Source organism: Acartia tonsa, chromosome 3, assembly GCF_053477335.1.
Source record: "Acartia tonsa isolate MP-2025a chromosome 3, ASM5347733v1, whole genome shotgun sequence".
NCBI classification, from domain to species: domain Eukaryota; kingdom Metazoa; phylum Arthropoda; class Copepoda; order Calanoida; family Acartiidae; genus Acartia; species Acartia tonsa.
Window position 1 is genome coordinate 13,094,044 of NC_137262.1, and position 218,624 is coordinate 13,312,667.

General features: G+C 32.1%; 10 protein-coding genes and 1 long non-coding RNA gene across 13 annotated transcripts; 3 read left to right on the forward strand and 8 right to left on the reverse strand.

The window, feature by feature from the left end:
- Positions 1-42,495: 42,495 nt before the first annotated feature.
- Positions 42,496-46,115, reverse strand: LOC145314055 (uncharacterized). The gene is made up of 4 exons (XM_080153797.1): positions 46,071-46,115; positions 43,971-44,090; positions 42,948-43,263; positions 42,496-42,560 (listed from the first exon to the last, which is right to left on the reverse strand). The coding sequence occupies exons 1-4, from the start codon at positions 46,113-46,115 to the stop codon at positions 42,496-42,498; spliced, it is 546 nt and encodes a 181-aa protein (XP_080009923.1).
- On the reverse strand, positions 44,620-48,330 carry LOC145315112 (uncharacterized). Its single transcript, XR_013877953.1, has 5 exons — positions 48,240-48,330; positions 47,582-47,717; positions 46,908-46,987; positions 46,071-46,218; positions 44,620-44,666 (listed from the first exon to the last, which is right to left on the reverse strand). It is a non-coding gene; the product is annotated as an uncharacterized LOC145315112 (long non-coding RNA).
- A 314-nt stretch (positions 48,331-48,644) lies between these two features.
- Positions 48,645-55,381, reverse strand: LOC145314072 (uncharacterized). The gene is made up of 9 exons (XM_080153818.1): positions 55,274-55,381; positions 52,204-52,270; positions 51,395-51,497; positions 50,736-50,780; positions 50,233-50,418; positions 49,960-50,064; positions 49,538-49,648; positions 49,210-49,269; positions 48,645-48,733 (listed from the first exon to the last, which is right to left on the reverse strand). The coding sequence occupies exons 3-9, from the start codon at positions 51,477-51,479 to the stop codon at positions 48,645-48,647; spliced, it is 681 nt and encodes a 226-aa protein (XP_080009944.1). The 5' UTR covers positions 51,480-51,497; positions 52,204-52,270; positions 55,274-55,381.
- Positions 55,382-58,836: 3,455 nt separating this feature from the next.
- Positions 58,837-64,579, reverse strand: LOC145315114 (uncharacterized). Its single transcript, XM_080155154.1, has 10 exons — positions 64,522-64,579; positions 64,092-64,142; positions 63,505-63,595; positions 63,041-63,110; positions 61,548-61,606; positions 60,937-60,980; positions 60,191-60,255; positions 59,938-60,022; positions 59,290-59,374; positions 58,837-58,953 (listed from the first exon to the last, which is right to left on the reverse strand). Exons 1-10 carry the CDS (start codon positions 64,571-64,573, stop codon positions 58,860-58,862), a joined length of 696 nt encoding a protein of 231 aa, XP_080011280.1. The 5' UTR covers positions 64,574-64,579; the 3' UTR covers positions 58,837-58,859.
- A 6,389-nt stretch (positions 64,580-70,968) lies between these two features.
- Positions 70,969-76,229, forward strand: LOC145313364 (uncharacterized). The gene is made up of 8 exons (XM_080152726.1): positions 70,969-71,101; positions 71,813-71,892; positions 72,864-72,976; positions 73,270-73,376; positions 73,755-73,810; positions 74,153-74,932; positions 75,447-75,642; positions 76,036-76,229. Exons 1-8 carry the CDS (start codon positions 71,031-71,033, stop codon positions 76,217-76,219), a joined length of 1,587 nt encoding a protein of 528 aa, XP_080008852.1. The 5' UTR covers positions 70,969-71,030; the 3' UTR covers positions 76,220-76,229.
- A 72-nt stretch (positions 76,230-76,301) lies between these two features.
- On the reverse strand, positions 76,302-88,585 carry LOC145313366 (tubulin alpha-2 chain-like). The gene is made up of 20 exons (XM_080152728.1): positions 88,480-88,585; positions 88,115-88,182; positions 87,098-87,166; positions 86,412-86,473; positions 86,040-86,089; positions 85,497-85,583; positions 84,935-84,985; positions 84,494-84,602; positions 83,377-83,489; positions 83,242-83,299; positions 82,770-82,861; positions 82,482-82,526; positions 81,924-82,010; positions 81,620-81,674; positions 80,983-81,064; positions 80,450-80,493; positions 79,860-79,924; positions 78,595-78,645; positions 78,189-78,270; positions 76,302-76,753 (listed from the first exon to the last, which is right to left on the reverse strand). The coding sequence occupies exons 1-20, from the start codon at positions 88,497-88,499 to the stop codon at positions 76,712-76,714; spliced, it is 1,332 nt and encodes a 443-aa protein (XP_080008854.1). The 5' UTR covers positions 88,500-88,585; the 3' UTR covers positions 76,302-76,711.
- LOC145313368 (pre-mRNA-splicing factor 38B-like) lies at positions 79,412-179,439 on the forward strand. Of its 2 annotated transcripts, XR_013877313.1 has the most exons (16): positions 79,412-79,447; positions 169,886-170,005; positions 170,316-170,411; positions 170,698-170,806; positions 171,305-171,414; positions 171,584-171,648; positions 172,105-172,165; positions 173,454-173,524; positions 176,119-176,167; positions 176,445-176,519; positions 176,818-176,912; positions 177,155-177,284; positions 177,609-177,687; positions 178,260-178,341; positions 178,725-178,915; positions 179,065-179,439. XR_013877313.1 is itself a non-coding variant. In XM_080152729.1 (15 exons), exons 2-15 carry the CDS (start codon positions 169,892-169,894, stop codon positions 178,744-178,746), a joined length of 1,158 nt encoding a protein of 385 aa, XP_080008855.1. In that variant the 5' UTR covers positions 79,412-79,447; positions 169,886-169,891; the 3' UTR covers positions 178,747-179,439. The 2 variants fall into 2 exon arrangements, 1 of the variants encoding a protein (XP_080008855.1); XM_080152729.1 differs by having other exon boundaries at positions 178,725-179,439.
- On the reverse strand, positions 89,722-98,404 carry Rho1 (ras-like GTP-binding protein Rho1). 2 transcript variants are annotated; one of them, XM_080152716.1, is made up of 5 exons: positions 97,990-98,404; positions 97,540-97,642; positions 96,506-96,603; positions 93,031-93,213; positions 89,722-91,631 (listed from the first exon to the last, which is right to left on the reverse strand). In XM_080152716.1, the coding sequence occupies exons 1-5, from the start codon at positions 98,143-98,145 to the stop codon at positions 91,593-91,595; spliced, it is 579 nt and encodes a 192-aa protein (XP_080008842.1). In that variant the 5' UTR covers positions 98,146-98,404; the 3' UTR covers positions 89,722-91,592. The 2 variants fall into 2 exon arrangements, with proteins under 2 accessions (XP_080008842.1, XP_080008841.1); XM_080152715.1 differs by lacking the exon at positions 89,722-91,631 and adding an exon at positions 92,516-92,581.
- pins (G-protein-signaling modulator pins) lies at positions 102,120-152,075 on the reverse strand. The gene is made up of 18 exons (XM_080152717.1): positions 151,970-152,075; positions 135,668-135,799; positions 132,921-133,090; positions 131,942-131,993; positions 131,253-131,320; positions 127,025-127,148; positions 126,515-126,602; positions 123,631-123,771; positions 120,640-120,708; positions 116,162-116,227; positions 110,765-110,905; positions 108,970-109,156; positions 107,401-107,470; positions 106,938-107,021; positions 105,878-105,948; positions 105,310-105,554; positions 104,960-105,097; positions 102,120-102,852 (listed from the first exon to the last, which is right to left on the reverse strand). Exons 2-18 carry the CDS (start codon positions 135,796-135,798, stop codon positions 102,748-102,750), a joined length of 1,950 nt encoding a protein of 649 aa, XP_080008843.1. The 5' UTR covers position 135,799; positions 151,970-152,075; the 3' UTR covers positions 102,120-102,747.
- PheRS-m (Phenylalanyl-tRNA synthetase, mitochondrial) lies at positions 165,876-169,892 on the forward strand. The gene is made up of 6 exons (XM_080152731.1): positions 165,876-166,000; positions 166,345-166,482; positions 166,736-166,880; positions 168,134-168,543; positions 168,806-168,988; positions 169,312-169,892. Exons 1-6 carry the CDS (start codon positions 165,935-165,937, stop codon positions 169,477-169,479), a joined length of 1,110 nt encoding a protein of 369 aa, XP_080008857.1. The 5' UTR covers positions 165,876-165,934; the 3' UTR covers positions 169,480-169,892.
- Positions 179,440-180,720: 1,281 nt separating the features above from the next.
- Pgm2a (phosphoglucomutase 2) lies at positions 180,721-197,282 on the reverse strand. Its single transcript, XM_080152718.1, has 21 exons — positions 197,183-197,282; positions 196,867-196,909; positions 195,889-195,944; positions 194,407-194,454; positions 194,045-194,120; positions 193,330-193,385; positions 192,860-192,962; positions 192,179-192,268; positions 191,719-191,793; positions 191,262-191,336; positions 190,856-190,972; positions 189,934-190,067; positions 188,444-188,586; positions 187,931-188,075; positions 187,622-187,707; positions 187,187-187,271; positions 186,887-186,992; positions 186,275-186,378; positions 185,749-185,810; positions 184,908-184,968; positions 180,721-181,015 (listed from the first exon to the last, which is right to left on the reverse strand). Exons 1-21 carry the CDS (start codon positions 197,221-197,223, stop codon positions 180,913-180,915), a joined length of 1,809 nt encoding a protein of 602 aa, XP_080008844.1. The 5' UTR covers positions 197,224-197,282; the 3' UTR covers positions 180,721-180,912.
- Positions 197,283-218,624: the final 21,342 nt, after the last annotated feature.

The following is a 218,624-nucleotide window of genomic DNA, read 5'->3' on the forward strand; positions in this document are numbered from 1 at the left end:
CTTCGAATATTAATCAGTTTCGAACCCATACTGGAAAAAAAGTATCATTTCTTTGGTGTTTTTTTAAGATTGAAAATGGGTAAGATTCCTACATTTTCAAGTTTTCATGATTTTCTCAACTCCTTTTCAAGATAGACGGCTGAAATTTTCAGGGATTGAATACTTTAATATTCTACAAACTATATTGCAAAGTTTTATTCAGATTTGCCTATTGGTTGGGTAAGTTTACAGTTTACATATCCCCACAAAGTTTCATGAAGATTTGCTCATTGGTTAGGTGCTAAATCGATTCCTAGATTTTCACGTTATAAATCTTACTAGGTTTTGTTATTTTTAATGTTTTTATTTAAATACTCTGTAATTCTTTCTTCCAGATATTCATCCATAATTTTTCAGCTTCGCTACTTTTGGATGTTATCATCCTTGTTATCTTCTTTATTTAGATTCCTTTTCTTTAGTACTGTTTGAGCTAAATTTTAGCTTACCCATGATTTTTTTCAAAATTCAGATTTTGCGTTGCACAAAATAATTATGATTTTTTTTTGTTATTTTAACTACTCAAAAATTAGGTTCAAAAATGCAAAACAATTAATTTTATTTAGAAAAAACAAGGATGTCCACATTTAAGTTCATACTTTTTATATACAACTTCTAACTAAGATAACAGCAAAGCAGACGAAAAAAGTGAGTTATAATTTTGTTAAGAGGATTCTTAGAGATAAGACGAGGCACGATTAATTATTGGTTAAAAAGTTTGGTCACTGGTGGTCTAACCAATCAGTATTTGAACTATGGAAACCAGAATAATTTACAGCCAAATGTCCCTACCTTCCTATATAAAATTCATTGCAATCTATGACAAAAATTTCTTATATAAATTATAAAATTAAGTTTCCGATACACACGGACATGAGGAATTACAGAGTTGCAACGCTTCAACAAAAAATGTGTAAAAAAAAACCTGAACAGGTTGAGGAATAATGAACAAATATTTGTGTTATCAGTTATTAGAATCTTTAAAAAGTTTGTATAACTAATTACTCTGCACTGCACTAAAGAATTGCTAAAAAAAAATACTGCATGCATAAAGATAAAAAAGAAGCTCAGTGGAAAAGGAATTGGGATTATTATCTGAAACTAGAAAAGCAATGTAACACAACCTTCAAAAAGAAAGGCGGTTACCTCCGAAGTGCCTTTTAAACCACTCTCCTATTTGAGAACAAAATTAAACAAATGGTTGGGGAGTTTGTTTCTTTACTAATTTAGGTCAGTTTAGTTTGTTTTATTTTGGATAATGGTTAGCCGCAAAGGGTTAGAGCACCGCAGGTATAATCCCCGCAGATGTTAAGCATAAAGCCAAAAAAACAACACTTTTCAAGTTTTGGTTTTCAGTGTTTTTTTTCAGACAATTTTAAGGAAATCAACAAAAGAAATTTCTCAATTAAGTCAATAAGTTCTAACCCATCAATCATGTAAACTAAATTGTATAATTTTTAAGTGTCCAATTGATCATATCAACAACTTTCTTTATTTTTTAAAAGATTTTTTTTTTAGAAATTAAGAATTTTTAAACAACCTTGGCTATAAATATTTTTACATGTATCATTAATCATGTAAACTAAATTGTATAATTTATAAGTGTCCAATTGATCATATCAACAACTTTCGTTATTTTTAAAAGATTTTTTTTTTAGAAATTAAGAATTTTTAAACAACCTTTGCTAAAAATATTTTTACATGTATACAAGAGTATACATTGTTCAATAAGTAGCAAACTAATAAAAAATGCATATTGCTTGCAAAAAAATATTGAGTTAAAGAGTTATAAATTTCTAGTTCAATGAATAGTGCCTTAAATTATTTCTCGATGTTACTTAAGATCTGTAAACAATTACATATGAAATTAGCAACTTGATTTTTTATTGTCATATATGAGTACTGTATTTTTTTACATTAATAGATAGGTAATGCAGGCCTCTCAGAGACCCACTGGGCAATTGCAACGTGGTTTAAAGACCTGCAATATTAGAAATCTCTAAATTATGATTTTTAGGGTTTTCGCTACATTTGAACGTAATCTTTTAGTTAAGCCGCCTTTTAAATCTTTTTTTAAATTAATTAAAAAATCGGTTAAGCGGTTCAGCAGTTAGCGAAATCCATCAGTACACATATGTAGACACAGTCATCTTGCTATTTTTATATTAAGGATGTGTAAGTTTTCCTCTTAAATATTAGTCTATGTAGCATAAGGCCCATAATTTGCATAGAAACTAAACCAAAAAATAACCACCAATACATAAAAGAGTTTAAAACTACAATAACGATTAGAGTGGTCATTGGATTTATATTATCAGATAACTCAATGATTGACCCATTTTGATTCATCTGTAATTCTTGTAAAGTATAGTAAAGTGCCGAACTAAATTTTTTATGGCTACTCTATAATTCCCTCTGTGAGAAACGGTATGGGAAACATGAATTTCTCTACTGCTATTCGTTTTAGTCAATTTTAAGTTTTGGTGAAGATTCTCTGTACCAATGATATTGGAGTAAACCACAGTTTGAGAAAGGGTTAAATAACTGTATTTCCCCATCGCAGTGTCCTTGTGCCGACTCTCAATTTGATCATTGGAAATCAACCAATAATGTCGGTTATAGTAACACAGCCAAGTAGCAGAAAACACTAGGGACAGGAAGGCTTAAATAACTGTATCTCACCATCGCAGTGTCCTTTTGCCAACTCTCAGTTGGGCTATTGAAAATCAACCAATGAAGTCAAGTAGCAGAAAACAATTTGGTAGTAGATGGAAAAGGTCATGGGAGGGAGGTAGTTATCTGTATATACATCTATACTATAGATATTTTCCAATGATCATCCAGTATATGATTCACCTGCTTATAGAATAGTCTCGTGATTTTCTACCTTCCATTAAACATTTTTCTTTTATTATTAGAACACTGATCTTATGGATGTTGTCTTCCTTGTTTTTGAAATATTAGAAAATGTTCTAAATTTGTAACTCTATGTACCTGACCATATTATACATATATACATTCTACCAGGGAGGGAGGGGACATCAGACTATTTATAACACTAGTCCCCAAAGTTTTACACTATAGTTTTCTTAATTTTTGACCTTACAACTTTGGGTACTTTCATTGACTTTTGATTGGTTGGTTCATTAATTTGAGTGTCTAAACGTTTCAAACACTGATTGTAAATTAAAGAAGGGGTAATTTGGTGTATCAGCATTGGGGATATCCATCAATTTATTTGCCATTATCATATCCCTTTAGATCCCTGACATTATACATACTTTTTAATTACAGCACAAATTATTACTTTCCAAAAAGCGCAACAATTAGCGTCAAAAATATAGCATAGAATCTGCATTCCACGATAAAGGCGAAATCTAGGGATCCCCATCCGCAGCTGTTTTCATCTATTGCTTGTTTATTTGAGATTCCGGTGGTTTCCCTCAAAGTGATTAGTCGACGCACAAGCCATACACTTTTATTTTGAAATAGATGTAGAATTTAGGGTTTTGGACATATTTTTTTAATGAATTTTCTTGCTTTGGTTTAATTGGGTACTGGGAAGCAACTAATACCTTGCCCCTCCTTCCTTATTTTTGATTTATGATTTAAAAGAATTGCAAGGGGGGGGGGGGAATGTTCTGAAACTTTATACTGTTACAGGTGTTTGATGCTAAAAGTCAGTCATCTAATGCATTTTATTATGCTACACACAAGCAGAAACTAACAATCAAAATTCAAATAAGCATTGGAGTAAATCATAATCCCCTTACAAAGAAACGACGTTTTAGAAGGATAGGTGGAAAAAAAAGATAAAGATTAGATACTCCTAAGAATTTTCTCTTCATGAAAAAAGAAAATAATAATTCTCTGACTAGCAGATTCTGAAAAAAAAGGCAGTTTAGCATCCATAGGTAAACTTATAAGTTTACATAGGTATAGCATATAGTTCTATAGTTCATAAATAATATAAACACTATCTGCGTCTAAAGTAATCATTGCACCATAAGTTACATTAGGGTGGAAAATAGTCTTTTGTATGTAATGCGCAGATAATTTACATTTTAAGTTTAAACTTTTTCAAGCAATTTCCTCAAATACTTGAATCGATATATTATTACTTGTTACACCAGATTTTCATGTACTCTAATAAAGTGATACTCGCAGCTGGTAAAAATGACGATAATCCCCATCAACCCAACCACCGCCCCCTCCTGCTGAATAAAGAACTGACCAATAAAGGAGGTCCATATTAGCCACCTAAATTGATGATAATTGTTCCCTTTCAATGTAACCACGTTTTCTATATCCACTAGTATTTTTTTATCATTTAAAAAAAGTTTACCTTACTTTTGCAATTAGACAATTGAATGGATCGGTTATGAACGACATTGTCCTCGTTTTGAGCAATTTTATGATTTTTAAGTGCGGTAATGGAAGAAAAATTCAAAATTTCTAAATATTCCATATGCTTTAAATCTATCCAATCATAACAATACAAAATAAATTATAGACAGTACAGACATCATTGTAATATTATCAAAAACAAGTATGAAAACATCCAAAAAAAGTAGACTTCAACAAATAAAACAGTCTGACAAACGAAAATTATCAGGGGGAAAACAGAATATCATTTCCGGGAGGGCATCGAAACCGAATGATATTCGCTGGATAAGAACCGGTTCTCGGCCATACTGACACATCGTATGATTTTAATCATATAATCTTTTTATTTAATATCCGCGGAAAGTTTAAATACGTTGCGATAAATAGCTATTATAAGTCTACACAGAAATGTAAATATTTCTCAGAATTGCTTCAATTCAGTATTCAATACATAGAGTGTCAGAGACATACTTAATACTTATACTTAAGACTTGACTGTTGAAATGCTTTGCTTATCATACTGCACCTAATCATCCAAAGAATCATCAATCCAGAAATTCTAAACTCTACCTTGTTTATTACATATAAATAAGTCCTGAAAAGAGTAAAATTAACTAATCGACTCTAAACGGACAAATTAAAAATCTGAACTGTCAGTTATGAGCGTACGGACCGACCCTAAATCTAGAAAAACTCTACTTTTTCAAAAATCTTTTCTTATGTTAAATTTTTCAATCTATCCTTTCAAACCCCAGTTGATGAATTGTTATATTTTACTCATTAGCATTTCAAATCATGCAATCTTTCTTAACATCAAACTTTTTGTGTACAATTCATTTATCTCAAAATTGAAAATATTTCTTTTTTATATTGAAAATTATCCTTTGGGCGATTTATTGTATGTGTGATATATCATCAAGCATCTAATTTATGTAGTAAATTTTTATATTTATAAAGATAAGTTTAATCCTTAAAATAAGGTAAAAGGATCTCTTTCTATCTATGTGTCTGTCTGCGTGTGTGTACCGAAGGATCTCGCTAACCACTGATATTGTTCTTCTTTATAGGTTAGCTTCTCATAGGTCCTGGTAGGTTTATAACTATTTTGTGGAAAGATACCACCACCCTTCCAAGAGAAATCATCATTAGAAATACAATTAAAAGTTGGGGGTCGACTTCCCCCTCCCAACCTAAGAGCCCCTAGAGGCCTCTAAGGGTGTATTAAGTATATATAAACAAAACGTTTGATAAAATAAAACAAAATGAGTTATTTACTCTTGAGTCTTTGACAATACCAGAAAAATTCTGGGACAAAGCCAGTATTGTCCTGTTGTGACGTCAAAAATTTCGGGATAGGATTAGAGAAGGGAAGGTGGAAGAAAATCTCTTCAAAGGAGACATGAGAAATAGGGTTCTCATTTTCCTTTTCCTTTCCTGAAATTTATGACGTCATAACAGGATATTATAGGCTTTGTCAATTCTGGAGGGATTTTGCTTGTCAAGGAAACCATCCTGGGATCTATGTGAAGCTTCCCAAAAATGAAGAACTCCATCGGTTCATTCATTATCAAAATCGTAAGCTACAGACAAAAAAATGTTTACTACTTTATAAGGTTAACGTTTTCCTACTCCTATCTAAAACCAATAAAATGTACAGAAAATTTCAACTTTTTATATAGGTCATTAATTGATTTGTTATCAAGGTGCATGATAGTTGATTGCCAAATTTAGATAAATATTATACATATATACACGGTAAAAAAATCCTTCTGTAAAAGTAACAGGATCTTTGTCTTTCTGTGCCAAAGGATCTCGCTAACCGCTAAACTGATATAGTTCTCCTTTACTGGGTAGCTTCTCATAGGTCCTTTTAAGGATTATGGGGGAGAGTAAAATCACACTCCCAAGAGAAATACCCCCCCCCCCCATTTTTTTTCTTTTTTAAATCAATACTAAAAAATTGGCTTGTCGAAATCAACCCCCCACCCTGAAGTGTCTCTAGGGGCGTAGCCGCTTGTATTCAAATAGAGTAAACAAACACTCTACTATTTATTATTTCTGTCAGCATGTCTGTCCGTCCGTCCGTCCGTCCGTCCGGAAAATGGTAAAGATTTATATAAACAATAACCAATTCTAAGACTCGCTTAGTCTGTTGGTCTGTCTGTAATGCTCAAAGGTAGAATTTTATTTGTTTTTGTAAGGTGTTTTTTCTCAGCTTGTTTTAAAGATCCTGCTTGTAGATTGTCACCTACTCTATAACTCACTTTGTCTGTCGGAATGTCTGTGATGACTGGGAGAATAATGAAACTTTTCTTTTAAAGTGGTAAAAACAAAAATTTTAATTTTTATCAGTGTATCAATTCTACAATAGGTACCAAAAGTACGAAGACACGAGTATTTTGAACCGATTTAATCAGCAAAGCTACTCATTAATTCTACTTGTATAAAGTTTATTTTTTTAGTGTGACAATTAAAACTTTTATTGATAATAAGATTTTAAACAATGTAGGCATTCAATGGACTCGAACTCTTTTGGGTGAGATTCTTTTACTTTTTCAATTAATCATCCATAGAACCCAAGAGTATCATCCGTTTGTAATACGATGGTAATCTTTAACGTCCACTATAGTATATCAACTTAAGTAACATCCAACAGACAACCAACCCTTTGATTGCACGACCTTTGTCTGGTGCATGGTAATGAGTTGCGCCTGTATATGAGCCAATGCACTCCTTCTACTCTTACTATTAGTGTCACGTGCCAGACATAATAACTAGGATGGGTCGATTTTGGACATTTTTTTTTCTGAGGCCAAAGCGGGGATCTGCACTCAATTTATATAGATATAATACACATCTGGATGATTTAAAATTTATCCTAAGTCTTAAAACCGCTGACGACCAGACATTCAATTGTATAGCTATTTGTAAATGGGAGTCAAAAATTTATTGAATCAGAACTATGGCTTCATGGTGCTCCCTGGAAATGCCTTGAGGAGCTGAGTCAGGAACTTTTGTCTGTTTCAAAAAATCTCGTTCCTAGCCTGAGAAAATCTAAAAAAAACTCTACAAATTGGACAATTCTCAATAAACCTTAAAATTTTTTGTTTTTTTTTAGTGATTTCTAAGGCTAGGAGCGAGATATTTTGAAACTGACAAAAGTTCCTGATTCAGCTCCTTAAGGCCTTTCCAGGGAGCACCATGAAGCCATAGTTCTGATTCAAAAAAATTTTGAATGTCGTCTTTGCATACTAATAAGTAATGAATTATATTTTTAAGTGTTCGTGTTCTAAAACTCAATTTTTTAAAATTCTTTTTCGGTCAGAAATGTTTTTAAGGTTAATTTTATCTGTTGCATATCCCCGCTTTGTCTAATTCCGATATGAACCCACCCTAAAATAACAGTATTTTAACGTCTCTAGTATGATGCGCAGTAGTCCACGTTGCGGGTTTTGAGACAAATATATATTTTCATTTAAATCATATGAATTATTTAGACTTATCAATCGAAATTAAAAATTAAATTCCGGCCTACAAATGCACCAAAGACTGGATGATTTTGTGAATTTTATAGAAAACATAGAAATCGTATGTCTGTAAAAATGATTTAATTAAAAATTGAAATATTGATTTGAATGGAAGGTTAATAATGGTCACAGGGTCAATAAGCACCACACTTCATGGTATGTGCTTTAAAAACAACAATAATTATTTAGACACATTTCTGTCAGTATATTTATATACTAGCGGCTACGCCCCTAGAGGCCTTCAGGGGTACTTGAGGAGGGGAGAGTCGAATTTGATAACCCAATCTATTATTTTAGATTTTAAAAGAAAAAGAAAAAAATTGGGGGGGGATGCTCCCCCCCCCCCCCATTTTTAATTATAGTTTAAAAAATTGGGGGGGTAGTAATTTTTTTCAAGGGGCGATTTCTCTTGGGAGGGTGGTGGTACCCTCCCCCAAAATAGTTATAAACCTTCCCGGGACCGATGAGAAGCTACCCTGTTAAAGAGAACCCGATCGGTTCAGCGGTTAGCAATATCATTCGGTACCAACAGACAGACAAAAACACATCCTGTTACTTTATTAAAATTTATCAACAAAAAAAGGAATTATTCTATGTTTTTTTATAGTTTAAACCATAAAATGTGTTTACTACTGTTTTTTCTAACAGGTTAGACTTTTGTTAAAACCTCAACCGGTTGAATGATGAATTAAAGAAATTATAAAAAAAAAATCATCTAAGGTTATATTTTCATTATGTTTTTTCAGCAGATATTTATTTTAGTTTAAAAAAAAGTTAATTGGTGCTGTGCAGGCTGTCATTCAGGCGCCAGTATTTATTTGTCACTAAACAAATATAATTCTAAAATGAAAGTGTAGTTTTCTAATCAAGGAGGATTTCGTCCAATAGTAACGAAGCTAAGAATAAAGGCATGCATTATCCTGTTATATAAAGTAGTAAGCGTTTTTTGTTTGTCCCGAAATATCTTGCTAACCGCTGAACCGATATTGTTCTTCTTTACAGTGAAACGTCTTATAGGTCCTGGGAAGGTTTTAAACTATTTTTGGGGAGGGTGTCTTCACCCTCCCCCCCAAACTCTTTTTAAACTCAAATATATAAAATGGTGTGAGGTCAACATTTCCCACTCCTACCTTAAGTGCCCCTAGAGCTCTAGGGGCGTAGCCGCTAGTATAAGAGATAGTATTTAGGTTTTTTTCATCTAGGTGTGTTATGACCGTTTACGTTCTTGTTTTCAATATAAATATGACAATGTTACTTAAAAGTAAATATTTAAAATTTCTTATATAGACATACAATATACATATAATTATATATAAGTGCATATGTACGGGCAAGCCTTACTAATTCTCCTTAAATACCTAGATTGGTAACTGTCGTTTTTGCCTATTGGTTCTATTTAATTTGTGATTTGTATCTATTATTCGATTTTGATTTAAATCATTTCCTTTTGGGGGATTTTTTACATTAACTAACTCATACTTTACCCTTCCCTCTTTGGAGCTACCATTAATACATCAGGTTGTAATAAAACAAACCACTTGACTTTCATAATTTTGAAATCCTTTGATAGGAGTACAGTGGACAAACTTGCTAGAACTGCTGGTAGTACCCACCTCCAGGTAGAAGCAGGTTGTAGAGGCTTCCTCTTGAAATGAAACTAAATTTATTTTCTCCTTTTCCTATATATTTCTGTAGCTGTCTGTAGTGCCCTTGCAAAATGGGGATAGATGTCACTGCTTTTGGCCTACCTATTCTATTGACATCATTAAATACCCTATACTCCATTTCTTTTCTTTCCCTCTTCTTTTTCTCTTTCTCTATACTATGACGTCAATAGAAAAAGTAGGCCTAAAGCTGTGACATCCATCCCCATTTTCCTCTCAAACATCTACTTCTATTTTTTTACAGTATTTTGTTATAATTCATTAAAGCCCCGCACATTATCAACCAAACAACACAAATCACAAACACTATGGACTTGTAAAGATATTATTATATTAAAATAAATTTAGGTATTCCAAATTCTAAAGTCTTAAATTAATATTTTCATATTTTTTTAAGTCCTGTACACATATGGATAATTAGGTAATTATGCTTAAGTAGATCCACCCTATTAAACATGTTATTTGCAAAAGCTGTGCCACTAATTACAGTTCTAGATGTGCATTTTACACTTGCCAAACTGCAAACAATTGGCAAAAATGGTTGGATTCTACATTAGTGTAAATAAACTAGTTCTTTTTGTTTGATCTTCCATAAATTTCATTCAAATTTATATACTTCTCCTTTTTAGATTTACCTATTATGAAGTTTGAGTTATTTGATGTAGTTATATCCAAAAGTAGAAAAATCTTTTTTAAATGGTTATTATTCATCTAATAAACTATTGCAGAAAAAGAACATTTCAACAATCTTAAAGGTTAAACGACATATGAATAATAGACCTCTTTCCTAAATCTATCACAATTCTAATCTATTATATCTTAATCTTTTATATGGACAAACCCTTACCTAGGTGCTCAATAAAAGAAGACAAATCATTGATTAGGGAAATCGTGAACATAAAAAGAAAACAAAGAAGTGTGATTCGTCGTATTTTCACACTAGCTTTTCTCCTATTTCTAGCTCCAATGGGGGGCTCTATCCCAGCGGAAAAATCATTTACATTTACCTAATCTAACCCCTATCAAAAGCTACTGTGAAAATACGACGAAACCCGCTACTTCGTTTTCTTTCCATGATCCAGAAATCGTTTTTAGTTTACCCACCGAGCATAATGCGACAAATGTGTAAAATATTGAGCCCGTCATAAGAATGCTTATATTGCTTAGTTTATGATTACTAATTCAATTCAAATCAACGCAATGAAACTCTCATAAAAGAATTTGCCTTCTCATCATTGCATGGTAAAAGATCTCCTAAAAGGGCTTAGACATAAAATGCTAACCCTTTATGTAAATAAAAAGCGTATAATCCTGCACATAAAATCATTGAAAGAATAAACATAGATTTTTTTTAAAAATTGTATGAATAATTTATTTGCAACGAAACGCAAAAAATGACTGCAGCCGCCAGTCAAATCAAACATTCTGCGGGAAGACGCTTTTCCAGTAAACAATCCATAGGAGTGTTTCGGAGCCGTAGCCAAGAGCCGTGGAGCCGCCATATTTTGCTGGAGCCGAAGCCGTAATTTTCGTTAAAAAACGGCTCCGGCTCCAGACTAGATAAATAAAGAGATTTTTTATAAATTATAATTTGGTAACTCTGTTTTGTCATGTGCAAATGCCCTTTTTAAGTTTTTCAAGTCCATTTTTATCAAAAATTAAACTTTTAAAACCTTCAAAAGTCAAAAATAAAAAAATATTTTTTTTATGGGGGAAAAAATATGTCGAGTTTTTCTTGATTTTAGGTTGGAGCCGGAGCCGGAGCTGGAGCTGGAGCCGGAACCGCTATTATCACAGACAGCTCTGCGGAGCCGGAGCCGCACCAAATTCAAACGGCTCCGAATCGCTGATCCATTGCATAAAAAAAAAGTTTTCTTAGAATTTTTACCAACAGTAATATTTTAGTAATTCTTATATAAATGTAACAGAATGTCTGTCTATCTGTCTGTGTCTGTCTGTCTGTCTGCCCTTTACTTTGCACCTTCTTATAGGTCCTGGGAAGGTTTATAACTATTTTGGGGGAGGGCACCACTCCCCGCCAAGGAGAAATATCCCCTAATAGAAATTATTACATTCTAGGGGCGTAGGCGCTAGTAGGATAGAGAGTAAATCAATTTCATAATAACTTTTTTATTATACATCAAAAAAAACTGAATTCTAGTTCAAGAATTGTTACGCTAAAAAAAACCTTATACGGTTAGACAAACATATCATATTTTGTAACATGTTCTCATAAGGTCTTATTTACTATAAATTTGAACTTATCTATGTTTAAAATCTATGCCTAGCTTCATGTACAGTACAGTACTTCCACTATATTAATTGCAAAAGAATTTTGGTGGTTAAATTACTCTATAATTAAGGTTTTCCGTACGTCCATTTTTCTATCCTTTATTTCATATTTATCGAAAACAAAAAAGGACTATAACATGATATTTAATAGTTAGAAATTTTTTTTAAATAATAGTTATTTTGTTTAGCTTTTTTATTACTTTTAAATGGACAAGTAGCTACTTATACATTTGTTTGAAGGAGAAAAAACGCCCAAAAATTCAATAAAAAGTTTGCAAAATATTCCTTAATAATAAATAAAACTTTTGCATTCTTTGGTAGTTGTTATGCCAGTAGCGCAGCTACTCTATGACTAAGGGTTGTCCGTACGTATCTACGTCCGATTAAGCATAGACGTCCAAGGGGGGAGATAAAGTGTTGTTTAACACCTACGGGTATAGTCCCCTTCGTGGCAACGCACCTTAAGGGGCGATTCTTCGTATTTTTCACAGTAGCTTTTTCCCTATTTCTAACCCCTGCGGAGGGCTCTAACCCTGCGGGGCCAATTGCCTAACCCTGTAGGGCAATCACCTAATCCAATATAACCTAACCTAACCTAAAACAACCTATAAAAAGCCATTTTAAAAATACGAAGAATCGCCCCTAAAGGGGCGTTGCCACGAAAGGGACTATCCCCCCCCCCCTCAAACTTGGAAACCCCTCATTTTATCAACAACAAAAAGTGTATTTTTTTTCTTTCTTTTTAAACTGATTTTTAAAGATACATTGCTCAAATTTAATTATTACAACATATCATACCTAGTGTTTTATTAACAACCCCCTCTCAAAACTTTAAGAACTTTGACTTTATTTCAATTTTAAAAAGAGAATGACTAAAAATATTCTTTATTCTTACATTATAAATGAACTTTTATATTATTTTGCATCTTAACTGTTTGTTATTTGCATATCTACTTATGGATCTAATTGTGCTTGTTGTGTATTGTATATCTGCAGCAGGCATCAACTTTATTAAAGGCTTATTGTTTTCGAGTCCAGATATTTAAAAGCCACGGGAAACCCCGTGTATTCTAAAGTGAAGCTCAGATAATCCCCCTTTTACCTAATTTTGATATGATATTGACATAGTTTCAGTTATTTAAATATTCTTAACAAGTTTACTCCACAATTTGCCTCCTGCAAAATTTTCCACAATTCTAACTTGATATATCTATGGACTGTAAATTACACTGGTATCCAAAGTCTCTTGGTCGTTGGCTTAAAGATTTTGGGTACTTTATTTTGATTATGTCGTATCCATTAAGATCATTATTAAGTCAATATTAAATGTTATTTCTTATTTCTTTGTACAATTTCTTAAAGGGAAAAGTGGATAAAAGAAAAGAATAAAAAAATTAGGGGTGGGTGGAGGAATCAAGATTTACCTTGTGATGGAAAAAAAGGATTGTATCAAAGACATTTATTAATGAAGAGGCTTATTGTGCTGCACTGTGCATTTAATAACAATGTAGTCAATTTCCTATTTATTTTATTTTGGGCAATGGAAATCCCCCCTTCTAAAATAAATAATTTACGTTGTTTGAAAGCTTAATTATTGGGGATTAAACGTAGGTTTGCTTCCCTAAATTCAATAAATATTTTCACACAACAAGTAGGCATTTTAATATTCAAAATTGTTCCTTTTCAACTATTTCCATGCTCTAAATGCACTCATAAAACAAACATTAGGATAATAATTATAGCCTAGGTGGTACAATTTTGTTTGTATTAAATTTATACATTTTTATATCTATATTTAAATAGATATTCAGATTAAGGGGACATTTTAAATGTCATTTCTATAAAATTTTCATATCATGAAATTCAAATAATATTAGAGTTTTTTTTTATTTCTTCGCCTCTAGACTCTTTGAGCTTAGAAATAGCCAATAAACCAACCCTAGATAAATATATTTAAAGCTTCTATGAAAAGAACAACCAAATCAGATCAGCAATTTCAAAGATATTTTACTTCAAACCTTTACACTAGACATTGAAGGCTAGAATCTAGAAGTTCTGTAATCAAAGGGGAAGGGATGGGACAGAAAAATAGCCTAAAACCAACCAAAAAACGGTGAAAGTTTTATATTTAGGTGATATAGTTTGAGAATCCTAGATATTTGGTAGGAATGCACAGCACATATAACCTGTGCAACAATGCATAGCTACACAGCTAACTTTACAGTTGTTCTTGTTAAACAGCAAGAAAAAATAAGGATATCAACATTAATATAAAATTATTGAAGAACAAATATATAAATCAGTGAATTTTGGATGTTAACGATTATAGAGTAGAAATGCATTGAATCCTAAAAATAATCTGTTGTAAAATTGCTAAAATACAAGATCCTTAGTATGGACTGACTCAACTTTTAGGGGGGTAGTTGTACAGATGTTTTGCTTATGAAAAGGTGCCTAAACGTTCAAGTAATTATATCATGTAATATTTTTTGCAATACAAATAAAGCAGTAATTTAGAAACACCATGTGAGCTTTAGTACCATCAAATATTTTTTTATGGACATAACTCATAAGCCATACACTATACTCACATAGTGTGCAATTTTTTAATCAAGGCTCGGCAGCCGCACCTTAGCCACTTGAAAGCCGAAGGGAAACTTTTATAATTGTTAAAAATATATGTTAAAATCTATTGGTATGGCTGCTAAAATCCTTAAAGCATCCAAAATGGGCTTACGCACGGCCGCCTTGTCCTGATTTCTTTTCTTCAAAGACAAATTATTTTATGGATATTTTTAAAAACTATTATGTAGATGATGAGTCTATAAAATATCTGCCCCTATGTACATCACCCAAAATGAAGCTTCACTATGAAGCGATGCCATTTACAATTACATCCAACAGTAAGTAAACTCTCTACGTTTAAACACACAGACAGACATCCTCTATCCAAATTTCTTGTCCCTTCTTGATGATATGATTTAACAATAAAGAAGCTTCGCTACTAGTGAACATAAACATCCATTCTTGTTTTTAAATTTCAATTTTGAATTAATAAAGCCTGCTATCAAATTTGAATCAAAATCTAATAAAAGAAATATTCGTGACATGCCCAATAGGACAAATGCATATAAATGATAAATAATTTCTGCACTAAAAATTGCCTAGAAACTAAACTGAGCTCTAATACAAGGTAATAGATACAGGTGGCATCTTTACAAATGGTGAACGCAAGAACAACTGAATCCATAGGCTTATAGGATTATACATTTTCTTTAAACATCAGAGAAGAAAGGAATTGGACTGTAAATTATATATGACCCCCAAAGTGTAACTAGTAATACGACCATTTAATTTTGAGGCTTTTGTGCTTAACCTTGATTGTGTGGTACAAAGACTCGTGGTGTTAGCATAAGTCAGTGTTTGGGAGACGTTTTTTATACTGATCATATGTCAACAAGGATGACAACATCCATAAAAGCAAAGCACTGAAATGGTAGGACAAACGGACATTAACACTTGTATAGTGTCTAAACTGAATAATCAGAATATAAAAGTATAAGAGTCGAAGCAAAATTGCAAGTAAGTTTTTTGAAAAACTGCTTGATACAGAATAATGTTTTTGGACATACTTACGTTTTCAGGACTTGATTATAGAGCTGCTTCGCTTATAATATTGTTCTTTGTTGTCCCAGGAATCAATATACCAAAAATCAGATTAAACGGATAATTAGATCACATAAAAATTTGTTGTTAAAAAGTAGAAAATGAACATGTTTAAAATGAACATACGGACATTCTGGTAATGATTATAGAGTTGCTACGCTTTCTAAATCGTACCTAACTACTACAAGAATCATCATGCAAAGTTTGAAATCGATAGAACAATTCTAACATGCCTAAATTAACGAATAAAAGCTATCTATCTCGGACGGACGGACGGACGGACGTACGGACCGACCCTAATTATAGAAAAGCTTCGCTTTTAAAAACTTACAAAAACAGTTCAATTACGTGGAAATGCAATTCGCCTAAAAACAGGCGCAAGTTATTGCCATGTACAGTCACGTTTTTAAAACATTGGCTGTGCAAACAAAAGGTTGATTGTCCGTTGGGTGTTACTTTACCTACACTGCGTATTTGGAAAAGAGAAGAAAAAATTACCCCCATGGTCACAGTGGCTGTCATAAAATTCTTAATAGGATTCGTCATAAAAATACGTCTCAAAAGAAGGGAAGATAGGAGAAGTTGGAAAGGAAACCCATGAAAAAAGAGATAGACTATGTCTATGACGTCACACATGACACTTTCCAGCGTATCCTTACAAGACTACCTGGATTGACATTCATGAGGCTGTGAATGAAATATTTGTTGATAAAGTGGTGATAATTGAAAACCATTTGTGCGCCATTTTTACTCCATCAATCTTTATCAGAGAGGCTATATGATGGGGGAGGTGTGTGCTTGCAAGTGAAAATTATTGCAATGTTCATTAAGAAATAATGTTTTTTTTTGTCGTCATTTTCCTTCTTTTTTTTCAGAATGATAGTTAAGTTTGTTTAGGTTTATAAATCTTTTCTTGAAAACATTCATTTATAAAAAAAAATACATTTTTATTCAAATTATGAAGCATTGGTCTTTATGACCAATGCTTCATAATGACGTAATTTTTTATTAGACATTTCAAATTATAACAAATTTTCAAAATAGCATAATTTGATACTTACTTAACATTAGCATAAATAACTATGTTTCTCGTATTCATTCGAATCCGGTGGATAGGAACCGGTTCTCATCCATACGAAAAAACTATGTCTAGCATCGTATTATATCCAGCTTTCTACGAATATAGAAATGTACAATCATAAGATTAAAACCAGTTTTTTTAGCCGGTGCCTGCGGCACCTGGGGGCTAAAAAAACTAGTTTTAATCTCATAATTGTACATTCTATATCCACGGAAAGCCGTTTATAATACGATGCGAGAAATAACTATTCCTGTGCACGTAATTTACGCCAACCCAACCTTATTTAATATTTTTTTGATTATCAATTTTAGCCTACTAAAATTTGAGCTAACTCAAAAGTTTCCTTTTAAATCCTAATAGGAAAATATTAAATTGCGCGAATCCATAAATTATGATTGCAATTCTTTAGGGACACTTTCTAATTATTAATGAAAGATAAAGATAATCAGCGGTTTCCCTTAAACGGTCAAGTGGAACAAATATCCCCCTCTTTCCTACTCTAAGGGTATCTGTATTTGAAGAAAGAGTCTAGAAAAATGGATCGAATCAATTACAGGGGCTAAAAAATAAAATGGTTCAATAGTTATTGAATCATAGGCTTATTAAAGTAATATATATAGAGTGATAAATAGTATTTGTAACCCTGTTCCTTTCTCAAAGGCCTTGTACCGTCTGTGGGTTGGGTCTTTCAAATCAGCTGAATCTTTCAAAAATGTAAATACAACCGGTTGCTGGCAAAAGAACAAAAAGCAAATTGGAAACTAATGTGAACACAAGAACGCCCAAGCTTTTTACTTTGAATGAGGGGTTCCATACGTTTAAGGGGAGTAATCGAACATATTTTTAAAAAACTTGTGGGGTGTATAATAAGAGATTTCAAAGTCTAAAGGGGTGAACACCCATTTACCCCTTTTCTTGGACGTCTATGTATGAGCTGCAATGATATTTGCATTCATCCTAGTTAAGTTCGTTTTGCATTGTCTAAATACTATTCAATTGTTGAAAAATATTTTGAAAATTATCTACTGATCTCAAAAAACTGACAATAACCCAATTACTTAAAATAAGGTCATAGTTAATTTGCCACCACCTGAAAGAGAGCTCAACCCTTTATGGAAAAATAATTGAAAACAACGTAAATTCAGGCAAAAAAATAAATTTGGGAACATCTGCAATATATTAGTTCTACATTTGTCGCTAGATGTCACTAAAAACTTGATAATTTTGATTTGCAACAAAGTATTCACATCATTAGGAAAAATGTCTTATTAATCACAAATAACTAGGTTTGAAAATGCAGTATTGTAAATCGGAAAAGATAATTATGAATATAATTGTATAGTCAGGAGCCTAGTTGTGAAAAATTGATAATGACAGTTTTAAATACTTCATATAAGTTTAGACAGAAATGGCAATTTTACACAAAAATAGTCCCTTTCTTTTTTTAAAAAGCAGAAGAAAGCATTAAACAGCTGAAATTAGAAAGCAAAGTTTAGTGAAATTAATTTTCGTCTGCAACGCTCTAGGTCTTTGCAATTGGAAATTAAATAGTAAGCTCTTTATACATCTATACTATAAATTTATTATAGGCTTCATACAAAAAATGCGTTCTAGAGGATCTTTAATTGAAGAGAGGGGCTAGAAAAATAGCTTGAATCCATTCCAGTAAGTATGTGAAGCTTACCTAAAAATAGAAAACTTAATCGGCTCATTAGTTATTGAGATATCGGAAATTCAAATTTTGTACCCTCGGTGTTGCTTCCTATCCCAAAGCACTTTACCTGTGGTTTTTATTGTTTAATTGCCATCTACCCTTGATTAATTTACCTGCTTCAAGCTCATTATTGCCATCTGCCCTCAGTTAATGTACCTCTTGAACCCTTGCAGTTGCCACCTACCGTGATTGAGGTCAAGCACATGGAGGCACTTTAATTAGGAGGGCCACACATATAAACACACACATTCACACACACACAAACACACTCAGTAAATATTCTTTTACCTATTTAAAAAGAGACAGTCTACCGTTTAGGTTGGTGTTTTTTATTGAAGTACATTGATCATCTAAAGTTGGATTTCTCCCAATCTAAATCATACTAGAGGCCTCTAGTAACCCTTGAGGTAAGTTTTTTTTATAAAGGCGATTTCTTCAAGATGGGTGGAGGTACCATCCACCAAAATAGTTATACAACTTCCCGTGTCCTACTAGATACTAGACTGTAATGGAGATCCTTATGGGTTCGGTGGTTAGTACTTCCCAAGATACAGACCTACAAAGAGACGTCCCCTTACTCTTGAATAGGATTTATGCTTGAGCTTATTTGTGTATTTACCTAAATGTTTAGTAATTCCAAACCGGTTTTTATTAGTTATTCAGTGGAGTTGTTGCAAAACCCCCCTAAGAAAATATTCACACAAAATTTCATTTAAACTAAATGGGTTAAACAAGTAGAAAAACTAGAATAGAAAAGTGTATACAGCATCTAAAGGTAAATAAGCCCAAACTAGGAAGTCTCCCTTTAAAAAAGTTTCATGTGTATGATATGAAATAGAGTTGTAATTCAAAGCTAACCAATGCATGATATTTAGATTATGGTGGTCTAGACTTTGCTACAATCAAAGATTATCAAGAAAAGTAACTCACTATCCAGTATGGCTTCGAAACCGACTTTTATCCGCTTCCGGATCAAAACCCGTTCTCAGTCATACTGAAAAATCATGCATTGCATCGTATCACAGTCAATTTTCCACGAATATTAAAATAAAAAGCACATATAATTAAAACAATTGGGTCTAACAAAACTGGTTATAACCTTATTATTTTTTCATCTTAATATCCGCGGAAATACGCGATAAAATCTATTAATCTTTATGAATTTAACCTAAATTGGAAATGGAATATTCTATAAAATGACAATCTACACTGGACCAAAACTAAACTCCCCTAAAAATTATCGGAGTAACGGAACAGCCGTTTACTGGGTTTTATGGTACAGACAGAAGGAAATCATGATAAGGGATAAGACAATCTCCAATGATATAAAAATACCCCTTTTATAGATTGAAATTATTGGTTGAAAAGTTTGACTACTACTAGTTTGGAACCAGCTAATGAAAATTCAACAAAACTGCACAAAATTTTTGAGAAAAGAATAGGATAAAGTTTTAGGTTTTGGTTACCAGTACAATTTTAATTCCAATGTTCCCTCCCCTCCCGAATTCAGCTATAATTTCTTCTATGAAAGCATCTAAAAAGAAATTCTACTTGTTGATAACCACTTTGACCCTAATATACATAATACAGGCAAGTACTTACATATATCTCTCAATGAATTCGTTTCTACTTTCTGGTGGGTGTGTGTTATTTTAATTTTTGTCTAGGCCACTCTTTACCTTGTTGTCAAATAAGATCAACAAAAACCGAAAAAAATATTAAAAACTATTTCAAACTTTGCATAATGATTCCTGTAACAGTTTGGTACGTTATTAAATGCGTAGCAACTCTATAATCTACAAAGTCTGTATGTCAACTTGAATTTTAAAATGCTAATTTTTTGCCAACATGTTTTCTACAATATTTTTCTCATATTTATCTGATTTTTGAAATACTGAGTCCTAGGAGAACAAGGTACAATATTATAAGCCAAGCATCTCCATAATAAATTTAAGCAAATTTCTATCTCATTTATACAATTTTATTTACTCTTGAAAATTAATATGCTGATTTTTAAGTTCTAACACTCCACAATTGTTTATGTTAATTTGTCAATTTTAGAGCTTCGCTTTTATGGATGTTGTCATCCTTGTTTTATAATAAATCCCGGTCCATCTTTTGTTATCCTATTTGTATTTCAGAAAATTGATTATCCTTGATTTGCAACCTCCTGCAAAATAACCATGACCTTCTTAAGACCAATAAAAAGCTTCCCGTATCCCTGTAAATTCAGTGTTTTACAGACACACTAACACCACACACACACATCCAGATACTTACAAAAATAGGTCTAGAAATACAGTACATTTTGTTTCAATGAGCATCCTTTCAAACTGGAAGATAAAATTGTTTGGGTAGCATTATGCTCTAATTATGATTACTAGCGGTTCGCCCCAAAAGGTATAATTACATCTTTTATTACCTACCAAGCGGAAAAAAGTGCAAATCAATCGCAAATTTTCGCAAATAAATGGTAAAAAAAAAATTCGTGAAAATTCTTTTTAAAAAATTGGGGGGGGATTTTTTTTGTTTTTAGGAGGGTTGGGGGTGTCTAACCCCCCAAGAAAATAGCCTAAAACCACCACTGGACCAGTAGGTATATTTACTGAAGAGTAGAATCCCATCGGTTCAGTGGTTACCGAGATTTTAAGGGACGGACGGACAAACAGACAGACGGACAGACACAAAATAACGAAGTAGAGACGTTTTTAAGCCAACAAATGAAAGAATATGGCTATTAAACCTTTTAATATTTACAATCCAATGTCCCCTACTTCCCTGGTAAAATGTTTATATGTTGAAAATGAATCTGTTATGATTGCCAAAATAACAAGTTCTATTAGTTAACTTTCTCTGACATACAAGCCCAAGTCTGCGCGGGGTAATTGATTAGTTTACATAGAAGAGGCTGGTCTATTTATCTTAATTTGAACAAATATTAATATACTTACATCTACGTTGCAGCATATTGAAATAATTAATAATTTAAGAAGACTTTTCGGTAGGGAAATGTGATTGTATGTTCCCAATGAAAATTTTTGGGAATAGTCCCTTTCGTATCATCGCCCCAAAAGGGGCGATTCGTCGTATTTTTAAAATGGCTTTTTATAGGTTGTTTTAGGTTAGGTTAGGTTATATTGGGTTAGGTAATTGCCCCCACAGGGTTAAGTAATTGGCCCCTCAGGGTTAGAGCCCCGCGGGGGCTAGAAAAAGGAGAAAAGCTACTGTGAAAAATACGAAGAATCGCCCCATGAGGTGCGATGTTACGAAAGGGACTATACCCCATGTAATTTGCTTGTTCTTGCGGTATTCCTTTTGTAAAGTTTTTCAGGAAAAACGTATTTTTATGCTTATTTAGGTCAAAATTGGTCAGGTAAAGGTTATAAGAACCCCGCAAAATGAGGGCCCTAAAGGGTAATAGCTCCCGGCATGGACTAGAAATGTGTTTTTAATAAAAAGGAAAGAAGGGAAGAATTATAGTAATCCCCAAATAGGTTTAAATTTATGATCAATTCATATTACATATATTTTTTTTAATTTTGAATGCATATTTGTGTATTAAAAGTACGAGTGATTTTTTCTATTATCTAATTGTGCATGCAGCCAGTCCCCTCATTATCAAAATTACAAAATCATTCTCATACAAATGCTTTTAGGCTTGAATAAAAATGAGGACCACGTCCTGTAGGATTAGGATCATAGATTGCAGAAAAGTTCACTGCTTATTTGCATTTCTAATTGTGCGCGACTGCAATCTAGTTGACGGACAAACAGACAGACAGATAGACGGACAGACAGACGGATAGACAGAAAATATATTGCAATATACGTGGATATTATGATAGGAAAAAATTTGTAGTTAATTTAGGTTGCTAACATGGACATCACTTATTGGTCAGTTCGTTAATGCAGGAGGAGGGGAGGGAATGGGGTAAAGAGGGTGGAGGGGGGAAATCGTTATTTTAGCCAGCTACAAGTTTCTCCATATTAAAGTACATGATAATCTGGTGTAAGATCCAAATAATTAATAAATCCATTTATATTACACAGACAAATGGACAGATTAACAAATGAACTAACATAGATAATACTCCATTGATTTTTGTACTTGAAGTACTTTTTGACAGGGAGCGAGGGGACATTGGGCTATTTATTATATTGGTCCTCAAAGTTTTATAATTCTGATTTCTTATTCGTTGGTATAACAACTTTGGGGACTCTAATTGAATTTTCAGTGGTTGGTTCATAAAATTGTGTGTCTAAACGTTTCGACCACTAACTATAATCTACAGAAGGAGTAATTTAGTGATTTATCATTGGGGCTGTACATCAATTTATCGACCATTGTCTTATCCCTTTAGATCCCTGACTTTTTGAAGTTCCATGGATGAATTGTAAGGTTATCAAGGTTTTTACCATCAGAAAAGAATTTTATGGTAATACTGAATATACTTTGCCATTTCAGAGATCTTTAGCTTTTACAAATATTGAAGAGAAAAACAACATAAAAACAAGAAAATTTTTGGAATTTCTTCAGATAATCAGCCTAAATTATTTAGAACAATTAGCAGACCAAAAGCTAGCTTCTCATGAAAGCAAATAGTTTTAGCAATTGCTTGAATTATCTTAGTTAAGATAGATAAGGAAAAAAATAAGGGTTTCAGTTGCTAAAAAGTTAACAAGTGGATGAGACCTCATCATATAAGAGCCCTGTACGTTAGGGAAGAAACAATGGCATAAAACTATCTCAAAAACTTAAATCTAAAAATTTAATAGCCTAAAACCATCACAATCTATGTAAAGCTTTCCTAACTTGAAGAACTCAATCGGTTCTATAGTTATCTAAATCTCAAGCTTCAGACAAAAACAAGGATGACAACATCCATAAAAGCGAAGCACTGAAACGGTAGGACAAACGGACATTAACACTTGTATAGTGTCAGAACTGAATAATCATAATATAAAATGTATAAGAGTCAAAGCAAAATTATAAGTAAATTTGTTGAAAAACTGCTTGATTCAGGATAATGTTTATGGACATACTTACATTTTTAGGACTTGATTATAGAGTTGCTTCGCTTATTACATTATACTTTGTTGTCCCAGGAATCAATGTACCAAAAATCAGATCAATCGGATGATTAGATCACATAAAAATTTGTTGTTAAAAAAGTAAAAAAATCAACATGTTTAAAATGGACGTACGGACAATATGGTGATGATTATAGGGTTGCTACGCTTTCTAAATCGTACCTAACTATTAAAGGAATCACCATGCAAAATTTGAAATCGATAGGACAATTCTAACATGCCTAAGTTAACGAAAAGAGCTATCCGTTACGGACGGACGGACGTACGGACGGACGGACGGACGTACGGACGGATGGACGTACGGACGGACCGACCCTAATTATAGAAAAGCTTCGCTTTTAAAAACAAGGATGATCACATCCATAAAAGCGAAGCACTGAAACGGTAGGACAAACGGACATTAACACTTGTATAGTGTCAGAACTGAATAATCATAATATAAATGTATAAGAGTCAAAGCAAAATTATAAGTAAATTTGTTGAAAAACTGCTTGATTCAGGATAATGTTTATGGACATACTTACATTTTTAGGACTTGATTATAGAGTTGCTTCGCTTATTACATTATACTTTGTTGTCCCAGGAATCAATGTACCAAAAATCAGATCAATCGGATGATTAGATCACATAAAAATTTGTAAAAATCAACATGTTTAAAATGGACGTACGGACAATATGGTAATGATTATAGGGTTGCTACGCTTTCTAAATCGTACCTAACTATTAAAGGAATCACCATGCAAAATTTGAAATCGATAGGACAATTCTAAGATGCCTAAGTTAACGAAAAGAGCTATCCGTTACGGACGGACGGACGTACGGACGGATGGACGTACGGACGGACCGACCCTAATTATAGAAAAGCTTCGCTTCTAAAAACAAGGATGACAACATCCATAAAAGCGAAGCACTGAAACGGTAGGACAAACGGACATTAACACTTGTATAGTGTCAGAACTGAATAATCATAATATAAATGTATAAGAGTCAAAGCAAAATTATAAGTAAATTTGTTGAAAAACTGCTTGATTCAGGATAATGTTTATGGACATACTTACATTTTTAGGACTTGATTATAGAGTTGCTTCGCTTTTTACATTATACTTTGTTGTCCCAGGAATCAATGTACCAAAAATCAGATCAATCGGATGATTAGATCACATAAAAATTTGTTGTTAAAAAAGTAAAAAAATCAACATGTTTAAAATGGACGTACGGACATTATGGTGATGATTATAGGGTTGCTACGCTTTCTAAATCGTACCTAACTATTAAAGGAATCACCATGCAAAATTTGAAATCGATAGGACAATTCTAACATGCCTAAATTAACGAAAAGAGCTATCCGTTACGGACGGACGGACGTACGGACGGACGGACGGACGTACGGACGGACCGACCCTAATTATAGAAAAGCTTCGCTTTTAAAAACTGTACTTCTTCTTTTAAAGGATGTCTTTGTCTAACAATTCTAGAAGGAAATGGCCAAAAAAAAACTTCCGTAAACCATGAATGGTGTCCTATAAATACTGATTAAAGAAAAGCTGTGCTCCAGAAGGTTTAAAAGCTCTTAGTTGTAACCTTGTAAAAAGTGCTTGTTCCCTCATGCAAATGGGTTTATCTTACATCACAAGAAATCACAAAGTTAAACCAGTTCAAAATTATTTTTAGATCTTTCAGAACTATTAGTTTTTAAAGTGGTGAAGCTAGTTTATAATTCCAATGTCTGTCCGTCCCTACTCATACACTTACTCTGTCTGTCCGTTCGTCCATAACGCATAAGTATATTTCCTTATGATTTTTCATGTAACTTAGAATTTTCTGAGATGACGTAAAATATTCGGTTGAAGCTACGTCTTATGTAGATTTTAAAGGATATATAAATAAGTAAACTTCTAAATTTTAGCCTAAATAATTTAATTTCTTTTTCAGTTGGAATTTATGAGATGAAAAGGAATGACAACATTCATAAGAGGAAAGCTTAACAAACGTCGCAAAAAACATATAAAGTGGAATACACGGGCATACTAACATTCTAAAAACTTGATTATGGAAATGACATGCTTATAATATTGCACCTAATTGACCTTGATATTATTATCATTTTAAAAATGGACGTGTTGACTTTCTGGTAACATTTATATTGTTACTTAGTTAAACTAAATATATAATTTATTGGACGATTCCATAATTAACAATCATATCTATCCGTATAAACTATACGGGCATAAACTGAACAATATTAAATGTAGAAAAGCTGCACCATCGGAGTTAAATTCTTTGGGTTCAATTGTGAAATGACAGAGACCAAGTATACCGAGAATATACAGAAGATTAAAATTACAAAGTAAAATATCTATTAGAATACTGCTTCTGAAAGTTGAACTAATATTTGGTTTTAAAAATATCTTTCTTAATTTTAAAAATATTTGTAAAACTAAAGAAAATTCGTATGTACAGAATCGGACCCCGAATTAGCCAATCATCCCAATTGTATGGCATTAAATCCCCTGAAATTGTCATAATTCATTTGAAGATAAATGCCATGCCTTATATATCTCCTAACTATACTAGTGATAATCCTATCTGGTGTGGGTCCAAACTCCCCCCCCCCCCCCTACAGCTATTTACCACAAGTAGTTCGGTGGCAACTTTTTATCTATTTTATTAAAAGGACAATCTAGGTTTTTATGTTTTATCATTTAAAGAAAAAAACAATTCTTTATACTTAAGTAACAGGCCTATTGTATGTATGTCTGCAAAGATCTCAAAGGCTATTTGGAAGGTTTTAGGCCATTGAGCGTGCGGTAAGAGGCTAATAGGAACCCCCCCCCTCAAGAAAGTTTTAGATGGTTGGGCATCCCACACCCTTATTCAAAGTGCCACTAAAGGCGTCTAGGGACGGAGTAGTTTCTTTAAAAATATGAGTAGCCACATACATTTTCTTTTATATAAAAAATAAAACTAGAAAGACCATAGTGTCTCTTTATGGGATAAATTTTTGTAATCTAATTGATCCTGTTTATGAAATATATATATCATGTGACTTATTAGCTTGGTTCCATCAACTTTGTTTTCGTGGTGTGATAATTCAACCTTCCATCCATCTCCCAGTACATCTATAATATAAAGTAGAACGATATCCGTCCGTTTGTCCGTCTGTCTGACTGAAGCATAAGATCTTTTTATTCGCTGACCCAATTGGGATCTACTCTTCATGGTATATATATATTATATACTGGTCCTGTGGTGGGTTTTGAGCTATTTTGTTGGGAAGGGACATCCCAGAACAAAATAGCAAAAAAGGAAAATTAACCTTCATTTTTTTATGCAAAGAAGACACCTATGACTTATCATGTAGTTCAACTTTCATTGCCTTCGGTTCAGCGGCTACCCAAATCGTACTACTTAGTATTATGTATAGTATGCTTAGCTTTGGCTAATATTTAGATCAAATTTTAATCTCTTTGTTATTACAAATGAATCCTTGTTATTTTATTTCAATATTATTTAAGCACTTTATTGTTGACTAGCGACTAAGCCCATAAAAGCCTCTGGGGGCACTGGTAGGAGGGTGAAAAGTCGACCACATCCCATTTTAAATTTAAGTTTCAAAGGAATTAAAAAACATATTTTTTGGGGGGAGGGGGGTTAAGACACCCTCTCCAAAAATAGTTTTAAACCTTCTATAAGAAGCTTCACTGTAAAGGAGAACAGTATCGATTCAGCTGTTAGCGAGATCCTTCGGGACAGACAAAAAACGCTTACTCCTTTATATAATAGGATTAATAATGAAACTACCTTTTTAAATATCTTTTTTTCGTGTCCCCCCATTTTCGTACTTTTATGTGACATTATTCATAAATAAAGGGCTTTTTCACTGAGAAAAGTAGTTTAATCCCCTATCCTAATAAAATATCTCAGACAAATTTAATGTACCATAGGGAACAGTAAAATTAAAATTTTGAAAAGTAGCAATTAAAAGAAAAACTTGTTTGTCCCAAAACAAATTTTAATCACAAAGGGATAAGAATTTGAATTAAGTCTTTGGAGAGTAAGTTGGCCAAAGAAATAGCTTAAAACCTGACCAGAGGCATTTTAGTGCCTCATTTAAAGGCAATAATCGCCCAAAACGTTTAATGAATTATTGAACAGAAAAGAAAGCATTTTCTTTAACAGCTTATCTAAAATAGTTGCTGTTTGGTCTGAGCACCGATAAATGTGGGGAAAAAGAAAAGGCCCCTTTTGAATTGAACTTGCCAGGCTAAAAAGTTGATTTATGTCATCCCTGCTAAAATATCTCGCGGATTAACTTCTTTTCAAATCAGATTTTGTAACCAAGTTCTTTTTAAGCTTCCTGTAACATGAAACTTGGATAAAAATAGAACACACACACGCGCACGCACAAGCGCGCAACCAAGCACAAATTCCAAACAAACAAGTACAAGCCTTGTACAAAGATTGTACACATATAAAAATGAATAAAATTAACAATGATTTTTTTTTTTAAAGCCTTTCAGAAATTCCTAAATCTGGATTTAAAGATCTCCTAAGTAAACCAACCATATCGGTCAAGCTGTTTTAGATAGATTAATTAACAACAGATTTAGACATTATTATCCGATTATGAAATCATATAAATTTTACAACTATTATTATCATTGCATCTATTCTATATTTATAGGGTTTATACGTACTTCAGAATAAGTGACAAAATTCTTATTCATTCTTCATTGTGAGGGGGGGGGGAGTTATAGGTACAATTCCCCTCCCCCCCCCCCCCCCTCCTACTGCAATAAAAATTGGTTTCTTGTAGAATTCTATAGACGAAGGGACATTGGCCACTTTTGTTCTTGTTATTATTTCAATTTCAAGTAGCTTCAATCAGTGGTTTTGTCAACGGGGTTGCGCGAAGCAGACACGAAAATTTTGAAATTTCCTTGAAACCAAAATGTTTCATTAACTTGACTCTCCCTTGGCTGTATTATAGTGTATGATGAAGGGGTCTAGAAGGGTTTAGGGGTTATCCACCCTCCCTAATTTTGCAAGGGCTGTTGATACACCCCCTCTACCCGCCACTGCAATCAATTTATCCTTGCATAACCAAATTAATATAATTACTAGTTGAAGTTGAAGGTCGAATTATCTTTGAAATCAAAATATATCGCTAAATCTTTTACCATAACGAAGATATGACAAATACTGATATGCCGCCCAGGGAGGGAGGGGTCATTGGGCTATTAATTACACTGGTATACAAGTTTTATAACCACGTTTGTTATACCTACTTTGGAAGATTTACTGCATTTTTATTATTTAGTTCAAAACTACAAAGTAGTGGTCATAGACGTCCATGGGGGGGGGGGGTAATGGGGCGATTACCCCCCCCCCCAAACGATTTTGGGGGTGCCGTAGGTAAATACCCCCCCCCCAAAAAAAAATAAAAAGCTTGGACGCCCCTGGGAGTGGTTAAACGTTTCAACCGATAATTTTAATCCAAAGAATTGGTAATCTTGTGCAAATATTAGATATGTAATAAGTATATTAATTTATCATCCATTGTCTTATCCCTTAAAATCCCTGGATATGGCTATGGTATGACAAATATGTTGTGGGCAGATAATTAGAGCAAGTTCATACCAAATACATAGAAATATATAAGATATATGTGAATATATTGACAGGAGAAAAACTGTCGTCAATTAATCTTGCTGATATGAACCTCATTTATTTGCCAATTCGTTTTTTTAGTATGAGGGGAGGGAATATGGTTCCTTTCTAATTTTATATTCTTATCTCTTTACTTTTTCTTTCTTTTTCTCTTTCATCTCTCAATCTTTGCCTATTTTTTTTTATTATTCAACCTCCTCTCATCCCATTGAAACATTAAACATGAAATGAACGAAGCATCTGTACAATCCAGTAGATTGTTTGTGAGTAAATTAATCATCAAGCTATTTTTCGATATATTTGCATTTAATATTAAAAATTTCTTTAATATTCTTTGCTAATGTTTTTTTTTTTTTCGTCCGATTTCTTGAACTTGTTGGATGTTGTCAAACTTTTTTTTATATATCTTAGCGATATCTTTCTTTCTATCGTTGATTTCTCTTTTCCATACATTTCTTTCACTTTTACATAGACAAACATAATGGATATAGAATACGTGGATATTGTTAGAGATTATCGCATACCGTAATACAACGTTTCTCCCCGCTTGCCAATATAACGTTACCCCATGCCCTCGAACGTATTGACCAATACCTGATGATTATATTAGCAACATAAATTGACGACATAATTTGACAATATCCATGTATTCTGTATCCATTAAAACATACACTTATGCAACTATTCATATTTATTAAATTAGTATTCAGAAATAGGATATTATAAATGTTATTTCAAGTATAGGGTTAAGATGAATATTTCAAACCTTTTTTATTGTATATTTTAAAAGCGGCTGCGCCTTAAGCATCTATGCCCTAGGAGTTCTTTATTCCAAAAGGAAAAAAATAGACAGAAAAATATCCCAAAGCTTAATTTAAAAACCTAGACTAAACCCATCCTGAGACCTGGGTGAAGCCTCCATAATTGGAGTGCTCAGTGGATTCAGTGGTTAGCGACAAACAATTAAATCTTTACTACTTCATACTACTAGTGGCTTTGCCCCTAGTATCTAGGACTAGTTTTTTTTTGGGGGGGGGGGCATAAAAATACCTATAGCCTCTTTTTTAAAAAAAACAGAAACAGATTAAAACCAACCCTGAAGCTATTAGAAGCTTTACAGAAAGAAAACTTTATCAGTGCAGTTAGACATATCTTAAGAGACAATAAAACAAAACAAAAAACATGCTACTTTATTTAATTGGATATTAGCAGCTACGCCCCTAGAGGTCTCTATTGGCACTTAAAATATTTGTTTCTTATTTCAAATATCTAATTTTAGAAATAATTTTCTATGTTGCGTTCAAGTATACACGCAAAAAAAATTCGATTGTTTTTGTGATTTCTCTTAGAAGGGTGGTGGTACCCTCCCTCAAATAGTCATAAACCCTCCCGGGAACTATGAGAAGCTACCCTGTTAAGGAGAACCCGATCGGTTCAACGGTTAGCAAGATCCTTTAGTACAAACATACAAACACTCAGACAAATATCCTGTTACTTTATATAATGATTTGCTGAATGTTTTTATTATTATCTAGCAAAATTAAAAGTGAAAAATGATAGAAACGCATTTTAATCGGATACCCGCATTATTCCTACTAGTATGTATAATAGCAAGTTTTAAAATCTTCAAATCTAAACTCAGGGATAGCTCGAACAAGAAATCTAAAGGTAGTTATTTATCACATCGTATTATGGACAGCTTTCCGCAGATTTTAAAATAAAAATTATATTATTATATATATTATATTATTTTTAGTTTAATAATCGTGGAATACATAATTTTTCAGATGGCTAAGAACTGGGTCTAATTCGGGTTTTAAGCCCTCCTTAAAAACACATTAATAGATCTACGGAGAAGTTAAAGGAAATATAGTTTTTTCTCTGGATGCAATATCCCTTCCTCCTGACCACCTATTATGTCCTTTATATACTTGCAATGACCATATTTGGAAAAATATATTTGAACCCACTTAAAATAGAATTATAATCAATACTAGTATATATTATTACTATTATTAATTTATAAATAGAATAAGCCATTTATAATTTGAATAGATATTTGTCCAAAAATAGGAATATTCTAGAAAATTTTTAATAGATAGTAATTATGAAACTTAAAGCTAAAAGATGAAAGAAATATTGTAATAATATTAAACATTAAAAGCATATCAAAACAATTTAGTAACATTATTCATTTTAATGATTATCCTATTATATAAAGTAGTAAGGTTTTTGGTTAGGCCGTTAATATTTTGCATACCAATGAACCCATTAAGTTTTCCATTTTAGAGAAGTTTCAATATGGTTTTAGGCTATTTTCTGCACTCTCTCCCAAAAAAGCTATAATAAAATGTAGTATAAAATTTTAATTTTACAAATCATATATTTTAACTTTTTAATAGCGAAGCAACTCTATAATTCACATTGTCTTTCCGTCAGTCCGTAACATTTTAGGGGAAGCGCAATTCAGTGAAGATTCCTATGATATATGCGCAAATAGTCTAAACCTTGTTTAGTCTGTCTGTTCTCTCGGTCATGCTTCAAAGAACAAAAACATTTTTTAGGTTTCGTGATTTTCTTTGATTTTTGACATAATCTCTCTTTTCTTTTATATAACAACTGAACATATTCTCTGTGACTCAAATTGCCTGTTAGTCCATTTCATGTGTTTTTGTTATTCTAGTTATGGATGTTTTCATTCTTGTTTTATTACTTTTTTAAGAACTAGCGGCTTTGCCCCAAGAGGTAATTAAAAAAAATAAAAAGTATTTCTGGTGCTGCCATTTTTTGTGAAGTAGTTTCCAAAGAATATTTTTTACAAAACCAATAGGTATATACCCTGAAGAGTAGAATCCGATCAATTTAGTGGTTACCGAGATCTTAAGGGACGGACGGACAGACAGACAGACAGGCGGACAGACATCAAGCTACTTTGTATTATAGATTGCTATGCTACTGAAATTTAAAATGTGCTTAATTTGATTATCAAAACAAAAGATTTTGGGTAATTTATCTATAATACAAAGTAGCTTAATGTCTGTCCGTCTGTCTTTCTGTCTGTCCCTTAAGATCTCAGTAACCACTGAACCGATTGGATTCTACTCTTCTGGGAATATATCTACTGGTCATGAGGTGGTATTAAGCTATTTTCTTGGGGCGTGGACACACCAACCCCCCCCCCCCACCCCCCCAAAAAAACAAAAAAAAATACCTTTATTTTTTTATGCAGTTAGTTTAAAATGTGGTGGTTGCAGCATCAGAGGTACTTAATTTTTTCTTAAATACCTATTAGTGCAAAGCCTCTAGTATCATAGATGTAATGGTTATTTAAACACAATTAAAAACCAGCCGTCTGACACTCAATCAAAATTTCAACTTATTTTTGAGTTTACTATAAATAAATCCTCCCTTTAGATTAACAGATATAGCTTAAATAGAGTATTCAAACGTTAAAAATACCAAAGCAATGTTTAACACTTGATTTAATAGTAATATTTACCTTAATTTTAATAAAAACCGGAATAGGGAATTCGCTTAAAAGAATTTATCAACCCTCCCCCCCCCCCAAAAAAAAAAAAAAGATGAATTGCCCCAACTTTCCCTTATAATTATGTGTAAATTCTGGTAAATGTAAATCTTTTTCTCGTATTTATTCGAAAATGGTATAAAAATATTCAAAATTGATAAAAAATATTTTTAAGAGGATATTACCCTATTATCCAAAGCTACTAAAGGCATTTATGAGGAGGTTATTTTCATTTCCATTGAACTATCCATAATTAATTTTAAAAATTTTAAAGAATTGTTGTTTGAATACATCTTTCTGATGAATAAAGGGAATGTTTTTCTTTATGCACAGTTAGCTTATATACATAGTTATCAATCCAGAATTTCTTTGTTTCATTTTAAAAGGAAATTCTATGTTTTGATTTTTTGGAGCTAACAGAAAAAAAAGGTTTAAACTTTTAAAAATAATAACTTAATACTTTTATAAATGACTAGAAGTTTAAATTCCAAAATTTTGCATTTCAGATGTAAAACTAGGATGAATACGCTCAATAGTAGCAAAGCTGTTTTTAAATTATAAGCATAATATATGGACAACAATCGACCAGGGATAAGGGATAGGAAACCTGGCCATAAATTAGGTCTCGGCCTGGTTTTGAAAGGGATCATGAAACTTTTACCATTTGCCTAATTTAATGACCTTACTGGCGGACGGCTCATATTGGCTACCGCTCTAAACCAATAGTGTTCTGTGATTTGGGCTTGTTTTGTATCAACCAATCACCAATTGGTGATTGGTTGATACAAAACAAGCCCAAATCACAGATGGCGGAAATTTTAGAAGCAGACAATTCTAGAAAAAATAATTATTTTGTCTGCTACGAAAAAATAGATATAAATGGTGTTAGATCACATTAGTTTAATTATTAAATCTGCTTAGAGTTAAACATTAAAAAAGGGCCATATAGAAAAAACAAAAATAACGGGATTATTTTTTTGGAAAGAAGGTAGCTACGACTTTTCATTTGGTAGTTTATAAATTAGATGTTGTATTTTGAATTTTAAAAATTTAGTACGGAATTGATACAACACCTTAACCCTAATTTTTGTACAATACAACACAGTACAGATATATAATATTACATTATAGTATCCAAAGAACTTGATAGAATGTTACCCAAGTGCATATTTATTTATTTATTTTGAATTTTAATTAGCAATGAAATTTTCAAATTAAATTTTTACTCATTAATAAAAATGCAAATAATACAAACTAAAATCTGTCTGAGGGAAACCCAACGATAGCTTTCTGACAGTTCAAATTACCAAAGTAAAAGATAAAAAAAATTTGGGAGAGAAAAAACTTCATTTTAACAAAAGCCATTAATATATAGGTTTATAAAAAGTTATGTTTTTTACTTTAAACTAGCTACCTGAATTTGATTCTATACTTTATCTACACACACACACACATCTTTTTCATTAGCGTTTAGGACGAACCACTGCGTCATCCCAAAACTGACTAGGCTTGAAATAGGCCTGAAATAATATTTTCCTACGTTTCCCATCCCTTATCCCTGCAATCGACAGTTTGAAAGAAGAAAGTTAAAAAAAAAAAAAAGAATCAATAATTTAAAAAAGGAGAGGCACATTTATGTTTTTTTAATTTTTAAAAATCCTAGAGCATCCTTTGAAATTGTTTATTTATCTACATAATGACATAATTTGCAGTGTAGTGTAGATCTTTATGCATGGCTACATTTTCTTATCATTATCTGTAATTTTAAACTTATCTAAATTAAATTTAGATTTTTTGCATTTATTTATAACTGTTCTAGTTTCTCTGTTTACAAAAATGTTTGACAACATTCTTATTTAAATTGGAAAATTAACTTTTTTTGTTTTTATCATCGTGTGTTTTCTTTATAAATATTTATGTTCGTACATTGGGTAATAGTTATTTATCAAATCGTATTATAGACAGCTTTCCGTGGATATTCAAATGATAAATTTAAGATTAAAACCAGTTGTGTTACCCTGAGGGCCGAAGGTATTCAAAACTAGTATTAATTATATGGTATTTATCTCAAAATTTGTTGAAAATTGTCTGTAATTCAATGCTAAACATGATTTTTTACTATTGCTTAGAACCGGTTCTAATCCACTGGAATTAATCGGTTTCGAAGCCATACTGGGAAACAACATATAAGCTAACAACATTTGGAAATTTTATATTGTAAAAGATCTGATGTTTAATGATGAAATCATTTAAAATACTAATTAATGTGATTTGATTAAACAATTGAAATATATCTTAAAATAAACGGACTATAGTAAAATACAGTAAAGAAAAATAAGAGAGCAGTTTAGAATTTTAATTTCAATTTGTCAATAGACAGACAGACAGGTTTAGCCTCCCTCTCTCTCTCTCTCTCTCTCTCTCTCTATCTCTCTCTATCTCTCTCTCTCTCTCTCTCTCTCTCTCTCTCTCTCTCTCTCTCTCTCTTTCTCTCCTTGATCCTGATTTAAATGAATGAATTGCCCTGTGTATATGTATATATATATCCTTATCTTGAGCTAGAAAAAAATGACACAACGTCATGTAAGTAACATAATATATATCCATATAAGGGTTGAAAATATTATCTTGCAGTTATAGTTGGTCAGTACAATATTGTGTATAGGCTGGCCTTTAAATGGAACATTAAATGGCTTGTGGACATTAGCCTGGTTCAAACAAGAAAAATATATCATTTCGAGATTTGTACTTATTATTTTAATATTGAGCCAGGCTACTCTGTATATGTAAATATTATTATTCTGGTCACATGGTATCCATGGAATCTATTCTATATCTGGATATTATTATAATATTGAGCCAGGCTACTCTGTATATGTAAATATTATTATTCTGGTCACATAGTATCCATGGAATCTATTCTATATCAAGGATATTATTATAATATTGAGCCAGGCTACTCTGTATATGTAAATATTGTTATCATGGTCACATGATATCCATAAAATCTATTCTATATCAAGGATATTATTATAATATTGAGCCAGGCTACTCTGTATATGTAAATATTATTATTCTGGTCACATGGTATCCATGGAATCTATTCTATATCAAGGATATTATTTACACTACACATAGAATATAAACTCTATTTAACAACCCCTGTTGAAATTTAGTTTTGATATCAACATAAGACTAAATTCTTAGTTTCATCATATTGTTTTATGTGAGACAAATTGGCGACTAAAATCTATTGTATTTAGAACTTTAATAGCACATCATAGTTAATGAAGTCAAAATCTCATTTGATAATTAATTACCTTTAAGTCTACATAAACCATAAACAAAAAAAGCTTCCAGATTTAAAGAGTGCTGGTCAACTTCAAAAATTTTTATAATCATTCAAAATTTTAGAATTGCTACTAGATATAATATTTAAAATGTTGTCTTTTTTAACAGGGAAGCAACAAAAAAGGGAGCTCCAGCCATTTCAACCTTTTTGGATGAATTTTATGTGACTGAGCCATGACGCATCATGTATGCACACACTTAGTAACCAACCTATGCTACAGGTCAACAACGTTGGTCTGTCTGTTAGTCAGTAAGGCTCTATACTTTTTTGTTTGATAGGTGGGTTAGTATTTATCAACCCAGAAAATTTTTGGAAAGTTAACTCTAAAATAGTTAAGTATGAATTAGACGTCCAAAGTGGGGGGTTGGGGTAAAGAGGTGTTTACCTCAATCAACCTTTGAAACCTCTAATTTTACCCCTCTCAAACCTTTGAAACCCCTTATTTTATAAGTAATAAACTGTAGGGCTTGAAAGAAATCTTTACACCCCCCAATCTTTGTACATTTTTGCCATACCAGAAAATATTTATATTTTGGGCAAAGTAGACAGATCCATATTGATCTATTCATGGTTACCCGGGCAGAACTGAATATGTTTAAATTTTAATGCCAAAATAAATATATTTATCCTGCTTTCTTCTTTTAGAAATTGTCATCCTTGTTTTCATTCTAAAAGGTTATCTAGAATTTAGATATGAATAACTCTTAAAAATACAAATATGTAATATATTGCTTAAAAGTGCAACGTTTTATATCATTTAAAGACAAGGAATTGGCACCCGAAGAAAGGATTTAGTTTTTAAAAATAACAGTAGATTTCTCGTATAGTACTATTTATTTTACCAGCGGTTACGCCCCTAGTGGCCTCTAGTGGCATTTTGTTTTTTTTTATATTTCAAATATGTCTAAATTGCGTTGATGTATACGTTGCGTTGAACTCTCTACGTAGAATAGTACACTCCCCCAAAATAGTTTTACACCTTCCCGAGACCTATGAGAAACTACCCTGTTAAGGAGATCCTGATCGGTTCAGCGGTTAGCGAGATCCTTCGGTACAGACACACAGACAGACAGACAAACAGACACACAGACAAACACACATCCTGTTACTTTATTATAAGGATTAGAAAAAAAGTGGATTCATCTGTAGCCATTTTATTAAAGTTAAATGGGATGTTCCCAAAGCTTTTTATGTTTGGGGAATGGGGGTAAAATAATGGATAATCTGATGTACAAATATTTTGTGGGTTCCTTCGACACACCAAATTTGTTTGGGGGGTTTAGAAATTATTACTCAACAGAATTCAAAAAGTAAGGTGTCAAATTACAGGTCTTACTATTTTTGTTCATAATGGCAATTTTCTTCTGTTTTTGTTGCGTTTTAGTACCTTAAAACCACCTTAATTTTATTTTTTTAAAACTTAAAATACTTCAAAAAAAAGAGGTCTACAAAAAAGCTGATTCCATATCTAAATTCCTTGGATCATTTTACATATACTACTTAGTAAAACACAGACTAGCTATTTTTTTAAATCAAAAAAGTTAGGACACCTTCTTTAAAAAAAAACAATGTTGGAGGCAAACTAGTTTTTCTGTAGTTGCCATATCCTTGCGCTTAAGTCTGGCCCTTTTTTCCAATCTCGTATGTTTGAAACAATACATATTGATGTCGGAATCTCAAAGTTTTTGCCAAATTTGGTAAAATTGTAACGTTTAAGGCCCACGACTGAGTTACCTATGGACACAGTGGGGAAAAGTACTTATAAAGTGGAAATATAACGAAGATTCTAGCGAAGCAAAAAAAAACTATAATTTTAAGGCATGATAATCTAGTTGTTTTACCACTAGATTAAAGAGGAGGGCAGGGGATGCCAGGAAAATAGTGTAAAACCAACCGTAAGACTTTAATAAAGCTTCCCTGAAAAATACTAACAATGAGGACAGGTATTTTCGGAGATCTTAACCTTCAGACAAACAATAGATTACTACTTTATAAGTTTACTAGCGGCTTCGCCCCTAGCCTCTAGGGGCTTTGTCCCAAGAGTGATAAAAAAAAATTAAGGTGAAATTCGTAAAAGGACCAAGGAAATCTCCTGCAAAAAAAAAGGACCAAGGAAATCTTCTGCAATAAAAAAAAATGGAGGGGGGATTTTTTTTGTTTTTGGGGGGGTTGGGGGTGTCCCACCCCCCAAGCAAATAGCTTAAAACCATCACAGGACCAGTAGGTATAATCCCTGAAAAGTAGAGCCCAATCGGTTCAGCGGTTACTGACATCTTAAGCTTCAGACGGACAGACAGACAGACAGACATCGTTCTATTTTGTATTATAGATGTTATTACTAGCGGCTTCGCCTCTAGCCTATAGGGGCGGTTGGGGCGGTTGGGGGCGTCCCACGCCCCTAGAAAAAAAACCTAAAACCACCAAAGGACCAGAAGGTATATTCCCTGAAGAGTAGAATCCGATCGGTTCAGTGGTTACCGAGATCCTAAGGGACGGAAAGACAGACAGACGGACGGAAAGGCATCATTCTACTTTGTATTATAGATGAAAGATTAGTAAGTTCTGTATATATCCAATTAGATCTTGTAAATGTTTTAGTAGATTTTCCACAATTTCCAGAGGGAAGCTTGGTATTGGTCCTGGACAGTTAAGATGGAGGTATATATATATAGGAACAAATAACAACTAAAAATTTTCTCCAATTGAAAAATTGTAAGGTATGGGAAGTATAAAACAGTATATCTATTTAGTTAAAAACTACAATATTTTCCCACTGTGATAGGTTACTATGTGTCTGGTCAAAGAACGAGAAAAAAGGAGGTTTGAAAAACTAAGGGAAATATTTTTGTTTGGGAAAAAGAGGAGCAGACATAAACGTGGGTTGCATGCTTTTTAGGCTAACAGCATTCTTTATATTCATATGCAGTCGAGGAGTTTTTTAGAAGCGTTTTTACCCTATATATCTCTTTGTCTGTACTTCTGTAGACAAGAAAAGATACAACCTTGAATGGTTGACCTATCATTACCATTAAGAAGTTAGTTTACTGTTTGGTCTTCTGCTAATTAAGATTTTTAAATAGACAAGTTTAAGTTGTTTTAATTTTAATACTTCTTGGATTTTGACCAATAAAAGAATCGTCCTTGTATATCCAAACTTTTGTTGTCGAGTGTACTATTCTTCATTTTTCTGTCCAAAGACAGAAGAAGTATATTTTGAGATTAAGCTAACCTAAAACTGGTCCTTACTTGAGTAGTCCGTAAAATTGGATGATGTCGTTTTAGTGGTGGGTTCGAATCTTACACGCTGGCATAACAGTTCCGCCATGTAGAAGTTGCGAGATTTATATAAAGGGAAAATGCCTTGGCCATTAACAAGACTTAAAAAATGCCAATAGTTGACTTTCAAACAAGAATAGTGCAATCAAAGTTTTAATTCATATCTCAGTTAATAGATTGAAGCAAATAGCAAAAACCTTTTTGAAAAAAAAAAATATTTTTTTTCTATATTATAAATTATTAAAAAACATATGAAAACTACTAGAAAATAGTTGGTGGTTTTCCTCATATTGCATGTGGACCACAAACGAGCTTTTTATATAAGGTTAGGTTAGGTTAAGTCAAGGTTAAATGAGCCCTGGTAATGAGCAATGATAGTAACCCGTATGATGAACAAGGTCTCTCAGAGGCTAGAAATTATTTTTTTTCTCAAAAATTAAAATTAAGAAGGGGGGCGGTTCGGTGGTCAAGAAATATGTTTAAGTAATAGCACCAAATAGTTAGGTTCATAAACTAGAGTCCACATTTTTGACATTATTCTGCTGTCAATTTTTATGCTTGCAAAAACTTGGTCTAAAACAATAAACGGGTTAATTGAAAAATAACAAAAATTCTTTGGAAAACTATAAAACTTTCCTTTGGTCAAAACAGGGATAAGCATTTAGCGATTTCAGTTTAGAACTTTACACTTTTTGTGTGTTGTGTATAATTTACATTCATTTCTACAAAACTTCGCCTCCCTGCATTAAATTAAATTAAATTTCACCAAATAAAACCTTTGACAAAGCAATTGAATTTCAGATTATCCCCACCTTTCTCTTTCTTTGACCATGTTTGCTAAATAATCTTAACATGTCAGGGTTTCTCTCCTACAACTTTAAAGTAATTATAACATAACAAAAAAAGTACTATACATGATTTACTCCCAGGAAAATCCAAGGGGGGGGGGGGTGCAATAATGGGGTGTTTACCCTCACCAAACAAAATTTGTGGAAGTTTATCCCACCTGCCAAAAAAAAAGCTTGGACGTCCCCTTGTTCTCACCATTTATATTCCTTTTTTGAACAAACCTGTTTCTAGCTCCTGTTGGGAGCTCTAACCCTCCAGGACTCTATCTCTCTCAAACCTTACATTATATCACCTGAAATAACCATTAAAAGTATCGTTTTTACAAAAGTTTGTTTGAGATCTAGTTAGAGAAAGTTAAATTCAGAATTGGCCTAATAAATTCTTTTTAGCATAGAACAAGAACTTATTTGCCCGGCCTACTTTAAAGAATTAATCATTTTTTGTTTATTTAATAATCTACTTTGCATACTATTATAATATTTTTGAGTACATACAAAATACATACATACATATATGTACTACATATAGTATATTATAATATGTATAACTTCACTTGTTGATTTAAATGGGCCTTTTTTTGGAGGCTAAGCTGCTCCAAATGTCACCTGTACCTGTAGGTTGTTTTCAATAATACCCTAGTATTTAGAATTGTAGCCCTTTCATTTTTTTTTAAAGTAACATTACATCTGTGTTGTAAAATCATTTTCCAGCGACGTCCAAGGTGTTGGGGATGTGGAAAAGGGGTGAAATCACCCCAAATCCTTTGAAACCACTAAATAATTTTTTTGCGCTTAGTGTGTCATGTTTCAAACCCCTTGGTCTTTACAAATCAAGTTAACTTCTGACATTTCAGCCCCCCGCCCCCCTTATGTAAATTTTACCACAAGAAGAGTAATTATTTTTGGGGGAGTTAAAATAAATCTCCCCTCTTTTCTTTCTCCTTCTGTTTTAATCTCCCTTCTTCTCTTTTCTTTTTAACTATTACCCCTTTTTTAGAATTAACACAGCACTCAATCATAATAATCTATAAAAAAAACTTCGCTGCTATTGGACCAATAACTCCTTGTTAAATTAAACTAAGCTAAGCGTATTAATATGGCCTGGCAGTTGATACGGTGTTCTGCATTCTGGAATCCAGTTATCTGACACCATACCAATCTAAAAAGTCAGGGGTATGTTAATGGCAGATAATTTGACATTCCCAAACAACATTTCTTGACTAACATTTACATGGAACTGTTAAGTTTATCCGTAAAAGTACTTTAGGAGGAAATAGATTTTATCATTGTATAAAAGTAACAGGATGTCAGTCTGTCTGGAGCATAAGATTTCATTAACCGCTGGACAGATATGGTTCTCCTTTATAGTATCGCTTCTTATAGGCACAGTTGCCCTTATCCTCCCACGGAAAATTACAGCCTAAAATAATAACCCCGACCCCCAAACTTCTACTTGTAAAAAGTTAAAATTGACAGTGGTAAGTGGAAGGCGACTTCCCTTCTTCCATCAAGTGACCCTGGAGGCCTGGCGTAGCCGCTAGTATACAAATAAATCTACAAAGTAATTTATAGTAAAAATATCGGAAACGGATGATTTTATTTTGTTCTTTTTTACAGTGAAGATTCATATTTGTATTGATGTGGTATACGTTTGAAATATTATGAACAGTGTGCAAGGTTGCGTGATTTTAAAAAAATTCAAATGTTGTCAAAATTCTAATGAAACAGTTTAGTCTACAGAAGGTATATATTTATTTGTCATCATTGTCTTATCCCATTATATTAGTATTTATAGTGTGAAAATATCTTTAAAATACCTAAATCTACAAAATACAATAAGTATTGGTGAATTTATTTATGAGAAAAAACTTACCAACGTTCTTTTTTTACGAATCTTCTCTTTCTTCATATCACAAATGTTAAATGTTCATCTTTGTTCAGTACCAGGTTTGCATTTCTCATTGCCATTTTTTATTAATTTTATGTGCATATCAGACTTCAAAAACTATTGTACACATATAGGTACAATTTAACAACTTTTATTTTCCAAATTTTAATAAGTTAATTTATTTTTAAAGTAAGAAAGTGTCTCTATTGATTCAGGTATAGGTAAGGTAAGGTATAGTTCAAAGAAATATATTAAAGTAATATTTTGATCATAATAGGAGGAAGATTGATATATCTTCAGTTGCCTTTTTACATGAGCTGGATCTTTAAATCATTTTAGTGGTGAGCCAGACCGGGTTGCGCCGAATTTCAGCCAATCACAGCGCTGCATTTCAGAAAATGCTGTGCTCTCATTGGTGGAAATTCGGCGCACCCCGATTTGGCACATCATTGAAATGATTTAAAGATCCAGCTCTGAATTACAAATTTGTTGTATACTTACGTCTAAACTTTGTTATTCTTCTTGCTGCCTCTCCTGTTGTTCCTGTAATAATAACATTGCACTATGCATATTTTTACAGATTAGAACTTACGCTTTGTTTGTGTCTGTCTGTCCTTATGTCAGTGTTTCTATAATGGACCAACTTATCATTAAGTGTGCAGATAATTCACTTTCTCGTAAAAACTTCACTTCTAGCCTTACCCTTTTCTATTCCTTTATTTATGCTACTCTTTCCCTTCACTAACCCTTTAACATTTTTGCACTTTGCCATTTGAAAGTAAACAAAAACCCAGGTATGTAGGTAGGCAGCATGTTATTAAGCGTCCAAAGAGACTATCATTATTTAATTCGTGGGCAGCGGAATGCTCAATTTTATGCACATGCAACAAGCGTAATGCCGATATCAATTTTATAAAATTCCTTAAAAACCTTGATTAGCTGTATTTGTAGTAGTTGTAGTTGATGTTGTAGTTGTAGTAGTGGTTGTTGTTGTAGTGGTTGTTGCTGTAGTTGTTGTTGTAGTTGTAGTGGTTGTTGTTGTTGTAGTGGTAGTAGTTGTAATTGTAGTAGTTATAGTAGTGGTTGTGGTTGATGTAGTTGTAGTAGTAGTAGTAGTGGTTGTGGTTGTTGTAGTTGTTGTAGTGGTAGTTGTTGTTGTAGTTGTTGTAGTGGTAATTGTAGTTAATACCATATTGGCTCTACATAAGACAGGTATTATATCATCCTGCTTGTCTGCTATAGCATCCTGTACAAAAATGGAGTATTAAAGATAATAATCAATATATGATACATGATAATAACACACATAAATATTTTAATCTAATGTGGAATATCGAAGAAGAGAGATATAGAAATAAAAAAAATAACAAGGACAATAACGCCCAATAATAGCGAATTTTTTTTGGAATGCATGCTAAGATAAGAAAATAAATAAAGAGTTAAGAAAAAGAAAGAAAAAAACGAAAAGGAAGAAAAAGAATGAAAATGTTATCTTGCCTTTTCTTTTTAATCTAAAATAAAAAAAATTGGTTGTCGAATTCAACCCACCTTCCTCAAGTGCCCCTAAGGGCACACCCGCTACTATAATATATAAACTAGTAGCGGCTTCGCCCCTAGCCTCTAGGGGCTTTGCTTCAAGAGGTATTTAAACAAATAAAAATAAAAAAATAGAATAAAAAACTAAAATTACTAAAAGTACTACTGGTGCTGCCAGTAGTTTTATGTGAACTAACTTCCCCATAAACAAAAAAATGGGGGGGGGGTATTTGTTTTTTGGGGGGTTAGGGGTGTCCCTCCCTCTAAGAAAATAGCTTAAAACCACCACAGGACCAGGTATATACCCTGAAGAGTAGAATTCGATAGGTTCAGTGGTTACCGAGCTCTTAAGGGACAAACGGACGGACAGACAGACATCATTCTATTTTGTATTATAGATAATAATAGAAAACAAACCCGAAATGTTTGACATGTTTTGTCCATAAAATTGTATTGAAAAGAGGCACAATTAAGCTGACATCTAGCGGCACATTCATCACTACTTTCTATATCTCTATGTTCCACTATCAGCTCATTCTAATTTAATAATCAAATATTTTTCATGTTTTTTTTGTTCAGCAGACTTATAAACATTGCCATTAGCTGAAAGTTTTGGCTATGTAAATTGATTGTATGATTTAGCTTTTTTCCTGCTTTATACTTACTTCCCCTTGGTTCTACATCTATTGGTAGAAAGTTTACAAGTTTGATTCAGAGGCTCAGGGTTAACCTATCTCCACTATAGATTTTATAGGAAAATATTTGTTTTAAGTCCACTAATGATCTAAAATATTTATTCTTTTATATAAGGTACTAAGGATTTTTTGTCTTAAGCTTAAGATTTCAATAACTAACAAACTGATTAAGATAGGGAAGCTTCACATAGGTCATGAGATGGTTTTAGGCTGTGTTCATTGTAGATTTAATCCTTGAAATGGATTCAGGCTATTTTTCTGTCCCCTATCTATCCCTTTGAATACAGAGCCCCTTAGAAACTAGAGGCGCAGCTTCTACTAAAAACTTCATTGATACATCCATCAACTTAGATTTTTTATATTTGACATTCCTGTGAAGATTTTGTTCCTTTGACCAGACTGTAATAATTGGGACATTCTAAACAAGAAATTTAAATCATTTTATTATATAACTTTTCACAAATAATGAAAACCATATTTAGTTGTAAGATTTACTTAAACTAGTAGCTTTTTAGAATAAAACAAAGCATTTGACATTGCACTGCATGTAAGAATGATTTTAAAGACTGTGATTAATATCTTAACCCCCCCCCCCCCATTACTATTTAATTCAAGAAGAATTAAATTAGCAGCATTTATACAAGGCTCTTTTAAGTCCTTTTGATACAAACGGCCTTGTCAAAAATATTAGATTAAATAAAAAGAACGACGAAGCCCATTTTGTTCCGAATTTGTATCACTTTTGAAAAGTGCGACTCCAGTTACGTCATATTTTTCTTTCCCGAAAAAGGGAAGGGGGGAAGAAAATCTCTTCAAAAGAGATGGGGAAAACCCCCTTTTCTCTCATCTCTTTTTTCTTTCCCCCTTCCCTTTTTTTTCTTTCCCCCTTCCCTTTTTCGGGAAAGAAAAATATGACGTAAATGGAGTCGCACTTTTCAAAAGTGATACAAATTCGAAACAAAATGGGCTTCGTCAAAAAGAACATGACTAGACATATTATCTATGTTCTGAAAACTACACGAAATTTCGACAGAGGTGGCAGAAACACACAAACACACATCCAACCCCTTGGTACACCGACAAACGTCCTACCGCGACAAACGTCCTACTACGACAAACGTCCTAAACGACAAACCTCCTAAACGACAAACGTCCTACCGCGACAAACGTCCTACTGCGACATCTCTTTAGTAAAACGTCCTAAAAATTTTCAAAAATTATGAAATAAAAAAAATCTTCCAAATTTAAGGACAAAATCCTCTAATTGTAAGAATACTTATCAATATAAAATTCAAAATGGCGATAATTAACACAGGAAAATAATCTTTAACTGAAATTTATTTTTTGAATAACTTTAACCATAGGCTAAATTTTAAAAATCTGTCCGACAGTTTTCCCAAAGTCTGTGTTAGCTATCAAATGGTATGGTTTCGAACCCGATACATCCTTGCATTACAAAATTCGACCTTTAAATTTTTAGGACGTTTTACTTAAGAGATGTCGCAGTAGGACGTTTGTCGCTTAGGACGTTTGTCGCGTAGGACGTTTGTCGTAGTAGGACGTTTGTCGCGGTAGGACGTTTGTCGGTGTACCAACTCCTTTTGTTCAAATGTAGTAATAAAGATAAGCAGGGCTCGGCAGCCGCGCGCAAGCCACCTGCAAGCCGTAGGAAAATCAACGTTCCATAACTTAAAAATCAGCTGGATGTCTAATAAACCCGTAGCTAATATGGCAATATGTCCGTTCATATTTTACTACCCAAAAATTTTTAATTGGTGGCTTATGGGCAACTTAAGCGCAACTGCCGAGCCCTGCAAACAACCTCTTTCAGAAACAAGGCATTTAACGCCGGCATTAAAGTCGTCATTTTTTCTGTCCTTGTATCCATCCGTTATTGTGTTAAAATTTCTGCACTTGGAGCTTCTGGTATTATGGAACCAAAAGAAACAGGTTGGGTCTCTGTAACACGTCTAAAAACCAAATTATTAGATCTAATGCTAAAGATTATAAGTCAATAAATACTCTACTCTATGATTAAGTTTGTTTTGCTGTTTGATTTTAACTTTATAATACTATTTCCTTTATGTTAATGGATAGTTCTAATCGTTAATGTAGGTAGGTTAGAATTGTCCTATCGATTTTAAACTTTGCATGAGGATTTTTTTTTCAAAATATCGAAATCGTAAAAACTAATAAATAATAATACGTCTTAGTGTGTGGACACTTCCTTACTAAGTATCATGCTTAAAATTTTTAGTCTATTTCTTCAGACATTTGGTGCTTTTGGGGATAGTCCCTTTCGTAACATCGCCCCAAAAGGGGCGATTCGTCATATTTTTAGAATGGCTTTTTATAGGTCATTTTAGGTTAGGTTAGGTTATATTAGGTTAGGTGATTGCCCCATTGGGTTAGGTAAATGGCCCCGCAGGGTTAGAGCCCCCCACAGGGGCTAGAAATAGGAGAAAGCTACTGTGAAAAATACGAAGAATCGCCCCATAAGGTGCGATGTTACTGAAAGGGACTATTCCCAAAAACACCAAATGTTTGAAGAAATAGACTAAAAATTTTAAGCATGATACTTAGTAAGGAAGTGTCCACACACTAAGACGTATTATTATTTATTAGTTTTACGATTTGTACCCGTGTTTTTTATCTTTACCTCTGTACAGTTCCTTGTAGATCTTGTATTCCATTCTTTGATCTCATCTCCACGAATAAATACTTTCTTTGTGGCACATTCTAAATTTAATTATTTTATAATTTATATTTCTTTGCTCAGTGCTAGGAGGCCTCAGTGGCATTCAACTGCTCGGCTTTAGGCAGCCACCAAGTAAGCCTCTGACAAAGCCACACTTAGCCTTAGCTATACTAAGCCACAGTCACTAAATTTAAATTTCAGCCATAAGCCAGAGCAACCTTAGGCTTCGTTTATCATAAGCGATATAGTCATCCTCAGCCTAAGCTACTGTCTTTCATAGCCAAACTTTGCTTAAGCCACCTTCAGCCAAAACAAAAACATTTTATTTTAGTCATATCCTGTCCTCCCTTTATTTGCCTAAGCCACTACTTGCATTCATCTTCCGCCATAGCCGCAAAATTTGAATTGAGCCTCAGCTGCAGCTGACATCCATAATTTTATATAAGTGGATAAATGTTAGTCTCTTTACATGGTGGCATTGAAGTAATCCAAAGACAAAATCCTGTCTTAACCATAGTGTTTTTAAAACAAGATCAATTATAAAAACAGTGGCAATGTTCATAGAAAACACCTATTTTAGAAAGACGCCAATAAACTTTTATTATTTAATTGGTATACTAAAAGTAAATCCTTACCATCAAAAGTGAAATCAAATGCAGCAACATCTCTGAGACCAAACCCATCTCCTTTGTATTTAGTACCAGTAATCCTGAGGTATCTGATGTGAACTGGTGGCTCCACGAGGAATATGGTGGACTCGGTGCGGCAAGTCTAGATGTTTTATATTAGGGTAGCTCCGTCCGTCCGAGACGGATAGCTTTTTTGTTAATTTAGGCATGTTAGAATTGTCCTATCGATTTCAAACTTTGCATGGTGATTCCTGTGGTAGTTAGGTACGATTTAGAAAGCGTATCAACTATATAATCATTATCAGAATAAACGTACGTCCATTTTAAACATGTTGATTTTTACTTTTTTAACAATAAATTTTTATTTGATCTAATTTTACGATTGATCTGATTTTTTGTATACTGATTCCTGAGACAACAAATATTAAAAGCGAAACAACTGTATAATCAAGTCTTAAAAATGTAAGTATGCCCATAAACATTATGCTGTATCAAGTAGTTTTTCAACAAATTTACTTACAATTTTCCTTTGACTCTTATACATTTATATTTTGATTATTCAGTTCTGACACTCTACAAGTGTTGAGGTCCGTTTGTCCTACCGTTTCAGAGCTTTGCTTTTATGGATGTCGTCATCCTTGTTTAAAATAGAATAAATGGGTACCCTGGAACCAGTTTGAACTTTTCCTTTGGCCAATTCTGTCCAGGTAGTGAGATCTGTAGATCCTTCTGCTATTATTTCTTCTGCAGACCCTGCACCCAAATAATTCAAGTATTTTGTAGTTGTACAAAGTAGCTAATTTTTAAGAAAAATATATCCACAAACTAAGTAAGTAACAATGCTCAGTTTTATGAATAGTGCCTTTTTGTCAAAGGAATTACCAATTTGAAAATTTTAATCAAAATGGACAAACTAAACTTTCTGGTAATGATTATAGTATTGCTACGCTCTCGAAAATGTACATAACTGTTTTAGGAATCATCATGTAAGGTGTGAAAATGTGAAAAATCTAACATCAAATCAAACAACCTAAATGTAGGAAAGTTTTGCTTTTAAAGATAAACGCATTTAATTTAAAATTTCAAAATATTTTCCTCTTAATATGTCTCCGACATTTTTAAGGATCAGTGTCTTCATGTTGAATTGACAGTGATACTCTGAAAAATATTTGAAAAAATAAAATTCAGGTATGCTCATATTTATGGATTATAATAAACACTTAACCATTTTACTTGTACACATTTATCTATTTACTTCCTAACTGTACAATTACATGGTTATAAGGTTTGCATGTTTAGGTGTTTTTGAATTTAAGAATACTCTAAACTCTGATGATTTATCTTATTTGAATGGGTGCTTCAGAAAGGATCATTTTTATAAAAAAAATATTTAGCATTACTTATTGTTAGACACATATGGAGTGTTTTTGTGTAACTCGCGAAACTACTCTTTATGTGTTCCTGTCTGTCAGTCCTTTCAATCTTCAACTTTCCCTTCCCTTACATACCCTTCTCTCCCCTTCCCCGTTCCTTTTTGCCTCACTCTCTCCCTCCACTAAATCTCACCTAAACATACAAACATTTCCACACAAAAAAGAGAATTATTCATAATTTTAAATTTTAAAAAGGTTTACCTATTATTACAAAAGGATGAACGTTGTCAACTTTTGGAGACAACCAGAAAGATTTATTTCCTAAAAATAGGATGAGTTTAAAACCTTCAAATTCTATTTATTTGGTAAAAATTATGCATGTGTTTAAAACAAAATATTGTAAAAAATCATCTTGAAGTTAGGTAAAATCCAATCAAATTTACTTGCCTGGCCTAGGAGTTAATATGTCCTTTGCCTTACAAATTAAAAAGAAATATAAAAGTTTTTATTTCAGCAATGAGACAAGGTATAACAAAAATTTGGGTACATTTATGGTCTTCAGTTCAATGTCACCTTCCTCCCACCATACCTGCAACTTGAGAACATGGTGTAGAACTGACCAGATTCTCTGGTCTATAGTCTGGAACTTCAGGTTCACTTGAACTGTATAACACGTATGGATCTCGTGTATAGCACAGCACTGGAATTAAAATATTTTGCCTGATAATAAATAATTCTTCATAATTATTTTACTACATACATAAGAAGTTAAATGTCCCCAAATGCTACTTAAGATCCCCAAACCCTCAACTGTGGCTCAACATGTAGCGCAATCTCTAGTCATAACGGAGGTGATAAGTTTGAATCTCGGCTTAACAATGCACCATAGCTAAAAAAGTTTTAAATGGTTCCTGATGCTGCTATATAACAGGCGCATCACATTACACTGCAGAATTAGGACTTCCAGAAAAAAGTCGTTCTATTAAAGAGTTGGTTGTCGATGAGTGTTACTTAACCCAATATCACAGATGTTTTGACGGAAAAGGAGAGACTTGCTTGGTGGACCTGAAGTTAGAGTGTCATGGACATCAGCCTCGTCCATGTGAGGTAGTTGAACTAGGTAAGATCCAAAAATAGAATTTTTTTGCTTTTTAATAATGATTCAGGTTTTAGGCCACATTCTAGGCAATAAGGTTATGCTCTGCCATTAAATCTAAATCTTTCAAGAAGCCTGATTCAGACATTAGATTTTATAACGGCACAACTTTTATTAAAAAATCTTACATGATTGTAAATTCTGGCTGGTGGATATGACTTGTTCATTAGTATTCTCATATTCAACAACATTTTTATAGAACTGGCACTCATTCTTTCCACTATAGAAAGATACATGGGTACACCCTGTTTCTTTTACACTTTTGTTGCACTCATAACTACACTTTTCCACAGTTTTAAATGTATCATTCTTCACTAAACAAGAAATAGATTATTAATATGAAAAACAAGGACATGTACAACAATAACTTGCAAATCAAAAACTGTTTTAAACTGAATATTGCAAGGTTTTGCCCCTTTAAGTTAACGCGGTACATGATTAGCCGACTTCGACAATTAAACTAGAGGCACAGAAAAATAGAGTGCCATAGGCTAAGCTTAATAAAAAATGTTTTGTGGTTTTCATGACAAAATGTTTTGAAAATATATTCAATAAACTAAGATATCAAAACTAAAATTGTAAAATTGTTTGAAAATTAACATTAAAGAACTTCAATGATATTATGTCTTACATATCAAGTCTCCTCTAAGGGTCTTCTGTTGGAATCCTTTTATTTCTAAAATGAAACGGATCATTAGTAGATTTTATTTATAAATAGGGTATACAAATTAAGAGTATGTCCAGTCCAAGAGAAGAAAAGCTTTATAAAGAACTAGCTCTATATTCGAAAGGATATCAAAGGGCAGAAAAAGAGCCTTAAACCTTACCCAGACTTATCTATTAAAATAGGTTAGCCTTAAACCATCTCAGGACCTATGAGAATCTTCACTTTAAAGAGGAACCATATAAGTTCAGCGGTTAGCAAGATCCTTCGCTACAGACAAAAAAAGCTTAATACTTTATATAATAGGATAATAATACAAGCGTTAATTAAAACGGCGATTTTAATTTGGAAATAAATATCATATCTTAAAATCTCCTCAACCAATGTAATGTAATGTTAATAATTACCCTTCCTCTCTTGATATGTTTTAAATTTGATCCTCCATAATATAGCCTAATACTATCCAAGTCTTAATACTTAATACAAATTTGGGGCAGTAATACCACCAAAGGTTAATTACCCACCACCTCCATATCCCGATTCTTATCCACCCCAAAAATAAAAAGCTTTGACGTCCTTGCACAAAACATCCAATTACTCATAATTTGCAACAAACAAAACCTTACTTTTCATGCAGAGAGGAATTATGTGATCATTTTGTAAGCTTCTACTTTGACAAGTGACACTCTGGATATTTTTCTCATCATCCATCACTACACAGTCGGATTCCTATAAAAATACAAGGATAATTTTATAATAATTAGCGCAGCAACAACTAGCTAATAATATTTCAGATTGTAAAGTGGTAAAACTGTAATAATATTGAAAAATTAAGAGAAAAATAGAGAGGAATTTGTAGACAGCGTATAGAAAACCTGTGTAAAACCTGTAAAGTTTAATTGTTTGCTTAAAGATGCCTAAATAGCAGAGGTACAATACTTTCTAGTTGTAGAGTAGCTACGCTTCAACAAACAAAGACTATTTTCTCCTACGTGAAGAAAGTCGCTCAAAAAATTCTGACGTCATAAAAATGAGGGATGTGGAGAGGAGGAGTGGGAAAGAAAACCCCTAAAAAAGAGATGGATAATCCCTCATTTTTAAGCTGATTTTTTGAGCGACTTTTTTCACGTACATTTTCTCGAATTTTAAAATATTTCTAGGATATATTTATTTCAAGAAATTATATCAAAAACTAGAAAATTATTAAAGTCTCTCCACAGATTATGACGTCATATTTTAGAATAGCCAATGAGAGGCCAGTATACTCTGTAATTGACCAATGGTAAAATTTATGCTGGCTTCTCATTGGTTATTTTATCATATGTCGTAATAATCTGTGGAGGAACTTTAATCATCTTGAAAAACTACCAAAGACAAATATTCCAAACATAACCTTATGGTCCATTAGCCTTTTCCTGTATTTGTATAAATTTACCGTTTGTCTATCTGGCCACAAAGCAGAACCTTTATCAAAATAAGCATTGTCTGTTCTCCATTTGTACCTGTCACAATAGAGGGCAGATTTAATATTTTATTGAACAGGTAAAACAACAGGAAATTATATAGAATGTCTGAATTTGAAATATTTCTTCCTTAAAGAATAAAGATGTTTTCAAGATCATTTAAAGAACATTTTTCGGGTATAGTCAGTCCCTTTTGTAACATCGCACCTTATGGGGTGATTCTTCGTATTTTTCACAGTAGCTTTTCTCCTATGTCTAGCCCCTGCGGGGGGCTCTAACCCTGTGGGGCAATCACCTAACCAGCTTAAAGAAAAACAATGCCAAAAACTGCAAATTCATCAACTTCTCCAAAGCCAACTGGCCAAAGTTCACCGAGATGACTGAAAAAATCTTTTCAACGGCTAGAAAGGTTGAAAATGTCTTTCAAGCTGAGAAATATTTCAGAAACACTCTCTCCAGAGCTGCCAAGCAATGTATATCTGCCGGTCGTATCCCCAAAGTTTACAATGCAATTCCAACAGCTGTTGTTAGACTCATTGAGGAACGAGACGCAATCAAACAAAATAATCCTGCTGACGACAGATTAACTGACATCAAAAAAAACATTAACAAAGCCATTGCAGAACATCGTAAAATCAAATGGCAAGAACATTTAGCCAGCTGCCAAGCCAACTCTAAGAAATTATGGAACACCATCAACAGCCTTAAGGACAAACCAGTCCAGCCCGACAACCTAGGCATTTCTTTCAATGGCAAAGTTACCAACAATGCCAGGACTATGGCAAATGAGCTAAATAAACAATATACACCTTGTTTGGAGAAAGCTCCCCCCTAGGTCCCGTAGGCGTACTCTGAGAAAACTTAAGAAGAAACCTACCGACACAAAAGTTATTTTCACGGCTGCCCAGACACTAGAAGCGATAAAGAAGTCTAAAAGTTCAAAGGCCCTTGGGCCTGATGGACTTTCACCAATCATGCTAAAGCATCTTGGGCCAAATGGCATAAGATACTTAACTGCCATCTTCAACATTAGCGTGAACAAGTCAAAGATCCCTTGTGCTTGGAAAACAGGAAAGATCATTCCCTTGCTGAAACCTGGAAAACCAGCGGACCAAGGGACAAGCTACCGTCCTGTTTCACTTCTTTGTCCTGCTAGTAAGATCCTGGAAGCACTCTTACTTCCATATGTTAATGATGCTGTAAAACTCGCCGACCACTGCCCTCCAGAGCATCAACACATTCATCACCGACGGCCTCAACAAGAAGAAACCTGTTGACAGAACAGTGTCTGTTGCTATTGACCTGTCCAAAGCATTCGACACGGTTGACCACGAACTTCTCCTCCAGGATATTCATTCCCTGCAGCTCAACAGTCACATAAAACGGTATCTATGTGCTTATCTTAGAGGCAGACAGCAATTTGTCATGTTCAGAGGATCCAGATCCAAATACAGAATTGTCCTACAGGGTGTCCCACAAGGTGGTGTACTTTCACCCGTACTTTTCAATCTGTATATGTCATCTATGCCAAAACCTCCATCAAACATCCACTTGGTATCATATGCCGACGATTCAAACGTGCTCAGCCGCGGCCCACACGTTGAACCAGTAGTCAGAGATCTGAACAAATATCTTGTTGTCCTGGATGAATGGTTTAAGACACGAAACCTACACATATCTCCTTCTAAATCATCAGCCACCATCTTTACAACATTCTCAAATGAGGCAAGTACAGTTTTAGATATAGAGATTAACGGCGAGAAAGTCCCATCTGTCCGCCATCCTAAGTTCCTAGGAGTCACCTATGATAACCTTTTCTTCTTTAACCACCATGCCAAAGAGCTACGAACTAAGCTCAACGCCAAGAACAACATGCTGAAGGCCCTCTCAGGTACAACCTGGGGGAAAGAAAAGGAAGTAATCAGTAGCACATACAAAGCTATTGGTCATTCTCTTTTTAACTACTGTTGCCCCATTTTTACACCAACTTTTAGTGATGCCAGCTGGGAAAAATTGCAATTTGCACAGAACTCTGCTCTCAGAACTGCCACTGGCTGTCATCTTATGACAGATATCCATCATCTACACCAGGAAACCAAGATCATGCCAGTTAAAGAGCATTGCCAGATGTTGAGCAAACAGTTCCTGTTATCGACGCAACATCCCAACCACCCAAACAGGACAAATCTCAACCCACCCCCACCCAAACGTCAAATGAAAGAGACTATTGTATCTCTCTTAAGCAAGGAAATAAACAAAATTTCCACCCCAGATCTCCCTGAGAAAGTCTATAAAACGAAGCTCAAGAAGATTCACACTACCTCTGTACGTGACACCATCAACAGCTACAGAGAAAACAAGGTCCTTAACACCCGACCACCGGCCATACATAAAGCCGAAACTAAGCTGCCCAGAACCACCAGATCTACCCTGGCGCAGTTGCGGTCAGGCTATAGCCTGTACCTAAACACCTTCAAGGCCAGAATAAACAAAGATCCGACGCAAATAGTACCAGAAACCTGCTTAAAATGCCAGGAACTGCATACTACTAATCATCTTTTTAACTGCCGTCAAAATCCTACAACTCTTACTGCTAGAGACCTTTGGAGCAAACCAGTCGAAACAGCCAGATTCCTTGGACTGCCTGTTTCTAATGATGAAGACCCAGGAAGAGCAGAAATGTGGGCTACAAACAACAACAACCTAACCAAACCTAAAATAACCTATAAAAAGCCATTTTAAAAATACGAATAATCGCCCCTTATGGGGCGATGTTACGAAAGGGACTATTCCCCATTTTTCTTTCTTTTATTTGTCCCTGCTTTTATATAAAACAACAATTTAAAAAAAACATTCTGCACGAACTTAGCAATGTTGAAAGAGTAAACGTAATAGGACATACAAACGTTTTAATTGCAAAGATGCTTCGCTTTGCCTTATCTTTCTAGGAATGTTACTTATTTTTACTTAATCTATTATGCTAGGTTTTTAATCGATAGGATGATTCTGACATGCCTAAATAAACACAATGATAGGTTTCACCTTTGATTTTCAACATCAGGAGCTAGATTTAACCAAAACAAAATTTTCTTTGGTGGATTTTCTTTTCTGTTATTAAAAAGTTGTTTTAGAGCGTCATAATCATTTGCTATCCTAGATATTCAAATAGTTTATACATTACAAATATCGTGCTTTCCCTCAGATTGCATATCGATCACAGAAACCCTTTTTATTCATGCTGGTCAAAATTAATTTAATTCATAATTCATATCACAATCAAATTAAGCATTTAATATGCAATGTATAATAAACTGTTCAAACAAAGAAAAATTGATTTTTCCTATCCAAATAATGATAAAATCATTTATTTTACTTTGTATTTGTAAAAATGAAAAATTACTTATTTATGTTATATTTAAGCTTATGTAAAAGGGAAAATCGAATTTTTATTCCAGTGTGGCTTCGAAACCGATTGAAAAATCAGGTATAAGCCCGTATTACAGACAAAAAAAATTCACGAATATTAAAATAAAATCCATAAAATCAATACCATTTCTGTAGTTTATAACTTCGGCCTTCGAAGTTAACAAATTTGGGGGGTGCTGCCACTTTTACCACTAGCAAAAATACAGCCACTGTGTTTTTGACAAAAAGTGGGTGTGTTTTTGTCAATTTCGATTATAGCTGTGTTTTTGGCAATATTTTTTTATCCACTGTCAAAATTACACCTTCACTGCTTTTGGTTATAGTCTTTCAATTTTTTATTTTAAAATCCGTAGAAATCTGTCCATAATACGAAGCGATATTTTAATCCTGTAATGTATTATTTCCTTATTTCAGGTAGCTCTGCACCAGCAGATTGGCAAATAGCCTCAGCCTCCTGTTTATAAACAATTTTTAAACGTGGCCACTCTAAAATTAGGGATTGTCCGTCCGTCCGTATGTCACTCTTTCACAACTTAAAATTGCACGATTTTCGCTTTTTTGCAGTTTATTTACTTTCCTATTTGGTTTTTCATAACAGTTTACTGTTCTTTTTTCATCCAAGCCACTGTTAACTCCCATTGATGTGCTTCTTATGAACATAATTGTCCTAAGAGAGTTTTAAATATTGCAGCATCACTCTGACTAGTTTATGTGACAGCCAACGCCAATTGGTGTATACCTAAAATATTTGATGGTTTTGATTCAATATCCACAAATAAAGTCAGATTCTAAAATAATTAAAGCAGGGGCGTCCAAGCTTTTTATTTTGGGGGGGGTAAAAATTTTTGAAGGGGGGGGTAATTCGTTTTTGGGGGGGATAAAATGGCGCGCAAAGCGCTCCGCAAATTTTTTTACCCCCCCCCCCCAAAAATTTTTACCCCCCCCAAAATAAAAAGCTTGGACGCCCCTGCTTTAATTATTTTAGAATCTGACTTTATTTGTGGATATTGAATCAAAACCATCAAAAATTTTTACCCTGGGGGTAAAATTTGCTTGGGGGGGGGGGGTAATTACCCCCCCCTTAAATCTGTTGGCAGGGGTAAATTTAGTTTTATTAATATATAGTATTGAAATTTTTTTTTTATTTTGGGGGGGTTATTTACCCCCCCAATATTGTTTGGGGGGGGTAAATACCCCCTCCTAACTGGTTGGGGGTGCCTACGGCACCCCCAGGGTAGGGGTAAATTTTAAATGGGGGGGGGTGCCATTGCCCCATTACCCCCCCCCTTGGACGTCTATGAATTAAAGGTTATAATGTACTTGAAGATGAAGAAAGTCGCTCAAAAAATCAACACGTGACGTCATTAAAATGAGGGATTATCCATCTTTTTTTTTAGGGGTTTTCTAATTTCTTTCCCACTTCTCCTCTCATTTTTATGACGTTACGTGTTGATTTTTTGAGCGACTTTCTTCACGTACAATATAATTTGTAGGTTTAAAAGATATTTAATTTTTTATTGAAATATCAAACGAAACAGTTTTTTTTTAATTAAACATTAACATTTTGGCATGTTAGTTATTCGCAGTATACAAAAATTTCCAATATTGTTTCCCTGAAAGGTACACCCAGATGGACAGGCATCCTTGTAGTAGTTGAAACAGAAAAATGTATCTGCTGTTCCAGGTACTCTCCAGCTGATGTGATGGTCACAGTGCTTGTCTGGCATAGCGGCCACTGCTGGCGGCTGGAACTTCGCAACTTGCCTGGCTAAAAAGTTATGGCAATTTCACTTAACAAACTTTATAATAAGAACTTATTTTTTTTAGGTTAGTTTGGGTTGTAAAAGGTTTGTATCATATCATATTTCTTCTTTTACTGAGACTTTGACTTTTATATTGAATTGATTTGTAGAATTATTTCCAATGTTTTATTTTTTTTAATGATTCATTTATCAATCTTCTTTGTTATATGATTGAGGGATATACACTAAGAAGATATATAAGTTTTCCGGAATTTTAATGTTAGGGGGAGATTTGAAATCTGCATCAAATTTTTAGGATTTTTGATAAAATTCGTTTTTTGTATAATTCTTTATCTAAAAGCGGAAATGCATTTTAAGTTAATTAATTTTGACCAATAGTATAGGTGGATTTTAAACTACCTGCGCTCTAATTGGTTGAATGATGTACGCCATCCAATCAGAGCGCAGATTTTTAAATCCACCAATCACAGATGCCAAAATTAATTAAATTAAATTGCATTTCCGCTTTTAGATAAAGAATTATAGAAAAAACGAATTTTATAAAAAATCCTCAAAATTTGATGCAGATTTCAAATCTCCCCCTAACTTTAAAATTCCGGAAAACTTATATATCTTAATATACACCCCAAATTAAGTTAAATAAACTTATCCCTTTTTTGATTAAGAATATTGGTGGAATAGTTTTTTTAAATTGTAGTTTGTACTAAATAATCAAGATTTTATAAAGGTACCCGTAGATTTTTAGCAAAATATAAAACTTATTATTACCAATGTACCAGTATAATTTACAGTCCAATGTCCCCTCCCTCCCTGTGATTATGTGACTAACCTAATCTACAATCCTTGGCTCCGCTTGTTAGCTGAGGATCCTTATCCAACTGAACCTCGGGGGAGTCATCCTACACACATCCAGAAGTCTTGCATTAGAATGGATATAGAATACTGGGACAGGGAATATTTGTCATCAATTTAGATTGCTAATATAGTCCTCAGATATTGGTTAATATTAACCTTCAAATGGTTTGATCAGGGTCGAGTGGATTGGGTAACGTCATATTGTTGAATTAGCTGGAATGGGAAACATTTTATCAGGGTGTGCGGGAAAATCTCAAATATCCACGTATTCTATTTCCATTTACATTTGTATTAGATTCAAAATCACAAAAATTTGCTTTTATGCAGCTCTATGTCACCAGCAACTGAATTTTATCTACAAAAATCAATAGACTTGCTTTATAAAGTTTTTATGAAATACATTTGCTTAAATGATACTTAAGTTTTTATCAAATGCTTTGATGTAATCGGAAAAAAGGATTTTAAGTTAAATTTTATCAAATGATCTAGTTCTAAAGATGTCAATTCTAAACGTCGTTATTTGATAAAGATTGGTTTTAAATGGAGTCCTTTATTTTCCTATCCTCATATTTTCACGGTCCAATTCAAGACTGCTTTTCCTGATATAATTGACAGGTAGAAGTTGTGGTCTGGTACTGCCAGTAGTTACATGGGGAGCTACAGGAAAACGCGCAGGTCCTAAAATACATATATACATAAATGTAAATATGAAAAAATCTTACAATTTGACAAGCGGACATCTACAATTATAGAGTTACCACTGTTGAAACAAAAAAAATCAAAATGATTCATCACGTTGAAAATTATTTTGTATTAAAGCTCTGCATTAAAAAAAGAAACAATTAAAATGGATGTACGCGGACTTATTAAAAAAAGATTATAGAGTTGGTTGAAACTTATTAGTACAGAAATATTTGTGGATAGTTTCAAATCGATAGAAGTTCAGAGCCACAGACACGACAGACGGATTGTCCCTAATAGTAGAATAAATTTGCTTTAATAATCTGTACTAACCTCCAATCATTAATAGATGGAATTTCTCTGATCATATTACTTGCTGATATCCTTACACCATATCCCTCTATGGCGCACAGCACCTCTATAAAGGATATTTACCAAAAAAATTTTGATCAGAAATAGCTAAGCTTTTAAAGATATATCTCAAACTATATTGAAAATAATAGACAGAGCATATTTAGAAAATTACACAAATTAAGTAAAACTTAAGCAAAAATATAATAATTGTCAATAAACAATAATAATTCAGATCTTATACGCTAATCACTACACTTGGAACTTTAAGCATTAAGGTAAAAATATTTTGCTGAAAATAAATCTTGTAGAAGCGTTACATACATACAGATATATATACGGAGTGAGGAAAACTTCATGTGCATATTAAAAATGTTTAATAAATAAATCGCATCGTTTTATAGACAGCTTTCCGCAGATATCAAGATAAAGATATTAAGATTAAAAACAGTTTTGTTAACCCCGAGGAGCTAACAAAAGTATTATTAATTTTATGATTTTATTTCAATGTTCATTGAAAATTATCTCTAATACGATCGCTATACTTGATTTTGAAGTACTGCTGACAACTGGTTCTAATCCAGTGGATATTAATCGGGTTAGAAGCCGTACAGGAAAAATGTTTACTACCTGCTTGACACAAGGATTGTTGTTGGCTTCCCAAAGAAAAAATCAGTAAAAATGAATCCCCATATTCGCAGTTAACACTCCAAATCTAAGTGAAAGAATTCAAATAATTTAATAGAATTTTAAAATCTTCCAAGAAAATGTTACAAATTCTCCAAATCCGAATCCCGGCAAGGGGGAGGGGAAGTAAAATTCACAGAAAAAAGAGGGATTCAGATAGCAAAGAAATTCTGATTTTACATTATTGAAATTTAACCTTATCATTATGATTAGAGGATACCATGAGACATCTTTCTCCACCAAGACCAAATTCAAAATTTTCTGAATAGAATAAATTAATAATATATATATATATCTATATACCATATGGTTTTATACACAGTTTTATATATAAAAACAAGGATGACAACATCCATAAAAGCGAAGCTCTGAAACGATAGGATAAAGGGACATTGACACTTGCATAGTGTCAGAACTGAATAATCAGAATATAAATAAATAAGAGTCAAAGCAAAATTATGAGTAAATTTGTTGAAAAACTTCTTGATACAGGATAATGTTTATGGACATACTTACATTTTTAGGACTTGATCATATATAATTGTTTAATATTTGGAATCACCATGCAAAGTTTGAAATCGGACAATTCTAACATGCCTAAATTAACGAAAAAAGCTATCCATCTCGGACGGACGTACAGATGGACAGACCGACCCTAATAATAGAAAATGTTGGCTTTTAAAAAGGATCATTCAAATTTTGTTGCTTTTAAAGAAGGAGGAGGAAGTATGAAGGTATTGTACACCCTCTTAAGATCTTACACCACCTCCAACCTCAGCATTTCTCATACCTCCCCCCCCCCGCAAGTAAATCTGTATCATCCTCTATTTTTAAAACAAACTAAGAACATTTAGTTTAAAAATGTTTAAGTGACTGTGCCTGTAGATGTCTGTCAAATAAAAAAAAATAATATTTTCATCTGTAGAAACTTTGTTGACTTACCAGGCGTTGTTTCAGATACAAATGCAGTGTTGCTTTCAACATGTCTATATACAAGATTAGTTTGGGTGAAAACATACGCATTTTAAATAAAAATGTAAAAAATATACAAAGTCAAGAACATGACCAAAAATAAACTTTTATAATCTTAGCTATATAACTTTAGAAATAAGATGATAAATGTCCGAGATACGTCAATTTTTTGTAGACAACTGTGTGTCTCAAAAATCAGCCAAATGACGTCATAAAATAGAGGGATTATCCATCTCATTTTTTTGGTTTTTTCCCCACTTCTCCTCTCACCTCCCTCATGTTTATGCCGTCACATGGCTTTTTAGAGACGCTTAGTAAAGTTACCTACTGTTTTACAGACCCATAGGACCATACAAATGTCGTAAAAAGTACCTTTGAGTCAATCAGTAATTTAATCATTAGTGACATTTTACCCATAACATTTTTTTCGTCTCTCAATTGAATGAGATGTTATATAATTAATCAATCTAGCAAGCACAACACTCTAACACATTCAGTAGTTATTTAGAAGTAAATCAAAATAGTATGAAAGGGGATTCTAATAAAGAAATATTCATGAACTAATCAAAACAAAAAATTACCTATAAATTCCTCCGCTATCCATCTTGATTCCCAAGTACCAGAATTTGTTTGAAGCAGCCTTAATTTAGAATATCAATGCTAAAATTAATATGTTAAATTATGTGTCATATCTTTTCGTGGGGGGGGGGGGGGTTAAAAGAGCAGAAAAAATCATCCCAGGACAATGATAAAGAAATAAATAGCCTAAACATGTCCTTGGAGCTAAGTGAAAATTCCCTATTATTGGGAACTCAATCATATCATAATTCTTACTGTTTTATGCAATAAGATAAAATAATATTAGGTTAGGTAGAGTAATGATTTCCTTGTAATATGATGTCATAATATTATAGCTCCCCATAGGGTTAGCAGGGGTTCCTAAAATCTTTTCATTATTATTGTAATTGACTAATATTTTTGGACCCCAAATTGTTAAATCTATTAACATTTTGCAGACAACCATTTAATTGCAAGTCATTTATCTGGAATTTCTCATTCAGTATATGGCTCGAACCTGACAACTTGTAGACAATTTTTAGTAGCGAAGCTACTCTATAATTCGAAATGTCCGTCCGTCCGTCCGTCCGTCCGTCTGTCCGTCCGTCCGTCCGTGTAAGACAGAATAGGGGAAACGTGATTTTCTCGGCTCCTATTAAAGATAGACAGCTGAAATTTTTTGACAACATTCCCATTATTAAGGAGCAAAATTAACTATAAAACATCAAGGGCGGTCGGACCGCTTTTTAGCAGGTTTTAGGCTATTTTTGTATTTTTCACATTTTTCTCCATATCTTCAGTGTTTATGGTCCGATTTTCAAAATTTTTTCAGTTATTGATATCAAAATTAAAGTTCCTGTCGTTTACAGAAAACAACCATGACGGCCACACTGCCATTTTGCAGGTTTTAGGCTATTTTTGTATTTTTCACATTTTCACCATATCTTTGCAGTGTTTATGGTCCAATTTTCAAAAAATTTTCAGTTATAGACATAAGAAATAAATTTCCCGTCGTTTAAAGAAAACAACCATGACGGCCAGACTGCCTTTTTTGCAGGTTTTAGGCTATTTTTGTATTTTTCACAATATTCTCCATATCTTCAGTGTTTATGGTCCGATTTTCAAAATTTTTTCAGTTATAGATATCAAAATTAAATTTCACGTTGTTTAAAGAAAACAACCATGGCGGTCGGACTGCCTTTTATCAGGTTTTTGACTATTTTTATATGTTTTACATATTTCCCCATATATTTGGCGTTTTTGGTCCCATTTTCAAACTTTTTTGGGATATTAGTATCAAAACAATTTTTCCCATTGTTATGAGAATCTTTTATGTAATCTACTTTGACTGTCGTCATCATTAAAAATAAAACAAGGTTTCGTGTTTATTTTCTCCAATAAATCTATTCTTGATTTTAATAAATACACTTTAAATCTACTTTTACGTATTTCCATCCACGATTTTTTGTGCTTCGCTACTTATGGATGTTGTCATCCTTGTTTCTTTATTGTTTACCTGTTTTTGAAGCCAGGTAAAAATATTTTGTCCAATAGGATCTCGGGAACCAGGTAAAAGTCCATTATTACTAAATAAGTTTTTATTATGAAATATTCTTAGCCTTCATAATAGAATTTGGTGTTTTCTTTTAAATTGCCTTTCGAACACTGAACCCTTCCCATTTTGTTATATGTATTCCTAAACAAAGTGTGGGACTCTAACCCTGCGGGACTATCCAGTACCTAATTTAACCTAACCTGACCTAAAGTAATAAACAATCAAAAGAAAATCTACTTCTCCCTTATTTTCATTGTTTAAAGGAGGGGGGGGGGGGGGGGGGAGTTTGTGTTCTTCAGAAAAACCGCCTTCAGTTTGATGAGATAGCTAGTAGACAATTTCTATTATTTTATATTGTTCAGAAAGATATTTATGAAAATAAGCATAATATGATTTTAAAAATAGCTACTCCTTCTGTATATTACCTTTTGCAAAACTGTTTAGCATTTTCAAAATTCTTTGAAGGTTTATCTACATAGGTTTGAAGACATACATTATTCGGGTCTGCATCTGTACCTGAGCAAAACAAGGATGACAACGTCAAAAAAGACAAAACTTAAAATTAGACGGATAAACGATTATTACCAAATATAGAGTGTCATCACTTTAAGAATTATTTCATCAATTACATATTCTTACGTTTTAAGGACATTTCCACATGTCTCACAATAGTTAGATGCTTCGCTCATAGCATTTTGCGACAAAGCCCAAATTGTGTTAAAATTATGTCAAAAATGATACTTGTGACGTAATAAAATGAGGGAGATGAGAGGAGAAGCGAGGAAAAAACCTAAAAAAGATATGGATAATCTCTCATTTTTATTACGTCACATGGATCATTTTTGACACTTTTGGCTTTGTTACATTTTGCCATATAAATCATTGAACTATTTTATCACAACCAAACAATTTCTAATTATAAAGAGAATAAGACTTTGTGCAAAATAGCCTAAAACCATGCCTGAAAACGAAACTTTACTCAAAATGATATACCAACCAATCATATTATTACCTTTTACAAGCGTGAATCCATTTGGACATTCAAGAATATCCACTTCAAATCCTACAGGTTAAAATATGTATTTGGTAGGTCGTTTGGTCGGCCGATAAATAATACAAATTAAAATTTAGTTTAGTAGTATTCTGATTTTTATTTTTGAGTTTGTGGCTTTATACGGTTTTGTTTATAGTGTAATTCTGCTTTTTAAATCCCCTGTAAAATTAGTGAGTTTATGGGTAACTAGCGGATGCCAAGAGACTTTTTTTTTAAATTAAAAAGAAGGGGTAAAAATAGCCTGAAACCATCCCTAGTTTTTAATTTACTTATGATATTTTCTAGAACTATCTTAAGATATATGTGAAGCTTCCCTAAAAGATCATATGAAAAACTTTACTACTTAATGAAAAAGAGTATAATTTATTTTCATTAACAATTAAATAACCTTTTATTCTGCTAAAACAAGCATACAAAAGCAAAATCCAAGCATTAAACATTTTGCACTAAAGTTTATGTTATACTGACCATCATAAAATCAAATTTAAATATTGTTTGCAGTTCTTGATAGGTTTTGTTAATAATTGATTATTAAGTTATATATAACAAGCGGCTTCGACCCTAGAGACCTCTAGGGGAATTAAAGGGAAAGGGGGGATGTAAAAATCGACAATTCACTTTCAACGATAGTTTTTAAAAGTAAAAAAAATTGGGTAGTGTTTTCAGGGGCGTGTAGGGTTGAGTTGCCCTCCCTAAATAGTTATAAAATTCCCTGGAAGCTTCACATGAATAAGACATCCTGCTACTATTTTATACAAACATGCAGCTACGCCATTTAGAGGCCTCTTGGGGAACTTGAGGGTGAGTGTAAATCGACCATCCACTTCCCATATTAGTTTTAATAAGTAAAAAAAAAATTTTGGGGGGTTATTTTTATCTAGGGGCGATTTTCATGTAAGGTTGGAGGTACATCCCACAAAATAGTTATAAACCTTTCGTAGACCTATTAGAAGCTTAACTATAATGGAAACCTTATAGGTTCAGTGGTTAACGAGATCGTTCTATACACACAAACCGATAGACATCCTTTTACTTACGAAATCCTTTGGTACACATAGACAGACAGACAGCCTGATACTTTTATATAAGTATTACAAATTATGTAAAATCATAAAAAATTAACAGCATGAAACAAATTCAATCTTTTATTATAAGCGGAGCTACTCTTTAATTATATAGGGTAGATTTGTCCAATAGTCCCTCAGTGACCTCAATAGTATTACAGTATTTACGCAATCTCTAAATGAATTGCCCTTATTTTTTCAGACTGTAAGTAGTCTTAATACATATCTGGATCTACGCAGTTTCTAAATATGATAATGATTTATGTAAACATGGTTTGCTATTAATTTATAATCTTTAATGCTTTTTATTATTGCTGAGCTTCCTATAGATAAAATTGTTCTTTTTTAAAATCATTTATTTACCTCTTTTTTCTATTTTCATGAAACTTCATTCATCAATTCATCTAATATATTGATCAAAATTAATATATTTACATTTCTTCCCACGAAATATTTCAATTAGAGCTGACAAAAAACTTTGTTATCGAATAAACAATCGATTAAGTAAAATGACCGTTTAACAATTTTGAATTAGTTACCTACAGGGTTAAGAGCAAAAAATCAGAGGAGTCAAATCAGTGTTTTCTAGATATAGAGACAGCGCAAAATGGCACCAAAAAATAACGTCATACGATAATATAACCAATGAGAGGCGAGTATATATTTTACGATTGGTTACAATGTATAATGGCCTTTCATTGGACAACTTTATTGTATGACGAAATTTTTTTTGGTGCCATTTTGCACTGTCTCAAATTTGATGTTCTAAAGATCACATACAGACAGACCGACGGACTAAATGAATTACAGAATAGATGCTAGGAGCTTTGTACATTTCCAACAAAAGGCAGTCATCTATCTCAACTAGAAGCAGATCATAAACATTTAGCCCCTTATGCACAGACAAAGTGACAGCTTCTTTACTGGCATAAATTGGCAAATTGAATGTATTAAAATTATTTTTTTTGGAAACACCCTGTATTGTGTATGGAGTTTTTTTTCTCTAAATATTTTGTGTGTGTTGGTCTTAATGATTTTGTGTGAGAGATAAGAACTACTGTAAGCGTACAGGGGGCCAAATTAATAAATTTCCATAGACCTGAATTCTTCATTCCGATCAAAATAATTTCATTAGCATGCAGACAAATCCATTATTTTGTAAATGAGGGATGTGAGACATTATGTGGTGTGTGTGTGTGTGAGTGTGTGTCCAGTCTAGACGTTATTCAAATATGAGAGTAGCCGTCTTATCCTAGAAAGTGCTTGATCTAAAACAAAATTTAAACCCGTGATTCTTATGCCTTTAGGGTTTCTCTGCAATTTCTAGACTAATTTGTTAAACTTAAACTTAAAACATATTGCAACAGACATTTTGGTAATTTAGAATAAAAAACGGAAAGTTTTTTCATATCTTTTTTAGCCAAGTGAACCTGACAAAATCTCCCTATGAAATTCTTAAAGATCAATAAATTTTAAGATTAAAACACACAATAAAAAGATTTAAAAACATTCAAAAACTAAATGTGTTAGCTTACTTAAAGGCAAAAGAGTTTGGAGTTGTTCTAAACTTTTATAATAAAAATCTCATCTGATTTTTTCTTAAAGTTTTTGTGTTTCGTAAACCATATTATTTAATTATTTTATGCCGCGAAGAGAACGCGACATCTTTTTATTTTTTGAGTCGACGGAAAGGCAGAGGGGACATAGGCTACCATATCCTTCTTTTAATATTATTATTATTATTTATATGCCCATACGACTGAATCAAGTATTAGCCCATTTTATTTAATAGAAAAAATATCCAAGTTGACATATTAATCCACCATTCAAAAGCGGATAATATATCAAGAACAAGGATGACAACATCCGTAAAAGCGAAGCTCAACAAATCATACTGTCATTGCAAATGAAACAGAAAATATATCACATTATTTTTATATTTTCATTTAAAATTTCTAAAAGGCCTAACATATACATACTTACTTTCTATTTAAAAAAAACTTGATATTAGAGATGCTTCCCTTGTAAAACTTTGCCTAATTATCCCAAGAATCGAGAGCCTAAAAATCAAGTTTTACGTCATATGTAAAATCAACAGGTTATAGAGTAACTATACATTTTAATTGTACCTAATTTCTACATAAATCATCATAAAAAAAAGAAAAAGATCGATAGAACGATTCTGAAATAAAAAGCTTTCCATTGCGGATTACAGGCATACTCTAACTGTAGAAAAGTTTTGCTTTTAAATATGTTAATCCTCTAGAAATTATGTTGGCTAAGCTGAAGATTTGTTTCATTTCAAAGTGGGCGCTCACTAACAGCTAATAAATTATATTTGGAGATAAGTTGGCTATCTAATTTTTGTTCTTTTTCTAGAATTTCAAAATATAAACCTTTATTAATCATGGATTAATTTGGTTACAATAGTTTTTGTCAGGGCTCGGCAGCAGTTATTATAAATTATTATGGAGGGAAAAGAAGAAACCAAAAATAAAAAAAATATGAAATAATTTTTTATGTACAAATCAAATATTATGTTGAGGTATAGATTGTTGCCTATTTGTAATGTACATCCTATTATATCAAGTAGTAAGATTTTGTTTGTCCTTTAAGATCGTGATAACCACTGAAGCTTCACATTGATCCCCGAATGGTTTTAGCTATTTTATTTATCTAAATTTAAGTCTTGGTATGGTTTAAGACTATTTTTCTGCCCCTTTCTCCCCCTTCGCATGCAAAGACCGTAGATATTATAGCCGTAGCCAATCGTTTTATAAAATTAAATCCCTCTTATTCAAACAATTTTCAGATGGGTATTCTGGTTTGTTTCTCTATTGTCCATAGCCTGTATTAGTTACCCATGGTCAGTTGAGTGTTAAACTCTACTCTACTCCTTCAGTTGGTTCTTTTATATTCTTTATTATGTGCTATAACAGTAAAGTTCCACGTGGTTTTGTACTAAATAATATTGTGATTATTTTATACTTAATCGTTCTAGGCCTGGCTAAAAGGCAGAGCCAGGGAATCTGACGCCCAAGTCAGGAATGCAATTAGGATTAACCCATTATTGAAGCAGTTTTTTTTCTTCCTCTAGTTGGTAGAGCACTTTGTACTGTCAAATACGGGAAAATGCCTAATAGGCCCATAACACATAAAATCAACTAATACGCCTGTAATGAATTTTACTATTGTTCATAATCACTTGTTAAAACCTTTTTTTGTGTTTGTTTTGTTTTTATAATGAAGTTGCATTTATTATTTTTTAAAGGGATAAAATAAAAATTGCTTTTTATCCGCTTAAAATAATTTTGTTCATAAAATTATCTTAGGCACTTAATAAACTAACTAAATGTTAATAATTATATCTTTTTAAATTGACCATAAGAATTTAAAATTTGTGGGAATGGGTTAACCATGGGCTTTGATCGATAAGGGATAACCCTTTTTTCTACGTAAAACCTTTCAAGATTACGAAAACGCCTCCACGCTGCTTATATTATTTGGCGGGGTCATTGGAACGTTGACTCATTGTTGTAGTTTTGATCTTCATATTTTAAAGAAACTCATAAAGAATGTATTTTATAGAAGGAACTTTACAATCTTTTAGAATTAATCATACGTTTACAATTTTTTATTTAAATAAAAAAGCATAAAAAGCATAAAAAAGCATATGGAAACTACTGAAAGTATATTATTTTATTTATAAAGATTTTTCCACTATGGCTTCGAAACCAATTTTTACTGCTGGATTTTAACCGGGTCTCCAACATTCTGAAAAATCATGAATTTTCCACTAATATTGATGTAAAAAATTTTTCTGCGTAAAGCTGTTTGTAATACTATATTTTTCTTCTTCTAAAACTAAATTTATATTTTAAGCTAATTCATTTACATAGGTAAACCCATTTTAACAATAGATACAACAAATTACACACCATTAAGAAGTATCTATCTCGTTTAATATGCATTATAAAAAGCCCCGAAAAGAGTTTTAAAAGTAGGAAATTTGAATCTCATACAATAGACTTACAGTTTAAAAAATTTTCTCAAGACCAATGAACCCAGCCACTAAAATGTAAGATGTGAAGATTAAGTTTTTATTCCTTAAAGATTATAAATCATATTTGTATGACAAACAAATTAAAAACTTCATTAACCCTTCACCCAGACTATTACCTATTTATTTATTTATATTCATACATTGTATTAATAGTTTCCCTAGTAAAAAAAAATACTTTAAGGTTTAAAGATTTCGTTTTTTTTTATTTTATCTTTAAGTATATTTTATACAAAATATATCAAATTTATCTGTCTTAAAGCTCGCCTAGTAGCAAAAGCCATTTAAGAAAGCTATTTTGATGTTATTAATCAATAAATATTTTTAAAGGTAGCAAATAATAATTGATTAATCGATTTTGATATATATATATCTATAATACAAAGTAGAACGATGTCTGTCTGTCTGTCTGTTTGTCTGTCTGTTTGTTTGTAGCGAAGGATCTCGCTTACCGCTGAACCGATCGGGTTCTCCTTAACAGGGTAGCTTCTCATAAGTCCCGGGAAGGTTTATAACTATTTTGGGGGAGGGTACCACCACCCTATCAGGAGAAATCGCCCCTGGAAAAAAAATTACCCCTCCCGAAAAAGAGACTCCAACGAAACATAAACCAATTATTTCTGTAATTAGATATTTTAAATAAAAAAAAACATTCAAAGTGCCACTAGAGGCCTCTAGGGGCGTAGCCGCTAGTATATATATATACTGGCGTCAACGAACCTAGCATCTAGGGGCTATGTATTCAACAGGGTAGGGAGGGGCTAGAAAAATAGCCTAAAACCAACCCAAGTCATAAAACTGAAAATAGAATAGCCTAAAACTATCACAGGATCTATGTTAAGCTTACCTAAAATGGAGAACCAATTCAGTTTAATGGTTATTGAGATATTAAGCTTCAGACAAAAAAACTTATCTAATTTGTATAATGATGTTTTTTATAGGATATTAATGCCTTTGGACTTTCTTTAACCTGCGTAGTTTTCAACCTTCCTCAAAGGGTATTAATGACGTATATGTCTCTATGAGCATTTTTGGGAACATCTTTTTTTAACAGGGTATAGTTTTTTTTATGCAAATATAGACTTTAACATTTTCATTAATATAGGTGAGGTGTAAATTTGTAGTTTTGAAGACCTCATGATTTATTAATTAAAATGAAAAAGGATGACAACATGCATAAAAGCGATGCTCGGTTAATTAGACTGTCAGACAAACGATATATAAACAAACATAGAGAAACAATGCATTTGATTTGATATTTAACATTATTTAGAAGTCTGAAGAAAAAAAAAGAATTTATACAACAAAATAAAGGATACTGAATAAGTAAGACTTTGTTATATAGATACCTCGCTTATACGCAGAGCCTTTTCCAGGGATTTGCCGAAAATTTTAAAGGAAACATCTAGCAAAGCTTAAAAACGATAGGACGGTTCTGACCTGAATAGAATGATAGCTTTATAAAATGTTGTACAGTTGGACGGACCCTAATTTGATAATGATCTATCCAGCCGTTTTTTGGACATACATAGTAATACACACACACACACACACACACATCTTACTACTTAATGATATATGTATGATGTAATACAATTAAATGATTAAAAATAATTTTCCTGTGCATTTTTCTCTGATATCTGTTTACTTAGAAGCATCATCTTTTAAATAATTCTTATCTTCTAAAGAAAATTATTGTCAATATGTTTAAATGAATTCTTCAGTAAAATTTGTTATGAAACAAAATCACATGTGAAAATAGATAGATAAAAAATGGATTGGAATAGAGTTAGTTGCATGTTATGTGTGATTTCATTAGTTAGTGGTGTTTTCATTGAGAAAAAGTATATCGAAATTAGTTTACTGATTTCATTTAGTTATTTTTAGATGCAAGGCGTGTTCTATAACTCTTCCCTCACCTCGTATGTCTGTCTGTCTGCATGTTTCTCTGTAAATAATTTATGATTTATTTGTACCTTGATGTTAATGGTTCTAAACCTAGCAAAAGGAACTAAACCAACTGTTATAGTAAATAGATATTTAAAAAAAAAATTTACCAAGGAACTAAAGGGATAACCAATGACCGATAAATTGATGTATATCCCCAATGATGATGCACGAAATTATTCCATCTGTACATTTCAATCTGCAGCGATAGAAACGACTTAACGAATAAACCAATCAATATTCAACAAACTCCCCAAAGTTGTTTATTCAAAGAATAAGAAAACGTTATTATTAAACTTTGGGAACAAGTGTATCAAACAGTCCAATGTCCCCTCCCTCTCAACTTTTACTATGTTTCAATAATCAGATCAAAGCTGTACGGACTATTTAAAAGACATAAATTGTAGAAATGTTTATTGTTATAAAATTCTGGACAAAGACCAAATTGTGTCAAAAAAGATCCATGTGACGTCATAAAAATGAGGGAGATAAGAGGAGAAGTAGGAAAGAAAACCCCTGAAAAAAGAGATGGATAATCACTCATTTCTATGACGCCAAATGGATTATTTTTGACACAATTCGGTCTTTGTCAAATTGCGCATGTTTAGAAAGGACTCTGAACTAAAGCTGCGCTGCAATGGACCTGAGGAATGGAGTACATGTACTTTCAGACTTCTGGAACAAGACAAGGAATTATTTTCTCGAATTCATTCGAAACCGGTGGATTAGAACTGGTTTTCATCAATACAAAAAAAACTATGACAAGCATCGTATTATATCCAGTTTTCTACGAATATAAAAATGCACAATTATAATATTAAAACCAGTTTTTTTAGCGTTTGCCTTTGGCATCTCGGTGCTAAAAAACTGTTTTTAATTGTACATTTTATATCCGCGGAAAGCTGTTTATAGTACTATGCTAAAAATAACTATTCACATAAATATTTTTCCTAATCATAGATATTCTTTTAAATGGTTTTAGCGCATTTTTCTTATGCTCAAATAATCAACCTTTTGCAAGAATGGCTGCTAAACACTTCAAAGTTGAGATATAGAGCTAAAAATGTATACAGATACTATTAGGGACATGTACTAGAACATATTAAAGTTTGAAGGTCATATCTCAACCAGGGAGGGAGTACTGGCCCCCCAAAGTCGACTACAGAAAATCCATTTTTTTAAGAAAAATGCGCTAAAACCATTTTTATATGTTGACACCTAAGTTTTTAATTTTCAACTTTACTGTACTTTTTCAACAAAAACTGTAATTTTTTTTGTTGTTTCATAATTTCCCTTAAAAAACGAAGAAAATAAGCCATTAATCATTAAATTCTGATAACTATAAGTGGGGTAAAATTGCTTTCAAAAAAGTGCTCATAAAAAAAACACACTGTATTTTAAGACACTAAGTTCATTTTTTCATCTCTTTTAATCAAGAATCCATCACAAAAAAAACCTAAGCTTTAAAAAACTAATCAATTCGTCAGTATAAATATTAAAGCTACTCTAAAAATGACTGTCAGGTTGTCCATTAGTAAGGAAAGGTATTTGGGATTCATCAAATGTGATTTTATTGGCTACTATAAGCTTCTGTATTTACAACTAAAGATTCCTTTAATTATTTTGATTTTGCATTAACAAGATAAAATATTATTTACCAGAGCTGTATGGCTGCAAGGAGAGGCAAATCAGAAAAATGTGAACAGTTTGGAAAATTTGGTTACAGAATAAATACTTACAACAAAGGTTGCACCATGCATATTACAGAAATAAGGAATAGTATATTATATAGTAAATAAATAACATAAAATAAAGGTTGCACCATGTAGAAATAAGGAAATCACGAAACCTTTTTGAAATAAACAAATGTTTTCTATTATGACTGACAGACCAAGATAAATTGTATGCTGTATGCTCTTTTGGAAGAGGTATTTCCACACAAAAAATCAGCAGTCTATCTTAAATAGCAGCCAAGAAGAACACATTTCCCACATAGCATTGCGGACGGACTGTAGGAGCCATAAAATGTCTTGGCCACTAAAAACTTGATATGCTATACTATATTAGTCTGGAGGACAAGGGAAACTGGACATGTATGTTTGTAGACACGAGGCCTAAACATATTGATGATAAACTTCAAGTCAACTTGATACCATCTGTAAAAACATTTGAAGGAAAATTCTTATCTATAAAATTTCAATACAAAGTTGTATTCTAATTCAACCAAAGAGATTTATAATTTTAGCATTAAAATATTAAGTTTAGTATTGTTTAGCATAGAGAAGATTTGAAAATATTTTTAATGTGTATTGTTGAGATTAAAAAAGTTAAACTGCACAAATTTAGTTTTTTTTAATTGCAAAAAAAAAAACATAATCTAACAGAATAACTAGTTAATAATTTCTTAAGATTAATTGTAAATTTTCTTTGATATTGTTAGCATATTGTTATATCGTTGAAAAAAAGTTAATGCCTTGATCAACAACTTAAAAAAATTCTTCACATCAGAATTAAGATAAATGAAGTAACGTTTAAGAATTTTCTAAAACTAGTGTCAGTGATCCAAGAGCCAAGTACAGTTACCTGGGATCCTAATCCTCCTATAGGCAAGTATTGTTTTAGATGGGAAGCTACTCTACAGCTCATTTTTTGTCTTTCTGTCCGTTTTTGTGCTGAAAAATGAAAATCTACTCCATGATAACTTGAATTGTTTCTCACAAAGAATTCTTGCCTTTGCTGTTTTGATTACATTTGAAAACTCTACCTCACTGTATTATACATAACTTGAATGCTATTGGTTTGCCCTGTTGTAATCTTTACCTTAAAGATAAATAATAAAAGTTGTGCAGTAAACCCCATCTATTGTAAAGTCATTTGAATACTTAAACAATCATCAAACAGAAAACACCCTTAAACATTAAATGCACTGAAATAATTTAAATTTTCAGAAAACGGCGTGAATGTGTTCAAGTTCAAGAACCACCAAACCCTCCTAGTGTCAATTGTGATGGAGAATGTGAGCCCAGCTCCCAATGTAACCTGGTCAATGGATAATGGACCAATTGATTTTTTTGTGGTCCATGCAAGAAAAATAGTTCCCTACACTGAGGGCATGCAAGTCACAGATACCTTGAGATTTGAGGGTGTGAAAGAATATCACAGAAGAAATATTACTTGCCACATCGAAATGTATGAAACTCTTGAAACTGGGGAAAGAAATTTGGTGTACAACAACTCCAAAACTGCAATGTTGAGTTGTAAAAATTGTCCTGAAGAATCTTCAACCACTCCTCTAATTGTACCAACAACTATCTCCACAATTAAATCTACAACTACTAGAGAATCAACTACACAATCCTCAACTGGAGAACCATCTACTTCTACAACCACAACAACTACTACCGTAACAACAACTACAATAGAAGAACAAACTACAGCTGAGCCAACTACCACAACAACTGAAGAAACTACTACTACTAAAGAAATTACTACAACAGAAGACACAACAACTACTGAAGACACAACAACTACTGAAAACATAACAACTACTGAAGACATAACAACTACTGAAGAGGACACAACTACTGAAGAAACAACAACAGAAGGTGCAAAGTCAACAAGCCCACTAGAACCAATAACGTCAGCAGTACCCAAATCAACAAGTTCATTGATTCCCACCACAACAACGCCTCAAGGACCCATCCCATGCATTTTTTCAAAAACTGCAGGTAAACTTTTATCATAACATGATTGAAAATACTTGGAATTAGTTAAAAAGTTATCATTTTCAATTTTCTTTTAAGATATGCTTAAGTTCAACAAAGCCCAAATTGTCCTGTTGTAACGTCATAAATTTCAGGATAGGAAATGGGAAGGGGGGAATAAAATCTCTTCAAAGGAGATGGAAGAAATAGGGTTCTCCTTTCTCTTTCTCAAAATTTATGACGTCACAACAGGACAATGTGGGCTTTGTCTTAAGTTCAGATGTCTTAGATTTTTATAGGTCATTATAGCGCCCCCCTTCCTTCCCTCCCTTCTAAGTATTTTTGATATACTCTTTCAGATTAGGGTTGGCCTAAAGATATAGTACTCAGTTTAAAGCCCCACTAGAAAAAACTCCCCATTAGTTTTAAATGTAAGATGTACATAGAAATAGTGCTTCATTTCAATGGAGTCAATTCTGTTTTTGGTCAATGAAAAAAAATTATTTTGCATAAGTACCAAAATTTATTAATTTTAAAGGCATTGGTAAAATCTTATTCAACGGGCTAGAAGATTGTCTGTACAAGAATGTGACATGGAATGTGAAGGTCGGGGACACTCACAGCTCTATCAAGATGAAACTACTCGAGTATATGACAAAGACAGATAACTCTGATTGTGAAGACTTTGTCCGAGTCAAGTCTGGTATCACTGGGGTCTTTCTCACTGAAAAGATGTAAGTAGTTTTATTTATGGTTTAGTTGCTTGGCTGCATCTGCGGCTGATTTTATATTTGGTAGCTGCAACTTTCTGAAAGCCCTGTCTACTAACAACGTGTTAGGCTGCGAGAGGCTGCATGTATATTTAGCGACACTTGATAGTCAAATAGAATTAGAGCTGCTGCCGAGCCCTAACTTATTTCTTTTTCAAGTTCGACACTTAAAAAATTAGAGCAAAATTATTCTTCTTAAGGCAACCTCTTTTTCGCTAATCTTATCTATTAATTTAAATAATTTATATTCGAACTCTTAAGTTGTTATTTAATATTAGTTATCTATTTGTAATAACGCTTACAATTTATTTTTTTTTAACAATAATTATTCTTAATCTTAATTATTTTTCATTTCAGATGTCTGACAAATACAGAAAGTCCTAAGATCAGTATTGATCCATTTTGTGGCAAATCTTTCATTCAACTTGTGTTGACAGCCAGAGATTTAACAAAGATAAAATTGAAAGCCAATTATTATGGTTTTACCCCCACTAATGATAATGATGTACCAAATTGCAATTCATACTCGCCTAATAAATAAGTTGTTCTTACATTTCAGTTTTTTTGTAAAAAAGCTACTCTATAAATTACTATGTTATTTGTCCATTTAAAAAAAAGTTTTTCAAGATAAGACAAACTTTATTTGGTTGGAAAATTATTCATCTTACATTATCAAAAAAGTTATAAGGGCAAATCCTATGAAAATTCTTAGGCTAGCCTAGAGGAGTTAGGGTTTCCAAAGACTTACATATCAAAGGATATTATGAAAGGGGAAAAATTGTCGTCAATTTAGTTTGCTAACATGGACATTACTTATTGGTCAGTTCTTTCATCCAGTAGAAGAGGAGGAGATGGTGCAAAGGGGGTGGAAGGGGGGAATCGTTATTTAACCCCGCTGAGAGTTTCACTTTATTAGAAAACATGAAAATTTGGTGTAAGATCCAAGTAATGATATATCCATTTTTATAACTATACAAGGAAACCTAACTAGGATAGCCTAGATAATTTTATAAGATTTTGCTAATTGGACGATTTAATATTCTTCTTCATCAGTATCATCATCAGCCATTCCAATCTAAAATATTAAAAAATAAAACCAAACAAAAAACTGCATATTCATTCAGAGAGAGAGGGGACAATGAGCTGTTTATTACACTAGTCCCCAAAGTCCTATGATAACATTTTCCTATTGTTTTCTTAACAACTTTGGGGACTTTTATTAAATTTTGATTGGTTGGTTCATTAAGATTAGTGTTGGAACAATTCAACACTAATTGAAATCTACAAACGGGATTATTTTGTGCATTATCATTGGACATTTACATCAATTTATCGGCCATTGTCAGATCCATGAGAAATTTAGAAGCTGTGATTTTTAAGAACATGTACATAAATAAATCCAATTAATCATTTACTTTGTGTTTTTTTTTTAATTTTTTGCATAGGTATTTTCTTGGATTTTGACTTTTTTACATCCTTAATTTTGTTCTCTTTTTTAAGAATATTCAAAGACAATGAATTTTCCTAGGTTTTTTTATCATGAAAAGTTTTTCTTTGACATTTATTAATAATATAAATTGAATGCAAAATTATATATGTAGTATAAATTTAGTAAATTTGCATGGCTAACCAGGAAAAGCCTAAATTCATCTGTTTCAAATTTGCCTGTCAGATCAGAGACAAGATGAGGAGGGGCAAAACATTCAGATTAACACACATTTTTTTATCAAGGCATGAATTCAATTATCCTCCAACACCAAAATCAATTTCAATGTGGTAATCTTTCAATTAAATTTTTTGAAATTATTTTGCAACTTCTTTGCATTACAACTTTTTTGGTACAATGCACTTAATCATGAGTATATGAAAATAAAAGATAGCTTCAAACAAGAACTAAAAAACTCCCATATTATACTCATTGAGCTGAGGAATGCCGCGTGAGTTTGCATAATTGTTGGCGGCTGGCCCCTGCCCCAACAAAAAACGTTGCAGTAATCAAGACTTTATTATGAGACAAGAATTTCTACCACTGCCCCCCCCCCTCACCCCCTGACAAATATGTGTCTGGTCAATTCATTTCTTGTAGATAAAAATAAATTTGTGTCAAAGGAAGATTGAAAGCATAGCAAAATAATAAGGAAATTAAACATTCTATCATTTTACAAAATGTCATGTTTTAACACAAATTAGCCAATTGCACTATTTGTCTCCCGATTGGCTTATATTTTAGTCACCTCTCCTTTGATCCCTAATTATGGTGCTTTCCCACAAAGTGTCAGTCGAGCACATCAACCCCATACATGCCCTAACTCTGCGGGCTATCCTTTGCCCACTATAACCTAACCTAACCTAACCTAGCTTAAGGTAAAAATATCTATCTATCCATCCTCCCCTTTTCAATATCAATTAATTTCAAAAAGCTCGAGTAAAAACTTTGTGGGAAATAGCCATAATTCTTAACTCATTCCTATAATACGAAAACTATATTCAATTCAAATATATTAACCAACCTCTTCATAGTCCTTTTCAAGGGCAGCAAGATCCTCTCTGGCCTCATGGAACTCGCCCTCCTCCATACCTTCCCCAACATACCTAGTAGGTATATATAGTCTCAAGAATCAATTTTTAATTAAATGGATTTATAATAGAACACTGGGCTGCTCGGTTGCTGTGCATTTAAGGGCAGATTGCAAAAAAATCGTGACTTAGTTGCGAATTTTTTACTTTTTTGCGGTTAAAGAAGAATCAAGATGGTCGCGAATAAATTTCCAGCTGCCATTCTTGTAATGAATAATGCTGATTATTCAAAATAGGGTGGCTTGACTTAGGCTGTTGACTTTGCGAATTTTTAAATATAGGCAGCTGCCAATCCCTGTTTAAACATACCAACTGAAGAAAAAGAAATAAAATATTTACCAATGAACAAAAGCTCTCTTGCTGTACATCAGATCAAACTTGAAATTCAATCTTAACAAAAAAAGTTAACATCTAAAATAAATTTACATGTACTTACTTACATAATCTTTCCAGATTTAAACATAGATAGATAACATTGTGCCTAATGGTTGTAGGAATCAATATTCCAAAACTTAAGTCAATTGGATAATTGGATAATAATCGTTCAAAAAATGCATACAAATTCATATATAGACATAGGGGCTTTCTAAAATGATTTTAGAGTTTCTACGCTATCTATTTTGTACCTAATTGTTAAAGAAATCATCTTTCAAAGTTTGAAGTCGATAGAAAGATTCTAACATGCCCAACTCAAAGATCAAAGCTATCCGTTACGGAAGAACGAAAGCTCAAAATAGAAAAGCTTCACTTTTGAAAAGAGCGTATTTTCTATATTTATGGTTGTAGTTGACAATTTATGTGGTTCACCAATATCTTATGACAGTGATCTGGTTAACAAACATGGTAATGAACCATTATGTGCGCCCATCTTTTATTAATTAGCTTCAAGCTTTAGACTTAATTCTAATATGAAGGAAGTTAAAGAAAAGGTTAATGACCCAAATTAAATCTATAAAGGAATATATAAATTTCTATATTCCTGTGGAAAATCTATACAGTATAAGTTCAGAAAGATTTGACACCTGAGGTGAATTCTTAAAAAACTTTTGCCACACTAAAATCAGTTTGCCTCACTAAAATCAGTGAGGCAAATTAAGAATTTAGAGGGGATAATTTTGCCTCACTAAAATTTTAGTGGGGCAAACTGATTTTAAAACGACCAAGCTAATATTGCTTGATTCACTTCTACAAGAGATGCGATTGATAATGAAGATTTTTTTCTTTGAAATATATTTCGTTATGAAGCAGCAGTAGTTACTAATTTATAAATGTTATGGTTGAGATAGATTTATAACTGTTAAAACTGATTTTAGTTGTGCAAAAGTTTTTTTTTAAGAATTTAAGAATCAGTGAGGCAAATTAATCATTATTATTTAGGTAATTTTGTCTCTTAATGTTTACTAGCATGTAATTATTGTTATGCAAAAAAAGACATTATTTTTCAAGTGCCATAAAACTTTCCGTATTAAATTCAAACACATAAAAAAGTATACATAGGTAAATGATATATTTATCAAATAAGTGACATGCACGGCGATTCTCTACAAGGTTATTTAAATAGAATGGCGTGCCTTCCTAATTTAATAATATTCAAATTTTAATACCTTGACCAAGCCTCTACGATGGCAGTAGAATTGGATAGCATGCAAACTGACCGCGGAACAGCAGCCTTTATGTTAAAATAAATATAAAGTCTAAGAATACTAAAATAATAATTTTTTTTTTGTATTTCCAACCTTCAATTCATGAATGTTTATCATATCTGTAAAACATATATCAAGAAAAATTATTAATAATCATAGTAAATATTTCAACCACATAAAGTATGCGCATGAACGTTTTATAAACAGACCCAATACCAAGGACGTCCAATCTTTTTTGTTGGGGAGGGGTAATCACCCCTTTCCCCCCCCCCCCTTGGACGCCCCTGTCTAATACTGTGCTTTTTATATTTAGGGCAGAAGAAAAGGTAAAAGAGGATATAACGGAGAATCAGCTAATAGTAAAAAATGACGTCATATAATACAAATGGAAAATGATTGGCCAGTATACATTTTACCATTGGTCATTTAAAATGAATACTGGTCTATCATTGGTCATTTGCATTGTATGGATTATTTTTTATAGGCACTCTAAGCTGCTTCATGAAAGAGCTTTATAGGAAGGAATTGATTATCTACCCAGATTTAATAACCTGTGATGATCCAGGAACAACGCTCATTGGTTCATTGTTTATACCTATAACATTATACATTTTTGATTGTATTTGATGGTTTCAAATTAGGGTTACTTTTTTTGCCAAATACTGGATACCGGATATACGGTTCCGGCCGGATATCTGGCCAACGTTCGATATCCGGCAATTTACCGGATATCCGGCCGGATAACCGGATATCCGGCGTCAAAAATCAGCCGGATATCATGTAACCGGATAGTTTTAATATTCGGTATCCGGCCGGAAATTGAAAAAAGCCGGATATCCGGCCCAACCCTATTTCAAATGTCATTTTTAAATGTGAGATATTTTTGTAATAATGCAAAAAGAAGTTTTAAAGGAATTGAAATTTTGGACGCCTTTTTTCCCTCTTTTTTTAGTCGACTAATAACAAAACCTTGTGCATGTCACTGATTAACCAACAATATGTTCTAAAAAATATTAGGACCATTATATAATTCAGTAACCAAATATAATTTATGAGTAATGAGATTAAACTTCAACTTACTTACCCCATTTGAATCCAGTAGGACTCCACTTGACCATTTGAATAGTTCTCTTGGTTTTCATATTTGCTATTGCATTATTTATGTCCTAAAAATATATTTGTTTGTCTTTATTTGTTGACATAAAATAACTTAATAAATTTCGCTGAATTAGAATCGGTTTTGATCCATACTGAAAAATCATGTATCGTATCGTAAAGAAGGATCGGGCTAACAAAACTGGTATCAATGTTGTGATTTTTATTTTGATATTCGTGTATGATTTTTCGGCATGGCTCAAAACCGGTTCTAATCAAACGGATATTAATCCGTTTTGAAGCCATTCTGGAAAAATTCCTACTTGATTTTTATAGGTTTAGTGATTTCAAAAGGAAAGAAAAAAAAGACATAATAAACTAAATCTTAAAATATGCCTAGAAATCATTACTAAAGCTGAGACAGACAAAAAAAACACCTAGTTACTTTTTTATATGTAATAGAAGATGATTAAAGTCCCTTAACTGATTATGACGTCATACGATAGAATAGACAATGAGAGGCCAGTATACCTGTAATTGACCAATGGTAAAAGTTATGCCTCTCATTGGTTATTTTATCGTATGACGTCATAATCTGTTGAGGGACTTTTGTAAAAATATTTGACCTTTGGTACAACATCTCCTCTATAAAGCAAACAAACTGCCATATATTGACCCAACCTGCAAAAAAAAAACAATTTAATATTATTTTATTTTAGAATGATTATAATGGCTCAATTATAAAAGTCATTTCTGCTGGATTAAACCAGTTCTAAGCAACGTATTTTAGACAAGTTAAAAAAATATATTCATATAAAAAACAATAAAATTAAAATCGGATTTATGCCACTTGGGCCCAACAAAATTACAATAACAATTTTTTATTATATTATCCGCGGATAGTTGTCTATAATGCGAAATTATTAAAACCTGGGATCACACATGACCATTTGATTGGATGGTTCAAAACATTCCGAGGTTATGTCCAGCACTGAATTTCTCTCATGACCAGATTTACTAAATGAGGATAAAAATCATGCCAAATAGCCAGGGCTCGGCAGCCGCCCATACGCCTGAAATTTAAACCCGCTTTTATGTATAAAAATTCTGAAGTGATAGATTGCCTGTTTGGGAACAGGTTTAGACATCCAGCTAAATTTAAATTTTCAATATGACGATTTCAATGAGACTTATGCGTGGATGCCGAGCCCTGCCAAAAGCTTTCCAATTTTTTGTTCATATTTTTTTATACCTATTAACTAACGCATTTTTAAACAAAGATTCTCCTATTTTATAAAATAGTAAGGTTTTTTTTGTCTGTCCATTCATATTTCAAAAGCAACAAATCTGCTTCAGTTCTACTTGTTTGGAAGCTTCATATACTACTTTCACTAAGAAAGTCCATTTAAAAAAAAACAAAAAAACTTAACTAACATTAAATCTCTAGTAAAAGATTAAGGGGTTGGGGGATAAAATTAAAATCCTTACCTGACAGCTTGTATTGGAGAATAAGTAACCAATGGGAAGTGAATTCTGATAATAATCAATATTTATGTAAATCTCAAATATTCAATTTTAAATTACAAAATGTTATTGTTTTGAATTTAGAAAAATAGAAATTAAATCACAAAACCTCTTCAATTTTAAATTTATAAATTCAAATGGATATTATATTTAAAAGGGAATTATTGCTGTCAATTTAGGTTGCTAATATAGTCGTCAGATATTGGTGAATACGTTCCTTCATTGTGAGGGGATTTTATTTCATAAATATTCCTTGGATAGGGAACCAGATTGGTTTGGAACTCATTGAGGTCAACATTTAAAGCTCCTTCAAATCTCAGCGAGGCTGTAACTGATGACACTACCTAAATGTTCAAAATATACAATCCTCAAAGATTTCTTTTAATAGAACCAAGGGTTAAGAAAAAGTGTTGGTACCAATAAAATATAAAGATAACCAGCAAGGGTTGGGAACAAAAATAGTTGTGGGCCTTTTCAACCTGGAAAGCATAAAACCACAGGTGGATTTTTTACGAAAAAAAATCAAATAAAATCCTATGTTAATAACCCTTTTTCACAAAACAATTTTGCCTCACCAGCAAGCAGCGACTCAAATTTTTAAAAAAGAATCCTCCTCTGTAATGTTTCCTTGGTCAAAAGATCCCAGAAAAGAACAGACTTATTATCCTAGCAATTTTTGAGGTAGACATTCAATTGCTACATTGTAAATGATTTATAAAATAACCTGTGAAACAATTTGATTGAGCTCCTTGTAGCTTGCCAAGGGAACATCCAATTGCCGCCTTAATATGATTAAATAAAAACAGTAAATATATTAAGATAGAAAGTAGAATTCTAATAAAAGGAGTAGTTTTCTTACTTGCAGATGTTGAATACAGCTTCATTATCCATTAGGAAAGTAACAGCATCACTCTCCATGGTAGCATGAGTAGCTAGCACAGCATTGTATGGCTCTACTACAGCTGTTGACATCTAAACAAGGAAAGTAACAGCATCACTCTCCATGTTAGCATGAGTAGCTAGCACAGCATTGTATGGCTCTACTACAGCTGTTGACATCTAAACAAGGAAAGTAACAGCATCACTCTCCATGGTAGCATGAGTAGCTAGCACAGCATTGTATGGTTCTACTACAGCTGTTGACATCTAAACAAGGAATGTAACAGCATCACTCTCTATTGTAGCATGAGTAGCTAGCACGGCGTTGTATAGCTCTACTACAGCTGTTGACATCTAAACAAGGAAAGTAATAGCATCACTCTCCATGGTAGCATGAGTAGCTAGCACGGCGTTGTATGGCTCTACTACAGCTGTTGGCATCTAAACAAGGAATGTAACAGCAACACTCTCCATGGTAGCATGAGTAGCTAGCACAGCATTGTATGGCTCTAGTACAGCTGTTGACATCTAAACAAGGAATGTGACAGCATCACTCTCTATGTTAGCATGAGTAGCTAGCACAGCATTGTATGGCTCTACTACAGCTGTTGCCATCTAAACAAGGAATGTAACAGCATCACTCTCCATGGTAGCATGAGTAGCTAGCACTGCATTGTATGGCTCTACTACAGCTGTTGACATCTAAACAAGGAAAGTAACAGCTTCACTCTCCATGGTAGCATGAGTAGCTAGCACTGCATTGTATGGCTCTACTACAGCTGTTGACATCTAAACAAGGAAAGTAACAGCATCACTCTCCATAATAGCATGAGTAGCTAGCACTACGTTGTGTGGCTCTACTACAGCTGTTGCCATCTAAACAAGCTATAGAATCAATGACTGGAAAATGACAACTTATTAAAAACTTTATTGCCCTCCAATTATCCGAAGGTAGAAATAATTTGTTATGTTGTAATTTTTACCTATTTGAACAATTTTGCAGTTAATAATAAACATAATATACAACCATAACTGTCATTTAGTTATTTTGAGTGAGAATTAATTTTGGATGTATTTGTCCTTGTTATTGTATATACCTGAGGAGCTGGGTAAACAGCAAAGTCTAGAATATTCTTCCTCTGATATTCTCTTGCCAAGGAATCTAGAAGCAGAGAGCTGAACCCAGAACCAGTTCCTCCACCATAGCTAAACGTATTCTTGGGCATTAGAAATATAAAATACTGGGAAAAAAGTATTCTAAAAGCGGTGAAAATTAATTATCCTTATATAAAAGTAATAGGATGTCTTTCTGTTGTATGTAAGCTAAACGCTGAACTGATATGGTTCTCATTTTAAGTGAATCTTCTCATAGGTAATATATAGGGCTCTTCCGTTCATAACTGCAAGAAGCTGCCACATTTTTAAGCCTTAAACCAACCCAAAACTTGAGTAAAATGCATTTTTAAACTGGTTTACCCTTTAAAGAGTACCTTTGCTTCAGATAGATAATCTATACATTGATATTTTTGGAAGTTTACCTATGATAAAGCAGAAATCCTTGAAATCCTTCTGTCATCTCTACCTGTCTCCTAAAATAAATACAATTTGAAATCTAGAGCAGTTTTGTGACGAAGCCCAATCTGTAACACTTTTGCACCACTTTTGATTCATGTGACGTAATAAAAATAAGGGATTCTCCATCTCTTTTTTAGGGGTTTTCTTTCCTACTTCTCCTCTCATCTCACTCATTTTATGACGTCACAGGAATCAAAAGTGGTACAGATTTGGCTTCGTCCAGTTTTGGCTTTATCAACTTTTGGTATTTTTCTAACTTTGATGCAAACTTTAATTTTGGCATATTTCTAACATCAAGTATTTTAGTTGATTTGCATTTCAACAGGTAGCAAAAATATAGAGACTGTGTTTTTGCCTTTGGTAAGTTTTTGCAGTTTCAATATTTATTTCAAAATGGCCAAGTAAATGGCTGTCAAATTCACAGTTTTTTTTATGAAAATTTGACTAAAAGCTGTAGATAACTTATTTATTTTATATACTTTTTTCATTTTTTATCATTTTCTTATTAGGGTGTATGAAAGATACCTGATTCTATCCATAACTCTATCCAGCATTTCTTTCCCAACAGTATAATGACCACGGGCAAAATTATTCGCGGCATCTTCCTTTCCACTAGGTATATATAAGGATGAATTTGATGCAATTAATAAGTTTTACCAACAATTACTGTTACTTTATAAAGACTAATCATAAATCAAACTTGGCCACCAAAGTTTTAAGCTAAAGAATGGCCGAATGTGTTTATTTATTCGCAAAACTATATTGGGGCCATTACTCATTATATTGTACAGTCCAATGTCCTTGGAATTTTAAGATAATAATATTTATAGCAGGGGCATGCTCTGGGTTAGGCCAAAATTTAGGGGTATGCGAGCTTTAGGGAAATTTAATCCAGGAACAAGATTTGTTTTATTCCAATTGGGGTGCATACACCCCCCCTAAACTAAACCCCTTACATAATCAACATACTCAAAAATTTCCCAAAGGCCTACAGGCGGCTGACGCGCAGCTGTCAAGCCCTGATGTATATTTAGTCATTTCTTTTGTCCAAATTTGAGTGGTTTTTACCTAATCATTGTTTCAGGATGAAACAGTTTTCCATAGGGGCTTGACTTTATCTGAACATAGCAAATATGGTTTTCAATGCTTTAGAAACAAATGAAAATAACGGGGTATTTTTTCCGTTAGTCAGGTTAGGTTATTTATATTGGACCCTTGTAGCTCCGTAGGGTTACGGAAACACAATCACAGGCTCCAGAGGGTTTGGTCACTTTTGCGTTTTCAATTTTTTTTAAGGTAGGAAGGAGTGTTTCAGAGCTCGATAGGCACTTTGATGGGAAAGCAGCATTAAAGCATTTCTTGTATTATAATTTATAATAAATTGAAAATAAAATTAATGTAATAAAAAGATACTCTTTCAGTTAAAGAACTTTTAAATACCTCATCAATGACTGATGGTTCAAGGTCCACAAAAATTGATCTTGGTACATATTTGCCTTTTCCTATAAAAATGTATAATAACGGTTTCATAAATTACATTTGTATCCTTCTTAAACTTTTAATTTAAAGAATAAAATATTATTAATTATTAATAAAACAAGGATGACAACATCCATAAGTAGCGAAGCACAAAATATCATGGATGGGAATGCGGACAAGGAGATTTAAAGAGTATTTGTTAAAATCAAGAATCACGAAACCTTTTATCACATCCCGAAACATTTTTTTTATTCATAACATTTATAATTTGTAGCACAACTGACAGACTAACAGACAAGTAAATTACAATCGAGATACTCATTGGTATAATGAATCTTTGCAACAAAAAAATCAGCCGTCCATCATGAATAAAAGCTGAGAGAATCACATTAAATAACTGGATGTTCCCAATGACCCTGTGCCGACTTTCAATTGGATCTTTTAAAATCAACGAATAGCGTCGTTAATATTAACACATCCAAGTCGCTACAAAAAAAAGCAGAAAGCAATTTGCTAGCAGACAGAAAAGGTCCAGGGGATCCAGTTAGTAGTCTGGTTACACATCTATACTATAAATTTATTTTACGGACAGACAAAGTGAATTACAGAGTAGCTTCGCTACTAACAAAAATAATTTAGTTCTATACCTGTTTCACTGTAGAAAGAAGACATATCCGCATAACACTTGTCTATGCAAGTTCCATCTGGTCCTAATCCTAGTAAATATCATATTCTATTAGAAGAAAAGTTAGTAGTTGTGTCTATATGTCTGTAATACTGCTCTCGATTCGGTTCTCTACTCAATACTCAATCTCATTCACTAAGTGAAGTAGCACGCTCTATCTGGTCCTATTTCTATTCACATGGTATTTGAGGCAAATCTACACTATAACTTAAGTGGTTATGTCTGTATGTCTTTTCTTTTGTCTCTTTCTGTAATGCTGCTCTCGATTCGGTTCTCTACTCAAATACACATACATTCACAATAAAGTGAAGACTTGAAACAAAAGTTTGGTTTATTATATCTCTCTGTATCTTTCTGTATATCTTTCTCTTTATTTTATGATTATACACAGTTTTGCTCCTATTAGTCGTAATCGTCCTTGTTTATTCAAATAATGCTAGATGCGTTGACTAAGCTAAGTTGTTGATATCTCTACAAAAATGTTTATCAGATATCTGAACCATTGCCCACCTTGTCTAAGTTTTATCTTTGCTGCTGTTTTTAACAATTTGACTTAAACAAAAAATAAAACAGTCCTAATATGTTCAGTCTTTTGTTGAAAGTTTTTTGCTTGAAAAGAAACCTTTGTAAAAAATGATTTTGATTATTCAAATTAGTCCTTTTACAAAATATTTAATTCTGTTTGGATATTCTCACATTTCACACATGCAGTGCTAGGTTCCATTTTACAATGAAGCTTCATGTAGGTCCTGGCAATGTTTTGGGGGAGGGGACCTTCACCCTCCATAGATAAACAACTACATAGAAAAAATACCAAATACCTCTTTCCTCCCGAAAATTGTTCTCAATTTTCCTTTTTAAAACGAAAATTTAAATTGAGGGTCGACTAACCCCCCACTCTGTTCTAAAATGCGCATTAAAGCATCTTTAGGCGTAGCCCCTAGTCTTGAGTGAATAAATACTAACAGTAACTACATACCATGTTCTAGACCAAATAGTTGCCATGCCTCGAATCCAATCTGGCAACCAGCTTGACCAATATGAATGCTGTAAAAAAAGAGGCGACCTAAAATCTAGTTGTTTTCAAAATTTTAAAGTAACTATTTAATAAAGTGCTTAGTTGTTTTTAAAACTGTTTATGTGGCATGTAAAAAGTCTTGCCTTTGGCAACATTATATCAAATTGTGCTCGTATAGTCAGCCTTATTTCGATCCAGTAAATAAGATTTGAAATTGAAAAGTTAATTCTAACAAGCCTAAATTAACGATAAGTTCTATATGTTAAGGACGGAGGTACTGCGGACAATCTTACCGAAAGTATAGAAAAGCTTTGCTCTAAAAAAACCTTAATGCTTCTCTAGGCATGGTGTTGAAAGTTTAGTTGACAATTTTTCGCCACGTATCTTTATCAACTCTAAATACTAACTAAATTTATCAAAAAATGTTCCAATTTTATTATCAATTTTTTTTGCTTCCTGCGATAATTTTTTTATTGAAATTGTTGTTTTGATAAGTATGAGGTCGGTCCGTCGTTAATGCACTTGTCGGAGAATATAGAAATATGTAGAAACGTGGCAAAAGAAAAAAATCATAATGGTGTTTTTCCAGGGTTTGGAACACATACACCACATTTTTTCGAAACATGAAAAGGGGATGACCGCTTAGGGTACAAGTCCATTCCACGCCAACTTGAACATACTCTGCGTGTTAATTGCAGTGTTTTGTGTTCAGTCGCCAGGTAACAACCAACTCTTTGACTGTACGACCTTTCTTTGCAAGTCTTTATTGTGCAATGTACATGGTAATGAATTGCGACTGTTTCGGGCCAAGATATTTTCTTTAACTAATAATGTCGCGCATCTAACATAGCAAAAAGAAACCATATTACCGTCCTAAGTTTTTAAGAGGTGCTGAGACGAGCCGCGATTCCATCACCTTACCAACGACGATCGGATGCACTACTGTCAGTACGGGTGAATAGGGGATGGGAGGAAATACCCCCACGGGATGCGACCCTGTCCCCAAGGTAGGTGCCTCAAGCGATAGAACGTTTTTGTTATAGATCGAACAGAGGATATTTTAGGTCGACCGTTTTTATTAGGTAGGTAACTATCTAGTCATAATTTTTAGGTTAAAATGAGGGGAAAAATAGGTCAATCGAACTCTAGTGACTAATGAAATGTTTAGGCTATTCTATACTTTACTGCGTGTATCAAGATCATAGGACGTAAAAAGTCAGTGTCAGCCACAATGAACCCAAGACAAAATTACACCTTTTGTATAATAGTTAGAGCTCTGGAGGCTAAACGCGAAGTCACTGGATAAAGTTATTCATCGCATTGTATTAGACAGCTTTCCGCAGATAGAGAATAAAAGATTCTCAGAATGAGACGAATTTCTCAATGAGGCTAAAAACCGGTTATAATCCGTGAATATAAACCGGTTTTAAAGCCGTACTGGAAAAGGGTTATTTTTCAGAATTATTTTTCATTTAGTCCAATAAGCAATTTTAGATAACCAGACGCAGAAAATTATAAAGTAGCTTTAAAAGAACAAAATCTATCTATCCAACAAATAAAATAAACAATTTTCGTATCAAAATTATGTTTAATTCTAAATATTTTCACAACTAATGCTTATTTTGGACAAACATACATATATATTAATTACATTACCTTTTAAAATTAGGGTAAACTTTCCAATAGAAAAAATAACTAAGGCCAAAGTAATCTCTTAAACCGGGGTTCAAATAAAAGATTTTTTGTGTTATAAAGTTATTTTGTGCTTAAGACGAGTTTTTATTTAAAATCCAGGGGTGTATTCCTATTTATACAGCATCAGCTAAAAGTACATATTTCCTTAAAAATGGCACCATAAAGAAATAATTTTAGAAATAATTTAATTTAAATAAACATTAATGTGTATAAATACTAATCATAAAGAATTATGAGCACATACACCCCACACATAACAGTAAGAACATTTTACTTGCAATCAGAATTATTTTTTTTTTGTAAAAATTAAAATAATTTGGAAGTAACTTAAAGACAGGCCCCTTACATTTAAAAAGAAACTATACGAGGTATTATCAATAATGTTATTAACATTCAACAAATAAAGCTTTTAAATTAATTAATAATAAAAAGGAAAATTGGGGAGAAATTGGAAAAAAAAGAATGTCCAAAAAAGCACGCCAGTCAGTTTTTTTGTTTGTTGTTGATGAACACAAGTGCATATTTTTTGGTAACCTCCAAAGTAAATAAAAACATTGGATGCTTTAAAAATCATCGTTAATGTTATGGCGTTGTTTTTGGTTGCATTTAGAAGTGAAATATTCCTTATGAAAATATTGGAAATAAAATTAATAATGCCAATCTTTTCTTATTGGTTAAAATTAAGTTTTTTTTCTATCAAAAAATCAATTTTCGGTCACAGATAAAAAAGAAAAAAATTACAGCTAAAATGATTAAAATGAATAAGTATTATTTCTGTATGTAGATCAAAGATTAATTGATGAAATATTCACTTCTATGTTGATAATATTTACAGGAGAGAGAGAGAGGTAACATTTATAAGCAAATTCTGGGCCAGGCTAATTTTAAAAACAGGGCTGTTTTCATGGCTTATTAAAACTCGTAAAAATTCCTATTTGTTTGTTGCTACTTGGTATAAAAGTTGAAAAAGGATGGAGTTTTAAAAAGCCAATTAAACACATCCCCAATGGAAAAAAAATAATTTGGAGTATTTTGAAACAATTTTAAGGCAACAATCAGGTTTAAAAATCTTGTTTTGGCCAGTTTTATATAGAAATAAAATGATACAATGTTTTTGTTTTGTAACATGGTAAAATTGCAGAATTAATTTACAGCCTTAGCATAGAAGATAGGTATTTGGAAGTAAAATCTTTAAAAAGTTATAAAAATAACAGCTGGGATAATAAGATCTTTTTTATTTTAATAACTAAAATGTAAAGGATTTTTTAGAGTTTACCAAAAAATTGTGTTTGCTTTTTGATTGTTGATTTCAAAACAAATAGGTATTTTGTGTTCAAAAAGTCTCATTTTACAAAATCTTATTATCCCTTTTAATAGACTGCTAAAACTCTAAATGTAGCCAAAGTTTAGATTTTTCTTTCATTTAATATAAAAATAATAGAATACACAGTAAAAAGAGTAGCAATAGTATATCATACATTTAACGGAAAGAAGCTAAAATCTGTTGAATTTGAATATATAATATAATTAAGATGTCTGGTGGTTGCTTGGTGGTTATCCAGGAGCCTGTGCATACCAGAGAGTGAGGGAACCATCACAATTTATAACACACAGTTTAGGGAATATTGTAGTTTAACATCGGAATTAATTGGGAAAGTTGGAACTGATGGAATCGTCCTATGGACCCTGGACACATGGAAGGCTCCTGTTTGCACCTTACTGATGAATTATGTTGGGTGCATAATTACAGAACCACACATCTTTTCCTCCGTCTCTGACGCACCTAAAAATAGTTTAGCATTAATTTTGGAAATTATAAAGTTGACAAATCATGTATTATTGTGCAAAATCATCTATTTATTGTACCAATGTCGTAATCCAAGTATCAAAAACATTCTAAAAGCTGAAAATTCATTTTTAGACAAATTTTGGGAAGCTTATTATGAAAACTTCTGCAGGCAACACATTTCATAATGAAAAAAGGAAAATCATAATACCGATATGGCGTTACAATGACGTTTTCAATTAATATAGATGCAAGTTCGATACAATAATACTGACACTTTGGAATGTAAATAGTCAGCCTTGCTTATCTATAATGTTATGAATAAACATCAAAGGATTAACGTACTCAGATATATGTTATCTCGAGAAAGACTATTTTACTGTACACTTTTCTTATAACCAGTAAAGCAATAATAAGCAGAAGCACATAAAAAATTTCATATTATCCAGAGATTCCTTTCTCTCTTTTCAAAGTTCTGCTATTATCGATATTAAACATCTTGTTTTCTGTATTTATAAAGTTTAGAAGCAAGTTTTAAGCCTGAAAAACTTTATCAAAGGATTCATATTAACAAGTTGAAATAAAGCAAACATTTTCCAGTATGGCTTTGAAACCGACTAATATCCGCTGGATTAGAATTCGTTCTAAGCCATACTTAAAAAATCATGTATAGCATCGAATTACAGACAATTTCAAATAAAAAAAAATTTTTCTTCCAGTTTTGTTAAACCGGGCCTTCGGCCCTTCCAGACAAAAAAACTGGTTTTAATATTATAATATTTCATTTAAAATAATATCCGCGAAAAGCTGTCTATAAAACAATGCGATAAATAACTTTTTAAAATTTCAAATTTGCTAAAGCAGAAAATACTCCAACCTTGGTGATTAGTATAAAATTACAAAAATTTGCATTTTCTACCAAACTTGCTAGGTCTTTTCGGAGGAACCTCCAACATTTTTTTAACATTAGATTTCATGAAAAGGAGGAAAATTATACGTTCTTACTTTAACCAACCAATATAAGGATAACATCTACATATTACGTTAAGAATATTTTACCCTTAAGCCTTTTAAATCCCTACCATTTTAAATCGAAGTCTTAACTAAAAAATAGTACCTATGTATTTCTTTTTCAAAATAAAGTCCCTCGTTCATTTTGGTACATTTAGATGGGGGACATTGAACCCATTATTTTTTTATTTTAGAAAAAAGGGGAAATACACATTAAATTGTATACAACGCAATCAGTGCTAATTCTTGTTGGAAAAGGATTAATGTGATAAATAAAGAATTCAGAATATGAAAATCTTTAGTTCCATTAATCCTGGATTGCGAGATCTTATGGAGCATTGAACCACCCCGCCCCTCCCTTCTTCCACAATTTTTCCAAACCAACCTGCAGGGCTGCTCGGGTGGCAGTCTCAAAAACTTCTCTAACACCCTCCTTGCTCTTGGCAGAGCATTCCAGGTAGGCGAAAGCATTGATCTTCTCAGCCATGGCCCGACCCTCCTCGGGTTTCACGGGCTCCTGCTTCATCTTACTCAGCTCCTTGATTGTGTTGGAATCTCCCCTCAGGTCCTGAAATAGAATAATTATGTTAAGTAGGTAGGTATAATATTGACAGAAAAAAAGCTATAACCACCACATTTTTAAATTATAGCCATAAGAAGAGTAGATACATTAAATGAGACCTTATAGGTAAAGACAAGCTATACTAATTTCCTACAACTCTTTAACAGTTTAAAAACCATAATATTAAGGTTATTGATTCAATTCAAAGCATAAAATCAAACATTAACATACAAGAAACAATATAGTTTGATCAAATAATGATTATTTTCAACTAACGGAATAGTTGATTGCAATTTTACTTAGCCCTACTAAATACCTCACTATCAAAGTAAAAAGCGTAAAGACTAGTTCGCAATTTAGTTTAAAAAGAATAAATCTAATATTATAAATCAATATTTAGAAGTACTTTGTTAATGATTCAGCATTTGACCAATCCTTAAGAATTGAATGTATACATGCATAAAAAATAACTGGATAAAGATTACACCAGATTATTTATGTTGTGACATGAAACAGAGCAAGAGTACGTATTTAAATGTAACAGAACTAGGCCATTTTTTAATTCAAATAAATACAGAAACCTTTTACCTAGTACATATACTACGAAATAACAAGGAAAATGAAAACGGCAATTTCACTCAAAATGCTTTGTCAAGTAAAGACCCCCCCCCCCCCTATTTATTTTATGGGACGGGTGTAATTTTCGTTTGTATGTTTAATTTCTTTAGATTAGTTAAGGTTAGGTTATATTGGGTACAAGGTATTCCCGCAGGGGGTTAGACCAATGGGAAAAATACTAGGCACTGGTTGACGACAGCCACGGCCTACAAGGATGGGACTCACTTATCCTATAGGTAGTTTTTTTTCATTTTCATCAGCAATTTAAACCAATAACAGTTCACGTTTTTTAAACGCAGTTCACATTTTGAATTTATATCCAAAGGAACAGAATCTAATAAGAGTCATGTTGAACTATATTTAAATCTTATGATTATTAATTTTCATATTTAACTTCCCTCTTTCAGTAAAATAAGAAAATCTTAATATACACTTGAAACATAAGTTCTTTTGTTATATTTTATCGAATTTTAAGCTTTGTTGCCCTCGAATATTATATAATAGCATGGATAGAAACAGGCATAATAAAACTAAACAAAAACACCATGAAAAAGATTTTCATCTAATTTCTTCATCTTTTTTTAACTTTACATTCTCACTGGGTAATTTAAAAATTGCGGTTTCCACTTTAATAATTGAATAACCTTTTCTATACTAGAAGCAGTTTTCCAGAAAACCTGTCAATGCCCCAAAATGGGATGCACTTTTATATGGGGTAATGGCATGCAAGCATTTTCATTTTTATATGCAACTCAAGAGTTACATTTTTTTCAGGCAAAAATATTCCACATTATTGTCTACATATTTTGTTCATTTCTTTCAAATTTGGATTGACCTAAATACGTTTTTTTTTCAAATTCAGGAACATATCATGTTAACAAAGAATCATAAGTAATATTGATAAGACCTATATATTAATTAGGGTTGGCAATCCGCCGAATTTTTGGGTCTGATTCGGATACAAAAATCCGCCCAAAAAAGCGAATTAAACCGCGGATTGCAGGTTCTAGCAATATTTTTAACGTTCTTCTTTGTATAAGTAAATAAAAATTCTAGCCCCTACAGCGGACATGTTCTAACGATTACTTAACCTAACATAAAATAAGCATGAAAAGCTACTGTGAAAACAAAATAATTTTTTGGTTTTTGTCTGAACATTTAAAATAAAATAAAGTGCTACAAAAGTCATAAAGATTAACAACCCTAAAATACTAGAGGCACTTGAGGTAGAGGTGAGGAAAGTGGAAGTCAAAATAGCTATAAACCTTCCCAGTACCTATAAGACCCTAATTTGTAATATCGGTTCAGCAGTTAGTGTGATCTTCGGTAGTCAGAGAGACACATAGACATCCTGTTACTTTTATTAAGTATTATCCTCATTGATATATAAATTATAATGTTATTATAAGATCTGTATCTTTTAGGCTTTAAGTAGGTAGGTAGTAAATTATTAACATTTATTTTATTGTATAAAAAAACATTATTTGTCATACTGATAAAGTTCAAATGAACTTGATAAATAAATATTTGCTTAGTTTTTATTTAAAAAAGAATGGAGAAAAATACTACAAACATTATTTTTGCCCAAAATTAACATGTTTCCTATTGTTTTAAATAAGTCTTGGTTATGATTAAGACCACAAATTTTTTAAAAATATGAAGTTGATATTTTTAGCAACATGGCGATGTGTAAACCTGCCGCCGCTTTGTTTTATTATCCTTATCTATAAGTTAAATACTCAATAAATATTGTGCTCCATTGCGGAGAGATAATGACATAGCGGCTGTCATAAATCAAACTCTTATTACATCATTTCTTAGATTATAATCCTATTATTAATACATTTTAATAGGAAGTCAATAGATTAAGGTGCTATGAATAATTTAAATTACAGGCTTAAATGCAAAGATAATAAAAAACTTCTTATATTTGAGTCATTGTAGACAACAAAAATCCTTCTTTTGATAGGAAGGTAAAATACTTTAATTAGAAAAAAACATGAAACATTTGAAATAGAGATTGTAAGAATTGTAGGGGGTAATCCAAGCAAATGGGATGGTTAAAGGGGGGGGAAAGTTTTGACACATTTGCGTAAACCTGGTGTATAGGCTTCATCTTTGGACTGAGAAGATAGGTTATTAGGGATAAAATCATTGTTATATGATGAATTACCCCCAGATTTAAGATTTTTTGGATAGGCCTCCAGGTTCCGGAGCTCCAGGCCTCCAGGTGGTCTCTGTACAGGTAAAAATTAAAAATAAGATTTTTTTTTGAAGAGTTAGAGGTTAACTTATAAAACAAAATATGCTTCTTTTTGATTGTTATTCACATATTTGAAGAAAAAATATACATATTTTAACTCGTAAGCTGACATCTAACTCTTAAAATTTTTTTTTTTCATTTTTACCTGTACAGAGACCACCTGGAGGCCTGAAGCTCCGGAACCTGGAGGCCTATCCAAAAAATCTCAAATCTGGGGGAAATTCATCATATAAGAATGATTTTATCCCTAATAACCTATCCTCTCAGTCCAAAGATAAAGCCTATACACCAGGTTTACGCAAATGTGTCAGAACTTCCCCCCCCCCCCTTATTACCTAAAGATTTTTTACCCAATTACAATAAGCTTTTAACAGGCATATTGATTGTCCCATTTCGGTATCCAAAAAAAAATCTTACCTTTTTGTTACCGACAAGAATAATTGGCACTAGAGGGCAAAAATGTTTGACCTCTGGTGTCCATTTCTCAGGTATGTTCTCCAAAGAGTCGGGGGAATCTAAAAAATAAATTACAAAATATTATTTTCATTAAAACGTGCACCTTTTGAATTTAATAAGCCAAAAGTCTCTTTATGAATAAACATATGTGATTGTGAATTACATTATACAAGTTTTAACCGAATTAAAGTGAGAATTCGATGAAAACAATAGGTATGCGTAATAAAATATTTGATCTAGGAAGATTTTTTTTAGCATGAATGGATTATGTTATTTAGATAAATCATGTAGAAAAGCCATGTTTGATAATTCTCATCGATATAATGTTAAAGGGAGGGCAAATATCAACTTTTTACAATCAACCAAATCTAGTAGCTTAGGCAGTAAAGAAATAACTTTAAGATGTGTCCTATCAACTGTATTGATTTAATTGTAGAGACGTTAATGGAACTGCCGTTGTCGTAATGTCTATAAACAAGAACATCCAAAGTCTGAAAATGCCCAATTTAAATCAATTACATTTTTATTAAGTTGTCGAGTTTCATTAGAAGCGTTTTAATCGGGTTCTAAAAGTGAAACATACACCCATCCTATCATTTTAAAAGCATTTGATGCGAATTGGTGAAATGTTGAAATAAATAAGGATTTTTAATTGAAATATTCTAGTATTGGTTGATAAGATTAAAGTATAGGATCCATGTTATTTGATTTCGGAGATTATTTGTATCGTACATTTAGAAATTGAACTAAAACGAAAATATTCCAATGATTTACCGATTTAAAGCAGTATAAAGAATCTAATGATAACTTTTTCAATCACAATAAAAGTATGAAATGATCCTCAAAATTAACAAGAAAAAAAGCTGCTTTTAACAACAAAAGTATTTTTTGACTGATGGAAAAGATTGAGGCAAATCTTCATTCTTTCGATGACATATGCTTTTTAAGATTCAAGAATTTATTGCTTTAATGATGTCATTAACCAAAATACCTACCAATAGAAAAACACATTAGTATAACATCTGTGTCTGGATAGGATAGAGGTCTCAGTCTGTCATAATCTTCTTGTCCTGCTGTATCCCATAACGCCAGCTCAACCTAAATTAAAAGAAAAATCCGTTAATTCTAGGATATTATTGAAACCATTAAGCTTAAAGAATCAATCAAATTTATTACAAAGCATTGTTTTGAAGTAGTAGGTAATACTTAAAAACCATTAAATGACTGATTATAAGGATAAATATTTTTTTAACGAGCAAAATAATGTCAAAAGTAAATTGATGAAGAGGATAGCTAAATAGCACTTAAGACAGTCTTGATAATTAAAAAAAAAGTTTTGTCAAGAAATAACCCAAAAGAAAGATCTTTAAAGAATGTACCAAACAGTAAGTAATTTCAAGAAAAGTGGATTTTCTATATTCTTCTAGAATTAGTCGGATTTATACCTGTTTGCCATCTACTTCAATATCAGCTACATAGTTTTCGAATACAGTGGGCACATATACTTCAGGGAACTGGTCTTTACTGAAAACAATGAGAAGACAAGTTTTACCACAGGCACCATCACCCACTATTACTAACTTCTTTCTGATTGCCGCCATATTTGTTGTTGTGTCTGAAACAATAAAATATTGATAGAATAATAATGTAAGAGAAGTATAAATTGTTTTAACCAATAAACCTTTTTTAACAGCTCGAAGACAGAATTTCAGGTAAGAATGAGAAAAAATTTACATGTTGCCGTTATCCTACCCAAACTATCTAACATGAATTTTTACTTCTAAACTTGTTTTGCAGAACCACGTTATAAGATCAATAAAACGCAAATATTATCTACCTGGAGAGCTACAACACATCCCTAACAGCGAAATCATAGTTTCAAATTTGATAAGATCCACTTGATACAAGTGAATTGAAAAAAAACCCTCTGTGATTCACAGATATTTGACTTACTAAACTAATTCCGCAGAATGTATGGAAGGCCAAGATTGTTTATATACATTAGCTGCTCTGTTTATCAGAATATATATGTATATGCTGTATGTTGTATACTTTTTGAATGCCTTAAAAGTGAGTCACTTTCAATTACTACGAACCAAAAGGGTTTGTTTACACATAACAAAGAAGCCTTTATTATCTCTTAATAAAAAAAAATTATGTACAACTAAGTTATGATAAAGGTTTAGATATATATTTTGATTTATAAACTTTTATTTTTTCAATTGTAATTTGAACGTACTAATGTGAAGTATGAAAAAGGCAAATTTTTTAACAAGCAAACAATTAAAGTTGAAGATTTTTTGTACGTTAAGATGCATCTTAACTGAACAAATTGGGAAAACTTCACATAGGCTACGAGATAAATATGGGCGGTTTTAAAAATGAATCTTGGGGCTGTTATGGTTTACTTATTGCAATCGCTCCCAAGATGTCTAGAACGTATGCAGTTATTGGTCTACATATTGGTAAACCAAACAAATAAGACCACCATTTACATTAGACTTTTGGTAGGTATTATAAATTATAAATAGGTACAAAATAGTACCTATAGCATGATCTCTTTTTTAAGGACAGAGTTATATTATAAGTAATAAATAATAATAAATAACTCACCCAATTAATATATTAATTATATAACAATATATCTTTTATATAAAACCTACACAAGACGTAATGAAATTATGCTCGCTACAAAAGAAAAAACGCTTGTACAAATATTATATTCTTGCTTAATAGCCAGAAAAATAAACACATCTATTCGAATAAAATTGATTTGAAGGGTCATAAACGTACAAATGACGACAAAGCATTATTCAAACAGACAGGAAAATTGGTGGCAAAGTTAAAACTCTTTTATGACTAAATAACAAAATAAAGCATAAAACATTCATCTTGAACGTGATCGATATTTAAATCACATCATAATTAAACTGTTATCAATATTTTTGATGTCTATAGCTGAAATAAAACAAATTGCGTTATAATGTCAATTCAAGCCCTATCTCAAAATTAACTGATGGAATTTTCCTAATAACTTTAAACAATTATGACTGATAACATGTTCTAAAAGTAAATTTATATTATTTTAGAACAAAACGCATCAAAATAACAAAGAAAACATAAATTTTCAATAATTTCCTGAATAAAAATGGAAAATACGGCGAACTTTCATAGAAAGACTAAAAATATCACTATTATACAACACAGGTTAATATGAGTCGGCTACAGTAAATCACCAAAATTTCACATGAAATAACGCTCAAAAACGATTAAAATCGCTGTAACTAACATTTTAGAATAATAACCGACAAAATAACATTAATTATAACCTAATTCCTTCAGTAATTTTGCAAGAAATAACTAAAATATACATTAACAATGCAAAATTGATGAGTAGTGACTCTACTCTACTTAGCCCCTCCCTGGTCCAGGCTTATACTAAACTGTGCATTGTGACGTCATTCAGAGTTTATTTTTATGTTATCTCAAAATTATGATATATTCAGTACCTTTTTAAAAAATAATTGAATTTATTATGAATCTTAAATAATTATATTTGTATTAAATTTTATTAAAATATATTTGATTTTATTTTTTAAAAATGAATAAATACAAAAATACCTGACTTACATTACGAAAAGCCGGGCTTTACTCTCCTGGCAGCTGATGTAGGGTAAAGGTGCTCGCCACCAATTCAAATATGGCGCGAGCTTTGAATTTCAACAATGAAGACGACATTTAGAAATACTTTACTTTTTCATGTAATATAAATCTGTAATTATCCCAAAACGTTTTATACACGATTTAAAGAATTATAAGTAAAAAATAAATTGAATTGAACGCGAATCCACTTTTAAAAATTGATTTTGAACCCTAGATGATCGATAAATTACAGTATTTTCTCCAATTTAAAACAAAATTCTTACTGAAAAAGCTATTTTGTTTGTATTTACTTACATATTATTCAGATCCAATATTGCATACGAACGAAGAAATAATTCTTTGTCTTAAGAAAATTAACTGTTTTATAAGCTGATATATTACAGACTAAACGATAAGGTGGCTTTTAGAGTACCTTCGATTCTATATGCCGTCAAAAATTTGTTCGTTTACGAATATTTCAAGGATTCGCCTTAGGGGTATTAATGGGGGGGGGGGGGGGGGAGAGATCGACCTTCGCTTTTTTGAGGAAGAGGTAATTTTATTGGGGGACGTTTTGTCACGTTGGGAGAATCTACACTCCCCAAAAAACTGTTAATAACCTTAAACAGCTTCACTGTAAAGGAGAATCATATCGGTCCAGCGGTTAGCGCGACCCTTCGGTTAAAGACATACAGACAAACAATTATCCTATTACTTTTGTATAAGGATAAAAAAATGAAATCAAATCTTATTGAAAGGCATAATCCGTATTAAAGTAGAGAAGAATTAAGCTATATAGCCACAGCTTAGTACTAACTAAATTCTCCATTTCATGGAAGCTTTACATTGGTCATAGGCAGGTTTTTGTCTGATATATAATTTAAGATGCCCCGGGACCTATAAAGCTAAAGGCCCAGCCATATATTAGACATAAAATTAATACGATGTTAATTTTCATTCTTTATTATTCCTGTAAAAATATATAAAATTTGGTACACTTCTTTGTGACACTTTTCAAATTAACATGGTACATAGTTACATAGAGTCATACATTACAATTGATAATTATTTCTTTTTAGAACAAAAATATATCAACATTTAGGTTAAACATAATTATTCAACTTAATAAATTGGGAAATTTTTTCAAATTGCTAACAAAAAAGTATTGATTTTTTTATAAAACAACTTAAAAAAACACAAACATAAAGACAGAACGGCACAAAACATATAACAAAATGCTTGAAAATGCAAAATTGAGATTAATTTTAAAAATATGCAAAATAAATTAATTAAGTAACTTGAAATAATGAAAAATAATACTGGAAAATAAGTATTTAGTTCAAATTAAGATTTTAAAAAATAGAGAATTAAAATAAAATTTGTGAATTGAAATATATCACTCAATATTCATCACATTTTGGAATTTTAAATTTAAATATAATATTCTAATTTGAGAATTTTGTTAAATATTAATTTCTTCAAAACATTAGGGTATATTTATTAATTTAATACAATTATATTTGAATAAGAAAGCTGCATGTTTATTGTTTACATTGTATCAAACGCTTTGTTTAAATCTAACATTCAATTATTTGAATTAAATAGTGCACGGCAAAATATTGCAGGGATCTTAAGGGATAAGACAATGGTTAATAAATTGATGTACATCCCCAATAATGAAACACAAAATTACCCCTTTTGTTAGAATACAATTAGTAGTTAAAATGGTTGGACTCAACTAAATGAACCAAACAATCAAAATTCAATAAAAGCCCCAAAGTAGTTAAGGCAACGAAAAAGGCAACGTTATCACACGACTTTGCAGACTAGTATAATAAACAACCCAATGTCTCCTCCCACCCTGGGTCTTCAAATTAACTATCTCGAAGTCGACATAAATGCGCAAAAAGACCTATTTAACGCATGTTTTCTCTAGCCACGCGATCCCTGTAAAATTGCATTTCAGCAACATTTTACCGTAAACTGTATAAAATCCAACTATTTTACTAAACTATTTTAAAATCTTATCCTAATGTTACTAAAATCTAAATAAAAATATTAAATAGCTTATGAGAATAAACTTAAAAACTATCATTGCTAAAAAATATAGGGGGAGATATATTTTCCATTTTATATATGAACATAGTTCAAAACTAATAATATTTTATTAATACAACTCTACAATGAAAAAGGCAACCAAATTGCCTTCTAAAATTTGAAATAAAAACCGGGTTAAAATTGCAGGGTCTAGAACCCTGATATAATTATAATTTTTCAGATACATTGAGTAATTTTCATCATAAGTATAATTTAATTTTCTTATAGCGCAATTAAGAATTTTTATCAAGATTCTTATTATTCTAAGACAAAGCTATTCTATTTAAGTTTAATATAGTAAAAATTGCAAATATTCTATTGTAACACTATTAATATATTTTAATTGCAATTGATGATTTTCAACTTTTTCTTTGTTGTAATTTTTGCAAATTAAACAATTTAATTATTAACACGTTGCGTTTGTATTAATTCTAAGTCCCTTGCTGATAGCCTTAGATCTGGTACTACAAGTCACTTGTCCTTGGATGACCGTTGGCTGTGGGCTGGTGCTCTGCTGGCCACACTCCTCCTCCAGGTAGGGTTGCCCGCTGGTCATCTATGCGCCCGCCCTGAAAACAGTAAGGTTAAATCTGCACATTAGGTGACAGTTGAAACTGAAATAGGAGAAGAAAAATAAGCAAATTAGATGTAAGGTTTTTATGTCTTTTATATGTTTTATATCAGCAAAGCTCTGTGTAAAACCAATGGGTTGTTTATTACACTGGTCCCCAAAGTTTTATAATAATGTTTTCTTATTCGTTGGCTTAACAACTTTGGTAACTTTATTAATTTTAATTGGTTGATTCATTAGGCTGAGTGTTAAACGTTTTAACCTATAATTTTTATTTACAGAAGGGGTAATTTTGTTATTATCTTTATTCTTTTGTGATGTACATCATTTTATCGGCCTTTGTGTTATCCCTTTAGATCTCTGGGGTAAAACTAGTTTTAGAATGTGACAAATGGAAAGTGGGTATAGAGAAGCAATAAATGTATCTGGTTGCCAGAAGAATCTCGCATATAATTGTTTTCTAGAATCCTGATACCTTGTTTCTGTAAGCAAGGGTTACAAAATCTTTCTTATGTATCTTTTAAACTTGCTATTGTCCTTGTGAATTTTTAATAAATCTCGGCCAGACAATCCAGTTTTTTTCGTATTTGTTGTCCTTTGACTTAAGCAAGAAACCCGGAGCCTTTGAAGTCTAACAATCCTAGTGACTCTTCAATCCAGTAAATTATCAAAATCCTTATTTAAAAGTAACAGGATACCATCTGTTTGTCTCCGTTAGGAAAAAGATCTCCCTAACCACTGCACCGATATGCCCTCCTAAATCAACCCTTGAACCCCTGGGAAAAATTAACCCCAAATAAAAAGTTAAATTGAAAGTGGAAAGTCATCTACCCCCTTCATCCCCCTCCCCCATCCCTCCTTCCTTCAATCCTTGATGACTTGCTAAAGTGATTTTTATACTGAATTGAGAACTCACCAATAAAGCTTTTGTTTTTTATCCTTTCATCAAAGGATCAATTTTGTAAGAGAGTAATTAACATAGAATAGAGAGGAATAGAATTTAAACCAATGCAATATTTAAAAATCTTAGAAAATGCCCGCATAACGTAAGAATAAATTACTAATTTTTTGTAAGTAAAAATAATTTTTAATTGTCTGCTTTTGTTTTAAGCTATTTAGGCCAAATCTTCTATCTGGATTCTCATCTAATCTTTTTTTTCTTTCGTAGCAATCAGGGATCGTAAAGGATAAGCCAATGGACTTGAATAGTTATTTCTCGCATCGTATTATAAACAGCTTTCCGCGGATATAGAATGTACAATTATAAGATTAAAACCAGTTTTTTTAGCCCCGAGGTGCCGTAGGCACGGACTAAAAAAATGGTTTTAATCTTATGATTGTACATTTTTATATTCGTAGAAAGCTGGATATAATACGATGCTAGACATAGTTTTTTCGTATGGTTGAGAACCGGTTCCTATCCACCGGATTCGAATGAATACGAGAAAATTATTTAAATTATTGGTTGAAATGTTTGGACAAATTAAACTAACTAATCAAGATTTAATAAATTAACCCAATGTTTTGAAGCCAACAAATAAGAGATAGTGTTTAAGTACTAGCCCTCTACCTCCCTGGCAATAACTAAACATTTTCTTACAATATTTGTTCTAATAAAAATTATATATTTTCTTTATTTTATAAATATAAAAATAAAATAGAATGTCATTCCCGCCTTCGCAATAAAAATATAGCAGATAAATTTACATTTTTACATATATTGAGAAAAAACTTGAAATAAGAGAAAACGTAATGCCATAATTTAAAGCTGTTAATATCATTCAAAGAAATATCTTAAAATATAAAACGTTGATTTCTTGTATTTCAAAACCAAAACTAAAACCAATAAGACTAGTACAGCACTTGGATTTAGCATATCAAATGGTCTTTTGAGAAACAAAAATAAAACACCGCCACTGCCGAAAACCAACGTCTACCGCAACAAAAAAAACCATAAACATAATACAAATTCAAACTGATAAAAATCTTAAATAATTTAAGTACAATAAATCCAAAATTTAATTTAAAATGTAACTTTAAAATCACAGTATCAAATAAGTAAAACAGAAGAAATCTCGAATTCATGTTAAAAATATTATCTCTACCTGAATTCTACAAATAAGTGAGAAGAAGTCCTCGTCAGGTATAGTGGGTGCAGCTGTGGGTGGTCCGCCAGGTACACCAGGAACAGCCAGGGACTCATTCCCAGGCAGGCTTGACCTCTGGTCCTCAATACGGGTCCCCTGAAATAAAGTAAAGTAATGTCATTATTGAGATATTCATCATTGTTCTTTTCCTCATAATCCTATAAAAGCTGTTACTTTGCCGCAAAAGGCATAATAATTTTCTAAAAATGTGCCATTACTAAACTCAAGACAGCTGTTTCCAAAGAAATAAAGATAACTGGGGTGACTAAAGAATACTAAGCAACGAACAGAGTTTACAGTTACTATACCTGCATTTTCATCAGCTGTTCAAAGAAGTTATCATCAGGCAGACTGTCCTTGTCTGTTCCCGCTACGGACAGCCGCTGTAGCAGCTCTGGCTGTCTTGGCTTTGTCAGACCTGGCAGACCAGACCATGGAGCGGCGTTGGATCTCGAAGATCCGTCGGTTGCGGTCGGCGGAGCAGCTGGAAGGCGTGAACCGCCGTTGCGCTCAGATCTGGTAGGTTCAGGTAACCTTGAACTGTTCATTGATTCTAAATGAAACAATATGATAGTGTATAATATACAAAAATAATACATTTTACACTTTCTTAATTAAAAAAGATGGGGACCATCACTTTTAATTTTAAGAATGATAGGTGGAGGGATCATTTTTCAGGGGCGATTTCGCTTGGGAGGATGCTGGTAACCTCCCTTAAAAAATTAATAAGCCTTCCCAAGACCTATTAATCTTAACTGTCAAAGAGAAACATTTTGGTTCAGCGGTTAGCGAGATCCTTCGGTTAATACAGACAGACAACCTGTTACTTTTTATAATTAATAAGAATATAAAAAAGGATAAATCAATGTTACTCACCCATCATATCATCCTTGTGCCTACCCAGCCCATTCTGTTGTTGCTTACTCTCTGTGTTATTGTTATTATTCCTAAATAAAATTTTCATAATATTAACCTGCGACTGTGGCGTAAAACGTAGCGCTCCCGCTCGTTGTCGGGAAGGTGATAGGTTCGAATCTCGGCCCAACACCGCGTCATAGCCAAAGAGGTATCATATGAGTATCATGTACAGTTAGAACTTATAGACAAAGGTTGTGCAATCAAAGGTTGGTTGTCTAAAGTGCGTGTAACCATATTATAATACAAAGTAATTGAGAAAATTTGGTACAGAGACTGACCAAAATAAGATCTTGTTTACAAGTTTAATTCCACAATCCTAATTACCCAGCCTACGAGTCTTTAAAGTCAAGGATAGAAGTTCTTAGATTAAAAGTTCAAAATTTACTACTATTCTTTTTGTAATTGTTTAAAGAAAAGGATTAATCATCAAAACAATTTTTAAAAAAAGATTTATTGCAACTTATTGTGTTACAAAAATATAAAAAGTTTTATAAAAAAGGAAAAAGAAAATTGTATATATTATAAAAAGGTTTAAAGGATTAGGTTAACAATAAATCACATTGCAGTGGGGAGGAAAATGCATTATGACAAAAACTGTATTTTGTAAAGATTTTCTAAATGTGTTCTTTTACAGATATAATGGTAAGATTATGCTATACAAAAAGAAGGGATTTAGGTTCGATTAGAGTTGAGATACTCAATAATTTACCATAATATACAGTTTATTTTTATTGAATACTGATTACAGTCTTATTCTTGCAAGTCTCGGCAGCCGCTTAAAAATTGCTATTTGGTTGCAGAATCATGAAAAATTAATTATGATAAAAAGACTGTAGAATTAGATTGTTACTTTTTCTATGAAAGAAAAAAATCTAGGCGGCATAAGCTGCTTTCAGCTGTGATGGTTCATCGAAAACTAGGGCGAGTGACTGCTTTTTTAAAACTACAAAAACTGTTACAGCTGCCGAGCCCTACTACAATATATTCTACTGCCCACAAGTTTGAAATAGTTCCCTACCTTGTTTGTTTGTGATTTGTTGATGATGAAAGAATAGGTTCTGCCAAAGAGCATCGTTGATCATCCATTCGTTTAGATTGAAATCTAAAAAAAATATCAATCGTAGAAAAAGCCTAAAGCAGGTCTGCAGTAATTATCCGTTATTATATTTGAAAAAGAGCCACTTAGTAGAACTCAGGTGTTAAAGCTTTTAGAAGGTCAAAAGATTTTTATTCTATGGATTTCTTACAAGGAGGGAGGAGACATGGGCGGTTTATAACACTAGTCCCCAAAGTTTAAAATAACGTTTTCTTATTCGTTTGATCAACAACTTTTTACTGAATTTTGATTGGTTGGTTCATTAAGTTAGGTGTTCAAACGTTTCAAAAACTAATTGTAACCTATAGAAGGGGTAATACTGTAAAAATACGAGGCGTTGGTCACGAAATGAACTATACCCCAATCCTTATCTAAATTAACTGACCTTGAAATAAAGTCAAAGAAGTCTTCCTCGTCCAATAGATCAGACTTACTAGCTGAGTTACTTTCATCATCTAAAATATCAAAGTAATGAAGTAGGATGTCTGTCTATCTGATTATACCACAAAATTTGGTTGTTAGCTGGACATATGTGATTCTATTTTTATAGGTCCAGGTTAAATTTTGTCTCTTTGGAAGGGTCTAGTATGTAGGCCAAACATCCCAAGAAATAGGTCACCTGAAAAATACACATACCCGCCGAGTTTTTCTTGTAATACAAAATTCAAAGAAAGATGGCGGAATAATCAATCCCCTCCCTCCTTTTTAATAATAACCTATAACGTAAGCATAATTTTTACAAATTTAATTAAGCTTTGTATGTAATAGTTTTATTATGCTTATTGTATAAACATTTTCTTTTAAAGTCCTCAAAAAAATTAATCTTTCTTTTATACTAAATAATTAAAATCAAAGAAATGTTTATTTATAAAACTGATTAGCAAAAAACATAAATGGAATTTTAAACAAAACCCACAAGAAATTCTTCGGAATTTTATCAGGATTTCATTAACAAAGATATTTAGAATTTGCTGGAATTTGATTAAAGTATTCAAATATTTAAACTTTAGATTCAGCTACTACTCTACAACTAAGGGTGGCTGTACGTCTGTACGAATTGTCAACACTTTTGCAGCAGAAACAGTTATACTTCACTTAATCAACGTCGCTAAAACATTATGTACATTATCTCTATGATATTTTTTTCGTATTTTTTAGTTCGTTGTTATTTCATAAAATTACATATTTTCAGCGTGTAAATACTGCGCTTGTCATGGACGAATAATCCTTGTTTTATTTGAAATAATTTGCTGATATTTTTTTTATTCCTTTAATAATCAGCATAAAATTATTAAAACTAATCAATATTTTGGTGTTTTATAACAAACCTTATGAATGATAAAATAATTTATTTCCCCATATGGCTTCGAAACCGATTTATATCCGCTGTATTAGAACCGGTTCATGCCATACAGTAATCATGTGTCGAATCGTATAACAGACAATTTTATTACAAACAATATAATAAAACGCAAATAATCAATACCAGTTTTGTTGGGTGAGTCTACAGCCCATCAGGGCCAACAAACTAGAATTTTCATTGTACTATCCGTGGAAAACTGTCTATTATACGACACGATACATAACTATTATCCTATTTGAAAGGAAAAATTATAGAAATGTCTTAAACAAATACTGGTGAAGTAAAAGAAAACACATCAAAGGAAAAATTCTCAAAAATTGAGATTATTCCTGCGTATTATTTCAATTACAGAAAAGAAGGAATCGAATGTCTTCTCTTTAACGTTGAGGCTTTTTAATTGATTTCAGTGAAATAGAGATACCACTTTCATTTCCTTTATTTTTTATTTCATTGGTGTTCTTTAATTCTTCCCTTGCAAAGATCTTCCCTTTTCAATTCTATAAGATGTGTACCTATTCCCCTACCCTTGTCTAAATACCTTGTGTGTATCATATAATGAATCCTGGGACAAGTGTATGCCAACAAACTTACCGTCTTTGTCCTTATTATCCCACTTCTTGTTATCCGGAGTCATCTTAATCATTTCCATTCTCTCCATAGACTTGCGTCTGCTGGACTTGGGCGACACCTCATTGTTGCCGCCTACGCTGCCGTCCTTCTTGCTGCCGATGTGTCCGTCCGGCAGTCCCAGGGTTTTGGCCAGCTCGCTCAGGTTCACCTGCAAATTATACAGCTGTTTGCGTTGACTGCAATGTTAACATGTATGTACAGTGGAATGCTTCCAAGGTGACCCAACGCTAAATCAAAGTTTGGACTTTGCCGAGTCGCCAGGGGATCTACAGTAGACCAATCTTGGGTGTTAAGGTGTCTATAGAAAGATATTGGCATAACAAAGAGAAAACTTTAGAGGACTTAGGTTCTATCTCTTACCCAGCTCCCACCAGAAGGGCAAAAGTAACATCGATACACGAAAAATCTTCACTTCAAAGAAATGAGACACGGAGTAAAAAAAGTGAAAACTATATTATGCTTTTTTTTCAAAAAGACATAAAATAAAAATATGATTATTGAATAGAATCAAAGCCTGGCTATATAGCGACAGCTTTTAGTTTAAGCCTAATTAACAAATTAAATCCAAATTAAAAAACTTGTAAAAAAATCTTCCTATAAGAAAAACTTTCAGGAAAAACTAAGTACTTAGTAACAAAACGTTTTGGGTGATCTTAAGTTCTTTTATACCTTTTTAAATGAAGTTAGATAAAATGAAAGGACTGAGATAAAGTTAAAGTTGTTAGAAAAACTTATCCAACTTTCTACCTAGTTCATAATAAATGACCCCATTTGCTTGCTAAAAGCCCAAAAGAAAAGTGTAATAGGGATATGTCAAAATAGAAAAAAAACACTGTTAGAAGTAGGATTTAGTTTATCTATCAAAACCAAAATAGCACTCCTTTTCTATCTAATATTTTTAAAACCAGCGGCAAAACATACCTTAAGTTAAGTTAAAATCCATGACAGTCTATTGATGCCTTCTGTAATTATTCATATTTATTTAAGGAGTAAGAACTAATGTTATTATTGAACCCCCTTTTATGGAGCTACCTTCATGTTTCAGATATGAAGTTTTGTACTTAATCATCTTCCATAAAATCTAAGATTCTGTTATATAACCCTGTTCATAAAGACTCCATCAAAGGGAAAACTCTTAAATGTTAACTGAAGCGAACCAGAATTTTGACATTTTGCTGAGGTTAAAACATCTCTCCGTGAAATTACTTTTCAAACAAAGAGATCAACTTTCCAAGTTTTCTTTATTTTACATTTTAATAAAATCAGTTTTCACCACATTTTCAGATTTCCTTGAAACTAATTTGCATTATTATGTGGAAATTTCCATCAAACGGAATTAGTCAGGACTACTTACAAAAATTGTCTTTTTATAAATCTATAAATGAGATGTGAAACGTTTGGCACTTTTTTGGCCAATGGAATTAATTCATACCTACTAAATTCAAATGTTAGATTAAAGTTAAAAAGACACTAAATTTTCAGTAATTGACCGTTTTAAAAATATCAAATGAATCTGTCTATCTAATAATTATCTTGCTACCAAAAAATGGATATAGAATAAGTTGATATTGCGACAGAGGAATTCGTCATGAATTAGGTTGCTAATATAGTCCTCAGATATTGGTAAATATGGGTTCCTCTATGGTTAGGGAAGGGGATGGGGCATAAGCTATATGGAAGAAATATTTTATGAGAATATGTGAGAATCTTCCACAATATTCACGTATTGTATATCCATTTATGTATTTATCTGTACCTGTGCAGTAGCCTGACCGACCATATCTCCAGTCTCCTTTGCAATCTCCAGATGTCTGGTGGCGTATTCGTACGCCTTCTCAGAGTTACCCATGGCACTGTGCGCGTTTCCTAGCGACCAACAGGCACGCCCCTCTCCAACCTGAAGAAAACATATTTCAAATATGGAATTATGGATAGCTTTCCACGGATTGGAAAATGCTTTGAAATTTTTCCTAAACTTGTTATAACTTCTTTAAAAAGGTAATAACCCTATGTAATTATCATTAAGTTTAAATGAAAACTTGTGCCTTTTTGAAATGTAATAGTTATTTATCGCATCGTATTATTAACAGCTTTCCGCGGATATAAAAATGTACAAATATAAGATTAATTCTGTTTTTTTTAGCCCCGATTGGACGAAGGCTTGGGCTAACAAGACTTGTATTATGGTCATTATGGCCTTTTAAATGAGTAGAAGGTATTAAACTAATACGGAAAAGGTAAAAATCATATGGCATTTTTAAAAAAGTACAATAAAATGTTTTTACTTTCTGAAAATAGTGCTTTACTCAATACTAAATGACAAAATCATAACCTTAGTCATTAACAATCTAAAGTTAAAGTTAAATTGAAAAACTGAACAAAGTTTTCAATTTAAATGTTAATAATATTTGAACTATCTAATATCCCTTGGTGAAAATATTTATTTAAAGTCTAGACTGGACACTAAAACCATTGCAATAAATTACTAAGTTGTGAACAACACAGCCCTGGGATCACAACATCCATAATTACCACAACTAATATTAATTAAATGATGCAAATGACAATTCATTTCAATTTTAAAACATGGGAAGAGATTTAAAATAGTATATGCTATCATATCTCAGTCAGGGATAACACAATGGACGATAAATTGATGTACATTCCGTAGAATGATAAAATTAACCCTTTTGTAGACTAAAATTATTGACTGTAAAGTTTGGACTCTGCCAGTTTAAAAAATATACCAGGAATAAGGTATAACCCACAAGCGAAATAAATCTAAGATAATATTTTGGGGGCAAATGGAGAGGTCGTCAATTTTACGATATGTTGCACCCCCAACGACAGCTGAAAAACACGTATAGGTTTCGTGATTTTTTCCGAATTAATTTCTTTATTGGTATAAGCTGAGAGTAACCAATGTTTTTAGGCCAAGCAATAAGAGAGCATGTTCTATAACTTAGTGTACCAGTAGTTTTGAAACAACAGGACTATATTTAACATGAAATATCAAATCGAGTTTTTAGTTTTAAAACAGGGTAGCTTCTCATAGGTCCCGGGTAGGTTTATAACTATTTTGGGGAAGGGTACCACCACCATCCCAAGATAAATCACAAAAAATCGAAAATCTTTTTTAAATAGATAGGTACTTTAACGCAACATAGAAAATAGTTACATATTTGAAATGAAAAAATAAACATTTAAAGTGCCACTAGAGGCCTCTAGAGGCGTTGCCGCTAGTAGCATATATAAGAAGGTTTTCATAGCATAAAGTTATTCCAGCAATAAATATGTCTTTTGGGCCCCATTTGGTTGATAGAAATAAAAACAAATGGATATAATTTCAACTATTTTATTCCCATTCTAACATCTAACTTGGGACTATTATGGCACAGAGGTTGAGTGTGTGTGTGTGTGTGTATGTATGGGTATGTGTGTGTATGGGTGTGTGTGTATGTGGAAGGTTTGAAGGCAGGTATCATATTTCTTAGATAATGGGCAATAAAGGTGCATGCTATATTTATTGTATCATCCAACTTTTATGGTCAAAACAGAAAGAAGAACAAGTATTCCAGAGAAACAGGACAAGAATAATGGATTTATTATCACTTGGATCTTACACCAGATTATCACTTATCAGATTATCCACAATCCCCTCCATCATTCCCTCCCCTCCTACTGGAATATTCAACTGACCAATAAATAACAGGGTGAAATAGCAACCTGAATTTACAAAATTATTTCCCCAGTCATAATATGCATTTATATTCTACATCCCTAAAAAGAATTCTGGTAAAAATTAGAGAATATTCATGGTTAGTTTTGTTATAGTAAGCAACGAGAGTATTATTCATAAAGGTTTTTGACAGAAAGGGTAATCAAAAACCTATTTTTTAAGGTATGAATAAGATTTGAAGTTTACTTGTATAAAAAGAAATCTTTTTTCAAGAAAATGTCTCTACTGCAACTCAAATGTACTGTTTTTTTTTTGTAGGATTATGTGTTTGTGTTTATTTGGAAACATAAAACCAAAACAAAGTTTAGTAAGTGCAAAAATATAACCATAAGAATACATAAGTTTTATATTACAAGAATATTACAAGTTTTTCATATACTATTCACTGACTCCATTTTACCCCACAGGGTAAGGTGGGTTGTAAACCCACTATAAGAATTTTGTTTAGGTGAGGCAGATATTTACTCGGGTCCATAGCTCCTCTGAGAAGTGGGGTTGTTGTACCTCCCTTCCAAATAAATCACATACCTTGGACCTATACAAACTTCCTAAAAATAGTAAAACAATCGGACCTGCTGTTTTTGAGATCTTAGTAAACAAACACACACACCTTAATATGTACTTAAATTGTATTAAATATTACGTATTGATGCAACAGTTAATTTAACTAAATAAATAATAACTATTTGAAAAACTTCAAAGAATGTTACATAACTATATAAAATTTTCGTTTGGACACATAAAATATTGTCCAGTTAAAGTTTTTTTAAATCTATTTTTGGCCTTCCAGCCATCTTTACTTCAGGCAAACCATGTAAACTTTTAAAACCTTGAAACCAGGGACAAGGATATAGTGCCTGAAGAAACTTAAACTTGCTGACAAACTTTTTTGGGACCATCGTTTTACATGTTCCCAATGCCATCCAAATGATGCAAAAGCATTGAATTTGTAGAAAAAGTGAAAAATAGATTCCTTTTTGAAAAAAAGTCTTAAAAACTAACATTTTAGACTTATACCCATGACTTTTTTTACTGCAAAAATGTTGAATCAAGACAAAAAACGGATTTTTAGTAGTACTATCCTTGTCTCTGTATGAAACACACAAACAAGCTTAAAAAGTACAAAAGTGACAAGAAGAAAAACTGATAAAATACACCAAAGTTAATTCTAGAATGGTAAAAAACACAAATACTTTAATTGACATTTTGCTACCAGTTCAGAATATTTTGTAAAAATTCTAAAAAAAATCTTCCAATTTACGTTTGGAATAAAATAATCCACGAAAAAAGTATTAAGCTTTAAACATTTAAGTTTATTTGAGAATAGAAAAATGTGATAAAACATAATGTCCACGTTCCTTTACTCCACAAAACCTTTAAAATTTTTGGTGTAAAGTTTTGATGGTGAAACAAGCACTTGTTAGCAAAACTTTCATTTAAACTTTCTTGGAGTTTTTTTTATATATCTTAGATGCTTATCGTGGTTGTAAAACTTTTATACTTTTTCATGGTGAAAGTTAAGAGATACAAAAATTCCATGGAAAGTTTCCAAAAACCTGTGCATTATGAAATATTTTCGTATATTCTTTTTGGGGTATAGTCCCTTTCGCGGCAACGCACCTTAAGGGGCGATTCTTCGTATTATTCACAGTAGCTTTTCTCCTATTTCTAGCCCCTTTGAGGGGGGCTCTAACCCTGCGAGGCCAATTGCCCAACCCTGTGGGGTAAACACCTATCCTAACCTATAAAAAGCCATTTTAAAAATACGAAGAATCGCCCCTTAAGGGGCATTGCCGCAAAAGGGACTATTCCCTTCTTTTTTACTTAAAGGTTTATACCTAATTTTAAGCAAAAACACTGAAGTATTTTATACAATAAACAATCACTTGTTTGAATGAAATCTATTACTAATGTTATAACTGCTTGCTGAATTAGTCAAAGCATAGGTATTATTACAGGTATCATATTTCATTTGTATTATACAACTAAAATTAATGTACTCTGAAAGTTACAAGTAATTTTCTAAATAATAGACTACATTTTTTCAATTTTTGAATTCATTGTTAATACATGAAAGGGAGACAAGTTTCTAATTAATAGAACACTATACTACGCTTACATAAGGATCTAGTGTAGGTGCGCTACTTAAAATAACTAAATAACTAAGCTTACCAACGCAAAACCTTTTTCTTGTTTTGCAATTATTAACTTGTAGGAAAAAATGTATTCTCCAAGTTTTATGAAGGATAATAAATTATGCTTAATATACTTGATCTGAACAAGCATAATATTCCTTTTATTAGATACGAAGCTTCTCTGTTTAAAATGTCCAGCCTAGTGTGTCCACATCGTTTTGGTTGCAAAAAAACCCGCAATTTTACTTAGCAGATTTATGAGACTTCGCAGTATAATTTAATTGAATTAGGTACTCTGTAAGTCAATTCATTTGTTTGTCTGCCCAAAAAAAACTTAATGGGATTTTTTGGGATGACTGTAATTTACTTCGCCATGATATGACATGGGAATCTGAATTTTTCTGCAAAAATTCTTTGTACATATGAATCCAAAAAAAAAACTGCTTTTAATTCCATGTTACGGATGGTGTAATCCTTGTTAGGGTAACAGGATGTATGATTTAATAGTTTTTAAGATCAAATAATGAGGAAGACAAACCTTTGCGAATTTCATTTTTAATTTAACAGTCAACCATTTAAACATTGTAATGTTAGATCCACCACCAAAGTAACTAGTTATTACTTATTTCATTTAATATTAACAAAGACAAATACAATAAATTAGTTTTTATTACTTCCTTCTGAAAATAAAACTAGTCTGAGAATTAATATTTAATTCTGTTATTGAGTTGGTCAACGGCAAGGAACTAAACAAACAGATAACTTTGTCTAGATTTATAAAATTGGATGGCAGGACATTATTAAATCGATACTTTCTTTCCAATATAAATACGAAAAAGATTTTTCGAATGAAATTGTTGTGCGTAATAGTTACATAAATGCAGAGATAAATGGATAGTTCAATGCAAACACTCTATTTGTTGGGGGGAGGGGGGGGGGGGGGGGGGATAAAAATGGTGTATACCCTACGTCAAAACATTTTGGGAATAAGTTCCAATTTACCTCCCAAAAATCAAACCATAGTGTACAAGTCTTGGACAAAAAAAGCATCATGGAAAATAGAAACAACTAAACAATAAGAGAGGAAGCAAAACCAGCTACGTAATTTTAACCGTTTTTTTTTTGAGGGGGGGAGGGCAGTTTAGTAAATATTAAGGTAGCCACCCCCCCCCCCCCCCAAAAAAAAACCGTAATTATAATTTTTTTCTAAAATTAATTCAGTTAAATTGTCATTTTGAACCAGTCTAGCAATTCAAAATAAGTCACCAATGATATTTACCTTGTCAAAAAGTTCCTTTGCAATCTTGAGATGCTTGAGATGATAGTCTATGGCTGTGGGATAGTCCTGAAAAAAAAGAAAAATGGTAGGTATTTTATTATCATGAAATACATTTTAACTTAAAATTAGTAAACTTTTTGTTCCTTAATATGCAAAAGAAAGGGGTAGTTGCACGAAGTGCATTTAAACTTGAATTTAGCGAACTTCATTTTTCCAGTTCAATAGTTTAAATTTAAACTACATCTATTTGGAAAAAAAATTCAATTTTCTACCAGGTAGTTTTTAAAATAAGACTTAAAAATCTTATTTTTTTGATATCTGCAACATAAATGTCTGTCCTGTTTTCACATAAAACAGCATGATGAAAATTTTGGTGCTGCCAAACTGTTTGCTATTTATTGTAATACAAAATTAAACTTGTTAAATGCACTTCATGCAACTTTGAATTTTGGAACTTTAAGGTAAAACCTAACAATTGAGATAGAAGACTTAATAAAAATAACAGAACCATTTTCTTATGTTATATTGAAGACAAACACTCACGTCATACTTTTAAGTAACTTTGTTAAAAATTAAAACATTTAAATTTAAGTTTCATTAATGGCGGACAAAAATAAATTGTTTTCTAAAACTTTGTATTTAAAATTTGTACTTTGCTTATATCAAGTAAAAATTTATTTTTAGTTTTTAACTACAAAAAAAAAAAATTGTTAATGAACAATAAACGTGGGTAGGTACTTTCTTTTTGTGTTCTTAAACTTATAATACTTACCCAAATTTAAATTTGTTAAAGAAAAGCAATTTTCAATGTAAGCAAAGCGTTCCAATTTAGACATTTTGACGGCATCCTACAACTCATTTTCTTTAATGTGACACGAGAGACTGCATTTACAATTCTTGAATAAATTTGAGTGGATACAGCTGGCGGGAGATTGCAAATAATTGGTTGGGTTTGGCAAGCCTTGCACAGAGTTTATGTATAATCAAATATGTAATTTAAACTTTATGTACGGGTATATAAAGACTCAAGAGTCTTCTGAACATATTTATTCTCATTTTCATTATTTGACTGTTGATTTTAATGAACAGAAATAATGTTCCATTGGAATTCTACCAACTAAACATAACTTGCCTAAATATATTTTGAAAAATGGATGCACTTCCGCTGGGTGCATTATTAACTTCGCCGGATGATATATTATACGACGCAAAAAAGCAATATTCTATGAAAACCTAAACAATATTTCCTATTCCTCGATATGCCAGTTGTCCTGATTTAGTTGAAATTATTAATTAAAGATACGAACACTAACTAAAGTCATAACCATTTTGGGGAATAGTCCTTTTCGTGGCAACGCCCCTTAAGGGGCGATTCGTCGTATTTTCAAAATGGCTTTTTATAAGTTATTTTAGGTTAGGTGATTGCCCCACAAGGTTAGGCCATTGGCCCCGCAGGGGCTAGAAATAAGAGATAAGCTACTGTGAAAAATACGAAGAATCGCCCCTTAAGGTGCGTTGCCACGAAAGGGACTATTGTTGTAATATTTAAATTTACTTTTGAGATAAAATATACAAATGCTAATTTTAAATCTAATATCTGCTCATAGAACCAAATAATATATTGAGTAAATTAAATTTTAGTTATTTGTTCCAAATATCGTGTAAATATTTTATACATATAATAGAAAAATAACATGATATTTATATTAGGTCAATTTTATTTAAAAATTTAATATCAATATTTAAAAAGAAAAATGTTGCTACAATATATTGAAATCAGTGTCGGCACAGCGATTCAAATGGGGTGTGTGAAAACTTTTGGAGATGAAAAAAGGGAAGGCAGCATTTCCAAGTTTCAAGTTGAAGTGGGGTGTTGACACTCCCCTCTACCCCCCCCCCCCACAGTGGGATTTTTGGTCATTTTTTAAATTTCCTCAATTTTGAGTTAAATGTCCCAGGGGCTAGTATTACCATTCAAAAGTTGCCATGCAACAGATTTTTTTATATACTACAAAATTAGGCAAAATACAGCCGTTTTGCTGAACGTGGTCAAAGGAATATTTTTAAAAAGTGAATTTTTTCATTAAAATCATCATACATTGCTTTTCCCACTTTTTCCTAGAATAAATTGGTGTAAAAATCTGATTAAATGATATGTAACAATATTTCATTGATATATACACAGATGTTTCTACTTTAAAATGCAAAGAAAAATAAGAAAAGTTGTCATAAATCTGTAATTTAAAATCCAAGAACACCTAATATTGCATCTTAAAATAACATGTATTTTTTACGTTTAAAGGTTTTTCTCACTTGGGGCTACGAGGTGCCAAAAGTTATTTAGGTCCTGATTAAATTCAAGTATTCATAATTCAAGATTAGTTCATAACTCTTGGCACCTCGTAGCCCCAAATGAGAAATCCAGCTTAGAAAATAGATACTGTGAAGTTGTATTAATATAAATTAAATACCATTATGAAGTCAAAGTACTAAAAATTGATATAATTTAATAACACACATATTTAATCTTTAAAGGTTACCTTTCCGTTTTTAATAGTGAAGCTATTCTGTAAATGATACGTCCGTCTGTCGGTACATCTGTCCGTTAGAAACATTATTAGGGAAAACGTGAATATCTCGGCTGCTATTTAAAAGACTTTATTACCATACTAAGAAGCATCCAGATTATAATTTACTAAGTCCTTCAGTCTATCGGTAATGGTCTGACAACCAGTTGATTTATATTTGAACAAGGATGACAAAATTCATAAAAGCAAAGCTCTGAAACGGGGTGACAGACAAACAGCGTGAATATGTAAAGTATATATAAATAAGTCTTGTCAAAATTTTGCCTAAATTTGTTGCAAAAGTTCTTAAATATAAAATACTGTTTAAGGGTAAACGGACATTGTTAGGAATTGATTATAGAGATGCTTCGCTTATAATATTGTACTTATAATATAAGTTAAAAATCAACATAAACGTATTGACATTCTGGTAATGATTATAGGGTTGATACGCTTTCCAAATCATACAGAACTAATACAAGAAACAATAGAACAATTCTAACATGCCTAAGTTAACGAAAAAGCTAACGTTACGGACGCAGGGACGTACGGACTGACCCTAATTATAGAAAAGCTACGCTGTAATTTTAGATAGACAGCTTTTTTGGGGGGGAGGGGGGGGAAAGATTTACCTCATTGATGGTAATGCGCCCCTAGCATCTAGGGTATTCGAAGGGATATAGAAGGGCAGAAAAATAGCTTAAAACAAAACCCAGGCTTATTTATAAAAATGAAATAGCCTAAAACCATCCTATAAGAAGCTTCCCTCTAAAGAACCATATCGGTTAAGGGGTGAGTATGATTCTTCGCTACACACAAAAAAAGCTTAGTACTTTATATTATGGGATGTACTGAAAACATATATACAATGATTATTATGAAATAGTTTTAGTAACAAAGCTGCTCAATTTTTATAAATGTGCGTATGTCTTCCTTTCTGTATTTCTGAAACATTTAAATTAAATTTGATTTCTAAGCCACTATTTTTTTCTGTCTGTCCTTTAACTTTGTTTGAAATACTTAATTTATATTGTTCTTTCCTTTCAATGCCCTTGGTTTCTAAATCTAATAGTAGTTCCTGAATCCACATTCATTTACTGTAGGTATTACCTAAACTCTTCATCCAACTATTAAAATTTAAAAATAACAAGGATGACAACATCCATTAAAGCGAAGCTCTGAAACGGTGGGACAAACGAACATTAACACTTATAGATTGTCATAACTAAATAATCAGAACGTAAATGTATAAAAGTTTAACAGAATTGTAAGTAAATTTGTTGAAAAACTGAATAATTACAGGATAATTTTTAAGGACATTGTAATAGGGCTCGGCAAATATACCTCAGGCAAACCTTTTACAATTTTAAATATCAACTAAAAGGTCGAACCTGACCCTAGTATGACAATCCCTTTTATCAAAGATCTTTTAAAGCATCAAAATGGGTTAAAATTTATAGCTTAGTCACAGCTGATGCGCAGCTGCCGAGCCCTGTATACTATTTATTGAAAACTTAGAAGCATATGATATGTATATTAATCATATACGTACACCTTAAAAACTCTCCAAAAGTTTAATTTAGATCTAAGTCGATGTTAAAAAAAAATTCTTTTTAGCAGAATAATATAAGAAATTTCGAATTTTTAACTATATGAGTAGAGTAGTTCTAGGGACATTTTTCTTATTAAAATCACAATAATATGTATATAATATGTTATATTACATAAACTATAACCTGTATATGAAAGGTTTTAACTTTATTTTTAGATAGAATACGCTTTTGTTGGCATTTGTGACTCATAAAGTTAAAAAATCCCCAAATCAGCCAAAAAACCCACTGTGCCCCCCCCCCCCTTTACACGACAATGTTTGAAAACAAAATATTATGGCAGGTGTTCCACAAAACTTACCTTGAGTAGTGTATAGGTATTTCCCAGAGAGTAGCATGCTTGAGCCTCTACAGCTCGGTCTCCAAGTTCCTTAACAAATAATCAAGTTAATAAAAACAATGGATATATAGTCATACAAAATTAAGAGGGAGGGAGGTTGTGCTAAAATTCTGTAAAGGTGCGAGTTTTAAGGCTTAAAACAGTAGTTGATAATATTCACTATATATAAGGGAATACCTAAATTTTTTTGTCTATGAATACGCATATCTAGTGAATATTAACGTTCTACTACTGTTTTTAAGCCTTAAAACTCACACCTTTACGAAATTTTAGCACAACCTACCTCCCCCTTTCTGTCTTTAACTTTTCTACTAATTCAAACAGGGACAAAATGAACTTTAGTCTGCTGTAATTGTTTGCTGTAATCTATAATACTAAGTAGAACGATGTCTATCTGTCTGTTTGTACCGAAGGATCTCGCTAACCGTTGGACAGAGCAAAAACAATACACCCCTCCAAATATTTTTTTTTATCTAAAATACGAAAAATTAGGTTGATCAAACGTCTTGGGGCAAAGCCCCTAGAGGCTAAGGTCGAAGCCGCTAGTGGCTGTAAAAGTAAAGATGTTAATATTTTATAATTATATAAAAGTAACAGGATGCCTATGTGCGAGTATGTATCTATCTATAACAAAGGATCTCGCTAACCGCTAACCGATATCGTTCTTCTTTACAATGTACTTCTCATAGGTCCTGGTAAGATTTTTAACTATTTGGGGGGAGGGTACGACCTCCCATGGTTTTGCCAATACAAAAAATTTCATTCCCCCCTACAAAAAAAAATTCTTTTTACTTTTTCTTTTTATGGTAAAATTAAAAATGGGGGAGGTGGCTACTTCCATCCGCACCCTTCAACCTTATGTACCTTGAGGCGGAAGGTCTCTAGGGGCGTAGCCGCTAGTTTTATTTTGCATTTTGAGAGGGAAGCAAGGTGACGGAAGTTTGATAAGATTAAAGTTTTAAGATGCAAGATTTATAATCAGAATTTATGCGTTCTATTTTTATACCCAAAAATTTACATACTATGATTGTATGAAAAAAATAACATAAAATTGTTACCTATAGAAAAAAAATTTACATGATTTAAATAAAACTAATAAAAGAATTACGGAAATTTGTCAATTAAAGTCACTATAGTTTTTACGCAGTGATATATGGAAGGATTTGTTATAGAGTAGCAGCGCTACTACAAATAAACTGTCACATTGCTTTTAAGTCACATACACGTATCCTAGGACTAAAATATAGGCTTAACAAATTACAATTAATTTTGAACGTTCAGACGAAGATTGTCCAATTTTTAGGGTTGGTTGTATGTAATATTAACATTCAAGATATCAAATAATCCATTAGATAAAAAATCTGTTTTTTATTCAACAAGAAAATTTAATGTTTTTTGTTTTTACTTTATTTATTTTATGAGATTGCCAAGATTTAAGAAAAGTTATTTCATTCATCATATTATAAACCACTTTCCGCGGATATAGAATGTACAATTATTAGATTAAAACCAGTTTTTTTTAGCCCCGGGGTGCCGAAGGCACGGGCTAAAAAAATGGTTTTAATCTTATGATTGTACATTTCTATATTCGTAGAACGCTGTTTATAATACGATGCTAGACATAGTTTTTTCGTATTGATGAGAACCGGTTCCTGTCCACCGGATTCGAATGAATACGAGAAAAAACTTTATTATTTTTAATAGAATAATGTAAAGCAACAAGTAAGTCTGTATGTTGGTGTGGTGTGTAATGGAATTATAAAAATCAATGTTAGTCACGCAAGCAGCATTGATAATTACCTTTATTACAAATTATTCCGTAATTTGGTGTCCTATCATTGTGCAAATAAACGTTAATAGACAAATCTTTCGAAAAGTAGACTGAAAGGGATAGCTCCATTTAACGAATACGGAAATAAGATTCAAGATTTTTAGATAAAGCAAGTTTTTTTATAAACAAAAATTAACATTTAAACCAGAAAGCATTGATTTTTTTTCATAATTCAATAAAAGTCCTCAAAGTTGTAGAGCCAACGAATAAAAAAAAACGTTATTATAAAGTTTTGGGGACTAGTGTAATAAACAGCCCAGTATTCCCTTCATGCCTGGTTAAATAAGAAACTTATTATATTTTAATATTTGTTGTTTTAAAGAAATACTTCAATGTGCTTTATTATGCAGAAAAAAAACATTCTTTTATCACGAAAACAGATCTATAGTATACATAACTACCCCCCTCTATTTTCCAATGACCTTTTTCGTCTGCCTGCAAATTGTTTTCTGCTACTTGTCTGTGTTAATATTATTACTGACACCATTGGTTAATTTTCAATGACCCAATTGAGAGTCGGCAAAAGGTCATTGCGATGGGAAGAAACAGTTATCTAACCTCTTCCCCCTCTAGTGTTTTACTCTAATATTACTATTTTTGTTTATTTTATCTGACTTGACTAAAAAAAACTAACTAGGTACTAGGTAAAACAATTCATTTATGTTAAAAACCGTGATTTTATCAAAATTAATATCAATGTCTTGTTTTACAATTTTTTAAAATAAAACCCGATGACGATAAGGAAAAATACAAAATACATATACACAATAAAGTTGTTGTAATAACATTTAAAGATTAATTTATAATAAGATAAAAGAATTTTGTCATGCAATCTCATTCAAAAGTCAGAAGAAAAAAAAACAGGAATAACTTGATTTAGATAAATTTCATTTTAGAATCATTTTAAACACGCACTGCATTTTTTATATGCCTTCAATTCCCCAACTCTGTATAAATGTAAATAATAGTGGACGTGTTTCTCAAACAAACAAAAAACAAGAATTGATTGACCATTGCATTTTGTAGGTTAATGTTTCTTTTTTGTAACTTTTAAAGGAAGAACAAAAAAATACAATATGTAATTATAACATTAGCTTCGCTACGAGTAACCAAGTACCTACCTGTGCAAGGAGTAATGTTTGTTTATAATGTTCAGCTGCTGTTTCAAATTCTCCCAGAAATATATTTGCATTTCCCAGGTTGGAGTGTGCGCGCCTCTCCGCGCTTCGGTCCCCAAATTCGCGCGCTATCTTTAGTCGTTCCTGAAATATCAATGTTGTATTATGATGAGTAGTTTTTTTTATATATCCAGCCAAGTATCCTGAACATCTGGAAACTACCTGGTAAGTTTTAAAAATCATTTATTGTTTCCCAAAAACAGGTGTTATGTAGCTAATTACAAAACTATAGCCATCTTTTATTTTTCACCGATAGACGCAGTTATTTATAGGTAATGGTTAGAAATCAATTTTTACCATTAAAATAAATTGAAAATTTCAAGTTTCATGTTTTCGATATTAATTTCATCTGGTGTGTTTCTTGACTAACGAGATCGATATAATAAGAAGGAGTGGACATTGGACTGTTCATTACCCTAGTTTTTTGATACTTTTTTCTTATTTGTTAGCTTCACAACTTTGGAAACTTTTTTTTTTTTTGATTGGTTGGTTTATAAAGTTGTGTGTCCAATAGGGTGGGTCGATTTTGGAATTTCACATTAGTAGACATTGGCAAGGGTTACTGGGCCAATATAAAACCCTGTGAAACTTGAAAGAGGTTTTTTAATCCAAAAACAACGGGCGCGCGGGGGGTATGAAATGTGCCCGCCCACTTATAAAACCAAAAATTGAAATTCCTTCAAACACAGGCATGTTGCATATCAAAATGACCGCATTGAAATGCTGATTACAGATCTGAAAATCATTTTGAAAAATATTGATTCAGTCTGAAATTATTTTCAAATAACCTACCAAAATGAACATTTTTGACTAAATCAGCTGTTTTAGGTACTTAATGAGATCTTATTCGAACTAGGAGCAATATTTTTCAAAATGGTTTTCAGATTCGTAATCAGCATTTCAATGCTGTCATTTTAATATGCAACATGCCTGTGTTTGAATGAATTTAAATTTTTGGTTTTATAAGCGGGTGGGCATATTTATCCCCCCCGCGCGCCGGCAGCCATAAGAGCCAAGTCACTTTTGAAACTTGAATAAGACTTATCATACATATATGTGACTTCCGCAACTTATGATAACAGTAAAATCTAAAAAAAGGGTGAAATGGGCCCACCCTAGTGTCCAAAGGTTTCAACCACTAATTGTAATCTACAAAAGGGGTAATTTTTATATCACTGGCATATTTTCCATTTATTTCAAATTTAATGAAGATTTATTCTTTAAATTTAGAATTCAATAAATAGAAGCAAAGTTTATAAGTAAATCTTTGCAAAAATTTTAAAAAAACTTACTTGGCTTTAACTTTGTAAAAATATGAAAGAATGTACAATTAATCTTAATGAAATTCATAAAATAAGTTTTTAAAACTTTTCTTTTTCTTTCCTGTGATCTTTTAAAATCATGAAATGCAGAATTTTTAATGTAACTGTTAACAAAAGTTAAAATGTAAAGAAAGAGGAACAAATGTGGGAAAGTAAAAAAAAGAAATGAGAAAAAGAGAGGAAAAGGGGGGGGGGGGGGTTGAGATGTGAGAGATACAATCTGTAGTAAATTGAATCTTAAAATAAAGGAAATTGTATTTATATTGTCTTGAGAATCAGGGATCTTAAGGGATAAAACAATGGGCGATAAATTGATATACGTTCCCATTGATGATACACAAATTACTCCTTTTATAGATTATATTTAACGGTTAAAAAGTTTGGACACTTCTAGTTTAGAACTAACAAACCAAAATTCAATCAAAGTACCAAAAATTTGAGAATAGTTATTTCTCGCATCGTATTATAAACGGCTTTCCGCGGATATAGAATGTAAAATTATAAGATTAAAACTAGTTTTTTTAGCCCCGAGTTGCCGAAGGCAACGGCCAAAAAAAACTAGTTTTAATCTTATGATTGTACATTTCTATATTCGTAGAAAACTGGATATAATACGATGCTAGACATAGTTTTTTCGTATGGATGAGAACCGGTTCCTATCCACCGGATTCGAATGAATACGAGAAAACAAATTATAAGAAAGCGTAGTTACAAAACTTTGGGTACCAGTGTAATTTACAGCCCAATGTCCTCTCCCTCCCTCCGTGCTTGAGAATGGAGAGTGGAATTCAATTTTGTATAGAAAGAGCAACTTGTCAAGAGCAAGGTCACCTCACAATAATTTAATATCCTTAAATAAACTATAAGCTTTGTTGTTATTTAATTTAGCAGAAAAATTAAAGAAGAATTTATGAAATTTCTAATTAGAAGATATTTTTGTTGCGCAGTTTTCTTATAAAATTGGAAAATTTTATGTACAAAACATTTCTATTTTTTTGATTGATTGGATGTAATTAAAAAGGGGGAGGTCATTTTCTAGTAAATTCCGTAAAGGTGTGTGTGTTATAAGGCCTAAAAATAGTAGTAGAACGGTAAGGTGCTCTATATATTTGTATTCCCTATTGAATAGAACAATAGGGAGCACCTTATCGTTCTACTACTATTTTTAGGCCTTATAACACACACACCTTTACACACTTTTACGGAATTTACTAGAAAATGACCTCCCCCTTTGTACTGTGTATTTTTACTTTAAAAATACAAATACAAAGGTTTCTAAGTCTAATTCTTTATAAAAAAGTACTTTTTACATGTTAGTTTATGTATTTTAGACTTTACTAAAGTGTTTGCTTGTATAAAGATGACAAAATTGTATTACTTTTGTTTCGCTTTTGAAATAATATGACAACGTTTTTTAATAGGATAATTTTATCAATTAAACGTTTCGATTTTTAAAAACGTTTTGTCAACAAATTTCTAAAGCATTGCCAAATATCAATATGTACCTGATGATAGTGAATTGCCTTAGCAAAATCTCCCAGAAGGTAATGAACATTGCCAAGGTTGCCACATGCTCTTCCTTGTGCAGCACGATCCTGTACAATCATGGACGTCAAGTCAACAATAAGTAAAATGCTTTAGATGTATGAAGGTTTCTATTATTACCCTTATTCATATAAATGAGGGTTAATATTATGGACCTAGGGTTAAAAATATTTTAAGGTTAATGAGGAATCTATAATTCAAAGTAGAAGAATGTCTGCCAGATCTACATTTTTGTTGCTCATGATCTCACAAATTGCTGCTTTTTTTGAATATATTATCTTCTGACACCCATATTTCATACATAACTTTTTTAATCCAACAAAAAAAAGGTTAGCTACCCAAAAAATGCTTTCATTACATAAATGGCAAAAATCTAAATCTGACGTAAATAAATTCTATTTTTAATTAAGTGTTTTAATTACAGCTAAAACATGATAAATATTTTATCATTCTATTGACTGTTCGTCCATTCCTGAATTTCCACCATTAGCACCATATTCTCCTCGTAGTATTCAACAGCCTTCTCAAACATGGCTTTCACCTCCTCTGGAAAGTCACCTGGATCCTGGTGGCCCAGGCGGCCCATGTGTTTACCTAAAATTAAAAACATTAGTAAATTCTAAAGAAAACTGGAAGAAAATTCAAAGCAAGTAATTTTAAGAAATTATTGTTGCGGGTATAGTTATTTATCGCATTGCGTTATAACAAGCTTTTCAAGGATATTAAAATAAAAAGTATACAATTAATTCCAGTTTTGTTAGCTCCGAGTTCTCTTAAAACGATACGATAACTTATTTTTAAGTAGGTACGGCTAAGAACCAGTTCTAATCCTGCGGATGTTTATCGGATTAGATGCTATACAGGAAAAGTTATCTCTCCCATCTTATTATAAACAGATTTAAGCGGATACAAAATGTACAATTATTGAATTAAAACCATTATTTTAGCCCCGAGATGCCGAAGTCATGGGCTTAAAAAACTGGTTTATGGTTGTACATTTTCACATTCGTAGAAAACTGGATATAATACGATGCTAAACATAATTTTTTTGAAAACCGGTTATAATCCACCGAATATTAATTGGTTTCGAATGAAAACGATAAAATGTATTATTTTTTCACATACAGCTTTATTCTATAACAAATTATCAATTAAAATAAATTACACATTTTTTGAAACTTTGAAACCCTAAAAACGTTTTTGTTTGTTAATTTAATCAAGTTTTAACTAACAATTTGTTAAAAATAAAATATTTAGATATGTTGTACAGTACGTTTTTTCAGGAGAATTTTATTTAAAATTTTTACTGAAATTTTTGTGAAACATGTAACTAAGCAAATCTAAATGTATTGACGTAAGTTGAAAAATATCCAATATCCACTTTTATAAATCATTCCTTTACTGTGTATAAAAAAAGCTTCGAAATTTGTAGGTTGAGATAAGTTTTTATAATAAAAAGGATTCATTATTTTCATGTTACAAAAGTAGAAAAAATGATAAAAAGTTTTGTCAGTTCTTTATCTTATTTTAAGGGAAAACGGGATTATCAATAATTATCAATCATTTTACCAACTAATAAATGGAAATTTACCTCAAAGTCCCTTGTCGACCACCTAACCCCTCCATAATTTTTTAACAAATTAAAAAAAGGGGGAGAGGGAGGCTGGAGGGTAGTTTTTTTTATTACATTAGATCAGGTTATATTGGGTGCTGAGGTGGCCCCGCAGGAATTAGGCATAGGATATCCCCCCCCCCCCCTCTATATTCAATTTATTTTTCAAAATAAGGGAAGAGGGGGCGCTCAATGCTTGATAGGCACTTAAGAAAAACACATAAAAAGTTCTTTTTTTAAAATGCGCAAACCTGCCATTCTCAGGACATAAAGAGAAAATCAATTTCTCCTCTATAAACCTTTACCCTGTATTCCTGACCAAATTCCCTTCCCTCCGATCTTTTCATTAGAAACAAAGTTAAGAAAACTTTTCTCAAGAAAATATCTCCTTGATACAATAATTCTTAGACTTTATCATAGCTGTCAAAAAAAATTATTATCTTACACCATTTTGTTAAGGGGGGATAAAATAGATATTAGTGATACTTTGTTCTTAGTTGCCTATTAAAGAAAAGCTTTTTTCATTAACTAGTACAACGACATCCTAAAGCAACCCAGCAATAAAATGCAGTGCTAGAATAAAAATGAAAATAAAACAGTTGGATAATCATAGTTAAGGTAAACTTAATTCACAATTTTTGCACACATTGTCAATAAATAACAACATTTAGCATCTTGGCACTAAATCAGCCAAAAAATACGTGGGTCGGACAGACCTTACATATAGAGCAAATGTGTTTCTGGAAAAAAATAGTATTGTGAGCGAGTTAAGTAGCACGTAGAAAATTTTATTATTTGTGTTGCAAAAAAAAAGGATTAAGTGGAGAATAGATGTTAAAGCTGAAGCTTTAGATAGGACAAAAGACTTTAGAATATCTTGGAACATATTCTTCAATTTTCAACAAATACTTTTAAATATAATCGAAATTATTGCGGAAATGTTAGTGTTTAATGAATATGGGCTAAGAGAAATTAAACAGAATAAAAGTCCTACCATTAGCATAAAGAATATACATTATCAAATATTTCTTTGTTAACCTCTCTATATGTTTAATGAATAGGCCCCAAAAGTCATTGAATGTCATCTCCTCGGTAAAATAGGCAAACATTAAAAAAAAATTTCATTATATTTCTAGATATTTAATGAAAACGGCCCAAAAGTCATTGATATGTACAATTATTCATGACCTATTATTCTTTGCTTGGTATTTCTAGATGTTTAATCAATAAGCCCCAAAGGGCATTGAATAGAATAAATTTCCTCCTACATTACGCATGAGTAGACTACTTTTATGTTTGTATTTCTAGATCTAAGATTTTAATTAATTGACCCCAAAAGGCATTGATTAAATAGATGACCTAAATTTCGCATAAGTAGACTACTTTTATGTTTGTATTTCTAGATCTAAGATGTTTAATGAATTGACCCCAAAAGGCCTTGATTAGAATAGATGACCTACATTTTGCATAAGTAGACTACTTTTATGTTAGTATTTCTAGATGTTTAATGAATAGGCCCCAAAAGACATTGAATAGAATAGATGACCAACATTACGCATGAGTAGACTACTTTTATGTTTGTATTTCTAGATGTTTAACAAATAAGTCCCAAAAGGCATTGAATAGAATAGATGACCTACATTTCGCATAAGTAGACTACTTTTTTCGTTTGTATTTATAGGTGTTTAACAAATACGGCCGAAAAGTCATTGAATAGAATAGATGACCTACAGGGTGCGCCACATAAAACCGGACTTTTTCTAAATTGTAAACAAATTGACATAAAATCGTCAATTTTAAAGATTTTATTAAATTTTAAAAACTGGGAAGCAAACTAGGTATATGACTATTAGATCATTGAATAAAATCGCCGCCAGCATCAATCACCGCCTCTACCCGCCTCCTCAACCGCCGGCAGTCCCAGGTCAAAATGTACCTGTTCAAGTTGGCGAAGTTCTCCTTGATAGTGGCAATGAGGGAGGTCTTTGTGGTATGAGCACGTCTATTGGTGCATGCTTCAAAGTAGCTCCAGGCCCAAAAGACCATTGAATTAAGATCGGGCTGCTGGGAGGCTACATTACCTTAGGATTGTGAGTAACCGCAGGATCCAAATTCACCTAACTTTCAAGCTACCCTTTGACACGAAGGCCTTTATTTAGACCACAGTTGAGCTAGAACGAGGTTCTATACCTTTTTGGAAATGGCATGAAGATTTAGCTAGGGTTGTCAGCGCAATCCATAGTCTAAAATGAGTTTTTAAGTTCCATATGGGTCTTTAACGTCGAGAACCGATAAATTTTCACGATTTTTTGACGTTTTTGACATCTCTAAATCTGCCACGTTTCACTTTGCCGGAGTACTACAGCCAAGCCATTTTAGATAGAGAGCTCTAGTCTTTTCAAGTGTCTTACTTATGTATCTAACAGTATCCCCAGCAAGTTGCATAACTCTACCTCATCTACAGATGGGCTGAGGTCCGATTTAGTGGGCCCTAGTCGAGAATCCAGATTATATCACCAGCGCATTTCGAATCTGCCTTTTTGAACATAAGCGCGGCCAGCTCGGAGTACGAGCCCATCTTCGTCCAAAGATTTTTTTGTGCTAAAAGGTCATTACCTAAGCTTTAGATAGTGGGGTCAAACGTCCTGATTGGTCAAGTAGTTTTGACGCTATGACTGTTTTAAAAAAGTCCGGTTTTATGTGGCGCACCCTGTACATTATACATGAGTAGACTACTTTGTATTTCTAGATATTTAATGAAAAGGCCCCAAAAGTCATTGAATAGAATAAATGTCCTACCTTTGGCATAATAAGCAAACATTAGCAATAATTCTTTGCTTGGTATTTCTTTATGTTTAATGAATTCGGCCCAAGAGTAATTGCATAGACAAAGGTGCTACCCTTGTCGAAATAGTAATATAAGTATTAGCAAAAATTCTTTTTCTTGGTATTTCTAGATGTTTAATGAATTGGCCCCAAAAGTCATTGAATAGAATAGATGACCTACATTACGCATGAGTAGACTACTTTTATGTTAGTATTTCTAGATGTTTAAGAAATACGGCCCAAAAGAATAAATGTCCTACCTTTGGCATGATACACATTGCCAAGATTGTAAAGTGCTCTTCCCTCTCCAACTCTGTCTTTGTGCTCTCTGTAACAATAAACAATACATCTGACAGGGCTATATGTATTAAGGCGGGTTGATTTTCAACTTTTTTGGAATTTCACATTTTCCCACATTGGCAAGGGTTACTGGGCCTATATAAAACCCTGTGAAACTTGAAACAGGTTTTTTAATCCAAAAACAACAAAAAAAAATCTGTTTCAAGTTTCACAGGGTTTTATATAGGCCCAGTAACCCTTGCCAATGTGGGAAAATGTGAAATTCCAAAAAATGTTGAAAATCAACCCGCCTTAATATGTATATTATGTATCCTATTTGTATTCATTATTACTTCTTATTTTTAACTAAAAAATCCTCAAAAAATATGAGAAAATCTGCAAATCAAAGCATAGATAAGAGACCAATGAGAGATAAATCAATCCTTTAGTAGATTAAAATTATTAGAGGAAAAGCTTGGAAAATGTTTACAGTTCAATCTTAATTCAAACATTCCCAAAACTTATGACAGAACTAGTTTGTAAAGATTGGGGGGAAGAATCATTTTTAGTCCAATGTCCCCTTTTCTCTAGGGCTACTAACCATTACAATCATTTTTTGCAGTCCCCAAAAAAGTTTTAAACCTGATATAAAATAAAATAATTCTATTACCTACAAATTTCTAGATGTCTTCTGCAACAAATAACAGCTTCTTCAAATTTTCCTAAATAAAGGTATATAAAGTATTTCTAACCCAATCAACATTTTTGATCGCAAAAATAATTCTGTAAAAAATAATCAAGTTTTTGTCACAGATGCACAAGTGCACATACATAAATTTTATTTCTACTTTCAAATTCAATTTAAAATTAGACAAATAAATGATCAAACGTTCTCTGAACAACTATGCAAAAATTCAAATTTTTCAAAATTTATCATTTCTCGTTGAATTCTACATTAGTTTCAAATTATCTGAAATGAAATATGAAGAAAGATTAAAAGGTTTTGAACGCTCCGGGCATATAACAAAAAGTAATAGAATAGAGAGGGTGCAGGGGTTTAAAAACTGTATGCTCTCGGGGGGGGAGGAGGGGGGGTTCTTTCAATTGAGTTTTAGAATATCAGCCAATAGCGTCGGAAATATTAGCACAGGCAAGTCGCTACAAAAGAGCAGAAAACAATTTGCTAGCAGACTAAAAAGGTCAGAAACCAGGTAGATCTCTGTTTTTTTAATATATACTTATACATTCTTATTCATCTAACATAAGAGACATTTACTCGTTTAGGGAGATGAATTTTAAAAACTGATATGAAAATCTAAATTCCACATGTTAAAATTCCACTTCAAAGGGTATTTTAATTTAATAATATTTGAGTATTTTATCCACCCTTAATTAATTTCCGACAGTTGATGTCTAGATTATAGAATTTTTTCATCAAAATTTATTTAATATCTTTTAATAAAAGTTCCTGCACTTTACTAATGAGGTTAATTGGTAATAATTTCATCAGAATGTAATTATCTTCTTTTTACAGAACAGCAGATGCACATCATATTTTAATGAAATAAAAACGTTTTGTCACTTTCTGCAATTATTTTTTTTCAGATATAAAATTAATATCTAACGATAACTATGTTTAGAAACCTTACCTATAACTTTAAGCGTGTTGCCCAGGTTACCGCTGGCCTTTGCCTCGCCGAGCCTGTCCCCCATGGTCCTGGCCAGGGTGAGGTCGTGCTTGTGATACTGCATAGCCCGCACATAGTCACCAAGGTAGAAGTACGCGTTTCCAAGTTGACTGTAGATTGCACTCAGTGTTCTAGAAATAATTATTTTTTTAAAACGAAGCTTTGCTATAATTAGGGTCGGTCCGTCCGTACGTCCGTCCGTCACGGATAGATTTTTTAGTTAATTTAGGCATGTTAGAATTGTCCAATCGATTTTAAATTTTGAATGGTGATTCCTGTAATAGTTAGGTACGATTTAGAAAGCGTAGCAACTCTATAATCATTACCAAAATGTCCGTACGTCCATCTTAAACATGTTGATTTTTTTACTTTTCCGTCACGGATAGCTTTTTTCGTTAATTTAGGCATGTTAGAATTGTCCTATCGATTTCAAATTTTGCATGGTGATTCCTGTAATAGTTAGGTACGAGTTAGAAAGCGAGGCAACTCTATAATCATTACCAGAATGTCCGTACGTCTATTTTAAACATGTTGATTTTTTTAACATTTTTAACAACCTAATGTGACCTAATTATCCGATTGGTCTGATTTTTGGTATACTGATTCCTGGGACAACAAAGTACAATATTGTAAGCGAAGCAACTCTATAATCAAGTCCTAAAAATGTAAGTATGACCATAATCATTATCCTGTATCAAGCAGTTTTTCAACAAATTTACTTACAATTTTGCTTTGACTCTTTATACATTCGCATTCTGATTATTCAGTTCTGACATTATACAAGTGTCAATATCCGTTTATCCTATTGTTTCAGAGCTTCGCTTTTATGGGTGTTGTCATCCTTGTTTACTAAAATTTAAGATAATTCAGGGATTTTAAAAAACGATAAATTGATATACATCCCCAATGATGATAAAAACAAGAATATCCCTTTTGTACAATAAAACTATTGGTTCAGAAGTTTGAACACTACTAGTTTGAACCAACTAATAAAATTTCAATAAAAGTACCCAAAGTTTGTAAGCCAACAAATGAAGAAATAATGCGGTTATAAAAGTCAAAGTACCAATATAATTTACAGTCCAATGTACCTTAAAGTTACGGGATAAAATCCTCGTATCTAAAAATAACTTTTTCCTATGAAAGAATGGCACTACAATGTTGATGGTATTATGTTATGTTTATGTACTTAATTATGCCTTGTCAGCATTAATATGGCTATTTATAGAGAAAAGATTACACTTATACACACTTCTATTGTTTACGGATTTTCCTTTATTATAAAGTACTATTGGCTGCGCCCCTAGCATATAGGAGCTTTATATCTAAAGGGGAAGGGAGGGACAGAAAAAATCCTAAACCATACCAAAACTTGAATCTTCAATAAAATAGCCAAAATCATACCAATTACCTATGTGGAGCTTTACTAAAATTGAGAACTCAATCAGTAGTTATTGATATCTTTAACTAAGAAAAAAAATCTTACTCCTTTATATAATACCTACTAGCCCAAAACCATTCCAAGACTACAATCTTGTTATAAAATAGCATAAAACCTCCACAGGACCTAAGTAAAGCTTCTCTAAAATGGAGAACTCAATAAGTAGTTTTCGATAACTTTAGCTAAGAAACAAAAAATCTTACTCCTTTATATAATACTAGCCCAAAACCACTCCAAGACTAAAATCTTGGCATGAAATAGCCTAAAACCCCCAAAGGACCTAAGTAAAGCTTCTCTAAAGTGGAGAACTCAATCGTTAAAGTGGTAATAAATATCTTATGCTATAGCCAAAAAAAACTTACTACTTTATATGATAGGATATGATTAGTATTTAATTTCTGTCAGAAAGTCCTTTCAGATCCCAGAAACGTATGGAAAATCGTTCCATAATTTTCAAGAAAGTATAGGTAGTGTGTGTCCAAAGAAGGTTTAAGGCTATAGTTGTTTACGTTATCTAACAAAAAATTCCATCCCATTCCACCGTACAAAAACTATGTATAACTGTAGAAGTAGTACGTTTATGTGTGTGCTTTGAGAAACTTTCCTACAATAAGAAAATACTTATAATGGAAAAAGTTTGTCCAAAATAAAAAGCTAATAATAGATCTAGTAACTATCTAGATGAGCTTTTTATACTTTCATCAGTTAGAAAGTTAAGCAAAGCTGCATTTGCTCTTTAATAGTTTATAAAGTTTGCAAACGGGGTATAAAACACAAGAATAGCAAAACAAACATTTCTTAACTATCCTGATATCAAATGCTTCCATTAAGTCAAAAGAACGTTAATAAGGTACAAAAAACTACAGAAGGGATAATTTTGTTTATCATCATTGGAGATGTATGTATATCAATTTATCGTGCATTTTCTTATGCCTGCACGAAAAAAATAGTACGTAGTTAAAAAAAGTAAAATAGTTAAAATAAAAAAGGAATAGCTTAATCTTTATCTTCGTCCATCCCTCAATGCCAACCTAGTATAAAAAAAACACAAGATTTTTGTCGCTGTCAATCTGTTTGTTTATTCTTAAGAGCTTTGTCACTGCTGGACCGATATGCAACTCATTTACCTCAACCAGATGAAGAAAAAATCTCAACATATTTACTATTTGATCTTTTTAAAGCTAGAATTTAAAATGGTGGGTCGACTCTAGAGAACTCTAATCCCTAAGGGCGTAACAGCTAGTATTCAAAGAAAAATTAAGCCTACCTAAAGTCATCTGTACCAGATTGCAGAGCCGCCTCAAAGAAAGCGACGCCGTCCCTGCACTTGCCCGCCTTGCACAACTTCTCTCCCTCCAGTGCCAGCTCAAGGCACGTATCATTCTCTCCCTCACTCATCCTACAAAAACCAATATCAATCAAAATAAAATTTCAACAACAACAAAAACAAACTAAGAATCCTTTTTAAATCTTAATTCGTTTATTCTCTCATCTTCTTCCATTATGGCCAAACAAAAAAATCTACACGTTAAAAGTATCTACACAGTGTCTCATTTTTTTTACAACCAAATAAATCAAAGAATAACATGAGAGAGACTTCCCATCACTTTTGGGCGAAGCTTCTAGAGGCTATGACCGAAGTCCTTAGTATTAAATATTGACATTAATAATATTAAAATAAGCTGAAATCTTCAGCTAAAATAGGTAAGATCGTTATTCAATCGATTTGTTTTCTTCTCTAGGTATTTTTGTTACTTCAAATTTTATCTTAAAATATAATAATTTCCTAGAAATCAATGACTCTTAAAATAATTTGAGTAGATATCAGTTAGGAGGTTGAAATCATGTTTATATAGCAGAAACATATTCTATGACTAAGGTTTTATCACTCTAAATAAGGTAAGGTATGATTCCATTTTTCCCTCTCTTTATCTAAATAAGGAAATAAATGTTTATGAATACGCTGTATCATTCCAGTTTTGCCTCTATTGAAGGTGGAATGGTGCATTACAAAAATCATATCGGCCAAGATGATTTCAGAAAAAAAGTTGAAAATGGAATCATACATTACTTTTTTAAAGGGACAAAACCATTATCATAGATTATAAATCTGCTTTTAAAAATGGTTTTAACCTCCTAACTATATATTTTATGATGTAGAAATTAAATTATTCTAAAAATAAATAAAATATTTATTGAAAACTTTTCTTTTTGGCAAATATAAAAGCTTCACTTTATGTTTTCTTTTATATTAAAATATTTGATCAAATTCTTTGAAAAACAATATCAAATACTTTATAAATATTTTCTTAAGAAAAACTAAGACAAAATAACTATTGTTCTTGAAAGTTTTGTTGTTGTAAATAAAGAATAAAAGAATAGAGAGTGTATTATTAATGACCCTGCTAGTTTTTAAAAAAACAAAAGATTATCCGCATTTTGCAGGGAGGGAGACATTGAGCTGTTTATTACACTAGTCCCCAAAGTCTTAAAATAACGTTTACTTATTCGTTGGCTGAACAACCTTGGGGACTTTTATTGAATTTTGTTAGGATCATTGAGATGAGTGTCCAAACGTTTTAACCACTAATTATAATCTAGGGAAAGGGTAATTTTGTGTAAAATCATTGGGGATGTACAACTATTTATCGGCCGTTGTCTTATCCCTTTAGATCCCTGGGAATTTGTATGCTCTGAAAATGAGATGTAGTTATGCATTAAGAAAACAAACAAGACACATTATAATAGTTATTTCTCGCATCGTATTATAAACGGCTTTCCGCGGATATAGAATGACCCGAGGTGCCGAAGGCACCGGCTAAAAAAACTGGTTTTAATCTTTTTATTGTACATTTTTATATTCGTAGAAAGCTGGATATAATACGATGCTAGACATAGTTTTTTCGTATGGATGAGAACCGGTTCCTATCCACCGGATTCGAATGAATACGAGAAATATCTTTATGCATTTTCAAGTTTAGCTACATTTTGTGTTTATTTTTATTGAGTTAAGCTACCACTTTAAAACTTTTTACCCTTAAATAAAAGTAACGGGATTTGTATGTACCAAAGGATCTCGCTCACAACTGAACCGAAATGTTTCTCCTTTACAATGTAGTTTCTCATAGGTCCTGGGAAGGTACCACCAAACTCCCAAGAGAAATCACCCCTGCAAAAAATACCAAAATATACTTTTAATATTTATAAACTTACTCAATAATTCAAGAATAGACAGGTTTCAACTGTTACCAGAAAACCAACAATAGAAATATTACAGTTTACATATTGAACGTCATAGACATTTGAGAATAGAATTGGATAATATTTCTTTTCTTTGGTACAAACCATTTTACATGACTCAAATATTGAAAACCTAGACATATTCTATTCTATTGTGTTTGTATACGTAGGTGCATACATATCTAACACATCTAGCTTAAACTCAAATTTTATGCTATTAAAAAAGGGTTAGTTGCACGAAATGCATTTAAACTTGAATTTAGTGAACTGCCTATTATTTACTGTTAAATGGTCTAAATTACATTTATAAGGCCTTTTTTTGAAAGAATTTCAATTTTCTACCATGTAGTTTTTTAAAATATCAAGACTTGAAAATCGTATTTTTGTGACATATACAATTAATTTTGCTCGCTTATTTTCACAAAAACCGCATGATGACTAATTTAATGATGTTTGATTATTTGTTATTTATTGTAATACAAAATTATATAGGTATGTTTGATGGTGTACTTAAAACTTATGCTTGAAATCGTTTTTCTAAAATGCTCTTCTTGCAACTATCCCTTTGGATTTATTGTTGTAGTTTTGAATTTTTCTGTAGGTCAACATCTAGCTAAACTGCATTAGACTGAAGAAGGTGCCATGTTCACCGAAATATAAATAAATACTGCTAAGAAATGACTTTTGTTTCACTAAAAAGAATTTTTTTTTATACTTATGTGTAAGCATAGTAAGATGTATTATCCAGACAACTACCTTTCCTAATTGGCGGAGACCCTTATCGTCTGCTAGCAAATTGCTTTCTTTTGTATGGACTATGTTGTGTTTATATTTCTGACGTTATGTACCTATTTCAAAGAAATAATACAAAATCGGGACAGGGTCCCCGCCCTATAAGCAGTTACATATTATAGCTCATGCTTCCTCTATTCTTATAATTAATGTACCCACAACTTACTACTTCATTACAAAGGAAAACCTATACTTGGCTCCATGCAAGTGTGTAGGTATATTTGTAAAGTTCTCTCCCTTTGTGTATAAAGTATTGAAAATATTGGTTTTGCCAGAATGTATGTTAAACAAAACCTACCACTGCACTGGACGCCTAAAACACAAACTAGAAAACTAACTTGGAAAACCATGGAAAATTAGATAAAACAGGAATGATACACTTTAATATAAACATTTTTTATCTATAATACAAAGTAGCTTGATGTCTGTCCGTCCGTCTGTCCGTCAAGATCTCAGTAACCACTGAACTGATTGGATTCTACTCTTCAGGGTATATGCCTATTGGTCCTGTGGTGGTTTTAAGCTATTTTCTTGGGGGGGTGGGACACCCCCAACCCCCCCAAAAACAAAAAATCCCCCCCCATTTTTTTTTTTTGAATTTGATACTGTTCCAGTCCAGGGCAGTTCCAATTTTTTTTCCCGATAATTTTGAAAAAGATACTGGGGCAGCCCCAATTTTTTTTTAATTACCTCTTGGGGCAAAGCCCCTAGAGGCTAGGAGCGAAGCCGCTAGTTATTTTATAAGGTGACATTTTCCCTGCATCAAGAATCCAAGTCTAAACAAAATAAACTACAAGTATGTTAAGACATACAACTTTTATGAGAGTGTTCAAACTAGGAACGTCAAAACTTTTTATTTGAGTTGGGTAAAATGAGGGGCTTCAAAGGTTTGAGGGGGGTAAATTTATGTATTTTAAAAATATTGAGGCGATAAAATAAAGGGTTTCAAATTTGAGGGAGTTAAACACCCCTTTACCCCACCCCTTGTACGTCCAAGGTTTATACCCCACGAGTCTTAATAGATACATTTTTTACGGCTTCCTTTTATTAAATACTTACATTTCATTAATTTGATATTAATATTAATTGATCTTAAGAATACATAATTAAATATTGTAATACAATAACGTACAAGTGTAATTACAATGGAAACAAGGATTGTGCTCTCCATAGGAAGCTAAATAAAACTGCAAACCAAGTTAATAAAAGCAGTGTAATTCAGAGAAAATATTTTTAGCTCTTCTAAATAATGCAATTTTTAATTGCGTACTTTCTGTATTACTCCTATTTACACAAAAGTATAATACTGCTATTAGAGTGCCCTTAGAGGTAAAACATGCATTTTTGATAATAAAGTTAAAAACAATTGAGCTTTGCTGTCAATGGAAGCTTTACACACAAATCCTGAAAAAAATCATAAGACTGAAAATAAGATCATACCTTCACAAAAAGAAAATTGGACAGCTAGCCTCTATTTTTCAATGAATTTTATCATCAAGTATAGAGTAGTAAAGCTACAACATAAAAAAAATACTGAACTAATTACTTTTTTATGCCTTAATTATGCATGTATAAGAATATTATCCGACAGTACTTAATATAATCTTATATGTATCATTTATCTAAATAAGATATTGTCCGAAGTAACTTGGGAGCTTTACTTAGAATAATAAATACTTCTATGTCTGGTGGCTTTTATGGTAATGAACTTGAAACATGTTAATTGTTAATATTAATGAAAGGGGGGTAGGGGTGAATGTTCCACTTTTGAAAACAAAACAAATGAAAATAACCTCACAAAACATATACAGCAATGTCACAGATTAAAATGTAGTTAGATGTGGAACTATGAAGAACGGCTTCGCGACTTTAGCTGCCGCCGAAAACCTTCATTTCTAGTGATAATTGTCGAAAAAAATTACAGGAGTAAATTGTAGTTCAGGTGCCTTTTCATCATAGTTCCAAATTTTATCACGTCGAAGCTAACATTCTTTTAACTTGCAGCGTTTCTGAGCCGGAGCCGGGAGCAGCAACATTTTTGGTAAAGCCGGAGCCGTATTTTTCGTTAAAAACGGGTCCGGCTCCAGATGTGCTAAAAATGATTATTACTTAACAAATAGACACACATCCTTCTATTTTTATATAGCTTTAATCAAATAAAAGCAAAATATTTTATATTATTTATTTTATTTTATTAAATTCAATAATGAACAAAAATTTATATATTAATTTTAAGGTAGGAGCAGGAGCCGGAGCTGGAGCAGGAGCCGGAGCCGAATCAAAATTAAACGGCTTTGACACGCTGCTTTTAAGGGAGCATATTTTTGTTAGTTTTGAAAAGTGGCACCTCCCTCCGACTCTACCCTTTATACCTAATCTATAATTGACAAGCTTAGATTAAAGTAAGGAGGGAGGGGACGTTGACTTTAAATTATAATATTACACAATCTTTAACAATATCTGTGCTCTCATTGGTTGGCTAGAAAAATTAACTTTTACAAAATATTATAATTAATATTGGTTCAAACCAGAGCGATGCTTAGCTTTTAATACTTTTTTCTGCAAGAATGGTAATTTTGTTTTTGATCATTAGGAATGTTCACTGTTTATCGTTTAATCCTTTGGATCTATGACGAATACTAAAGACTGCAGTAAATCATCAAAACGATAAACAAAAACAAAAAATTTATCAAATGATGTGGTATATAGCTACGCTATGATATAAAATCAAATAAATTGAATCTTCTTTGTACTCTAAAGGTACATGATAAGAAAATGAATTGCTACAGATCTGTCACAGTTGACTACAATCAAGAGTTATGTACTCTATCTACCAGGGATGTGGAAAGATATCTTTTTATTTATAATTCCATTCAAGTTATTTGGGACAGACAGGACAAACTATTAATTATAACCAAATAATAACCCTTAAGTCATTGGTGAATTTTTTGCATTATAATGTTTTTCAAGGGTCAGTAATAGTAGATTAGATGAGGGCATTTACTAAGTTTCACAAGGTATACTAAATATTTTATTAATTGGATTCAGTAATGGGCGGTGCATTGACAGAAATATCTTTAAATAATTCACTATAGAATACATACCTATTATGTAAGATTTCACCAAACATGAAACATGAGAGAAATAAGGTCTTTATAATTTTAGTTTAGTTTTTCTTAAAATGGAATGGATATAGAATATACGTGGATATAATGACAGGGGAAAATTGTCTTCAATTTAGGTTGTTAACGTGGACATCACTTATTGGTCAAGTTTATATAGTAGAGGGGGGGAGGATGGGGTATAGGGTGTATAGGGGGAAGGTGTTTTTTTTAAGCAGGTACAAGTTTAACTTTATTACATGATGTAAGATCCAAGTAATAATAAATCCAGTTATATACATATTAAACATTATTTAAGAAACTATCCATTATTATCCCAGAATCTTCTTTCCGTGTAGGTTGGTGAGTATAAATTCTATTTATATCTATATCACAAAGTTTTTTTTTAAAACAACCAAACTTAATCTTAATGTTCAACTAAAAAGGCATATTTCCTTCAACACATTCTTTGCATTTTTGTTTATTATTTATAGTAAAACAAAATTACTAATGCCTTTTAAAATGGAAAAAATAGTGTCCTTTTCCGCGCAACGTAAATAAAAATCCAATTAAAAATCATATAATATTTTAAATTTCCAATAAACAAACAAACATACATCCTACTACAATTGCAAACAATTATCCAACTACTTCACAGGACATCTCTAGAAAAAATTTTCTAATACTTTAAGCTGTGAAAAATTTAAAATCCAATGACAATCAGACAAGAGATGCTAACTTCTAAAAAGTGTTACAAATACAGGCCACTTTTTGGAAACCACTGTTAAGAAGGTCCCAAGCATTATTTAAAAAATCAATTGTTTTTTTAAAGGGGAAGTTTCACGAAATGCATTTGAACTTAATTTAGTGATCAGCATATTTTTCGCTAGTTAATAGGTTGAACTAAATTTATATAGCATATATTTGAAAGAATTTCAATTTTCTACCACGTAGTTTTGAAAATATCAAGACTTAAAAATTGTGTTTTTAAATTGCATATATCACAAAAAGACGATTTTCAAGTCTTGATATTTTAAAAACTACGTGGTAGAAAATTGAAATTCTTTCAAATATATATGCCATATAAATGTAGTTTAACCAATTAACCAGGAAAAAATATGCGGATCACTAAATTAAGTTCAAATGCATTTCGTGAAACTACCCCTTTAATTGTTTTTCAAAAAATGTTAGATATAGATCATTTTTGCTCTTAATATCATATAAATTGGAAGAATAATCATCTACATTGTAGGTATACCTTACTTAAAAGATGCTGTCATCCCAATACACCAATTTATATATTTTATCAGGGATCTAAAGGGATAAGACAATAGCCGATAAATTGGTGTACTTCCCCCATGATGATACACAAATATCCCTTCTGTAAATAACAATTATTGGCTAAAACATTTGGATAATCAACTTAATGAACCAACCATTCAAAATTCAATAAAAGACCCCAAAGTTGTTGAGCCACTGAATAAGAAAATATTGCTATAAATCTTTGGGGACAAGTGTAGTTAACAGTCCAATGTCACCTCCCTCCCTGCATTTTATAGATGAAATTATTTCTGACAACAGCGCTGATTCTTTACAAATCTTTACTTTTAGTTAATGATAGAAAAGACCTCTGTTCAGAAAAAGGAAATGTCAACTGAAAAAAAACCATTACCAGTTTTTCAATTAGACTTTTGAATTTGCTCCCAAAAATAACGTGTATCCGTGTAAAAATTCCAGCTGCACTTTAGAAAAGCCATTTCTATATCATTGACTATGCCAATGTCCGCATGGAAGTTTTATTTTCAGCCTGTATTACAGCCAATGCATTCCTGTCAATCTTACTCGACAAGAAAATACTATTTTTAACTTCTTTATTATGACGTATGACAAATTATACCTGCGTCGATATAAATTAGATAGTATTATTCTAGGTGATTAAACTTTATATTTAATCATGAAATTAAGAAATCATAAAATATCAAATATTGTATAATTTAGAATTATTTGGTTTCTACGTTTAAATATAAAATCATGTTTGGTATTATTATCAATAAATATTATTTCTTAATAATACAAGAATGCAAACATCCATGAAAGCAAAGTATCAATGCAGTTACATTTTAAAGTGAATCTATGAAGATACTCTTCTTATAGTATTTTATTATAACGAATTAGGTATATGTTAATAATAATCAATTCGTTATCTTCTAAAGTAGCTTCACTATCAAAAAACTCATCAATGGAAATTCAATTTTAAAACTAATAAAAAGATCCTTATAAGGCTTTCGATATTTAAGATTATAAATAGGATAAACCTTAATTGATAAAAAACATATTTGCTCGACTCCCAAACAAATATAAAATTACGTTGTATTGGGGAACAGATAAAAAGAAATCAATTAACAAATGAAAGAGCGAGGTAGACTAGATTGAAAATATTCATATAAGCAAAGCTCCCTAATATAAAAGATCAATAATGGACGTACTAATTATACTGCAATTATACAAACAGATACACCTAAAGATGCCTCTAGGGGCACATGAGGGAAGGGATGGGGGGGGGGGAGTTGAACCAATATTTCTATTATTTTTGCAGGTACGATTACTATTAGGAAGGTAGCAGTATCCTCCCCTCAAAATACTTATAAACCTTCCCTGGACATATGAAAAGCTTTACCGAAAAGAAAAATCATATCACTTTAGAGGTTAGCGAAATTCTTTCGTACACATAAACAAACTTCCTGTTGAAGACAGCTACTCGAATCCAGAGTGTAAAATTTTCCTAACAGAGATTCTATAGTTTGTCATACTCTAAATTTTGTGACATTTGATATATACAACAGAAAAGAAACCTAATAGAACTTACTTTCTAGTAAGATTTTTGATTAAAGAAAAGTTTCGCTCTTGGAGTTAAAGATAGAGAAAAGAGAGACCAATCAAAAACAACAAAGCACATTGAGGAAATGATATAAGATATCCAATAAAATAAAGATCTTTTGGCCATCAGTGTTTATTTAGATACCATTGTTTTCATTTTCGTTCTCTCCCTAAATTGAGAAGATTCTTTTTTACTTTTTTAATACTTTTGTTTAAAAGCTTAAGATATATAAAATGTCTAGTTACAAAGAAGAAGGTTCTAAAATTAAGGTGGCTATTCTAAAGGGGAGAAAGGGGGCATTACTTCTTTCATAAAAAGTGGGGGGAGGGGGGACAGATAAGTATTTTAAATTTTTTTTTTTGGGGGGGGGGATATGACCCTCATTTTATTTTTCTAGTTAATCCCGACTAATTTAGTTTATTTTGTTCAATATCTGATTATCTGTTCTATGAAACCTGGTTTTTAATTAGTTTTATCTATCAACACACAATAACACAAACAAGAAAGATCAAGTCCAATAGTTCAACAGGAACCAGAGTGGGGAACGGATTCCCCGCCCCCCCCCCCCCCCCAAACTTTCAATTTTAGTTTTAACAATAAAAAATTAAGGATTTTTAGGGAGAATGGGATATTTTTTTCTATGTGAGATATCTCTTGGGAGGGTGGTGGTACTCTTCCCGAAAATAGTTACAAACCCTCCCAGGAAAAGAAGCCAAACTGTAAGGGAGAACCACATCTGTTCAGCGATAGGTGGTCCCCTTGCTACACACAGACAGAAAGACACACAACCTGTTACTTTTATATAAAGATTTCATTTTAAAATAGTATTATATTTGATTATTTAATGATTTTTTCTTCTATCACTTAAGAAACAGAAGAACAATTTGTAATTAAGTTTGATGACTTTGCTTTTTATTTACTTTCTAACGGCAATCTACACAAAAAAAATATAGACATAACACATTAAATAAATTCTGGGATGAGTTGAAATTGAAAAAAGGGTGTCAACATCCATAAAAGCGAAGCTTAGCATATTAGGAGTTCAGATAAACAAATATTAACACTAATATTTTAAATATAACATTTTATGGAAATCTGATCTAAAATTTCTTTTTGATATATCCCAAAATTATACAGATAAAGGACGCTTAATAAAGACATACTTACATTTAGAAACTTAATTGTGGATTTGTTTCGCGCATAACATTGGGCATAATGGTCCTAGGAATCCGTGTTTAAAATGGACATACGGACTTTTTGGGCATAATGGTCCTAGGAATCCGTGTTTAAATGGACATACGGACTTTTTGGTCATAATTAGGAGTTACTGCGCTTTCCAAATGTTAAATAACTATTAAAGGAAGCAAAATGTCAAGTTTGATTTAAAAATTGGTATTAACAATTGCAAGCAACATTTTAAAACAAAAATGTCCCCTTTATTGTTAATAAATCACAAAACCTGACATCTGTGGATCAGGAAAAAAAGTGTTACTGACGTTCTCAGACGCTTAGTAAGAAATTCGGACAGGCTTTACTTATAGAGAAGCTTCAGTACTTTTAAAAGTTTAAGAAACTGCAATATCATATATCAAGTAAATCTGCTATAAGAGGTTATTTCAAAAAGCTATGAAATCTAAGTTTGAATAGTTCTCGAAATTGAAAGTGACAAAGTTTTATTTCAGCTGAATCTAGAATTATTCTGCACTGGAAAGAACGGTTTTTGTACAGGGTGGCCGCATTTAAAATAAGATAAATAAAGTTCATGATGAAAAGCATCCTTTCGGCTTATCTTACATTTGACATCATAATAAAAGGGCAAAAAAACAATGCTTTATAACCATTATGTCATTTTGAAAATGGACAAACTGGGTATCTGACGGTAACAGGAATCATCATACCTAGTTTAAAATATAGAAATGTTTGATTTTGAAAATTAACTAGGACTAGGGCACTCACCCTGTACATGGAAAGTTAATTCAACTTTAAGTGAAACCCAACCTGAGGGACTTCTATGAATTTGTTTTCTACCATTTCAAACAAGGATGTTCTAATATGTGGCAGGGTTCTAAAGGGATAAGACAATGGTCGATAAATTTATGTACATCCCCAATGATAATTCACAAAAATACACCTTCGGTAGATTACACTCAACTTTATGAACCAACCAATCAAAATTCAATATAAGTTGTTAAGCCAACAACATAAGGAAAGTATTTCAATTCCAGTTTTCATTAGATTGAGGCCTTTTGAACTTTTATTATAAAAGAATCTTAATACCGCAATTCAATTTTACAAAATGTAAAATTATTGGGTATCTTTGACTACTCTTATAGTAGATAATGAGAAAATAGGATGAAGAGAGAAAACAAAATTTTTGCTCTGACATTTGCCATTTAATTAAGTGGAGAACAATAGATATAATCTAGATACAAACACTCTAAATCAGCCAAAAGGAAAACAGTGGAGGGACAATCAGACCAAATTATTGGTTAAAAAGTGTATAGATTTTGTTAAAAAATAAGTCAACTTCGCATTCTAAGGATAAGGCTTTATTTGGGTAAAAATTGTTTGCCTGTAAAATGTGAAGCATATGACAAAACATACATGATAAGTAAGCTATGATTTCTTAGGAAAAAGCTATGTTTTGGCCCTTAAGGAAATTATAACGCCGAAAAATTTCGCCGCTCATATTATTGGAATGAGTCGTATGTAACTGTGAATAAACTAAAGGTTCCAACTGCTTGTGATTTCTTTTAATTTTGATGGATTATGGAGCCAGATTGAACCTCTAGATATACTTATTTATTTGTAGAACAAATAAGATTTCTCAAGATTTTAAAATTCTCGAATGATTGAGAAAAAACAGAATCATTGCTTAGTTAATAAAAAGAATTATATGCTTCATTGAAAGTAGCACAACATTTCACTTTTTATTGCTACAAATTTACAGATATTTACATTTTTGAAAAGAATTTTTTCTACACTGACAAACAAATCAAGGCGCAAAAAACTAAGTTAAGCCTCTAAATTATGACTGGTCTTTCAGATAATAAGAACTCAATTTAAAAATAGGTTTTTACACAGTTAAATTTCTAAATAAAATTTAGCAATGAAGCAGTATCAATTTTGTTCCAGTGAAATATCCCTGCCCTTAGTTAATACTAGAATAAAAGTGTGACATATTAAAGCTGAAACCAAACTCTAGTTGTGGTTCTGATTGGATTTTAATTTGTTTCACATCTGCTACAATTTGTATTAATGGTAACACTTTCATTAGATTTGGTAACAAGAGGTAATTTCTTTAAATGTGTGTGGTTAAAAATCTTTAATTGAAGATAAATTTACAATGGTTATAGACATGTGCAGCTTTTCTTTCATTAACTTTATAAATCATTTTATTTAGGTATTGACAGTATTGTTTGTAAAAAGGTTCCTTTTTGTATTTATGTTTTCAATATAGCAGGAATTTATTTAATTTTAGAGATGCATCAATTTTGTATGTTGAGGGAAAAATTATTTCTTTTTAACTAACTATATTTCAATATACTCCAGTATTTTATGCATTAAATAAATTAGCTGTATTGCTAACTTTTGAAATAAACCATTCAATTGACCAAGTACATCCATGTATGTTAAAAACTACATGGTAGAAGTTAAAATATAATTTGATAAGTAATCAAGAATGTAGAAGAATGTAATTTATTATTTTCAAATCTTAAAATTCTTGTTTAATTAGGATCTGTTTGTACATTTTGTCAAAATACATGTTAACATTATTAATGTATTTCCAGTAAAGATTAATCATTATCAACATTTGCTCTGAGCAGTACAATAACAATATCATTCTTTATATATACACATATCTTAATAATATGCATAATAGATGGATACATTTCCATTTATATAATATGTGTATGTTAACAAAGATTAATAAAAAAAAATAGAACAAAATACATTATTATTAAAACAATAAAACCTATCAAGTATTGAAAGGAGGGACAGAATTTTCTTCCAAAGGGTGCCAAAATTTCTGTTTTGATTTTATAAATCCAAAAGATAGAAATCAATCCTTGGTATGAAACTGTTTAAAAATGAACTTATCCCACATTTTTTTCTATTTTCATCATTACATCAGCGTAAAATTCCCACACTTTATGAAAATTGTACTACTTTCCTTTTATAACTAACTACCTGATACTTCATCTATGAGATTCTATGTTATTTTGTGAACATTACAATGTTCTATACGTCTTCAGTATGTGTGTGTATAATTTATGACTATCATGGAGGGCGTAAAAAGAGATGGTTAATGGACAAAAAGACCCTCAGCTCATAACATATGAAGATATAATGATAATTTTATGCTTATTGTCCTAAGTATTATGTTTCCAAGTTTGGAAATGAGCTTATTAACAAGAATGTCTACGACCATATTCAATAAAGAAAATCAATGTGAATTTCTTTGTAATAACAATGGATTTAAAAATCATTTCGACATCAAAATAAGCATAGAAAAAGAAAGAGGCAGCATAAAATCCTCATGAGGCCCTTGAATTAAAACGTCGCATATTTTTTCCCTTTACATACATATATGTTTTAGTACCAATGTTTTGATTCTATTTCTATAATTCAGAAATTCATAACCTTTTTCATAAAAAAAAATCCTACATTGAGGAAGAAAAACTAATTCAGAAGATTATACATTCATAATTTACAAAATTGATGTCTCTTATTTGAACAACAAAATGAGAAAAAATCAATAGAATTAAGTAATGAAAACTGTAGGTAAAATGAAATAAGAAAATGTCATTTAATTAACAGCCAAAGCAGCGGTATAAGTAAAAAACACAGTAGGTGAAAATAAGCATAGAAAAATAAACTAGAAAAAATCTACCAAGTTAAAATAGTGTACATTTTACCTAAAGGCATTTGTTCATTTTATCCTTTAATGATGAAAATTGTATAAAAGATTTAATTACAAGGTATCTAATTCTCTAAATTAATCACTTAAAGCAAAGGAACTTTTAATTAAATTCCAAAGACAAAGCTGCTTAATATCTTGTTTCATTAAGTGTCTCTTATTTCTTTTTCTTGGATGTACGTAATTACAGAGATAAAGGATGAATTAAGCAGGATTAAAATTAGTTTCTAATGTTTGTTTTTCTAAAAAACGATTTTATTTAGAAACATTATATTTCTATGATAGTGCATGTATGATAGAATGCATTAACATGCTAAAAAAACACACTTGGTCTAAATAATGATTTTTTAACCGTCGGAAGAGTTAGGAGCATTTTATTTTACATAAATCTTCCTCTATTTAAATGTTTATAATAAGACAATGTTCCTTTTCCAAAAATCAAACTAGTAAATTGTTAGTTTGATTTTGTTATTTTTATGTCTTTTTCTTCAGTATTTTAGTATATTAAGAGATTACTTTCAAAAATCTACTTTTTGCCTATCTACCTATCCATCTATCACTGAATACAATAAATAATATAGTTAGTATAGTGAAACTTAAGAAGCTAAACACAACAAGTTCGCACAATTAATTAAACCATAACACTAAACTTCACAACCAACAAAAAATTAATGGAAAATTTCTTAGATTCCCTAAAATAGATGCTGAGGTGTTTAAAATTCAATGTAATATTTTTTTAATATTATTAAAATAGTTTATTTTACTAGCATAGATTTATTAAAGAGTTAGACATTAAAGCAGAAGGCGTATGATTTAAACGATGTTTTGTCTAAAATAAATACAAAAAAAAAATATTAATCAAGGATTTTTTAATTCACAGAAGAATAAGAAAATTTTGTTTTGGAAATGTTTTACTTTGTATATTTTTACTTAGTCTTAATTTCTTTTCAAAATACTATCTAGGAAAGGGTGGGAGGGGTCAAGAAAAGCCTAAAACAATCCCAACTTCCCAAGTCTTAAATCTAAAAATGAAATAGCCATATAACAGGATCTATGTGAAGCTACCTCAAAATGGAGAACTAAATCAGATCAGTAAGTCTGAAGCTTCAGACATAAGACCTTACTACTTTTTATAATATCATTATTATAAGGAATAATATCATATCATAAGTATTAGTCATAAAAAGTTATGTAGGTTTATAAAATCTATGTAAAATTAAAATGACAAAAACATTTTGCAAGGAGACAGACAGAGAGACAGACGGTGAAAATTCGTGCAAATTCAAAAGTGTTAAATTATGTTATTTAGTTAAATGATTATAATTATGTTTTTTAAATCTCGATGAAAAAAAGTTTGAAAAATTGCAGTTTTAAAATTCTTTTTCACACGATTTTTCAGACATGCAAAAATTATGTAGGTAAGCAAGAAATACTTTATCCAAAGATTTTGTGTATAAACCTTTTAGGTTATTTCCATTTACAAATTAAGCCCATATAGAACTTGGATGTGACACTCGAAGAAAAACTATTCTTCCATCTTTTTCAGTTACTTTTCTTTATTTGCATCAACTACAGCAAGCTTCACTTTTTTTAGATGGAGAAAAACAGTAAATATTGTACCTATTGTCCTTTTCATTGGTAAAAAATAAATAAAATCTTTATTTGACAAAGTTTTAGAAACTGCAATCAAACCATTAGTAGTCACACACGCACACAAAACCTCAGAATTGTAGAGTAGCTTCGTTCCAACAAATTATGTTTGCAAAACATGAATAATATTTTCAATAAATAAACACATAAGTAATTGTCCATTATTGTCTTCAGGGAGGGAGAGGACAATGAAAACAAACTACAACCCTTTCTTCTCCTTAGTATTTACCAGTAAAAAAAGGCAAAAGTTTGAACATAAGAATTATGGAGAGGGTGGGGGGGAGGTTCAATGATTAATTGACTATTGTCCTATCATTGTGTATTTACGATGTGAAAGTGTATAAAATAAATGATATTATATAAGATTTGTCAAGGAAAATATTGATCCAATCAACGTCTAGTCAAATTAAACAGTCAAGGATAAAAACAAGGATGACAATCGACAATTACAACAACAAAATACCTATGTAAAAAAAAAACTGTCTTTAATAAAAAAAATGCAGTTACAAAGAAATGAAAGGTAAAAGTTGGTAAACAAAGAAAAAGTTAAAGATATACCTCTGAACGCCCTTAATTTAAATACAAAGTCAATGTTATCCTTATTATATAGTAATAATATATATATGACAGTACTGAGTGTATAAAAAGGGATAAAATTATCAAAAACAAATGATCATATAATTCGACAAAACATTAGTAGACCTTAGAAATACCTCAACTTATTTCAATTTAAAGAAATCTATCCAATGTGGGTAAGTCTAACTCAAAAGGGACCCTTTGCTGCTAAGCACTCACTCTGTGCTATCCTAACCGTTAATTTAACCAACCATACGTTAAAAAAATTATTTACGTTCCAACTTTCAGTTAAAGTTAAATTGCCATCAAATGAACCTTTAATGACCCTTTACATTTGACTAGAAAATACCTATTTTCTTTTGTCAGCATTTAAGAGAAAATGTATCGCTATCCAGCGAAGTAGTAGCCTACCTTAATTAAATTAGTTCAGAACTGCGGTATTTCGTCTCTTCTCATCCCTTTACTTCACAAACAGAGCACATTGATACTTTATTCTGAAAATACATATCATTAAAATTATTATTTTCTTCCGTTTTTGTTGATTTTTTCCAGGCAAATTAACCGCTATTAGTTCTATTTTATAAAGTAATTGTACGTGTGTTTGTGTCTTGAAAGATATCCTAAATGCTGGACAGATCGTTTCGTTTTTGAGAAGTACATATAAGGTTTAAGGCTATTTTGCAAAGAGATTCGACACTCCCTCCCCTCTCCCCCTGTATGTATGGGGAAGCACCGAGTGACTAGGGACGAAGGCAATAGTGTCCAAAAAGGTTAAATCCAATATACACTTGTAATTTAATAAATAGGATAAATATGTCAAATGCCTTTGTCAAAGAAGGATAAAAATTGTCATATGATATTAGTAATGACACATAGAAACCTTTAGGTAGTTGGAAGAACATTTCCATACATCAAAATTTACTAGTATCAAATATCTACAACTACAAGACGAATTGCCAAATTTAAATGAAGAAAAGCGTCGTTCCATAATATTATGTCTTTTAAGTCAAATTGCAATTCATTTAACAAAAAGTGAGGAATCACTATAATCAATTTCAAATTATGGGCGTAGCCATTTATACATTTTTCGCATGTTTACATTTTAAACAGCGTTTTAAATACTTTATATCCATATTTAATATTTTAAACTAAATACCTATACATTAAAAACATTTTTAGAATGTAAAAATGTTGCTAGAATTGAGAAAAAAACTTATTTACTTGTGACCAAGCAGTGGAACGTCGCGTCAATACAACCAATACAGGACCTACAATGTTTTGAATAGCAAATACTCAATAGTGCATATCTATCTATCTCGCAGCACGGATAAATTCGCGTCAAAGGCCGAAATTACTCGAATTTTCTAAGGAAAGTTGCTCCCGTGCATTATTGCCTACGTAATCTGGTAATAACTTTAGCCGTTTCGGAAAAATAAAATAAATCTTTGAAACGACATAAAAGATATCAATATATGTAGATAGATAAAAACTATTATGAAAACATATATAAGCAGCGAAACACAACAAATCACGGAAGGACAAACGGACAAATATTTGTCTCTCGTGGCAAAGACCAAGTAAGTTGTATACTAGAAGCTCTATAGTAAAAAAAAACCGCAGTCTTTTTTAAATAGTAGCCGGGAAAATAACATTTCCCCATAGCGTTACAGACTGACGAACAAGTTGAATTAAAGAGTAGGTTCGCTACTAAAACCCAAATCTATTTCCAATCTGAACAAACAAAAATGCAAATAAAACGTGTCTTTTTGTTTTAGTTCAGAGAGAGGGCAGAAAAAAAGATAATTGGGCCGTCATCAACACAAAACTTTGACATGAAATAATTCAATCTGGGACACTTTTTCTCATTTTCTTATTTTAATATTTGCAGGAATTATTAGGGTGGGTAAATTGAGATAAAAAAAATATGCCTTTATTTTCAAATTTTGTGTCTTAATGTTATGTTTTTACAAACAACATACTCTTTGGTATCATGATTCTTGTCAAGAAGTCCTAACTATGAATGATCCAAGGCATTCCTCCAAATATTTCTCTATTCTAAAAAAAATCTTCCCATAGCTCTCGAGATAGTTTAATGCTATTTTTCTGTCATTCCTCTTCCCTTCAAAAAAGAGCTCCAAGATGTGATAAATGAACAATAAATCTAAAATGAAAGCTTATTTACTGTTTCTTTTATCTCAAATACTGATATGTTTAACTACATATACGAAGGTTTTCTATTTAATATTTTATGCCAAATACAACAGCTATTTTAAAGGAGAAGCTATTCTACATTTTGGATTAGTCCATCCGTAACGGAAAGCTCTGAAAAAACTAAAGGCATTTGGGAATCGTCCTATCTATTTTGATCCTTTGTGAAAAGATTCCTGTAACAACTAGGTATGAAGGTAATGTTGTCTGATATTATTAATGTTTTGAGTTTCAAATCTTTTTAATTTCATGTCAAATGTAAGTTCGTACATTTTAAGTATTTTGAATTTTGGAAATCTAAGGAAGGTTCACGTCAAATCAAAATATTACTTAGCTGTGCTTTAATGGATGTTGTTATCATTGTTTAAATAGAATAGATGTAAGTAACTGAAAATTAATATTGTTGTATGAAATTTTTAGAATGTTGAAAGACTATCATGACTGGGGGAATAATAAGAAAAAGAACCCTTGATAGAATCTAAATTATTTTGTAATCCTGAACCTAGTGATGGTTAGTATATAACTATAATTGTAGTTGGTTACTGGGTGGGGGTATACTAAAATAAACAGAGTAACACCGAACCTCTTATATGTCTCTGAATCTCAAACCCTCTCTCTCCGATATACCTCCCTAGTTTTTCCTACGAACCCCCCCCCCCCTCCTTCTATAACCCATCCATTCAAATTAACCCAGTCCCTTGGGAGGAAGGACAGGGCTGCGACAACAGGTGTATTACAAAGGTTGGAAACCTTTCCACTTTCCAACATTGTATTCAAAATTTATTCCTCTTCTTTTGTGAATATAAATTGTGCAATTTACTGGTTAACCATTCCACTCTTTAACTTAGTTCTCTCAAATTTTGAGGGGGAAGGGAGGGAGATGGGGGGGGGGGGGTATCTAAAAAGAAGTATTAAAGGGGAATGTAGCTCCACCCTTGCTTACAGATAAATATTAGCAAAACTTGGGCAAACTCTTTGCATATTTGGTGGAAAGTTTGAATACAGAGATGTTAATATATATATTTATTGTGAGGTCTCTCTAGTGCGAATATAATATTCGCCACATAATATTGGGACAAACTTTTTTCAATAAACTCTCTGTATTGTATAAAAATATTCATTTCTTAGAAAAATAACTTTTTCAATAACTTTCTATACATTTATAAAAGCAAAGCTTTTCTACATATTATTCTATGCTTATGGTCTTTTATATAGTACATTTTATTCTCCGTTAAGATATGGTGGCAACTGAGCCGATCGAGCCTCCATATTAAGTAAGCTTCAAATAGGAACCATGACAGTTAAAGGATTTTATAGTTCAAATGTAAGTCTTTAAGCTATTTTTTGAAAAGCTAAAATAAGCTTAAAACGATCCAAGACTTAAATCAGAAATATAAAAAGCCTAAAACCATCAAGGACCTGTGTACGTGAAGCTTACCTAAAATAGAAAATCCAAGCGGTTCAGTAGTTATTGAGATTTTAAGCTTCAGAGAAAAAAAGCAAAAGAATCTTGAAAGTAGCTGGACCGGTCGAACTAAGCTTCAAAGAAAAGAATAATGAGCTTTTTGAGAGGTATTAAGCTATATTTCTATTATCCCTTTTTCTGAATCAAAACGTCAAGAGGCTTAGGGTGGGGCCGCTAGTTTTGTTGAAATTTTCTAATTAATCTAAATTATTTTCATAATTCAGTTTCTCCAAGAAACGCTAGTCAAAATATATTTCTATAATTAAAGAAAATCTAAAATGATTGACACAATTCAAAACTAGCAATTTAAATGTTAGTTTGTGTTAATATTTGTTTTCTTTGACACAAATTACTGGGAGAGTGCTAAAGGTAGGGTTGCCATTTCGTTCAATTTTTGGACCGGATTCGGATTCTTACAAGAATCTGCCAAAAAATAAAACGGATTCTCCGCGGATTCCGGATTCTTATTTTTTTGATGGATTCCGGATTCTAGCAATATTTTAAAAGGCTTTAAAAAGGCACAGTAGCTTTTCTCCTATTTCTAGACCCTACAGCGGCAAAATGACTTCATTAAAAATTAAAATATATTAAAAAACTAAAGGCGCTAATTTTAGCCTAAAAATTAAAAATCCGAATACGCTAGGTATTAACCCACGGATTCCGGATTCGGATTCTGGATTCGGATTGCCAACCCTAGTTAAAGGATAAGTAAGGATTATGTCAAGTAAAAAAGTAACAAAACATTTGCAATTTCTCAGGCTAGCAAAACCAAATAAAATTTAAGATTGACAGTTTTCAACTTACAATTCAAACTTTCACACACACAAACACATAACACACAAATTCACATAAAAATACACACACACAACTTTGTTTTCTGTCACAGCTAAATTTCATAGATAAATAAATAAACAATGGATGGTTCCAGAAGTTATTAGGACTTGGGAGCACACTTTCTCTATAAATAAGGTCCGTATGTCCCGAGTCAAAGGCAATATTGAAAATGATTGTTTTTTCCTTGGACAATTAAACCGTTAAATAAACAATCTTCCTATAAATTCAATTTATTATCTAAATAATGTTTTTATTGATCTTATTGAGGGGATGCAAAAGAGGGAAAGGTAGACCCTTTACACCACAATTTTTCACTTTTTTGCAGTTGATGGTTTTTTATTGTTGTTGTTTTGCTATTTATGGACATGATTGTTCTTATATATACATACAACATGTATCAAATGTGTCATCTTTAATGTAAGAATAATTGTGGAAGTGGTTTATGACAGGTCATATCAAATAAATGTTTCTATTAAAAGTTATCATTAGACAATTTTTCTCCAAGATTAATCTTTTGTTCATCTTGATTAAAATTATTGGGATTAATGAGATAGCGGGTTAAGAAATCAAATGTCTATAATTTTCAACCAGTCTAAAAGTTATACTGTAGGATCGATTTTTAGTGGCAAAGCTACTCTATTATTAACTTTAACTGTCTGTCAGTCCTATCTTTCTTTTTTCATGACAATTAAACATCTGCTCTATATCTCACTTTGTCCATTTTTCTATTTATTCGCTTCGCTTCTTATGATGTTGTCATCCCTGTTCAAAGTTGTAGAATCTCTAAAACTAATGTTTAATATGTAAGAACAACCATTAGAATTATGTACTTTTCTGCATACTAGCATTGATTTTTGTTCAGATTTCTAAATAATATTTTGTGCCTTCTACATAACTACTCTTTAACTGATAATAATCTTGTCAGATTTAATGAGCTTCGCTTTTGAGGATGTTGTCATCATTGTTTTATTTTCATCTTGAAATATCTCTAAAGATTAAAGAAAACTGAAAGAAAACTGGAAGAAATTAATGAAGCAATATTTTTAACTCCATTCTAAGAAAAATTCGAGAGCAGCCAGTCCAGTCGAAGAAAGAAATTGAATAAGATCCACGAGTTTATAAAAAAAAAGATGCCATTGCCCCCACTCACTTAAAACAAAAGCTTGAATATTTTGTAGTCAAAGAAGACAAATCAAGTGAAATATACTAAAAAAAAACAAAGCTTATGTAGTATTTGTAAATAATTTTCTAATTTTATATTTCAACAATTTGTATTTGTGATCTTATGTTAAATTAATTAAAAATCAATAAATTACGTAATAATAATAATAATATTTTTTTAATGTAATATTCAACTATTGGTCAAGATTTTTTCTTCTGATGTTTTTGTTTTTATAAAAATCAACCCTTTTTATTTGTAGTCCAAACATGATAATTGATACACAAATACATTTATTTATTTAACCTATTTTGATACCAGATATGTAAACAATATGTTAGGATTTTTGCAGTTTGCTGGTCGTGTTTTTATTCTATTGATAAAATAACATGAAAAATAAACACATTTGTTACTAAGGAAAAGCTTACAAAAGGAAGACGGAAAAAAGGAATATGTATATCAAATATCTAATACAATTAGAAACGTCCTAATAAGCTAGCATTTACATAAAGCATAAAAATTTTTGTGTATTTTTAAACACTAAACTTAAATACCTAGACTTCAAAACTTCAACTTCAGAATAAAAATATTTTACAGCCAGTTGAATATCTTTCTAGAATGGCTTTGAAAAATAACGTATTGTAACGACAATTTTCTACGAATTGTAAAATAAAATATAATAATATTAATAGCAAAACTGAAAATTAATCTCGTAATTTATCGTTTTACTATCCGAGGAAAGCTGTCTACCATTCGATGGAATAGATGACTATTCTTAATACTACATACAATCTTAGCTAATAATAACCATACATTATCACTCAGTAGTAGTAATTTGTAAATGGGGGTAAAGTTATAGGGGCAAATTAGGTTTTTTTTAAAAGACAAAATAATAAAAATGTCTCAACAACGATCTTTAAAGCTTGAATATTCAATTAGGCGAATATTACAACAGCATTAGTTGTTGCTCTAAAAATATCTATTTGTAGTCTCCGTGAAATCTTTACATAAGAAAAATATGGTGGTACGTCATTTTATCATATTTTTAAAAATAGAAAACCTAACTCGTAACTTTCGTATTTTTTTAAAACTCGAACAAGAAAAGTAAACATTTGAATATAAAATATGCCTGAAAAAAATCATAACTAGGTAAATACATGTTATATATCTATCTCTCAAGAAAAAAAATAATATCCAGAAGTAGTTTAAATGGGTCTCGTAGAATCATTGAGTGACTTTATAATGTTAAAAATAAAGTTAGAAATTTTGCATACTAAGCTTCTAGAAAATGAAAATATATCTGTTTGGACTTTTATATTTCTAATTGTAAAGCAGGAATATTTAAATTGTCTGTAAACATAAAACCTTGTGTTAACATTCCTGTAACGATTGAATATAATCTAGAAAGCGAAGCAATACTATTGTAAATATCAGAAGCAACCTACATAAAGTAATTTGAAATACATCAATTTTAGCTTTTTGACATGGTATATTATTTTAATTTTACACAATCATTTCTACAAGGAAAGGAGACGGATTTTAAAGCATAGCATCTCTGTAATTGACTGAACCCTAAAATAAGCTGTAGAGCAATTCTAAATTATTGAGTATTGCAGGCTAATGTAAATACAAATAAATGTAACCCATTGTATAATGTAGACAGGTTTTAATTGTCTGTAGCTGAATATCGCGATTTCTACTGAACTGATTTAGTTCTCCATTTTAGAAAAGCATCACATATGTCAATGGTCATTTTAGCTATTTAATCTATAATACAAAGTAGAACGATGTCTGTCCGTCTGTCTGTCCGTCCGTCCCATAAGATCTCGGTAACCACTGAACTGATCGGATTCTACTCTTCAAGGAATATACCTACTGGTCCTGTGGTGGTTTTAGGCTATTTTCTTTGGGGGTGGGACACCACCAACCCCCCAGAAAACAAAAAATCCCCCCCCATTTTTATTTGTTTATTTTTGTAGGGGATTTCCTTGGTCCTTTTTTTAGGGGGTTTTTCCTTGGTCTTTTTTTGTATTTTGCCCAACTTTTTTTTATCACCTCTAGGGGAAAAAAGCCCCTAGAGGCTAAGGGCGAAGCCGCTAGTTTAAAATTAAAAGTCTTGGGATGGTTTTATGGTATTTTTGGAACTTAAATGGCGCTTGAAATTGAAATTTTAACAATCATAACCACTTATTAAAAAGTTCGACATATGCGCTAATTTTACTAATATTATTTTTAAATAATGCCAAACATGAGGTTTTAATTCAATATAATTAGTAAGTAATCAATAAATTATGCTATAAACAAAGGAAGCATATAAAATCATTAAATTCAAGCACCTGCCAAACGATCATTTTTAAAATATAATTCAAATTAGAAAATGACGAAATCGTGAAAATATAATTTAAAAATAAATTAAATGGAAACTTAAGTTTTAAAAACTTATTTTTTTATTTTTAGTAAACTAAACACATATATAGTAATAAATCAACATTTACTTTACAATAACTTGATAATTAACTTTAATTTGATTGAATTTTTTTAAATATTAGAACCATCTGTCACTATAAACGTATAAAACACGAAAGATTGCTAAAACTGGTGGTCAGGTCAGCAAGGGGAAGGGGATGTAAGATGCACTGGGTCTGTCTTTTCATCTTAAATAAAAATTTCTCCACTCAAAAAATTACGGTTTGTTTTGAATTGTAACTGTTTTTATTCTGAACACTGCCACTCTCTTTCTGTCTGTCCAACAATACAATACTCTCTCTCTCTCTTTCAAACTACTCTCTAATTTTCTCTCCCCTTTTCATCTTTTTTCACTTCCGCCTAGTCCCATAGTACTCTTTCTACTATCCCCTTCGACAGCAGAAGGACAAGGGAAAGGGGATGAGCGGTTTAATGGCTTCTGTATTTTACTTTATTATTCTTTTATCCCCACAACAATTACTTGTATTTATTTATGTTAAACCGACATATTTTCAAAAATTGATGATTTTATTCAAAATATAAAATGAATATAAAGTTTGTTTCAAGGCAAAATTACTCATTAAAACAAGATTCAAAGAATAATAAAATATAATTCAGGGATTAAATAACTGGAGAATAGATAGGACAATGAAAGGGAAATTGTACACTTGATGTAAAGAAAGCACAACTATTTATTTCTTCTTTTCATTTTTTCACGATGAAAAATTAATTTCAACTTTCATAAAAAAAGAAAATACATCATGATTTTTCCATTTAGGTACCATCCCAGTTGAGGAGTGAGATTCTACCCCATGTGAAAAAATAAACCCCCCCCCCCCCCCGCCATCTGTCAAAATAAACCCCCCCCCCCCGGCATCATGTGATTTGTACCCCATCATAAATTTTGGTCCCTGTAATTTTCAATGTATAAAACAAAGCTTGGTGGTAATAAACTATGAGTTATAGGGGTAAAATATTACATATGGGGTAAGTATATAAAATATGGGGAACAAAAATCACACATGGAGGTCCAAAAATTAATATGGGGTCATTTTTTCATGATGGGGTAGTTTCAAGTGCTTATATCTGGAGAACCGTAAGAGATAGAGGCCTAGTTGCTTGACTGTGGTAACTCAGATTTACACAAGGAAGCCATTTATGCACATGGGGTGTCAAAAATTTATATGGGGTATTTTTTTCATGATGGGGGTAGTTTCAAGTGCTTATATCTGGAGAACCTTAAGAGATAGAGGCCTAGTTGCTTGACTGTGGTAACTCAGATTTACACAAGGAAGCCATTTATGCACATGGGGTGTCAAAATTTGATATGGGGTATTTTTTTCATGATGGGGTGTCAAAATTTGATATGGGGTATAATTTTTCATGATGGGGTAGGTTCAAGTGCTTATATCTGGTGAACCGTAAGAGATAGAGGCCTAGTTGCTTGACTGTGGTAACTCAGATTTACATAAGGAAGCCATTTATGCACATGGGGGACCAAAATTTGATATGGGGTATTTTTTTCATGATGGGGTTAGGTTCAAGTGCCTATATCTGGTGAACCGTAAGAGATAGAGGCCTAGTTGCTTGACTGTGGTAACTCAGATTTACATAAGGAAGCCATTTATGCACATGGGGGACCAAAATTTGATATGGGGTATTTTTTTCATGATGGGGGTAGTTTCAAGTGCTTATATCTGGAGAACCGTAAGAGATAGAGGCCTAGTTGCTTGACTGTGGTAACTCAGATATACATAAGAAAGCCATATATGCACATGGGGGACCAAAATTTGATATGGGGTATTTTTTTCATGATGGGGGTAGTTTCAAGTGCTTATATCTGGTGAACCGTAAGAGATAGAGGCCTAGTTGCTTGACTGTGGTAACTCAGATTTACATAAGGAAGCCATTTATGCACTTAGGGGACCTAAATTTGGTATGGGGTATTTTTTTCATGATGGGGGTAGTTTCAAGTGCTTATATCTGGAGAACCGTAAGAGATAGAGGCCAAGTTGCTTGACTGTGGTAACTCAGATTTACATAAGGTAACATTTATGCACATGGGGGACCAAAATTTGATATGGGGTATTTTTTTCATGATTGGGGTAGTTTCAAGTGCTTATATCTGGTGAACCGTAAGAGATAGAGGCCTAGTTGCTTGACTGTGGTAACTCAGATTTACATAAGGAAGCCATTTATGCACTTAGGGGACCTAAATTTGGTATGGGGTATTTTTTTCATGATGGGGGTAGTTTCAAGTGCTTATATCTGGAGAACCGTAAGAGATAGAGGCCAAGTTGCTTGACTGTGGTAACTCAGATTTACATAAGGTAACATTTATGCACATGGGGGACCAAAATTTGATATGGGGTATTTTTTTCATGATGGGGGTAGTTTCAAGTGCTTATATCTGGTGAACCGTAAGAGATAGAGGCCTAGTTGCTTGACTGTGGTAACTCAGATTTACATAAGGAAGCCATTTATGCACTTAGGGGACCTTAATTTGGTATGGGGTATTTTTTTCATGATGGAAGTAGTTTCAAGTGCTTATATCTGGAGAACCGTAAGAGATAGAGGCCAAGTTGCTTGACTGTGGTAACTCAGATTTACATAAGGTAACATTTATGCACATGGGGGACCAAAATTTGATATGGGGTATTTTTTTCATGATGGGGGTAGTTTCAAGTGCTTATATCTGGTGAACCGTAAGAGATAGAGGCCTAGTTGCTTGACTGTGGTAACTCAGATTTACATAAGGAAGCCATTTATGCACTTAGGGTACCAAAATTTGGTATGGGGTATTTTTTTCATGATGGGGGTAGTTTCAAGTGATAACTGGAGAACCGTAAGAGATAGAGGCCTAGTTGCTTGACTGTGGTAACTCAGATTTACATAAGGAAGCCATTTATGCACATGGGGGTACATAAATTAATATGGGGGTCATTTTTCTATGATGGTGGGTAAAAATTGATTATAGGGGCCAATTTTTTATGATGGGGTGGGGGGATGAAATTAGGTTAGGTTAGGTCAGATCAGGTCATGTTAGGTAAGGTAAAATTGAAGGAAAGGGAAAGGCCCCCTTGCAAGGGTTGGCTTAGGTTGAAATGGGTCAGGTTAGGTTAAAATGGGTAAGGTAAGGTTAAGTTAGGTTAGGTTAGGTTAAGATGGGTTAGGTTAGGTTAAAATTGGTTAAGTTAGGTCAGGTTAGGTTAAGATGGGTTAGAATAGGTTAAGTTAGGTTAGATTAGGTTAAGTTAGGTTAGGTTAGGTTAAGATGGGTTCGGTTAGGTTAAAATGGGTTAGATTAGGTTTAGTTGGTTTAGGTTAGTTTAAAACTGGATAGGTTGGGTTTGGTTGGGTTAGGTTAGGTTAGTTTAAGATTGAGTAGCCCTGCAGGGCTACTCAATGTTACCTAACCTAACCTAATTCCTCTCCTGAAGGGATTAGGAAATATTGAGTAGCCCTGCAGAGTTAGGGTCTCCTAACCTAACTTAACCTGAAGGGATTAGGAAATATTGAGTAGCCCTGCAGAGTTAGGGTCTCCTAACCTAACTTAAACTAATTTTCCTCCATCATAAAAAATGCCCCCTATATTCAACATTACCTACCCTAACTTATCCTAATTCCCCCTCCATCATTAAAAATGGCCCCTATATTCAATTTTTACCCACCATCATGAAAAAAATACCCCCTATCAAATTATGGTACCCTATGTGCATAAATGGCTTTCTTATGTAAATCTGAGTTACCACAGTCAAGCAACTAGGCCTCTATCTCTTACGGTTCACCAGATATAAGCACTTGAAACTAACCCCATCATGAAAAAAAGTACCCCATATCAAATTTTAGTCCCCTATGTGCATGAATGGCTTCCTTATGTAAATCTGAGTTACCACAGTCAAGCAACTAGGCATCTATCTCTTACGGTTCTCCAGATATTAGCACTTGAAACTACCCCCATCATGAAAAAATGTACCCCATATCAAATTTTTGTCCCCAATGTGCATAAATGGCTTCCTTATGTAAATCTGAGTTACCACAGTCAAGCAACTAGGCCTCTATCTCTTATGGTTCTCCAGATATAAGCACTTGAAACTATCCCCATCATGAAAAAAATACCCCATATCAAATTTTGGTCCCCCATGTGCATAAATGGCTTCCTTATGTAAATCTGAGTTACCACAGTCAAGCAACTAGGCCTCTATCTCTTACGGTTCACCAGATATAAGCACTTGAACCTACCCCATCATGAAAAAAATACCCCATATCAAATTTTGACACCCCATCATGAAAAAAATTACCCCATATCAACTTTTGACACCCCATGTGCATAAATGGCTTCCTTGTGTAAATCCGAGTTAACACAGTCAAGCAACTAGGCCTCTATCTCTTACGGTTCTCCAGATATAAGCACTTGAAGCTACCCCATCATGAAAAAATGACCCCATATTAATTTTTTGACCTCCATGTGTGAGTTTTAACCCCTTGCTTCAATTTTAATTTCATAGCATTGTTTGCTACCCCATCTGTGTTTTTCAACCACAAATCATGCTTGATGACATCCAGAAAATGTATATTATGTAGTTCAATAATCTGCCACTAGATGTTCCTTATTCAAACAAACTATTGTTATTTTTCTTCAATGGAGCCAAATTTTTTTCTTAAAATATTAGGTAAAGTAAAGTATTAGAATATGTTGGTGATTTAGTATAAAAAAAGTCTTAAAAGAGAAATAATAAAAATAAATAGAGAAATTTTCAAAATTTATTTAAAATATAGTAAATTCAAGAAGAGTGAAAGGCATAGCTTCACTACAGTGGAGCATGGTAGCTTTATGCTAGCCTAGTATAAATTCTTTCGCGCGAGGCTCACCTCGCAAACCCCTCTAGACTCTCCCCTCCCCCCTACCCAGATTTTATTTCCCCTTCTGCCAATCATGCCCCCATCTATCAAATCAGACCCCACCTTCCAATTCTGGCCCCATGTTCCAATTTAGACCCCATCCTTCATTTTTGTCCCCTGTTGAATAATTTATCCCTTCTCTGACATTATTTTGTTACTCTTGGAGAGGTACAAAATATGAAGATGGGGATCAAATTACATGATGGGGACAAAATCACACGATGGGGTATAAAATTCATGATGCCGGGGGGGGGGTTTATTTTGATAGATGGCGGGGGGGGGGGTTTAAATTTTCAGATGGGGTAGAATCTCACTCCTCAACTGGGAAATTGCCTTCCATATCATATTTTTTTATTTATGAAAGCAAGAAAAAAAGGTTTCCAAATGACAAATAATAAAAATGTCGAATAAAAGTTTGCCTTCCCTGTTTTCAGAAATGGAAAATGCCGCTGTTTATTTTGTAATCCATCAATCAAAACAAATCAAGGAAGGCATCACAAAATAAACGTTTCGACTCCTCAAAAGTTTCGATTCATTTTAAAACATATTATTTATTACTTATATGAATTCTTACAGCTATTAAAGACCTGTATAATTATTGTTCCATTTTTATGAAAATCCCTTTTTTTCAGATTATGTAAAACATTCTGTGATTAAACAGATTTCACTAAAAATGTTGTTTTCGGTGACCAAAAGTTGTAATTTTGCCAGTAAAGCCTTTGGCTGTTACAGGGGGCAATTTTTGATCTCATGTTTGATAAACAAAGCAACACCAAACGCAAGTTTGTCTACAAGCAAGGCTTGTTGGGAATCTATACAAATAAACAATAAAACTTACGAAAAGGAAAAGAGTTGCTTCATTTATATATAAATATACCAGCTTCTAGGGGCTCTGTTTTAGAAGTAGGAAAGGGTAGAAAAGCATATTAAAATCATCCCAATACTTAAATCTGAAAACAAAGAAGCCTTAAAACAATCCTGAAACTAATGTGAAGTTTCTCTTCTATACTAAGAGAACTCAATATTTCTATATTAATCGGTTTCGTAGTTATGAAAATCATAAGATACAGACTAGCTAAAAAACTTACTACCTACTCTATATAATAATATACAGATTATATCAGAATATTATTTTGTTACTTAGTTCACTGGTCTATTCGTTTGTTTTATTATAAATTAATTAAAAATATAATTAGTAAGGTATCTTGTTTTGTAAATCTGCCTAATTTTAGTTTATTGTAATATTTTTAAACAATTCGTTTGAAAAGCAACTCTTTAAATTCAGGATAAAAATACAAATATAACTCCAAAGATATTATCACATTTGAACAGAAATCTATACATGCAAAAGCACCATCCGCTGTGTTTAATAAAAGAAAAGATTGTCAACTATATGCACTCAAATTACAGGAATGTGGTGTTATTATTTTATGTAATATATGTGTACTGTATTTTATTAGCATTTAGGCCCACCTATCAATATCAGAATAAAAATTTGTGATTTTTTCTTCTGTTGGTAATTTTTGTAATGATATTGATATCTTCCCTCTAATAAATTACATATATAATATTTAAATAAATTGACTAATCTTATTTAAGAATCTATTGAAAATTTAATACATAAAACGATAAAATCCGAAATATATCTAGGTTGATGGAAATAGGTTTTCTTTCAATTTACATGGTTGTTGATTTTTATATTTGAATCAATGTTGCATGCCTACCTTTCGCTCAAATAATGCCACAATTTTTAGATCCAAATATCATACACCAAGATTTGCAGTGGTTGACCAGTTAGATCCTGTTGTTACTTTAAAAGACAATTTCGACACGTTGTTAGTTCCAAAAGACCATCCAAGTAGGAAACAGTCTGACAGCTATTATGTAAACAGGAATGTTCAATTAACATTAGGTAATTTACTTGATATACATATATTTGTAGCTAAGATAAACAACAATTTATGTAACTTATGTAGTTGAACTTGAAAAAAAGTTTATAATTTAGAAAATGGGTAGCCAAATGGTTTTATTTAAAAAAAGCACAGCTTAATTTTAACATACAGTAAAATTCATAATTTTCAAATAATAGTAAACATATCTATTAGAAACTTGTTTGAAAATTGAGTTTATTGAACGTTTTTGTAGTGAATATATGCTTCGCGCCCATACATCCGCTCATCAAAGTAATCTCATGAAAATGGGATTAGATCATTTTCTTGTTGTCGGAGATGTTTACAGAAGAGACGAAATTGATAAAAGCCACTATCCTGTTTTTCATCAAATGGAAGGCATAAATTGAATCAAGTTTTATTAATTTGTTGTTTTCATTTCCTTCATAGCCAGGGATGGCAAAATAAAAACCACGTGGTTTTAATCAAGTGGTTTAAACCAAAAAAAAAAGCTAAAAAAACCAAAAAAAAACAATGTGGGTTGGTTTAAATGGTTTTTTTAATACAAAGGCCTATCTTTCCAGTTATATCCTTATAATAAAGTAACAGGATGTTTGTATGTGTGTTTGTGTGTTTGTATGTTTGTACCGAAGGATCTCGCTAACCGCTGAACCGATTGGGTTCTCCTTAACAGGGTAGCTTCTCATAGGTCCTGGGAAGGTTTATAACTATTTTCTTTGGGGGTGGGACACCCCCAACCCCCCCAAAAATGAAAAATCCCCCCCTCCAAAAAAAAATTTTTTTAAACTTTTTAAACTAAAATTAAAAATGAGGGGGGAGGGGCAACCCCCCCCCCCCCCAAAAAAAAAAAATGTTTGCACCCCCTAAAAAATTTTTTTTTTACTTTTTCTTATAAAATATAAAAAAAAATTCAATAATTAAATTCAACTCTCTTCTCCTCAAGTGCCCCTAGAGGCCTCTAGGTGCCTAGCCGCTAGTCTTTTTATAATGTAAAAAATACAGTCAAAAATATAAATACTTAATTCAAAATTCTTTTAATAGTTTAAATCTTTATACTAAAGGGGTAGTTTCACGAAATGCATTTGAACTTAATTTAGTGAACCGCATATTTTTTCTTAGTTAATGAGGTAAACTACATTTAAATAGCATATATTTGAAATGAATTCAATTTTCTACCACGTAGTTTTTAAAATATCAGGACCTGAAAATTGTCTTTTTGTGATATATGCAATTAATAAAGACAATTTTTAATTCTTGATATTTCAAAAACTATGTGGTAGAAAATTTAAATTTTTTCAAATATATGCCATATAAATGTAGTTTAACCATTTAACCAGGATAAAATATGCGGTTCACTAAATTAAGTTCAAATGCATTACGTGAAACTACCCCTTTATACTAAATTAGAATACTTTAATTTGGATATTATTAAAAAAAAACAAAAAAATTATTAAAAAAAACCAAAAAAAACCTGGTTTTTATTAATAAAAACCAATAAAAACCGGTTTAAACCAAATAAACCACACTGGTTTGATCTTTTTAAAAAAAAACTGGTTTTTTCCCATCTCTGTTCATAGCCCTAGCTAGGTATTCAGTTCTTTTCATTTGATTCAATTTAGATGTTCTTTAAGGGGTGAGCTTAATTGACAACAAAATGTTAAGCAAAATGAGTGACAACATTAAAATGTTTGAATCTGGTGAAAAAACTGTAGAAAAGCAAGGTGTTCATACACGAGACATTAGTATGTTATGCGAGGCAGACCTAAAAAATTGCCTTATTGGCCTAGCAAAGGCCTTATTTGGCCAGAATATTGAATACAGATGGGTTGAATGTTATTTTCCTTTCACCCATCCGTCTTGGGAGCTTGAAGTTATGTTTAATGGAGAATGGATGGAGGTTTTGGGCTGTGGTATTATGGAACAGCAGATCTTACACGAGGCCGGCATCTCAGATAAAGTTGGATGGGCTTTTGGTCTGGGCCTGGAAAGACTTGCAATGATCCTGTATGGCATTCCAGATATTAGGCTGTTCTGGTCACAGGTATGCATTAAATAAATACTTTTTATTAGTTTTGAAGAGTAGGTACTCTTTTTTTAGTGAACAATATGTTGATACAGATCATGCAATGTAACTACATACCTACTCTCTTTTCCGGCATCCTGTTTAACAAATCATTGTATTATCATTTAAGAAAATAATTCTAAATTTCTTATATCCAAAATGTTTGCTCCTTACGATTAATTCATATAGAAAGAAAATCACGCAATTTTAGTCATTTTTGCAACCTTAAATAATGTTTTAGGATTCTGGATTTCATAGTCAATTTAAAGATGCTACACATGAATCAAAAATAAAGTTCAAAGAATTTGGAAAAACACCACAGAACTTTAATGACCTGAGCTTTTGGCTTCCTCTGGATAGATCATATGATCCAAATGATTTCTACGACTTGGTGCGTGATCAAGGAGGCCATTGCGTTGAGCAGGTATGAATTATAATAGCATTATAAATATCTTATTATTTTTTAAATTGAATATAATATACCTATTTCTTAATTCAAGCTACTTAAAACTGGTTTTGTCAGAGTAGTTAGGTTTATGGGTTAAGGCCAAATTAAGGATCACTTTTAACTCAACAAAAAAAACCTTGTATAAGAGGCTTATTTTCCTTATCCGTAAGTGAATCTGTTCCTTAAGAGTTAACAAATATTGGCCTTAGACAGACGTTTACAGTCACTAGGTTTTTTTTTGTCAGAGCAAAACAACTTGGAAATTAACATTTTAAGATTTTCATCCTATTTTACTTCAGGTGAGTTTGATAGACGAATTTTTTAACAAGAAGAAAGGGTTGACCTCCCACTGCTACAGAATTGTGTACAGACACATGGACAGGCCTCTGACCAATCAAGAGGTTAATGTTATACACAATCAAATTAAACAAGCTGTTGCCGAGCAGTTAGGTGTTACTGTTAGATAATAAAAAACGTAATTTTTAATAAATAAATTGAATGAATAAGCCATAAAAAAAATCATTTTATTGTAGGATAATGAATCGATAAATAAATAATGCTTGCCTCTCAATATTAGTTTTTTTTTGTTAAACTTTTAACTTTAATTCATATGAAGAAGGTTAAGATATTTAAACCTAGCAAATAAATAATATAATAGGACAAAAAGCACATTCATATTACCTTTTATTAAACACTTAAAATTTTATTAACCTTTTAATTTATTGAAACTGATTACAAATTGTTATTTTCCTCATAGTCCTAGTCAAAATAAGATTTTTGCAGTTTTTATTATTTTTATTATTGCGTTAATGGTAATATTCTGATTATCGTAAAGTTAAGTTTTTTGCGAAATTTTAATTTACAACACTTTTCAGAAAAATGTCGGAATTGCCAAAAAGTTTTGGTGGGCCGGCCATGGCCATGTCAGAATATTATGATCCTGATGCTGGGGACGCTGAAGATGATTATGATGACGAGGATAATCCTGCCAAGGTCAGGTTTCATAACATAAATTTTGGTCGTCATAGGATTCAATATCCAAAATTAAGTTAATAGGCTATTTCATCTTAAATTTCTGTAATAATAGCTGAGAAATTATCAAGGTCTGATATCAATAGGACGATTTTAACGTATATTAATTTACTATCAAAGTTTTTGCCTGAAGTTCTTATTAAAGTAGGAAAGATGATAATGTTTTTAAAATTATTTCCTAAGGTGCGTTTGTCCATATATAAAATGCATGATTAATAAATTAATCAATGGGTTATAACTGAAATTTTACTGAATATTAATCTTATTTTAGAACAAGAATAACCGAATGCCATTTCACGGGAACGACAAAACCATGAACATGAACCCCTTGATCCTGGCCAATGTAACCAACAGTCCCTACTTCAAGGTAAGAAAATAGGTAAAGAAAAACTTTCTTGTTCAATATTGATATTTAGTAGCGAAGCTACTCTATAACCCACTTGTCCGTCCCTTGGACGTAATGGTATGGTTTGAATGCTCTCGAAGAGCGACTGAAATTATGTGTAAATATTATCCTACCAAGTAAGCAAAACTTATTTTGTTCTTGTTTATTTTTAATAATCAGCAGTTTTTGTGTTTATTTCTCTTACCAATGCAATAAGCATTTACCATAAAACTCCTTTATTGCATTTTATTTTTATTTTAAATTTTAGACGGATCTGTTTCAAATGAAAACCTTTCATGAGATAGTGGATGAGATCTATTACAAGGTGGACCATCTGGAACCATGGGAGAGAGGAACTAGAAAGACTGCGGGAATGAGTAAGTTATTCCTTATGTTTTTTTTTTAGTTCAAGAAGTACCTACAGATGAAACTAGTAAAATGGAAATTTTGCTTTACCATGTTATTAATACAGATATAAATCATGATATAGAATATTTTAAGAATAATTATTAATTTCTTATAGAACTTTTAGGTTTAATTATGGGCGTTATCTTGATATACTACTATGTAGGTCAGACTGGCATGTGTGTAGGTGTCAGGGGTGTGTCAGCAGGAGGCGTGGTTTAATATTATTACTATATTTCTGTGTAGGTCAGACTGGTATGTGTAGAGAGGTGTGAGGGGTGTGTCCGCAGGAGGCGTGGTTTCATATTATTACTGTATTTCTGTGTAGGTTAGACTGGTATGTGTGGAGGTGTGTCAGCAGAATGTGTGGTTTCATATTATTACTCTATTTCTGTGTAGGTCAGACTGGTATGTGTGGAGGTGTGTCAGCAGGAGGCGTGGTTTCATATTATTACTCTATTTCTGTGTAGGTCAGACTGGTATGTGTGGAGGTGTGAGGGGTGTGTCAGCAGGAGGCGTGGTTTCATCAGCTTTTTGCCTTCTTTTCAAACTTCACACTATTAGACCAACAAAAAAGCAGGTAGAACATTTTTATCAGAAATATTACCTATAAAAATAAAAGGATCACTAATTTCCAAAAAAATCTTACTATTTACCTAAAGTTTCAATAAATACCTATGGAAAATATCTGTAGATCTTTGTGATTTTAAATTACCGTGACTTATATTCATATATTTATATTATTATAGATCTATATGATGTTGAATCATTGTGACTCCCCCTACATTCGTGGCATTGGATTCATGTACCTGAGGTAAGCAGTTTAGGTATTTTTTATTTACTTTTAATCTTAACCATAAAGTTATATGCCCTTAAATTGCATATATATAACTTTTCTTGTAATATTGAAAAGATAATTTCTTAGAAAACCTGTTTGGTTTTTTTAGTGTCAATCAATAACTTTAGTCTATAGAAGGGTTAAATTTGTTTTTCATTATTGACGATGTACAAATAAATAAAATAGCCTAATGTCTTTTCCTTGTGAAATGTCTTGTTTTGATGTATCACGTACATTGAGATGCTATTTAAATAGTATTTATAATGTTCCCTTTTCTCCTTAAATTGTACCTTACTTTGTTAATTTAACCATGTCAAAATATAATGTGTATTATTTAGATCTATTATAAAATCTATCCTTCAAAACGACAAAAGGTTGGTAGGTATTTGGTGAAATTAAAACAAAAATAACTCACATTTTTCTACTGATTAGATACACATTGCCCCCCATGGATATGTGGAAGTGGTTTGAAGGATGGTTAGATGATCAAGAGGTATGTATCGGTCCAATTTCTTACATCTTGCAGGGGTCTGCATTTATCAAATATCATCCATAAAAATAATTTTATCATTGGTCTTTAATTGGATAAATGCGGGAATAGGTGTTAGTTATGGTAAATCCAAACCCCTGACAATTTGTGGTGTTTATAAACAGAACAGGGTGACCACTTTATAACTTGGTTGGTGATCTGTGTGGCTTGAGAGTCTTGGAGAATCTGCAGACTAGTTGTGGTTAACCCTGATCTGTAGGGTAAGTTGACAAACATTTTTCATATGTTTCTCAGCCTAGTCAGACTAATCCAACACCCCAATATTTATCCATTATCACACCCCTAACATTTAACCTAGGTACTAAATAAAAGTTTTTAAAAAAATGAACTAGATTAGTCTGATTAGGCTTAGTTTTGGGAGCTACTAATCCTTAATTCAGGCTGTAATTTTATTTTAAAGAAAATGCATTTAAAAATGCCTTTTCTTTACCTATAATATTTGATCTTAGGAGAAATCTCGCAATTTACAAGAATCTAAAAAGTTTTGTTATATTTAGATACCTATACAAATGTCCCTAAAGGTATTTTTAAAGTTTTAAAGATTTCTGCTAAGACCATAAGCCTGAAAAAAATGAGTTATAACGAGCCTAACTGTCTAATTCTCTTTGCCTAGGTGCTGTGTTGAGACCTTGATCGAATGATTATGCACGTCTTCAAAGATTAACATAGTACGGACCACAAGTATTTATATATGTACAATATTTTACTGTGCGTGTGTGGATCCTTTTTCTGTTAGTTTTTTTCTACCTAAGTCTTTTCCTTTTATGAATCTGTTGCTTAGTTTTTAGCTTACTGTCTATTCTAAGTCCTTAAATTGTCATACAAGCTATTTCACTATAATTTGGTTTTTATTTGAACTTAATCCTAAATTATCAGTTATTTAATTTTTTTCTGAGTCTGTCCAAAGGGTCCATTTGATAATTGTCCCTTCTTATTCACACTCTTTCAATGTCTCTTCTGTTTACTTTTATTTTTAATAACAAAAAAAATGCGGATTTTTTAGATAAATTAAGACTTTTGATGCCCTCATTTTAATCATGGACTAGAATTCATCCATTGACAATAGACAAATAGCATTAGAAAAAGATTAGAAATGGATTTGTCTAAATAAAACTCCTACTTCAAATATCCCAATAAGACAACCTTTATGCAGCAATGATGAGGGATTGTAACCTCCCAAAACTTGACAAAAATTTGTGGCTTGAGACTGATTTATGTTTTGTTTATTCAGATGATTGATATCAAGGCTGGTGGTGGGAAGAACATGACTATGGGAGAGTTCTGTCGTCTTCTATTAACCAAGTAGGTCATACATTATTCACAAAACTTATTCAGTTGAATGTTTTGCCTTTTTGAAAAGTAAGGCATACCTATATTTTTGAACTTTTCACTAATTTTATAAAATATGCTAAATTTTCGTATTTAATAGGAATGGTTCCATCGGGATTCCTCCCACACGGGATCCCTCCCACTGAATTCCTCCCACGGGATTCCTCCCAAACGGGATACCTCCCACACGGGATTCCTCCCACACGGGATCCCTCCCACGGAATTCCTCCCACACGGGATCCCTCCCACGGAATTCCTCCCAAACGGGATACCTCCCACGGAATTCCTCCCAAACGGGATACCTCCCACGGTATTCCTCCCACACGGGATCCCTCCCACGGGATTCCTCCCACACGGGATCCCTCCCACGGAATTCCTCCCAAACGGGATACCTCCCAAACGGGATACCTCCCACGGTATTCCTCCCACACGGGATCCCTCCCACGGGATTCCTCCCAAACGGGATACCTCCCACGGTATTCCTCCCACACGGGATCCCTCCCACGGTATTCCTCCCACACGGGATCCCTCCCACGGAATTCCTCCCACACGGGATACCTCCCACGGTATTCCTCCCACACGGGATACCTCCCATTGTATTCCTCCCACACGGGATCCCTCCCACGGTATTCCTCCCACACGGGACTCCTCCTAAAAATGTTTCAATTTTTTCCCATTTTCAATTTTTCAGGGTGGGGTGACCTTCCACACCCCTGTAAAAAAAAAATTTTTTACAATTTTTTTTTTTTCATTTAAAAATTTTCGAGAGGGGGTCACCTTCCACACCCCCCTAAAAAAAATTTTTTTCAAATTTTTTTTTTCTTTTCATTTTCAATTTTGTTGAGTGTGGTGACTTCCCACACCCCAAAAAAAAATTTTAATTCAAATTTTTTTTTTTTTTCATTTAAAAATTTTTGAGGGTGGGGTGACCTTCCACACCCCCCTAAAAATTTTTTTTTCTTTCATTTTCAAATTTTTGGGGTTGGGGTGACCTCCCACACTTCCATAAAAATTTTTTTTCAAATTTTTTTTTTTTAAATTTTCGGTGGTGGGATGACCTTCCACACCCCCCTAAAAAAAATTTTTTCAAATTTTTTTTTCTATTTTCAATTTTGTTGAGGGTGGGGTGACCTCCAACATCCCCAAAAAAAATTTTTTTCAAAATTTTGTTTTCCTTCATTTTCAAATTTTAAACTTTTCAGGGGAATGGAGTAACCCCACCCTCAACAAAATTGAAAATGGAAAAAAAAAAAATTTGAAAAAAAATTTTTTTTAGGGGAGTGTGAGAGGTCATCCCACCCCCGAAAATCTTAAAATGAAAAACAAAAAAATTTGAAAAAAAATAAATTTTATCCCACCCTGAAAAATTGTAAATGGGAAAAAATTGAAACATTTTTAGGAGGAGTCCCATGTGGGAGGAATACCGTGGGAGGGATCCCGTGTGGGAGGAATACCGTGGGAGGTATCCTGTTTGGGAGGAATCCCGTGGGAGGGATCCCATGTGGGAGGAATACCGTGGGAGGTTTCCCGTTTGGGAGGAATCCCGTGGGAGGTATCCCATGTTGGAGGAATACAGTGGGAGGTATCCCATGTGGGAGGAATTCTGTGGGAGGGATCCCGTGTGGGAGGAATACCGTGGGAGGTATCCTGTTTGGGTGGAATCCCGTGGGAGGGATCCCATGTGGGAGGAATACCGTGGGAGGTTTCCCGTTTGGGAGGAATCCCGTGGGAGGTATCCCATGTGGGAGGAATACAGTGGGAGGTATCCCATGTGGGAGGGATCCCGTGTGGGAGGAATACCGTGGGAGGTATCCCGTTTGGGAGGAATCCCGTGGGAGGGATCCCGTGTGGGAGGAATACCGTGGGAGGTATCCCATGTGGGAGGAATTCCGTGGGAGGGATCCCGTGTGGGAGGAATACCGTGGGAGGGATCCTGTGTGGGAGGAATACCGTGGGAGGTATCCCGTGTGGGAGGAATACTGTGGGAGGTATCCCGTGTGGGAGGAATACCGTGGGAGGTATCCCGTGTGGGAGGAATCCCGTGGGAGGTATCCCGTGTGGGAGGAATTCCGTGGGAGGGATCCCGTGTGGGAGGAATACCGTGGGAGGTATCCTGTTTGGGAGGAATCCCGTGGGAGGGATCCCGTGTGGGAGGAATACCGTGGGAGGTATCCCGTTTGAAAGGAATCCCGTGGGAGGGATCCCGGTTGGGAGGAATCCCGTGTGGGAGGAGTCCCGTGTGGGAGGAATACCGTGGGAGGGATCCCGTTGGGAGGAATCCAGTGGGAGGAATTCCGTGGGGAGGAATCCCGTGACTACCAATAGGAATAGATATCCTGTAGTTCTTTTTTTTCTAAAGGCGCAAGTTTTAAAAAAACTATTGTTAATTAACTTGTTAATTAATATGGATAGTGGCGTTCACAGTGATTAACTTGGGAGGTAAGAAACCATTATATTAATGGGAGAGGGGGGGGGGGATGTTGAAACTAAAGTAGGGCATCTAGTCTAAGATTACAACTTTGAATATTTCAAATTTTTCTTAATCCTAAAATATATTTTTCTTTTAGGATGGAGTTTTTTGAAACCAGATTCCCTCGGATAGCAGTTGCGGCAGAGGTAAGTCATAAAAATTATAAATTCGCCGGTTTTTAAAGTTAATTTTTTAATTTATTTATCACATCGCATTATAGACAGCTTTCCTCTAATATTAAAATGAAAAATAAGATTAAAACCAGTTTTGTTAGCCCAGAGGGATCAATATTCGTGGAGAATTGTTTGTAATACGGCGTTAAGATGATTTTTCAGTATGGCTGAGAACCGGTTCTAATCCAGCGGATATTAATCCGAAGCCATAATGGAAAGAATATTCTCTAAATTGTATTTGAACTTTTAGAAACAAATTCGAGAGAAGTTGGATGAAAAATTCAGACAGATTCGAGCTTCATTAACCGCTGCTAGAGAATCTTCGGTAAGGTTTTACCTATGGTTTTATTAAAAGCTAAGCTTTTCTAGAATTAAGTTCGGTCCGAACGTTCGGTCCGGTTATATTGGGTAATGAGAAGCCCCGCAGGGTTAGGCATAGGAAATAACTCCGCCACCCCCTCCCCTTATTTCCAATTTGAAAAATAAGGAGGGGAATTTAGTTCTTGATAGGTACGGAGGGAAAACACAACCTCGAGCAATACGAGTTTAGCACCTAGGGTAGTTCCATTAGTCTTTCAAAGGATTTTTGATAAAGATATCTGTTTGAATAATTATTATTTCAGACTCGTGAGAGCGCAGCCAGAGAGGAGGTTAGAAAGTCCCGCGGTAGATCCAGGTCCAGGTCTAAAGATAAATCCTCCAGCAGAAAGAGATCAAAGTAAGTTCATATTTATCTGTTGATACTGACGAATCAATACTGTGCCTTTGTTGCAAAGGAACTTGTTTTTCGCAGAAACGATATGGTTCTCCTTTAAAATTGAAAATAGAGGGTCAATGAATAGAGCTAGATAGCCTGACAGAATGCTTAATTAAGATTAAAATGTGATTAACTTTTATTAAAAGACATAAAACCTTATAAGTACTAGGTATAAATAAATATTTTTTAAATAAACCTTTTAGGTCCAGTTCTAGATCAAAGCATAAGAAGAGGTCCAGGTCTCGCGACAGGAAGCGGTCACGTGACCGTGACCGCAAAAGGTCCAGGGACAGGCGGTCAAGGTCAAGAAGTAAAAAGTCCAAGAAAGAGAAGGTAATGATTTTTAGTTTGTAGAATCTTCTTTTTTTAAAAACAATTCTGTTGGTCAGCAGTAGCATAGTTTTTTTTTAATTTTCCCTTTGACAATATTTTATCATGCAAAGTAAAATTATTTTGAAATAACTTTTCCATCATACCTATTGTTTTTTCAATTGTTTACAATAAACACTTTTTTCAATGGTTGATAAGTTTCTGTGCCTAATAAAATAACCAAATGTTATATGAAAACTTTTTAGAATTCAGTGAAAGCTACCTTGTACCCAAAATAGTTCCTAATATCTTATTTTTGAATATACTGGCAGCTATGTTTATATTTAGAAGAGCAAGCGTAGTAGATCACGTAGCAGGGACAGTCACAGGCGCAGGAGTAGAGACAGGGACGACAAGAAGAGCAGAGACAGGAAAATGGATATACAATACCTGGATATTGTCAGAGATTCTCGCATACCTTTATAAAATGATACTTAATAGGGCGAGGGGGGGGGGGCATAGACCGGTAAGGGGTTAATCCTTTATCTCCATGTTACTTTCGAATGACAGTGAAAAAACATAAAAGTATAAAATGAAAATTTTGTTAGATGAATTTTCGAAAATTTTTCAGTAGGTGTGTACTGTGTAAAGATCGACCTACACAAAAATTAGTAAGACCTAGAACTAATCCGTAAAAACCTTTTTAACTACGAATTGTCCGCTCTTTCCAAATCCGTTGAGAGCTATAAAATAGAGTTAATATTTTTTCAAAAATGACCAGAGTTGCATTTTCCGGTAATTTAAAAAAATTCAAATTTGATTTGTAAGGTCAATTTTCCCCCCTCACCCTACTATAAGTTGGCTAATATAAAGATACCATAAATGACTTTACCCCATCCCCTCTCCTATATATGATAGAACCACTGAGGACTGTATTATCAACCTAAATTGACGACAAAAATTCCCCTATCACAATATCCACATATTCTATATTCATTAACAGGGATGACAAGAAGAGTAGAGACAGAGATGGAAGCTATTCAGATGAACTCAGAAAATACAAAGACATGAAAAAATCCAGGTATGATTTCTTTATTTTATACCCTTGCACCAAAGATAGCATACAACTATCCTTAGACATAAATTTAAAGATAAATAGCCTAAAACCAACTCAGAAGCTTTTTGTTGAAGCTTCATTACAAGGTTAGCAGGTCTCAACGGTCAAACAGTTTTTTTTACTTTATACAATAGTTTTAGGTTATTCTAGTAGTTTTGAAACCATTGGCACAAATTTGAAAACGTTTAATAAGTAGGACGATTGGTTACGGACCCTCCAACATGTAAAATCCCCAGATAAGAAAAAAAATGTTTAAATAGTTTGTCACTCTCATTTTCTCGCAGAATTTTAGAATATCACCACAAAATTGCCCTTGTTTGCATATTATCATGCTATTTTATTTTTAGACGTTCCCGCAGTAGATCATAATTCAAGAATAGTGAACATGACTTTCAAATCAATCAACAATTTTGAACATACACTTTAAAAGATGTGCAGGATTAGAAAGTTAATATTATTTAAAAAATTAATCATAGATTTCAAAGATTTATGATTTTTTTTAAAATTTAATTTTCCTTTTTTTGTATATCTTATATCTGTAAGTTTTAATACGTTTAAGTATACAGCACTTTTCACATTTTTCTTTTATTTTGAGCATTTTTGCTCTTGCAGATTTTCTTGAATATTTTTTGTGTGTAAGTAAATTTTCTTTTTTATGAGTTAATATATAATCTTACGCATACTTAGGTAATTAAATTAATTCATTATGATTTATGTTTCATGTTTAGCTCACATTTTTGTGATACATGTATTATCTCCTATAAAATGTTTTTTTTGGGTATAGTCCCTTTCGTGGCAACGCCTCTTAAGGGGCGTTTCGTCGTATTTTCACAGTAGCTCTTCCCTTATTTCCAGCACCTTCGGGGGCTCTAACCCAGCGGGGCAATCACCTAACCTAAAATAACCTATCAAAAGCTACTGTGAAAATATCACGAAAAGTCCCTTAAGAGGCGTTGCCACGAAAGGGACGATACCAGTTTTTTTAGCTGTAATATTTACCAGAAACTGGTTTCAAACTTGACCTTATTTTTGTGAATGAAAATAAATGTTTTGTATCCTGAATTTATTGCCTACTTTTTTATGCGCACTTTCTAGATTTATTTAGCTTTTCTACATGAATGGTTTGTCCGTAAGTTTGATTAAATGTGGTAAAATCGTCCATTCGATGCATAATTAATGCTTCCTGAAATATGGGAATGAAAAATTTTATGCTAAGAATTTGACAACTCACTTTAGTTGGAATAGTACCTCATGATATTTCAACTCAGGACGAGTAGGTACAATGAATGGTAGTGAAGCACAACTTAGTCGGTTCAGCGGTTTTCAGACAGACATCCTACTAATTTAGTTCAATATGAAAATGAATTTTATACATCGTTACTGACATGCTATTTCAAGAACGGCGAATCGTTTTTCTAGCCTGAGGAAAACAACTCTTAACTACGTTTCTCGTATTCATTCGAATCCGGTGGATAGGAACCGGTTTTCATCCACAAGATAAAACTATGTCTAGCATCGTATTATATCATTGTCCAGCTTTCTACAAATATATAAAAATGTACAATCAAAAGATTAAAACCAGTTATTTTAGCCCGTGCCTTCGGCACCTCGGGGCTAAAAAAACTGGTTTTAATCTTATAATTGTACATTCTATATCCGCGGAAAGCTGTTTATAATACGATGCGAGAAATAACTATTCTTTAATCCAAATCATGATGCATGAATGAATATGTTATTACTTTGATTATTAGTATCCCCAACTTAGAGGCATATTGGTTTTAGAGAGGGGTATACATACACCCCACACCCTATGTTCAACGTTTAAACCAGAAGAATAGATTAGTTAAAAGAAAGAAATACCAGTTAATCTGAATTGAAATGTATTAAAGAAATACATATGTTAATTAAAATGCATAGGGGATAAAAATACAACAGCAAAATGCTAAAAAATGTATGTGTTAAAACATGATTATAAAATAACTTAAATCACAAAAAAAACAAGGTTGTTAGTATTAAATAGGAATTTAGAATGCAAATGGGGAGGTAGGTTGTGCTAAAATTCCGTAGAGGTGTGAGTTTTAAGGCTTAAAACAGTAGTAGAACGATAATTTTAACTAAATTAATATCTGTATTCCTTTTGAATAGAACCATAGACAAAAAAATTTATATATTTATTTTTAGTGAATATTATCGTTCTACTTCTATTTTTCAGCCTTAAAACTCAAACTATTACGGTATTTTAGCACAACCTACCTCCCTCTTATTAAAACAAATTTTACATAATAAAAACATGAATAAAAACAACCAAAGACATGGTAGTTGGTACATGAAATGTTTATTTGAAAAATTACATTTTACTTTCGATAAAAGAGGGAGAACACTTAAAATAATTTACTACCATTTCTCCCCCCAATAATTATAAATTGATAAAAGAGTGAGGCAGAATTAATCAAACTTCATTTGTCTCTTCTGTAAAAAATAGATGAAAAAAGATATTTCTTGAATCAAGGGTACTTAAAAATCCATGAAAATAGTTTAATTTGGTTTTGGTTTGATGTTATTGATGGCTGGTTGTAGAAGAGATTCAACAGTTTCATCCACAATCTTGGCAAGTTCTGCCTCCAAATCAGCCCATTCACTTAAAAAGCAAGAAAATTAGATCATGAATATTTTTACGAACTCAACTAAAGATATGATGGGCATTAAAGACATCTTTTATCAGGTAGTAACTGAATGCTGGTATATGACACAGTCTAACTAAGCGAGGAATAAAACCTGTTAACTCCCCGACAAACGAGTCTATATACACAGCTATCCTCAACAGTTTAGCGGATTTATAACCAACACGCTCCAAGCGGTCAATGGATCCTAAAAATAGACATACTTGCTGAATCATATCTGGTTTTACCTAAATTATACCTGCTCCTTCTTCGGGACTATAGGCTTTTAAAGATTTTCACTTAAATTACCCTATTATTTGACTTAAAAATAGCGTTCGACAAGACATCCTGTCGAGCTGTTTATACATTTTATTACAAAAAAGGAGTCATTTGCATTTAATATATTGATAAAATTGTTAACAGCGTTTGCTAAAACCATTATTTACAGTGTTTGTTTTTATACAAAATTACCATTCAAATATTAGAATGTTAATTCATACATTCACAAAACTTACTACTTAACATTAAAGGATTACTAATTGGTCAACCTGATCCTCTAGGTAAGGCGGGGGAGGAGGAAAATAGCCTAAAATAACTAAAAAAAAATTTATTGTGCTTTCTTGAAAAGTACAACCTAACAACTTTTCAGATCTTAAGCTTTATAAAACAAACTGGCTAATGTGAAGGAAACAAAGTTGCGGTTTTCGTTATATTTTCACATTAGCTTTTATCCTATTTCTAGCTCCTGCTGGTGCTCTAACCCGGCGGGGCCAATTGCCTAACCTTGCGGGGCAATCGCCTAACCTAACCTAATATAACCTTTCAAAAGCTACTGTTAAAATACGACGAAACCCGCAACTTCGTTTCCTTTACATGACCCAAAAAAACTTACTACTTTATAAAGTACTAGCGGCTACGCCCCTAGAGGCCTCTAGTGGCACTTTAAATGTTTTTGTTTGTTAAATTTAATTTTTTATGTACGATACCACCTTATTTGACGTTGAAGTCTTCCCTAAGGGGGGGATTTTTTTGTTTTTGGGGGGGTTAGGGGTGTCCCACTCCTCAAGAAAATATCTTAAAACCACCACAGGACCAGTAGGTATATTCCCTGAAGAGTAGAGCCCATTCGGTTCAGTGGTTACCGAGATCTTAAGCTTCAGACGGACAGACAGACGGACAGACAGACATCGTTCTACTTTGTATTATAGAGGATTGGTGACATTATGACTACAGTTTTAAGCTGAAATAGATATCAAAACAAAATATGAAATGTAATTAGTAAATTACAGGGCAGTAAGAAAAAAATATCATCAGAAAATGATCTAGTGTACGTTTAATTCTCCAGCTAGTCAAGAATAGCGGTTCCTAAAAAATAATTATATTGCCTAAGATTACAGTATAATATACTAACATGAATTTAGGATCAAATTTTTTTATTGGCACAAATGTAAAATGTATTTTATACTTATTCTATTTTTTAAAGTTTTAAGGTTTTTTTTTGTTTGTAGCTAGCTTAAGATTTTAATAACTAATGATTTGATTGAATTTTCGAAATAATGGAAAATTTAAATCGGTCTCAGAATGGTTTTAGGCTATTTTTCTGCCTTTTCCTTCCATTTTGAATACAAATTCCCTGGATGTTAAAGGGCAACCATATGTTTATTTATAGTAATAAAAGACATGTAACAATTTATGGAAAACAAAAGTAGCAGCATGTTTATCACAGGATGATTTTTATTTTTTGAGGAATAAAAGTAGTGCTTAGTTTAACCCACTAACCTCTGTTCGCGCGTTTTTTTGTGCTGTGAACTACAATCTAATACATATTTAATATTATTTCATAAATCTAAAGACTGTTGACCTGCTGTTTATATACTTACTGATAACTGCATCAAATATTTTTGGTATATAACGCCCAACACCTATGATAAGAATAGAAAATTAAATTATGCATTACTTTTTATCATATCAAGAGATAAAAATGATAATTGTGAAACTTGACAAGAAATTTATCTTTTGCATACCGATTTTCAATAGTATGCTATAATTAATAGCAAAGAAATTTACAATCATCTAAAAGATTAACTGTATTTTTATCTTGAGGAAAAGTTATAGGCTAGAGTACTAACCTATATATTATAATTGGATTTTTACTCCAGGCATAATATAAGAAAGTGGATGGTAGAAATATGATCAGCTTATTTGACTTCAAATTAAGTTAGCAGAGTATACTTAACATAAATACATCTATGTGTTTTAAGTTTTTAATAGCGAAAATATTACCTAATTGGGGTGGGTTTATCTTTTAATTTCAAAATCCGCGCGCTTGTCATGGGAGCTCTACCGCCCACTGTTAGATATTCATTTAAGTAACATTCAACAGACAACCAACACTTTGTCTGAGAAGGGAAAGGGGACATTGGGCTGTAGCAAAAGTTTTATAATAGTGTTTTCTTATTTGTTTGCTTACAACTTTGGAGACTTTTATTAAGTTTTGATTGATTGGTATTTAAGTTGAGTTTCCAAGCTTTTCAACCACTAAGTGTTAGCTAAATAAGGGGTAAATTTGTGTATCATCATTGGGGATTTACATCACTTTATAAGTCATTGTCTTATCCCTTTAGATTCCTGTCTCCCTACTCTAACTATTTATGCCGCGCACCTAATATAGTAACAGTAGGAACAATTTTTAACTTCTTTAATTGTACCGCGAACCTATCACATCCCCAACGAAGAGCGGATGCGCTACATGTCGAGCCATAGTTGCGGGTTAGTAGCAGAACTACTTTATAATTCATCTTGTCTGTCAGTCCATAACAATATGGTAAAATTTAATTTTAACCAATACTATATCAGATAGATAAGTCAATTTTTGTGAAGATATCCCTTAACAAAAAGTAACAGCATACAACGAACTTACTTTGTCTGTCAGTCTGTTGGTCATGCTACATTTTTATATTTATATTTAGGGGTTTCTCGGTTTTCTTATATATTCTCCTATCATTCTTTTCTTTTATTTCTATTTCCTATTTATTATGACAACTGAACTGATCATTTACTTTATCATTTACTTTGTCCCACCATTATATTTACGTTTTTCTTGAGGTTAACCTTGTTAAACCTTATATTAGATAAAATTACTTTAGTCTTAATACTATACCTCTATCATTAACTTAGTTTTTACTTATCCTCTCAACACTTTTCTTATTTTCTCGTCAACTCTTTCATATGGTTTTAATTTCATGAAATATGGATAGAATCGGCAGAGGGAACCAATAACAATTATATCGGTTAAATTTAAATCTAATACAAGACATTTGGGTGGCCTTAAAAGAAAATAGTAACATCTTTTTTGTATTAAAACTTATAAACAGCTCGACAGGATGTCTTGTCGAACGCTATTTTTAAGTCAAATAATAGGGTAATTTAAGTGAAAATCTTTAAAAGCCTATAGTCCCGAAGAAGGAGCAGGTATAATTTAGGTAAAACCAGGTATGATTCAGCAAGTTTGTCTATTTTTAGGATCCATTGACCGCTTGGAGCGTGTTGGTTATAAATCCGCTAAACTGTTGAGGATAGCTGTGTATAAAGATCAATTTTATACTTGAAGACACTATAACTTCAGATATTTCATAATCAAAGAAGATTTATCGAATAGTATTATAGACAGCTTTCCAGCTTTAATAAGGAAATTTATATAAAAGCAATTTTGTTAGGCCCGGTCTAAGAAAACTGGTATTAATTTTATGATTTTAATTTTAACATATGTGGAAAATTGTCTGTAATACGATGCTATACATAATTTTTCATTATTGCTAAGAACCAGTTCTAATCCAACGGATGTCAATGCGCAGCTTATTACAAATTTACCTTTGTGGAACTCCTGGCTTAGCACAATATTCCGTGTAGTACTTAATCTTAGGTTCAGTTCCTAAATTCATTTAGAAATATAATAAATTAATTATTAAACATTATACTTGAGTTATATTTTAAAAGCACTAAAAATAAAACAACTACAATTTAAGATTTAGTGTCTTGAACTGTAAATTATGCTTGTCCCCATAGTTTAATTGATACGTTCTCTCATTCATCAGCTTTAGAACTTTGGGGACTTTTATTGATTGGGTTGTACAAACAAGCAGTATACACTGCTTGAAAGATTTCCACAAATAATCATAAACCAAAGAAGGGGAAATTTTGTTCCTCATAATCAGGGGTGTACATTAAGAGATATAAGTTTCCCGGAATTTTAATGTAGGGAGGAGATTTAAAATCTGCATCAAATTTTAAGGATTTTTTATAAAATTCGTTTTTTGTATAATTCTTTATCTAAAAGCGGAAATACATATTAAGTTAAATAATTTTGGCATCCGTGATTGGTGGATTTAAAAAATCTGCGCTCTGATTGGATGTCGTACATCATTCAACCAATTAGAGCGCAGGTAGTATAAAATCCACCTATCCTATTGGTCAAAATTAATTAACTTAAAATGTATTTCCGCTTTTAAATAAAGAATTATACAAAAAACGAATTTTATAAAAAAAATCCTTAAAATTTGATGCAGATTTCAAATCTCCTCCCTACATTAAAATTCCGGAAAACTTATATCTCTTAGTGTACATCAATTTATCGTCAATTATCTTATTCTTTAGATCCCAGAAAAATTGTATTATAAAAACAAGAACTAAAACAAATTAATATTTTACCCACCAGATGTCCTCAGAGTGATAACAATTCCGTTCTCCAACCAAAAGGTTATCATATGACTTGACCTAAGAAATCATAATTGTATGAAATAGTGCTACAAAAATCAGATCAATCGGATGATTATTTCACATAAAAACTGTTGTTAAAAGGTTAAAATTCAACTTGTTTGAAATGGACGAAGAGACATTCTGGTTACGATTACAGAGTTGCTAGGCTTTCTAAATTGTACCTAACTACTACAGGAATCACCATGCAAAGTTTGAAACCGATAGGACAATTCAAACATGCCTAAATGAACGTAAAAAGCTATCCGTTACACAGGAACTCAACCTAATCAAAGAAAAGCTTCGCTTAAAAAAAAAACTATTGTACAGAGCATTCAGCTTTACTCATGGTGTGGTTTAATACAAGTCGGTTAAACAACAAAGAAAATACCGTTACACGAGTGTGTGTTAAAAAATTAAGGATTTAAAAGGGAAAATTTATTTATATTTCATAATCCTATCCCTTGGTCCCTACTTACACTTACTTTGAAGTAGGTAGCGTAGCCTTTTTGTCTGGAGTGGATGAATCATAGCCAGTGGTCAGATCTCTGATGTTAACTACAGCCACGCCTCCAAGACTTTCAGGATACTAAAAATAAATCGAATTTTGTTACTATTTAATAATGGTTTTAATCTGGTGATTAACCCCAAACGAGCACTGATTCCCCCACACCTTATTTCAGAAATAAATTGAAAATGATAGGGGGCAAGTAGTTTTATTTCCTATGCTTGACGACGCCTTCAAAAGGGCCCAAACCCTGTTGCAGATCAAAATATTTTTATATGAACCAAAGTAATAAACAAACAAAAACTTCTCAACCCCCCCCCCCCCCCCACCTTATACCTTATTTTCAATTTATTTCAGTATAGAGGGGAGTGTTCTGTGCTCGACAAGGCACTTTAAAGGAAACCGCCAAGTAAGTTTTGTCAAAATGTTTTGAGTTTCCTTGATAATTTACTAATTCATAAAATTTAAATATATAGGTACCTATATTACTTTGAATTAACTTTGCTTTCGAATGAAAATAAATTAGAGAGTACCTATATTTTTCTTAAAAATCCAGTTCTTTAAAAATAAAACTTAAAAACAAACTTACTGTATCAGGCTCGCCCTTGAATGCCCTAATTCTGTTGAATATCTTGTTGGTAAGCTCAGGATCATAACATAAGTAGTAGGAGTTCAGAGTATAATGATAGCCATACCTAAAATTGTTGTAGGGATTAAAGATAAAGTGAACAGAATAATGAAAACTAATTTTCTATCTAATTATTTTTAATGAATTTAGTCTTTTGTAGCTGGATCAATATTAGGGAAATGGCTATCCCTAATCCCCCTCTATGTACATATATGCCCTCTAAAAGAAATTTATGATTGTCTCAAATTAAAATAAACTCACTCCATGTAAATTTCCTTCAATTGATCAATGAGTGTAAGATTCTTCTCTTCGAGGTAAGCAATCAACTCTCCTATCTTGGCAACCGCTAAAATAGTTATTAAGCTAGAATCAAAAGGCATTAAGCATAGAAAAGGATCAACCTTTAAAAGAACAAGGATGACAACATCCATAAAAGCAAAGCTCTAAAACGGTAGAATAAAAGAACATTAACACTTGTAGAGTGTCATAACTGAATAATCAGAATACAAATGTAAAAAATCTAAAAAAAAATTGTAAGAAAATTTGTTTTAGAACTGCTTAAATAACGGATGCTGTTTAAGGACATACTTACATTTTTAGGCCATGATCATAGGAATGCTTCGCTTATAACATTGTACCTTATTGTAATAGGAATCAGTATATAAAGAATCAGAAATATTTTCCTAAAAAGTTTACCTGAAACTCCATCTTTGTCAAGAACAGCCGAGCCACACATAAACCCAATGGCTTCCTCAAATGCAAACAGAACATGCTTGTTTTCCCTAGTATAAAAAAAAGTACAAAATCAAATGCTTTGCTTTAGTCAAACATACAATTATATACAACTGAAATGACAATGTGAGATTTTCTCCCAAATCAAAATGCACAAAGGTAGGCATGAGATCCCGTAAAACTAAGTGTTTAGCACATGATAAAATACCCTAAAAAGTTTTCTAAAAATCATAAATATCTTCATATGAACAGGTTTTAGGAAAAATTACTTACCCAATAAGTTTGTGAGAAATATTTCCCATGTGCTTGAAACCAGTCAGAGTTTCAATAAAATTTGCTCCAATCTTTTTGGTGAGGGTGTTCAAAATTTTGGAAGACACGGTGGAGGCAAGCATGTAGATATCACTGGGCGAGACATCTAGATTAGAATATGAATTGTAATCAAAGTGAACGTTCTAAAGTAGTGTTAATGTATTAAATTACATTAAAAGATAAAAAAAATCATACAGCACAAGAAATAACTACCAAATTACACAAGTTTTAAGAAAAAACAGGAACCATTTTTCAAACATTTTTGTAATAACACTTTTTGAAGAAAATGTGCAATTTTTAAATATTTTAAAACTCTTAAAGTACCATTATTCTCATTTTAAAACTCCCTGTCTTTTTTTCATTTTTAAGCACTTTAGTGTCTGTATCATTTAAAGTTGGCTAATATACTAAAATCTACTTTTTGAGTTTACACCTTGATACCCATCATTTAATTTGTTAATAAAAGACACTAACCTGGATTTTTTTCTTGGAATATTTTGAGATGCCACCATCCCAGAAGAGCACCTATTTCATTTCCACTTAAAATCTTCCAGTTATCTCCATCCTTTTGAGCAACTCCAAGCCGGTCAGCGTCTGGGTCATTTGCCAGAATATACCTTGATATTATTATTATCTGGAGGAATTTTTTTTCTTTAAACTTAATGATCAATAATAAATCATCCAAGAAATTTAAAAGGTATTATCCTCTTAGAAATTTTTTTTTCAATATTGAAAATTTGAGTAGCGAACTATGAACTCTGGCCGCAGCGCTCGGCTCCCTAGCCTGCCTAGCCGCAGCGCTCGGCCCCCTTGCCTGCCTAGCCGCAGCGCTCGGCTCCCTAGCCTAAAACCTAACCTAAAATAGTTGTTCGTCGGTAGGTGGGGGGAGGGGGGGGGGGGGGGTACAAAATTGAAAAAAATTTTAAAAAAATTTTCTAAGAGGATAACGCCCTTAATCGGTAAGGTGGTTAGCAAGATCTTATGGGACAAACAAAAATCATTCATGTTTAATTTAACATAAAATATAAATTACACCTTAAACTTTTGTATTAATACTTTCATTTTGTAAATTAAAATAAAGTACAATTTTAAGTGTCAAATTTAAACTGAAATTTTAATGATATCAGCTTACTGTTTAAATATTGTGTCTAATTGAATTGCCTAATTGTAGAATTACTTAAAATTTATTTTATTACTTAAAGGGGATTGGGTATAAAAAGAAAGAAAGAAAACTTTCCCCAGATTAATTAGCAAAGATTTAAAAGCAGTTGACTTCGATTGAATCAAAAAAAGTAAAGTCTTTGAGTGCTTTTAAATAATGTTCAGAAATATGATAATATTAAAAAAGATCTTCTGCATTAAATGATTACTATGGCCTTTAAAAAAATACATATTTTTCTTCTTCTACCAATTCAAAAATGTTTCATTTAATGCTTTCTCGTCATTTGTATGGCCCTTAGGTCTTCTAAAACTGTGGTCTCCGAAAGATTTGTATGTGTGGGTGTCCATTAATAATTGGGGTGTTACAGGGATATCTCCTTGGACCCGTAATAATTTTTCTTAAAGTTTTGGAATCGTTTATAATGATTTTAAGGTCATTTTAGAGGTTAAGGGTGCAGTGCTATATATCGATAACAAACTTATTGAGCTAGTAGGTTACAGAAAACAAATTCTAGATGTTTAAGGTATGTCGTTACACGTAAGGACAGTAATCTTTTTTTTCGTTTAAAAAAGGCATCAGTTTACAAGAAAACTAATCCTGTTTCAGAGGTGAATTCTTAAAAAACTTTTGCCTCACTAAAATCAATTTGCCTCACTAAAATTTGAGTGAGACAAAATCATCCCTTCTAAATTTTTAGTGAGCCTCACTGATTTTAGTGAGGCAAATTTTTTTAAGAATTCACTTTAGATTATTTCGCCTAGCTTAAAAGTACACGATGTCAATGAAAGGCTTCAAAATTTACCTTGAGCCTAACTCATCAGCAGTTTTGAATGAGAGAGTTAGTGCAGTTTTACCCTCCTCAGGGTTGGGGAAATCCACAGTGGAAAATTCTGGGTCAGGATCCTGTTGCTCTGCAACACTGTGCAGCAAGTCAGCCTTAAAAAAATACAGTCATTAAATCTTTCATCATTTACTCTTTTGTTTGAAATCTCAATATACAAGTTGAAAGATTATATAATTTAATATCTTTGTTAACAAATTAAACAAAAAAATTCTAATAAAAGTTTGGTGAAAGTTCTTTATTTTTTGCTTTGTCTTAAATAATCAGAGCATTAGAACTTTTATTTTCCTTCAAAGAAAAGTGTTTTTAAAAGAATAACAATGGTCTAATTCTATTTAGATAGTTTTTTTCTTAAATTCTTAGTTAGAACTGTTTCCAATTAAAATGCAATCAAATCAATAAATCAATTCCTTTTCACATTGATGAAAATTTTGATATTTTGTGGAACAACCCTTGACGTAAAAGTTGTTCTGTTCTGTAACTAAAGGGAAGTGAGTAAGAAAGGAGAAAAAGAATGAAGTGGGTTGTAGGTAAATTTCACTTTGAATTGTTTGTCAGAATCACTGTCCCTTGTTCCTGTATGAATAGAAAGCCTTAATTTGTCCATGACTAAAGACATAGAAGTTAAATTGTGTTAAGAACAGTGTACACAATTTTATTTTACCTGGAAGCCAGCCTAGGTCCATGACTGATAGACATAAGGGTATCAAACTCTATTAATTACTGTAAATACAATTATATTTTACCTTGAAACCAGCCTTGGTCCATGACTGGTAGACATACGGATATCCAACTCCATGCATGGCTGGAGACAAATATATTTTGTCTTGAAACCAGCCTAGGTCCATACTTGTAAACATACAGAAAAACTAATTCATTTTACCTTGAAACCAGCCTTGATCCATGACTGGTAGACATACGGAAACCCAACTCCATGCATGGCTGTGTACACAATAGGTATGTTAAGCTTTTGATTCATCTCCATATTGTACACCTTGTCCTGAATCAAATGAAAGGATGAAAAATAAGCACTAAAGAAATCCAAACCAAAATGTTAAAATAAATATTACAAAATTGGTTGTTAAAATAAAAAAAGATTATTTCTAAATTATATTTATTCTAATACATTTACATACATTTATGTTGCCTAGTGGGTCGGAGGGGGAAGAACAGTAACACCTTAAAAAATTCTTTGATTTTTCTAACCAAAAAAATAATTATTGGGGTCTTTATTCCATCGGCCCACCTCTTTAGGAGAAACCAATAACAATTAAAAGACCGAATTGTACCTGAACAACTTGGAAGTAAGAGTTATTGACACGGTCCATGGGGTCAGACAGAAGTGGGTTAGAGGGATCTGGTTCCTGCAAAAAAAGATAAATTAAGAAAGATTTTAAAATTGTTACCACCATAGAGCAATTCATGTTTGGTTACAAAACCACTTTTAACATAATAACTGTAAACAAGGATGACATCATCCATAAAAGCAAAGCTCTTAAACGGTAGGACAAACGAACATTCACAGAACCAAATAAGCAAAACATGAATGTATTAGTCAAAACAAAATTATATAATTATAATAAATTTACCTTACTGTTAAGGGAATCATCATGTAAAGTTTTAAATTTATAGGACAATTCTTACATGTCTAATTCAAAGAAAAGAGCTCACAGTTACGGACGAACCGATCATAATCAAAGATACGCTTTTAAAAATGGTTAAAAGGAAACTGGTTTATTTTTTTACCTGGAATGCTCCGGATTCTGGTTCCAGAGAATTCAAAATTTCTTTCTGGATCTCTTTATCGTGGGGGGACAAAATCTGCAAGTAGAAAAATAAGTTCATAAATAAAAATAGCCGCTATAAGGTTTTGCTTTTTTATGAGCAAAAATATAGTTCAAAGTTAGAAAAAATCTTTCTTTGAATGTAGCAGTCTTAAATTGATATTTTTATTACCAGATTCTTTATATTTTCCAACTAGTTGTTTCGCCCCTAGTCTCTACTGGAGGGCAAGTGAAGGTAGGTCAGGGAAATAGCCTAAAACTACCCCAAGACCTTTATGAAACTTCACTAAATACGGAACAGCATTCTCCGAGATCTTAATCTTCACACGAAAAATCTTACTTATTTTATAGGACAATAAATAATAATAGGTTCACTGTGAGATTCTTAATATTTCCCAATATATATAAATAGAATAGATAACCTGTGAGCCATTGTCCCAGTAGACTTTATATCCATTGTCCCACTTAGGATTGTGGCTAGCTGTCACCATCACACCAGCTGATAAACCAAGCTAAAAAAAAATATTGTTCACTGATAAAAATAATTCAACAAATATAATTAGAATACTAACATATAGAAGGTAAAACAGAAAATAACAGGTATTCAAAGAAATCTTACTAAATTGATTTACAAAATAAATACTTATTAATGAACTAGCGGATGTGCTCGGGGCTCTTTTTTCAAAGGGGTAGGGAGATGCTTGAATAATAGCCTAAAACCATCCATACACTTTAATCTAAAAGTAAAATAGCCTAAAACCTTTCCTGGGCATATTTTAAGCATCTTGAAAGTGGAGAACTCAATCGGTTCATGTTGCAAATATTTCTGCAACATTGTAAAAATGTCTGGCGCTTCACGCCGCTCCGACCAGAATAAGAACCATGAAAGGATTGCAAGGCAGTGTGTTTTGAAATGTGAAATTGTCTATACTTCAATGTTGTTAAAAAGAATAAAAGCTTGAATATAAAGCTTGAATATAAAGTTTTCTTTAGTTATATGAAATGTTTAATAAAGACAAACATTCAGTATATGTTTAAATCTTTAGCTTTAAAACAAACAAACCCTTACTTTTCTATTAGGATTAGGTTTTTTTATTGCATACCTGGCGAATGGCAAATGGAATGAAAGGTGTTGGAGTAGTCGTCTTGAACAGATACACTGGAATATTTTCTCTCAAGAAAACACCAGCTGCCAACTTTGCCCATCTTTAAAAGGGAAAAATGAAAAGTTTCCCTTATATAAACATTTTTAAAAATATTCCTTAATAAGATTATTACTTTACCTTTAAAATCAAATTTTTAAAACTATTTAATCATTTTCCCCTGTTTAATAACCCGCTCATTTAACTAAACAGCTTTCCACGGATATAAAAATGTACAATTATAAGATTAAAACTAGTTTTGTTAGCCCTCAGATACCTAAGGCACGGGCTAACAAAACTGGTTTTAATATTATGATTGTACATTTTTATATTTATAGAAAACTAAATACATGATTTTTCTGTATTGCTTAGAACTGGTTCTAATCCAGCGGATATTAATCGGTTTCGAAGCTTTTCTGGAAAATTATTACCTTTCCGAATTGTATCGACCATCATAACCATATACAACCCCTTTAGTCTTGATATCCTAATAAAAACATTAATAATGAAGATCTATCTTTTTAGTGCTGAGACTTCTCTGTAATTCACTTTGTCTGTCAGTCCGTGACGATAGGGAAAAATTGTTAGTTTCTCTACTGCTACTTAAGATAGACTGCTGATTTTTTGTGCATACACTAAACAATTTACAAAAGAACATCTACATGGTAACTCACTCTGTCCATTTGTCCATTCGATCTTTTGGTGCTTCGCTACTTATGAATATGGATATTGTCATCCTTGTTTTTTTTTTATATTTTTACTATTCATTTTGTTTCACATTTTAGATAATTAAGCTATCGACTTCTAACTCACTTCTTTAAAGCTTGGAATCCCTCACTCTGTCTGTTGTTTGTAACGCATGTTATGCATAGTGAATAATTCTTTTTTTTTGTGCAAGGAGTATAAAGATTATTCAGAAGTAATCTGCAAACAATACATCGACAGTTGAAGTAGGTTTTCTGAACATGTCCAGTGGTGTTATGTGGTGATACAACCAATTTAAGCATACTTCAACCATTTTTAAAAAGACGTCCTTTGGCAACACATACTTTTTACTATATACTTAACTATAATAAAATAATAGGAAAGAAATCAAATTTGACTTTAATTTAATTGTTAATTTTATATTAAAGAGAATTTACCAACCTCTTGGACTCTCAACAGATAATTCTTGAGTCCTTGAGTCACTTGAATTATGACCAAGTCATTCATCTGCCCAAACCTGAATATTAAACAAATCAATTAAAATCAACTAAGGGGGGTCTGGGGGTGGATGTGACAAATTATCAGACCTATAACACAAAGTAACCTAACCAAAATTAAAAGGTTTCAGCGCTTGCAGTTGCTTTTCTGATTTACAATGTGGAAAAAGTGTATATAAAACCGAAAACCGCCGTTTCTCATCGATTTTTTTCTTTCTTGTCAAATTAGACCTCTATACATAAATCAATCCTATACATGCAATCACTTTAATAAGCAAATTACTCATTTTGTTTTTCTAAACTTACCCTGGCCCCATTCTGCCGCGGATGCCAGCTGTTCCAAACTCAAGTCGCCTAAAAAAAATTATTTTTTAGTTTATTTAAAAATGCTAAGATCTGATGATTTTTAATGTTAAATCAAAAATTATCATTATTAAAACAAAGTGAATTGTTTTTAGGACATTAAACGAATATTATTTATGTTAAAATTTTTTAGATATTTCAATCTTTTGTGAAGTTTAGAATATTTTAACATAGTACATTTTTATACACGTTTTAAGCAAAATAATATCTACAAAATGTTAAACAAACACGTTTAATTTCAATGTACTAAAGGGATTATATGTAATACAATATTATGAAATTATTAATATGAACAAGGATGACAACATCCATAAAAGCGAAGCACTGAAACGGTAGGACAAACGGACACTAACACTTGTATAGTGTAAGAACTGAATAATCAGAATATAAATGTCGAAGCAAAATTGTAAGTAAAATTGTTGAATAACTGCTTGATACAGAATAATGTTTATGGACATACTTACATTTTTAGGACTTGATTATAGAGTTGCTTCGCTTATAATATTGTACTTTGTTGTCCCAGGAATCAGTATACCAAAAATCAGATCAATCGGATTATTAGATCACATAAAAATTTGTTGTTAAAAAAGTAAAAAATCAACATGTTTAAAATGGACGTACGGACATTCTGGTAATGATTATAGAGTTGCTACGCTTTCTAAATCGTACCTAACTACTACAGGAATCACCATGCAAAGTTTGAAATCAATTGGACACTTCTAACATGCCTAAATTAGCGAAAAAAGCTATCTGTTACGGACGGACGGACGGACGGACGTACGGACGGACCGACCCTAATTATAGAAAAGCTTCGCTTTTAATCCTTATACTAAAGTAACAGGATGTTTGTCTGTGTGTCTGTCTGTGTGTACCAAAGGATCTCGCTAACCGCTGAACCGATCGGGTTCTCCTTAACAGGGTAGATTCTCATATGTCCTGGGAAGGTTTTTAACTATTTTGGGGGAGGGTACTACCACCCTCCCAAAAGAAATGACAAAAAAATTGAAAATTTTCCTAAAATCTGGGAGACTTCAACGTCAAATAAGGTGGTATCGTACATAAAAAATTAACTTTAACAAACAAAAACATTTAAAGTTCTACTAGAGGCCTCTAGGGGCGTAGCCGCTAGTAATATAAATATTTTAATATTTGTTTCTGTATATTACAGCGTTCGCTTTTCTTCAAGATGGCGACAAGTTCGAGTACCGGCACCACAAATTGATATTTACAGTGTGAGAATGCCTTAGCTCCTACAAATGGAGTTATGAAAGGGTAGGTTGTCTGCTGGTTGTCAATAGTCATTTATCGTATCGTATTATAGACAGGTTTCTGTGGAAATTAAAATTGTCTGTAATGCTTTGCTATACATGATTTTTCTGTATGGCAAAATATAGGTTCTTAAACTGTTGTTCAAGTGAAACTTACTTTAGCATAATTTTGCCAAGTTTATCCCAGTCTTGTGTGATTTTAAGCTCGGACACCTAAACATTTCAAATTCAATATAAAGCTAGAATAAGTTATTAGCAATTAGGATCTTAGCAATCATGTCTTTTTGTTAGTTGGTAGGTTGTTGTTGAAAGCACAACAATAGTAAAAAGATATCACTTATTGTGTGTAATTGTATGGAGAAGACAATGAACGACGATAAATTGATGTACGTTTGGGTACTCACTTAATGAATCAACCAATCAAATTCAAACTAAGGTCCCTAAAGTTGTTAAGCAAAAAAAAACACGTTATTATAAAACTTTGGGTTCTAGTGTAACGTGTCTTTCCTCTCTGGTCTTTTTCGAGATAGCCGTGCTTATCTTTTTCTATTGAATGATTTTCCAATGAAAAGAAATTAGTTTCAGATTTATAATATCCTGTTTACAATAAAGTTTTAGTTTTTAGAACAATTTCCAGATAAGAAGAAAATCTTATCTTTAGAAATCGGAGAATTAATGTTTTGGAATTTTGTTTCAAAACACTTTTATTAAAAATAACTTACATAAAAAAAAGGAATCGACAATATATAGCATATATTGACTTTATTCAAGGGAGGGAGACACAAACATTCCCTTCAAAGAATTTTCATAAAAAATCTAGCTTCTAGGCGTTTTTAGTTGACCCTTCTCTCAACCTTACCCCATTGTTTCTACTTTAAACGATAAACTTTATCACTAGCTTCTCCCCTAGAGGTCTCTAGAGCACCTGAGCTAAGGGAGAGGGGAAAATGTTGATTACAAAAAGAAAAGTAAAATAAAGTGGATGTGGTTATTTCTTTTTAGAGGGGATTTCTCTTGGGAGGGATGAGGTATCCTCCCCCAAATAGTAATAAACCATCCTTGGACCTAGCAAGACAATTGGTTTCACACGGACAGACATCCTGTAACTTTCATATAAAAAGAATACAAATTTTACCTCGGCTTTTGATTTGTCATTTTCATCCCAAGAGAGCCACTGCCTAATAAAAAAAATATAGAAGTATAGAAAAAAAATTTATAATTTTAGTTAAACAGGGATGAACTCTTACATTAAAAGCAAAGGATTTGCTTATGTTAAAAAGACAAATACAAAAATTTAAATTTTATACTTTCCTTTAACTAATTAATATCCAATGATCCAATATTGTCAAATCTAGGTATTCATACTTGAAAGTATAGACTGACTTACTGAGTTCATTTTTCATTAGATTGTAGAATAGCTTCGCTATTAATGATTGTAAAAATCAACTTACTCTGTCAATTCTTTTATTTTATTTATTTCCTCTGAATCCATTTTAGTTCAATTCTGCAATTTTAAAAATGAACAAATTACAATCTAAATAATTGACTAGATCCTGCCAACCTTTGATTACCTTGTCAATGCCACATAAAGACTAGACTCTTGTCTCTGACTTTTTATCATGAGGTCCAACAGTTTAGGAAAACTAAGGGGAGCAGTGTCTTCTGTCAAATGTATAGGTAATTAGGTATAATGTCTCCCAAAAGAACAATCAACTTTTGATTGGATGATTTTTTTCTAGAAGTTTCCAAGGTACATGCATAGAGAAAAAATAAAAGAGTCGAATCAAAGTAGTTAATGGAGGATATAAATTTACGCCTGTTTATCGGCCAAGGCATTACTCTTAATTCAACGGTTTTGTTACCTTTCAATGATTTGATATTTAAACAAGTATGACAATATCTGTTAAAACAAAGCTCAACAGATCAAACGAACATTAACAAATATACAGTATCAACGCAGTTGAAATTCAGCACCATTTGGAGGAAGTCTGAACAAAAATTCAGTAAATATCTATCCCAAAAATAGAGGGGGCTTAATTTGGACAAACTTACATTGGACTTGATTATGGAGATGTATTTTTTTGGACGAAGGTACGGACGGACGTTGTGACCTTCACTTAATGTAGTAAAGCTTCACTTTCAATAATGATCATATTCTTTAAGTTTTTGTACGTGACAATTCTGAACATCAATAATAAATTATTGTTCAATTTCTGTAAATAAAAGTGCACACATATGCTAACACTGCTAGTTTAATCTTGAAACTGGAAAGATATCAGATTATTATTTTAATGTTGTTGTTGTATTTGCATTTTAATAAAATTTTACACTTGACACACTGCACATTGGGGCAAATCAAGCAAAAAGGGGATTTAATTATATAGTACCCTTAAAATTCATCCCACAAAAATTTCATTTTATACTTTTTTGTAGGCAACTTAACAACGAACAAATTTGCTTTTATGTTTGTTTCTGTCATTTGAAAGGAACATGGAGATAAAGGTCATTTAATGAAGGTAGATAGAAAATTACCGGAATAACACCCCACGAAAATAGCCCCCCTTTACCCTATCCATCTATCTATTAATCTCTCTATCCATCCGTCTATCTATTCATCTATCTATCCATCTATCTATCCATCTATATATCCATCTATCTATCCATCTGTCTATCCATCTATATATCCATCTATCTATCCATCTATCTATCCTTCTATCTATCCATCTTTCTATCCATCTGTCTATCTATCTATCTATCCATCTATCGATCCATCTATCTATCCATCAACTATTTATCTATCTATCCATCAACTATCCATCTATCCATCCACCTATCTATCCATCTATCTATCCATCTATCTATCCATCTATCTATCCATCTGTCTATCCATCTATCTATCCATCTGTCTATCCATTTACTCATCATCTATCTATCCATTTACTCATCATCTATCTATCCATCTATCTATCCATCTATCTATCCATCTGTCTATCCATCTATCTATCCATCTATCTATCCATCTATATATCCATCTATCTATCTATCCATCTTTCTATCCATCTGTCTATCTATCTATCTATCTATCCATCTATCGATCCATCTATCTATCCATCAACTATTTATCTATCTATCCATCAACTATCCATCTATCCATCCATCTATCTATCCATCTATCTATCCATCTATATATCCATCTGTCTATCCATCTATCTATCCATCTGTCTATCCATTTACTCATCCATCTATCTATCCATCTATCTATCCATCTATCTATCCATCTGTCTATCCATCTATCTATCCATCTATCTATCCATCTATCTATCCATTTATCTATCCATCTATCTATCCATCTATCTATCCATCTATCTATCTATCCATCTTTCTATCCATCTGTCTATCTATCTATCTATCCATCTATCGATCCATCTATCTATCCATCAACTATTTATCTACCTATCCATCAACTATCCATCTATCCATCCATCTATCTATCCATCTATCTATCCATCTATCTATCCATCTGTCTATCCAACTATTTATCCATCTGTCTATCCATTTACTCATCCATCTATCTATCGATATATCTATTCATCTACCTATCCATCTAACTATCCATCAAAGTGTTCAAAGTGTCAAATTTGGGGTCATAGAATTCATTTTAGTAGAAGGGGAGAGGATGGTGTAAAGGGGGTGGATGGGGATTCTTATTTTAACAAGCTACAAGTTTCACTTAATAATAAATCCATTATAAATGTGGGCATTATTGACATAGATTTTTATTAGCTAATATCTATATTTATAATGATATTATGATTCTTGTTTACTGTTTATATGTATACTAGCGGCTTCGCCCCTAGCCTCTATGGGCTTTGCTCCAAGAGGTAATTAAACAAGGATGACAACATCCATAGAAGCGAATCTCTGAAATGGAAGGACAAACGAACATTAACACTTGTGAAGTGTAAGAACTGAATATTAATGCATGTCTATAAAAGATTGTAATTAAAACTGATTAAATACATGTTACTGTTTAAGGACATACTGACGTTTTTAGGGCTTGATTATAGAGATGCTTCGCTTATAACACTATACCTTAATGTACTAAGAATAAGTACTGAGTATTCAGTAAATCAGATGAATAGGATATTTTTAACATTCAAAACCATTATTTGTTGTCATAAAAGTAAAAAATCAGCTTGTTATAAAGGACCAGTAGATATATTCCCTGAAGAGTAGAATCTAATCGGTTTTGTGGTTACCGAGATCTATTGGTACGGACGGACAGACAAACATACATCAAGCTACTTTGTATTATAGATTAACATCCAGGGATCTAAGGAACAAAACAATAACCGATTAATGTATGTACTTGTACATCCCCAATATAGATACATTAAATAATAAATTATATTACAAAATTGATTGTCTGTAGATGACAATTAGTGGTTGAAAAGTTTTGATACTCATCTTAATGAACCAACCAATTAAAAATCAATCAAATTTCCTAAAGTTGTTATGCCAACGAATACAAAAACGTTATTATAAAACTTTGAAGTTTGGGGACTAGTGTAATGTCCCCTCCCTTTCTAAATAAAACTGAAGACGCTAAACATGAAGACCATGTAACTACAAAACTTAAAAACAAAGCATTACCAATAGACAGACAGATAAACTACTTGCTAATTCCAATTTAAAATGATTATAAGAACACTACGTTATTTGAATGTTAGCTTTACCTTTCCGCAGTGAGGGAGGGGACATTGGGCTGTTTATAACACTAGTCCCCAAAGTTTTACAGTTGTGTGTTCGAACATTTTAACTACTAACTTTGATCTACACAAGGGGTAATTTTGTGTATTATCATTGGGGATGTACATCAATTTATTGACCTTTGTCTTCTCCCTTTAGATCCCTGATATTTGTAATAATCCATAGAAACGCTTATTTAGTTACATTAAAACATCAAACATAAAGAGGTTTAGATTTAGGTTTAGCACCCCCCTTCCCTCCCCTCCCCATCATTTAGTCAATAGAACTTTGAAATATTCATTATCAACTTATATTCAAAGTCTGATCAAATAAATATTTCTCATAACTATGTTTTTGCGTCTTTTATTTATATGTATTACATCTTACATTTGACTTTAAAAGCGCATTTAAAAGCTTTTTCTTACAATCTTTTCTTGCACCCACCTTTAGAAAACGGGCTAAAAACCCCTACGGGGGCGCGGGGGGGTAAATGAAACCAGTACAGGCGATTATAATATGTCTTTGGGCAATCAAATATCGTTTTTTTAGTCGGTGGCAACCAGTGAAAACATGTTTCCTGATACTGTCTACTTAAATGTTGATTTTAAAACAGACAAAAATAAACTAAAATCTTGACTTCAACTAGAATTATTTAGGACTAATTTCTTCAATTTGTGTTTTTTTCTTTTATACTGTCAAAATATATGTAATGCATGACTCATCAAAAGTTATTTTGTCTAATTACGTTAATTCTAAGAGATTTTATAATACTTTTAAAATTGTTGGTGAAACACAAAAAGTATGCCTTTTTCTGTAAGAAAATTTTTGCATTTCTTGACTTCCATGCATTAGAATGCTTACTTGAAAAGCGTATTTTTACGATTCCTTTGAAATCTGATGTACATTGGGTATGATAATACTCATAAAATGTTTAAAACTTGATTTGGGGGTGGTGAATTGATGCCCCTTGTTGCCCCTATGTGCACTGTAAAAATATTAATATTTAGAAGAGAACCTTTTTAAAAATTAGGGTCTCTACATCTCAAAACGTCAAAAATAATCAGATCCTTTGCAGGTAGGGGCATAGGATTGAATCTATTGTTTATCATTTGAAATTAGACATGATAGACTTGTCTGATTATTATGAAACTTATAACAGAAGTTCCCTATATGGATGTTGACATCCTTGTTAATTAATAATACTTTACATTTATAAAATTAAATATAATGACAACTTTTTTTACAGTGTTTTGGATTAAAAAAAAACACATTATATATGCATAAATCATATGAGAAAGCAACTTATTTGCTATTGAAATTAAAAATGTATCATATAAATAAACTTGAACAAGCATAAATAATATTTTTATAGCAAAGATACTTGACAAGTCTTAATTATTCCTATCCTAGTATGTTGGTCTATCTATAATTCTAATATTACAAACTATATATAATATAGAGTTTACTTACTATCAAAACGATTGAGTTCTTTTTTTTTAAGGAGGCTCCACTTAAGTCACGGGATAGTTTTAGGCCCTTTCAGCCCCCTCCGTCTCCCTTCCAATAAAGGTCCAAAGGGACACACAGCCGTTAGAAACTCCAAAATCATCCGGACAAAAAAAGTGGCTGACCATACATAATAAAACTGTGTTAATAATCTTTGATTTGGCTTATTAGTGGTTGCAATAAAGTTTAAAACTAGCTACCAACATTTAGAATTAACTCAGAGTTTAAAAAGATATTTAAACACGCCTGGTTTGAATTAATTTAGATATTTTTCAGAGTACAATGAGCCAAAATGCTATAGAATGTATTTTTGTTTTTAATTGTAGAGATACTACGAACCTACAAAATTTAACAATCTAAATGAAATTTAGAGTAGCTTCAATAATAAAAAGATTTAAATAGTTTTTAGCAGCAAATCTTCTTTACATTTTATAGAATATGAATATATATGTCACTCAAAATTGACTGACATTTACGTTAGAATGATTTAAAATAAAAATGTACAGTAGATTTTAAAAAATTCTTTTATGATTATATATATATTATTACAAACTGTTATAATCACACATAGAAAAATCACTTATTATATCTTATAATAATCACAAACAATACATAAATCATATAATTTCTCTTAAAGCCGGCTTTATCATGTAATACAAATATAACATCTGATAAAATTTTCTTCTTTCCCAGCCAGAGAATCCAGTTTAAACTTGTGTATTCCCCCCTCTCTATACAAAGATTCAAGCATTACGTGTATATATGTATTATGTATATATGATATTGTTTTGATTCCCATAGCAGACAATTGTTTGATAGATATATAGAGACACACAGCTTTCTTTTCCTTACTTTCCACAATTTTAATACACAATACAATGTAGTTTGATGTCTGTCCGTCCCTTAAGATCTCGGTAACCACTGAACCGATTGGATTCTACTCTTCAGGGAATATACCTACTGGTCCTGTGGTGGTTTTAGGCTATTTTCTTGGAGGGTGGGACACCCCCCCCCCAAAAGAAAAAAAAAATTCCAATAAATTTAAGAGGCTAGGGGCAAAGCCGCTAGTACATAATACAACGTAGAACGATTTTCTAAGTCTGTATATCTGTCCTTTTTTTTACACCTGTCTGAAGCTTAAGATATCGGGTACTTCTGAACCGATTGAGCTCTGCTTATCAGAAAATATCGTAGGTCATACCTATTTATAAATATCTTATGGATTGAAAATATTATTGCCCCCTTGCTTCCCCCCCACCAAGAATTTTTTACTTAATTTTAAGACAACGAATGCTGGGGTTGACTGATTAAATCCTATAACGTATGTTCGTCTGCATAATTTTTAGTTTCTGGAATCTGTGATCTGTTTTACTTTTGGATTTTGTTATGCCTGTTTAGTCTTATTATTATACTTTACACTCTGTATTTCTTTATAGTTGCCTCTAGGATATTTATACAGCTTCTTTGAAAAGTATAACTAACTCTTAAGATCTTTAGTTTCAGACAAAAAAAAACATTTTATTATAGGATATCTAAAAAAAAACTTATACTAGAAGTTGTGGTTTATTTAAATAATTTACCATATGTGGTAAAGTCACTCTTTACCACAATAAGTACCTCCTTAAGATATCCCATGAACTAGGGAACCTTATTATCACTAGGTAGGTACTTGGAAGACGTAGGCTGGGAGGACTTCTGGGATGGAAGGTCATCTTGGTGAGGGTTCTTCAGGCAGGAAGGTCTTCTTGATGGACTGCTACTTCCTTGTTATAATACAAAGATAATATTTGTTAAATAACAAAGATTTCTTTGGAGTTATATATTTATTTTGACTGTTAACAGTTTCAAAGCAAATACAGAACTGATTTATTACAATAAATATCTCAGCTTTTATACCCGTCAATTCAAATCAGCTGACAAAATATTGCCTTCATTTTTAAAATGGCTGCTTCCATGATTCAAAATGGCTGCCTTTTTGTTAACAAAATTTGAATTGACAATAAGAATATCAGAACATCAATATAGACATTATATACATCATATACATATCATTTATATACATAAAATTTATGATACTAGTATTCAATCTATTGTGTGTGCCAATTTTCAATGCTGGGATATCAGAAAATGCAGTATGTGTGTATCAGAGTTCATTCAAAACATGCATATTGATTTTATATTGATCTTTGCACTTTTTACAATAGAGAATGTGAAGAGTATTAAGGTTATATTGCACCTTTATACATAGTCTTGTAATCACACAAGTTTTGTTCTTTGACCACAAAGGTATACTAAGTTCTTCAATCACAAAGATAAGTTTTTAACCATAAAGGTCACTTCATTTGACCACTAAGGTCTTTGCACAAAACCACAAAGGTTTGTCCTGGACCACAAAGGTCCCTTGATCAACCACTAAGATTCCTTCTTGACCACAAAGGTCCAGTCTATCACAAAGGTCCAATATATATGTCCTGGACCACAAAGGTCCCTTGATCAACCACTAAGATTCATCCTTGACCACAAAGGTATTACTTAATCAATCTCTATAATATAGTTAACCACCAAGGTTTATTTTATCACCAAACCACCAAGGGTAAACATTAACATAGTATTCAAGCTTGGCAAATATAACTAAACCTTTTATATTGCCCTGCTTAATACTCCACTGTATAATTTCATTTGTTTGAAATGTTGATAAAATTGTTTATATATGTTGCGTCATGATGTATTAGTTTCTAAACAAGGACGCTTTACAACACATATTACTAGGTTAAAATTCAGTAGGATTCACAGTTATTATAAAATACTGCATTTACAAAGAACTGCGCACAAAAGTGCAAAACCACACCTTCAATTGAAAAGATTGCGTGATTTTTTTTTATACATTTTTGTTCATAGATTAAAATTCCGGATGAAACTCAAAGCTGATGTTCCCCATGCCATCGGACATTTGAAATTTTATTTTAAAGAATAACAAATTTATAAAGTTTTAGTTACAAAAAAGTTTTTTAAATCTCAGGGTTGTTTGCCTGTTGAGTGTTACTTAACATAGCTCCCCTAAAAAAGCTTAATATTAACATTGGATTTATGCTATATCGAAAGGAGTTAGCTTTCTATCGCTCCCAGAATGGTTTTAGGCTATCTTTTCATTACGATGTGATTATGATGCTTTACTTCCCTCCCTTACCTAAAAGCAAGGGGCGCAGCCGTTAGCATAATAAAAAAGTATAAATAATAATAGAAAGTTTAAAAGACAAGAACCATTTGAATAATAAATGATGTTAAACTGTAAAATGTTGAACAAAAAGAGTTAAAGATTATCAGCATTATAAAATCTAGTTCTTTAGAAAAAGTGGTTGATTTCATTCTTTGAATCTGATAAGTGTCAGAGGTAAATGGATAGATAAATGGGAAAACAGTAAAAGTGTCGAACTATAACGTCAGAAAAAATTAACAATTAACCAATAAGAAGCCAGTTTTCACTGTGGTAAAATATATAGCGGCCTCTCATTGGTTAATTTTTTCTGACGTCATAGTTCGACACTTTTACTGTTTTCGATAAATGGAAAAGCGAATAAATTAGATTTAAACAAAACATTATATATTAAATGAAGTATACATTAAACATTGATATGCCGCTAAAATTGCTAATTTTTTTCTAAGACTCAAGTCGCCATTGTGGCCAATATTAATTTTTCGATCCCGTGCAGTTTTACGGTAATATGATCCAGGTAACAATTAGCTTAAAAAATCTATGAACTTTAAAGGCTATTAACTGCCAAACGGCTGAATGTACATGGCATGCCCGCAAAATGTGTTAAGAAGTACTAAGATTTATCTGGAATAGCCAAAATCTAATAATGCACTGAAGAAAAAGTCTTTTTTTTCGCGCATTTTTAACCTATATTCCGAAAACATTCTGAGATGCTTTACTTCTAAAAATAACAGATATAATATAGCCTAATTTTGTCCATTTATCTATCTCTTCAACCCTAATTTGGTAGATATATTAGCCCTGGGTTATATAGTATAGTGCTTTGATAATACATCATTCCTAGAGACACTCACATCATTTGTTTATTTCATATGGGCATATATTTTGATATAAAATAAACTTTGCAATGTAGGACATATTTTCAGAGAGGGGGGGGGGGGGGGCATTAATCTGTTTATTACACTATTAGTAGTCTCCAAAGTTTTAAATTAACGTTTTCTTATTCGTTAACAACTTTGGGGACTTTTATTGAATTTGGATTAGTTGGTTCATTATTTCAGTGTCCAAACGTTTCAACCACTAATTGTAATCTGCATAAGGGTTAATTTTGTGTATCGTTATTGGGGATGTACATCAATTCATAGGCCACATGTCTTATCCCTTTAGATCCCTGCATATAACCTTATATAAATGCCTGTGTGTATCGAAGGATCTCGCCAACGGCACTACATATATTGCTATCATATTAAATGATGCTTCTTACAGGTTCAGGTATGGTTTGTATCTACTTTAGGGAAGAAATCACACCTAGAAAAAAATGTAAAACCTTTGTCCTGTGATCTTATGTTCCACCATTACACAGCCTAAAGCATGCCATTGATAAATACAAAGCTCTTTGAAAAGTGTTAATTGATCGATTTAGCGTTTACGAGATATTTGATAACATGAAAAGTGATAATATAGTGTATTAGGAATAATCACGCAACCTTGTATCTACTTTTATCTAAAAAATTTAGTTTGTAGTTAAAGTAATAATAATTACCTTCTACTTGATATAATTTTCAGTCATAATAAAAACTATAACATCTAAACCCAGAAAATTGTACTATCTAGATTTTTTTGTGCATTAAAATTTTATGTTTTTATGCATTGATTTTATTTATATAAACAAAACTGAATGTCTTAAAAAAGTAATAAAATATCATCATATTATTTGTTTTTAGAAAAAAATCCATAACCACCTATAAAAAAAACTTAAAAGCATACTTTACTTTATTTGTATAATCTAAACCACATTTATATCCAATTTTAACAAGTACTGATAAGGATTGGTGATAAAATTCTTGATGAAGCTCCCACGGATGCTAGAGGTCTAAATTCTGTCAATCAGAAATGATAAAATGCTTTTAGTTATATCTTCAGGAATTTTATATTTATCATAGAGAAATTTATTTATTCAAAAGTATGATTGAGAAAGTTAAAGAAAACAAAAAGAAAGAAAAAATGTAAATATTTCTATAATCCAATTCACTGAAGTTACTCGAACGAACGGACGGTCATTCAAACCTCATTTAACGAGTATCTGTGCTCCTTTGAACCTTAATGCCTAGAAATGTTATAAAATGTTATAAGAAAACATTTTTCAGTATGGCTTCAAAACCGATTAATATCCGTTGGTTTAGAACTGGTTCTCAGCCTTATTGAAAAATCATGTATGGCATCGTATCAAAAACAATTTTCCACGAATATTAGAATAAAAAATCATAAAATTAATACAAGTTTTGTTTTAATGGTTTTAATCTTATAATTTTTTTATTATAATATCCGCATAAAGCTGTCTATAATACGATACGATAAATAACTAATAGCCATTTGATTTATTTTTGTTATGAAATTATGGTGGTTTCCCTCAAATCGCATATGGACCGTTGATTATTTTAGTATAGGTTAAATACAGGTTAAAAGATACCCGTAAGTATATTACAACGTAGGGATAAGTCCCCCAAAGAAAAAAATATATATTTGAGTAAAAGTGACAAAATTTTGTCCTATCATAATATTAGGCCAGTAAAAAAGCCAAGATACTAAACAAAAAAGTATAAACTAAAATATATTGCTGCAAATATTTTTACTGCAAGATCAAAGCAGAATGGTCCTTTTATGGCCAAGACAATGGTTGAACATATTTTTAAAGCGTGCTCTAAAAAAATCTAAGTAATTGTTTTATCACCTTTTTCACTTTGCTGTACTTCCATTTTTGACACAGTGGAATTAAATCATTGACTCACAATTTAGTTTATCTTAAAGACATCAATAAAAATGTCGAGCAATCAAGAGGTTTGTTGTCTACAGTATTCAAATCTGGGAGGGAGGGGACATTAGACTACAAATTATACTGAGCTGGATCTTTATATGTGTAGCCGTTGCCGTAGCCAAGGCCGTGGCCGTAGCCCTACCCGAAGCCGTCGCCACTGTTAGTGCTGCCAATAAAACATGGATTTTTAAATGTTGGAAGTTTTTACGTATTATTATTATTATTTTCTTCATATTTTTAATGAAAATATAAAAAGTGGTTGTGATTTAAAGATTTAAAGCCGTGGCCACGCGTAGCCAATTTGATTTAAAGATCGCTATTATGTTAGTGGCTGTACCTCTGGCAGCGGCAACGGCAACAGCTACACATCTAAAGATCCAGCTCTGGTCCCAAAGTTTTTGACATGTTCTCTAATTAGATGAATAAAAACTTTTATTAAATCTTGCTTTAATAGTAAAACTAATAGTTTTAAACATTTCCAATAATTCTACTACGTAAGAGGTTATTCTATTTATCATAATTGGAAGCGTTCACTTTACAGTAATTCATGAACTATAAATTCAACCTAAACTTTTTGAAAATCTTTAAAATTCCGTCAAATTTCCACTGTGCCTCTCTTACCTAACAAATATCTGTATTTTGGACTTTTCACCTTTTGTCAATATCTTGGATAGAGAGCTACACATTTAGATTGGTCCCTAAGATACAGGGATAGGTAAATAGAAAATTAACTGATTTTTCCCCCAAACTTCCCTCTATTTTTTGAAACTACACGGAGATAGAAATTTAAAAAGAATTTTGGTGAAGCTTTACATAGTACTTATAAAAAATAATAATGGCCTGCTGTTGGTCAATTTAATTGTATACTGGCCTGCCTTTGGTAATTTAGTCTGAGTATTGGCCAATCATTGGTTATTTGTATTGTATGACGTCATTTTTTATAGGCCTAAAAAGAGTTTCAATTTTAATGAGAGAATATTTTATACCCCAAAAGATTATCCATTTTTCCCTGGCTAGGTGCACATTGCTAGAATTTTTACAATCACTTTAAATATTTACACATTTTTACTGTTTGGTACTTTGCTTTGGGATTTGTCATTTACTGAAGGGGGGGATTAATGGTTTTGGAGGATCAAAAGTCAAGAATGGGGGGGAGGTGTTGGATAGTGTCTGCCCCTTAAGTTATCAGAGACGAGTATTTTAATCTATTATAATCATTGAATATTTTTAAATATCCAGCTTTATACATACTTTCTTTTAACTTAACTTAATTTATTGACTTAAATTGCTTCATTTAATAGAAATAATGATAATATATATGTCTCACTTAGGTAAACTAATTTGAAATTAATATTTTTACACATATGTTAATTGTTAAAATTTCTATTTTATTGTAGCACCATTAAATACTTAAGATAATAACAAAGTAATAATACCTTGATAAAGGCTTTATTACGATATGGTTGTACTTTTATTTGTTTGTTTTGATTCAATCAATACTATAGGCATTAATGATTGTAGCATCTAACAAAAACAATCTATATAATATATTAATATCCTATTATATAAAGTAGTAAAGTTTTTTTTTATGTCTGAAGCTTAAGATCTCAATATCTACTGAACCGATTGGGTTGTCATTTAGATAAACTTCACATAGGTCCTGTGGTGGTTTAATGCTATTTTAATTTCAGATTGAAGTTTCGGAGTGGTTTTAATCTATTTTTCTCTACCCCTTCGATTACAAAGCTCATAGATGCAAGGGGCACAGCCATCTCCTTTTCCTCAAACAATCTATCTATCTATCTGGGTTTATTTAATCTCTTACTTTATTTGAATTTTTCTCCTCTCACCCAATCTTTCTTTACCTCCCATCTCGCCCCCTCCCCCGCCCCCCCCCCCCATATCTCGAAATATTGCGAAGTAATCTGTTAAATATGTCTTTATCTTTTCTGACTAAATGGCCTCAATCCGACTATCAATCTTATAACCTAGCATTATCCCTTAATTTCTAATTTGACCTCCTTTAACAACCCGGCCACGTTTCATTTAAATTTTACAGTAAGCTACTTTATAAATCTCTTTCGAAAGTAATATTTAGGATAAATTTAGTTAAGCATAGCTTGGTAGGGTTATAAAAAACCCCACAAGGTTTGTAGTTTTTGCTAAGACTAGAAACATAGAGAATTCAGGAGAGGGGGGGGGGGGAGGATGGAGTTATTTGTCCACTTGTGTAATAGGGGATATTACTTATTACCCTCTTAGCTCGGATATGCCTTTACAAGCTTAACACTTAAAGGACGAGAGCTCAGAAATTAACAGCGAGAATATTCTACAATCCATTGGTTGGTCGATTTTTTTTGTAGTGGCTTTGATATTTGCTTTGTTAATCATAGCTCTTAACATAAAATATCAAACAGTGGTTCTAGAGAGAAAGCTTCGCGACTAATGAAAAGTTTCTTCCTCGTTTTTACTATGGTTGTCTTTTGTAAAAATATATAAGACCAATATAAATATATATTAGGCAGGAATAAAAGGATTGAAACCTAGAATATATCTGGTGTAGCATTAACATGACGACCGTAGATGAAATTTCATTAGTTTTAGCTTTTTTGCCTAATATTACATAGACATTATGGGCAGTATTACTATTCAAATCATATATCTTGAACTTAAAGCTATTTTAATAGTTATAATTAATTGAATTTATTGGATAAAATGTGTAGACACTGCTAGTTTTAACCAACCAATCAACATTTAATAAAAGTACGTAAATTTTTAAGCAAACAAATGAGAAAACCTTTTTATAAAACTTGGGAATCAGTATAATTTACAGTCCAATGTCCCCTCCCTTCCTCTCTGGTGTATAAGAACTTGGGAACCAGTATAATTTACAGTCCAATGTCCCCTCCCTTCCTCCCTGGTATATAGATAGAAGACCAATATACCTACAGCGACGATGTAATAAAATGTCAAGAAATGGAGCCAAATTTTGTGACGATATCTTACAACTTTTAAAATGGTAATCTTAAAACCCAAATACAGCCAGAAACTATGGCAGGGGGTCGCTTTTTATATTAGTGTAAACTTGTGTTTTGAATTCTAATTTTTGTTTTAAATTTTACAATTTTATAAAAAAAAATACTTTTCTTTCTGATAAAATGTAAATGTATAATTGCTTTTTGTTAACAATTTACCATAGTAATTTTTTTAAATCGAAGTTTTTGTTTTGTGTGTGCGATGGTTAATACAACAGCTTAGCCATCAGAAAACTAGCTGTGTTCTAATACAATAAAGAAAAATACGACAAATCAATCATCAAATGACTTTTAAAAGCTTCACTTGTAAACTAAATCTTTATTCTAGAAGTAAAACATTTGCCTTCCTATAATACAGATTAGTAACTTTGTTTGTCTAAGATCTCGGAAATTGCAGGTCAGAATTGATTTTACTTTTCAGGGAAGCTTCATAAATGTCTCTTGGTGGTTTTAGGCTATTTTTACGACCTTCTTCGCCCTCCCCTAGAGGCTAGGGGGGAAGCAACTAGTGTATCAAAATACAAATACATTAAATATACAAAGAAGGCAATTCTCAAATGTGCATGAAATATGTGTAATCTGTTATTAATTCAAGGATTACACTCAACACATATTAAAACCATTTCCAGCTGTGCATTTGATTCAGCAAATTATTTTTTTAGCAAATAATAAAAGGTAAAAAAAGCAAAGGAAATCTTTAGACGAATATGATGGTTCGTCATTTATTTTTTAATGCAAAACAATCTACTTAATTATTTAACTAATTTTAGATGTATTAATTTGTTTTTTCCTTCAAAATATTAAACTATAAATAAATAATGTTATTTTATGTTTTGTGAAAACGTTCCTATTATAATAGTGGTGAACTGAAATTAGTTTCCGAATGTGAACACATTTTCCGAGGTGTTTCCCAATCCTATCTCAATATTTGCTACTAGCTAAAAAACCTTCAAACTTCAAAAAAAAAAAATCAAAATTTGAATGTATTAACGATTTATACATTATACATTCAAAGTTTTAATTTTTCAAATTTAGATTTTTTTTTGGAAGTTTGAAGGTTTTTTAGCTAGTAGCAAATATTGAGATAGGATTGGGAAACATCTCGGAAAATGTGTTCACATTCGGAAACTAATTTCAGTTCACCATAATAGTATAATAATAAATAATATAATACTATTGAAAAATTATGTAATATTTTTTTTAAAAATCAGCTAAATTTTAATAGTAATATACAGAAGTATTAAATTTTCTATATTTTTCAAAAGTTTTGCTAAACTATGACAAAACAAATGTTAAAAAATGCAAATCTTTTTTTGTTTTAACCCACTGTGCACTGAATGAGGTATGGATAAAGTAGTATAAATTGTAGAAATATTTTCATGAAATTCTAATCTGCAATTCAAACTGTGCTAAGTCGAACCCTTTAGTATTTAATACTTCAAGGGACTGTGTTGTTTTGTTTATTATATTTTATTCACAAAACAGAAAGAAAAACTATTTGTCTCAAAATATACTTTAATAATTTTTTTTATATATTTTATATTGTATTACTTTTTTTAATTACTAGTGGTTGCGCCCCTAGAGGCCTCTAGTGATGCTCTAAGGTAGACAGGCAAGATGTTTGTTGCACGACCTAAACTGTTTATTGGTTCGTCTAGGGGGACAGTAAATGAAAATCTTCCCGGGACCTATAAGGAGCTTCACTAGAGTCTACAATGAGACATATCAGTCCAATTTTAAGCGAGATCTCTCAGTGCAGTCACAGACAGGCAAACATATATACTGTACTTATTTATTGTAGGCTTCTACTAGATAAATATACAACTTAAAATTTAAAAGTTAAATTCTAATTTCTACTTTGGTTATCTAAATTCTGCATGACAGCCCCTTTATTGTTTGATGGAAGAAAGGATGAATTATTACTTGGATCTTACACCAGATTTTCATGTTCTTTAATAAAGTGAACTCTGTAGCAGGCTAAAATAACGATCTTCACCATCCCCTCTGCCCTCCTCCCCTCTAACCCATCCTATTTCCTCCTACTGGATAAACGTCCCGACCAATAAATGCAGAGGAAAATTGCAATTGACGACAATTTTTCTCCTGTTATATCATCCACGTATATTCTACATCCATTGATGGAAGGTAATACATTATAATTCGCCTATCATGAAGAATTAAGCTTATCTATAGAGGCATCGCCTCAATATGTCTAGCAAAGGAAATCTAAGAAACTAACATTCACACCAGGAATCTAAAGGGATAAGACAATGGCCGATAAGTTGATGTACATACCTAAAGATGATAACAAAGTTACCCCTTCTGTAGATTACAATAAGTAGTTAAGACGTTTGGACACTTAACTAAATGAACCAACCAATTAAAATCAAATAAAAGTTTCCAAGGTTGTTAAGCAAACTCATGAGAAAACCCTATTATAAGACTTTGGGGACCAGAGTAATAAACAGCCCAATGCTCCTTTCCTCCCTGCATTCACAATAAGAACAGAATGTCTTGGCTGTAAATATGTTTCCAATATGGCTTCGATTAAAATCCGGTGGATTAGAACCGGTTCTCAGCCTACTGAGAAAAAAAATGTATAGCATCGAATTACAGATAATTTTCCACGAAGATTAAAGTAAAAATCATGAAATTATTACCGGATTTGTTAGCCCCGAGAGCCGAAGAATTTAAACTTACAATTTTTCATTTTAATATCCGTGGAAGCTGTCTTTATTACGATAAGATAAATAACTCTTAAAAAGACAAATTCAGTCAAGTAAAAAATTTAGAATAAATTGTTATCATAGCTCTTTGTAAAAAGATTTTTCAAAATTGTTATAATTTATTGTAGTAATATTGAAAATTAATCATTAAAAAATATTTCATTTTAGTGACTCTGAGATCTCTGAAACAGCTAACTTTTTAAATATATAAGTGCTTTAGTTAGGCTCCTTACATATCTTAATTTTTTATTAATCCTGCTTTTTGCTACTATTTGAAAGTTTTCAAGCATTAGCATATTTCAGTTGTAATGATTAACTGTTGTTCTTTTTGTTAACTTCATCTGAACAGGAGCTGTGATTCAGCAAATTATTCCATTTTAAACCGCAGAAAATTTGGATATTTTGTGGTACGACACTTGTTTTGTGCTGTTACTAAAGGAAAGTGGGTAAGAAGGGGAGAAAAAAAGGAAGTGGATAGTAAGGAAATTTTCACTTAGAATGGTTTTTCAGAATCACTGTCCCTTGTCCCAGCATCTGAATAATAATATTCTGGCAAAGATAAGTCTAAAGAAATTATCATAATGACTTAGCTCAGTTTTTATAATAGGGCTACAATAGGCGAGTAAATGGAGGGGTGTTGGGTGTGGTGCTGGTGGTGGTAGGACCCCCTTGACAATTTTTAAGGGGCTGGGATAAGTTAGTTGCGCCAATTTTAGAGGGTAAAAAAAAATCTAACGGGATAGTATAAACTTTTTTTTTTGCACTTTTCACCCCCTCCTCCATCTTAATTCGTGTGTACGCCCTTAAAGGACTGTCCAACTTTTTGTTGCCCCGATGTTAGTTAATCATGCAGTATTGGAAAGCCAAAAAAAGAGAGTTCTGAATGAAAAATAAATTCGATGTTGGTAAAATCTGAAAGTTTTGATCAGTTAGGACAATTCTTTTGAATTGTTAGTAAAATCAAAATCGTGGTACTTTTTAGCTGGAAATAAGGTATTAAACCCTATGGATGGTTTTAGGCTGTATTGTTTAGTGGTTAGGGATGAAGCAAATAGTGTAAATAGATTTTTTATTTAATTTGCATATTTTCGCAAAGCAAAAAGAAATAAAACAATAACTATGATTCAAAGTTACATTAGGTCTAAGTAGACTAACAGAATTTCTTTATTTTGATATTATTTCATGAAATACATATAAGAATGAAATAAAATATTTAGTTTTGAACAAATTACCATGAAGAAATTTTCCTAAAAGGGCTATAAAAGTGTAATCAGCAATAATTCTTGATATTTATAATTACAGCCCAATATAAAAAAACTTCTGATGAGCCTATACAAATCATAAAAATTTGTATTCAAAAGAAGGAACCAACTTTTTTATGCTTAATTTTTCTCCTCCTTCTCTTTTCTTCTGATTCGAGAGAAATGAAAAAAAGCTGTCAAAAGGGAGGTTGAAAAAAGGTAAATAATTGTAGGCTTAAAAGTGATTAATCTAATTTTTTATATTTTTCTGAATAAAATTACATAAATACACGTAAATTAATAAAAAAGAAAATAATTTCTAATTTAGGTGTTTTTTTTATCCACCCTTATCTTCGACCCCTTTCTTTTTATTGCGCCCCTGCTGAAAGACGCTCATCGGTAATTCATGAGTTTTGAATACAAATGGATTTAGGTGTGTAGTACGTGTTTGTGTGTGTGTGTGTGCGCGCAGTAGGTGCCCGGAGGCGATATACGCTCAGGGTAACCATTTTTTAAAACCATAATTTTGTTTTTTTAAATCTTAGATGTATGACAAAATTTAAAAGTTCATATATGAGGGAAATAGTCTTTTTATACTGCTTAAATGACTTTTGCTTTAGCAGGTATTATCTTTAAATTATGAGAGTTGGCAACCTTGTATCTTGACTGGCTCCATTTATCTCCAGAAGTAGAAATCTCCATATACTTTAAAGGTGGAGAGGAATCTAGTGGTCTCAGTTCAACTTTTTATACATTTTTTGGGGAGTGAAAAAGGAATATGGGCCATGTCAAATAATAGTTAAGTGGTTTTTAAAATAAAAATCTATTTCCTTTAATTATTATGTTCTTTTTTTGGAAAAAAATGATCACTACTCTTAGGTTAGATTAGTCAACCAACAATTAAGGTTTTTTTTATGTTTGTATTAAATAAAAAGTTACAACTTTCTTTAAGCCCTTAAGGTGGAGCATCTTTAACAGCGAAAAAGTCGGTTAGACACAAATGGACTTTAGTTAAAGAGTAGCTATGCTACTATGAAAAGTTTAACGTTTATGTTGTTGTTGCACAGACCACTATATTCTAAAGATATTATCTCTTTTTGTATGGCCCAATCTTCTCTCCTCTCCTCTAGAGCTCAGTTCTCGCTTTCAAGCAGAGAAATTAGCTTTTAACTTGTAGGGGTCTACACTATACACAGGGAGGGAGGGGACATTGGGCTGTTTATTACACTAGTTCCCAAAGTTTTATAATAATGTTTACTTATACCTATGATTAACAACTTTGATGACTCATTGAATTTTGATTTGTTGGTTCGTTATTTAAGTTTCCAAACATTTCAACCACAACCAGAAATTTTCTGTATCATAATTGGGGATGTACATTAATTTATAGGCCACTATCTTATCCCTGACTTATACTATACCCAACATATAAACACATTTATTCTTTATTTATGCCCTTCATGTCTGCCCTTGTTTTCTATTCTTTTCATTTCATTATATAACTTTCATTATAACCTAAAACCATTTGTAAAAAGTAAAAAATCATTTTTTGGAAAGGTGGATTTTATTTCTAAGGGCGATTTCTTTAGGAAGGTTGGTGGTACCCTCCCCCAAAATAGTTAGGGGTTAGCCTAATCCTTTGGTACACTCAGACAGAGAGACACACATCCTGTTGCTTTTATATGAGAAAATATCTTTAATAAGGAATTCTTCGCATCACTTTTGTTACCTTTTAGGGCTTTACTTTTACTGAACAAATTTTGACATGCGCTGTTACAGCTGCTTAAAAATTAAGCCGCCTAGCTTCGTTGTCCTCAAAAACTAAGCGGCTGCTGCTGGAACTTCTCCAAAACAGATCAGCGGTCGCTGCTTATTTCTTGTATAACTCCTGTTGATCAAAAACCATTTAACTTATTTCACTTCTAAAAAAAACAATTCGTTGGGCCTATTTAAAATTGTGCAAAATAAATCCAGTTCTGATAAAAATTGCTGATTGGGTTAATCTCAGGAAGGAAGAGGACAATGGCGCTAAAAATAAACTCCTTGTCCATATTTATGATTATAATATAAAGAAATATTTAACAATTATAAAAATTCGGGAAAAGACAAATTTAACGTACATTGTCCTCTCCCCCAAAAGGGTAATCAATATAAATGGCGTGGGGCAATTTAAAATAAAGTGGTTTCAATTCAAAATAGAACAGTATCGTAAAAATACAATTTATTTATTTTGTTTCTACAATGATTTCCAAAGAATTTTTACACAAGATATGCAGCATCTAAGCCTATTCCTTAATAATTAATAAGTATACCTATTTACAATATAGGTTAACTTATTCTAGTACATAGGCACACTGCATCCTAAATATTTCTAAAAAAGGTCTACCTATTTGCTAAATAAAAAAATTACTATTAATTAATAATTATAGAAAATTTTAGAACCCGAGTCGATCCTTAATAGTTCTAATTGCTTTGCTACTAAAAATCTACTTATCAAAGAACGTTTCTCTTGGTTGAGATACATGTTTATGTTTTTTAAAAAATGGGAGAAAAATTACAATAATCAAAAAAAGAAAAACACGTAATTAACTAATTAAAACTGAGAATAAAATTCTAATGATTGGTAATATCAGGGGAGGGGGATGTTGTTTTAATTAATTTTCAACCCTTTATACAAAAGTTTACCTGCTACCGACGTTTTTCAGGTTTTAAAAATATATTTTACCATCTATGTATGTATACTCAAAGTGTATATTCAAAACAAATTGTAGCAAAAAAGTTTTAAAAGTAGATGCAATCAAGATAGAGACTGGATCTTGAGGGGTATATTCATCAAATTATTTACAATCATTTTTATCAGAGAGAGAGAGAGAGAATAATAGGCTTTTTATTACACTAGTCCCCAAAGTTTTATAATGACGTTTTCTTATTCGTTGGCATTACAACTTTGAGGACTTTTTGATTGGTTGTTGCATTTAGTTGAGTGTTCAAACGTTTCAACCACTGATTGTAATTTGCAGAAAGGGTAATTTTGTGTATCATTAGTGGTGATGTACATTAATTTATCGACTATTGTCTTATCCCTTTAGATTCCTGGGTTTTTGTTGGTGTTACATGTTGGTCTGTTGTTCTGTAGGACTTTTGAGTTATCTGTATAAAAATTTGTCATAACTATGTCTGTCTGTTTGGATGACGCTTTAGATCTCTCTATCAACGAGACTAATAGAGCTCTGCTTTACACCCTCCCTAAATCCCCCCCCCCCCCAACAACAAAAATTCATCTAGTCCTTTTGTGAATCTAGCCTGCCTGAAAGTAATCAAGATATAATAGTGAAAACAAATCTATTTCAAGTTGCAAATAGTCTGATAAAACTGTCTGCTATTCAAATCAATTTCAATTTAGTATTTAATTTAAATATTTTTAAAAACAGCAATAGAAAATCATTAAAAAACTTAAAAATCATAACATCTTGTGTTACGAAAAATTGTATCTAGTTTTAACTATTAAAGAAATTAAAGCTTAGCTTCCCTAATTCTATCTGTATTACTTTCAGTCTGTAAGTACATAATGGTAATTTTCATTGGTAAGTATATTTTTTTCTATTTT

Bases quoted from the DNA above. Each gene is read 5' to 3' on its own strand.
- LOC145315114 (XM_080155154.1), bottom strand. From the start codon at position 64,573: ATGTTTAATGCTTGGATTTTGCTTTTGTATGCTTGTTTTAGCAGAATA. The intron at 60,023-60,190 runs GTTAAATTTCAA...TCTTTCACTTAG, and splicing joins CCTCTAATCATAATGATAAG to ATTTGGAGTGTTAACTGCGA. The intron at 59,375-59,937 runs GTAGTAAACATT...TATCCTTTATAG, and splicing joins ACAATCCTTGTGTCAAGCAG to AGGTGCTGTGCGCCATAGAG.
- PheRS-m (XM_080152731.1), top strand. From the start codon at position 165,935: ATGCAAAAGCACCATCCGCTGTGTTTAATAAAAGAAAAGATTGTCAAC. The intron at 166,001-166,344 runs AGGAATGTGGTG...GCCACAATTTTT, and splicing joins ACTATATGCACTCAAATTAC to AGATCCAAATATCATACACC. The intron at 166,881-168,133 runs GCATAAATTGAA...ATGTTCTTTAAG, and splicing joins TGTTTTTCATCAAATGGAAG to GGGTGAGCTTAATTGACAAC.
- LOC145313364 (XM_080152726.1), top strand. From the start codon at position 71,031: ATGGATTGGAATAGAGTTAGTTGCATGTTATGTGTGATTTCATTAGTT. The intron at 72,977-73,269 runs AGGAATAGTATA...CTATACTATATT, and splicing joins CCATGCATATTACAGAAATA to AGTCTGGAGGACAAGGGAAA. The intron at 74,933-75,446 runs GTAAACTTTTAT...TTAATTTTAAAG, and splicing joins CATTTTTTCAAAAACTGCAG to GCATTGGTAAAATCTTATTC.
- LOC145313368 (XM_080152729.1), top strand. From the start codon at position 169,892: ATGTCGGAATTGCCAAAAAGTTTTGGTGGGCCGGCCATGGCCATGTCA. The intron at 176,913-177,154 runs GTAAGTTCATAT...TAAACCTTTTAG, and splicing joins TCCAGCAGAAAGAGATCAAA to GTCCAGTTCTAGATCAAAGC. The intron at 178,342-178,724 runs GTATGATTTCTT...TTTTATTTTTAG, and splicing joins AAAGACATGAAAAAATCCAG to ACGTTCCCGCAGTAGATCAT.
- pins (XM_080152717.1), bottom strand. From the start codon at position 135,798: ATGAGTGAGGGAGAGAATGATACGTGCCTTGAGCTGGCACTGGAGGGA. The intron at 133,091-135,667 runs GTAGGCTTAATT...AATTATTTCTAG, and splicing joins TCTGGTACAGATGACTTTAG to AACACTGAGTGCAATCTACA. The intron at 109,157-110,764 runs GTACAGATAAAT...TATAATTTGCAG, and splicing joins TCGGTCAGGCTACTGCACAG to GTGAACCTGAGCGAGCTGGC.
- Pgm2a (XM_080152718.1), bottom strand. From the start codon at position 197,223: ATGGATTCAGAGGAAATAAATAAAATAAAAGAATTGACAGA. The intron at 187,272-187,621 runs GTAAACTTTTTA...TAACTATTTTAG, and splicing joins TGACAAAGATGGAGTTTCAG to CGGTTGCCAAGATAGGAGAG. The intron at 186,379-186,886 runs GTAAGTTTGTTT...ATTTATTTTTAG, and splicing joins TCAAGGGCGAGCCTGATACA to TATCCTGAAAGTCTTGGAGG.
- LOC145313366 (XM_080152728.1), bottom strand. From the start codon at position 88,499: ATGCCTAGAGAAGCATTAAG. The intron at 79,925-80,449 runs GTTATTAAATCT...TTTAACATAAAG, and splicing joins TTGTTCCTGGATCATCACAG to GCTGCTGTTCCGCGGTCAGT. The intron at 78,271-78,594 runs GTAAATATTTTA...TATACCTACTAG, and splicing joins AAGAGAGCTTTTGTTCATTG to GTATGTTGGGGAAGGTATGG.
- LOC145314055 (XM_080153797.1), bottom strand. From the start codon at position 46,115: ATGACGACTTTAATGCCGGCGTTAAATGCCTTGTTTCTGAAAGAG. The intron at 44,091-46,070 runs GTTGTTTGCAGG...TTATTAAATTAG, and splicing joins ATGCCTTGTTTCTGAAAGAG to AATGAGCTGATAGTGGAACA. The intron at 43,264-43,970 runs GTTTGTTTTCTA...ATTTTTGTACAG, and splicing joins AAACATGTCAAACATTTCGG to GATGCTATAGCAGACAAGCA.
- Rho1 (XM_080152715.1), bottom strand. From the start codon at position 98,145: ATGGCGGCAATCAGAAAGAAGTTAGTAATAGTGGGTGATGGTGCCTGT. The intron at 97,643-97,989 runs GTATAAATCCGA...CTTTTAATTTAG, and splicing joins TTGAAGTAGATGGCAAACAG to GTTGAGCTGGCGTTATGGGA. The intron at 93,214-96,505 runs GTAAGATTTTTT...ATTCTATTTCAG, and splicing joins TTCTTGTCGGTAACAAAAAG to GACCTGAGGGGAGATTCCAA.
- LOC145314072 (XM_080153818.1), bottom strand. From the start codon at position 51,479: ATGGATGATGAGAAAAATATCCAGAGTGTCACTTGTCAAAGTAGAAGC. The intron at 50,781-51,394 runs GTAAGGTTTTGT...GTTTCATTTTAG, and splicing joins AATTCCTCTCTGCATGAAAA to AAATAAAAGGATTCCAACAG. The intron at 50,065-50,232 runs GTAAGATTTTTT...GATCTTACCTAG, and splicing joins CAGCCAGAATTTACAATCAT to TTCAACTACCTCACATGGAC.